Below are 288358 nucleotides of genomic sequence, written 5' to 3'. Positions count from 1 at the left end.
AGGATAAAACCTATTTATACAAGGATTTTGCTACTAGTGTGCTATAGCAATATATCTTGTTTTTATTGATTATAGTTTGCATGCTATCATTTTATACCTTGGTAAACTTTGCTTAACAGGAACATGAAAGAAATTCAAACTGTTGAAATTTTCTTTCTTACATTTTTAAGACACCCAATAATAGATGTCATCTGGATGCACTACTAACAAAAGGAATAAGAGAATAATATAAATCAAACACATATACAGTATTAAAAGACACAGGTTCTCTTGTAATGCTAGGGCAACAATGTACACGTATCCATAACCTTTGCAATCCCATTGTCTTTACATTTTGTCCAGGTGAATTAGTCAGAGAGGCTCCTGGTCAGATTAGCACAGTAAAACTCCAACCAATTCAGCAGCCACAGCAACCTGAGCAACATCAGTCATGATCAAGGCAAAGTCTACAATCGTACCAAGTATTCACACAAAGGGTTGCTTGTGTGTGTGTTGGAACAGTAAACTGGCTCTTATTAGAAAAATATGAAATCTTTTCCTAAATTCAGAAGTAAGGGACAAAGAGGGAAAATAAAAACTAGGGTACAGTCAACAGTAACATAGGAGAAGGAGATAAAGAAGGTTAAAAACAGTGATATGATAAGCTAATGAGGAGAAACTTAGGTCAATTGTTAAAATCACAAAAGGAAGAGCCAGAATAAAATCAAGAGTGTATTAAAAAAAAAACAACTTATAAATAGAAGGAGTGGAAAGAGCAAAAAATGTTCAACACAATCCAGCATTTGTTCCATGCAACTAAATTGAATTAGATCGAATCAAGTCTGAGTGTCTGTCTCTCTGAAATAACTGGGACAAGTTAGTTGTGATTTAACTCACATTGATTTTGGCTTAACTCTTCACTACATAGCTATATATGTCTGTATAGGTGCACAGTCCAATTGCACAGCTGATTTAACTGGTTTAATGGTTAATCTATTTCTATTCTAGCACATTGATTTCTATAAGAAGGTGAACCTACATTAACATTCTTTGCCACTGAAAACTAGAAAGAGTTTAAAATCTTTAATTTGACCTGAACGGTGTATGTATTAATGCAGCTGTTCATTGCTCAGATTAATTTGCAAGCTAATCAGCATAGAATTATAATCCTGCAAATCCTATATTTTTTCTATGATCCACAAAGAGTAGATTTCCTCTGTATATATAACTACAGAGTTTCCACCTGATTCGGCATAGACTACAATTTATAGTGGACTAAATAGCAAAAAATTATATTTTATTTTATTATTCTGTGAATAATACAAACAACAGGAAGAAAGTCTTCTATTCTTATGTGTAACTCTTTAGAGGAGTCACTCAATGCATAATTCATTTGTGATTAGTATTAAGGAGATAAATCCAGCTGAACAAGCTTTAGCAAAGAATAACACTTTCTCTGCAGCTTTGGTTTCATTTGAATTTCATCCTGTTCAGTAAGCTTTGTATACCCTAATGCAATTTTGCTACCAATTCCACTGAATTACTTTGGAGGTGTTCACTGCTAGGTCTGATTATTCTTGGATTTGCAGAATTGTTTCCATTTTTGTCAGCCTTATTCTCTTTCTTGCTATACAGCTCTTGTTCCAGTTTGATGAGACGTGTTGAAGATTCAACCTTGGGAATAATTCCACATGCAGACGATTCCCTTAACCTTTGGGACAATCATGACACCAGCTGAAAAACAGGCAAAAAGTCAAAATTATAGGGGATGAATAAGGGCATAAATATTCAATTCATTTAATAATTAAAATATGTATTATTATTATTATTATTACAAGAGAATAATTACTGTCTCTAGCATTAAGTACGTTATAATTCGATGGCTGGTGTGGGTCTTCCGGGCTGTGTGGCCGTGTTCTGGAAGTTTTGTTTCCTAACGTTTCGCCAGCACCATTTCGCCAGCACCTGAGTCAGGATGAAGAAGATCTAGAGAAGTTCCTGAACCACCTAAACAGCATCCACCCCAATATACAATTCACCATGGAAAAAGAAGTGGACAGCCAACTTCCATTTCTAGACACGTTGGTCATACGCAAACCAGACCTCAAATTAGGACACAAAGTCTACAGAAAACCCACCCACACAGACCGGTACCTACACAAAAACTCCAACCGCCACCCACGTCAGAAAAGAGGCATTATCAAAACCCTCATGGATCGTGCCAATCGGATCTGCGAAACCCAATTCCTAAACTCTAAACTTAACCACCTTAATTGGGTCCTACAAGCAAATGGCTACTCCAATGAAATAAAAAGAGCCATCAAACCAAGAAAGCAACATGCGACTGAAGAAGAAAAACAGCCACCCACCAACAAAGTATTTCTGCCCTACATCAAAGGGGTCACAGACCGCATGGGAAAACTGATGGAAAAACACAATTTCCAAACAATCTTCAGACCCACCAGAAAAGTACAAGAAGTGCTAAAATCAGCAAAAGACAAAAGGGATCCCCTCACCGCCACAGGAGTATACCGCATACCATGCAGTTGCGGGCAAGTATACATCAGGACCACAAAACGCAGCATCCATACCAGGATAAAAGAACACGAAAGACACTGCAGACTACAGCAACCAGAAAAATCTGCAGTAGCTGAACATGCTGTCAAGCACACTGGACACAAAATCCTATTTGAAAACACAGAGATACTGGACAACACCAACAGCCACTATACCAGGCTATACCGGAAAGCCATTGAGATTCACAAACACCAGCACAGTTTCAATAAAAAAGAGGAGAGTCTAAAAATCAACAAAACCTGGCTACCAATCCTGAAAAATACAGCCTGCAAAAGGTCAACGAACTCAGCTCAACCACCAGGATGTGTGAGCAGCTCACACAATGAACATATTAATCACCCCCAGCAGCCACTCGTTAACAACTCAATAGAAAAAAAAAACCTGCCTAATCCCCACGAAGATACACACGTATTCTGACACCAAAACAAGCAGCCACTCGTTAACCCAAACCCCACACACACCCCAACCCCCCACCACACACCCCCAATCCCCCCCCCTCAGATCTCTATAAATACCCACAAAACGGTCACATCACCCTGGGCACAGAGAGAACTGCTCCTGTCTGCTCCTGCACCCTGAAGATGCCGGTCACTGGTGCTGACGAAACGTTAGGAAACAAAACTTCCAGAACACGGCCACACAGCCTGGAAGACCCACACCAGCCATCATATGCCAGCCGTGAAAGCCTTCGACAATACGTTATAATTCATTTCAGCTGTAAAGAAGCACCTGTAATTTCCAGAAGCACTTTTAGGCAGGTTATTGGTGTCTTCCAATGAAGACCCAAACCAAAATAATATGCTTGGTTTCCTGTTGAATTGAGTCTTCCTGTTTCTCTGCCTCCAGTGCACACCTTCTGTTTCAATACAGTGCTCTTAATATCATTTTCCCCTTCTTGGTTTTTTCCCTCAGGAACCTCCACTTCCTTCCTCCAAGCCTGCCCCAAATCCTAATTGTTGCTGTGATAACGTCACAATGGTACATTTGGTATGATGGTACGATAATATAAATTTAAAATATCAAGTAGGTCATGACAGCCAAAAGGATTAAATTAGTAGGCTCAGTAAATGAAGAACAGAACAATAGCGGCAAGACAACATTGGAAAATGATGCTCAAGCAGCACTGAACAAAAAAACACTGAATAGCTCTAAAAGCTGTGAATGCGGAGATATATTTTGGGCAGTAATTTGTTCAACTGTATCAGATGTACCATTCTGGAAGCCAATATTGCTTCAAAACTGGGAAGTAGCTTGCTAGTTCTATTACAACAGCGAAGGAATAAAAGCTTCACTTGGATTATTTTTCATCCTCCTCATTCTTTAGTAAATCCTCCTCTCTTCCTCCATTCGTGGCTTCCTCCATTTACTGTATCTATTTGGGCAGAGAAATTCTCCTGCATTTATTTTCCACTCAATTTAGTCTGATGAAAGTGAGTTTGCTTTCAGAGACAGCCTCCTGGGCAGGGACATTTGTGGGGATGTCAAAAAAGTCAACATGGTTGCTGCAACCACTCAGTCAAAGCTTTGACTCTTTTTTTATGTTTGTCACACACCCAACAGGCATAAAAAAGGAGCAGGGCTTTGTGGATTGTGAAGATGGCAGAACTTGCTGAAATGGCCAAACTGACATGTCTGATTAGAGAAGCAACAATAACTACTTTTATAAAAGTCTGGAAACCCTTTATGGACTTTTTGCTGAAAATGGACAAAAATGAACTGGAGATTTCCAGATTTACTGATTAAAAAGGGTTGTTTATGGAAGAAGGGAACCATTATATATAATTTGGGAGGGCAGAACTGGTAATGATTATGTTTGAAACTGCTGTAAAGAAGATTGGAAGTAGCTTCTTTAAATATTTTTCTTTTTCTTTCTTTTTTTTCTTCTCTTTTTCTTTTTTCTAGTAATTTTATTAAAAATTACAGTTACAACTATGAAACACTAATGCACACTAAAAGAAAAGAAAAGAAAAAATAGAAGTTGCAGAAAACAAAAAGAAAATAGAAAAAAATAGAAAAGAAAAAAAAAATAGAAAAAATAGAAAAGAAAAGAAATATATAAAGAAACGACTTCCCCCCTCATCACAAGTATAAACAATTATAGTAACTTATCACCTTCTTCTAAAATACAGCAAAATGATATTTTCTTCCCATATCTCATCTCTTATCTATAAACAAATCCTCAAATCTTCGTCATTCAGTCCTGATCAACAAAAGTACATCAGGGGTTACCAGAGATAACAACATATCTATTTTAACCTTGATCAAATAAACCAACTTTATATTCCTTCCTTTTACTTTTAACAATCTTGATATTTATTCCCTTCAAATAATGTCAAAGAACTTTATTTCTTTTCATTTCTTCTTTCTCCCTTTTCACAAAATCCTTCAAAGCTTTAACAAGCCTCTTTTGTAAATCCAATATAGGAAAATTATCCAAGTCCGTCTCTTGGTTTATTATTTGTATATCCCTTTTAATTATTAAGGCATCAGCTGGTTTCTTTTGTATGTCCAGCATGGCATCTTTTTCCATGCCATTCTTGTAGCCTGTCATTTTTTAAATCCAATTTCAAATCATTCTCAATATTGTCATGGAAAACTTGTTCCTCTTCCATAATGTCTTTTAAACACAGTCTATCTATAGAGGCAGACACTCTTAAAATTAACTTCTGGGGCCATTGTTTAAAAGCATCTTTCAATATGTCCAATGTTAAAATATTTTGCTTCATTCTGTATTTATAAGTTGAGTTTGAATGTTCTTATTATTTTTTTTAAAAGAATCCAAAACAAAAGCATTTTCCCATATAATGAATTCCAGAATCTTATTTCAAATTTATCTGAATTCTTAGTCCATTTGTAACTTTCTAAAATCAAAGTTTTAATCAGCCTTTTGCTGTTTATTCCCCCCACCAAAAAAAGAAAAAGAAAAAAAGTCCTTAAACTTGTATTTAAAACTTCTTTCACTAAGGATTGAAGGAAACTCACCTGGTATTTTCAGACTTGTTGATCCAAAGGTTCTTAATAGCTGAAAAGCAGTTAACAAGCAATTTCCAAAAGTGATCAAAAAGGAAGTATGCAAACTCAGTGTCCTTTCAAAGGGGCTGACTATGCTTTAAGCAAGATGGCTATTCCCTCATCTAGAAAGGAATTATAAAGAGCCAGTCTACTCACCGGCTCTTCAGTCTGCCATTTCTTCCCTGGAACTTTTCCTTTTTTCTTCTCTTATTCTGACTTACTGTTTCTCACTTTTTCTTTTATCTTTTCATATTTTTTTCTCATTCTTTCTTTATGTTTCTGTAGTTTTTAATTCTGTAAAAGGAATCTCAGTAAAAATGTATATATATAAAAAAGGAACAGGGCTTTGATCATGCAGTCACGGCTGGGATCTTGACTTGTTTTACAACTCCTGTGGAGGTGGACTGTGGTGTTTTTGCATTTATGTAGCTGTGAGGCAAACAGGGCGATGTGAGTGTCTTGTTTTTCATTGTGAAATCCTATCTGCAGAAGACTGCAGCCTCCTTGACTTCTTAGGCCTCAGTTAAACTCCAAGGAAAAATATCAGGTGGGAAGACATCGCACTAATTATTTTCCATAGCAGTGGCGCTATCATTTTTAAATCCCATCCTTAAAAAATTGTTGGGGAATTCCTCCTTCTCCTGGACACGTTAATAGAAATTGTTCATCCAAATTCTCTGCCAAGAAGAAATCTGGTGGAGAATTTTGAAAGGCCATTTATGTGGAGCTCCAAATTTATTTGCCTTTTCCTTGCTTTTTTGGGGGGGGGGGGAGTGATTGATTGATTGATTGATCGTATTTATATAGCCTCCCATCTCACACAAGGTGACTATCTAGATCTTCTGCAGTTTCCAAAGCAAACTACAGTATTCCAAACAATCATAACTGTCAAAGATTTTGTGGAGAAAAAGTTAGAGGAGAATATCATGTGCTGGTTACTCCATGACCTGACCTGATTGCAGGCTGTAAGTATAGTTAAACTTCACTGTTCTCTATGGGAGCTCTCTTCAGCTTTATCCAGTGGTGTGCTGGAGCTGGCTCATGCTGGCTCATGAGGCCCAATTGTTAAATTTTCTGGAATTCTGCAAGCTAGTTGAGAGCAAGCTAACCACCAAGCCTAGCGCACTGATCAGCTGTTCGGCGGCTAGCAGCATCACGCAGCAGCAGCAATGGGACAAGCAGAGCCGACTGTTAAACTTGTACTCAGTCATCTGGGTCTAAAACAAAGAATTTTAATTACGAATAACACACATAGGATTGCTTTGTTAATGAAATAGGTGACCTTAGGAGTATTTTTATTTTTCATGTTGCAATTTTTTGTAATGCAGATTTATCCAATCTGTACAAAACAAATTCTGGTTTGTGTTTAAAGCTCTAATCAGCAAAATGCTCTCTCTTTTGGGCATTCAGATTACTGCCTCAGGACTGGCTGTATAGTCAATACTGATATCCTGGCTACAGAGCTATAATGCAATAACACGCAGATTCTATTTTAGATATATCATTTGGCAAAAAAAGGTGTAAATCAGAATTTACTTTGACTATGTCACTGTGGTGTTCACACAGCTTTGTATTTTGTAGCTTTTTTAATTACCCTGTAATGGTTTGCAATAGTTTTCAATCCCCCTTGTAATATTCTGTGTAACTGTCTTTGCCCCCCTGGGCAACTTTCCACAACTGTTCTCCTGCATTTGTTTTATACTGTACAACAGTCTGAAGCATTTGTCATGATCTAAGTTCTGTTCAAGCACAGTGAAGTCATCCAGATAGCATTGAAATTCTGACTGATGCTGAAGGATCAGATAAATCAACTTTTAAAAGAGAGGGGAGGGGAAGTCAATGCAAAACCATATGGGGTAATTAAATCAAAACAATTGGGAGAGCGTGATGAATGCTAGGAGGTATCCATTAAACTTCTGTGGTAAGTTTTTATGATAAACGTCTTGAATGCTAGTGATAGAGAATAATTGGCTTCTCTGTTTCAATAAAGATTCATTTTATATGAGTTAGTGGGTGGCTATTGACCACCATTGCCTTGTTTGGCTCCCTTAACTCCACATGAAGATAGATAGTTCCCATTTACTTTGGTATCACAATAATTAAGTGATTCCACCCAGAAGAATGAATAGTCTCCATCAAGTCATTCTGTATCTTTTTTTCCCCCAAGTTCCTGTGACACATCCTGGAGCTGTAATGACCTCACATTATGTGTGAATTTAACTTCTCAGTAAACTTTGTGCTACCCAGCAAGTCTTGCATCTGCAATAAAAATACCTCTGTTCAGGCTAAGGGATTCCTCCGATACAATATTCCAAATGGCTGCTTTGGATACAAGGCCACCAAAAAGTGGGTCTCTGGAGCAGTTTATGAGACACACTTTGCTAGCTATAGATAGTAAGCTATGAAAATACTCCATGAGAATCAATGTAGGGCTTATATCTTATGTAAGCTTAGTATCTTAGGCTGGGAATTCCCTTTTAGAGTAGGAACATCTTTTGATATATTATTGGAAAGTCATCCACACTTTGAACTGCAGTTTCTAATAGATGAGCTTTACTTACAGGTTGAGATTGGGTACTGTGTCACACAATAGCAAAATATCCTTTCTTTTTCCACTGTTTGCCCTGTGCTGTGTTTGCACAGCATGTTGTGCTTATCTGCTTTAGGTTTTCATATCTTTTAGCCATATCCAAGGTGTCTGCAAATAAGCAGTCAAAAAAGTCAAAATAGCAGCCATAACCATGTGGCCATCATCTCAACACACATTAAAAAGTGGGGCTTTGATCACATGGTTGTGGCTGCCATCTTGACTTTTTTGACCCCCCTTCCTGTGGACACCCTTGGCTATATCATTGCAAACATTGTTGATTTCTTCCTTCTGGTCTTCAGTTGCTTTCTCTACACCATTAAGGCATGGTCTAATTAGGGTGTCCTGAGACATTTTCTTTTCACCTTTTAACTATTGATGCACATCTTGATAACTGATTGCGCTGTCCTCTATTGACCTTTCTGCAAGCCAACCAAACTGTTCCTTAAAGAAAGTGCTGCCACTGGTATGACCTCTTTGGAGCAGCCTCCAGAAGAAAATTGCTTTTCTGCCAGGTTCTTGACAGTTAACAATAATCAAGAATGATTTCTTTCTACAGTCAGGAAAGGGGAAACTTAAAACGATATCTCCACTGAAAAAACTCCTCTGCCTCCCGAATGAGCTTCCATCTTGCCTTTCCACATAATGACATCACAATACAACCGAAAGAAATTACATGCCAGTGCTTTGCTTTTACTTGGAAAAAATTGGAAATCAAATCTCCATAAAATATTCAGAAGCACATCTGAGAGGGCTCAGTACTGTTTCCGTGATGTTAGGAGAGGTCAGTTTGTAGGCCACCTTCTCCTTTTTCATCACTCCCTGAGCCACCACCATCACCCAGCCCTAAAGACTGCCAAAATTCATTGGCAAAATTTAAATTACGGCAGCACAATTGTCAAGGCCTTGGGAGCAACAGAACAAATGTGATAGAGTGTTATATCTGTAAAAACATTGCATATTCATTTTAGACTTTGAAAACCCTCCCAACATCATCCAGTGATGCCATCAGATCATTGCTACTCCCTCTGTAATCTCCTCTCTTCCTTGGAGCTCTCTCCCTATTAAGAGCCAGAATGACCAGTAGTCAGGGACAATGGAAATTATAGCTCACAACATCTGGGAAGATCTAAGTAAAGAATGCTATACGCTAAGTGTAAGTAGCATCTCTCCAGAGCTTCACAAAAGAAACTCTTCTAGAAGGAGGTTAGGTACCAAGACTGGTCAACTTTATTCCATCAAAAGCTCGCATTAAATATGTTAAAGTCATAGGGACTGTATGGAACAAGGGTTATACTTTTTATACTGCAGTGGTTTATTTGCACAGAGGAAATGTCACTGGAAATATTGGGATTTTTGTCTGAAAACAAATACTGAAGTCTTGTTATCTAAATGGAAAGTTGAACAAAAGGGATTTAAAGGGATTTCATGAAGCACATAGGGAAGAGGAAATGATGTGACCATGATCTGTTTGTTTTTCTTTTTCACCTTTCAGGGGTATTCTTGCAGAAAGCTCTGACAGGCAAATATCTCTTGGATTAGAGCCATATGAATTGTAGCTGTTTTGACAGCCAGTTGCTTGGCGCTAATAAAAATATTTGAGCTGTGGCTGTCAGAATTATATGGAGCTCCCTTCACCCTTCACCCATCCTTCCCTCTCTCTTTTTATATCATGTATCTATCATCCTATTCCTCTAAGAACATCTTTAGGTGATTATTCCCAAACTGGATCAAACCTGGACAAGCCAAAACAGAAAGAAATGGTTTTTACATTGTTATAGGTCCTCTGTCTAAAGATGTAGAATGGGAGTCACTTGACAAAGGACCCATGAGGTTCTAACATTCACAATATGTTGATGTAACTGGTGAAGATGCAGAGAAAGTAGATGGGATTGGAGAGAAATAAGAAGGACACCGGCTACTCAGTATAATTAAGAATATGCTATTAAATCCAGTTGATTTAAGGACTGGCCTTGGTAAAATCGAAGGAAGGAAGGAAGGAAGGAAGGAAGGAAGGAAGGAAGGAAGGAAGGAAGGAAGGAAAAAAACAATAGTTCATCCCCAATCAGTCACCCTCTGGATGTTTGGGACTGTGAATCCAAGAATTTTCATCCAGCTGGGAGTTGCAGTGCCAACATTTTGGATGACACCAAGTTAGAGAAAGTTGAAATAAATCCCACAGGCCTTGTTTCCCCAAAATATGGATTAGAGAGCGATCCTTTATGTGATGTTTCTAAAAAACCATGCCTTGATCATTGCAATCAGTTATCCATGTGAGCATTTCTTAGTTTTGTTGCTATTCTTTTGCTTTTCACATAGATTAACATCAGTTAAACTTTTCACAGCTGATGTTGTGCAACTACTCCATTCTTTCTTCCGTAATGGGTTCCCTGTGGTGAGAAAAAGGAAGGAATAAATGATGTGAAAAAGAGGGACCATTATAAGTAGAAGAAATTAGGGTCTTTTTAAACTTTGCCTCTCATCCTGGTGTAATACTATTCAAAGACCTATCACCAGATTAGGCTGGGAGAAACAATTGCTGAGAGGAGGAGGTCTGGCTGGCAGTCTGTTCAATCAGAAAATAAATGACTACAGACTTGGAAGGAGACATGTTCACTGTAGCAGAAGCAAGAGAGGGATGGAAAAGGCCTTCTTTTTAGTGAGACAGCAGAATATTTAAGATTTTACAGTGCATTACCACTGCTTTGCAGCCATATATTACAATTAACAGAATAGGGTGCCAAGCTGTAGAGATGGGGCATAATATAGGTAAGCAGAGCTATCAACATATTCCTATCCCTTTTCCAGGCTGATAAGTTATAAATTGTGCCAGTGAAGCTGTCCATTTCATAAAATGGCTCCAGTACTTAAGATTGCAAACTTACTAAAATGATGGAGTCCTTGGTGCTCTCTGAGCTTAGTTGTTTGCTTGCAGACATTTCATTACCCAATTAGGTAACATTATCAGTGCTAGTGAGTGTGGAGTTTGTTCTCTGTTTATATACAGAAGCTTGTCCTGCCAGTGTTGCTGGGATTGTGGTTTTCTTTTTACTAAAATTGGTGGGGTTGGGGTTGGTGGGGTTGGGGTTTTCTAGTCGCTAATATTATTTGTAAACTTTGCAGATTAAGTAAATGGAGACGCATTGATTAGCTTATGAAAAATGGCATTTCTACTAAACAGTGATGTAGAGAAAAATCACATGCACAATAATAAAACAAGCTGCCACAATCCATATGAGTGAATTATTTATGGAAATCTACTTTCTCATTACATTAAATTTAGCAATTCAGAATTAGTATTCATATTTAATCAGCCTCATTGTAGCCGTAATATCATAATGCATGCAATATTTTCAGGCATGTGCCATGTACAACTGTCTGAATCCTGGTGTCAGGACTGAAAAGGCCAGAATCAGGAAGTAAACAGAAGGAAGACCCAGAACAAATCAAAAGTCAAGGCTGAAGAGGAGGATCAAAGCCGAAATTGTAGCGCTAAACTACAGTCCTTCCTTTCGTCTTGGAAACAATGGTCAGAATTTTGTAAATAGAGGTGGAATCTTCAAGGAATGTCTTCCATTGGGGGAACATGGGGAAATGGATATATTTGTCCAGCATTTGGAGCTCACTTCACTTTCACATTATCAGTCAGCTACTTTTTTCGATCAGCTAATATATAACTTGTGAATTACTTGAAAATTTTATTGTACGAATGCTCTTGGAACAGCATGCTCACTTTTTAGCTATCAATGTCTGTCTGCCTGCACATTTAATTAGCATCAGGAACATACACTAACTGAGCAACCTGGACAGCAAGCCTACAAAGATAGATAGGTCTGAGCTACAAAATTTGAGTTGTGGACAGTATCTTTCCAGTTGTGGTTGAAATTCTCAAGGGGTGAAATCTAAAGAAGCTGGAGACACGTTAGAAGATAGAAGTAGCCTTGAAAGACAGGTAAAAGACAGGTCAAGAAATTGCTAGTTGCCTTGAGTGCCATTTTGGAGTAAAAGGCAGAATATAAATCAAATCAATGGAGAAATAATCCCCTTGCTTTCCTTCAGCAATATAATACCATTTTGTCAGGCTTGTAACCCCACCCAGAGCATCTGCTGTATGGTTGATATCATTGGAGTTGGGTGGCTTTAATAAATTTAATAAATAAATATACTCTCTTCCTCCCATTGCAGAGGCAACCTCTTGCTGCAGTTTTAAAATACTTTTTCCTCCTTATGTCACTTGAGCACTTCTGTCCATTTTGGTTGGAGTGCTTTGTCTTCTTGCAGGTGAACCTGAGTCATTGGCTCCTTTGAAGAGGCAACTGCACTCCTTTAGCTGAGTCAATGGTTACCATGGTCTCTAATGTCTTCTAGAGCTATTTTTACCAAAAACAATATAATTGGAAATGGAGGCTTGCAATCCTTCTTCTCAAGGGACTGTAAAGACAATAACATGAAGCAGTATTCCACACCCATTAAAAAAAAAAGCCCAGGGAAAAGTAGTTAGCTTGGAGGAAAAGTAGTAAACATAGGCACATACATTTTTGCCAAGTTTTTAAGAAGTAACTTATTCGCGAGACAAGTACTAGGGCCACTGTGCTGTTATTACATTCTCAGTACATATACAGGTAGTCCTCACTTACCAGCTGTCTTGTTTAGCGACCATTTGAAGTTACAACAATGTAAAAATACAGCTTTGTGACCAATCCTCATATTTATGACCATTGCAGCGTCCTGCAGTCACATGATCACCATTTGGTCACTTTGCAACTGGTGCACATTTACAGTCACTGCAGCATCACATGGTCACGTGATTGCCATTTGCATGCTTTCCAACTGGCTTGTGACAAGCAGAGTTAATGGAAAGTGAGAAAGTAAAATCGCAAGTCGCAGTCACGTGATATCTTCCTTAATGTGGTGATGTGCTTAATGACCAAATGGGAAGTGATGTCATAACTACATCATAGTCAAATGATTTTACACTTAGCGATTGCAGCGCTTAGCAATGGAGTTGCCAGTCCTAATTGTGGTCGCTAAGTGAGGACTACTTGTAACTTTAGAAGACATTAGAGACAGAGCATTAAGAAAATAATTTTTATTTCAAAGCTGATTGTTGTACCCGCATACATGGGTATTTTAACTCTGCACTAACACATTCAATTTAATTGTGTGTGCGTGTGTGTGTTTCAGTAAGAGACAATTAATAAATCCATACCAGACATTCAGATAAAGTCAGAGGCCTTAGGAAGCTAGCCCAAGATCCACATGCACTCTTCAGAGCAGCAGGACTCTAGCGCAAATGGAATGGTCTTCTATTGGCACAAAATGCTTATGAGATTATTGCATGGGTGGTAGCTGAGCAAAACAATGCTTCTACAAGACATGAAAGCCAAACTATCCATGATTCATTAGTATTTTCAACAATAGAGAAAAAAATAACTTCTAATATACTATATCACAAAAATATAGAAGTACAAAGACTCAATAAAAAAAGTCATTAGCAAAACTATTTTCAGTCCTATTTTACTAATGCTTCTTAATAAAACTGGGCTAAATTCAAACAGATTCAAGCTAATCATGACTTGTACCCTCTTGCAGGTTTTGTTGAAGTGACACAACTTCAAATCACAAGGTTGGTCAATTTGCTAAAACCCCTAAAGCTGCCTAACACCATTAAGCAAAAATGAGTATCTATGCACTGACCCATAGCCTAATTCTTCCCCTTTAATATAATCTGCATTGCTAGCCCAACTGATTAAACAAGTTTTTTTTTAAAAAAGCGTTAGGCACATTTTCAGAAATATGAAGCAAATTTCTTCTCCGTTAACACTTGCAGAGGTCAAGTGAAATGATGATGTCACATTTCTGAATGAATGTGACCAAGAAGAATCATATCATCTGGTGTTACCCAATAATACTATATAATTTTTCAATTCCATTTCTGACAAAACAAGAGGGCATACAACCTTTCATTACTATTGCTTCTACAAATATTTGCTGTTTTTAATTACAATATGGTTGTGAACATTCTACTTTGGTATCTTCAGCTCTTTTAATGAAGAAGAAAGAGGAGGAGGAGGAGGAGGAGGAGGAGGAGGAGGAGGAGGAGGAGGAGGAGGAGGAGGAGGAGGAGACTTATAGTGCTTGTCAGATGAATGATAAGCAGAAGCAATTAGGAGTTATAAGAAAAACAGTCATTGGATGACAGTCAGGGTCCTCTTATGGTTCAGTAACAAACTAATGAAGGAAAAGAATTATGGAGAAAAAAATGCTCTTGTGACAGAGGAATGTAAACAGTGGAAAGTGTGCTGAGACTGGTGTTTTTTTAATTTGTTCAGAAGTGATCTGAAAATAGGGATGAGCCGTATTTAGGGAAGTCTAAGAATTCCATCACAGACATTCCCAGAGGATCCACAGTAGGATGAAAGCAAAATCTAGTTTTTTTTTCAAGGGGGTGAGGAAGAGAGAAACCCACAGAAGTGGATCGCCCAGTGAAAGGATCATGCCCGTCAAGGGGATTACCACTATGAAAAAGACAAAATCCATGTCAAGGATAAGAGGAAAAGAATCTAAATAAAACTGCCAGGATCAAAAGTCCTTCAAAGGCAAACCCCAATCATACTTAAAATACTGGGTGTAGTTCCAGCCATTGCACATCAGAAATGATCCTGTGGAGGTGCCCTGAAGTCCCATCTGGGAAAGGATGGGCCTTGTCTGTTTTTTGTTTTGGGGAGTCAAGGTTTCAGGTGTGTTGAAGAGATATGAAAATTGCAGAAAAAGGCAAGGAGTGAGAACAACTCTTCAGTGAGGAAAAGTTACACATTTGAAAGCATCTGAGCTTAGAATGAAGGCAAGTAGAGTGGGGGATGATAGAAGTTATAAATAGCGTCAAGAAAGTAGACAAGACATTCCTGTCTCTCTTTTTTATAATAATTTTTATTGAAGCTTGTAAATACGAAGATAAAAATCTAATACAAACTAAGAAGAATATAAAAAGGAAAAAACACAAAGTGCAGAGAAAAAGAGAAAAATAATAAAGAAAAAAGATATATAAAGAAATGACTTTCCCCTCCATCAAGACAAGTACAAGCAACTTCAGTGACTTATCACCTTCTCTAATATTTCAACAAAAGATCTCTTCTTCCCATCTCTCATCTCCTATCAATAAACACACTATAAAGCCTCATCATTTAGTCCTAACCAGCAAAAGTCCATTAAGAGTTACAGAAATAATAACACATATATTTTAACCTTAATTAAATAAATCAGTTTTATAGATAAGATGCTTCTTTCTCATTGTACTATAACACTAGATAATACTAGAACTTCAGATCATCCAATGAAGCTGGATTGCAGTAAGTACTTCTACACAGAGACTATAAGCAAGCAATTGAATTGACGGGGATTATTTTTTGGTTCACTGTGTAGGATGAGGCATAATAGATTCAAGTCATATTATATAGGTCTATTGTCTTATCCAACAAGGCTCTTTTTATATTCTTTTGTTGGGAAGTATGGACTTATTGTACATCAAGGTAACTTCTAGTATGTATACCCTGGAGAACCAGTGCAATATAGTGGTTAAGGTGTTGGACTATGGCTGGGGAAACCCAGGTCTACATCCATCCTCAGCCATGGAAGCTCACTGAATGTCTTTGAGATAGTCCCTCTCTCAGTCCAACCTACATCACAGAATTGTTGTTGGAGAAAATTGGAGGTGGGAGAACTATGAACTGTATGCAGTGCCAGCTCAAAAGTATATGAGCCCCTAGGCCATATTTATTGATGATGCCACCTTTTACTGATGCAAAGATTTCCACTTTTAGAAAAGCCTTTGCTTTCAGAAGGGCAGCACTGGCACTCCCTAAGCTTTGATGCCCTAGGCCAGAGTGTCCTGAGTCTTAGGCTAAACTTGCCCCTGTATATATACCACTTTGAGCTTCTGGAGGAAAGGTAGAATATGCATTGAATAAATAAGAAGAGTGTCGCATAATCCTGTAGTGATACAGCTGGGGCTTTAAGGAGAAGAGCTGGAAGTTTCAAAACTTCTCCTATCCAAAATGCATTGGGTCTACTCATGCTGCTCCACTTCCTGCCCTGGTGTAACTCTTTGATAGTTACTTCCGTTGCCACTTATCTTCCTGAGAATACCTCACCTGGCCCTTGCCTGACCCCAGACTGTGAGAGAGTCAGGGCTTCTACAACCTACACTGTCCTCCTCATGATAAAAAGTAATTTTTAAAAAGGGAAACAATGTTTATAATGCAACCTGCCTATATCCTTTGAAAAAAAGTTTAATAAAAACAACAACTTCCCAGCCTTATACTGTAGCATAAAGACTAGTGGTTTCAGCCCCACCATCCTCCTTTTAAGAGGTAATCTCACAAGAGGCTGACCACATCTTGGCAGACCACAGATAGTTGACTATAACTAGAGGTCTCAGAAAAAAGATGGCTTTCCATTTGTACCTACCTACGCAGAGAAGAAGGAGTATGTGAAATCAGGCCTCGAGCACACAGAGAGAAAAGAATTTAAACTTATGTAATGTCTATTTGAGAGCCCATTTGGTGTAGCGATTAAGGCACAGGCTAGAAACTGGGAGGCTGTGAGTTCGAGTCCTCCCTTAGGCACAAAGCCAGCTGGGTGATCTTGAGCCAGTCACTTTCTCTCAGCCCTAGGAAGGAGGCAATGGAAACCACTTCTGAAAAACCTTGCCAAGAAAACTGCAGTCTCTGAGAATCAGACATGACTGAACAGATTTTTTAAAAAACTGTCTGTCTAGAATTGTTCTCTTTTCCTTAGAGATCAGCTAAATCTTGAAGCCAAGTGCTGTGCTTTTTCTTCACCTAACCTCCCCCAGCTTCTTGTGTAGTTCCAGCCTTTGATCAGAGATTTTTTCCCATTCAGGTACAGAAGCCTCTTGTTCTATTTTCCCAGAGTTCTGCCTTTGTCTTTTAAAAGAAGAACCCTTTTTCCTATCAAGGAGAGGTGGGATGACAGCAGGGGAAAATCTCTCTGTGCCTTTATGCTAAAAAACAAATCGTACTCATGTGAATGTATATTCAGACTCAGACACTGGCTGGCTGGAAGGATGAGTTGGTGGAAGGCTAATCTACTGTAACATCAAATTCAAAAATGTACTTTTAGTATTTTGAACACATCAGATAGTTTTCTATATTTGTCTTGCCTTTTCAGATCAAAACCTGGAGAACCTTCTCCTTGGAAGTCACTTACAGAGCTACTCTACACAGACATTGCCCACATTTTTAATTTCTTCTGTCTTTCTGGACAGTTTTATCCCAGCTGGAATCTCATGATGGTACGTTCTCCAGCAGACAACCATGGAAATCCTATTGTTGTTCCCTCCTTTTATCATCAAGAGCTGAGGCACATAATAAGCAATTAACCAACTGAATTTATTCACAGTTAAGTTTTATATTATCTGAAAGATCAAGGAATATTCGCTTCCTCCTCCGCTAGTCTGCCATTCAAGCTGCATAAGGAAGAATTAGCATCATTATCATTTTGAAAGCAATCTGATTGTTAGCGTACAGCGCTTGCCAATAGACTTGTATGATAACACCTTGTCCCAGCAGTGGCAACACATTTGCAACAATTCTATTTTGTTACTGCTTTTGTCATAATAATTGAGGCACCTCCCTCTCACAGCTAATCAGACTCCTTTCAATGACAGCATTCTGTCTGTATTGAATTTTCAATTATTCCTTCTAAATATTATGGCACAGAACGTGACTATTAATAATTACTTTGGTTTAGGGCATCAGTAATCATAACCAGGCAATTAGTCTTAATGGTGCTAATTGAGTTTCTTCGTCGATAACACTTGGGATTGCCAGATTTTTGTATTGAACGTGCCAATAAGAGTGTATTCCCATTTTATTCTGTCTGTTGTTTTAAGCATGGTCGAGGAAGCACTGCTACTACATGGCTGTACAACAAACTTCCCACATGAAAAGAAAGTGAGTTTGGCCTATGAGCCTCCAGAGTCCTGTTTTGATTTTCTTCCCCTCCTGAAATAAGTGGGCAGTCACAAAAAGCTGGATTTTTTTGGCCGTGGTCCTCCAGTTCTGGCACTCGTGTGCAAAAAAGATCTGTTTAGCACAGGTGGACATTCTTTTGAAGCTGTTTGTTGTATGCAAGAATTTTAATCTACTTTCATGTTTTTCATAAGTGCCATATCATTTCTGAACCATGTGAGGAGCATCTAATAATTAGTTTAAATGAACAAACATAATGAAATAGCACCTGGCAGACGTAATTTTAATATTTTAGGGATCATCGATGCTTGTGGTTTTCCATGCTTCACTGAGGCATATAATAATCTTGGCACACGACACAACCTTTTCTCTTGCTCTTACATTTCCCTCTATACTTTGTTTTTCCTCCAAGCTACTTTTATCGAGAAATGTTGCCTCTTCTGTAAATGATGCATTGATGTATGATCCTAGATTGCCTTATAAACACAGCTGATATTGCACTGGCACTCTGAAAGCCATGTGTGAAGCAAATACAGAAACACCATTTCTGAGTGATACCTCGGAATTGAAAAGGGCTCCAGTCGTAGTGTCCATAGATCAGCCTTCAATACGTTACATGCCAACACTCGGGGGGTTGGGGATGGGGGGTGGGGAGAGAGAGGGTCAATTCTGTTGCTTCAAAGACTCCAAAAAAGGAGACATCCTATAAGCCTTTTGGGGCTTCTCTGAAGCATCAGAGGCCCTGAAACACTAGTCTTATACAGTGGCCGTCTATTATTGTTCATAACACATGCTCACTTACCGGACTGAATGGAGATTATTCATTTTTAATTACAATTGAAAAGGGGGTGTAGCTTTAAAAGTAAGAAGATTCAAAAGGGAAAATGAGTGGGATTAAAATAAAAGAGAGAGAGAGAGAGATTATAAATATTCAATAAGCAAAATACACAAATAAATAAAAATTAGTCATCAGCCTGATATTTCAAGAAGGACATAAAAGCCTTAGTAGATTTCTCTCTTTATCTGTCTCTAGCACTTTTTCTTTAATCTTTTTCTACTTTCCTTTTATACATTGTTCTTGTTTACCTTTTAATTATGTAAAAATTACATTTCAATAAAAATTATTTTTAAAAACCTTAGTAGATTCCTGTTATTCTTAAAGTTTAACTTATAAAGTTAAGTTATTAAGTTTATAGTAATTAATTAAAAAATAATGGTAATGACATGCCCACAGTAGCTTCTCTTCTCATAGCCCCCCGCCCCCAAAAAACAGTTACTTGCTTACTATGCAGTGGTATAGCAAATGATGCCATGATGGCTAAATCAAACATTATCCGGTAACAAGAGGAATTGTGTATATTTAACACAATACCATGTCTGAAGGGAATTGCTGACCATTGCCCCCCCAACTTCAGCACAATAGAATTGTTTTATAGCATCTTCTATCTGGTACAGATTTTATATGATCTCCAAATTTATAAGCATCTCTTAGGAAAAATCACAGAAGGAAGGCTACAGGTCCATATTCCGTGTTTGCCTGAGAATAAGACTCATTGTATTCAGTGGAAACTTATTATTGAGGAGAGACAGATCAAATTGCACTACTTCTATTTCAGCTGCTGAAACAACGTAATGTTGATTAAATTTTTATCCTGTCTTGAGTGACCCTTTTCCCTTTCTGAGGTAAATTGACCAAGCAAATGAGACATACGAATGCCAGCTCTTGCTAGATGTGGAACTGCATGAGCTGAATGACTATGGGCAGGCATAGATGTGACACATCTTAAGCAACAGTTGCTTGCTTTACAGTATGCAAATGCAACAAAACCGGGACAAGTCTCACAAAACATAGGACATGCATCTCTATCTGCTTTTCCAGACTGCTTCACAAACTAGCTGGTTGCCTATGTTAAAAGCCAAGGATGGGCTAGCCCACATTCCTAAGATGGTTCCCAGCATCTTTAGTGTCTCCATGGTATTCGAGAGTCCCCAGTGCAACCTTGGAGTTGCACCATTTGGATGTTGGGTGGATTCTGGGAGCAAAGTGGATACCCTTAAGCTTTGAAACTTTAAGCAGCCATTTTGCTACTTAATATCCAACCATCCCAAAGCCCCCCAAACCAAGGGTCAAAAAACCTTCTTAAATCTCCAAACATGAGCTGAAAAATTTGGGCCCACCAATTCAAGTGAAGTCTTGATAGTCCTATAGCCCCTGGGAGGTGAAAAAAACTGAAGCAAGGTCAATCCTCACTGCAAAGATGTTACCAACTTGTGGCCTACAGAATAAAGCGCACAGTGAAGAAAATGAGATTCTCAAAGCAGGCAACCTCTGCACACTGCTCCTGCTTCAAACTATGGGACTTATATCTGAGTACATGTAGCTCTGACTGGCCAATCTCATTTTATGTATTTGTGCTTCCAGAACACAGCCACACAGCCCGGAAGACCCACACCAGCTATTTGTGCTTCTGTTCTGTAGAAATACAGGGCTTGATCTTCTGGTGTTTACTAAAGCTGTAGAGGATCTGGTCAAAAAGATTCATCATGACAAAAACGCACTGCCTCTCCTTTGGCTCTCTCACATCAGTGAAATGGTTAATGCATGATGGCCACTGAAAGAGCAGTGCTTGGATCAGTCTGACTTCATTACTGGAACTGCCCTTTACCTACAGCCTCTGTATTGGGTGCTGTACAAAGCCCAGCTAAGCAGCTTTCAATTCAAATGACAAAGTTTATACCTTACACCCTGTCACCTGCACACTCGGATTGTGCAGTGTATGTGGGAATGACCTTTCTCATACTGTTCATTAAATATGCCATTAATTTGCAGTTATTAAATTGTAAAGCTGAACTTTGGCCAAATTTCCATGGCATTCTTGTAATAAATGGTGTCAGTGTCACTTTTTACAAATGTCATCGTATTGTTGGTTCCACTACCTGATTCCAGCTTGCTTGTTTTCCTAAAGAAAACATCTATCTCAAGGTAGAATACAATACCTTTCACTGTCTGTTACTCTAATACACACTTTAAGTGCACCTATTGAAGATAATGAACAGAAGCAAAAAGGTTGAAATGGCTTTATTCTTTTATTTCTTTTATGTGGCCCAAAGCTACTGCAATGTAAAATGAAGCTGGGCTTATAGATGGCACTTGCACTGAAAACAGGATTTGTCATGATCAACCCTTCCCACTAGAGTGCCAGTTTGGTGTAGTTGTTAAAGTGCCAGGCTAGAAACCGGGAGACTGTGAGTTCTAGTCCCACCTTAGTCATGAAAGCCAGCTGGGTGGCCTTGGGCGAGTCACTTCCTCTCAGCCCTAGGAAGGAGGCAATGGCAAACCACTTCTGAAATCTTGCCAAGAAAACTGCACGGCCTAGTTCATGCAGTTACCATGTGTCAACACTAGCTCAAAGGCGCACACACACCCCTTCCCACTATGGATCCTGTTTGTTTGTTTGTTTACCCACTCACTATATTTATATTTTTGGAGTAGTGTGCATAGAACTGCTTCCTTCCTCCATTTCCCCCCAAAATACAAGTAGTCCTTTTAAAGACCATAATTGTGACTGGCAACTCAGTCATTAAGTGAAACGGTTGCTAAGTGACACCACAACTGTGCTTATGATCTTACTTCAGCTTTACTTTGTTTTACAGACCTGCAAAGGCCATGAATGCCAGGATTGGTCACAGAGTTAATTTTTCATCACCATCGTAACTGCAAATGATTGCTGAACGAGGCAGTCACTGAATGAGGACTACCTGTAACCCAGTGAGGTGGTTTGGGCAAAGAGCAGCTGTCCTAAAGTTACTCAAGGAGCTTCCATGGTTGAGGGTGGACTCATACCTGGTTCTCCCTGGTTCTGGCCCAATACTCCCTTCAGAGAGTTTCCCAGGGATGGCTACATGCCAAGTAAGGGGGGGAAAAACAACCCAAGAAACCTGGATTGGACACTGAGAAATTATAAAGCCAAGTAGGGACCACTGGAGCAAGAAGTGTTATCAATTCAATTTTATTACATGGATTGCATTCTGAGGTTTAACTTTGGAGTGTGGATGCCTATGGCTTCTAAGAATCTAAGAATTCTAAGAATGGCTGACTGAATTCTTTCTTCTTTCGTTTTCCTTTATTTCTTACAACCCATGTCTAGTATTTAAATCTTGATATACATAATCAACACTTGGATTCCTAATGAATCAGCGATTCGACTTCTGACATTTAGAACACCTCGCCTGTCTGGTTAACTGATAAAAAAAAAAAAGGAAAGAAGATTGTCACTTGCCTCCTCCTGAGCAAACCAGTTCAGACAGGGATTTCTCTAGAGTAAAGGGGCTAGCCACAGCATTGCAAAATACATTTTCCCTAGGAGTCGTGGGTGGAGGGTTTAGGTCCCTCTTCATGGGAATCAGAGGGCCTACTCCACCATATGCTATGCATGTTCATATGCCCCATTACAATTTGTTTCTTATTAACTGGCAGCTGTTTGAGTGAATTATGGGTCCCAAATCAAGTTATCAGGGAAAAAAAAATCATTTCCTACTCTCCCATCATCATTCTCGACAAGCAAAGGAAAAGAGGCTGTAATTAAAGGTGTCAGAAGTTGCTCTTCCCACCATGGACAAATTGCAAGGAGTTATTTTGACTCCTGACCCTTCAGAGATTCTAGAGACAGGATCTTATATTGAATGGCTTGTAATTTTAAAAGTCCTTTCTCATTATTTAAAGTACTATAGCACTACAGAGTTTCAGCAATTAAAATAACACTGCAGTTCCACTCTCTTGGTAAGAGCATGACAGATCTAAAAGAGATAGTTGCTCTTTCCCCTGAGAAAAGAATAAATCATCCTGAATGGACTGATAAAGAATGCACGAAAGATTTTGATGGGCAGTTGAATGGAAATAAAATATGTGCAAGATAATAATGCTGGTAAACCTTTCTTCTGAGTTTGTGGGCAAAAAACCTCTGTAATAAGTATTAATGCTTTGGATCAGTTTGGGATGAATCAGTCTTTCAAAACATATGAGGTGTTGCAAAAAGGATCTGGATTGCCTAGAACTGTAAAATGACAAGATGTTCAATTGAAACGTCTTCTGATCTTACAATTTGGGACCAATACATTAACAGCATCTGAAACGCTTCCTGTAATAACATCACTGGAAAGTGTTTTGGAGATTGCCAAATGTATAGTTATTTTTTAGGTGCGATTAAGTAAGGTCTATATGGGAAACCTGCAAGAAACATGGGACAAAATGTTGCAATATCCTGTTTTAAAAAAGCAATGGGGTAGAGATGTAAAGAACAGTTCTTCCACGTTCTTAAGATGCAATGAATTCAACAAAAACTTTTTTTCATCTTTACTGAATACGCCAGAGAATGTTTAGCACAAACTGGGTTTCAAATTCTATATACTGGTAATTTAATATTATGGCAGGGACACTGATGTATATATTTTCAGCCTGTTCTTTTGTTGTACTATTTTGGTTTAATATTCATATGGTTGCTAACATGATTTGGGAAGAGACGTAAGCTTTAAAGCTGTTAATGTTTTGTTAATTTATATGTTAAAATTCTGGAATCTATCCAAGTATGAAGAGCTTTGGATTTACCATGTGGTCTGTAGCTAAAAGATTGTCTTACTCCAGTAGAAAGACTCTGCTACCCCTGATTTAAAATCTGGAATTGAAGACGTGGGTTTAGCCCCTGCCTATGAAATGGCTTTTTACTGACACAATGGAAAGTGCAAACAATAGTGCCTCATGTGGTTAAGGTTTAATTGGTTGTTTAAGAACAGAGTTTTGGGTTTCAAATATATATATATTTCATTATGTATATTTTGTCATTGTTTATCTTTTGGTGTGTGTCCATTTTTGTTTGTATTTTTTGTTCACTTTTTATAATTGGGCTAACATTTTTCTTCCTTTTGTTTCAATGCGAAAGCAGTAACATTTAAAAAATACATAAAAGCCAAGAGAGATTCCAGATTGATGACATATTGGATGAAAACTTTGATTCTCACTGCCTTTGGGGAACGTGAAGGTTTTCATTTGCTCTGGCCCACGTAACACAGAACAAGGCCGACTCTGCCACAGCCCTAGATCCTAGACTTAAGGATCTCAATTCAGCAGCAGCTCTTTCTTGTGTCTCCACTAGTTTCCACTCTGATCCACACCTTTCTCTGTCTCAGTGGAGAAACGGATGTCGCGGATGTCTTGCACACTGACTACCTGAAAAAACAGACTTCTCCGTGCCACTCACATTCTCAGTGGGGCCAGAAGGCTCACCGTGGACACTTCTGTCTCTGTATCTCTGGATCTGTCTTTTTGTCTTTTTTTCTGAATCACAATACTGCCCCAGAAGGGAATTTTCTTTTTTCACTCATGATGGCTGTTATAATTTTGTTTCTGTTTTGATTGTGTTTTTTAGGTATGTATTTATTTAAATTTATAGGCTGCCCAGCTCTAGTGGACTCTGGGACTCTGTATGATGTTTGGCTTTATATAATTGCTGCGGATCACTCAGAGTTGTGGTTCTAATATGGCAGCCATAGAAGTCCTTTAAATAAATAAATAAATAAATAAATAAAGGCACTCAACGCTGAACTGAAGAGAACAAAAATGCTGACTGGTAGCAGATCTTGCGTAGAAGAAGATATTGGTGTGTTAAAACCCTATTGGCTCCTACTAGCATTTCATCTTCTGCCTCTGAGCAGTTGACTGCTTGATCTCAAGGGGGGCTCTGGAAAGGAGCAGAAGAAAGGAAGTTCTCTGAGAAGCTGCCGTTAATCAGTCCAAGCTCCGGAGGTATACGCAAGATCATTCTGCTCACAACACTTGTCCCTATTTGTCAAAGTGGTCACATAATATATAACACAAAGTATTTTGTTGCCCAAGGAAAATAATAAGATTATTTTCTTAATCCCACCCCTCTCATTCCATGTACACAAGTACAACTGCGCTGGCAGAAAGCAGGTTACGTGGGATACAAGGTTCTCCTCCAACTATTTATTGCTACTTTCCAGGATTTGCCTTTTGGGGCAATTGCTTCATTCTACCTGATCATAAGGCCAGCCCTGCAATCCAAATGAGCTGTAGCTCATACAGCCATTAAGAATTAGCTGAATGGTAGTTTTGAGGTAATATAGTCCAAATGTGTTCAATGTCAAAAGTGATTATTTTATCTGTATCCATGTCCCAACTTTCCCAGACAATCCTGAACTTTTATGGCTGCTTCTCATTGCTGTTCGAATTGTCTACCTGGCTGATAATTGATTGCTTTCTTTAATAATATGATCAAAATATGCGTTCACATTTGGGGTGGTGGTAGTTCTGAGCTTACTTTTATTGACTCCACAGTCCAGTGGAGTTCCATCTCTTAATATTTGCAATTCAAGTTCCATCTCACTTTCAAGATGTCATGTATCAGCCTTCAATCAGTATAAGAACTGGAGGAGTTAAAAGACTTGGATAGCACTGTATAGTAAGTAAGATCTATACAATTCACAGAATACAAGTTGATAATTAAGAATACTTGAAAAATTCAGTTTGGGGTAATTTATGTTGAAAATACCTGATCCACAATCCTTGAAATGATGGCTGATTAGAATTCATCTGTCCCATGAATTTCATTCTTTGAAAACTCTTACACAAATTCAGCCGGATTATATTAACAAAATGTATGTTTAGATTTACATACTCAGATAAAATATTAAGAGAAACCAGGAAATACTGAGTTGTTTAGCTAAACTGGGAGAAGGGAGTAAAAATTCAATCCCACAGACTGAAGTGACTTCCCAGATCAGGAAAGTTGAGCAATCTTTAGGGAGGTAGAAAGAATTGTGGGGTGGGAAGGACTTCCTTTTTAACACAGCTATTGAGAAGGCTCCACTTTTTGTTTTGTTTTTTCAATTAAAGAAAGTCAGATCGGTGTATTTAACAGCTAGTTGATTGCTGTGAAAAGTAATTTTCAAGAATAGGCCTGGAACAGTTACTATGCTATATAGTTACAGAGGTGACAAAAAGATGCCCAGCCCTCAGTATCAAATAAACAGGACAGTAGTCCACAGAAACATATAGCATAATGCATTTGTTAGTCTTTTAAATATCACAACTGCGCAAGTCCCATGTTGTCCCTATACCTACAAAGATCAACACCTAAAAAAAATTATGCGTTAAAAGAATTTTTTTATAAAATGATGTACCATTGGTATTTAACACCAGATAAATTGTCAAAGATGTATAAAGGAATTTCAAATGTTTGTTGGAAATGTAATCAAAGTCAAGGTACATTCTATCACCTATGGTGGATTTGTGAAAAGGCTAAGAAATATTGGAATATGGTATGTATTTTGATTCAAAAGATTTTGAAATTAAACCTGCAGTTGAAACCAGAGACTTTTCTATAAGGTATGATGGATAAACAAATGGAAAGACAACATGGAAATTTATTTCTTTATATGATAACTGTGGCAAGACTTTTATATGCGCAAAAATGGAAGGAATCACAAATACCTACAGCTGAAGAATGGATATTGAAATTAATGGAATTGGTGGAAATGGTGAAAGTGACCACTTTGCTCAAAGAGAGGGCACTGGTTTCTAAATGGAAATCACTCTTAGACTTTTTGCTTGACACTCAAAAAAATGCAATTTTGATTTTCAGACTTGATGATTGATGTTATAGAAACATCTTGTACAAGTCATATGTATTACTGAAATAGATTGATTTTAGGACTTTCTTGAATATTAGATGAAGAACTCTTTTTTATTATGTAAACTTTTAGATATTAGAGTAAGAGGTGAATATATCTTACATTTATACCTGTACCAAGGAAAGTCGGAAGCTACTTTTTCTATGACTTTTTTCTTTTCTTTTCTTTCCTTTTTCTTGATTTTTCTGTATTTTAACTTTAAAAAAAACAACAACATTTATTTAAAAAATATACCTACAAAGATCAGAATAATGTAAGCCGTGGTATTCCCTGTGACATTCTATGGAAGCGAAAGTTGGACTTTGAAGAAGCAGGATAGGGAGAGTATTGATGCTTTTGAACTTTGGCATTGGAGAAGTCTCCTGAGAATGCCATGGGCTACCAAGAAAACAAACAAATGGATCTTCAAACAAATCAACCCAGAGTTCTCACTAGAGACACAAATGACCGGGCTCAAATTATCCTACTTCAGACACATTATGCGAAGACCCAGCTCTCTGGAAAAGGCTGTAATGCTGGGAAAGTGGAAGGAAAGAGAAGAGGACAACCAGCAGCAAGGTGGATGGACTCAGTTACAGTGGCAATGAGTGCACCATTGAAGACCTGTAAGACAAGGTTAGGGATAGATCATCATGGAGAAAATCTATCTAACTGGTTGCTAGAAGTCAAAAACAATTTGATGGGACATAATCAATCAATCAATTTCGCTGCAGCAATCTAATATGGTAACCCCTCTGGAAATCTGTTTGGGTGAATTTTCCTGATCAGTTTCCAAAAGTAAAATCAAGGGTTATTTTTTTTTAATAACAACAGCTGCCTAGGTAAAATTATGTTCTAATGAGTGACGCTGGCCAATAAAATTGAATTATGCTTTGGAAGATTGTAATATGAAGCTTGTGCTCCTTTGAATAGGCCATACCAGAAGCTGAATAGTACAAATTATTAATCAAATTTTCATGAGAAACCTACTTTCACTTTATGCTTGGATTATTAACAGCTCTCTGGAACAAACAGAAGAAAAGAATCAGTCTAAAATAATTAAAGCAGGCCTAAAAACTGTAGTTATACACTTTAGTTTCTTCAGTCCCATCTGTATCTAGGAGAATGTAGTTCTCCTTTGGCAATATTTGTTAGCTTTGTAACATGTTTCACATTATAGGTCAATTTTCTCACTTTTGTGTCTTATTCATAAAATTACATCAGCTGCGGGAGATTAAAAAATAAATTTTATTTAATGTAACATATGCCCTGGACATTTACAGGATGTTTCAGTGGCTATTTAAGTTCCTGCAGAGAAGTTTCTGTAGCTCCAATAGGGATGCATTAATGAGCACAGCTGGCATACTAAAAAGGCATTGCTGACATGGCTACAGCACAGTAAGAAGGCAGGACAAAAGAACCGAAGGTCTCCAAACAGTTTAGGTAGAAATGTAGAACTGATGTGAAGGCCTGGTCTCTCAATCCAAAGTACTGATACAACTTGATGACAGAAGTATAGATCAGCCTTCCCAAGCTGGTGTCTTCCAGATATATTGGACTGTAACTCCCCAAATCCCAGCCAAATAGCTAATTGTCAAGGAGATGGGGCCGTAGTCTAAGATATCTGGAGTATATCACCCAGTTTACTCCCAGTGCAGATCTGGACTAATCTTCCCCAACTGTTGTCCTCCAGTTGTGTTGGACTTCAGCTCTCATCATCCTTCACTGTTGGACATAGGATTTAAGGAAGCTGTAGATCAAAATCCATGGAGAGTAACACTTAGCCTATTTCAGAGCTACAGAGGTTACAGTGATAATAGCAGAATAATCCCTGTGTGCATCTACAAAGCAGTTCATCTTGGAGGAGTGAGAAAATGTATATCTGCCTCACTCAAATATTCCTTCTATTGTCAGCCCTTCAAGGTAGGTCAGGTCAAGAAACAGCTATAGCAGGATTCCAAGAACGCTCTTTATTGCAGTAAGGTAGGTGACAGAATCTTGAAATCCTATCCAAGTCTTTCGCTGTCCTATCTTATTCTAAACAAAATCAAGGCAGGGATGGTTTTTTTCTCACAACTGTGTAACTTTTTCTACTAGTCCCCCCCTTCATGGCTCATTCATTCTTACCCTATCCCCAAGGTCAGCTCTAAATTCCTTTACATCTACAGCTAGATCTCGATCTCTTTGAACCTGGTTACAGGAAAGCATAAACTGCTGAATCCTGCATGCTATGGAGCTCCCTATAAAGGCATAGGTCCTTGCCCACTGCTGAGCTGAAGCTCTGCCCACTCTTGAGTCAGCACAAAACTGTACCTATAGTTATTGATAATTATACAGAAAACTGTATAAAACTATACAGAAAACTAGCATCATGAAAATGTTTGTCCCCATTGCTAATCCCTGTCCTGTCTCTACTGCCTCTGTTTCAAGTCACTGCAGTCACCTGCATTGCCTCCAAGGTAATGAGCAATAAAGCCCAAGAGACTGTATGTTCAGACTGCCTTTGAATGATGCCCAGATAAGTATGGAAACACTATTTTAGCACTTGTATAGCTAAGGCAGTGTTGTCCAAACTTGGCCACTTTAAGATGAGTGGACTTCAACTCCCAGAATTCCCCAGCCAGCCATGCTGGCTGGGGAATTCTGGGAGTTGAAGTCCACTCATCTTAAAGTGGCCAAGTTTGGACAACACTGAGCTAAGGACAATTTGAAGCAGTTTCACTCATGAGTTGGTGACAAGATATAGGCAACAAGATGGGAATATGGCAGAACAAAGAAGCTGCCGGCAAATTTGAAGTGGCAAGTAAGCAACAAGCCACACAGAGATTTTTAAAACAAGTTATCATTTGTAATAAAGAATTTGGATAATTCATTCAAATCAAGCTGCATGGGAACGTCTGGCTGTTCTTCTGAAGATACTAGATTAGCTGTGTAAGTTCTTGCTTTCCTAACTTTCAACCATTTAATATGACTGTGTTTTCATCTGCTAGCCATAATGTTTCTCTCTCTGCTTTGAAAAATTTGACTTGCTGATTTCTGACCATCTAGATCAGTGTTTCTCAACTTGGCAGCTTTAAGATGGGTGGACTTCAACTCCCCATGGCTGGCTGGGGAATTCTGGGAGTTGAAGTCCACCCATCTTAAAGTTGCCAACATCAAGAAACACTGCTCTAGAACTACCAGCACAGTATGGCAGACTGGATAGTATCCAGCTAGGACTGGGGAGGGCCATGCTCCATTCCCCAGTTAATCATGACGCTCACTGGACAATTTTAGACCAATTACTAATCCTCAGTCTAAGCAACCTGACAGACTGCTGTAAGAATCAAATGGGATGGGGAGAATCATGAATACCATATGAGATCTTGGGAGCTCATTGGGAAGTTGTTTGTTTGGATCTGGGCAACCCTAGATCACATTTATTCTCAAAGCAATTTAGTTTGCATTAGTAAGTTCTATGGTGGCCTCATTGGAACAAGGAATGCCTTCACTCTGGCTGATGTCCTGGAAAGCATTTTCCCTGATGCTGTTGTTGCTGCAGAACACGATTCATTAGCAGAGGGAGAAAAACTCCACGCCTATGCCCCTGAGAGCATATAGGGCTTATCTGGAGGCAGATGCAACTTTTAGCAATTGTTGCAATGCACACTGAAGTATACGCAAGACAAAAATTGGAAAGACATATTAATTTGGAAGCATAAATAATTCAGTTGCTTGGAGGGCTTTGGCTTACTCCCACCTGCTGTTTGAGATAGTGGTGATGGTTTTTACAAAAGAGGCTTACGGTGCTTTAAAACGTTAAGTTAGCCTGCTGTGTGATGCAGTTATTCATACCATTTTGCAATATTGCTTGTTTTGGGAGGTGCCTTGTGATCTCCCAATAATCCCTCTCTCTTCAAAGTCTGATTCCTGTCACCAAGTTGTGTGCGTAATCTTCTCATAGCGCAGAAAGGATTTCATCAGTGCTCCTTCTGTTGCACTAATTCAGTTGGACTAATTAGAAAAAAGGATGTGCAGAAAAGGCTGAAGGTTCTGCTTTTTTTTTCTAGTTTGGCACCAAAAGCTTATTTGTCAAGACATTTAAAACAGGCAAAGTTCCTCTCAATGCATATTTTATATATAATTGACTATTTCTAATGAGATTCAGATGATCCTATCTGTGGAGCTTGGGATAAACCCCACAGAGAAATCTACTACAAGCAGCAGGCTTTAAGAGAGCTGCTGGGCAAGGGACGTTAAGGAGGATGGGATGAAGAACCTCAGGCTTCCCCATCGAATGAAATAAGGGAGTACAGTTTCATGAAACTTATATATCTTTGTTACCAGAGTAGCAGTTTAATCAAGAAAAATGGCTTTATTAAACTTAGAAGAAAGGCTAAATAGAGCAAGTAGCATACAGGGAAGTAAGGAATTAAGTGATTTCTTTTTTTAAAGAAAAAGACCTCGTTAGCAGACCCTTCCCCCACCCCCCCACCCCCCAATGGCAGCAATACCCTCAAGTTCCATCATAAATGGTGTCATAAGGCCTACAGCTCCTCAAAGCAAAATGGTGACTGGTAGCCAGTAAGAACCATATTCTCCGTGAATTTGTCCGCTTCTTTTAAAGCTATCCATATTGACTGCTATTATATGAACATCAGCTGCTACAAGTTGCTCCATCTGACTATGTATTCTAAAAATGGTTTAATAAAGCCATTTTTCTCATCTTACTTGATTAAACTGCTACTCTGGTAACAAAGATATATAAGTTTCATGAAACTCTACTCCCTTATTGCATGCAATGGGGAAGCCTGAGGTTCTTCATCTGCATGGAGATGCAGCAGCTCCCTGGATTATAGGCAGGAATTTTGTCAAAATTACCTGGAAATATGGGGCTTAAGAGCCTGGGATTTTGTCCATGGGAGAAGGTAAAGGGGGAAGCACTATCTTATAAAATAAATCCCACAGTATGGCTAACCAAACAGGCATTTTGCTGCTTTCCTGCTAGTTTTTAAACTATTATTACTTATGCCTTCAACAGAAGCTGAATTTGTTACATAGTTTGGGAATTATAATAGATTATAATATATAATATAATATTATATATATGGGTGGGAGGAAAAATGCTGGCAGCACCTTGCAAAGGAGACGGGAGCAGTTGCCAGTAACGCGGAAGCCGCGCACGCCCGAAAAAGGCGCGAAGCAACGGAAACCCCGCCTCCTGAGCTCGCCAGCTGGGCTCCACTCCAGGAAGGAGGCACTGGCAAACCACTTCCGAAACACTTTGCCTTGAAAACTGCGGGGACTCGTCCAGGCAGTTGCCGCAGAATCAGTAACGAGTGCGGATTAAAAAAAATAAAATAAACAAAGACATGGGGAATGGTTCAAGTTCTACATGTTTATATCTAGGAAAGCTTCTGGAAAACCCTAAAGTTTGCTCAAATTATTCAGATCCTGAATAATTCAGCAGCATTCAGTTTTTCATTTGAAGGAATAATAAGGAATGCTCAGGCTTTGCACATAACATCAGAATGTTCAAAGCATTTCGCCCATATGATCTCAGCAACCTTTACTACAACAATCCTATAAAGTAGATCTCTACTACTGTCTTGATATTGCACACTGCAGGTGGGAATGGGAGCAAAACAATAGTTAGATTAAGGCCTCCTAGTGAATTCATACAGAGGAGGGAACTGACCCAATTATTTCCAAGTTTCCATTTCTAGAATAACTGAGAAGTACAGTTAATATTTTTCATAGGGTGGTGACTTCTCCCTTGCTAGAGGTCTTCAGGTTAAGCACTACTTGAGCTCTTAGAGGAAAGGTGAAACATAAATGTAACAATGAAAAATAAAAATAGGGGGTAAATTGCTAAGTTTTGCTATCAGCTGGCAAGTCAGAGGAAGACTGCTTTAGGCAAAATTAAGAGAAATCCAGCAAGCCCAGTTGGGAAGCATGTAAAGGTTTTTGAAATGCTAGGATAACTGAAGAGTCCTGGGGTGGCTGCTTTTTTTCTGAGCCAGTACATGTCCTTGAAAGGGTACTGGCTAATTAATCAAATGTATGATTGTGTATGCAGGCACAAGCTATGTGACATACTCTGGATGATTTCCTGCAGTGATTGCTGGAGAGCACCCTAGGATTAATAGCAATCACTACCCTATGCCAGAACAGCCCAGTTATTTCGGATGAACAGAGTTCCAGTTTCCCAAAGGAAAGACACGGTTGCTTGCTGCACAGTGTAATGGCCTAACTTTGAGTGCATCTTCATTGCTTTCAGCCTCCAGTCACAGAATAGTCTCATTGATCTTTCCACTAGCTTTTCAGTAAGAAAAACTATTTAAGGTAATTGGAGTGGAAAAGGCTTTGAGAAGCCAGGGAGTGAAAATTCTTCACTTCCAGGGATGAAATGGCGAACTGAAGATGGCTGTGCTAAAAGTAGAGCTGACGACCATGGCAGAATGAAGACCAGTGAGTAGACCATCTCTTTATAATTCGTCTCCAGGCAAGAAGAGGACAAGAGACCACCCACAAGTGCTCCAGACAGTTGCTCCTCATGAGGAGATCGCAAGACAGCAGTCTCTGGCAGGTTTTGAGTACTGGGAGACAAGGGAATAGTCATCTTGCTCAAATCACAGTCAGTGCCTTCAGTCCTTAATGAAAGAAAGTTTTAACTACAAGCTTAAGAACTTTATTTATTTATTTATTTTTATTTTGAAATACACAGCAAAAGGTTGGTTAAAAGTTTGATTTTAGAAAGCTACAAACAGACTAAGGGTCCAGATAAATTTGAAATAAGACTTTGGAATTAGTGATAAAGAATCCTTCCCATGGGAAAATACTTTTGTTTGGAGTTTTTTTAAACATTGGACTCTAGAGGGAACTAAAGAGGAACACATAAACTTGACTAACAGGTACAAATGCAAAATTGGAAATTTTGGAGGACACTTGAAAAATGGAGCCAAAAGTTAATATTAACAATGTTAACAGAAATATCTGTCAGGTTCAGCCCAAAGAACTCCAAGAGACAAAGCAAATGCAGTTCTGTTGCATTTATTAGCTTCAACCTCCAGACAGAAATCTCCCCAGACTGAACCCAAGTTCCCAAGCCAACCAGCCACAACACCATGGATTCCTTAGGGAGGTGCCAGCCTCATCTTCTTGAACTTCCCATGTTCCTGTTGGGGGCTAAGAACATGCTTATCTCCCTGAGCCTGGCCTTCATAAGTCCATTCCATCACAATATCTGCCTCTATGGATAGACTGTGTCCAAAAATCTTATGGAGGAGGAACAACTTTTACTTATTGAAATTTCTAGACACAAATTTATTTTCAGTTTTGCACAGCCTCATTTGATTACAAGGTTGTGCCAGATTCTATGTATTCAGGTTACAGTAGATAACTATTGCTCTATTCACTTGGTCCTGCTGTAAGAAATGTTAAAAGTGGTATTTTTAAAATTAATGTAGGTACAGAAAATATAAGGAAACAATATACACAACTGGCAAAAACTCAGTTTAGGAACCTTTTATTTTGTGTATGATGCCCATGAGATGTAGCCCTAAGCGCGGTCCTTTCTCTCCTGTAGAGAGGGAGGACTATATAAAACAGTGTTGTCCAAACTTGGCCACTTTAAGATGAGTGGACTTCAACTTCCAGAATGCTGGCTGGGGAATTCTGGGAGTTGAAGTCCACTCATCTTAAAGTGGCCAAGTTTGGACAACACTGATATAAAAGCTTCTTTCCTGTTTGACTTATGCAACAAGCCTTCTTGAGTTTAATGTGGGCTCTAGCTTAGTTTAAATCTACACTTCCACCTTCCTCCTCCATCTTATACGTTCCTTTTTGCAGATTCCTGGCTTGTCCTCCTGATTCCAAGCTTCTGCCCCATCTTGAGAGGTTACCGTCATCCTAGCTTTGATAACAATGATCTTCACTAGGCAGAATCACATATTTTGGAAGCATTTGGATGGTGGATAATGATCCAGATATATTGCACCAGTATTAAAAAGAGAGAGAGGAAGAGTTAGATTTGTGATTTTTTTTTTTTTTTGAAGCTTCACAAGAATTCCTACAAGCAGAACAGAATGAAATGAACTCAATATACCATGGAGCTGAATTGATTTTCTCTGCTAGATTTCCCCCCCCCCTTTATTTGCATTTACAAAAACATTAATTCTCACACAGTGCTGCCTCAACATTAATTACTCTGCAACAAAGACAAATGATCTTGTAAACTGCTCAGTGCCATGCATGTATTAATGGTGACTGCATGGTAGGATCAGAAATGGGTGGAAATTCAAGTAATTAATATAATGAAGCACAGCAGCTCTGCAAGGTGAATAAAGACAAAGCTTCTCCTTGAAAACCAGGGGAGCAGGCGTTTTATTTGTAAACTTTGCTGTGTTCAATCCATGCATATCACGAAAGAGGCAAACTCTTCTCATGCTTTATAAACATTGATATTCTCCTTATGTCACTATCTTCTTTAAAGGCTGACTCCTTCAGGGTTACTTTTCCATGTATTAGAACTTGCATTCTTCTCTACAGAGAATATAGGCATACATAATTATAATTTCCAAATATTAACTGTTGCACAAAATCAGTGGGTTTGGGAAGATAACCTTCAAGATGTCTCTGAAGTTCTGATACTTCAACACTAATTAGTGATTCAAAAGTATGAAAACTTCGGGTTGCAATCATTTGTCTCGTCTAGCTAAATTCAATATTATTAAATTTGTAGAAAATAATTCAGCAGCAATGTGGGAGTAGCAACTTTTAAAGATCTAAAAAAAAACCAAGCGGAAGTATTACATTCATTGGCTGAAAACTAGTTATGTATGAGCAAGCAAAGACATAAGAACAGTGACTTCAAAATATGGGTCTCCTGAGCCATCTGTTTGCTTTTTATTTTGCAGAAGAGAGACAATGAAAAACCTAGGCAATAATTTCTGTGGAAAGAGGGAAGTAAATAGTGCAGTATAATTTTAAATAATGCATAAAGAAACCTTCATGCTGTCAAATTTGACTTGGGGAGAGGGAAAGGACAAACAGTATTCTACAACATGGATCAAAATGCAGTTTTCCTACAGATTACACATTTCTTTGAATGTTGTGATACAGTTCCTGCTCCAGACTTGCATTAGAAATCTACATCTCAAAGGAATATTCATACCTGAGTTTATATTTAAGTAGCAATGTGGATACAAACGCATGCAATGTAATACATACAAACTGATGCTAATTTTTGTACATTGAAAAAAAAGTAGGCTCAGGGCATGCAAAACTTACTCATTTAGTCATCCTGATCTGTATTATACAGAAGTTGTGAAATAGTCATTATCTCGTGTATGTGATAGCTCCTTATGTGAATCAGATGTCCTGTAGCTTATTTACAGTAGCCTCATGTCTAGCCAGTTTGGTGTAGTGGTTAAGGCATCAGGCTAGAAACCAGGAGACTGAGTTCTAGTCCCACCTTAGGCACAAATCCACTGGGTGACTTTGGGCCAGTCACTCTCTCTCAGCCCTAGGAAGAAGGCAATGGCAAATCACTTCTGAAAAACCTTGCCAAGAAAACTGCAGTCACCAGGACACAACACTGACTCGAAGGCGTGCACGTGCACGCGCACACACACACACCCCTACCCAAAAAGAATATAGTTCTGAATTTAAGATGATCCCAACTCTCTTCTTACATTGGGAACCTCCTTGCTACAGGCTGAGTAGGAGGAAGCTGAGAATCACCATGTTTCATTTCCTACAATGGCCTAGAAATGCATGACTGAGCACTCTATCAGGGCATCATAGATTATTCACATTGATAGCTTCCTGGATTCAGCAACCTAATATTGGGGATAGGGGACAGAAAAGTTGTTCAAAATACGGTAGTACCAAGGCAAGGATGTTTATATGAATCTACTCTAAGTAAGATAATATAATGAAAAAAGTAGCCTCCTTCAAGTCAAAGTCAAATTCTGGTGACTTTATGGACATATCTATATAGTTTTTATAGCAACACCATGAAACTAGTTCACTATCGCCTACTTCTAAGATACTGTTTGATTAGGACTACCCTACAGTCCTAGTATTGTCTGGTGTTTGCAAATACTATTCAGGTCCAACTTCCAAACCCAGACATGGCCAGCCAGGTACTGCTGAAGAAGTGGGATGAAAGCATATACCTATCGATCCTCTGATCATGGTCAAACATTTCAGTAGTTATTCTAACATGTATCAAGATAAGAAATAATCATTGAAAACCACATGAGATGTGGATTTCAGTATAGGTTATTGAAGTAGCATTACCTAGTGCCGCTGAAGCATTATGGAAATAATAATAGTAACATGTTGTGTGAATCCTTCAAAAGAACTGTAGGACCACAGGCAAAGCACCGCTCTTCAAATTATTAAAACTAGTGTGCATTCTTCTAAGCTCCTGTGGTTGTTTCATAAGCTGCTCCTGGCTATCTCTGCATGGAGGCCCTCCTTCTTAGGATTTGCCCAGTCCTGATCAATAATAGATTAATGGCTGGGTGGGAAAATGCTGCAAGTTGATTAGATGTGGGGAAAAAAGCATTTCTCCTGGTCAAGATTTTATGATATTTGTATTAAGGAAACAAATTGCAGCTAACTTGCTGGCCAATAAATAAAAATCACATTGATTGATACTAAATTCAAATCACATTGATGAACAGTTTCGGACAATCTAGTATTTCTCCTGAGAAAAACGGTATGAGCATGTAACAAAGCCAGTGTTCAGAATTCATAATTTATAACACAAACTGTAAAAAGACTCAATAGCTCCAGCATAAAATAATGCTGCATTTTATACTCTGATAGATGAGATTCTGAGCTAGGAAGCAGTACTCTAGATTAAGCCCCATGATCAACAATATTATTTTATAAATAAAAGGTATGTATCCTAACTCAATGGATGCTTTAAAGATTTTAAAAGTTAGCTATTGAGGTTTTGTTATTACTTATATTACTTATGACATCTTCATAGCAATACCAGCATCATGAAGTAGCATAAATCCACTTCTGGAGGAAGAATGGAGGACATTTTGTGCTCCACAAAAAGCAGAGCCAATGACCATGGCAAAGAACAAAGAGCTGGCGAGGAGACCGGGTCTTCAATAATTCCTCTCTGGACAAGGAGAGGACTTGAGACTGCCCACAAGAGACAAGGGAATAGTCATCTTGCTCAAACCACAGTCAGTGCCTTTGAAAGGATACTAACTTCACATACTTCCTTTTCTAAATAATAAACCAAGAGCGTGTCCTGGATAATTTTTCTATATTGGACTTACAAAAGAGACTTGTTAAAACTTTGAAGAATCTCGTGAGATGGAACAAAGATGAAATGAAAAGAAATCAAGATCTGCGGCATTATTTGAATGGACTATAGATTAAGATTGTTAGAAGTAAAAGGAAGGAATATAAAGTTGGTTTATTTGATCAAGGTTAAAATAGATATGTTGTTATTTCTGGTAACCCTTAGTGGAGTTTTGCTGACACCAGGACTGAAATGATGACGCTTTATGGATTTGTTTCTGGATAAGAGATGGCTATGGAAGAAGAGATCATTTGTTGTAATTTAAGAAGAGGTGAAAAGTTACTAAAATTGTTTATACTTGTTGTGATGATGGTTGGGAGTCATTTCTTTATATATTTCTTTTCTTTTTCTTTACTAGATTCTTACTTTTCTTTCTTTTCTTTTTTTCTTTCTATTCTTTATGTCTTTCCTATTTTTCCCCTTTGCACCTTTTATTCTTTCTATTTTTTTCTATCTTTCTTTTAGTTTGCATTAGTTTTTATTACTGTAATTATAATCTTTAATAAAATCACCTGAAAAAAATGAAGTAGTATAAAGTCTGCCCTGATTACTGTTATTTTGGCACAACCATAGTTGGGTGACTCTGGAAGACAACATACATTGTTAGTAGCATTACTACTGTGGAATTCATTGCTAGCTAAGAAGACCGCACTCTACTCATTGCAGAACACCTAAAGTCATACTGGTGGATGATTATAGTATTAGAGGTCATTTTATTATATAATTTTATATAGTCTCCAGATAGAGCATAAATTGGATGTGTCTAAATACGCATCAGAATGCACATCAAAGTATATATGCCATATATCTGTACTGCATTGATTTTTGAGGCCTCACTGAATTACACATGGCTGGCACTGCCAATCTTTCTACAGCTGTATTTTGTTTATCATTCACTACCTGTAATTTACTGTAAATTTATCACTATTTTGGGGGGGTGAAATCTGATGAAAGCCTTCGTCAACAGAATGGATTGCTCTTGCCATAGTCCCAACATACTCTCCAGATTTGCTTTGGAGGATTGGGTACCTATGTGAGGAAGGGAAGTGGAATTTCATCACGCAGCTAGAAGTCTATTTTGTATAATTACTGTTTAGCTTTCTAGAAGTTTACCCAAGCCTTCTCCAATCGAGATTGCTCCAGATGTATTGGTACAACAGCTTTCACATTCAGTAGCTGTGTATGTATGTGGCCCCGATATATCCAGAAAGCACTGAGACTACTCAACAATTTTGTCCAGTTTAAAGTCTATGTTCATGTTAACCTGGCATTGATTTTTGCCTTTTATCATGTATGGAATTAGAGAAAATTATCAGTGAAATATATTTAGAACAAGAACAAAATGCTACTGAATATCTATCATCTATTGTTATAAAATTAGGATTTATTTGGCTTTTCATGTATTTGTTTCTACAGATCCTTTGAGGACATTGGATTCATCTCTTACTTCTGTAATCTGGCTCCAACCAATGATGGACAATTTTGAAAATCACAAATAAAGTAGAAACACTGTTAAATTATGGACCAAATACATAGAGTCCTGCACCCATCTTCTACTGTCTGTAAAAAAAGTAGTTCCCTGTTCACCTTTCCCACACTGCACTGTCGTTACTTAAGCCAAATTATATAATTGATTCTGCAAGAGAATGGTGGGCTGGGCAAAGAAATCCATCCCCAGTAACCAACTGCTACAACAGCCTCCATCTTCTATCCAGAATGCCTCTGGATCATAGAGTATGTCAGAGCCCAGAGGCTTTCTAGGACAGTGAAAATGGCAGCAGCCAGCAGTGTCTGCAGGAGGGGGTAAAAAGTCAAGATGGCAGTTGTGATTGTATGATCAAAGCCCTGTCCCTTTTTAAAAAGGCAGGCCACTGATGGCATGGTTGCAACCACCACCTTGATTTTTTTCATCCCTCCTGTTGATGCCACAGGTAGTGGCTGCCATAGTCACTTGGCCCAGCACATTTTTGCTAAATGTTGCCACCTTATGCTACTGTTGTGCCTGGCAAACTTATACAAAAGATGGAACAAACATTAGCAAGCAGAGACAAGACCAGAGAAAGATGGTAGTATGAACAGAAAAGATATTATCTTTATTTCACCCCAGCAGACCCACCTGAGCTCTATGTTTAAGGAGTGTGAATGAAGTCCATGACCTCCTTGAAGTTGACACAAATCCTGTTATGGTGAAATCTTCAACCTCCCAACTTCAGCTCATTCTAGCCTTTTATTTATCCCTTCCTCATTTCTCTTATCCAACTCACTTGTATTATTGTACCTGTTTTTGAAAAAAAATCCCTTTCATCAGTCATGTAGGAAAACAGTTGGACAAGCCCCTACGTAGCTTTCCACCTTTTTGATTTATTGGCAATTCCTTTCCACTTCTTTTTCTGCCCCTTGGTTGCCTCTAAATTTATTTCTGAGATAAAAACAAATGATTTTTGCTTACTTAGGGGACAGCTATCCAATAGTGACAATACAAATGGTTCTGTTACGATCTCTAGGTTTATGAAAATGCTTAAGACTGTAGAAGCAACCTACGTTGTTTAACTAAGACAGGTTATACTTTGCAAATAAAATGTTGTGGCCCCAGTTTGGAGGCATCAGTGCATGCTAATGTTATGCTAAAATGCAGGTGATGTTAGTTGAAACTAGAGAGGCAAAGGAGTTCCTTCAAGGATTTGTTGTTGATGTTCTTGTTGTGTTTTCTCAGCATTCAAGAATCAGACAAAGCGCGTTCTTCACCACATGAATGGCATAGCGTTTGGCTGCTGTGCGTCCATCTGAGCTCACATTGTTCATATAAACCTGGCTTTATTTCGAAAAGTTGCACAGAACCTATACCAGAAAAAAATGATGTTTACAGAGCAAAAAGGAAAGAAAAGCATACATTAAGGAAAAGTTTATTTATTGTAGTAGTTATGTAAGGTTTTTTTTTTCTTCGTAGCATTTTTTGCACAGGTGCAGAGTTTGCTTTTTTCCAGATCAACTAAATGTTGAATCTGTTGATTGTGAAAGGAATTGACCGACTGCCTTGTTACCGGAGCCTGACGTCATGGACTGAAAGGAAGTGATTAGCCCACAGTCACCCCGCCAGCTTTCCTGCCTAAGGTGGGACTAGAACTCATCATCTCCTGCTTTCTAGCCTGGACCCTTAACCACTAGACCAATGTTGTCCAAACTTGGCCACTTTAAGATGAGTGGACTTCAACTCCCAGAATTCCCCAGCCAGCCATGCTGGCTAGGGAATTCTGGGAGTTGAAGTCCACTCATCTTAAAGTGGCCAAGTTTGAACAACACTGCACTAGACCAAACTGGTTCTCCATAGTAGTTATGTAAGTTGCATAAAAAAAAATAAGCATGCTCCATTAAGGTTTGTAATAGGCTTGTGTACACACTTAGCTGAAAATATACAGAAGCTTGTGTGTGATAAGAAACCTCTTTCATCAGAGTTCTGGACACTGCTAAAACTCCTAAGAGCTTTCAGCTGAATGCATTCACAAACCCATAGCAGAACCTATTGCAGAATGTTAGACATATCTCCGTTCACCAAATGATTCCTTTAATGGTTCAAAATAGGGGAGAGATTGCCTGATGGCCTGCTTTACATCTCTGTTCTGCTGTTATGTACATAAAAAGGTTGAAGCTGGAATAACCAAAAGCTCCTCCCTTTGGGACTGTCCATGCTAATGACCCACAATATTGTTTCTGGTGGGTCGGGAACGTTGGGTGCCTTTTGAGATTTAGATAATGTAGATTGTTGCTATTAGGTCCCCTGCCCTTTTTATCTCTTCCCTGTTCTTTATGTCTTTCTCTCCCTTGCTGGATTTTAGTCCTAGTTTTGCCAATTAACTGTTCTTGATTTTTGTTGATGTTTAATAAATAAAGATCAAGCTGTATTTTTGCTAGCTGAACTGAGTGGGATATCTGTACTTGCTCTGATCTGGATGTAGGGGTTGGCTGGGAGCGTGCTGGGGGAAAAATAAACTGAAAATGACCCATAGTAAATTTCCAGCAGAGAAGCCAAGCAAGCAGGGTTGTTGGGTGTGTATGGATTCCCTTTGCCCAATATCATTTTCCTTCTTCATGAGTTCCTTAAATTTATTTGCTCATTTGTAATATTTGATTTTCATTCATCGCAACTATAATTCAAAGTGGAATACAAACTGGGATTAAGGAAAACTATAATATCATGGCAGATGGCAAGACTTTTCTCTTTTGGCCCAGTCCCCCCACCACCACCGAATGACCCTATTCCACCCAGTTTATAATCCAGTGTTTCTCAACCTTGGCAACTTTTCCATTAATTGGAGGAGAACAGATAAGTAAAGTCTGTATTTTCTATTGAAACTGGCAACAACATGGAAAACATCACAAACCTTATTTCTTTGTTTTCCCTGCTCTTAAAAGCCAGGCATCAGTCATTTCAGTCCCTTTTTTTCCCCAGTGGCAATTTGTCATGGAATCCCCCCCCCCCAACCCTCTTTGCAATACCAACTGAAGAATCAGGAAGGAAAGGGAAAAAATGTGGATGCTTTTGGAATATTCTTCATAAAGAAGCTGCTATATTCTGAAACCTGTGGTTACCACGGAGACAATAGCAAAAGTGACTGCATTTCAGAAATAGTATTGGGCCTTTTTAGCTTTCCAGTAGCAATTTCTGTTTCTGAGATTTCTTTCCATGTTGTAAGGCATTCTTCCCCATTCCTCATTTATCAGTATTGGTACAAATTAGGATATACAGAAGCAGCATGAGAGCAAATATCTGTTTCTAACTTGCTCACCGTGGGGGGCAGCCAACACAGCTGGAGAAAGCATAGGTGACTTGAGATCAGACTGGTTTGTAAAGATGAATAGAACAGATCTGGTTGGGAGAATTTTGTAGGGTTGACCAACAGGGAATTATGGTCTAGACATCTCAGTTGCAAACCCTGAGATTAGGGAAGTCTCCTTTAGGAAAAACATAATAAAGGAAGGAAAGTGGAGGGATGGTAGTGACTGAATTTCACCAGAATCTCTGGATTCAGATCCATGAAGCTTCCTTTATGGAACATGATAAGATCTGGAAGTGATTCCTAGACCAACAGTTGTTTGTCTCCTGTCCATAAATGAGCTAAAAATGAAGCCAATTTAAGAAATCATTTTCTGGATTCAACCTATTTCTATCCTTTGATTATGGTGATGGCTTGATGTTCTGTTCAGAATGGGTTTACCAGAGACTCTCTTTGGTCAATTTCTTGTTTCTTTACTCCTCCTGAACAGGTAAAGAGAAGAAGAAGAAGAGAAGTTTTATTATTTTTCCTCTCACTTGACAGAATTTCTGTCAGTTTTACCTGATTAAAACAAACAAAAAAACCCCTACAGGTCCATCCTTGAGCTGGTCATCAATGTACTTACCAAAGGAGAAAAGGCATCCATTATTCCACTGTTCTATCAATGAACATGTTAATCAATAAAAGTCCAGCTTTTCATTGTTCCACCGGTGACCTTGTTAAAAGAGAATGGCAATGGAGGGCAGAGATCAATGAACAGAGGGAAGAGGTCATTCCCTCCGCAGGCCACAGTAGCCAATTGCAGTGGACAAGTTTGCTTGCAAGGGATTGAAGTACAGCACATAAAAAGGACAATATGGCTTGACCTGGTACAAAATGGAAATATTAGTTATTATATGGAGCCAGAAAATACAGTCAGAGTTGCATTAGCTGCTGTCTGTGGGAAGGTCAAGGATGACATCATGTGTGTCCTGTCTCCAGAAACAGTTGCTGGCTTGTGCTCACAAGGAAGCAAACTGGAAGTGTGGATCTGCCCAGAGAGTTTAGAAACAGCTTTTACGTGAGTATTTCTAAAGCAAGGAAAATAATTTAGGCAGAGTACTCAGATAGGAGACTTTTTAAAATAATATTTTATTAGAGTTTTACATAGTTAAAAGCTAATACAAAATTAGAAAAGATATACAAACAAAAAAGAAGGAAAAGAAAAAGAGAAAGAAAAAGAAAAAAGAAAAAGAAAGACATATAAAAAGGGACTCCCTGCTCCCTCCAAACAAGTATGAGCATTTACAGTAACTTAACACCTTCTCTAATATTGCAGGGGAAAAAAACTCTTCTTCCCATTTCTCATCACTAAACAACAACCAAATTATAGAAAGATTCATCGATCAGTCTCACTCAGCAAAAGCATTAAGAGTACCAGTAGTAATAACCTATATGTTTTAAGCTTAGACAAATAAATCTATTTTGCATTTTGACTCATAACTTTTTCTAATAAATAAAACATAAAAGATTTATCCCCATAGATATAAAGAATATCAATAATAGTTATTGGTTCTCATTGTATGTATGTATGTATGTATGTATGTATGTATGTATGTATAAAACTAGATCCAATGGGTTCCTTTTACATTTTAACCCATAACTTTCTCTAACAAGTAGGAGGTAAAAGATTTATCCCCATATGAAAAAAATCTTTGCATCATCTTGCAATCCTCATCAAAAAAAAAAAAAGATTCCAATAATAACAACCCAAAATCAAAATATATGCAATTTAACCCTGTTCAAATAAGTCCACTTTGAATTCCTTTTTCCACTTTTTAGGAGGCTTAATCTTCAGTCACTTCTTCAAATAAAGTCGCACATACTAATTTCTTATAATTTTCTCCCTGTCTGTTTTCAGTAGCAACTTCAGAGATTTAGTGGCTTCCCTTCTGTGGATCCAAAGTAAGATAACGCTCCATGTCATGTAATCAGGATATCCTCTTTAATTGTTAAAACATCAGCCAGCATAGTTTGTATATCTATTACACCTTTTTTCTCCATGTCACTCTTGCAGTCAAACATTTTTAACTCCATTTTCAAATTCACAACATCTTTTTCCGTATCTTCTATATCCCTTTTATAGTCTGGCAATTCTTTAAAGTCTATTTTAAAATCCCTATTCAAATCATCCTCAGCTTCTGTTTTATCCGATAGAATCTTTTCTTCTTCTGTTAGATCCAATTTTAAAAATAAGTCCTGAACACATTGTTCCCAAACAGATTTAAATTCTGTTAGTATAACAGTGTTCCTCCATTATGTTAGGAAGTATCCTTTCCTTTCATTGCTCTCTGGTTCCCTCTAGTTAACCTTCAAAGCCCAATCTTATCTTTTGTTAATTTTCAGAGCCAAAACTTTCCCACAATAGGTTTTCTTACAGTTAAATCCAAAATCATCTGCTGTATTTTTATAAAATTTAAAGCAATCCATAAAAAAACGATTCTTTCAAATCCATCTGGCCCCTTAACCATCCACAACCAACATTCTTATCTCCCTTTTGCTGTTTTCCAAAAGTTAATTTTTTTCTTTTTAATCTTTAAACTTACTTAAATCTCCTTTCTCCCAGGATAGAAGGAAATTCTCCCAGTGTACAGCAACTTGCCTTTCAGAAGGGTAAATCTAGTGTCTCTTTGGAGGCTCCAAACTGTGGCTTGGGCTCAATGTTTCCCGCAACTCCCAGAGTGCTCAATGCACTGGAGATTGCTAAATTGCAATTTCTTCACAGGGAGCCTCTGTTAGGAGTGCTTGTGGGTGATCCAGCCATCTCTTTTGTCTGGAGACGGTTCCGAAGAGCTGGACTTTTCACAGGCTCCTCTTAACTGCCACAGTCATCAGCTCTGCAAAAATGGACCCATCTTCAATCCACCATTACTCCTCTGGAAGTCAGTATTTTTGTTAGACAAGAGACTAACAAAAACATTTATAGCTGTAGACTAGACTATGAAATAATTTTTTTTAAAAAAAACTCAAAGAAGGCAGTGGTACACCATTTCCATACAGTTGCCATGAAAAGAACATGGACATGTCCATATAGTCACCAGATATTGAATCTGACCCAAAGGATCCTTCACTTATAATGGAAAGGAAATCCTTTCCTCCACCTGTGATGGTATATCTCACAAATAGTGATGGAAGCTTTGTTAAATCAAGGCATGCTGGAAGAGATTTAATAATGTATTTATTAATTTTGCAAGATTTTGATCCCATGATTATAAAAGTTAATTTCTGCCTATTGACTTCTCCACAAAAGAGTCAGTGAACTTCAGGGAAGAAAATAATACTCATATCACAAATCAGTGTAATCATAAATAAGGCACATATTTGCTCTATCTGCTCATATTTGTTCTTTCCAGAAAAAAAAAATCCTGGCATTTGAATCAGGAGAAATAGCAAAAGAGAGTTCAAAGCCATCAGTTAAGTTGTTAGTTTCTCATCTTAGCTTGGCTGGAGATATAAAAACTCTCTAAATAAAAATGGAACTTGTACGATCTTCAACCAAATGGAAGATGACTTCTGTTCCCCTCAGCCATTGTTACCTTGGCAGTAAATTAGCACAGCACTATCACTGGGAAGCAAAAGCTTTTGCTAGAATATGACTTTATACAGCAGATGTCAGCTGCCTAAAATTGATCAAATTTATGTTCTGTTAGTTTGCGATACGGAAGGTCTCTACACACTAATCACTTGAGCTGTCAGATAGCGATAGCATGATTAATTTTCCACATACGAGGACTTTTCTGCAGCCCTGCTGGTGCTGCCATGCATAAGAAATCTGAAAGTTCATTCTTTCAGCTCAGTTGGAAAGATTCATTCAAATCTCCTTCCTCCAAAGAGTTTTGCAACGGCAGCCAGCTGCCCTTGCAATTGAATGGGATTTTAAATCTATAATAAACTTTTAAGACACTGTTTTGAAAAATGGTAATTAACGTGTGTGGATGAAGAAATATGACAGGTGGTGATATGCAATTGTAGTGTAATTTTCAATATTAAGGAGCATGGTGGAAAACACAGTGTCTGATGGGACAGTCCCCTGACATAGCAATTCAGGTTTTAGTGAACATTCAATTTGGCTTGCCATTTTTTCAAACAGAAATTCTAAGAAAAGATCTATTATTTGAAAATGTAAACTCCATATAAATGCAAATGGCCTATGTTTTATAAGCATTTCTGGATGCTTTTGACTTTGATAGAATTCACATAATAAATCTGATAAACTACCAGAAATGGATGTGTGAGTCAGATGCTGCCAGATATTAGAAATCATTGCATACTACCTGAAGCTATAACTTTTAATGAAATTATTACAGGAGTACTCATATTATAGAATATTTAGCACTCTTTATAATCAATCAAAGATTGTAAATAATTTTCTACAAGGTAATTTTGAATTACATTTCAGGAAACGTGACTTTCTATAGACTTAACTCACATGTTCCACAAAAACAACAACAGGAAAACACCTGGGAGAAAAGTTTGCCCATCAATTTCAGAAAGGAACTTTAAAGCAAAAGGAAAATAGCAGAGAAAAAGAGAGAATTAAACTCCTCTTTTCAATTGTATTTTTAAATTTAAAAATCTATTATGGTTGTTACACTATTTGAAACAAAATAGTCTTACTATTTTGGCTAGAGCTATCCAGCAGACCTTTCCTCCCCATGCACGTATACATGTACCACAAGACCATTATCCACTGCTATATCCTTCCTACCTGCCCTTTTCTGGGGTTCAAAGCAGAGCTGGTCTTAAGTTACTATTGGACAGAAGATCTGTAAAGAGCCCCAATGTTGGCAAGTCAAATGGGAGAAAGCAGCAGCAAGCCATTCTGTGTTGAGATCCAAAACATTACATGATGATATCCACAAAGTTTCCAGGAGCCAAGTTCAACTTGAGTTGAGGGAGCACTCAACCAAATTCTCTTCCAGGATTTTCCATGCAGATTTCTATCCGCTGGGAGGTGAAATGCCCAAAGAATCCCCTCTGCAAACTCAGCATAGGAAGGACTTGCCTTCAGCTTGTAGCAAGAAGGCTTGCTGCAAAACTAAATAAAAATTCCCCTGGACTTTTATGTTGGCTACAAGCGAACTGATTCGTCAGGAATGTTAAGGCACATCATTTGCTCCTGCATGGATTCACACAATAATGTCTGCATAGGGTTAAATGTCATGATCAAATCCTTGCAAAGCTAATGAAACAGATAAGGATGGGGGCATTCTCCAAATTGCATTCTGCGCCACAGGAATGTCCTTGGGCAGGCAAGAGAGGGCAAAAAAGTCAAGAGGCATGCGACGCATATAACAAGGGGGCAGAGTTTTAATCATAGGGTTGAGGTATCACCAAAGTAGTCAATACTTTGACCACCTCCTAGGGAAATCTTTATTGTAACAGTCCTCAAGGGGCTTTAAATGATAATGTTTTAGGAGAAATGCCATTTTAACAAATATTTGATCAATACTGATACCAGATTTTTTCTCATTATCTTCATGATACAAACGTGACTAAAACTAACTATTATTAAAACATGCCTATTTGATATATCTCTTATACTGAAACGATTTGGGGTGGAAATAAAGCATTTAAAACTGTGGAATGCATTAAGCCAGTCTGTTACTGGTAGGTTTAAATGTCTAACCTAATTGATTACATCTGACTAATTCTATCAGACTAATATTCCAAAAATAGAATATAATAGAATATAAATGGAGAGTCTTTATAACTAATAAAACTGTAAGTAAAGTTGACTAACATGATTTTCAATAAAATAAAATCCTCAATAAAAGACCACTTAATTCTCTGGGCACTTTACCAGAACATTAAACTTTCCATAAACACTTTCTCACTGTTCTGCGTGGGCAGTATTTTTTTCTGGATAAGAACAGAGGTCAAAATAAAGCGTTTTATTTTGAATGAGGAGGTCTAGCTTAACTCCATGACATTGTAGTGAAAAAAATCCCTAAAATAAACTGCTTAATGCTAGCAATTTTCTGCATAGAATTTCCCCAGGGTGGCCTTTTTCACACAAGGCAGGAAGCAAGGCAAACAGACAAGGAGGATGTCCAATGTTTTTGGCAGCAGCAGTGAAAAGAGAAAGCAGGTGATAGCAGACGAAGAGAAATGTATTTATTGTATTTAATAAGTAAAAGATATTAATGTATACAAGAGAGCCATTTGGTGTAGGGGTTAAGGCACCAGGCTAGAAACCAGGAGACTGTGAGTTCTAGTCCTGCCTTAGACACGAAGCCAGCTGGTTGACCTGGGGCCAGTCCCTCCCTCTCAGCCCTAGGAAGGAGGCAATGGAAACCACTTCTGAAAACCTTGCCAAGAAAACTGCAGGGACTTGCACAGGCAGTCGCCAGGAGTCAACACTGACTGGAAGGCACCAAAACCAAAAGCATAAAAGCAATATTATATCAAAGGAAATGTCAAAAGCACCTGATAAAATCCAAGCCAAAGGCCTGAAAACTTAGCAGACATTTCAGTGGGAAATGAAGAAGATGCTCTAGGAGTATTGCAAAACCTCAGTGAAATTGGTGAGGTAGTTAGATGGTTTGCAAGTTAAACGTTGCCACTCTGATCTAAAGGATGATACTATACAGCAGGGTTGCTCAACCTCAGCAACTTTAAGATGGGTGGACTTCAACTCCCAGAATTCCCCAGCCAGCATGGGATTGAAGTCCACCCATCTTAAAGTTGCTGAGGTTGAGCAACCCTGCTATACAGTACCACTTCTGGCTCCATCAGTTACTGATATCTAAACTTCCATCACATTATAGCAATGAATCATGCATATGGAGTTCAGGATTCAAGACACCTGATCCACAGAAGCACCATATACTTATTTTAGCAATTGCCTGCTGCCTGCACAAGAATACATCCGTCAAAATATTACAAGACAGTCTAGAATTCTTGAATGTAAGACAGGGAGCCTTGTCAATTATTTGTGAAGATGGATTCTCCGTTGTACAATTCAACCAAGAAGGCGTTTGCACATGACTCTTTTCATAATCCCATGATAGATTCAATAAATAAATAAATAAATTAGGGGGGTGTGAATTACAATGAGAGTTTTGAAGTAGAAGCTGCTCTTCCTTTACCAAGATTCAGCAGTAATTTTCCTCCCAGACAGTGGGTCACATCCATTCTGAAAGGTAAAACCGATTCACCCACTTTCATGTCATTTTATCCTGTTTTTCTTTACTTTCTCCTGCAAAGATTCAACACTATATTTGAAATGCTTCCAAAATTAAGATAAAGTACCTGTTTCCAGTGGGAAATAGATTTAAGAAGTGTTTTTGAAATAACAGCAGAACAAAAATCTTATCATTCTGAGTCCCTCACAGTCAATTATTGGGGGAGGGGGGTGTCAGATAGTGGCAGAAAGCATATTTTATTTTTTTAAAAACTGCTGCAAAGCTAAATGGGAAAGTTCAAATCATACCTATTACATATTGAGTGACATTATGCTGGTTTAGCTTTGTAAAATGTGTTTGTTTATACAGCACTTTCTTAACAAACAACTCAGGGCGTCGTACAATGAAAATGACAATAACCCTATAAAAAATAGACCATCAAAATACAGTAAAACTTAAAACTAATTACACTAGAGGCAACTGAACAATCAAAAACAAATATGTCAGTCAGGTTCACAAGACTTCCTGAGCCAATGCCTGGAGGAAGGTACAGGTCTTCCAAGCCTTACAAAGGGCAACCAGGGTTGGGGCCATCTGGATCTTGAGAGGATTCTATTTCATAGGCCAGGCACAGCAACAGAGAAGGTACATTACCATAGTCACTCATATGGCATTGCTTAAGGAATGGAACCCAGGACTTGCCAATCTGGCCAGGTCTTATTGGATGGGCAGAGATAACTGGAGATAGACGGTGTCACAAATAATGAGGCCCTGAGCCATGGAAAGGTTTAAAAGTGAGAACGAGCACCTTTAATTGTACCCAGAATCCCGCCAGCAGCCAGTGCAGTTCACAAAGGAGCAGTGTGACATGGTCACATTGAAGTGTGCCTATAACTACTCCTGGGACCATATTCCAGACCAGCTGTAGCTTCCACGTTGTCTTCAAAGGCAGCCCTAGGTGACCCTAACCCAAATTAGAGGTGACCCAGGCATGAATCTTTGTTCATTGTCAGATACAGATGTGAAGTATAACATTAACATTACATTCATTCGCCTTATCTAGTACATAGTGGATGGAGATAGGTTTGTACAAGTGTGATTTCATGACACCATCTTTTCATTATTCCCCTTTACATTTGACTGCATTTATTTTTATTCTTTACAGTCACATGGAATGTTGGAAAGCAATCTTTCTTTCTTTCTTTCTTTCTTTCTTTCTTTCTTTCTTTCTTTCTTTCTTTCTTTCTTTCCTTCCTTTCTCCTTCCTTCCTTCCTTCCTTCCTTCCTTCCTTCCTTCCTTCCTTCCTTCCTTCCTTCCTTCCTTCCTTCCTTCCTTTCTTTTTTTGCTGTATGTCTATGACTATGCTGTATGTAGCTAATTCTCACATAGACAAAATCAAAGGACCTGATACTGTTACAGGTGCTCCCAGGTTCAGCGGTCACTCATTCACACATTCACAGCCTGTTAAGGCGTGTAGATCTTGTAAGTCTCCGTTGCTTTCTACCTGGGTTTTCCAGATAGGGGCGGCTAGAGCAGACAAGACACCCAGTCCTGGTCAACAGCCAGGAAATGATTAGGGACACGCACACATCGTTTTCAACCAAACACTGAGGCACAACAGGTTTTTTGGAAAACACGGAGACCCAGTGAATTTAAAATAACAGCAAAGCTTTACTGATTACTATGTACAATCTGCTCTTTTTCACACACACACACACACATACACTCATCCACACTTACCCATGTCCTTCTCAACTAGGCTGTCAGGTACTAGCTAGAGGGATGGAAACTGGCAAGTCTGGATCCAAAGATGACTCAGAGTGGGTGGACTTTGGTCTTTTAGACAAGATTATTGTAATGTGTAAGTATAGAAGTCTTCTTTTAGCATGATCTGATAAAGTGGACTGTTTCATGATAAGGGGCTAGTCTTTGAACATCCACAAGATTCTATTTTTGCACAGTAAAGTAATCTCTCTCTCCTTTTGTCCTCTCTGCTTACGTGCCTCTTCATCTTTAGTTATGGCAGCTTCAGCCTAATCTCACAATATTGCATCTGAACATCATCAAAACAAGAAGAAGATGGAAACTGTCACTTCACTCCAAATGAGAGTTGCTTTTATCCATTTACATAGTTACAGGGAGAAACATGTACAAAATGTGAACACTGATTGCAGTAGTACTTACTTTTGATGCATAGCAGTTGGTAACATTCTTTCATAATAACTACTAAGTTTTTTCTGCAGGTGCTTGTCTGTTTGAATTCTAAAGTCCCAGAGCACTTCAGGTCCTTCATTTTCTATTACTTTGCCTGTTTTGTGGTCCTACCAGTTCCTACTTTCAGGCAAATGGTATTTCTTGCAGATATCCCAATGCACCATTGTTGCTATTTTGTCATGCTGTTGTTTGTAGTCAGTCTGTGCAATCTTCTTGCAACAGCTAACTAGGTGGTCCACTGTTTCTTCAGCTTTGTTGTTGTTGTGTATACTTGTATGCTGCCCAACTGTGTCTGCTTGTCTCTTTCAATCCAGCTTGCTAGAAGAAGCCTAACAAGGATAATATTGGGGAAAATACCTTGATCCATGAAAATATAAATATTAAATGCATACATATATGCATTTATGAATAACTTATGCTAAGGATGGGTGCATCTGTCTGACTCAGACATTCTGGAGAGATAGATTACTTCATGGTGCAAAAATAGAATCTTGTCGATGTTCAAAGACTAACCTTATTATGAAACAGTCCACTATCAGATCATGCTAAAAGATGACTTCTATACTGACACATTACAATAATCAGCACTTACGTAGCATAAAGTTAATATGCTGTATTATATTCATTGCTCATGTTTGCATATTTTCATGCTTTAAGCAGCCTCAATGTTTGTTGGAAATGAAATTAGGTCATATTAAGGACACGTGTACCTTCTCTCTTCATGTGTCCCTTGCCTCTCATCGGACTAATGTTGGCAAGTTACTCTTGACAGTTAATTCCTTCTACCACTTCTAATGATCACTCTTCCCTAGCTGTGCCGAGCTGAAAATGAAGGTTTAATAAAATTATTTCAGACTAATAGAATTTGCAGTGGACCTCATTTCATGAAGTTGTATTTCTCATATGACAATCTGGGATTGTATAATAAATAATACCCAGCGTCAGTGATCTTACCGCACTTAACAGCTCCTCCATTGTAATTAGTATTTGAAATTATTTCTGATCAGAGCTATCTTGAAGCATGAATTACTGAGATCAAGTTTGGTTTGTTCCTCATCTTTCTCCTTTAGGGAAAGTGACAGGGGGCTGAAATGCCAGGCAGACAACACTTGAAGAACCTTCCTCTGCTGGTTTTCTTCCTTTCTGGCACCAGTTGAGATTGCCTTTAAGCAACAAAAGCCAACTTGTTTGTTATTTGCTTTAACCAGAGAAGGTCTGGGTGAAATACTGAGGAACTGGCACTTGTAAGCATTCCTGAAAGTGAGTGTATTTCAGCTCTTTTTCTATGAGAAGGTTCCATCAGGAAAAAAAAAATGGAGGGACAAAGCCACTGGAGAAGGAACAGGAGGCTCGTCAAGGCCTTGAATATTAAATGGGAATGCAGACTGTATCATGCAATTGAAATTCATCTGGCCCTGCCATTATTATCATTAAGGTAAGTTCATCTTATTACCTAAGTTTTTAATTAGCATTAATTAGTTTGGCTTCAACCAAACTAGGTGACAGCAACTAGTAGATGCTATACTGCTGTTCTAGCTATTTAAAAAAGAGAGAGAGAGGGGTTTTTTTCACTTCATTATTATTTAAATTCTTGCTGTAAGCTACTTTCAGAACTGTATACAATGGAAAGGACATGTCATAATTAAACAAGCAACAACAATGTAGGAAGAAAAAAAATAATGGCATAAAAATGAATGAAGATAGGTCATTTTTTTTTTCACATAACTCAGTTTTGCTTACTTCCTATCATTTCTTCACATTCCATTAATATGACAATATATAGAGCAGACACCTCGCCCCCAGCCAAGGTCACACTGATATTCTGGACTGTAATTCCCATGAAGCATGATCATTCAGTCTGATGGGAATCCAAAACAAATAGTGAGATTTAGGTTGGACAAATCTAATACTTTATTCGCCTTTTTTTTAAAAAAAAAATCCCTTTTTTGTAAAGTACAGTAAATAACAATAAATGATAAACTTCTGTCCATCACTGAAACTCTTAAGGGCATATTATGTCCTGGATGAAGGAGTCTTCTGTCATTTTCATCTTTTCTTCTCCACAAGATTCTATATTCTGAAATAATTATCTGTCTTATCATATTTTTGAACAGAAATTACTACACATTTATTTGTCCTTAATGCTGTTTTTGTCCCATGATGAACCCTGCCATTTCAAATGATTTTTGCCTATTCATTTCAGATCCCACCATTTGTCTCAATCCAATCCAATCCAATCTAGTGTTAGCTGCATCTAAAACCTATTGCTTTTGGTCTGAGATTTAAGTGTGTATAACTAAATTGCTACTGGTTAAGTTGTGTTTATGTAAATTTCTTCATCCTCTTCCGATGAAGTGAATTGTGATCCATGAAAAGTTTAGTTAAGATGTCACAATAGTTTCCATTGTTCTTCTTTCCTCAGTGCTGATGAATTAATACAATTAGTTCTTAGCTTAACAATAAGTTTCTATTTCATAATATTATGTGAAGCAGTCACTGTGGATTGAAGTCCCTGAAATTTCCTGCTTCTGGTCTCTGTCTCTGTGTAGCATTAACAGTGAGTGGTGGAATTATTTCAATGTTTCAGCTCAGGACAATACTTCTTCCAACACTCTTACAATTAGGATATGCTTTGTTTTCAAGCCCCAATAGTCAGCCCTCCATGCTTTCTTTTAATACAAACTAAACTTAAAGAAAGAAAAGAGAATAGAGAGAAGGAGTAAAAAGTGCAAGGAAAAAGAGAAAAAGAGAAAAGAAAAAGTAAGAATATAATAAAGAAAGAGAAAAGAAATATATAAAGAAGTAATTTCCAACGTTCATCACAACAAATATAAATAAATTTAGTGACTCTTCACCTTCACTGATGCTACAAACATTTATCTCTTCATCTCATATCCCATCTCTTATCCATAAACAAATCCATAAAACATCATCATTTCAGTCCTGGTGTCAGCAGAAAGTCCATAAAGAGTTGGCAGAAATAACAACATATCTTGTTTTAACCTTGATTTTAAAAATCATTATGTTAGATGTGCCATATTGAGAATATGGAATAGATACAAACCCAGGTTGTGCCTGAAAACATCTTTGTGGCTCTCAACACAAGAAGCATTTTATATATGAGAAATAATAGGCAAACACAAATGGCTAACTTATTATTAGATACCAGAATTTTGCCAAGGGGAATTTAAAAAAAAAATCAAGAGAAGAATTGGTGGCAGAGGGATATAGTTGTCAATGGTTCTTTTATTTACCATTATTAGAAAGATTTAAAGTAGACCAAAGAATTCATGATTTTGAACATTGTAAGGCTGAGTCTGAAATAGAATTATGTACAAAAGTTGAACATGTAATTGTTAAAATGTATAAACTTTTATTGAAATTTGAAACAGAAGAACAAGTGAAAGGATGTATGATAAAGTGGGCTGAAAATGGTTATAATATACAGATGGAACAATGGGAAAATATGTAGTTGAAAGGTTGAAATTTACACTATGCTATAATCTTAAAGAGAATTTTTATAAAATGATGTACCATTGGTATATGTCACCAGAGAAATTGTCTAGAATGTATAAAGGCACTTCAAATTTATGTTGGAAATGTGAACAACAAAAAGGGACATTTTATCATGTTTGGTGGACATGTAAAAAAGCTAGAAAATTTTGGATCCAAATATACACACTGATTCAACAGATTTCAAAGATTAATATACAGTTGAGACCAGAGGTTTTTCTTTGGGGATTGATGGACAAACAATTGGAAAAAAATATCATGGAATGCTGTTTTTGTAGATGATAACCACAGTGAGATTATTGTATGCACAAAAATGGAAAGATTCGGCACTACCCGCAATGGAGGAATGGTTGGTGAAGATGATGGAACTTGCTGAGATGGCTAAATTGACTTCTTTGATCAGGGAAAAGACAATATCTACATTTATTGCTGACTGGAAACCCCTTATGGACTTTTTGCATAAAGCAGAAAAAATGAATTTATGGTTTATGATTTTGATGATTAGACAGGATAGATATAGAAAGAAGTGAGTTATATTGTAACCATATAGTAAGAGGTAAATTTATAATTTTACTTATAACTACTGTAAAGAAGATCAGAAGCTACTTCTTTGTATTTTTTCTTTCTTTTCTATTTTTTTTATTGTTTCCTTCCCTGCACTTTTATCTTTCTTTTTGATTTCTTTCTTTTTCTTTTTCTTACTTTATATTAGTTTGTATTGGTTTTTATCTTCCTTTTAAAAAATCTTTAGTAAAATTATATTTTAAAATATCTTGTTTTAACCTTGATCAAATAAACCAACTTTATATTCCTTCCTTTTACTTCTAGCAGTCTTAATCTTTAGTTCATTCAAATATTGTCACAGGATTAGATTTCTCTTCATTTCTTCTCTGTCTCATTGCAAAGTTCTTCAAGGCTTTATCAAGCTTCTTTTGTAAAGCCAATAGGAAAAAATTATCCAGGTCACTCTCTTGGTCTGTCATTTGTATTTCCCTTTTAAATTTTAAACCTCAATCAGTTTCTTTTGTAGATCCAGGAAAACTTCCTTTTGTAGATCATTGTCTTGGCCTGTCAGTTGTAAATCCACCATCTCTATCTTATTAGTTAAAATTTGTTCTACACCTGTCATTTCTTCAATAACATCTTTTGGACATAGTTTATCCATAGAAGCAGACATCATTACTGACATTGTTAATATTGTGGCTACTATTTTCTGATTCCATTCTTCAAAAGTCTCCTTCAGTAGTTTTATTGTTATAATATTTTGCATCATTTTATAGGTGTATATATCATGAAACTGCTTATCCTTGTTAAAGAGATAAGCAATTTGTTAATCTTCTAAAAACCAAAACAGGATCTATTTCCCATGAAAAGCTGTTTGTTCTTTGTAATTAATTCCAAAATCTTATTGTAAAAGTTTCAATATTCTAACTTTATCTGGACCCTTAGTCCATTTATTACTTTCTAAGATCAAAGCTTCAGCTGTCTTCAGTTCGCCGTACCTCCCCTGGAAATCCCAGCCTTCCACGCTTTCTAAATTGTTTCATAAACAAAAGGAACTCACCCCTTACCTTTGTTGAACTGGCTTTTTTTCTTGCTTATACCCCATAGGCTTTGCTGTCGGAAATACAGAATATCCAGGAGGTTCTTATTCCTCCTATCCGGTACATCAAGCTTGGTGCTAATCACAGCTGACAAATTCAGGTTGTGTTGCCGATTCTAGCTTTGGCATAACCTCTGGGCAATAGATCCCTGAGACTGACAGAAGAACTTTGCATTTGATAAAGTTGAGTTATCTTTAGTTCCACAAAGTTGTTCTTGGGTAAAACATATTGTCACAGAAGCTTCCTAAGGGATTAGAATTGGCTTGGCATATTTCTTTGGTTTCAGAATATGAGACACAGTATAAATTTGAATCTTGACATGCAAAGAAAAGGCTTTAAGAGCCCTTTCCAATATATGGGTTGCTTACATGCTTCTATGCTCCATTAGCAAAGTCGCACAGTACAGTCTGACTACAGAACTCTGATATGCAGCGTTGGAAGACATAACCACTTACCAATGTTTAGGTAAAATATTAAACAGATGGCTTTAAAAAAAAAATCAAGAACATGGTTTTTGCTGATGTTCATAGGTAATCATGATATAAAATGATGCAAGCATTATTGAATAATAAAGAAGCCAAGTATTCTTGTGATTACTATTGACTATGGAAGTTTCCATAATAAAATATTAGCCCAGTAATAATGGCCATTAGGTAATTTTTTCCTATCAATGTATACAGTGAAAACTCTGTTGCCTACCTCAAGGGCAACTTACCAAACATCACTGGTCTCCTTTTAAAGGATTATTTTCTACTTTGCATAAATTATAAAACTGTAATTTGAGCAAAAAATTAAACATATTAAATTATTCCCAAAGCACCAGCTGGAATTGACCTGTTTCCAAAACAGATTTTCTTCCCTTCATATTTGCATAATCTGTTCATTAGATAGTTGGGCTAAAAATGGGGACATTTTGCCAGTCTACCATGGGGAGGCTGGTGCTGCAGATATGTTTTATGAATTCAATATTTTTGCCCCACAAGTCAGGTCTATGGCAAAACAAGACAAACAAAACAGTATTTCATTCAGAAGGCACTAAAATACATCCAGCTAACAATGGATTTACTTGAATGCTGTAAAGAAGTTGAATGAACAAGGAATGACAATTCCAGAGAAACATTTACTGTGGAAGCACGCACAGTGCATTTTTCACAGGGAACATAATTTTACAGAGATAATGCTTTGGGGAAAATCCAGTTTTCTGCAATAACATAAACAGTCTTTCCAACTCAATAGACATAACGATCACTATCCACTGATTAATTGATAAGTCCTGGTCCATCACTTAAAAACAATAATTCTATTCGTTTCAGAGCACCGTTCATACTTGTTAAGAACAGAGTGGCTCCTGTCTAATTATTCTTCCATGGAGTATGAATATACTGTGCTCCATTTAAAGATCTCCTCCTCTGAACTGAAGGATGGAGATGCTTTGATTCAGCAGATCATCTATGGAAGAATAGAGAAAAAGAGGCACTAAGATCACTTTGCTTTTCTCTACTGGAGACCAGCCTTGGAGAAATGATTGTAGTATTTGACAGTGCTTGCAAAGAACAGCAACAAAAGGAGGTAAGCCTAGTATGACAAAAGACAATGACACAGAGGAAGAGATTCAAAATAATGAAAAGAAATAGACAAAGATTAAAATGAAGATAGAGAAGTGATCCACTCTCCCATATTAAAATGGAGAGATTTATATGGCAATCACATACTTATTTATTGTCTGTAACAGCCTGATGTATGATAAGGGGGATATTAATTCAGTTTCCATCAACCTACCTAATTTGTACATTATGAGTGAACCCCAAAACCAACATGTAATTATCCTTTGATATTTGCATTTTTACACAACCATGTTCTAAAAGTTATTTATTTATTTATTTAGTTGATTTATATAGCCACCCATCTCACATATGTGACTCTGGGTGGCTTCCAATAAAAGAGATAAAACACATAAAATACAAAAAATAAAAACACAGAGCAGCCAGGAATCATAAAACCACCATTAGCATAACGAGGATACATATTGAAGGAAAGAGAGAAGAAGAAAAGCAGATGTAACTGGGGAAATAATGTATGTATTGTATTTGGGGGAATTCTATACAAAATATGCAGAGTTTGGAAAGTGGCACACAACAAACGTAAGGAGAAATGTGCATGAAAAGTGTGGATATTTATGCACACTTTTGGAAAATGCAAATGATACAGAGATAGGATGAGATAAATTTAAAGTTAGAAGAATCCAAAATCAAAAGAAAATGAAATGGGCAGATTATTCCGTCTTTGGCTCTTTTATACGCGTGGATTGCATTGCCAGTGGAAACCAGTTGTTCTCACGATAGTTTTCCTTTGAAAATCAGGGGATCCATTTTCAGCTGATAGTACACAAATTCTGAAGTAGGACTCTGTTATCGTTTCAAGTTTTAATAAGATTAAAAACGATCTAAGTAATTATTATAAAATTGCTTAGCCTTTTTCTTTATGAGCTGCGTTGCGAAGAGCTATATGCCTCTTTATATATTTTCATTAAATTAGAGGTAAAAACATTGGGAAGCAATACGATGGACTCTTATTCAGGCCTAAAATGCCAGATTTCAAATGCTTTTGGCAAATTTCCCCTGATTTTTATGGTAATACATAACACTATTCCATCAACATCAAACAAATACGGGCATGTGCATATTATGCAGAGCAAATCATTAAAGCAATCAAATTTTTCAGCAAGAGCTTGCCAATTTTTTGTTCCCATTATAGTAAGTGAATTATTCAAAGTGCTCCCAGTTCAGTAGGATAGTCTTTCTCATTAGCATCAGTATTGCTCCTTATGATCACATATTTAACACAGAGGAGTTTTTAAAAATACTTTCCTAAAGACTTCTTTTTCCTTAATTTTTGTATAGTAGTGTCATTCTCTTGTTCACATTCTACAGCGTTCAAAGACTCTTGAGATTTGTGCTGTTGAGAGTTCAGAATTAATCACTTCACAGGAGTACATTTCCTCATACTGAACAATTTGGGGATTGTGATATAAGGGAATGGGAGAAGCCTTGTGGAATTTGTATATTGCTATGTTCCACTAATTAATGGTAACTATTAATTGATACCAGTGGGTCTGTGAAGCAAATATCCCTACAGTACAAAAAGGTTGCAGTCTGGTGTACTTCTGTTCAGAATATCTAGTTCTATCTTCTTTTCCTATCCAGTTTTCCTATCTGGTTTTTCCAAATTAGTGTTGTTGTGTTATTGAGTGTGCTTAGTCAGCAGTAGACTGTTTTTATGGTTTCCTCCTCCTTTATTCTCTCTCTGCGTATGTCTTTTAAGGTTCCTTGACACATCTACAAACATTGCAATTCTCCAAGTTTACTAATAACTCCCTCTTATGCCTGGATGGCATTGTTTTGACTGTATAAGAACGGGCATATGGAGATCTGAAATTGCTGTTAATTGATGAGTCACAATTTATGTATGTTTTACTTACTTTCACAAAGTGTTGCAAAATACATCTGAAATGATAAAGGGACCTCATGAATGATTGTCACTTGTTTGGCATTTAAACAATATTTCAGAAATTGCATTTATAGTCAGATACATACCTTAATAAATTGCAGAATTCGCAATCTATCCTATTGTCTACAAAAGGTAGTTCTGAATGCTCCTGTAGAAACAAAGTAGGTTTTCGGTTTGCTTGAGAAGATGCAAATGAACAGTGCTAAAAATAAACCCTAACATGAAAGCTGCTTTCACAAGGAAGAATCACATCCATTGAGACACACAACTACTATGTTTCCATATCAATAGAGAAAAGTATTTTAATATGCCCCACTGACTTGGCAACTAGGAGAATTCTCATATAGTCAGAGGAAAACAACCTGATATCATGACTATCCCCATTACTAAAAGACATGGAAACCGGGCCTCCCATTCAAAAGAGGGGCTGAGCAGCCTGCTACATAGGGCAGACAAGAGTAAGTATGGAATGGCCATCAAAAGCAAAGAGTGGGGAGGGGAGAGGGGACATGCTTGCCAGACCCCACATCAATGGGAACAGAGGCATTTGTATATGTAGAGAAGCACATCTGGTAGATTGGACCAGTAGAGAGAAAAGCAGTACTTTTGATGCAGAGCCAGAAAATGCAAGTAGAAGTTTGTTTGTTTATTCATTTATTCATTCATTCAATTTATATAGCCTCCCATCTCAGACCAGTGACTCTGGGCAGCTAACAACAATAAAAACAATCAAACACTTAAAACAATACAGAAAATTAAATATAAATCTCAAGTTGCTTTCTCAGCTGGCTAGAGGATGGCATCATCTGTTCCTGCCCTCCCCAAATGGTAGGTCGCCCATCCACATCTATGGCAAGGAGGAAGTACAGATCAGCCTTAATCTCATCCCCATGATCCTCCCAATTAACAGGATAGGGAACTGTTATTTAGTCTTTCTTTGTCTGTTTTCTGAGAAAATATAGCTGCCCAGGGTTGAATATTTGCACTCTACATCCTATAAATGGACTTGCTCTTGAAACACCACAGAGATGCTGGAAAAAGTCTAATTTTTCTGCAGTCAAAGCTACTAAACATGGATTCTTGGATTCTCATGAGTTGGCCTCGCTGGTTCCAGTCTTGCCAGCTGCTTGGAGCCAGACAGCAACATCAGTAGAAAAATTATTATATATTCAGAAAACCCATCAGGTTCTGGCCAAGTGCTTTCTACTATAAATATGCATCTTAATTTTCCATTCCCTTCCTCTGTGAATAAATAAACTTTAAAAAGTACTCAAATACATTTGGCCACTACTGTATACAGATGTCATAGTAATTAGCCAAATTCTAAGCACCAGTTATAATACTGGCTGTTGCTACAACCTAACTCTCACCCAGTCTCCCAATTGCTGGGCCTCCTTGAAGACTGAGTGAGATTTTTTGTTGTTGTTGTTAGTAAACTGTAACACTAAGAGTTTCCCATATAATTATTAAAACATTTTTAGTTCTAACAGCAGCAATTGATGAACAATGCAAAGAAGAGTTATTCAAAGTTACACCTGCTTTGTTTCTTCCCATTCACCCAAGTTTTGATTATTTATTAAATGTTCTACCAGCACCGTCTAAAGACTCTTAGGGATCCAGCAACGCAAAACATCCATAGTAGAAAAGTAAAATATCCATGGTAAGCAATTAGGAAAAATAAAAACAACATCCATTTTAAAACAACTGGAGCAACAATTTAGTAGCATAATGGCATCATCATTTGAAAATTAAAGAAGGCTGCTGGAAGAGGTCCAGCTTAGCTGACTTCCAGAAGGCAATTAACACTGGGGCAAGTTAAATCTCCAAGGGAAGGCTGTTCCAATGGGCAGGGGTCATGACAGCATAGCCTCCTGGCCTCAGCTACCCTAACCTCCGTAAGTGAATGACCATCTGCAGTTTTTCCTCTATTGTACTGAATGGGTCAGTTCTGGTTGGAGATGGTGGCCCTACAAGTATCTTCACTACAAGCCATATAGGGCTTGTTGGTTAAAACCAGCACTTTAAACAGTATCTGGAAGCCCAATGGCAGCCAATTAACAGCTTACAGCACAGGTGTAATGTTCCTGGAGCTGAGATGGTCCACTGCATTTTCTGCCATCTGCAATTTCCAAAACATTCTGGCTGAAAGAACTGAGCAGCCCAATGTACTGGTGAGGGTGACACATTTCTATGTAAGGCTTCAAAGAATCCAATAGAAGATCAACAGGTCCTTTCCTTTTCCCTCTCCTAAAACATCTCTGCAATGTTCAGAGAGAGAAGACCCTTTACTCTACGTACCCTGGCGCCAATCACAACCATTACTTCTTGACACTGTAAGTTCTTTAACAATTCTCTTCTTCCACCTTTTCCTTCCATTTCACATGTTCAATATTCTGAGGCACCAGGGATCACATTCATACCCTGTAGAAACTTACTAAAAATATGTACATTGTTACAAGATGCTTTCTTTTTTTATTTAGGTTATAAACAAATACACCGCTCCATTTCACCATGGAGGCCCCAGTGAGTGCAGCCACCTTAATTACTTACAGTATTTACCCAAATGCAAACTGATGACGATTCTCCTCATTACCTTGCCCACACCCAGGAGACTATGTCTGTACTAGCACCTTTACCTTTGCATCTTTGATAGCAAAGGGGCACGTTGAGAAAGAATTAGGCTGCAGCCACTGTCCATTTTCATCTGTTAGGAAGAATCATGTGGTCTATGTGAAATCAAGGGTTCTTGGAAATAACAGATAATTACTGAGGTTGTGCCATTATTACTCAATACAGCATTAGTAAAGGTTCCAAGCTGAATATATTCAGTTATTTTTATGATATAAGGACAAAGTATACATTTTTGAGTTTAGTGCCGAAATCACCACTATATTATTGTTTATAAATGTTTGAAAAAGAAGAAGCCAAAGAGAAAAAACCGCTAAAAATAATACAGGTAAATATTTAATTTCTGACTTCCCCCTTCTTTGTACTCCAACCGATTTGCATAAGGGCAACCTGTTGGTTGCCAACCTGTTGGCATAAGGGCAACGTCCTTTTTGAATTTGCCCTAACTCAAATTATAGCATGATATTGATTTTTTATTTACAGCCAGGATTCATTGATCTCTATGGATGGATTTTGGAGTGAAGTTATAAGACTTCCATATTCCATATAAAGGCTACCTTTCCCCTACATGGATGGTTCTCAATGTTTCTTCCATTGTACAACCATGTGTGGTCTGTTTCAGCAACACATCTGGACCTTCTGTTTTATATCCTCTTTGCACCATTTGATTTTATTCAGTATGTTTGGATCATGAATTGTGATCTTGCTACTAAATCTGTATTTGTTGGGGTGGTGGGTGGTACTAATGCAAACAGAGGCAATGGAAACCCAGATAAACAAAAAAGCAAACACACAAAACGGATTGAAGAATTGCAAAAGTGAATCCAAACTGCTTATGAAACTTGAACAAATAGCAGTAAAAGACAAATGAATGGTATACTGTTCTTTTTACAGATTAATCATTATGAAGTATTGTGGCAAAGAACAGAGAATGCTTTAGTTCACATAACAACGATAATTCATTTGAAGATAATCAATAATCTACTATACCCATGTCCATAAGTTACAGCTCCATTGACTGGATGGAGACTATTTTCATCTGTCCAATGCTTCACCAAGCTATGTCAATCCAAGGGCCTTCCAAGACTGTTTTTAAACTGACATTTGCAAATGTCAGAGCATTTGTTTTCGGGTAAACCAAATGTGGAATGTATAAAACACATACACAAAACATTGAATGCAAAGTAAAATATTTACAGATCATAGAGTCAAGAAATCTGATGTTAGAGTTCCATTACTGGGAGTTTTCCTCAAGCTGTGACTTTAGCTCCACTTTATCTCCACAACTGAACAACATCTCATTCAATCCAAAATGCAAGCGCTGCAAATACAATCATATCAGGTTGGCCTATGATAAGTATACTGTCAAGATTAAGTCTTTAAGAATCAGATGGCCTTATACATTTGACAAATGAATAAATAAATCAGACCAGACCTAGAATATTGTGTCCAGTTCTGGGCATTGTTTTGTAGAAAGGACACTGACAAACGGAGTGGAGAGCAGCAAAGATAAGAGGCCTGGAAGGAAAAAACTGGAGACATTAACCTGGAGAAGAATGCAAGGAGACATGATTGCTGTATTCTCATATCTGAAGAATATCAACTAGAATACAGGGCAAAATCATTTAGAGTTGCTCCATAAGACAGGGCAGAAACAGCAGGTTGAAATTACATTTTGGTTAGACACCAGGAAAGATTTCCTAACAGTAACAGCTGTTCAACAACAGAACAGAGTGCCTCAGAAGGTGGCCAACTCTCTTCACTGGAACCAAAGATTGGATATCCATCTGCCAGGAATGCTGTACTATTGGATTCCTGCACTGGGCAGTGGGTGATATAGATGACTGCCAAGCTCTCTTCCAAGTCATATGTTCCGTGAGTTTATAAAACCAATGGCATTATGTTATATGACAGAGGATTCCCAACACATACCATACATACTTCTTTGGCCAGGGCAACACCTAGTAAAAAGCTGGGCCAAGACTGTTCTTCTCCTCCTGTATCATCCTCCTGAACTCACTGTACACCTCCTCCCCCAAACTGATTGAATGCAATTGCTTTGCCTCACTGCTGTGCCCACACTTCCAACATTTCAAAGAGGAAATGTGTGTATTATAATATCTCTCTGCATCCTCCCTTCTCTGCCTGGTCAGTTAGCTATTACTGAAGGCTCTTTTTGTTCTGGGGGTGTGTTACATTCATATGTTCTCTGCCTGTGTGTTGGTGCCTATTTGCTTTAACTGTTTTCAGAAAACATAATTTTATTATGCTGGCAACATGAATAAGTTAATTTCTAACCAAATTATAAAAGAAACTTTGCCAGCTACAAAATGTGAAATGGGGAACTGTGAGCTACCTGGTCTCTTTTTCTTTATTAGTGCTTCTTTACATGTCCATGCACAGGATTCAAGATGCATTCCCCACTTACCCCAAAAGCAACATAGATACTCATAGTATTCCAAGGTCTAATTTACAGTTTGCTTTTTCTCATTAGCTACATATTAATCTGAGATAAGAATGTTGCTATAAACACACAAACACTTATCCCAGATGAATGTGCAGTTCAGGTAGCTTCAGAAGCAGAAGATTTGTTAATCTTCTTCAACTGGAAGTGGGGAGGATGAACAATATCAGTGAAAATTTGATGGGGTATTGAGGAGCATTTATAGTAAATGTGCAAAATTTCAAATATATGGTGCAGGAGTTTGATGGGGAGGACGGACAAAATTAAACAAAAGGTTTGATTTTGGAATGATTTAAAAATGCAGTAAATCGCACCTTCAAGTATTTAGACTTGAAGATGGTCCTTAACATTTTCCAAATTATTTCCTCTCATCCTTCAGGACAGACCAATGTATTGCAGTGGACGTTTATTGTCAGATTATTATTGCTACATTCTTGGCAACGAACTGCTCCAAAGCACTGCCATTCCCTGTGACTGGAAGACAGATCTGTCTGTCACATTCCTCATCAATCGTCCTCTTTCTCCTTCCTGATATTCAGTGGAGAAATGAAACAGAAATGCCTTTCTGTTGGGTCTTGAGATGACCTAATCCCCATAATTAAAAACATGACTCTACCTCCCTCATTCTCTCCCTTTCTCTCTCTTCTTCTGGATTATTTATGGAGGAAGGCACCCAAGTTTTGCAGACAGGCTTTGTTTCTTTGCCTCTCTGCAATATCCTGAATTCTTATAAAACCTCCTAGTTTGCTTTCAGTCACTATGCGAGGATTTAATTTCATCTCATTAAACCATAGGTTTGGTCCCAGACACCCTCATAGATCATGCCATCTGCACCACATAAACACTCACAGGCATGGAGGAAATCTGAGGCCATATAAAAGCCCTGCCCTTCCATTATCTTCATAAGTCTTATTGTCTGGTTGTTCTTCATAATTCAGGGGGAAAAAATCTGAAAGAACATTCCAAAAGTACATTCAACAGCTGTGGAATCTGTGAATATCTAGAAGTCAGGTAGATGAGATAGAACATGTTGAGGTCAGGTATGTACCCATGCTTTTTTTCCCTTTTAACCTTACGTGTGAGTTTCAAAATCCTGGTTGAGCTCTGAAGTTTATGGGATGATCTTAGTTTATGTATTACCTAACCCAGTATCTAAGAAAGCCATCATATCCTTAGCCAGATATAGCATCTTTCTCACAGATTTACAGCACTGGGAAACATCACTCCTGCTATCAACCAAGAATTGCATCTGCATCTCCCGTACTTCTGCCTCCCTAGACAACTACTTGGCCCCATTTCTGATAAAAAGAAGAACCACCTAGATGTTATGTGTCACTTATGGCCTAGTAGTAGTAAGCGTTTCAGCAAATGTGGTTGGCCGTTGATTTGAAGCTGTATCCTCTTTGTGACACTACTTCCCTCTATTTTAGTTTCCTTGTACTCCTCAGGGCCTGCTTTATTTTCACATTATGGTTGTGCAAGGTGCAGTTGCTTAGCAACAGTGCAGCTATGTATTCTCTTAGCATGCCTCTCTCTTCAAAAACACTTGTATACAAATATTCGTTTATTAGTAAATAGAATGATCTGGTCTCCTCCCTAGCCTTCCCATAGAATGAGTAGGCATCTTTTAAAAGGACTAATTGGATAAGCTTTGATGATCTAATTTTGGTGTCAGCTTCCAGAATATTTATTATTGAACCTACTAACAGAAACAAAACATTCAGCTCCTAATAAATCCCCAGTGCCAAGCTATTAACAGAAAGATCACAGCCTCTGAGACAACTTCACTTAAGGACGGATACTCGCCTGCTCATGATTAGTACTACATCTGAGTATTCCATCACTGCTTCATTAATGTATCTAAACAAGAAAGAGAGAATTACTAATGTGTCTGCTTTGCTCCATGGCGACTTCGATTCCTCACTGCTTATAAAATATTTTTCAGAATCCATAATCTACAGATAATCTACAGATAACATAACATTTGTTTCATATGGTTATAGTTACAATCAATTCTTTAAAACATTAATGCTAAATTAAATGGCACGGAACATTTGCATTCTCCTGTCCTACTTTGCTTTTCATTCTACCGAATGGTAAGCACTTGGTGCTCCAGAACCATTCAAGGAGCAGAGATGTCACTGGAGGGTTGGACTACTGTTACCATTCTGGAGCACATTGCTCCCACCATCAATGCTGTTTCTGGAAAGTGCAGCAGCACTCTGTGCCATTTTAAAGAGCAGGGGAGGGTGGGTTTTGGGGGTTCCCTTCTTTCTTTTTTAACCAGAGCAATAAGATATTGCTGTGGGGTGTATAACCAATAAGGCACTGGAACAACAAAGGAACATTTTTTTTCAGTGACTCAAAGACAGTGTCTCATTAAGCCACCTCAGTGCTATCATTAATATTGGCTATCTTGAAGTTAATAATATAGTACTAGGCAGACAGACAATTGCTAAGATGACCTGATGCAAAAAAAGGACAGATTTCCTGCACGTGTAATAGCTAGGTAGAGGACACCATTTCAGCAGGTGCATTTGCCAAGCACACTTCACTCACTGAAATCCTGTTCTGCATAGTTGTTAGAAGTACAGGAACACTCTCCTCTTTGGCATATGGCCTCCTTTCTTGGTATGACTCATTTTTTCATCCATCGGAAAGAGAATTGCAACACCACTCCAGAACCTGGGAAAAGGAATGCTAGAAATATCAAATGTGCTAAATGTGAACCTTCCTGGTTTTCAAAGCAACCCTCCTGCCTCCCAAAAAAACCCAACATTTATATTGGATACAATAGCCAGAAATGAGGCTTAAAGGCCTCATAAAGCTTTGATACAGAGATGTAGCGATGGAATGCGGTCTTCTGCATTATTTAATGGGGCATCCACTGGAACACGATTCATTGTTGCCTGTACTTTGTCTCTAAATGCATTAGAAAAATCCAGAAGCATTGCAGAACATTTCTTCCACACCTGTAAAGGAGTAACCCTTCAAAAATGTGTCAAAATGATATATTACGGCTTTGAAAAAGGCATGAGAGAAGGAAATCTATCAATCCTATAATGCTTCTTTTATCTACCCTGTCATCTTCAGAAATGACCAAGTATCAAGTCAAAATAGGCTAGCAGTGTGTTTAAATAATGCTTCTGTCACAAGATAGCTTATAGTTTCCTTTGGGAAACTGCAGAGATAAAAGGGGGTTGTCTTCTCTAAATACTGGCACTGGATAATTTATTCTAGTACAAAGACTGGAGGTATCACCAGTTTGTATTCTAGTTTTTTGTACTTAGCCATCATCTACAGTTGCAATGAAAAACCATCTGAGATCTCTTCTATGCTAATGTATAGATTCCAGCTGGTGTGAATTCTAAGGTTGTGGAGAATGAAATGTTCTATTATACATTTTAACATGGGTTATTCTAAATTTAACAGCAAAGGCAAAGCTGAAGACATTTTAGTCTCTCTCTCTCTCTCTCTCTCTCTCTCTCTCTCTCTCCCCCCCCCCCCAATTAACTAAAATTCCAGAGATGGGAAATATTTACTAAAACCATTTATCTGATTCACATCATGAAGTTCCAGAGGGGTTTGTTTAATTTTCTCTGAATCTTATCCACCCTTGCATGGTCTGCAGTCTATCTCCATCCACAGTTTTCCAGTAGTTCACATCAAATGATGAAAAAACACTGTCTCCCTCTATCCTACTTCCAGAAATCACCCATTGGTCAGCCAGTCAGGCTAGCCAGGGACTAGTTAAGATGCTCTAAGCCCATCTAAGTTTCTTAGACCACAAGGAAAAGCAAGACAATGTACTGGAACAGATGGGGCCTCAATGAGTCTGGGACTAGTCTATTATCTAAAGAAGAAAAATGTCTCTTGGTGTGTGATGCATATGAATTCTTCTTTTAAAAAAAAAACTTTTAAAAAAATGCTTTAATCATGTAGTAATTATGTTTTATAGTTTATGATCAGAACAATCCCAGTAAATTAGTGTCATCTTTTATAGCTGGGGGGGGGAAGAGTGGCAATAGAGAAATCAGTGTCACCTCTCGTCAATGTTCCCACTTGTCATGTTCATATATTGCATAGCTCATAATCACAATGTATTCAGAGATGCTTAAAAATAATGGCAGGATGCGACATTGAAGGGGTTTGAATCAAACTGGAGTTACAGACAAAAGAATCATTTTTCCCCTTGTCATGCTCACTAAAATAAAGGTGGGGAGGTCCAGCAGTTTCAGGCAGATGGAGAGTACATAGATGATGCCATTTAAAAGGTGTTATAATGCAGCTAAATTAGTTTTAGTATTATTGCCAGATTGATCATAAAAATAACAAACGGATGGCTTGACGGGAGCAATGCCAACAAATAAATGCTTAGGAGGAGGCCACCAATTTATGTACTTAACATTACAAAGATATTATAGTAAAATAAAACAATTGGGGGTTGAGTAATTCAAGTGAAGAGCAGAGCAATTGCACAATGTGAGGGATCAAACTTCCAAAGGGAACAAAGCTGTTTTGGCCTACATATTGTGGGGCTCAAAACAGCTTGGCTGAAAGCGTTGAGACAATAGGTTTTATCCAATGAATGGGAGGGAAAGGAAATGTACCCACTCCAGAATTCATGTCATTTGCTTCAGCTTTGGCAGGATAGCTTTCCTTGATCTGCTCTGTTGCCTCTTCTCTCTATGAATTTTCCAAGCAACAGCCTTGAAGAGACAGGGAGTGTAAAGATTTCACCCTTGGGGAAAGAGCCTTGAGAAGATGGACATCTTCTCCAAGAGAAATCCTTGGAAAAGGAACTCCTTCTATCTTGGGACACCTTGGATTATCTTCCAAGAGCCAGGGGATTATAGAAGACTTCAAATTAAAATGGGAAGTATTTAAAAGAGAATGTTAACAGTCATGATTCTTTCCATTGACTGAGAGATGTCTCCATTTCAGATATATCTGTTTTAACTCTTGGGACAAAATGATTATTTCCTTGTCTGCTAGAAGTTTATAATGTAAGGAATCTATTATATACAAATGTTTCAGCATAATGTTATGCATGTCATACTCAAAAGTATGTATCAGTTGACTCAACTGAACTCAAATATCATCAGACTGAAGCCTTAGAGTATTATTAGTCCAACCTGCCTCACTGGTTTGTTGTGGAGGGATAAAACAAAGGAAGTTCCTCAGGTAAGCCACCTGGAGAAAAAGTGAGATTTAAATCATCATCATGATGTTATTCATGTCTACTCAGAAATAAGTTCCATTTAATGCAATAAAAGTTAGTCCTAAGTATATCAGTTGAGGTCTGTGGCCTGTAGCTTTCATTTTTTAATAGTGTAGTGAAAAGAGACTGCTAATTCACTATAATTATATTTCTATTATTTTAAGATTTTTACAAAGTAAAAATAGCTTTAACAGCTTTTTCAGGAAAGGCAGAATAGAACTATTTCAAGAAAATACTTAAAGATGCTGAGCTTTGAAATAAATTTGATCTAAGGCTGGAGTGAACAATCATCAAAGATGCTGCAGTTCTAGGTGGGGACTTCAATCTGGGGTACAATTTGCAATACCAAAAACACTCTGTTTCAATTTATCTTTTCTGATAATGCAAATTGCAGGCTTGTAACCTCACCAGGGGACAAAAACAGTCCCACTTCACATACTAAGGCTTAGCCAATCCTCCATATTTGTTTTTTAATTAAAAAATAAGAAAACCATAGCTGCTGCTGTAGTATAGAAAGATAACATACACATATTCATGTGCTTACATACTAGATAACTATTGCACAATTAACCCAGAGCTATAACATTAAAACACATTATAAATCTATGTAATATAAATTTGGGGGGTTGTTTGAAATTAATATTTTATCATGATATGATTAGTTTTCATGATCTTAACTAAACTATGAATTTTACAGAATTAAGCCTTAGATTAAAAGATAACGCTTCTTTCAAGAACTCAACACAGGTGATTTCATAGGTATGTCTTGCAACACTATGGAAGTAACTTGTTGACTTCTTCCCAGATGTTCCCAGTATAGCTTATAATCCTGGAATTTCTTGGTAGCCTCCTCTGCCAATATTAACCAGATGTGTTTCTGCTTAGCTTTTCAAGGTTAGCAAAAATCAGGTAGGTGTTGCTTAGCTAGACAAGTCTTATATAAAGTAACATATTTGAAAAGACTTGAAGATACTACATCCTAATCCATAGGGACAAGGCTGTGTTTCCCCTTTCACTACAAACAAATGCATACAAGTTACAACCAGTGCTGCTCTTGTGTTTTTCTTGCTATTTTGATAAACAAAAGAATAAAAAATATACTTGGCAAGTAAATAACTAGTGTTCTTAAGGAATTTATTCAAAAATGGTACCGTCAAATCTTTTTATTTTATTCCTAAGCTAGATCATTCTTTTCCAGTTAGACATTATCTTTGCAAGTAACTCAGAAATACATTTCTTTTGCAAATTGGTTGGATCTTATTTATTTTATTTTTGGTTGGGTCTTATTTAATTTACTTTTATTTCTTACTGAATTTACAACCTGGTTTTCTGTTTATTTCACCATTCAAGATGGTTTACAATAAAAATTAACAGATTCCATGCAATCAAAATCAAAATTAAAATTAAAATCAATTCTTAAAACAATTAACCATTAAAGGCTGGGCAAAAAGAGGCGTCCTTGTCATCTTTTTAATTGCTGGCAGAGTGGGAGCCCAATTCACCTCTCTAGAAAGCATTTGCCATAATCTGGAAGTGACATTATGTACATAAATAGTCAAGCTTCTTGCCATGAGGGCATCTCCTGCTGATCTAAGAAGCAGTTTTGTAAATCATCTGACCCTAAGCCATTTATACTGTAAGGTTTGTAGACCCAAATTTCTAGAAAATCCAATATCAAAATTCAGGCGGAGGCTCTTGAAAAGAAACAGCTCCTTATTCGGCTGAGTGAAGCAGCTGGGTGGACAACAACCCAAGACACAGGCAGCGGGGCTGCTGGGAAGTGCCACACCAACAGAAATTCAAATAGTTTTTATAGCTTACAGGAACAATGGATTGCAACACACACAGCAGTCTGAGGCAGTTTGAACCAGTTTTACTCTTAAACTTTTTCCTGTATCCCCTCAGGGTCTTTTGTGTATGTGTCCTTCTCGCTTCAAGCTAATGGTGTCTTCCTAGCGCAAAATACAGAAGCGAGATAGCGAGAGCTCAGGCTAACCCTCCCCCCTTCCTTTCAATACTTTTAAAGTTAAACATCAGCATCATAAACTCTCCCCAGTCAGCAACCAGTGGCCAGTACAGATCTTTCATTACAGGCATCGTATGATCATTGTACTTATACATATTTTAATATAAATAATTCATTAATTAATCATCAGAATATCTATTCAAGCCATACTGTATATAGGAAATATTTTAGAATGGTATTACAGAAAAGCATTTCCAGTGATTAACATGTGCCATACTAAAACCTATCTGCATTAAAAAACAAAACCAAGCCAAAATTGATGAAGTTTTCATCTAAGAAGTGAAATGGCTTTGGAAACCAGCTCATACTCTTGGACTGTCAACACACTGTAAAGTCTAATACAGGAGAGTCTGGCAGTTGAGAATGTCTCAAATAGCCAAGTAAAAAGAAAACAGCAGAGAGATGATTCAAGATTTCTGTATCCATGTATCATTAATGCAGAAATCAATTGGGTCCTAATGCTTTATTGGAGATTGGCATTTATTAGAATATATCTAACATAATAAACAAATGACAGGAAGTTAAAGAAACAATGGATAGGTGGGTAGTTTTGGGGGGCAGTGATATTAATAGAAGTGACTGTGGCCCAAGGCAAGCCTCTCAGGTGAGCCTCTCACAGCTTTGTATGTGTGTATGTGTGTTTGTGCATGCACAAGAGAGATTATTTCCCTGCCTTCACTGCAATATGCCCCTGGTTTGAGGGCCCGTAAAGCTTTTTCTTCTAGCATTTGCAAAGCAACTTTTAGCCTTAACAACTTTCAGTCTGCAAGAGGATTTTTTTAGTTTTTCTTCCTTTCAAAAAGTAAAACAAAAGTAAAACTACCAATCTTAAAACATACAGTTGTTGCTATTGTTCGATCACTTCTGACTCTTCATGATCTGATGGGCATTATTTCACTAAGACTGTATATCAGTAACTACATCTTGAAGTTCTTGTAGGCCTTTGCTTATGTGATCAGTATATATCAATCTTGACTTCTTTTTCATCAGCCGTCCATTTCTCCCAAGCATCAGGGCTCTTCCCAATTATTTTTGCCTTTATATTAGGTATTCAAAGTACAGTGGTACCTCTAGTTACAAACTTAATCCGTTCCGTGACTCTGGTTGCAACTCGAGTTGGTCTCAAGCCGAGGTAAAGTTTCCCATAAGGTTCAGTGTAAATACGGTTAATCCGTTCCGCCCTCCGAATTTGGTCGCACCACGAGGCAAATTTCCCCCATAAGGTTCAATGTAAATACGGCTAAACAGTTCTGAAACATATGCATTTTATTTTTAAACCTCAAAAACCTTCCAAACACCACAAAAACCTTCCAAACGCCACAAAACACACCACAAGCCTCACCGAACATCTCCTTGCTACCACGATCTCGCCCACAGGAAGCCGCGACTGCGTGGCAGCAGGGAAAATGGCCGCGAATCTGGTTCGTAAGTAGAGGCGGAGTTCGCAAGTAGAGGTAAATTTTTGGGGCCGGAGCTGGTCGTATCTTGAAAAATTTGTAAGGAGGGCCGTTCATAACTAGAGGTACCACTGTATTTAAGTCTGGTTTTACTTTATTATTAACATATTTTTAAAAATTAGAAAATGAATAATACAAATGCAAATACACATTGAAAACAATATAGAAAAGAGGAAATACAAATAGAGAACCTAACAGAGGAAGTAAAATATTTATTTATATTTTTATTTATTTATTAAATTTATCTCTGCCCATCTTCCCCCAATGGGGGACTCTGGGTGGCTCACACAAACCATTAAAACAATATATATATATATATGTATGTATGTATGTATGTATGTATATGTACATATAAAAATACATAAAACATTAAAAATTATACAAAACATTTTAGACCAAAATTACTTGGTTAACACAACTGAGTTCATTAAACAGGGAAAAACTATGAGTGATAAACACTACACTAAGACAATACTGTAAACTATATGGCAAGTTAAAATATAAATTCTAAAATCCAAATTTCGAATGTGGCACCATTCCATGTATAAAATTGTAATCTAAAAATGGTTTCCAAATAGAATTGAATTCTACATCAGTTTACTTTTTAAATATGCAGTTATTCTAGACATCAAGGCATACAGTAGAGTGAATCATTTCCAATAGGAAGCATGTAGAATCCTTGGAGCTGTTACTATGCCAATCCAGTACAGTTTGAAGGAATGTATGATTTAGTGAAATGTAATAAAATATAACTCAAGATGGAATGGAATTACAATTTTCAGAATTTATTCTATTCTATAATGAATCATTTTCCAATATTGTTGAGCGTTACAGCATTACTACCATGTATGAAAAAATGATCCAAGCTGTTCATCACATTTCCAGCATTTTTCAGAGAAATAATTACTCATTTTAACAATCAAGACTGGAGTGATGTACAGGGGTAAAACATCTTGTACCAATTCTCACTGAGTATAATACTTCATCTAGTATTGAATGTTTTGTTCTTCTTGCAAAATAATATATTGTCAATCTTTTTTCCCAGCACTACGATTCAAAGGCATCTCTTTTTCTTTATTCATCTTTTCTGATTATCCAACTTTCATAGCCATATGTTACAACTGAGAAAAATCATTACTTTGATCATAAACACTTTTGTTGGCAGCTTGATGACTCTGTACTTGGATTTTTTGCCTAGGTCTCTCATAGTCTTTCTCCTATGTAGCAGTTGTCTCTTTATTTCATGGCTACAGTAACCATCCCTGTGAGTTTTTAAGCTTAGGAAGGTAGAATTTCTTCAGCTTCTTCTCTCCTTATTTGTGTTGCCTGTTGCCATGGAGTCTGTGTGTGTGTGTGTGTGTGTGTGTAACATACACACACAAACACATATAATCACCTTCAAGTTATTTCATATGTCTTTCTTTCTTCCAGTCATTAAAGTGGTATCAACAACATGTCTAAGGTTGTTCATATTTCTTTTTTGGTTCTATTTACCTTTTCCAGGTTCTTGGCCATGCTGTGTTTTTCAAACCAGCCTTCAGATGACAAGTAGCACTAACAGCATCATCTTGCAAGGTTTTAAACAGTTTGGCTGGTATTTCATCAATTTCTGCAGCTTTCCTGAAAACATACAATGGCCACTGGTAGGTGATTGTGAAATGCCAGGCTACAAGAATTAACAAGTAGCATGTACAAAATGTCACCCTTTCTCAGTGGCCCACCAGTAAATTGTATCTAGTAAGTGACAGCCAAAAAAGTAGTGGAAGCTATTGTTGGGGCCTAATTCGCCCCAGGAAAAGATAAAAAAAAAAAAAAATCAGGCTATTTAGGAGTATATTAAGGGTTTTACAGGTCATAGCTTTTTAAAGTGTTAACAACTCTTGATTTTATATTATTATTTTACCTGTGCTATTTTATATTGTGACTATGTTTTAATATGTATGTTGTTGTTGCTGTTTTGGTTTATGAATTGGCATATAAACTACTACTACTACTACTACTACTACTATTACTATTACTATTACTACTACTACTACTACTACTATTATTATTATTATTATTATTATTATTATTATTATTAAAAATCCTCTCTCACTCCTATGGGAAGCATGTGTCTTCCTCAGTCATCTTGGGTCCTCTACCAGAGGCCTGGGAGTCTGAGGGTTCTGCACAGTATCTTGGCTGTTCCTAACACTGCACTCTTCTGGACAGAGAGCTCTGAGGTTGTTCCTGGAATCTGTTGGAGCCACTCTCCCAGCACAGGAGTCACACAGGAGTCACAGCCCTGAGTGCTCCTACCACCACTGGGACCACTTTAGCTTTTACTTTCCACATCCTCTCTAGTTCCTTCTTCAGGTCCTTGTACTTCTCCAGCTTCTCATACTCCTTCTTCCTGATGTTTTTGTCACTTGGCACCACTACGTCTATCACCACCACTCTGTTCTGGTCCTTGTCTACTACCTCAATGTCTGGTTGATTGGCCTGTACCTGCCTGTCTGCCTGGATCTGGAAGTCCCACAGGATATTAGCCCTGTTATTCTCCGTGACCTTCTGTGGAATCTCCCATCTGGACTTGGGAGGGTCTAGCCCATACACTGTGCAGCTGTTCCTGTACACAATGCCAGCTATTTGATTTTGCTGTTCAGTGCATGCTGTTCCTGCCTGCATCTATGTGTTGGACTGTCTCTCTTTGCACAATCTGCACCTTGGGTCCTGTCTAGTGTGGTAGACCCCTGCTTCTATGGATCTGGTGCTTAGTGCCTGTTCTTGTACTGCTATGATCAGTGCCTCTTGAACTTGTATCCATATCTGGTCCTTGTGATTATCTGGCTGACAGATGCAGCAGGAACAGTGTATCACCTTGGTACATGCCACACTTGATGGCCACTTGTGCAAGCTGTCTTTAGTTGACTTCCAGGGTTGTCTTCCACAGTCCCATTAAGTTCTTGAGAAAAGTCCTTAGTGTCCTGTTGACTTTGTATAGTGCCAGGCATTTCCAAGTCCATGTGTGTGGCACTGAGTTGTAGACTTTCTTGTAGTCAATCCAGGCTGTGCTCAGATTGGTCTGTCTAGACCTTGAATCTCAGGCAACTGCTCTATCTATGAGCAACTGGTGTTTTGAGCCTCTGGTGTTGTTCCCAATGCCCTTATGAGCTGTGCTCATGTATTGGCCCATATGGTCCTGTAACTTGGCGGCTATGATGCCTGATAGGACTTCTCATGTTGTGGAAGGGAAGGCAGGTTATTGGCCAGTAGTTGGATGGTATTGTTCCCTTGTGGGGGTCTTTTATGATCAGCACTGTCCTTCCTTGTGTTAGCCAGTCTGGGTGGGAACCTGATGCTAGCAGCTGGGTCATCTGTGCTGCTAGGCATTCATGCACTGCTGCTAGTTTCCTTAGTCAATAGGTGTAGATCATGTCTGAGCCAAGTATGTCCAGCTTTTCATGTTCTTGACCCGCTGTTGAATGTCTGCTACTGTGATGGTGACTGGTTCTTGTTCTGGGAGATTGCTGTGGTCTGCTCTCAGGTCCTGCAGCCACTTTGCACTGGTGTTATGTGTCTTCTCTTTCTCCCATATGTTCTTCCAGTACTGTTTAGTTTCTGCTGTTGGTGATCTGCTATTACTCTGTTGTTGCACTGCAGTTGGGAGTACAACTTGGAGGGTTCTTTGGGGTACAGGGCATTTATCTTCTTGGCCTCTGCTTCTCTAGTGTATCTTCTTAGCCTGGTAGCCAGTGCTGTGAGCCTTTGTTTAGCAGTCTAGGGCTTCAGATGGAGTCAGGCCCATGTATTTTTTCAGTAGCTGAGTCTTATCCTTAATCTCCACACACTTCTGTAGTTCCACCGGCTGACTAACCTCTCTCCAAGTTGCCTTGATCTTAGCCTCCAACCTCATTTTCCAGGGGAGTATATATTGCTGTTCTTCTTGATCATGTAGCCAAACATCTCCAGGATTACAGTGGCTGTAGTATATACCGGTTCATTGGTTTGAGTTTTGGTGGGAGTAGGGATTGTCGTGAGTGCTCTATTGGCATCTTCTAGCATACTATCTGATGGTACTTCTCCACTGAGCCTTGGTAATTGGTCTCAAGGGTTGACTGTAACTAGTTTATCCATGATATTATGCCTCATGTCAGCTGCTATGACATTCCAGCTTCAGGTGGCTGCGTATCCGATTGTTCTTCTGTGTCTTCTTGAGTCTGAGTTTGAATGTCTAGTTGGTCTATCTCAAGTTGTGAGAGTAGCTTCCTCTTCACTATGTTGAAGCATTGGGTAACTAGCTATTTCTCAGTTAGTGTGGATGTAGGTCATCTCTCCATTCATAGATCCTTCATACATTTCATATATCTCCTCTCATTAGGTCTACTGTTGTAGTAGCATTGCATTAATTCCAGGTTCTCTTGTCTTGTGCATGTATGGTTTGTTCCAGTAGCCCACTTATCGTCAGATTGTCCTCGTTCCTCAACATCTGGCACGGACCTTGTTAATCTGGGCAATGTCTGAGCCAGCATGACTCTCTTAGTTCGTGTCACTCTCATATTCAATGTAGACAGGTGAAGCATTAGGGGGTCTTTGCCCAAGGACCCCTACTGGAAAAGTAGGTACCAATCAGGATTCAAACCCCAGTCTCCACATCAAAGGGTGGCACTCTAACCACTACGCTATCCATTTATATTCATTATTATGACATATATATATACACACACACACACACACATACACAATATATATATATATACACACTGTGTGTATACACACACACACACACACTCTAGGAGTTATATTTATTATTATGACATATACGTGTGCGTGTGTGTATGTGTGTGTCTGTATGTGAGCTCAAGGAGGCAAACATATCTAATCTCCTTTTAATATATTTAATAGATAAGAATGGATGAATACATGAATGACTGCTGGGGAACCTGACATTCTGTGAGGTTCATAATGACTTGAAATGTAATAATTGTTAAATTTATAAAGTAGTAGAGTGATTAAGAGCAGAACTTGAACATTCTATTTGTTAAGAGTGACCTTAGTCCCTAGCCTTTTAAATGTTTTTATATGATCAAAGCAGCCTTCATGTAAATAACTCCTCCAGATACTCTTTAATTTACATAACTGCTAAAGAGTATAATCATTGTTTTGAAGTTATAGCCCAATAATTAGGAGAGCATCAAGAGAAATACTAGGCATCAAGTTGAGGATCTTATAAATATATCACTATATGCTCATCTTATTGTTGCTTGCTGATCATAGTTATCTAATACAAGTATGTGATATGTGCACCAATAACAGCTTACTATCCCTTTCAAATTTTGTGCTACTTTCTGGCTGTGGGCTGAAAGGTTTGTTTAAGAGCTAATGTGACCATGGAATGAGGAATATCAATTATCTGAAGATAAGCTACAATCATGTGACTCTAAACCATGACTGCACAACACAAACCATTATCCATATTTTAGTAGCATTGGGTAAGTGTCAAATGAGCTAAAATATAGGTCAGTTTATGGTAACTAGACACCTGATCTCTACTGGGTTGGGTAATAGCAGCCTTCCCTAAACCTGCTGCTTTCCAGAGATATTGGAATGACAATTTTCAGGATTTCCAGCCTACAGGTCTGGCTGAGAATTCTGGAAGTTATAATCCAGATGTCCTTCAGGGACACCAGCTTGGTACATGTAGATTAATACAGCATGCACACGTGAGAAATTGACCTGGCAATTTCTGAAGAAAATACTATCCTAGTTAGTTAAGCCTGGCCTTTTGTAATGTGGTGTCCATACTCAGTATGTGCCTGAATGCTATCACTAAGATAAACTGAGCCCAGAGGAATGGTTGTGTAGAGTTCACAATCTCCTACTCTGAACAAAAAATCTCACTTTAAATTAAACCCATGACATCAACAAAGCAACAACATCATTTTTCAGTTGGCTTTGATGTCCTTATCTAATTTAAGCTAGACAATATTTTTCAGACTGAGTAGGCCAAAGTGTATATGAAGCTCAAAGAAGACAAACTGAAAATCTTAGAGCTTTGTTATATAAAATATGTATACTTCATAATCCTTCCTGGTGGACCAAATATGACCACCTTTTGAAATATTGCTTTCTGTCAACAGAAGAGACTGGTTCAGAGAAATTCTGCACAACCTGTCTCCCAAAATGTTTCAGAGCCCCGAAGACTTGTTGCCACAGCAATATTTCACCATTCAGGCACCTCTCTATTGAAAGATACCTGCTAATTTTTCTTATATGAGTTCATCATCTATGGTATTTGATGTAGGTGGAAAGAAAGCTATTTTTGCATTCTTCCCCTACATCTTTCCTGCAAAATAAGGTTATGATGCAAAACTGATGCAGAAAAAATAGTTTTCTTTTCATTTTTAATAATCTTTCTCATCAATAGAAAGCCAGGAATGAGAACTGTCATCGTTCAGGTGTATAGCCTCACCTTTAGCTGGCACAATGGCATTTTCTTTGTTTGTAAATGTATCATAATTGGCATCTCAGGATCATTTTCACTGCAAATTAAAGCAAACGAAGGCACTAAGAAGTAATAAATTAAAAGCAAACTCTTTGACTTAAACACTTGACAATCCCATACATCATTTTACAATGCAACTTTCTCACCTTTGCAGGGATTTTCAGGAGGGGTGGGAAGATATCTATTCCATTTATTTTTTAGCAGAGAATGATGAAGTTTAGTAGACACTAGACCTTGCTTCCTAGTGCTGACAATAAATGGCCTTTTGAAATTCTCCACCCAATTTGTGGGCAAGGAAATTGGGTAAATGATTGCTCTGAATTTCACTATCAGATGGGGTAAAATCCCCAACAATGTTGTAAGGATAGGATTATCCATAAGTACTAGTGGTAGATTGGCAGCTACTGAAAAAGCCATTGGGATTTAATTCAAGTATGGAAACCAGTGGGGCTGCAGATGTCTTGAGAGATTATTTTACAGTGGAAGACAAGGCATTTACTCAAACATGGTCTTTGGCCACCTCATAACCAAATAAGGGCAAAACTACTGTCATCCACCCATGAGAGTTTTCTCCAAAGCAAATTCTCTTTATTAAACTGAGTAAGAACTGGTAGAGGAAAGGTACAGGAAAATGTCTCTGCCTAGCCCTATTGCTATTCCTCCATACTGTGGAGGAATTTTTGCAAATAATGGCCACTAAAGCTGTTCAAATAGACATAGAATGTAAGCTTTCCTTGCTGCTATTCATTGGTGAAATGACTTCTGGGTAATGTGTGAGACAATGAATCTGTGCTAACAGGCAATGCTCTTTAGAGCAGACCTGACAATGAACTTGGCAACTGTGGAAAGTTGAAGCATTCTGTGTGTGGGTGAGAGGATGTTCTTGACAGCATGAATCTCACCTGATCAATGTTTAATGAAGCAGGTTTTATAACAATAAGAGAGGGGATTTATTAACAAAAAATACAATATAGGAATAGGCAAAGCCCAATACCTGAGTACATCTGACCGGGAAGAGAGTGTGCCTGAGAAGAAGGAAGTTATCTCAGACTAGCAACCTCTTTGACAAAGACGAGGGAACAGTGACAGACAAAGTGAGTACGCAGAGTATGTAACTACCATCTTCTCTTTACTGTTCCCTTGTGGTCAATCGACCATGAAGTGCTGAAAAGTCACTGCTGCTGGAATTGGACCTCCAATATGCCCTGTCCATGTTTAGTGGAGTGGAATGGCCACAGTCAGTTTCTAACCACCATGTAGATGACAGTGGATAATTAACTGTCTTATTTTTTAAGCCTGATATTCTTTTCATGCTCTTTAATTCTGCATTCTGTGGAACAGAGGGCTGTCAGAGTTGGCTGAATACCAATCACAATGACCAAATCACATAATAGACCTGAAGAATGTCAGTATCCTGGCATGATTTCTCCATAATTATCAGAGAGACAATAAAAATGCATAAACATCTAAATAATTTAAATAGAGAGAAAGGTGAACAATTGTCACTTCATCTCATTGCCACTGTGCCAGTTTAACGTGAGGCTGCATGGCTGAGTGTTGACAGCTCTCGTTCCTAGTCTCCTACCGGTGAGAAAGATTATTATAAAAGTTAAGTGCATTCTTTTCTTCCCAGGTAATAATTGTATGGATTGAATTGTTTGATTTAAGCAAAAGAAGAGCCAGGCAAATTATATATCCAAAAGTTTAGCTAGCACAAAATACAAACTTTCAGGGAAAAAATCTCAGTGTTTGTCTTGTTTTTGCAATCAATAGCTGAAAATAATTTCCAGGTTAATAGGATGATGTTCTGCATGTTGGAAAGGGGTAGTATAATATCTTCCTAAGGGAACATTTATTTCTCAATTTATGGCCCATATTTTAATCAAAAGCCTATTCATTGTGAAATCTGTTAGGGCTATGCAAATCCTTTAGTACATGGGTTTTCTCAGCAAAGTTAAAGGGTTGTGCGGGCACAGGCACCTAGAGATGGCCAGAGGTGACTTCTAAAGCAGCTGGAAGCATGAAGACAGTTTCACTTGCTTTAACACAGTGCTTCTCAACCTTGGCAACTTGAAGGTGAGTGGACTTCAACTCCCAGAATCCCCAGTCAAGCATATTGACTGGGGGATTCTGGAAATTGAAGTCCACCCACCTTCAAGTTGCCAAGGTTGAGTAGCACTGCTTTAACAGTTTAAAAAAGGGGGTTCCATCTATGTCCCACCTACGTCAAAGCACTTCAGCTGAAAGGATTTGCATAGTCCTAGAACCTGCATCTAATAGATATTTAACTTGATAACAGTGCAGTCCCATTAGAAAAGTATTTACAGATCTCGGTTGTGCTTGGATTAGTTTCAAGGCATACCTGAACTAATTAACAAGCAAACCACAGCATAGGACTAAATACAATAGCCCTGCTTTGTAATACCAATTATGAAGTGTTAGTTACAGTCTGCTACTGCCAGATGTGCACAAGTTTAGATGCTGTTACTTAAGCTCCTGCCAGTTTTTTGATAATTCTCATGTTGTTCAAAGAGGATTATGAAACATAGACAAGTGCAAAGCATCTTTTCTCCAATGTACAGTTGATGTACATTTATAGATGGACTGGCTGCCCTTCAACTAATTTAGCTTATATTTTTATTTGAACATCTGTGCCTTCTGAAAGGGAATGTCTTATTTTCTGAGATGAAAAAAATTCAGGATCTTTAATCTCCTATATACAATTTCCAACAGAACTACCTTTTCACTTTCTGCTTTCTTTCTGTGTTACGGATGCTCTTCTCTCGCATTGACCTGGATATACTCAAAGGCAAATGTGAATACAGAAAAATATTAAGTGTTCTTTATGTAACCTAATGATGATTAAGCAGCTTATGCCTTTGAAGACAACTTGGAAATTACAACTGTTACAGTAGCCAGTGGCCCCGCAACTAGTGGATTGATCTTTACATTGCATAATAACACCAACTTTACAATCAATGCACAGATTGCCAGTAGGCTTCAGTGTCCAATTCAATGTTAGCCATTCACTTTCAAGGCATAGTGCTGTGCTACTTTGAGGACTTTGGATATGACAGTCCTCAAAAGAAGGCTGTTTAGGATGTCACCACCACAGCAAATGAAGGAGTCACGGCCCAGAAGGCAGGTTTCTTGGGTTATAGCCCAAACTCTATGAAACATGCTCTCTGTGGGGATGCTCTCGACTTTTTCACTCCCAGCTTTTAGAAAACTTCTAAAAACCTTCCTTATTTAATAAGCCTTTGGTGCTCTTGGGGCTTTGTGGAGAGGGAGGCTTCTTTTTATTTTATTTTTATAACTTTATATTTATGTAACTGATTGTATAAGAATACTAATCTGCTTATTAGATTTCTTGTAACTTGTTTGCTGCCCAGAGCTGTAAGATGGGATGATATAGACATCATGTTAATAAATGAATAAATGAATATTTATGCTTACATTCCTTCACCTTGAAATGCTTTTTAAAACTATCTTTTAAGACTAAATGTTATGAGTGTCGGATGAATAAGTATTTCTTTCACAATGAGAATGATAGGATTGACATTATTACAAAGTACTATGCACACTTCTCTTATAATACCTATATGAAATAGAAATACTAACAGAAATTTTTGTACTTGATATTTACCCATTTGTATCTGATACATGTCCATTTCTTTAGATAGCCCTTTATGTGGCTGTTTAGATGTTGCATCAGACAGGCTGGGTGGAATTATCTAGAATCCTAGTTCAACAACATCTGGAGGGTCACAGATTTCTCACCCCTGCTTTAAAAGAATGAGGTGGGAAGCTGCATCTTTCATTGAAGGACATGAGGAAGTCTATTGTTATGAAGAACTTGGGACTTTACACTACAGCACATTTGGAAGCCAGGATCACATGTACTGACTCTTAGTAGTCAAGCAGCATGCAATCCAATTATTCATGCAATATATTTATTCAAAACATGTTGATTGCAATCAATCATGCCAATATCACTGGGGGACAACAAAAAATAGCTTGCTGACATTCATGCAAATTACCAGTTGGCATTTTATCTTGAGCAAAACATTGTTCCTATAGATGATAGACTTTTGACATTTCTGAAGCCAAAAGCTTGTTCTTCCCATTGAAAACTTTGTGTTCCTCTGACTTAATAGAACTTCCTCTCTGTTTTTCCAATTTTCCCTTTCTTTTTCTGCATATGTGATTATACACACAAACACATCCTTTCATTGTCAACACCAGCATTTTGTCCTTCCATATCACCCGCTACAGCTTGCTTCCTGCTATCCTCTTGGCCATTTCTCCCTGATATTTAGGGAATCCCAATCTCCAGAAAAATCCTTCCATAACCTTATCAGAACATTGCTTCTCTTTCATGCACCATTAATTGGTCATACCATATCTATTCCTCACTTCATATTTAGCAAGCTTTATCTTCTGCTTTTCTCAGCCAGGTAAGGGCTGAATTGTTCCAATGTTGAACAAGAAAGTCCTAGGTTCAAATCCCTACTTGATCATTGGAGATTTGAATGTAGTCATTTGCCATCAGACAAGCTACCTTACAAAGCTACCTCAAGGTGGGATATAAATGAAATAATAAATAAATTTGCAAAAAACTAACTATAGCAAATGAAATTAATATAGTAATAGTAGTAGTAATGGTAGAAGTAGAAATAGTAGTAAGAAACTATTTGCAAATAATGTCGGGCATTATGTGACAATATAAAAAACAAAAGGCTAGAAATACCTTTTTAACTTATTTTTCTCCACCCCTACAAAACAGCCCTTTCTTCTCATAGCACCTGATTAATGCAGATAATGGCAATATCATTTGCTAGAAAAAGACTGAATAAAATGAGGAAAAAACTATGTAAGCCATGTGCATTTGTATTATAGCCATTGAACTGAGTTTACTGTACCGTATGTTGTATTCAGATTCATGGGGATATCTAGCATCATTGTACTGACAAATTAAGTCACCAGAAGTCTCAGTGCCTAAAGCAAAGGTCTCCCTAAGGGAAAATGTCTGATTAAAAATCAGAGGAATGTTCTGATGTTGGTGTTTCTAGTTCTAGTCAAGTATCTCTTTTAGATATTGATATCTAGAAAAAATGCAGAACAAAAAACATTACAATAAATTCTGTTTAAAATAAGGTCTAAAAACGTTATTTTTTTCTTTGCCAAGTGAAACTTTGGGGAAAGAGCCTTTTTGATGGCTCAATTTCTGCACCAACTATTAGCATAAGCAATGGAGGCCAACCACATCCTTCCATGCTGAGTCAAAAAGCAGAGGTTGAGACAGGATTGAGACAGCCACCAAGAAACTGTTGGGAAAGCGAGAAACTGCTTTGTTCCCAGAACTAGTGAAAAAGGGGTAAGAAAAGGGAACAGTGAAATTATGATACCTCCAAGTTGACTGTTGACACCAAAGTGCTCCTGACAGAAGAAACCAAGGAGACCCAGAAAATTGCAGTAGTCTCTTCATAATGTGCTCCTAGGTTAGCACCTTTTGGCATAGAAGACTCAAAAACAATATATGTAAACAAGACCAAAACATGCTTTTGAACTTGATATAACTGCTGAAAGAAATATTGGAGTCATCACAGGAAGCTATTGAAAATTATATTTTGAACATGAAAAAGGCATCTAAACACGGATGTTGAAAATCAAGCAAAACTGCTTATCGTGCCTTTAATCCACATATTGGAGGATCCCCATAGGGTTGCAATCTTACATACAGTTATATGGTGTGGTAGAAAACTCACTTCTGAAGAAAGCCAAATGAGAGTTTATTAAGTTAGCAAAGAAATGCAGCGATCAAAGGACTCTAGCAAGGAAAGCCAGGAAAGATCTTATATAAGTTTCATCGAATTGAATCATATTCTAAGGAGTATAGGTTATTGAATAATTATTTACCATCATCAACATAAGGAAGCACAGGGCATCTTCTTTGGAAGATAGGGCGCTGTTTGTTCAGAGAAGAGAAATCGCAATAGCTTATAAGGCATGGATGCCCTGTAAAGTACCTCTCACATTATTGTAACAGTGTGAGTCTTTTTGTTCTCTAAATGTAGGAAAAGCCTGAAAGCAGTTTATTATCTTCATCCTTGAGTAATGATATCAGGAGCCTGGAGAAGTGCTAGTTGCTTGGAAGTTTGACCTTGTTTATGTATGAGATGAGAAGAATGCTGCATTGCAAAGGGTTGCCAACTACCACAGCCTTCTAAGTTCCATGCAGTTCCGAAAAGTGTATTGGGTATACCATCTAATACTACTACAGTGGGAATAAGCCCCACTGAACTGAATGGTGGTTATTTCTGAGTGTTAACAATGAGTAAAATGAAAGTGGAAACTTAAAATAGTGAACAATGCTGGCCTTCATTAAAATCTCAACAGAATATTAGGGTGTTTCCCACTGATCCAAAATATTACAATGACAAGGCCAGTTTGGCCTTCTCAGACTCCATAGTGGGCTCCTACAACTTCTTTAGGTGGAACATATAATAGAATCTGTGGTAGCAAATAACAGTTATGGGAGTGGCTACCATTCTGTTATTTTGGCCCCAGACCATTCAGGGTTTTATGAACAGGAATTAACAGGTAGGGCTCAGAAATTAATGGAAAAGTACAGAATTCATTTAAGGACCAGGGTTATATGATTATCTTTAAAGCACAGAGTAGATACTAGACCCTAAGTCAGACTCCCATCTAAATAGTATGGGGGTACTAGTATGTAGAACCAAGTATGACTCAAGTATTGCCAGTATGATACCACAGCAACGGCGTTTCTGAATTATTTGTTACAATCACAACACAGTAATGTTCTTTAGTATTGAATTGGGTTGATCTACCTTACTTATAGCTGACAAAGTTAAGCAGAAATTTCCTAATTTCATTTTGGTTGAATGGGCTAGCTATAATATAGAGTAATGCTTCTCTTTAATGCAGGTTTAAGGCATTCTTTGATTTCTAAAATAGAAAGGCCTTTGGGGCGGAAGAAAAGGAGAGAAATGAAATCAAGATGCATAAATCTCTTCTAATTGCACAAAATTTCTGGATATAGATCTAATATGTATAGCAGTGTCCTTAATTATCCAAATTGGATTTTAAGAATAAATCACTTTGATTTGGCACCTTCCCTCTCCCTTCTTCTTCTTCTTTTTTTTTTAATACAATAGTTTCACTTAAAAGGTAAAGGCTCCCTGGAGTCCTGCTGACTAGGCTCTGGTTTTCTTGGCAACAATGTCATTATGCATGGATAAACTGTCTCTTTCAGTACGCCTGGATGAAAACAAACACATTAGTGAAGGAGTTTCTTCACAATGTCTTTTTAAAACCTTTATTAATTGAGGGAAGCCAGTCCAAACTGAGGCTTCTCATATTCATGATTTGATCGTGAGGGCTGGCTTGCATTTCTGAGACCTAAGGGAAAGCCTTACGAAGGTTATTCTGCCTTTTTCGGTACTAAAGAAGCCTTAGAACAGACCCAAGAGTTAGTGAGTAAATGTTGCTATATACAGTAGTAAAAAAACCCAAAAACCTCCAAGCTTTATGTCCACATTTTATACTGATCTAGAATGCCTAGATTTTGTGTTGGGACCTTGGGGGTAGTGTGAGCACTCTGCTGTTATAATATCCCCCTCACTGCCCAGCAGGGTTTCCGCTTGACAAGGACTGTCTGGATGTCTGATAAACTGTTTTATTCATATATGGAGGGAAAAAACCCATTCATAGCTCTAAGAATTAGAATAGCTCCTTCTTTCGAGAAGTGCTTGAAAAATATCTTCCACAGAACTTTATTTTGCTATCATTTGAAGCATAAATTGAAACAACCGTTATCTTTCCAGATTCAGTCTGAAAGATTAATATTATGAATCTTCCTTCCTCACATTATACTTGTTTCTCTAAAGTTCATGGTAAATTTTTCACAGTACTCCATTTTTTCCATCTCTCCAAGTGAGACCATAAATTTTTGACTGAGATGTTTACATTCCAACAAACTTACATTATCATTTTTAGTATGTGTCTCTTGTAGACACATAATATTTTTTTTTCTTTTTGTTGATGACAATGTCATAGACATCATCAAGCTGTTGGATCGAAGTGAGCCCAGGTCTTCATGACTCCTCTCCCTGCTAAGACAGCTATGGGGATATCCTAATTTATGGCCAACATAGCCTGAAAGTATTTCTTTCAGATGGTTACTAACATCCATTCTTGAGTAAGCTATCTGAGGGGGTAGATGCCAGATATTCTTTAATAGTTCAGTTTTCTAGATCTATTTCAAGTGGCACATTTAGTTCGGGATCAGTTCTAACATTTGATCTGAGGATACGTTTAAGTAAACACCACTTTATGCAGAGGCCTAAAATATGAATACACCTGTGGAAAAAACAATATTTTGTACATATATGTCTCTAGTTGGATCAGGATAATTGCATTAGAAACATACTCTAAAACAAGAGACAGAGAGCAATACAGTATTGTTTTCAACTAATTTGCCAATAATGGAATCAAGAATAAATCCTTAAATACCAGAAATACAATGGTTAGATTAAATTATCAATATTGTGATTATTGTGATAGATACAATATTGTATTTAGGATGGATGGATGGATGGATGGATGGATGGATGGATGGATGGATGGATAATGTGTTCTCAAGTTGGTGTCAACTCTCAGCGACTGCATAGATAGATTTTTCCCATAATGATCTGTCCCTAACCTGGTCCTTCAGCTCTTCCAATGGTACAACCATTGCCACTGTAACTAAGTCCATCCACCTCGCTGCGGGTCATTCTCTTCTTCTCTTTATTTCTACCTTTCCCAGCAGTACAGCCTTCTCCAGAGAGGGTCTAATAGGTCTTTGCATAGTGTGTGTGAAGTAGGATAATTTGAGCCTGTCATTTGTGCCTCAAGTGAGAATTCTGGATTGTGGAGTTCTTGGTGATCTCTGAGCTTGATTGTTTGCTTGCAAATGTTTCATCACCCAACTAGGTAACATCATCAGTGCTGGTGAGTGTGGGGTTTGCTCCCTGTTTATATACAGTAGCTTGCTCTGTCAGTGTTGGTGGCGTGTAGTTTTCTCCTTGGTAGTTCCCTGATTAGAGTATTGTTTTCTGCTTGATTGTTTGTCTGGGGTTAATCCCTGCTTATCTCAGTGTAGGCTGCTGGAAAGGATGTGTGTTGGTCTTTTTGTTTCCTTCTTAGCTTTTTTTACTGTCTCTTTCGAATGGTGTGTAAATGTGTGTGTCTATTGATGGCTGATTTTCTGAATCCCAAATTTTCAGGAATTCTTTATGTCTTTTGATTTAGCTTGGTTTAGGATGCTCACAGTTTCCCAGTTGAAACTATGGTTGAGTCTGTCCATGTGTTGCGAGATTAAGGAGTATTCATCATGTCTTCTGACTGCTAGTTGGTGTTCATGGATGCACTCTGCTAGTCTTCTGCCTGTCTGTCCTACATAGTGGCTGTTACAGTCCTTACACTATATGTTGTAGATGACTCTGTCTACACATCTGCAGTGTCTGAAAGCAAGCAACCAAACTCAGAGAGCACCAAAGACTCCACAGTTCAACCCTGAGCTACATATATTCGCTTCTGTTGGAATTCTGGACTGATTTGTTCAATGATCCATTAGTTTGACTGTCCACAATATTCTCAGGAGTCTTCTCCAACCCCAAAGTTCAAAGACTTCAATACACTTTCTATCCTGCACCTTCAAAATCCAGCTTTTGCTTTCATAGAATGTCACAGGAAATACCATGACTTGTGCTATTCTGATTTTTGTAGGTATAGGCACATTGCGACATCTAAATATCTTCACAGCCTTCATGGCCACTCTACTAAGTGCTAGTCTGCAGTAGATTTCTTAACTACTTGGTCCTTTACAGTTGATGGTTGATCCTAAAAGGCAGAAGCTATCTACCACTTTGATATCTTCATTATCAATTCTAAGGCTGGTTGTTCTACTGCTGTTATTAGTTTGGTCTTCTTTATATTTAATTTTAAGTGCATTTTTTTCTCTATGCTCCTTGACTTTTATTAGTAGACTTTGCAGATCCTTTGCATTTTCAGCTATTAGAGTAGTGTTATCAGGATAGCACAGGTTATTGATGTTTCTTCCTCCATTTTTAAAATCATATGAATCCTCTTCCAATTCATCCTCTCTTAATATATATTCAGCATACAGGTTGAATAAATAAGAGGAGAGTATACAGCCTTGCCTCACTCCTTTGCCAACTTGGAGCCAGTCTGTTTCACCATCTTCTGTCTGACTGTGGCTTCCTGACCTATATATAGGTTTCTCATGCAGACAATGAGTTACCTAAATACAATGGCTTTATGTTTAGGTGGCAAACATAATGGTAACAAGCTTCAAGTAATGTGACTATAATAACTGAGGGAGTGTGCTGCTCTTAATCTCCAGTGACTTTGTGGTCCATGTCTTGAAAGCTTTTATCAACAATGTTTAAGTGGCCAACATTTGTCCTAAACTATGACTAACAACTCCACTTGCCCAAGAGCAGCAATAATCTGTATTTCTACCCAAGAAAATCCAGTTACAAATGGGATTCTGGTACTTTTAGAAATGTGCACAGTAGTTTAGGCCACTATTAAACCACTCAGCCAGGATTGCTGATTGTCTACCATGGATGAGCGAGTGACTTCTTACTAGGAATGCAGCTTACTGTTTACAGTTTAAACTAGTAGCACAGCAGAATACAATATGTTCAAAATAAAAGGAATCAATAGAAAGGGAAGATAAATTTTACTTCAAGTTGAAAATAGCCACTTCTGTTCAGAAATCTAAGTCAATGAACTTAACAATGCTGTAGAGAGGTTGAGCTAAAATAAGTGATAGAATGTATAAACATTGCTGATACTTACCCTTTCCTGACCAACCAAGGAAATGTGGACAATGCTATCTAGAAATAAATTTCAGATCATTCAAAAAGGCATAAAGTTGTAATTATGGGGAACTACAATATCCACCATTACCATAAAGCATAGCCATGCTGTATGGGAATAATGGGAGCTGTAGTTCAACATATACAAAGAACATTATGCTAGAAAAGGATGATATATGAAAAGATAGGCACGTACACAGATGGAACTATTGCCCTACTTTTGGTAAATATTTAAGACACAAGATCCTTAAATGTCATCAAACTAACAGTGTTGATCTAACAACACTTGCTTTGTGCATCCCCAAGACCATGGATTTAAAGGATTGGTTTTATTAATCATATTTAAATCTGTTTTTATGTCCAGGCAGGTCTGCAGCCCAGTTTAGAACCTAAAAACTTCTTTGTGTTAATGGGAGCAACTGTAAAGAATAAGCCCTACTTTTCCTAAAACAATGCAAGGAAACAATGCACAAACAATGAGCTATATATCTCAGTTATTATTAGTATGCCTGGGCATGCATACTTACAAACATGTATCATGTTTTGTTTTAACTACAAGTACATGACGATGGAAAAATTTCCATTACAAAGCCTTATCCTAGACTGCAGAAGGTAATTCAACAATAGTAAATAGTCCAGGTAATGAAATTCAACGTTGTATCTGCAATCTTGTTTCCAGTCCCAGAGAGAGCTATAACTGCATTCATCTAACTCTCTTGTACAGGTTCACACCAGAGATAAACTTCTTCCATTTTGTGCGTTCATCTAGCTCTCTTGTACAGGTTCACACCAAACATGAACATCCTTCATCTTGTACAGCTTTATACCAAGCATGAACATATATGAGGATGACAACTGAGGATGGGCATACATGTATGTCCATGGCTTCCACCACATTTTAGCCCCACAAATACGCAGAGAACATTCTTACAACTGCTTAAGTGAATGTCCCTTCACTATAAACATATGTTAACATATGTTCAGGGTAATGTGTGAACATCCCAATGTCTAACTCTTAAGCATAGAAACATAGATTTGGACCATGCCATGAGTGCAGAATCCAAACTAAAACATCCCAGACTAAATTAGATTTTCAAATTAGCTATGTATCTAGTTAATTATCATGTCATCTAACCCACACTGAATCACCCACTGACATCAATAATAGCCAAAGTCTAAAAAGGAAATATTTTCAGAGAAAACACAGTATTCCTGAAAAGCCAGTCTTAGTTTAACTATAGCCCAAATTTGCATCATAGTTTCATCATCTTCGTCATTTCACTTAACGCCTCAAATCTTATTCACTTCCGAGTAATTTCTGAATGAAATAAGCTAACGTGGATCTCCATCAGGATAAAATCTTTTATTCTGTGAATGCATCTGAGGTAAAATCCCTCACACTTTGGGACAGGGTAAGGTTGGAGCCCAGCGACTGTATCACTCAATGGGTTGGAGACTGTTGGCTAAGGTCCAGGTTTTTGGTTTTACTTTTTCTTTGATCTTATTATTGTTGTGAACCACTTAGAGTTGTGTTTCACAAGATGGACAGCCATATGAATCTTTTAAATAAATAAATAAAATCCACACATTGCTGGTTCCATATTATATTAAAATTCAATTGAATGAATCCTTTTCAAATCATATTTGGATCTGAGAAAAGCTGAATGTGTCAGGTGTGCAAAGCAGCATACCTTCTCAAAATATGAAGGCTACTGCAATCTCCAGAAAGCTTGATGCTACTGTTTTGAGGACTGTCCCCAGTTGTCTGTGTCAGATGCATCACTGTGATATTGTTGCTGGATTGTACCTAACACCTGGATTATCCTGGTGTTAATCTCTGCTGTTGAAACTAACCATAGTTGAAACTATGGTTAAGTCTGTCCATGTGTTGGACAGACACATGGAGAGACTTAACCATAGTTTCAACTGGGAACCTGTCAGCATCTTAGACCAAGCTAAATCCAAAAATGCAAGGGAATTCCTGGAAGCTTGGTATTCAGACAAGGCAGCCATCAACAGGCACATAGAGATAAACAACATCTACACACTATTCAGAAGAGACAATAGAAAGGAAAACAAAAGACCAGAACATCTCCTCACCAGCAATCATCACCTAGACACGCAGAGATTAACACCAAGATTACCACCAGACATACAAGCAGTAAACAATACCTTAATCGAGGAACTACCAGAGGAAAAAATAGAACAAAACAAAACCCCCACCCCCACCAACACTGGCAGGGCATGCCACAATATATAAACAGAGAGTAAACCCCATTCCATTCTAGCACTGAAGATGTTACCTAGCCGGGTAACGAAACGTTTGCAAGAAAACAACCAAGCTCAGAGAACCCCAAGGACTCCACAATTCAACCCTGAGCTACACATATTGACCTGGGAAAGGCTTTGAAGTAACCATGCCAAATCTTACAGAAATTGCAGTTGCCTCCATGCTTCAGAGAGTGGTACTATGTTCATGTCACATGTGAAGCGCCCCTAAATCTTCTTAACTTACAAGGCTGTGATCCTTTAGCATATACAGTATTTGGAAGTCAGTAGGTACATTCACTCAGGTGATGATGTAAAAACAATACTACTTAGGGGTGTCTGCAAGGTGTCTGCTGGGTCTTGTCAAAAAAGTCAAGATGGCATCCATGATGGTGGATGGTCCACAATGGAGCTCCTCATCTTGACTTCTTTGACCACAACCTGTGGACTCTCCCGACTACTTATTTCTGAATATATACATATCGTGGCACTATGAAAGAGCCTAAGAGTAAAAATGAAAATATTTCCCTTGTGGATATTATTATAAGGGTTAATGAGGTGCTAATGAGGAAGCGCTTGATAGTTTTAAACCTTCTATAAGTAATTATGAGAAAATATTGTACTAAAGGGTAAACAGAAGTGTGTGGTAACTACAAAATCCTGTGGAACTGCAAGGCTGAAAGAAAAATCTGAAAGTATAATTTGTATTAGAGATCATTTGAATGCAATCAGGCAAGGGGGAAACTGCTCCAAAAAATACTGTGATGCAAATTCAAATCTCAAGGTACAAATGAGTTCCAAGAGAGGCAGTGATTATCATGAAGTTGTTACCCTGAGATGAACAGGGCTGACAAGATAAACATACATCTCATCAGATCAGGAATATTCATAAACATCTCACTCTTCTTGTGTCTTTAGATTCCACTCCTAGAACCGTTTAAGACAACGGAGTATGTAAATCATTCTAATCTGAGAATTAATTTTTATTTCATCTCAATTACTGAATATTTGTGTACAGTTACTGTACTTTAGAAACATGTTCTACATTTTTAATCTCCCCAGTTTCAAAACACAGGATAATTTGCATGGAGCACTACTGCAGGCTCATCAAAAATGAGTTATGAGCCCATCTTGCCATGGGGAGGGAATGTTTGCCTTTATTACTGTTGGGAATAAACTCTCTCCTTCTTGCTCACATTAAAAAAAGAGTTGCTTGGAGTTTGGCCTTGTCCCAGGGCCTGCAGAGAACTGCCTTCTCATCATTCTGTAGTCCATAATCTCCACTGCATCAGTGAGTTTCTGTAGCTGTTTGCTCTGCCCATAGTAAATGGCAAGTTTATTGACGGCAGGTACCAGGCTGTTGTAAGGAGACCTCTCCCCAGTGAATCCTTCTCAGGAGCCTCTCAAACACAGTACTAGTTTTTCTCCACAGCTTAAAGGATGCTGCATATAGATTCCATTGTTTCTACTCCACGACAATTTCAAAAATACATTTGTATAGGATGAGAATAGGGAATCTTCATCAAAATGAAAATATTGTTATGGATTTTTTTCCTGAACCTGACAGAACACAACCAAAGGGAATCACAGCATAGCAAAAAATGTTTATTTGGACCAAGAGTAAGAACTATCCTCTGAGACATGCAGAGTGTTCAGGAAAAAAGAACACAGGAAATGGCCTATTTCAGGGGAGTCTACAAGAGGGTCCAGGAAGACAGGGTGGCAGACCCACCCATGTGGCTGAAGCCCCACCCCTTTTTTACCTGGGTCACAGTATAAAAGGCAGCTTGTTAAAATGTTTCTTACAAAGTGAGAGATGATATGAGGAACATTATAAGTTTTATAAAGAAAATATTTTCCGCAACAGTATGTATGCTTCTTGTAAAATCATTAAACCATTAAAAACCATTCAAATCATTGTCACTAGATAATAAATGATTATCTAATATATCTCTGACCCTGTATCTGTGGGTTGATTTGTTTTCCAAGTAAAATAAAGGGTATGATAAAATGGGCTATACATTTTGGCTATAATATACAAATGGATCAATGGGAAAATATGTGGTTGAAAGGACTGAAAGTTGCATTATGTTCTAGCCTGAAAGGGAATTTTTATAAAATGATGTATAATTGGCATTTGTCACCAGAGAAATTGTCTAGAATGTATAAAGGTACTTTGCATCTTTGCTGAATGTGAACAACGTGAAGGGACATTTTACCATGTTTGGTGGACATGTTAAAAAGCCAAAAGATTTTGGACATAAATACATACACTAATTCAGAAGATTTTAAAGGTTAGAGTACAATTGAAACCAGACAGTTTTCTTTTGGGACTAATGGGCAGGCAGTTAGAACAAATCCATGGAACTTTGATTTTATATATGACAACTGTAGTGAGACTATTATATGCTCAAAAGTGGAGAGAGTCAACACCACCCACAATGGAGGAATGGCTGGTGAAGATGATGGAACTTGCAGAGATGGCTATATTAACTTCCTTGATTAGAAAAAAAAACAGTATCTATATTTATGGTTGACCGGAAACCCCTTATAGACTTTTTGCATGAAATGGAAAAAAAAATGCACTTATGATTTGTAGTTTTGATGATTAAGGAAAAAAAGTGAGCTTTTCTTTCTTTCTTTTTTTTGTAATCATACACTAAGAGTTAATTTTGTAATTGTACTTATATTTGCTGCAAAAGAAATCGGAAGCTTCTTTTTTTGTTGTTCTCTTTTTGTACTTTTTCTCACTTCTTTCTTCTTCTTTTCTTTCTTTGCTCTTTTTTACTCTTTATAACTTTATGTTAGTTTTTATGTTCTTTGTAAACTTTTAGTAAAATGTATTTTTAAGAAAAGTAAAATAAAGGTATTTTAAAAAATCATTGTCACTTATCCTTAATGGAAAATTTTCATAGTTATGTTTAAAGCAAGAATTTTCTGGGGCAGAAATGTGAAGAATGAAAACCAGCAACTGTGACTTCAGACTGTTGCTGGGAAATGTGAAGCAAGTTCTCCATAAAGCCATGGGCAAGGCCGGAAGAAGAGGCACTGGAATTAAACCCAAGACAACCTAAGATGGGCTACCAGCCTTAACTGTCAGAGGAAATCCGCTACAGTCATCTGACCCAGTTCTGATGTTATAACGAAATTTCAGCTCAAGCCATGTTGTGACATGTACTAGGAAGCTTCAGTCAAGTTTTGTCCTATCAAAGGAGCCCGACGAGGATGGCAGTTCTACTTTTCCTTGAGCTCTTTTCTGTATTAACTGTAAGGCCATTAGCAGCTTCCACTTCCCATCCTACCTTCTTGGCGACGGGCTTTCTTTTCTGTGATGCCAGATGATTTGTTTATTTTTCATTTAATGTTCAAATTTATGAATAAACAAACACAGACAGGTGCCACAGACTTGTTTTAATGGGAGAGAAACATTGGCTGGTTTCCACTTATAACTTATACTTCCGAATATCTTGCATTCATTTTGTAAGTCAAATTCCATGAATAATCAAGTTCCATCTGCCCTTAAATCTATGCAGATGGGTTGGTTGCTCGGTTTCATGTACCTGAATGAATTGTGTGTAGCTACAGCAGAAGAAGAGTATCAGAAACTTTCACTTCAAGTACAGCACTTCATACTGCTGAACGACTCTAAGCAGAGTTTACGCCAATGCTTGGGAAAAACCCCTAAGATGTCCAGGTAATGGATGAATCGTTGGGATGAAAGTTTTTTGAGATATATCTAACTATGCAACAAGCCGCATGCGTACATTTCCATCATGCTACTCCCTTTTTAGCATAAGCCACATTATACAAGGTGCAGAAAAAGTGTAAGTGGTACTAAGCCAAAGAAATTAAAATCAGGAGATTAAAAAAATGCAATTAGACATCGTTTATTCCAATAGCACTCACTATATCCACTCACATAGCATTCTGTCCATGCTGCCCATGGTCTTTACCATATACTCATCTTACATTCCAAGGGCAGTCTTCCATACACCATGCACATCAACAAATGGGCCCCCAAATTTTTACTGTTACCAATTACCACCCAAGTCTTTTATATAAAACCTTTTAATAAGATTAAGGAATAGGCCAAGTTACCTGCCTGTTCCCATGCCACATGCAGCATTCCCTACTAACTGTAAGGACATCATATCTCAATATGGACACATTTTAACCAGTATGACATAAGTGTATCCAACGCCCGGTTTTATCCCAAGCGTGCTCATGTAGTTCTATGCAAGCGGGGATCTCTAATCTTGCAAGCCAACATACCGTAACCTTCATCACCCAAACTAGGAATTGTATGGAAAGTACTGACATACTCGGGGCATGTGCTTTTATCTGCACCTGATTTTCTGATGGCTTTGGTTTTCAGAACACGGTAATCTTTCTCCCTGATTTTATTCGTTTGATTAAAATAACTTTAAACCATTAACATAGATGCACACGGGTCACATGCAGGCCCCTCCAGGGATCAGTTGTAGCCCCCAATTTCTTTCCCAATATTCTATATGTATGTGTGTGGGTGTGGGTGTGCGTATGAACCAAACAGCTACACATTGTTATAGGATAACTACAGAGTAACAATGATGTCAGTATGACTAGCTCTCTGCTCGCTTTCTCTCCTGGCTTCTTCTCAGCCTTCCTACTTTTTCCTCCCTTTCATCTCAGGCATCCACTCACTTTCTTTTATGTGGCCATTCCCTTTTGCATGGGGAGCCCCACTATGCTGTTCAAAGGCTCAAGCATCCATCAGCCTTTGAAAGCTGCATATTCCTGACTTAAAGCTACAATTCATAAAAGAATGAGCTGTCCCATGACTACAGAAGCATAGCACAAATATCTAAATTATTCTACCATTATGTCTTACTGCCAGTGTATCTCAAAACAAGGGGCGCTCAAGGGCAGCATACTGTTTGATTCATTGATATCCCTCCTTTCTCTGAGAACTCAAGAGAACTAACATGGGGATCTCCATTTTATTCCCATCACAACTCATGAAATAGAATGAGCTGAAAGTGACTGGACCAAAGACAACATCCTGAGTTTCCTTAGCTCCATATCTGTGCAACAAAGTTAAAACCAGCTTCCTACTCCATGACAGGTTTGGGAACTGGGGCAATTGTCAAACATTCAGTTAAGAATACAAAGTGTAGATCTGCCCTATAACTGATTATTTAGATCTGATACAACATAGTGAAGTTCAGATTTCATACAATTAGAGATCACTTTAAAAACAAGGTGATATTTCCTTATATTTCCCTGAACCTCCATCTGAACAACATTTCTTACTTACACGCTCAAGAACATTGCAAAACTTTAAATGCAGCCATCTCAGAAAAGATAGTAATCAAATTACAAATGTTTTCATTTTATAACAATCAAAAAGAGGGGGTTTTGTGCCTTTTTTGCCTGCCAGTAGGTTCTGCAATCACAAGGATATCTTTGGATGCATTCCACATGATGTATCTGTGCAATATTCATATAACCAAGTTGTTGATTAATAAAAGTGTGCAGAACCAGCTTGGGCGAATTTAGCTGCTGTCAGGCAAAAACCTTTTGGACATGAGATTTTATCACGAGTGGCAGACACACACACACACACAAAAGGAACAAGAGCCAAAGGAAGAAAAATTGCAGCTGAATCTCACCCATTTGAAGGTCTCACATCCTACTGAAAATGCAACTTGGAGACTTGTGCAAGAGTAAAGCTAGGAAGGAATATTAGCACTCCTGAGACAAGGCCAGAATCAATGAGTGCATTCAGTTTATGAAATTAAATGACTAAAGCAGATGATAAAAAACAGTAAGCTGCCAATGGGGAGAGGAAAGGAAGGAAGGAAGGAAGGAAGGAAGGAAGGAAGGAAGGAAGGAAGGAAGGAAGGAAGGAAGGAAGAAAGAAAGAAAGAAAGAAAGAAAGAAAGAAAGAAAGAAAGAAAGAAAGAAAGAAAGAAAGAAAGAAAGAAAGAAAGAAAAGGAGAGACGGGTAGCTTAGGAGCACTGATACCCAATCAAGTGAAACATAACTTTTTTTTTTTTCTTTGTCTTCCCTACAAACCAGGGCACGTCCCCAAATCTGAAAATCATGGTTTAATTTGCCTAAGAAGGGACATTTTTCTTTGCTTAAGAAGAGACTTTTTCTCTATCTGCTTTGGTTGATGTGAAGTGGTGATGTGATATTCGCCTGACATTTCATTTTTCTTTGTCCCTGCAGTCACGCTTTTCTATTTTGCATGGTGCAACATGGCCATATTCTTGAGCAATTAGCACAGGTTCTACTGCTCTTGCTGTGAAAATAGTCCAGATGACCAGGGGCAAGCGTTTGGGGAAAAAAAACCTTTCCCATTACTAAGTCCTCAGGGAAACTGCTGATTGAAAAATCTACCACTAAATTGCTGCAGCCTATCAAAGCCATAATAGTAGCCTGCAGAATCATTATAATCAACTTTGGGATTGTATAACAGAAACCTTTGTCCTTTTATACTGCTATGTAATTTTGTTGAAACCTTTTCTATTTTCTATATGCAGAAAAATGTGAAAATTCCAATGCTTGTCTTAGGATGTGGTAGAAATTGTATTTTGCTTATTGATAAGCATCCAATGCGAGTTCTTACAAATGTGTCACTATTCTTGCATGGTTGGGTGTAAACTTCTTTGTGGCATCTGTACAGAGCCGTTCTCTCTTCAGTTTATTACTTGAATATCATTGTCATTCAGAGCTTTTTTATTCAACTTCTTCCTTTGGCACAGGTTTTCCTCATACTGAGAACAAGGTATCTCATCCATATGTAACTGTGCTAGGAAGAGGCATCTATTAGTTGTTTGTTCTGCAAGTTTAGATTTTTAAAAAGAAGTTATAGCAAGTGCAGGATTCAGAGGACCTCTTACAATTGTCTCATGCTGCTGGCCCAATCAGCTATACATGCAAATGCATGTACAGTTGCAGTTAGATAATAGGCCACAGCCTTCATCAATCACTAGAACTGAAGAGAGAACATATCCAACATAGTGATGGGAACAGACAGTGCACCCTCCTTTCCATGGTGATGGTAGGAAAACTGTGTAGAACAGTGTTGTCCAAACTTGGCCATTTTAAGATGAGTGGACTTCAACTCCCAGAATTCCCCAGCCAGCATGGCTGGCTGGGGAATTCTGGGAGTTGAAGTCCACTCATCTTAAAGTGGCCAAGTTTGGACAACACTGGTGTAGAATGTTGGAGTAGCAACAGATGGCCTTTAGGGAAAAGGTGGCTCTGCTTCACTTTAAGAGACTTAGCTGAACTGTGGCTTCTCTGAAGAACCCTAACTAATCCTCTTGCCTCAGAATATACTTTTGGATTGCGACTTGAATGGGCATTGGTAGAACAAGACATCAGAAAACAGTTTATTGCTCTTTTCAGATCTAATGCTATTAGTCATTACTAGTCTTTTAGTTGGAGATACATTTGGTGGTTAAAAAAATAACTCATCATTGTCCTTTTGTCTTTCATCATGCCTTTCTTTCTTAGGGTACTTTAATGACCACCCCAGTTCCATGCTTACCAATGGGCAGTCCTACCAACCACCCTCCCACTGCCCTGAATAGGCTCTTCTCTTCTATCTGTTAGGACTAAGGAAAGTTAGGGAAAAGGGACTGGCAAATATGACACCTTGCCACGCTAGGCCCCCTGCTGTTGTTGGGGGGAGGGGGCTACTACTAGCAAGTTCAGCAGCAGTAGTAGCAGGCCATATGTTCCCCTCCTATCTGTCATGTCTGGGAAGGCAGAGAGAGTGGGCATTAGCAGATAATGTGAACAGGCATGTACATATAAGTAATCCAGTCCACATGGTGCATTTGGACTTTGAAAAAGCTTTTAACAATGTCCCTCATTAAGACTCTTGAGTAAGCCTAGGAGCCGTGAGTTAAGACGGATCACCTCCCCCCGATACACTATTGGCTAAGGACAGGAAACAGGAAGTAGGAACAAATATCTAGTAGTAGATATTACTACTAGAACACTCATGATTTTATTGTTGTTGTTGCCCTATTTCCTTTGTATAGTTGTAACAGAGGCCATTGGTATAACATTTTGTAAAAGTATAGAAAGCAAAGGATACATCATTTAAAAATAAAAACAGTCTCCCTCTGTCTCTCCTTGTGCCTCTGGAAATAGGGCTCTCTATAAAGAAGAATTATGTGATTTTTTAAAAAAGTACTATTTAATTTAATACTTTCATTTAATCCAGTATGTTTCTTCTGGATATAGCTTCAATTTTTAGTTCAGATTCTGTGGGTAATTCATTTTGAATACATAGTTTTAGCATCTCATTTTGCAGAAATCCATCTAGAACATTTATCTAATCTTTGTTCCCCAGCATACCCATAATTAAGGGTGATGTTAAAAAAGAAAAAAAAATCCAGTAGTGTTTTTACTAGTCAATAAAGTTTTCCATCAAGGATATACATAGAGATGGATAGAGATATACTGTTTAGCTAATAGAAAGAGAAAAGTTAGGTTAACATAATTTCTTTTCTTTAGAGACCAGTTGTAAAAACCTTTTAAAAAACAAAATATGTCCTCAAATAACAATCTCTATACAGCCACGCATGACAACACTGAGGGATGGAGCTGTCGTTGCCTTCTTCTAAGATGTTTTTTTGAATACTTTAACCTTTTATGAAGTTGGTTGATCGTTTGGAAAAGAAGCTCAAACTTTGTTTTAATTATCCTTTATAAACTAATGAATGCCGCCCAGAGTCCCCCGTTGTGGGGAGATGGGTGGGGACAATTCAAATAAATAAATAAATAAATAAATAAATAAATAATAATAATAATGCAATTAATCCTTTAGCCACTTTTATTCTTTAATTATAACTTTATCTGCAATCCAAAGTGCAAATATGTTGAAAACTCAACTCAAATCTTTATTACAGTCATAGACCAGCATAAGGGGGGTGGGGTACAATCATTAAAAAAGCATAAAGAATACATCAAGAGTAAAAATTACACACACACCCTAACCCTAACCCTAACCCTAACCCACACACACACACACACACATATATATATATATATAGAGAGAGAGAGAGAGAGAGAGAGAGAGAAGATATTTAAGATATATAAATTAAAAACTAAAAGTATATATAAAGAGAGGAGAATCTAAAAGAAGGAGTATGTGATGGAATGGAATTTTGAAGGCCAAGCTCAGGCAGATAAACATTTTCTTAGCTCGCCAGAACCGAGTGAGAGGAACAAGAGGATGAGACTGGCACCTCCCTGAGGAATTCACACTGTTGTGGCTGGAGGACTTTGGGAACTGGGGTTTTAGTCTGGGAAGATTCTTGCTAGAGGCTGTAGCTAATAAACATAGCTGGATTGAATTGGCATTGTCTCTTGGAGTTCCTTGGGCTAGGCCTGACAGGTAGGAGTTAGATGGGTGTAGGGGAGCATAAAAGGTTAGTATGTCCTGCGCACCCTGGGTATTGATGTAGTAATGGTGAGATGGGGCTAGCATGAATGTCTCTGTAGTACAGGGCTCCTGCTCTATCACTTCTCATGAGATAGCTCACCTGAAGGCTATGATGAAATTCCTGGCCTGGACAGACAGATATGCAGTAAAAAAGCACATTGTTGCTGCTGTGCTTGTAGCAGAACCCCTTTTTCACAGTGATCAGTGTTGACATCCCACTGCACTGATCAGGGGAGGCATAAGATACCACTCACTTTCTAAACAGGTGTTCAGTATTATTTCATAACATTGATTATCTACCAGTATATACCTTTTATGGTCTTGATTAGGATGGGAAATTCCAGCCAGCTGCATCTAATGGATATGTGGGACAGTGAGGCTTCCTCCACATGTTTTGTTCAAACAAAACATGTTGGGGGGTAGTGACCAAACACGCTAACTTTCCTATGGGGAACTACAGAAGAGCTGGCATCTTAATGTGTTTATTTTACTGTCCTCCTTCCATCCCACTTTTATTTTTTCATTTATTTATTTTTCAAATTTGTATGCCGCCCATCTCCCCCAATGGGTGACTCTGGGCGGCTCACAATAATAATAAAAAAACACAGGACTCTCCAGACATAGACATAATCTATAAATAGTTAAAAACATATATAAAAATGGCCTAAAAACCTCCTATAATTTGGCCCTAAAAAACCTGTAAGATGCTGGGGGGGGGGGACAACCCCACACCCCACCAGCCATCTCCATAGGTGCGGGCCCCCCTCTGGACCCCAAGCCTTCTGGCAGAGCCAGGATTTGATCTCTTTCCTGAAGGCCATGAGGGAGGGGGCACACTTTCCTTTTCTTCTTTGTATTATATCTCTAAGACTACAATTATTCTAAAATGTAGTTTAAGGTTCTGAAAAGCATGATCAGTGCTTCAGCAACACAGCAGAATGTTAGTGTAGTAAGTAACTAGACAAAAATTTATTTACCAAAAGAAAAAAGAAAAGAAAAATTAATCCTCGTGTTTAGAGGAATTGGCAGCTTAGTTTAAATTAAAATCTTTTAAGCTTTTTCTTTCCCCAGCTTGGCTTAAAAGGCCAACATAAATGACATAGAAAAACAATATAGATATTCATTTCAAGATATATTTTTTAAAAATATTTATTTGGTTAAATTAAAACAAAGCTTTGAAGGATGTACAGCCATTGCTAAAATATTCTGTTGGAAAGTCGGGTTACTATTTGTTAGGGAGTGGTAAGGCACACACTGGGGAAATATTATTATCCAAATCTTTAACACTTGGAACTGTAGCATTTTTTGAACAGAAACAGTAAATTCATCTCCAGAACTGGCTAGGACTAGTTCCTTATTTCTCTTGCAGAATTATTTAATCAGCAACCATTTCTTCTGGCTGAAGACTGAGAATTTACTTCATTACAACTATAAAGAGTCTTTTATAAAGAAGTAATGCTTAGAAATAAGAGATCTGCAGAAGTTTGGGCAATGCTAGATTATTATATAACCCCCCAAAAGCTATACCCTTAAAGTATCATTATTTGTAACAAGATATATATATTTTCAAGGCAATCTTGCAGAGAAGAAGGAAATGAAGGAGGAATTATAGCTTGATCCAAGTTTTCAGAACTACTAGGAATCAAAATAGGTCATGACACCTGTTCTTTGGAACATCATCCCTGGTTGCCTTCCATAAGGCCATGAAGACGTGGCTGGATTACAGGGCATGGGGGTCAGAATGTATGGCAGAGTCCATGAGATAGTAATGTTGAGGAGTGTTTGTGAAGAAAAACAACTTTTTCTGAGACTAGAGCTAACTACATATCTACGGTTGGTCATCTCTTCTTTAAGTTGTCAAGGCTCGAGAAAAGATATGTTGCTTGAAGCTATATTTCCAGGAATTTTGCACTTGGGAAGACTTTTACTCATGCCCCAGTAGGATTTGTTTCCACTGTCACGTGTTGCAACACAAAGCTGGATTTAATAAGTATGCTGTGGGATTCATTCTTTCTAGAGGGAATGACAGAGCTTGCTGTTATCAGCTTTAGGAAATGGCCACCCAAATCATTCTCAGCTCAGAAGACATGATTCTTCATTTACTTTCCATTCTTCTCAACCTTCAGAACTCTAAGACTGTTTTTTAAATTGAGTTTTATTGTTGTTAAATATTCATAAGTTACTAAAGCCACTGGGCTTTGGTTGTTCATACATTAGTGAAAATAGAAAATAAGAAAATAAAATTTTGTTGGCCATCCATTTCCCAGTCTGCTGTGTATTGGAAAGTGATATGTGAGAGAAATCTATCCCTCTGGTTCCCTCTCTACTGCCATACATATACCTCCCCCCCCCCATTATGTTTAGTATGCTATTCTTTCTGTGAAATAATAAAATCAATTTCCAAACTAGTGTAGTATATAAGAGGAAAACACTCTCTCTCTTTTTCCCTATACTATAATATTGCCTACGTATATCTGTAATATTGCGATTCATTTTCAGGTACTACATGAAGATATGGAGGACATACTTCATTTATGTCTAACTGCATATTAGCATCACAATTACATTAGAATTGTAATTCTATTCACTTTGCAGTTGAATTTTACTGCATTATCTTGAAGTGTATAATATCTTCATCTTCATGTATTCCAAAAAGCAAACCAGCACAGATGGAGAGAATTGCAGGGAGCACATTTAATCATCTCTATGCTTCCTCCAGTTGACATTAGATTGCAATGATGAAAGGCAGATTGAGAATTATGCATAAACAAACAACTTCATCTTGTGTTATCTTTTATTTTGACATCTAGACTAGTAAGAAGACTGTTTCTAATTGCAAAGATGCTTTGGGATATATATATATTTTCAAGGAAAACATCAGGAAGGAAAAACAGTGGATAAAAAACACTGAATGTATTCATTTATTATTATTTATTATATTTATATCCTGCCTTGTCTCCAAGCAGTACCCATGGCAACTCTCCTCCAAGTTTTATACCTATGGCAACAATCCTGTGAGATAGGTATGAGAGAAGACCTGACCCCAAATCATCAAATTGACCTTGTGGTTAAGTGAGGACTCGAATCTCTCCAGTCCTTGACCACTACATGCATTGGTTCTCCAAAAGCTTACCTCCAAACATGACTCCTTACTGAAGCAACAAAGAAGCCCTTCAAACAGTTTACTTTTACATTAAGGATATATAGACATAATCCCCATACATACTTCACTACTCTCTGGAGCACAACTGTTGATAGTAGAAGCTTGTGAATTAGTTTAACCTATTTTAAAACCTGCGAAGAGAGATCTCTTTGGAGAAGACCCTGATGCTGGGAAAGATTGAAGGCAAAAGGAGAAGAGGACGGCAGAGGATGAGATGGTTAGATAGCATCACTGAAGCAATGAGCATGAAACTGAGCAAACTCAGGGAGGCAGTGAAGGACAGGAAGGCCTGGCGCAATATGGTTCATGGGGTCACGAAGAGTCGGACACGACTTAACGACTAAACAACAACAAAATTTTAAAACCATTTGGCTGTCCACATTTAGCTGAGCAGTGTTAACTTCTATACATTATTATTCTATATGTTATTATGCTGTGTAGATCTTCATTTGATCTGTCATGAAACTACTTGCAATCAATTTCTCTACAGGAATCATGAATTCTTAATGGTAATATTATGAGAAATGTTGGAAAATGTCTGTTTTATCCATACAATTCATGGAAAGTACAATATAATCAGTTATCTCTGATATGTGACAGAGAATGAAGAAGTGCATTTAATTATTTCCTAATCAAAAGCTGGATCCATAACTTGTATGTTTAAAACAGCAACCAGTGATCTAAAAGGTAGGAGGCAAGTACTTTATCAAGATCCATAACAGCAATTCCAGAAAGAGTAGGAGGTTAAACAATGTCTTCACCACAGAAAAATACCATTAAGTTTGAGGATGCTATAGTATATGGTAGGCAAGGTTAACTGACAATTTTAATTTAATTTATTAAACTTGTATGCTGCTTGACTCTCAGTGACTCTGGGCAGCATACAAATGCATGCCAGGTCAATATTAAAGCTGAGATGGTAGTTTTAAACTATAGAGCTACAGGGTTTGAGTGGAATCAGAACACTGATAACCAGATGGACGAGATTCCAGCCACTGACTGCTGGAAGGATGCACACACCTTGGCATTTTGCAACGACTAGTTGCAAGTACTGCAAAACTATACATGATTTGTCACAGTTGTACGTAAAAACATTTGTGTATGTGAAACTCATTAAACAGCTGCTCATTAATCATCACTACATAAGAAAGCAGTGGGGAGAAAATCTGCATTCAATCCACTTCCTTGCCTCCATCTTTCAGAACTGCATTTCAGTGTATCATTCTGACCATGTTGGTTAGATATATACTGGTAAAGATAAAATCATCTTCAAGTCAAACTTGATTCCAGGTAATTTCATGGACACAACCATGCAGTTTTCTTGGCAAAAGTACAGAAGTGCTTGGTCACTGCCTTCTTTCAGGGTGTTTTACAAATTTCCAGCCTACCCTACAGTCCTAATAGTCTCCCATGTAAATACTAAGTAGCTCAGTCCTGCTTAGGTTCTGAACCCTGGCAAAGTTAGCTGATATATGCATGTAATTCCAGCATAAATTTCTGAATCTGAAGTTCTGACTGTTGTACAGAGAGCAAATCACACAACACAATTTTGGGTGCATCAGAATTAACTGATCTGTAGAATATGCTTACATGCAACATAAACTTGCATCTACATATAAATTACCTTTTCTTGATTATTGCTTTTAGATATCACTTAACCACTTGAATATCTCTAAAATAATCATTTTAAATATATTACATGCATGGATGGAGGTAAAATTAATTGCCTATAACAGTTTTGGAGAATCCATGTAGTTTACCAGAATTAATTGCTTATAATAGCTTAAAAAGCCTTGCTGGCTGGTGGAACCATAGAAAACTAATGGTAGAAATCTAATGCTTCTAGAGTATCTGATTAGACAGTTTTCAGTAAAGTACTGCACAGCTTAGCCAGTAGAACAGAATTGGTCAAACTTTGAATTGTTAACTTGCCATTTTTAAAAATTATATTTAAGGAATATAATTTGGGGGGAGGGAAGCCCTAAGTTTCACACAGTGGTAAGAAAGAAAAAGACCCCCACACTTCAGGACAGGTATCATGTACATTGTTATGAAACTTTCTTTTACAATGACATTTTTCTCATGGTGGCGAGGTACATCACTGGAAAAATACAGACTGCAATCTTCTGGAAAAATAAATTCTAGAAAAATCATAAAGGGAAATAATCCTATTGTATGTATTCAGTATATTTAATCTTTTAAGCTTATCATACTTACTGTTAAGCTCTCTGTAAGTCATATATGGATTTTTTTCAGAGAGCTGTTGAGAATGAAGTCCAACTACGTATCTTCCCATTCTCTGTTAACCAAATATTAAATACACTGATTTTAATACATAAAGGAAAACTGTACTTTGTCACTCCAGAAATGCAGACTATAATTCTGAAAGTTCTTAGTATTGAAAATCAAACAGTATAAAACGTGGTGCCTCATGTTCTCAACCAATCTAAGATTGTTAACTAAGGAATAAGATCAAAATCTATAAATAATACATGGAATCATATTGACACTGGCATCCTCAGAGAGAGAAGGGAAGACAACGATTTCACATTCATAATGATGTCATCACATACTGTAACATCATTGCACAGATGATCAAATTATGTAATTTACATCACAAATGTAATGTATCATTTGCATGATAATGTCATGAGAGGCTAACTTTATCACGGCTTCTTATATAGACACCTATGCATATTTAGCAATACTAGGGATAAACCTGTTGATTTCATTTGGTCTATTTTAAATATTGTTTATTATCTGATAAAACTTGATAGATAAGAGGTTGCCTCTTTTGAAATTGTGATGAGAAAAATGGGAAATTCTGCATACTTCAGATTTCTCCTTCCATGTAGCTCACACTGCAGCACATTGGGCAAGGTGTGTGTGTGTGTGTGTGATGAAATATGCATTGCAGCATTGGAATGCTATGTCCACCATTATGGACTTCTGTGAGACATAGTGATGAAAATATAAAAGGGCGGAGCTTTTGTATCGTGATGTCATGAACACGTATCATCAATCTGGTAACATGTAGTTAGGAATGGACACCTATGATAGCTCATAAGAGTCTGTAAACACAATCCAAAGAACAAACTCCTTATTTATTTATTTATTTATTTATTTATTTATTTATTTATTTATTACATCAGTTTACACAGGCAACTCTCACCACAGGCAACTCTGGGTGGCGTACAACAAAGCTAAAAACAGCAAAATGCATTAAAAATATATAAAACAAAATAAAACAGAGAATAAAAGGAAGTTAAAAATAAGGGAGGCACCTCACTAATTCCCTTGTCCTCTGGAGTACCCAGGCCTGCTGGCATAACCAAGTCTTAAGGGACCTCCGGAAGCTCAACAACGATGAGTCCAGTCTCACTTCAGGGGGAAGAAGATTCCACAGTACAGGTGCCACAGCAGAAAAGGCAGTATAAGCTCCATATAAGGAAACAGTACTTTTGACAATACAGTACTGTTTTACTACAGCATGGAGAAGTTAGTACTGATTAAGAGCCAAGTCACATTTCAAATGGAATAGGCAGTCAGAAGGCCAAGTGTTGGTTTGAATCATAGGAGTCAAAGAGATAGCAACTCTTCCTAGATTTGGAATGTATATATAAGAGCATACATTCTTCTATGTAAGTGTCATTCTCCAGTTCTATATGTACAATCACTATCCTTATCCACTATCCATACAAATGCCTTGGAAAAAAAACCTATTAAAACCAGCTTGCTATTTTTAAACTATCCTGCTTAGCAATAGCAACAATAAGTAAGCATGAATCCTTGGCCACTAAATATATTAAAATTACACTATTTACACATAGCCTTAGGTAAATACCCTTGATAATTGTCCAAAATGTAGCTCATTTTACTTATACATATGTATTTGAGTGAATAACAATTATTCATATTTCTTATGAAAATTGGTAGAAAATTATGAGCCAAATTAAAAGGGATAATTGTTCGATTTCAAATCATTGTTTATTTTAAAACAATGCAGTACATTTCATTACGCAAAGTGTGCCTGTTTACTTATCACATTAAGCAAAAGGTGAATAGCAGAAGCTTACAATACAAATTGCTAAACATATCACCAAGATAAATAAAGTCCTAATGAGGAACAGAGAATATCTGCAATAGCAAGATTTTTACCCATGACTACACAGAAGATCTAGCAATCCAAAATATAATCCCATGTAGATTCATGCTTCAATTAATATACATTATTATGAAATTATGTATAGCGCATAACTAATACTTATTTGAGTGTTAATTAATACATCTCCCTCTTTTGAGAATTTTGGGGGAGAACCATTGCAGAAAGGTTTATCCTATTGCTACATATGTTCTTTACAGAAAACATAGTCCTACTGCTTAATCAGCTTCATTTGATATTTGGTTATTGGCAAATTACCAACAAGCATATTTTTTTAAAGGTAATATTTAAATGTCTGGTTAGTCACCCTTACCAAATTCACTACTTTGGGGGTGAAAAGTAATCCTGGAATATGTTCACCTAGCCATAACTACTATATCAGGAAGACCATCTGGAACACACCATAAGAACATTGATTTAGGACTGGAGCACATTATCCAAAAGGATACATGGTGGAGCCTTTGTTCATCTATGCCATTTTAAACTGTAGACCCCAAATTGGTATGTCAAAGAGAAGGATTTTACTCTAGCTTTGATATGCTAGTTTCTGTACTGTAGAGACCACAATCCTTCCAACTGCAGTATGAAATAGTACAAACCCTTCAAAATTTGAAGTGGTGATCACAGAACTATCACTTATTAAGCAAAATTATGATTACCTGCATTCTCTGTGGTCCTATTTATCTCAGTCTAGATAGGCAGCACAGACTAAATTTTCCCTGCCAAAATCAATGGTGACATTCATTCAAAAACTAGATTTTTTTTGCACATGATGGAAAGCCAATTTAGAGTGATTTTTTAAAAAGATTCTTGTTTTCTTTCAGTTTTTCAAAAATTTAACAAAAGCTGGAAAAGACTGAAAGGATCTTTTGATCATATGGTATATAAACAACATATAGAATTTAAGCCCAACCCAATACAACGTGAGCAACAAGAAGGTAACACATTCCAATGGTACAGGATATGATTGTCATGGGGAACCCCAACCTGAAAATTAAGAAAAAAAAAAAGATAAGCAAGGACTCAGCACTTTCTTATTAATGTTCTAAATAAATTAGCTACAAATACTGTAGTAACTTTGGAATCTAAGATATTGTTATAATTACATGATATTTAAAATCATTGAGATATGGCAATCATTATTAACAATAACAAGGCAATACCAAGTTAGCATTGTAATTGGTTGATGCATTACAATTTTATAGGCATAATTTACAAACATATGTGCATCTATAATCCATCAGACTAAAAAGAAAAAAGGAAGGCAAAATCTGGGGAAATATCATCATTATAAAGTCCTGCTGAAAACACGATTGGAAACCAGTCTCAACCGTTTATTTAAATGAGATTTAATCTTAACTATTTTTGTTGGATTACGCCAATAACTTGAGTAAGAGTTATTTCAATGTTATCTAAATATCTAGAGTTCCACGTCCTAAGTGTATAGAGGAAGGATACAGCTGGCATACCAAAGGTGGACGAAAAAGCTTTGCTGGCCATTTTCAGACATTACCTGAAAGTCAGAGAGTAAGATCGGAGCCAGAAATGCGAAAGCATGTTTAAAAGTGCTTTCTTCAGAAAGAACATGACTCCTCTAGAATAGATACATTGCAATCTGTTCTAGGTCTTCTGTATTACTTACTATCCACATGCTAGTGGTAACTGAATATATTTCTACAATGTTGGGCATACCAATTGAGATTCTAGGATTTGTCAGCAAAGGACCAAGGACCAAATCAGAATAATCATGGAGTACTCCCACAAACCTCATGGAATATTGATCTAATGTTTCTCAGCAACTTTTGTGCCATATGGTAAATTTTGTATGACACCCCTTTGCAGTATAAACCTGTCTTTGATAATAAAAGCAGGTGTATGGCTCTAAGTTTAGAAAACTCTGTCGTTGAGAAGTTAAATATCACATCCAGAAGGAAGCTCGCTCCCTGACTGATCAGGTGGACAATGGCTGTTTAGATGTCCTTTTTTCCTTTAGGGAGGACATACAGTACTGCATTTATACTGTGGCGGCCAACCAGCAGGGCATTTTGGAATATTCCCACCTTCTGATTTTTGGTGACCTTTTGTTCAGGGGCCACCAAACTATCACCATGCCAAACCTTTAACCTCAAGCATCCTGTCCCCTCCCCTGCATGAGTCTTGGGACACAGTTTCCTCAGACCTTATTACTGACCTATCAGATGCCATGGGTCTGACTCCATATTAGGCATGGTTGATTTCCTTTTAAAACAGTTCATTTCATCTCCTGTCATGGCCTTCCTTCTGCCCCTCTTTACTCATCACATCTTCCAACCCCCAGGCATGCCCTATCACCTGATTTCAGGCAGAAAGATTCAAATCACTGCCTATTTTTAGACAGCACTCTTTTTACTCCTGGATGTTAACCTCCATTTTGGCTCTGCTCTCAACCTACTATGTAGAAATGTACACTGAAAACCTTGCCAGAATTCAAAGAAAGGTGAATGACACAGCTTACACTTATCCACCTATTTTCTTAATAAGAAAAATCAGAGGGAACCTTAGGATATTAGTTTCCTTATTAAAATCTATCTTTATGTTCTACTACTTTAAACAAAGCAATAATCCAAGTAACTTTTAAAGCCTCTTATAACAGTTGTTCCAATACAGCAAAGAGCTGGAAGCATGGGCAGGATGAGTATATATTACATTTCTACTAATTTAATTGAAATACAGCTCAAACTTTTTAAAATTAAAAATCTACTTTATTTTTAAAAAGCTAGAAAAGAAATTCAAATACTTTCTGATAGGAAAGCAGCACTTTCTAAAACGTATTTGCAGTTAGCAAATACGCCTACCAGAAAATGTCCTAGTTACATATATTATGGTTGGGAGTATCAGCAATGTGTTATTCATGTATCTAGAGGTAAGCCTGAGATCAAGGGTCTGGGATCTCCTCTGGAAATCTTAAATTAAATTAGCCTTTCATCTGATTTTACTCAAAACGTATTTCTCATCACTTTCTTGAGCTCTGTGATAAATTAATCATATTATGTAAGTGGGCTTCTGTTTGCACCATGGGCTGAAATCTCAGCATCATCCCTTTATCCATTGCCTATAAACAGACATAGGACCCAAAGCTATTCAAGTTATTTTGGACCCTGAGGTAGAATATCCCACAAGTTCTTCTCCCTTCTCTTGTAGTAAAGGTTCAGTAATATTATAAAATAACCAACCATTTTATATGCATTCATAACACCTCAAATCAGTTGTTTGAGGCAGACCCTCTTTCTCCCTAATGATAGTGTACATTTGCAGGCAATGATCAGACATTAGTAAGTGTTCCTTTCATTCCAAATGACCCTGGCCATTTTTATATCTAGCCCAGCATTTTTCCAAAAACATTGACTTCAACTCCGAGAATTCTCAATCATGTACATGCTATGTGGAGAATTTGGAAGCTGAAGTCAACAAATCTAGAAATTGCCAAGGTTGAGAAACACTGATCTAGCCCATTACTGCCAGATCCACAGCAGCTTCCCATGGACACAAACAGGAAACTCTTCGTGGTACTTACCTGAAAAAAAAAAGGGGGGGGGGATTGAAACTGAGCCCTTACATTGTGCTGTGATCCTTTCAACATACTGTATGTGTGTTCAGCCTAAAAGTGACAAACTGCTGCAACTGTATTTTGCAATTAAGCTTCATCTTGTGGGGTCCTTGGGGTTCTCTGAGCTTGGTTGTTTTCTTGCAGGCATTTCATTACCCTACTAGGTAACATCTTCCACAAGATGATACCTAGTAGGGTAATGAAACGCCTGCAAGAAAATAACCAAGCTCAGAGAACCCCAAGGACTCTACAGTTCAACCTTGAGCTACATATATTCTCTTCTAAAAGCTTCCTCTTAGATATATAACTCTTCAGAATTCAGCCAGTCTCCCAAAGGCAGTCTGAAACAGCATAGAATTCTTCAATTAATTTTAATTATCTCATAGCTCACCTAAATGTTAAGGGGAGAAAATGCAATATAATCTCAGTTTATTGCTATTGCATCTGCTGTTTATATTTTCTGTCATGTTCTCATGTTCTTTTGGCTTCGTGGATTCTTCTACTGATTTATAAGCAGCTGTCAAAAGGGGCTTTTCAACCTTAAAAACTTAAATTGTGTTCTAGCTGCATGTGCCTTATACTTTAATAATCTAAAGACTATGGTTTCAATTTTAAGATAAATTAATTTATCTGCAAAAGATCTTAAGAAGCTTTCCCTTCTTTTCTCCCAATCTAAGCAAATACATGTTTTTTTCAAACGTCTGTCTCCTTTTATCTTCTTTTTCTAATGATACTGTACATTACTTTTTGGGAATACATGGACATCCTAAATTCATCTGTTTAATATAAATAACCACATCAAGATATCTGTCAGTAAATGAATCAATCATCACTGAAATGCACACACCCTCTGCTTTACTTCATTGTATGCATTAATGATAATGGATATGCAAATTTCATCCATTTGGAAAAGGAAAATTCCTGAGAATTCTGGAATGTTCTTTTCTCCTCTAGGTCCTGTCAAATATCCTCCTGAACAATGCAATTTCAGGAGCAGTTTAAAATCAACCAGATAGACTTTACTACTTATAGATCAGTTCTGATATTAAAATACTGTGAGCACAGTCATATTTCAGTCCCCACTACCAAGTTGAATTTTTGTCCATCTGTCTTTGAGTCAGCAGAAAACAATAACATCATGAAATGTTGTTTGTCTATTGGTTAGGTTACAAGAGATGAAGGGCCCTGCATGTTTGTGAGTCTATGTCTCAAAGAGAACACCATCAGCCAATTAGTGCTCCTCTTTTCTCATCCCAGTGCAGAACTTCAGATAAACATCTATCCTAGTCATAATTGGGGCAGGTATGGAATTTAAATGTAAATTCACATTTAACTTATAGGTGGAAATGGTAACAAAAAGAAGCAAACACAGGTAGTCCCCAGGTTAAGAACACCCGGTTTACAGATGACTCATAGTTAAGAATGGAGCCTATATTTGAGTTAAATACACAGTTTGAGTTAGTTACACAATGCTACTTATACAGTATTAGACAATAATACTGCTCCAGCTTACATACAAATTTGACTTAAGGACAGACCTTGGAAATGTTAAGAAACTTGTTCTTAAACTGGGGACTACCTGTAAATCACATCGTGAGAACTGCCTCTTGAATCCCCTAAAGAACACATTCTTTTAATCATTAGATCTGTCTGTTTGTATCAATATGTATTCACTTCACAGAAGGGTATGTGTCTCAAAAATATCTCAAAACTCATATTCAATACATTATTCTAAAATTAAACCTCCCAAACTCATTTCCTAGTTGTAGTTACATGTGTTCCTAACCTCATGGCCTTTAGAAAAATGGTAAAGGCAGTCCTCTTTTAGAGGGCTTTCAGGTAGGAAGATCTTGCTTAATGGTCGCAAACAGCTGTTTATGAGCAGTATTTAATCATTTTGTTAATTATTACTTGCTTGTGCTAATTGTATTTATATATGTTTTAGTCTTATATATATTGCAAGCCATCTAGAATTTCTGGTATCATCAGCATACAAATGCAGGTAAATAAATAAATATTCTAGCTGTGTCAGCCTGCAGTCACCCATGACTCTCTAACATTCTGTCATGTATACCCTTTAAACATTAAGTAAGCTCTGAGTGCAGAAGAGACAATGTGGGTTCTTATACATTTTTTCATGGGAAATAGGGGCTACTGCTAAACAAGCAAGAAAGAGGAGACAGGCAGAGACTTTAAAAGAACTCTGGGAAGAAGGGAGAAAAGATGAAGATGCAATGGCTGGATGGCTCGAGACAAGGTTGACTGTTGAGGCTTTGTTGTTCCCAGGAGAGCCTGGGGATGAGGCCTGAAGACCCATCAAAAGGGACTGCCATGGGACAAATCTACCCTTCACAGATAGCTTCCATGGGAGACTGAAGAGAAAGAGAAAGAAGCCACCAAGAGAGAGCAAGAATGCTAGCTAGCATAATTACCCCTTACTTACAGTATCTCTAAGTAGGAAATAGAGATAAAACACAAGTATTACAATACTCCTATTTTGCCAAAACTCTAGACTGCACACAATACAAGGTAGACTTCACCAGGATGATTTGCTTTAGTATTGGAGAAATTATTTGTTTTATGCCTGAGCAGCTGCTCCTAACTCAAGGTACAGTAAAAGAATGTTGCCTAGAATCAGAACTGAAGGATGGTGCCGCTTTGTTTGCTGACACAAGTAGTCTTTCATGTGCTGTGTCTTAAATCAAAATCCCAAGCACCCACAAATCCCAGAGGCATTTCCCCTTCAAAATCAAAAAAACTGCCCTTCCCATTGTGAGACCACACAATTACCACACCTTCTTTCTAACACATGCATAAGAACATACATTCTTCCTTTCCCCAAATCATGTCCTTGTTCCTTCTCTCTGTTCTCCCCCCAGTTGCTGATCTGATGATCTCCCTTGGTTAGCTTCCTCTGCCCATCCTGTTGGCTTTGTAAATCCTCCCTACACCAGCTGCCCCTACATCTTATCCTCCCCACTTCCTTACAACACTCTCCCACTCACATCTTCCCCATCTGTTCCTAGATCTTCCTCCCATTGGCTTTGTTTCTCAGTGGCTTTTGAAGGCCTCCTTCTGCTGGCTTTCCCGCTCCCCTACCCAAGTCACCCAGCCTGCTATTAACCAGCTTCCCTGATCTGAGTTTCTTTCTTTTCTGGGGGCCTGGCTGGAAAGCAGAAAAGTCCTTGAGAAAAGAGAATGCAAGCAAGGAGGGGCTCCAAGAGGCATTCACTGCTTCAACTCTTCAACTGTTTTTACATTATAAAGATGGATAAGTAACAAGGTGAGCTTTAGTTCCGGTTTAAAAGGTGTTAATTCCCCAACACCACGCATCTTTATTAATTCTCTTGTCTTTTGCATAGAGCACAAATAGAAACATTCCCCAAATCTTCACCTAAAACACATATACAAATACCCTTTTAGATGAACATGTTCTTCCATTTTAGAAGATCCTGCATTCCCTCTAGTTCTGGGTACTGTGATATCATACATTACTAAAGTTTCTGGGAAATGCGTGTGATGTAACATAAAAATAGCTATGAATTTCAGATAGCCTATATTGCATAAAGATTACTGTGTGCTTACCTTTTAATTACCATACTAGTTATTGAGGAATTGAAATCACAGGATAAAACCTATAATCCTGTTTTGTTCTGAATGCTAAAATTACAAGAATCACTTCTTGTTTTTCTTCCCATTGAACCTCTGACCAGATTCTTCATGTAGCTGCCCTCAGACTAGTGGGAAAGGGTGAGAATAGTTCTCAAGGCAGACAAATTAAAAGCTTGGTTGACTTGGTACATTTATTTCTGTATGAAATCTGGACTCTTTTCCTCCCAAACAAAATATGAACTAAACATTTTCCTGACCTTCTAGAGAAAGTATAATAAACAGCAGGCATCTCCCATGACAGCCAGTGCCCCTTGGGGTATGATACCTTCATGAGCATCTTTTCTGCTGAAGAAAAGGCCTATCTGGGTTTTTTTGTTCCTTGCCAGAACTTGGCATTTCAAGGTGACAATGTTTGTAGTGGCACAATGGATCATAAGGCCTTTCTTCATTAGCTATTGCTGTCACCCAAGTGACCTAGCAATCCCATTTCACCCCACACCCCCATGCCTTTCTCCTGCTCCAAGGTCACGATTTACACAGCTGTAGCCTTCTGTTTCCTGTACCACAAAATACCCAAGAACAACAAATCTTTCACACAGAATGGCAGACAGAGTCAGGACACCATTCAGCTAGCATCACAAGAAGGAATGGATTCCACCAAGGGTCACTGGGCAGGGAAAGCTTGTAGTTCCGTTAAAATTGCCACAGTTCCCAATTTTTAGCATGGCAAATTGGAAAAGAAGATAATTTGACTATAGTAACAATATATTGTTACTTTCTAACCATGTATTCTTCATAGGGCTATCTACGAAAACAGCTCAGAAGCTCTCAAATGGTGCATAGCAAAAACAAGACATCCTTTAAGAAGAATGAGACTTTAGAATCTTCAAAAGAACAGTGTTTCTGAATTTTGACAATTTGGGTTGCTAAGTCTGTGATGGTATAAAACAGAACCTACTCAGTGAGATAGAATATGATGCAAGAGGAGATGCAATTCTATTTCAGTCTTTCCACTTTTAGGAAGCATTGTAAGGGTCCAAGTATATGGAAAATTAAATATGTCCTATTTAATGTGCGTACTTTTTTTTTTTTTTAAGAGAAATACAGTTACTCCTCATTTAGCAGCCACAATTGGGACCGGTGGCTCTGTCATTAAGTGAAATGAGCACTAAGTGGGGAATCACGTGACCGTGACTGTGCTTTTCTTTTCCCCACTCCCCACCATTTGGAAGGTTCACCCTGGAGCTGGGATAGCCAGATTGCAGCTGCTGCCTGTAACTGACAAGACTGATCAGTTTCACACCTTCAGCTCTTGTTTGCCTCCTAATGATTTTACTTCAGCTTCCCTTTTCCCCCACTCCCCTCCCCTTTGCAATGCTCACTCCAGCACTGGGATAATTAGCAAGAAGGGAATTAATGTTTATATTTACATTCATTGGAGAAGATACGGCTTGTGTATTCCCCATTGTATGTCTGCTTACTCTCTTTTAATTTCTTCCTTTCCAGTCTCTCTGCTCTGTGTGGTGGGGGGAGAAAGGCCAAGCATAGAGATTGCCTAGAGAACACTTTTTTTTCCTTTTTTTCCCCCCGCACAGAGCAGAGAGTTTGCTTAAACAAATGAGGGGGGGGGGGACAAGCACTCTCTAGACAATATCTCCTGTGCCTGGTCCATTTTTTTCTCCCCACCCCCCCCTACAGAGTGGAGAGACTGGAGAGGAAGGGATTACAAGAGAGTAAGCAGGCACACAATGGGGAATACACCTGACTGTTTGCATAGCGCTCTTGGGGCTGCCTGCAACTGCATTCCTTTCAATGTGTATTCTCCAATTGTGTGCCTGCTTACTCTCTTGTAATCCCTTCCTCTCCAATTTCTTCACTCTGCAAGGAAGAAAAAAAGAAAACCAATAGGTCAGGCACAGGATAACACAGACGGACTGTAATGGCAATCACATGACTAAAGGACGCTGAGAATTATTATTTACATTCAATGGAGAGTAAGCAGGCACACAATGGGGAATACAATTGAACTGAATCGACAGGAATGTGCTAGCACTGGCTGTTTGCCTGATGTGCTTGTGGCTGGGAGCCAGAAGCCCCTTAGGAGGCAAAAAAACCTTCAGGGTGAAATTGATTAGGGTCTTGTCAATGTCAGGCAGCAGTGCAAGCTCCCTGGAGGGTTCTAATCAACTAATTAAGGTCACAGAGCTGAGCTTGTTAACTTGAGTTTAGCACTTTTTAGGGACACACTGCCCTGCAGAGAAAAACAGCTCAGGAAGAGATAGCTTGTTTAAGCAATCCCTCTGCTCTGCAAGGAGAGGAAGAAAAGAAAAAAATGTGTCAGGCACAGGACTAACTGACTGTAACGGCAAACACATGACTGAAAGAGAGATGCTGCAAAGGTCATAAATGGTCACATTTATGGTCGCAAAGGTCATTGGGTGCAAAGTTACTTTTTCATCACTGTCGTAACTGTGAATGGTCATTGTCCGAGGCAGTCACTAAACAAAGACAGCCTGTATTCTGCTTTATTAAGAAGATGATTTCTTAATTCTGCAGTATTTTATAGACAAAGATTGTTCATTTGCTAATTCTTAGGACCCTGGTTTAGCAATTCAAGAATCGTGAATAAACACAGGCCTCTCTAACTTCAAATGAGGTTACAATAATTGTTTATAAGCTATTCAAAAGTTAGACAAAGGATAAAGATGTAATCCCATAAGATATATGATGCTAAAATTTGAACACAGTATAAGGCAAGTAAGCTGAAGTCTGATGAATTTCACTGTGAGCCATAACTTAAAAAGCAAGCCAAAAAATTGACTGTAAGATTGGAAACTGCAGCTGGTGAATCCAGTGACCTTGCTATGAAATTAAAATTTGCAGATCCCATCAAAAATGAATACATCCTGCAGATATCTGTGAAGTTAAAAATTAAGGCACAGAAAACTGTGATTCAAACATGTTTGCAAAACAAAAATTGGACAGTATAAAAATTAATCTGATGGAAGCACATTGTAGGTTCTCTGAATTCATTTTACAATATGTTATCTGGAAATTGCATTTCACGGGGGAAAAAAATATCACCTATCCATTAATATCAGTCATCTATACTTCCAAACACTAAAATAAATAGTGATTTCATGCTGTAAATCAGCATGTACAACAGTTTCTCAAGAGAGTTGAACTTAGCGTTAACCACATTTACCTGAATTGCATAGTGGTTTGTAAAAATGGAACTCCTGTTAGGATACACCCATTTTCACTAAATGATTTCAGATAAGAGCAGCATATGCATAGTATATCTGCCTTAATCCAAATGTCTCTCTTCTCTATCAGCCCTGGAATCTTGCCTTGACTAATACACTTGAAGATTCACTCCCTTAACAAACCAATAGACAGAATAGCTGATGGTAGCAGTTGCCTCCACATTTTCTTCCTCAGTCTAATCATTGTTTTGTTTGGTTTTTTTATCTCTCTCTTTGTTCTTATGAAATGAAATATTGCTGGAGGAAGGAAAAATGAAAAGGGATTTCATGATGTAGTTCATTCACTGTATATCAACATGACATTCATAGCTTAGATTTTTCATCACACATACACATGGTCTTATCTCTGTGGCTTCAGGGATTCTTCAAACAACTTTTGTAGATAACTCTCATATTTCTCAAGCAGCATCTAGAGTCTTGTTTAAAAAAGGTTGGTGATCCACAACCCTCGGGTTGTGTGTACCACTCCAGCACTCTCTTTGCAGCACCAACACCCAGTAGATCTGCTGGCAGACCTTCCCACCCTTTTTTAAAGTTATTATTTTAGGACTTTTGGAGAATTCAGTAGGCAAACCAGATGTCTTAAACAAGTTCTTTCACCCCTTAAAATCACCTCAAACTGCACAGTAGGTTTTACTAAAGACTCCAATTCCCACAGCATTCTTTGTATAAAGGAATAGTCTAACAGAAATAACAACACGATGTAAGTTAACTATATCTACAGATGCACAGTTCTAGGTTTATGCTATGGTTACGACTGAATTATACTTTTGCAGATGAATAAAAGAACTACATTGATATAAGCAGAAGATTTCTGTATATACTGTGTGTATGGCATACATACACCTATGCACATGTACAGATCAGCCACTGTAGATAAATCTTTATTTTATATATTTGTGCAGACTAAATTTGCTTACCTTCAAAATTTAATATTGTTATATTAAAGTCTATGGTGTGATTTTTATAGAAACATACCAGCGTATTATTTATATACAGTGTTTACCCACAAAGTTATAATTTTCATTTATGTGTGTCATATTGTTTCCCTTATTCACTTATTTCAGCATAACCTTTTTTGCGGAGTTTTTAGTGAGTACAACTCTTGATTTTAACTAATGTTTCTAGGAACAACAGTTTCTGCAATATTCCTGCCTATCAGGCAGATGGTCCAGTTGCTTTTTTCAAAAAGTACCATCATTATCTTTTGCAAATTATATTTAAACATTTTAACAGAGAACCTGTTGCCAACATTTAGTTACTGCAATCTTAATTTTGGATTATTATATGAAATGACCTGCTTAGATTGATGGCCTTTCCTCACATGCATCTAACCATGGTACAAATGTGTACTGACCACCCCTATAATCTGTCACATTCCTATGAGATTGCCTTCATCCCCACCTCAGCTACAAACAGACAGAGGTTTAAGTCACCTGTTCTGCTTCCATTTTCCAAGTAGAGTTCTCCCCTTAAAATGACAGCAAGTAGTTTAAAAGTGAGGATGATCTGCCACACTTCCCCATCCATGTTGGTGGTGGCACAGTGTACAGGGACCTGCACAGGGATGGGATGAGCCAGTCACCTACTGATCACTTCAAATTAGGCCCCCTCTCTTGTTTTCTGAGGCAGCCCTTGACACCCCACAAAACACACCTGATCTATGGGGTGCTTCACTGTGCATACAAACCCACTTATCAGCTGACTCAAGACCAGGTTTTAACAGATAAATGTACCCCTGTGTCTAGCCAACTGTCAAAACCATCCACAAATCACGACACATCTGTGACTGGTGGATGGATTTTTACAGATGGCTAGACCCAAGAGTTTAGCTGTCTGTTTTCCACTGATTAGTGATGGTGAGAAAGAGGAAAGGCAGCTTAACCCATTCTTTGCTTAATACGCCCCACACACTCTAAATCAGGACACCACATTCAGTAGCAATCCAGAACAAATGATATAAGTTAGAATGGGAATTGGTAGAAGAAACTGCAAATGCTATGTTGCCACCAGCTGTCTACTGACTCAAGGAAGCAGACTGCTTTAAGTAGTAGGAAAGGCTCTTAATAAAGACACATTACCAAAACTAGGACTTTAATTAACTTAGATACTTTTAAATCTCAGGACTACAGCTCTTCTTAAGGCTTCATATAATTCATATAATAAACTAACCATATATTCATCTTCTGAGAAGGAGTCTCATGCAAGGGCTATGATGTTTAAGGAGTATACCAAAGAAATCTAGATCTTTCTCACTGATCCTATTTGCTCCTGAAACTCTTTCCCAAAAATATACTAACTATCTCTGATCAGTGGAAGGAGCTGCATAAATTTAGCCTTAAGAAAAGCCAATTATTGAGTGGGTAGGGGTGATAATACTCTTCAAATACCTGAAATAATGTCATATAAAAGAAGTCAAGACTGGTTCTCTCTTTTCACAGAGAGAATTGAAATACTGGGTTTTAATACAGAAGACACATTGCCATTGAAGCTTAAAACCCGCTTATTCCTCAGAGTTAGAACAATTCAATAATGAATTTGGTTACTAAGTTGGTGGGCTTCCCGTCAATGTATCTGTTCAAATGAAGGCTAGCCAGCCATCTGTCTGAGATGTGCTGAACAGGGATTAGACTCAGTTGTCTCAATATCTCCTTTCAATTCTGTAATTCTGTTAGTCCATCCTACAATTCTACAATGAAAACATTGTCTTCAACAAGCAATTCAAATAATACTATCAAACATGAGAGCAAAATATTAGTGGAGAATAACAGACTGTGGAATAAACAAATGATTAGATAGAAGCAGGGCAGGTGAACAGCCCTACCTGCAATATACATTTGAATGTGAGATACTGCAATATAGGAGCATTTCTGCATACAAATCTCTCCAGAAGGAAAAGATTTCACAGGAACCAGCAAGAAATAAATGGACCTGAATACCGACACTACAATTTATTCAGCTATTGAACAATACTTGGACAACAGCCCAGGAAGACTATGCTTTAAACTTAAGCAACTCAGCCAATTTACTACTAAGAAGTTCAGCTGGGTCCATCAGCAGAGTCTATTTTCTCTTACACATGTTGCATCACCTTGTGGGCTGGGCCACAGCATGAAGCCAAGACAAAGTCAACTGCACATTTTCAACCTAGCAGAAAGAAAAAATGCAAGTGCCAGTAATAAAGAAGGAGGATGAAAGCTAATAAGCTTGGAAATGTTTTGTTGTTTGTGGTGATATTCTTACGGTTGATTCTGGCTTAAAAAATAATAAAGTATCGAGAACATAAAACAAAGTTCTTAACAACAAAAAAGTCCAGAATCCTAGCCAAACAAAACTACAGCAGCAATTCAGTTACTAAATAAGCTTTTAAAACATATGCCGAACTAAAGCAATTTCTCTTATTATTTCAGAGCTCATCCGATCCCAAAGTTGTTTGGGGGAAACATTTTGGTTCAGGTTCAAAACATAAACTGGTATTACGGAGAAGTTGTTTTAGGCCTCAGGGTTGTTTGCGTTTCCTAGTGCAAAGAGAGAAGAGGAAACTGTCATAATGGCTCCACAGAAATTATTAGCTTTATGAATCTTACTACTCCCAAATCTCTCCTGAGTGGCCTGGGTGCCAAAGTCTGTCAGCTGGAAACAATATACTGTATATTAAGATGCAGGATGGCAAGTTAAAGTAAGAAAAGCACATTTCATTTGCAGAAACATTAATCACTCTATTAGATCTTTTGAAGTGCACTTTCCTTCAAAACCAGCTTTGTTAGCAAGATGAATTAGCACTGTCACTGAATTAAGAAATAGGATCTCTTCCTTGCCAGATGGACTTTTTAAAATATGTTAGAGAACTTGACATCCAAACAGAAACAGAGCAAGACCAAAACACAACAAAACAAGCTGTGCATTCTCCATTGTGATATTAAGTATTTGAGGTGGAGCAGGCAATGCAAAGAAGCTTGAAAAGGTGGGGCCACCTGAACTGCCATTTTTGGAGCCAAGGAATGAAAGGTGTGTAAGCACCTGCAAGACTTAAGAAACCCATTTCACCCTTGCAGGCCTCTAAGATCAAAGGAAAAGGAGGGGGGAGAGTGAGGCTGGGGGGCATACTTTTGGTCCCATCCAATAAAAAGGATATCTGGGAAAAGATGGATTGATCCAGAGGCACAAAAAATACAGCTGGGAGATGCAAAAAGGATATGTGGGCCATAAGTGGCCCTAGCTGCATTTTTTAATTCTTGGATTTGTCCACCTTTTCCATGACTCCCATGGAATTTGCATGCTGATTAAGCTTTAGTGGCATACCTTTATGTACTGTACCAACTCAATGCAATCTTTCTGGATTATCAGTATTCTTTGACCCTTTCATTCTTGCTGAACCTGAGCCAGTGCTTGAAAATGATGGGTCGGCTATCTGTTCCATTTTCATAATCCTCAAACAAATACTCCCCGCTGCATTTGAACTGTCTTGAACTACTGGTTCTGCAGACATGCTGAAAATGGGATTTATTATCTAAGACAAACATAAAAGTGTTCTATTTATATTCTTCTGTAGAAGGGGGACTTGTGTCTTAGAAACAAATCCATAGCCATGAATAACTACAGCCCTGGCTGGAAGGGGATGTTGAAGAGAAGAAGGGAACAAGAGGCCATAGGTTCAAATGTTATAGTTTCATAACAATCAAAAGAACTCACAATGATTTATCTGCAGGTTTGGTAAGTTTTCAGCTCTGCAGGGACCCAAACAGAAGTACTGGGTATTAGATGTTTTGAAGCTTTGAATCAGATGGAATAAGGAACAACCGATGGAAAAAAGTGGGAAAGCTTAAGCACTCTTTTCTGTGCCTTCTCCAGTACAACTCATCTTCTTACAAAAGTACTTTATAAGGAAAATATGTTCATCAGGGTGTTGCTCTTAGACCCCAAGATTATTTGCCAGATAAAAACTGTAATAGGCCTGGAAATATTGCTCTGTTTGCAAACTATTGAATAACAAGTACTAAACTAATTTGAGAATACAAGAACCCAAATCAACTGAGTATCAGTGAGACCTGAAAAATAAATTTGAGTGGCAAATATATTTATTGTAACATATTAAATATCTTCACTTCCATATATATGAGGACTTCTAACAATACGACTTTGATTTTAATCTTGTTTAGCTTTTTTTTTTTTTTTTACTATTTCTGTCTTTATGATTACATTGAAATTCACAACTGAAATATATTCAGATTCATATCTGAAAATATATAACCACACTTTTATCTCCAGAAAATTGCTCCCATGTTATAAAAGTAGGAAACTAGCCAGGAACAGAAATGGATCTTTCTAGTTTCCTCTTTAATCTCTGTTTAAGAATCTCCCTTTCAACTTGAAACACATGTACCAAATTTAGAAAATGGTCTAGCTAAAAGAAAAGGCTCAAAATTCACAGTGAGAATATCTTTTAACAAAACATCTGTCCAAAGCATTATTCCTGGGCATCAAGAGGGCTTTTGATGCATCTACTATTACATGGCCATGTAATTAATCAAATGTATGACAGATTTGCAATCTGAACACATAGCTATATTTGGGCAAAAACAGATACTCTGTTTTGTACAACTTCTATATGGCATGCAACTTCATAAAGATATTGGCATATTTAAAATAAAGCTTTAATTTGTTTTCAGATAAATTTCTCTCACATCAAAAAGTTTTCAACTATTCTTAGCAGCTGCAGCTTGTTGTAAAATATGTATGGCTTAAAAAATAAACAAGGGCATCAGCTGTCAGGAGATACATCACACTTCCTCCTCCAACTCTGCAGGTACCCCATTCCCCCTCATCTGAAACTAAGAGAAAAGAAAGACATGCAGGCAGAGAGCTTAATAAAACATATACAGAGTGCTTCTTCTGAGACTCATCTGTGGAATGACATTATGGTTAAGCAGATCGTTAAAATCAATCAGGTGCATGAGTCATATCTCAAATTTTAATATGCAGGCAAAATAGTAAATGAATAAAAATGCATAAAACCATAAGAATCATGTACAGTAAAGTTAAAATAAAGGTAACAATCGTAACATTCCAGGCATTCAATCAGCGTGTTGGGCTCTGATCCTTATATAAAGAATGTCAGCCCATCAAGTTTGTCAAGATGAGGAAGCTCCACAGGATGACTAGAACTATACTTTATTGAGAAAGGCTATTGTAAGAGAACCTTCCAAAGTATTGTCGAAGGCTTTCATGCCCGGAATACGATGGCGGATGTGGGTCTTCCGGGCTGTGTGGCCGTGTTCTCTAAGTTTTGGTTCCTAACATTTCACCAGCATCTGTGATCAGCATCTTCAGAGGACAGGAGCTCAGACAGGAGCAGTTCTCTCCTCCTCCTCTCCTCCTCCTCTCATCCTGGGCACAGAGAGAACTGCTCCTGTCTGTGCTCCTGTCCTCTGAAGATGCCGGTCACAGATGCTGGCAAAACGTTAGGAACCAAAACTTCCAGAACATGGCCACACAGCCCGGAAGACCCACATCAGCCATTGAACTTTGCAAACATACCCGTGTTTTCCCTTCCCTGCCTCTTTTACCCCAGGGAGTCAGGAAGGAGTCAGTCTGAGTTCCTTCCTAATATTTTCCCTGTTTCTTGAGCTCAAAGCATGGTTTTGCACACGTTGTTTTTCTAAGTTTCTGAATTGTTTCTCCAAGATTATCTCCATGACTCTCCACAAGAATGAAATTCAGGTCATCCTGGCTCAGAGCCATGGAGTGTACCTTTTATAATTATTTTGGCAATTTGATCTCTAGTTCCTCTGCCTCTTTGAAACCCAGCTTGTACATCCAGTAGTTTTCGGTGCACATACTGCTGAAGCCTAGCTTGTAGGATTTTGAGCATAACCTTGCTAGCATGTGAAATGAGTGCAATTGTGCGGTAGTTTGAGCATTCTTTGGCATTGCCCTTCTTTGGAATTAGAACGTAAACTGACCTTTTCCAATCCCATGGCCACTGTTGAGTTTTCCAAATTTGTTGACATATTAAGTGCAGCACTTTAACAGCATCATCTTTTAGTATTTTAAATAGCCCAGCTGGAATACTGTGATTTCCATTAGCTTTGTCGTTAGTAATGCTTCCTAAGGCCCACTTGCTTTCACTCTCTAGGATGTCTGGCTCAAGGTCAGTGACCACACTAGCATGGACATCAGGGACATTAAGATCTTTCTTGTATAGTTCTTCTGTGTATTCTTGCCACCTCTTCTTAATCTCTTCTGCTTCTGTTAAGTCCCTGCCTTTTTTGTCTTTTATCATGCCCATCTTTGTACAAAATGTTCCCTTGATATCTCCAATTTTCTTGAAGAGATCTCTAGTCTTCCCCATTCTATTGTTTTCCTCAATTTCTTTACATTGTTCATTTAAGAAAGCCTTCTTATCTCTCCTTGCTATTCTCTGGAAATCTGCAGTTGTTTATATCTTTCCCTTTCACCCATGCTTTTCCCATTCCTTCTTTCCACAGCTATTTGTAAAGCCTCATCAGACAGCCACTTTGCTTTCTTGCATTTCTTTTTCTTTGGGATGGTTTTAGTTGCTGCCTCCTGCACAATGTTACGAAACTCCGAACTACGAACCATAGTTCTTCAGGCACTCCATCTACCAAATCTAATCCCCTAAATCTATTCATCACCTTCACTGTGTACTCACAAGGAATATGATCTAAGTCATACCTGAGTGGTCTAGTGGCTTTCCCTACGTTCTTCAATTTAAGCCTAAATTTTGCAATAAGAAGCTCATGATTTGAGCCACAGTCAGCTCCGGGTCTTGTTTTTACTAACTGTATAGAGCTTCTCCATCTTTGGCTGCAAAATCATAATCAATCTGGTTTCAGTATTGACCATCTAGTGATGTCCATGTGTAGAGTCGTCTCTTGTGTTGTTGTAAAAGAGTGTTTGCTATGACCAGCTTGTTCTCTTGACAGAACTCTATTAGCCTTTGCCCTGCTTCATTTTGTACTCCAAGGCCAAACTTGCCTGTTATTCCAATTACTCCTTGACTTCCTACTTTAGCATTCCAATCTCCTATGATGAAAAGGACATCTTTTTTTGGTGCTAGTTCTAGAAGGTGTTGTAGGTCTTCATAGAACCGGTCAACCTCAGCTTCTTCAGTATCAGTGATTGGGGCATAGACTTGGATTACTGTGATGTTGAATGGTTTGCCTTGGATTCGCACTGAGATTATTCTGTCATTTTTGAATTGCTCATAATGTATTATAGCAATTCTACAAACTCTAGATGGCTACAGAACAAAGTTCACATACTTTCTTCCCATATATTTAAGTATGAAATCTGAAAAATACCTATATAGCATGGCAGGGTGGATAACACTGCACAACATAATTAAAGGAGAACGAGACTTCATTGCAACAATTGCTTTAAAGGGGTTTTTAATAAACTCCAAATGAAACATGAATCAGCAGTGGGATGCAATCCAAATCATAAAATGTAATAGCACTATTACATATTCTGTTTCATTTAGAACTAATATTTATCTAATACAGATATGAGGATCTTCAAAAATAAGGATCTTAATTTTTCAGCCTGCTTTGGAAGTATGTATTTTTCTTTTGTATCTGGCATTAGCTTCTGAAGTTATTTGGAAAAACCAAAGAACAAATAACAAGATTAGATAGTGATGAGCAGGGATTGCCCTTACTTTTCAAAACTCTATGCAGCAGCCAAGGGAACACTTTCCAGTTTTGTTTAGTATTTTAAAACCCTGATACACTTGCTAACAGCAGTACTTGGCTCTTTGGAGAGAAATAGTTTTCCCTTCTCTAGTGTTTTGGGACAGAATGCATGACAAAGTGACAAATGCACTCACTTGAGATCCAGTCAAATAGTCCTGTGATGAGGTCACAATATGAGCAATGTGAGTAGATCTGCCTCTCCGTAATTGGGCTATGAAAACGGATGATACATGCAGAGAAACTAACTGCATGGTAGATATATTCAGTCCGAATATGGAGGCCAGCCTGACATGACAAACCATTTGACAGAGAAAGTAAGGGGTCCTTGTTCTGTATATGTTTCATTAGCAGAGGCTAGATGTTATTTATCAGAATAATATAGTAATGGATTTCTCCATCACCAGGTAGCTGGACTATTGATGTCCTTCCAACAATAGTAGCCTACTAATTGGAATATCCATGTCAATTTATTTCACATATTGGATTGTATCCACCCTTTAGCCAAAGATGCCCTGGAAAGGAATCCAAAGGATGGAAATTTCAAGCAACTGTGCCTTCTCTCCTTGCACTCCCTTCCACAGGCCTTCTCCAAAGAAATAGGGAATCCTCTAGAACAGATATGGAGATTTACAGCAGACTATAGAAAGAAACCAAATAACTAAACATTGCCCTCATCCTATAAAATATTTAAAAGTAATTGTGCTTTGCAATTATCTTTAAATATTTTATAACCCAAAGTAAGGGGTATAAAAGAAACATAAGGAAACTGGAAATGCTGCTGTTGCTGACCTAAATACAATACAGTATATAAAGAATTATTAGCATAGGATAGTGAAGATGTTCAATCTTCACAGGAATTCTTATGAAATGTAGATACAAAGAATTTGGAAATCACTGCCCCAAATTATTAGCTTCTACAGTTACGAATCAAAGAAACCTTGGAATATATAATTAACAAGAATCTTTGTCTAAGGAAAAATACATGCAAAATGCACTTGTAGAATAGTCTTTCTCTACTTATAGATCTAACAATACTGAAGATAATGAGATCAGAAACTCATCAGATGAAATAAGAAGTATTATAAATCAGTTTAAAATGGTAATGCTATAGATGTAAATAGTTTTAGATCTGAATATTACAAAGATTGTTTTTTAAAAAATAACACATCTACATAATATTGTAGTATTACCACGTTCCTGTCTCTCGCTAACAAATCCAACTTCTGATTATTCCTAAACCCAATAAACATTTTCAACATATGTCATCATATCAGCCTATAGTACTGTAAATCAGTTTAAAATGAAGTAAATATAATAGATTCGATCAGAAAGTACTAAATATAATGCACCAAAATAAAGATGCCAGAATTACCCCACGGCTGTTCTGTTATCTTCAAATGTCTTTAAAGTATTTGATAGAGTGGAAAGTTGTTGTTTTTTAATTGGAAATGGGATTTGGACACTTCATCAGCATAATTAATCAGTTATATTCAACAGCACCAACAGTAATTAGCACTAATGGATTAAATGTGGATGTCTTTCAAATAAATAGAGCCAGCAAAGATGCCCGCTCTCATTATGTATTTGATTTCATTATATATGTTTTAGCACAGAAAATTAGGAAGACATGAATACTGAAGGAGTTAATATAAAACAAAAATCAGTAATAAACATATTTGCAGATGATATGCTCATTTCCTTAACCATCCAAATACAAATATATCTTAATTGCAATTTTAATTAAGTTCCATGAAGTAATATGTTTACAAGTTAGCTTTGATATATCTTCCACTGTGTTAATTAACATCCACAAACTCTCATGGAAAGTAACAGCTTGAAAAGTAACATAGTTTCATATTGATTCACACAGATGTAGATATTTAAAAGGACTACAAAGCATTTGCCAACTAAAAAATATACTTATGACTCTGTTCTGAAAGTCTTTTATCATACTTGCTCAGTCCAACAGCTGCAGTTAAAATAATTACTTTCCTTATAATCTTATTTTCTGTTTCTTATATCTCATTATATTGCCCATTTCTTGGTTTCATACATGACAAAAATGTTTTGATTTATACACAGGTGTTTAAAAAACCTCTATGATTAAACACAATGGAGGTTTAGAAAAACTGAAACAATCCAAGCTTTTCAACTAAGACAATTAATTTAAAACATCAGCAAATCAAATAATGTTCAGTGACTACATACTGAATAAGCATTGAATTTCCTGCTGGTTAGGATAGTACCATTCTTTCCTGACAGCACAGAGTATCATACTGTCTCAAATCCATGTTTACAATTTTTTTCTGAAATTTGGAAAATATGGAAGCAACTTTTCATTCCTGATCTGTACCTTGATCCTTTCCTTTTTAAGCAAAAGGATATATTTGTTCAACACAGAAATGGGAAGATAAAGGATTTTACAGAATTACAGATTTAATTACAAATGGAAACTCACTTAGTACTGAATATCTAACAAAAGATATGGTCACAATCAGGTATTAACCTAGTTTCAGATGAATCAAGATCAACCACTGCTTCTCTATTTACATAGAATATTTTGTGAAAACGTTTTCCTTTTTTAGTTTGTACATCATAGAAAGATCAATCATTCCTTTGTCAAAATAACTGACCATCAATTAAAACATCAACAATTAATAGAATACGGTATTTAAAATATTTAAATATTTAATTTAAACAATATACATTATTTAATCACAAATGTATCTTATCAATGTTATATTACATTACATTATAATATATTATATTGTTTATTATATTACTCCTATATTATACATGACACATTATCTTGAAACTAAAAAAAATAGGATCATGATTAGTTATCATCAAGTTAGATTTTGACTAATCTCCTTCAAACTCTTTGTAACACAAAATTCCTTTAAACTATTTCAGCAAGCTATCAGGGATTGATCATTAAAATATTCCATAGGCAGTATTACACTTCACTCAAATTATAAAACGTTTATTGTAGTTGTTTAGAATGTGTTGGCAGATTGACAGTCTGTGAATACAATTTTAGCCAGATATGTATCCATTTAATTGTAATTAGACCACACTTAGTTACCTTTTAGGCATAATGTCATGCAGTACTTTGTCAAATGCTTTGCTGAAATCAAGATATATGATGTCTATAGCATTCTAACAATTTGCTAATGGTGTTACCTAATTTAAAAGAAGAACTAATGCTAGTCAGGTAAAACTGTCCTTGACAAACCTTTGCTAACTTCTGATAGTCACCACATTGTTCTGAAGGTGCTTACAGATTGCTTTATGATCTGTTCTAGAATTTTCCCAGGTATCAGTATCAGCATTCAAAATGTTATTTAATGAGAAAGCAGCAGATGTAGTGAGAAGATTTCACTAAGACACTAGAAAACAACTTTCAAGAATATACCACTAACTTGTTTTGAAGTTTACATTTGGTGCAGTATCAACCCAAGATTAAAATTCCTTCTTTTAACAGCCATCTTTTATGGCTGCAAATATGAATTTGCCAGTCACATGGGAACCACTAGGAAGAGGAAGTGATAAGCAGGCATTTAGATGAATTAATCTCATCTTTATTTGTCATAATTTGATCTTCACCTTAACCTACATTGGGCTGAGATATGAAGCTGCTCTCCCCAACCTGGCCCTTGCAAAGGACTGCTGTTTTTGAATCATGAATCCTTTCTTCCTGCCTACCACAATGCCAGATCTAGCCCAATGCCTGCAGTACCTCAAGATGTGATCCACACAAATTGTTCAACCCATAGCGAACTTGCCATTCCTGCAACCAATATGAAAGGGCTTTTTGAATACCATGTAGCCACAGGTTATGCTTCAGTTTGAGAGGTGTCTTTTGTCATTCCAGAAGATGGCAACCAATTACTTAAATAATATTCAAGGATACTTTATAGTCTAGTCCACAACACAGTATGCCACAACCTTGATTTTTCTGCATGCCTGCATCCTGAGATTTCTGGAGTTGTTCTGGACTTTCCAGGCACATAAATTTGACTATATGATATATAGAACTGGGATCTCCTCTCAAAGTCAGAAGTCTGCCTGGGTAAGAGTCTGACTATTGCCTGATTGCTGCACCAAAATAGTGCCTGATTGCTCTTGAAATGTGTATTCTCCATGCTCATCACCACCAGGATAGAAAAATGCAATGAGTCAAAGGCAATATCTGAGTCAGCCCAATGTCCCACCCAGTATTTTGCACACCAGCACTCCTAGAAATAAACACCCAACCCAAGACCATAAAAGTACTATTTCTTTTAACTCTGAAACTGAGATCAACTATTATGTCACAGTATCTCTGAAAACCAGCCTCTGACCCCAGACATCCCTGCCACCTTGACAGTTTTACTGAAATATTCCATAATAGTCAGCCATATCTGAAGGTCTTCCTTCATGCCATGATAATTCTTATGTATCTTAGCATCATGGTGCCCTGGCTAGTCTGGGACAGAAAGTTGAACTTTGGATGAATCACAGCACAGGAAGCTTAGGTGGCTGAATAGGATCTGGAGTTTGTTCAGGGTATATTTACTGACAGTAAAAGCTGTCAGCATAAGCAGGACACACTAGCTACTGAAACCAGGAAGATTGCTAGGGAATTACGTATGTTGGGTGGTCAGACATGCCCAGCTTTTCCATAAAGCTTGCAACCAAGTTAATATGCCACATGACCAACCTGTAGGAATCACCTAGATAGCAAGTAATGTCCAGGAAATCCATTCTTTCTTTTCTTGTCCTCTCTAGGAATATGCTTAATGTGTCAAAAGCAATGCATCTTCCTGAACAGCCCATATCCTTTTGAATTTAAAATCCAAGAGATTGAAATCCTCTAGATAAATAGCCAAGAATATCAACTGTGTGTTGCCCCAAGGTCCTTAGTCCTTCATTCATGTACCAATTTAATAGGATGATCTAGTCACACATATACTGAATGGTTGGGGAATAGCATTATTTACCGAACCTCCTTTTAGGTTTAACTTGACAATGGATTAACTTGAATCTGAATAGATATTATTATTTTCTAAAACTGGCGTATTAACTGTTTACTATATTAATTCCCAACTTTAGGTCATTCAAGCAGAATGTAATCTCTTGCCTTCAGTGGTGAGAAAAAGAAGAATTTTCCATTTATATTAGAGTTTGTCTTTGCATTTGTGGGGAGGTTGAATCTAAAGAACATATCCTAAACTCTGTATATCTAAAAATGTACAACATGTTATCATTGCCTCATTTCTAAAGCCCTCCCAGTGTTATCAAGATACATTACAACAACTTTTTTGCTTGCCAGTTCAGTTCTGAATGGACAGACAGATTGAGGTAGCCAAATTCTGTGAAGTGGCTTATAGTTTCAGAGAAGAAAACATTATTGCTGTTTCTTGACAGGTGTAAAAGTACTACTTTATTTTAACTTTGAAACTGAGATCAATCTGTTATGTGATTTGGGTTTGGGAGTTATTTTATGTTAATTTGAATCACCTTCTGTATGTGATTATACAGTGCAGCATGTATCTGAATTATAATTGACCAAAATAAACAGAGCCATCTGGCAGGGAGGAGAGTCATATAATGAAAGCAGGGTTGTGCCATTGCAATGCAAATGCCATCCCTTTCTTACATGCATCATGCTATCACACATGCAAATGAAAATGATGGAACTTGCACCACAAAGATTTAATGCCACTTTGGGCCTTTTGATCCTGGAAACACCTCTGAATATCACATGACTAACCAACTAGAACTTGGCTGGGGCCTATTGAGGAGTGACCACAGGAAGAATACTCCCAAATTAAGTAGGGACAGATTCATGGGTGGTTCTGCCATTCTTACAAAAGCATTTCCTTCTTCTGGCTTTTCTGCTACTGATTTTTAATTATATGCATTGTGTATTGTGTAGGATATTTGAAAAACAGTTGTAAATCCCCCATATTAGATAAGGCTTCCTACTGGATAGGGTAGAATTATAGTAGTGGGCTGAAGGGTGTGAGATGCAAACAAGCTCTGATCACTAGTGCCCAAATCCCACAGTTGGCAGCTGACTGGGTTAGGGTGATAGTTGCACCTTCTTTTTTTGCTGATTACTACCAGTGCAATAAGAGTATTTTTGTCCAATTGGCACAATCCTGGTCATCCTTGCAAGCTGACCTATGACACTTCTGGCAGTCTTTCCTGTTGCCCCAGCTGACCTTTAACTCTCTCTCCACACTCCACATCTTCAGCATCCATGGCCTGTTGAGGAGCAAGTCCCAATGATCAGCAGTATTCTATCTGGTATACAATGCTGATTGAGAAATGCTATGAATGATTAGATCTAGTTTCTGATTCCTTCTAAATACACCTGTTGGTTCTTGGAATCCTCTCATCTTGCTTCTCTTCTTGCAGATCTTTCATTACCAGACTAGATAACATCATCAGCGCATGAGGGAGTGCAGTTTGCTGGCCGTATATATGAGGTAAACTTGTCCTGCCAACTGTGATTGGTTTTTTTTCCCTTGATTGCTCTTTGAATAGGTTATTATTTCTTCCTTGATTGTTCCTGTTTATCTGGGTGTTAGTTAATAGGTGTGTGAGGATATGTTTTGGGCTACTTGCCCTTTTCTTTGACCTTAAGCTGCTTCCTTTTTTGAATGGTTTATATATGGAACTTATATCAACATGGCTGTTAATGAATGGCTGATTTGTCACAGGGCCAAGCCTCTAGGAATTTATAAACCCCGTTTTAGATATAAGATTCTCTACTGGACAGGATATTATCCACTATTACATAAATAGGGGAGTAATAAATTATTCTCAAAGCAATAACACAACATATCACATTCAATCTATATGTGTCCATCAAGAAATTAAAAATAATGCAGTAATTGCAGTATTAATTAAATACAAAATGTCACTCAAGTTACTTAAGTTTTCTCCTAAAAATAAGGAATAATCATCACAGTGTTATAATTCAATGCAAAATAACTCAGTTCTCTTCAGTGTATTCCCTCATTTAAAATGTAATGTCATTGTTCAGTTTAGGGGGAAAAGGCCATACCTATAATTCAAGAAAAAGACAGTATATAACAGTAGCTCATGTCACAGTAATCTAATCAAGAGGCATCAAGTGGTGAGTTTCTGTGAATAGAGGTTATTTCTTCTCCTACACAGGGTGGAGGCTACATCTCTTTTTTACAGTCTTCCCTTCAACGTTGGTTCTGGAGAAGATTTTAAGGACATGTGAAGGACTGGACAAAGGAAGAGAACAAGTCTGCCCCAACAGCTTCTTTGCATCCTATTAGATTCAACCCTCTGTTATTAAAGACCAGCACAAGATTATTTAAAATATTTCTTCTTTTTGGGGGATGGGGGCGGAGGTTACTCAAGGATTATTTTTTGTTTATCTAACAAGTAACTAAAGAATGAAACACTGAAAAGGTGATTTGGTACATTATATACCATAGTACAACTTATAGAAAGAGAATATCTAAATAAGGCTATATCTATATGTTACACAATATATTAAACCTGATAAATAAATGACTTGAATTTTTTTTAAAAAATCTGATGGTTGTTATAGCAACAAGAGGATTGAGGGGAAAATATCTATTGTTAACCACAAAAGGTTTTCATACACATTACTACAGCTTGTAACAGCCTTTATATAAAGTGACATCAAAATATTACTAGGTACTGGTTTTCTAGATGGGGATTTTTTTAGAAGTAGAATATGCTGTAACAGTGAATGCATTAGATCAATGTTTAAAACAACTTTATAACAACTGTTCACTGATGATTTTTGAGTCTGAATGAATGAATGAAATGCTATTATTTAAGGCATCAATCAATAAGAAAATAATCTGAAAATTGTGCTCATAACTCATGGGGAATCTTGAACATTAATCCAAATTCTGCAAAGTAAAAATCTAGCATTTATCTGTAGTTGAGTGCAAATTGCCCTTTGTAAGAGATTTTTTTCCCTCTATCCTATGTAGTTAATCAATTTTTATAACTTTGAAATCTGTGCCTTGTGGAGGAAGAACAGGTTAAAGAATGTATGATAAAGTGGGCTGAGAATTTTGGTTGTAACATACAGATGGACCAATGGGAAAATATGTGGTTAAAAGGATTGAAGTTTACATTATGTTATGATCTTAAGGAGAATTTTTATAAAATGATGTATTGTTAATACATGATGCCAGAGAAATTATCAAGAATGTATAAAGGTATTTCAAATGTATGTTGGAAATGTGAACAACATGGAGGAACATTTTATCATGCTTGATGGACATGTAAAAAAGCTAAAAAAAATTGGATTCAAATACATGCATTTTAAAAATTAATATTCAATTGAAGCCAGAACTTTTCCTTTTAGGATTGATGGGTAAACAGTTAAAAAAGAGCCATGGAAGATTATTTCAATATATGATTATTGTGGCGAGATTATTATATGCACAAAGATGGAAAGGTTCGGCATTACCCACCATGGAGGAATGGTTGGTGAAATTGACAGAACTTGCTGAGATAGACAAATTGACTTCTCTGATTAAAGAAAAGTCGTTACTGACATTCATCAATGACTGGAAACCCCTTATGGACTTTCTTTTGGAGAAAGAAAATGACTGTGATTTATGCTTTCGATGATTAGAAACAATAGGCTATAGAAAGAAGGGAATTATGATAAAATTGAAGAGAGTGGTTTGATTATATGTATAACTACTGAGAGGCATATCAGAAGCCATTTCTTTATATATGCTTTCTGGGTTTTTTATTTTCTTTTTCTTTTTGCTATCTTCTTTTCTCTCTGTTTATTTTTTTCCTTTCTCTTTTTTTCATACTTATTTTTATATACTTTTCTTTGAATATATTTCTTATAATCTTTGTAAAAATTTTTTAATAAAATTATTATTTTTAAAAAAAGAAATCTGTGCCTTGTGGTGCATGCTGTTAAGACAATAAGTTATTGCAATTATATGCATACTTACTAAGCATATAGATTATGACATTAAATATTAAACTCTGCTAAGCACTATCACTTACACCTGAATGAAAGTTAATTAACATTGTGAAGAGAATTGTCTAGGTTAGAATCAGTCAAATTTTTTATCTTCTCCTTGTAGAATATGTGCAAGAGTGATAACATTTTCTAAATACTAAATCTGGGATTTAGACTGACAAGCAAAAGTGTTCTCCACCCACCTTCAAGTTACCTGCAAGCTCTAGTAGCGTAAAATGTGCCAACCTCATTGCCAAGCCCCTATCCTGCCTCTTTTGTTTCTGTTCCAGCTTGTTGACGAATGATAGTGTCTTGATTTATTGAGTTATTGATAGCTAAAACTATTAGTGGATCCCTCTGGCTTTGTTTCCATCCTTCTCATCTCCAGTCACCACCAATCAGCAAGAAAAGATCCACAAACTACCAATACAAGGATTAGGTAGGCACTTCACTCTAGCTCATATCAATAAATTAAAATAAATAAAGTGTTCTGCTTAATACATAGGCAGTCATTTTGTTGGTGACAAATGGGATGATTAAGGAAGCCTTCCAGAAAAAAAAGACCATCCAGGAATTTCAGAACACATAGATGTCGGTACTCTTAGGATGTGATTAAGCAGGAAGATACCCAGGGGCTGGGGAGATATGGGGTTTTGCTCAAGGCTATGTGTCCAGCTGAACTCAGATGCTCCCATAGATGTCTACCATTTGAGGCCAAACCCAGTGTCTCCCCACCATACACACACACTCATATACAGACTTGATTGGAGACTGTAGCAGTGATAACGTATCTGAATTTTTTTAAATCCAGATGACCAACAGAAGGCAGTAAGTTGTTCTGCCTTCAAAAGAGCACTGAATTTGTTGTCAGAGTAACCCCTCCATACCCCATTTTTGTGTAAGCAGGCTCTCCCATTTTATTGTGCACCTTCCCCTCCCACAAGTCATCTATTGGGTGGGCTGGGGGAGACTGCTACATACAATAGTGGTAACCAATACCCAGCAGCTACTTCCATCCAGTGGGAGAAGAGAAAAATGGTGCCAAAGAAGAGTGCCCAAGACCCAAAGGCAGGAGGTATTCCCACCCCATATGAATTGACTGTCCAGACTGCCCTGCCCTCAGCCAGGTGCATGAGATGTTTCACCCTTTGAATCTGCCATCAGTTGCTGCTGGCTGAAGACAGGAAATGCTGCAGCCAGCTTTGGTCTGTCTCACTGGGGATGAGATGGGGGCTTATTTGTGTCATGGTTAGAAGCAAGTGCAGACAGGCTATTATTCAGGTTTAAAGGAATTCATTGAACTATTGGACATTAGTTAGGATTTAAGCCCCACTGATTTCAGGAAATCTATACATGCAAAGTCTAGATACAACTCAGAAGCATTTCAATAAATGCAGATCTATTACATATTTCTCAAATCAGTAATTACAGTACATGCATTTCTTTAGCAGTTGGGCTATAGGAATGGTAATTCCTAAAACCATTTATAAACATTACTTGTTATAATGTGATTGAATTGTGCTTAAAAGATGAATATAAATGTGCCTGTGTCTATCAGATTTTTTTCTCCTTCCTCAAATCATCAGAGTTTAATCTGAATGTGTAACATGAATGCTCCAACTTGTTAAGGCAATAATCAACAAAAGGCATTATTTTTGCCATTGAAATGGAGTCCCACTTAATTAACTCTGTTTGTTACACTGTTAATTATGTGGAGTTTCTGCTTCATCATCTTGATGTTTTAAAAAAGTGAATTATCTCTAAAATACAGTGAAATTCAAAACTAGATAAGTGTCAGATCTAAAACGTACCTGAAAAATTCCATGAAAGAGAAGCCATAGCCATGCTGCTCTGCAATTCCTGCACAAACAACATTTGCAGATGCTCCAATCAATGTCCCATTACCTGCAATTCAATAAATAACAAGTAAAGATCCAGCAGATATTTGGGGTCTTTATCTATTGATTTTGCCACTCAGATCAGCTTGCAGACTAAATGTAAATGGGGAAAGGAGAGTCATCATTTCACATTCACCTAAAAAGAAACTGACAGAACAATAACTTCCCTGCCTATAAACAGTTGCACCTTCACAAAGGCAGCCTGTCTTTGTCCTCCTATTGTGAATGAGACAAGAGACAGCGAGAGAGAAACCATGGCACTGTGTTAATATGACACATTCAGAGCAATTTGCTGATTATTTCTTTTGAACTCAGAAAGGTAACAGTAAGATAAAATGAAATGCATAGGAAGAGACATCATTGTTTGACTATTGACTGATGGAACAATGGAAACAGAAGGGGGTTCTTCATTTCCCCAGAAAGTTATGTAACAGTAGTATAATGAGCATCTTTAAAATATACAATGACTTTTAAAACTACAAACACACACATGCGTGTACACATACACATGGGAATCAGGAATTCCCCCTTCTGCCACAAAACAAAAAACCAGCTATATGCTGCAAATTTAATGTATTGCAATGTTTAATAGCTTCCTTGCTTTGTTGGGTTCAGGACATGAAGCATTCTCTTGGGGAAAATACATAATGTAAAATCATGGAATTTCTAAAGAAGTTTTTAAAAATATATGCATGTACCTACATTGGTGAAAGATGTATTTCCAAATTAGTGAAAAATAACAATTTTCCATCTCTAAACTTCTGATGAGCTGCATATGGATACTATTTCATTTTTTATAATTAGTTGCCATAGACTGAGCATAATGAAATCTGCATTAAGGGGCATGCCATGATTTTGAGGACAAGAAACTTGCAGGGGTCTCTGTCGTGATGCATGCAAAAAGGGTGGGGCTTCAATAGCATGGTTGTGGCCATCATCCTGACTTTTTTGACACCCTCCCTGTGGACATCCCTGGAAACATGGGAATTAGCATAAATCCCATCAAATAGCTAGAAACGGATGGTAATTTGGAATTCAAAATAAGCTACAAATAAGTAGAAAAACCCTGTCTCCTATAGATCTATTTCCTCCCATACACCTCTCAGAGGGAGGAAACCCAAAGTACCACCTCTCCAGTTGAATACACAAGATGGACAGATTCGCTTTGCAGGAGATCCCCATTGCTGATGTAATTTCCGCTAGGTCTGCAAAGGTATCATAACACATATGATGTCACTTTCCTCCTTTGTCTCATGGGCACCCACGAATGGAGACATTCCACCCTTCTGACTTCACTTCTTGATCAAGGTATGTGAACAAATGGCAACCATTCTTTACTGAAATTTGTTTGCTTACCTGGGAGAACTGAAGTGGTAAGGGCAACAAAGATATGAAGAAAGATGGATAAAAGTATAGAGTTCATACATATTTGTCCTGGCTTATAATCAATGATGACTCTCAACAAACATCACTTAAGTAAAATTTGATAGTTACATTTGGACTGCATCACTAATGAAATATGGCATTGTTATTTTTTTGTAATTAAAACATTTCACATAAGTTGTTTTAAAAAATGAAATTGAACATCAATAGAAAATACAGCATAGTGCTGACATTTATTGGGGCCAAAACAGAAACAGCAACAATGGCCATCATTTTGAATTCTTTGACATCTCCCTGTAAATGCCCTTCTGTCTGTTTTAGTCTAGCAAGTTGTCACAGTTACAACTTGTGCATAGCCACTATTTGTAGAACAGCATAAAGGTACATTAAAGAGCTAACAGTTGTAAGTTCAATATTGTTCTTATAAATTACAGATAAGCCCTGATCCTTTGTAGAATTGCTTGCTTCACTAGTAGCATTTGATGAAATATACATTTACAAACTAAAAACTCAGCCAGTTAAACACTGAGATACAATCTATCCAATAGGACAAATTTTCAGAGGGATTAAACTTCATTGCAAAATTTATCCCTTCTTGATTCAGGTTCTACTTCATCTAGCTCCAGGTAATTGTTTCAAGGGTATATTGAGTGGAAAAATAGGCCTTCCATTTCTCATCCCAGTAAGAGTCATGGGGCTTTGTTACATTATTTTCCCCCTAAATACATTTTTTAGAGGCCAATTAGAAAGGCATTCAGGACAGGAAAAATCTCTTAGACTTAGACTTAGTCCATGGCATACAGCAGCTCAGTAAATGAAGGTCTTCCCATTAGGACATGTCGTAAGTTATCATATGGTAACAAGTTACCATGCTTGGAAGTAGGTATCAGCACTGAGAATAAGGCTGCTCTCTCAAACATTTCATATTGCTAAGATGGAAGATTCAGTAGGTAGAGCCATATCCATACAAAGTTAACAACATTTACTTGTTAAACAAGATGGAGGGAAGACAGAAAATCTGTATAGGAAGGTACTGTCAGTCCTCTGAGATGGACCAAGTCACGAAACAGATATTGCATGAACTACTGGAACTCTATCATTATCGGGAATCTTGAAAGGCTGGCCGGCTTTCTTTTTCTTTCTTTCTTTCTTTCTTTCTTTCTTTCTTTCTTTCTTTCTTTCTTTCTTTCTTTCTTTCTTTCTTTCTTCCTTCCTTCCTTCCTTCCTTCCTTCCTTCCTTCCTTTCTCTCTCTTTCTCTCTCTCTCTCTCTCTCTTCTTTCATATACTAAAGAGAATCGAGGCAGGACAATCTTGAGTTTTTTCTCACCCCCTCCTATCTATCTGGGCTAAGCTAATGGTCACTGGATTCTTTCTTCAATATCATTTCTGTACTTCTCTGCAAGTATAATGAAGAATAGGCTGTGGAAGGTAAAATAAGGTAACCCATTGCATATATAGAATCTTTAAATGAAAATATGTAATTGTAATTTAGAATTAATGCTGAGAGATAATGGCTTGCCTACTGGAATTTGGTTGATTTGTAACTATTGTGACATTTGAACCAGAAACTTTACCGTTTAAAACATATTTATTTATTTATACAATTTATATAGCCACCCATCTCACAAACAAGCAGCTCTGGGCAGCATACAACAGATTTACATCACAACACAACTTCCAGAACTATGAGAGAAGTCTGATTGTTTGGAAAATTTATAGCAATTACAAACCAATCTGCAGTTATAATTTTCTTATGTAAAGAATCTGATACCATTTTTTTCTGACTGAGATACTATATCCGGACTGTAAAACTCAATATGACTACTAGATAACAGCAGGAAGTTACAGGAACTCTAACTCTGCTGCCATGTAATGGACATCTGAATTTCTACAGACCAGTTATGATGGCCTTAGTGTAGGAGAGAACTTGTTACTTTCCTGTAAGTGTGACTCCTTGAGTGATTGCCCATGAATTCACACATATGCTTTGAAGACTACTCAGTAGCCGAGTTGGAATGTTTCAGAGCCTAGGGTTTTCACTGGGATACCTGCCTTTCAATAGCAGGCCATACCTACAGGCAAGACTGCCTACTATTCCTCTTAGTTATGAAGACTGACACATCACTCCAAAAGCTAGATGGGCTAAACTCAAACCCAAGAAGGAAAAGAGGTATATTGTGTGAGTTCACAAGTAACCATTGGAAGTATAATTAAATGTGTTACAAGTGGATAAGCAGTTCTTCTTCAATGTGGTCCCTATGATTCACACAAACAGATGTGTAGCAAGTTAATACACTTGGAAGTAGATGCATCATCATATCAATATTCAGGTAAGATTGCTCTGTCAGACGCTGCATATTGCCAAGATAAAAGAGATATAAAATGTGGAGAGCTAGAATGAAGCATTAGCTCAACTGATATTATGTCCCTCTGACAACATGCAAAAGTAACCACATGATATGGTTACTTGATTGTGACTACTTTGCTCATCACTGAGGTAAGATCAGAATGCTCTTTCAGGACCCAGAGAATGAGTGCAAGGGATGGAGTCTTCCCAAAAGTTGCAGAATCAATACCACTTCTCATCAGACATCAAACATATCAAGGGATTTTTCAGGATCTGCAAATGCAGAGAGAACTACATTTTGCCACAAATGAAATTTAGATAAAATAACTCAGTATAGAATTGTCCTATCCCCATGCAATTTTCAACTTCCGAACTTTCCAGCATAAAACATTGCATGTCTAATGACGAATCAGGGGTTAGAAAGGCAGTCTTCCAGAATAGTAATGGGAAAGGGTAAATTGACATTTCAGGACCAGCATAGTACTGGACCAAAGACTGAGAAAGAGGGGACTAAGGAGGAAAACAACTTAGTAAGTCTTTCTGGTAAATAAAATCATTATTATGGTCATACACGAATCCCAAATAAGATCGTAAAGCAAATGGAACATATACTGGTAAAAATATTGGGAAAATTCTAATAAAGCTTGGATAATTTGCCATTAACCCATTTTTGGAAATATAATTTGCTAAACTTGACAAGTAAAAACAAAAAAAAAAACTGGCTAAGAGTTTTAACAAAAAGGAAAGGCTAAGAGTAATAACAAAAAGGAAATATAAAATACATCAGAAACAACCTGGTCTGTTAGTCAAAAATAGAAGGATATGAGTTGCACAAATATCTTAACAAAATGATCGACACAGTAGGACATACGTCACAGCCTCAGCTTCTCCTGAACCACAAAGGCAGAGCCAGTGTCCCATTGGGATATTATTAATTTTACCCTCCAACACAGCTGATAGTAAAATATCAAGGGAGCCAGAAGAAAGACCCTATGCTTCCTTGAAGTGGTTGGATGTGTAAGATATCAGGCTAGTTGAAAAAGGTTCAGAACAACATTGGGGTAATGGTAGCTGAGCCAGATCATGTTGACGCTCACAGTCTAAAGTTCTTTATCTAATAACGTGTTTGGCTTTTTAAAAAAATCTATAGATAATAAGGCATTAAAAGGAAATCCAAATGAGGCCAATTTGGTTTCTGGATTTCTGTGCCAAGGAGACTGAAAATTGTCGATCAGAGGGATAGGTGCTAAGCCCACTAGGACGAAATTTAATTTAAGCCAAAATTAATCACTAAAATCCAGACCTTGGCTTCAGTCTTAATTAGAACTGCTTCCAATCATAGGGATGCTACTGAGAAGACAGCCTGAAGGAATTCTGATCAAACTCTTTTCAGCTTAGTTAAACAGAAGCCCAGTGATGAGAACCATAAAACAATTGGGCTACAGGTTTAGCAACAAAAACGATGACAACTTAGAAGTTCTAAGTTCACACTGGAAAAAGTGGAAAATAGCCACGTCTCTTATCAGGGTATTACCAGTGGCAAGCTATTTTTTTTGCCCCTAGGCCCAGTTGCTGAACACTATTTCTAGGTATTTATAACATGATATCTGGCTACAATGTTGCCATCTGTTCATCTTTTATCTTTTGGAAAACCACATTTTGGTCTTGATATATCTTTCTAAAATTGCTAACAACAGGATACAAGAAAACAGGGGGGAAAAACATTAACGGTACCTCAAAATATGAAGATAGCAGCTAGGTAAGTTCTTAAAGAAGCAACTGAAAGTCTTTCAATCTCACATCCCAAAGGGAAATTTCAGTTGTTGAGAAATTATGCATGAAAAAGGAACAATCTCCAAGCAATCAGGAAAAAGCAGGGTCTATTCCATTCTGCTAAAGAACTCCTCTGCATGAATGACTTTTAGATACTCACAAAACCTAATTATATTATTATTTAATCATCTAATTGCAAGAAAAAAGAGCAGCCGAAGTATGTCCAAGAACTGGACAAACTTGAGTGCTGTCCTATGCATGGCAAAGCAGAGCCAATGAGCCCACAACAGCCAATTCAGATCAAAATTCTCAGCATCAGAGGCAGGCATAGAGAAGTACTGTACTAGAAAAGGGGCATAACTCCTCTGCATCTGAAATACTAGATTCCATGGCCTTGTGTTCCTCAGAGGAAGATAATATGTCTGACTGAGTTCTGAGAGCTGCTATTTGAGAGACCAATGAAAATGGAGGAATTACTGTCATGGGCACCTGCAAGGAGACCGTGGAGGCCAAAGGATGACTCATGCATCACCATCATGCAAATCCTTCACCTTAGAAATTTGTATTTGCCAGGCCTAGCCCAAGGAACTCCAAAAGACCATGTAAATTCAGTCCAGCTATGTTTATTAGCTACAGCCTCTAGCAAGAATCTTCCCAGACTGAAACCCCATCTCCCAAAGTCAGCCAGCCACAACATTGTGAATTCCTCAGGGAGTGCCAGTCTCATCCTCTTGTATCTCCCACACTCCTCAGGAGATGTAAGAAAATGTTTTTCTCCCTGAGCCTGGCCTTCATAATTCCATTCCATCACAGTATTAGATATCATGATACAATATACAATTATGGCATCACACATCTTCACCATTTTTGTGTCCTTGTGATTGGTTATCAATGTCACTGATCCCTGGGACTGGTTAACTTGGAAAGCATTTCCCTCTTTCTTGCAACAGGGTTCCTTGCCCCTCCCCAAAAGAGGTCTAAAAACACATTGGTGAAATTTTGAGAATGGGGGGAAAAATCTAAGTATGTATCCAGATATTGTCCCAGCATGCAAGATGTACACTCAGTGGTCTCATAATGCACCAGTCCAATATTGTAAGGATGACGTGTTGAGGTAAAGTTGATTTTGTGTCACTGTGATAGTTTAAACAGTAAACTATAGACTACCCAGCCTGAGGTGTGAATACAGAGAACAGATGATGGAATGGGGACTGCAGCACCCTCATCTGGAGGGCCGTAAAGGGTATAACAGTGGTTACTGATGCCATGTGAGCCAAGGGGCGATTGCAAGACATCCTTGAGATCAGATGCCCAGTGGAAAAACCCCTAAGCTGAATGCACTCCCCCATTCACATCCAGGTGAACATCAATGAATGAAATTATTTGCTAGGGCAAAATATGTGATTTCTAATAATTAACATCCTCATGTAATGAAAAGATGGTGTTTATTTGCATCTTGAGCTATGTACAAGAGGGGGTGATTAGACATAAAATTTGCTTAGCAATAAAAAAGTGATAGTGATTGAGAAGATATGAAATTTCAGCACTGCAGAGTCAGGCACCAATTGGAACATCTGATCCTTTATTAGCTGCTACAAAGATTTTACTTCTAAACTGAGAAAAAAATAATCTGGGTAAGCTGTTCCATGTATGCCCATATGTCTTCTTACAGCAGGAGGGGGCTGCTCCCTAACAGTGGCATCCATGAAAGAAATAGATGGAAGTTCAGAGCTGAATTATGACATTGAGTCATAATTATCATAAAAATAAGACCATTGTGCTGGTTAAGCAATCAAGACTATAGCCATATCTATGTGATTGAACGAAGTAGAGCACCAGGTTCTCAGGAAGGAGGAAGCACAGTCCAGAGCAGGAGCATGGGAAGAGGAAGAGATTGTGGATAGCCACTCCCTAGAATCTCCCAGAGTATATCCACTACGTTAGAGTAGTACAAAGCAAGATTCTGTCTATATGGTGGGAGCAGTAAAAGAACTGAACTTGGCTGAACTGTTTCCCTGTTGTTCTTGGGCTGGGCCTGACTGTCTATAACCATCTCAAACATGGACAGCATTGGCTGCAGACCGAACAGTGCTGAAAGAGGCACTGTAGATTATCATTCCAATTATGGTCCCAGATACAGTCAATATTATTATAATACATGTAAGTATGAATTCCGACAGGGACGCAGTGGCGCAGCGGCTTAATGACGCTGAAAGTTGCTGGCCAGAAATGGTCGACACTTCAGTGGTTCGAGCCCAGCTCCACGCAGCAGAGTAAGCTCCTGCTTCCTTCCCAGCTCCTGTCAACTCAGCAGCTCGAAAACTTACATGAGTAGATAAATGGGTACTCTCACCCCAGTGGGAGGAAATATGCTGGCGGCACCTTGCAAAGGAGACGGGAGCAGTTGCCAATAATGCAGAAGCCGCGCACGCCTGAAAAAGGCGCGAAGCAACCCAAACCCCGCCTCCTGTGCTCGCCAGCTGGGCTCTGCTCTAGGAAGGAGGCAATGGCAAACCACTTCTGAAACACCTTGCCTTGAAAACTGCAGGGACTCGTCCAGGCAGTCGCCACAGAATCGGTAACTGAGTGCGGATTAAAAAAAAAAAAAGTATGAATTCAATTGGATGGAGTATGGTCTCCGAAGGAGGGCAGTGCTGGTGATGATGTAGACAGGAACAGTCATTTATATTTTATCCTAAGATGACTAAGAAATAATTCTGCTCTAATGTGAGAGTGCAAGGAAGAAAAACACTGTGAAGACTCCAGGAAAATGGGTCCCAGGCAACTTGAGCAGAAAAGAGATTAGGGCTGATGCTGATGACAATCATCCAGTCAAAAATACTGAAATATTGATTGTTTGTAATAACTGCTGTGTTGCATCTGAGAAAGATAAGGCAGACAAGATTGAAACAGGAGAAGTCAGCTATAGCTTAGCAGAGACGGCCTATGGGACCATCTGCATTCATGAGGCAAATGGCCCTGATTATCCCCTTCAGAGATAGAACCAATGAGGTAACTAACACCATTGCTACTACCTTCATTGGCCAGACCAGCGAAATCAAGCATGAAGTCAACTTCAGTCCCACTCTCTGAAGAGTTACCATCTCTTTGAGGATATAAAAAATACTGATTGCATCTGCTAAATATTTTTTAAAAATCTGCTATATTTTTAAAAATGATTATTTTTAAATGTGTAATTTGATTAATTATAGATCACATTTGAGTTAACTACAAAAGTGTTTAATCTGACTGAAAAATTAGAAATCACAACCCTGAATTTAGTACATTGCTTCAGCTCTCACCGACAATATACATTTCTTCAAACTGTTATTATCACTGCTTACCTCCAAGACAGGCACCTATGGCTAATGCAAAGATCAGGGGCTTCACAGGTAAGTTAACCTCAGGATCTTGACTCAGATTGAGAAGTACAGGAATCTACAAAAGGTGCATTAAAATAACACATAGTAAGAGAAACAGTGGGATTAACATTAAAAATGATAACCAGTTACAGTGAAAACAAGAAGTTTGATTTCTAACTTCTTTTAAAAGTACTTGGTACAATTACCTTGGGACGAAATGAGTGCTCACATGAGCGCTCTTCATTATCTAAGTGCGTTCATCTATGGAAAGTTAGCATGCAGGGATTTTTTTTTTTTTAAAAATCCCACTGAACCTAACCACAAAAGCACACAAAATATGAGATCCAAAGGCTTGTGAAAGGCCATGGCATTCTTTTAAGCAGGTGTAGACGAGAAAACAAGAAAAATGCAGCCTCTGATGGCTATAGCTTTAAGACCCACAATTTCAGTTAAAGCCAGCACAGAAAATCTAGCCAAAGCGACCTAGCAACAATTATGAAACTTCCTTGTATGTCTATTCTAACCAGAATGCTAAAGGATTTTTTTAAACACAGAGTTGCAATTGTTATTGCCAGCACTGCACAACCTTTTATTCTCTTTGTAGGGCAGAAATAGGAGATGGAAGTCAAAAGGGATAAAGGGGGTTGTCTGAAATGCAAAATGCACTCTAGAACATCTTCAGATCAGGGCCTGTCACTCACCTCCTGCCATTGAAGAAACTGAAACTGATACATATAAGAGGAAATCTCTTACAAAAATACTGGGTTGCCACTGAATGAAATCAGCAATTGTTTGGATTCTGTTTTCCAAAGGGTAACTTTTGTCGCATGAAAGACACACCCAATCGATAACTTCTCTGTTTATTTGACACACTGATTTTTTCTAAGCCACAAAACTCTAGGTACTTTGACTATTCTAACTATGTGGCTGTTCCCCAGTGTGCGTTAATTGCTCTTACTCCTTTATCTCCCTCCTTTTTCTACTACAGTAGCCACTACATTGCCTAAATTCTGCCTTATGAGGTTATATTTGTGTCTCAATATACTGGCTTTATTTCAAGATCCAAAATTGTAGTGCCACCACACCACAGTTTCTACCTTGCTACCATATAACTGAAATATATCTGAAATCTCAGACTGTATCCAGAAGGCAGACTTCTATGCCGCTTATATAAACACGATTTAGCTTTAAATTGGAAATTGAGGAAGCAATTCATAAGACCCACAAGCAGAAAAAAATCACAGTCAAAATATCACTACCTGCTTAGAATGGGCCTCAAGTTTTAAATCAATCAATCAAACCTGGTTATACGTGTGACTAAATATTTCTTTCTAGTTAGCAGATATTTTTCATTCAATGTAATAAATGTAATCGATTAAGATTTAATCTCAGGAGTTATTACAATACTTATGTTACCCCAGACCTGTTTCAGGTCGCACACAATATGTCAACTGACCAAAAAAGAAGAAATGAAAAATGAACTATTGAGAAAAAAATGGGGAGGGGAGAGGAGAGGAAAGGAGAGGAGAGGAGAGGAGAGGAGAGGAAGATTGGTGTCTTGCCTTAAAAAGGCCCTGAGCACACTTGATCACTTACTCATCTATCCCCTGTCCTACATTTGCACAAGATCATTACAAAATACACTGTGCGTTTGAGAGCAGTGCCGAACTAGTGGGATCAAAGTAAAGCTGGAATGGGATGAAAGGCAAAAGAAACAATATGCAGGTCTGATGCTTCTAGCCTGGCCATTTTTCAGAGGATAGTAAATACAAGGAATTAAAGACCTGTTTTGTTCCCAGGCATTGGGTCTGGGAATGGTATGTCTCGATGGATGAGTATTTTCCCCTGCACTTATGTGTTTCTGTGCTGCTTGTTTGGATTGTGTTTTTATTCTTTGTTTTATTATGTGTTTTTTTATGGATTGTTCTGTTTTTGATTATGTATATCACCCTGAGTCTTGTTCTGAGTAGAGAGGCTATATACCTAGGTATGTATGTATGTATGTATGTATGTATGTATGTATGTATGTATGAATGGAATGGAATGGAATGGAATGGAATGGAATGGAATGGAATGGAATGGAATGGAATAGAATAGAATAGAATAGAATAGAATAGAATAGAATAGAATAGAATAGAATAGAATAGAATAGAATAGAATAGAATAGAATAGGAGTGGGTGATGGACTACAAAGTCTGTAAAATGATTAGAGCAGCCTTTGCATCTAGTCAATCTGATGAATTGAAAAGAATAATGGACAGAGCATTTCCTGGAGTAGCATCTGTGTTGCGTTCTTGAAAAAACAGGATTTGCTAGAGGGAGGTGATCACGTTAATTTTCGGTGTTTGGATCAGAACTGTATTTTGAAAGGCTTGATAGCAAGGAAAAGCAGAGCCTTTTCAGTGATGGCATTTTTACTGTATTGTAAAAAAAAAAAAAAAAAAGGAGAGGATAATAAGGAGGAACAGAATTGCCAGAATTGTTTCATAAACAGTTTGATAGCAAGAAAAGGTAGAATCTTTGGCATTCTTGTTGTTACTGGACTCTCCTTTCTCTAGAGAAGCTCATAATGCAAGTTTCTTGGGACTTGTAGGTGATATTAAGGGCATTTAGGAAACAGCTCTAACTACTATTTGGATTAATAATAGAATTTTACTATGTGGCTGTTTTACATTTATTTTAACTATATGCTTTGTTCTTGGACTGACATTTGATATAGTCCTGATCTTTGAGCTCCACCTTCTGAAATCGTGTTAGGGCAGAATGAAAATTTGCTTATCCACCAAACTTCCCCCTTACCCACATTATTTTGCCATTTGCTCACACGTATTTTGCCATGCATTCACAAAATGCATATACAGTGTTAATCAGTACAATAGTTTATTACATTGTATTAAGTGAAAAGCATGAAAGAGATTTAATATAACAGTTTCTAGGTCATAATAATAAAACAGAAAAATCTACACAGATGGTTCAACATATGCAGCATATAATAGCAGTTTATTAAAATACTTGTTGAAAATAAGGTTTTCCTGCATAACATTCTGAAGATAGAATCTCTCAATGATTCTGTTATTTTAAGAAAAGAGAGAGTCAAGGTATTCCAGAGTGTGAGGGTCACCACTGGGATGACAAGTTGTGGGCCCCCACTCCCCTCACCTCACATGTGATGAGGACCCTCAGCAAGGACCCTTCCCTTCAAGAATGCACATGCCAGTGTTATTACCATCTTCAAAAAGGGGGAAAAGAAGAACCAAAAGGGTTGTGGAGTGATATCAATATCTGAAAAAATTCCAGAGCAGGTAAAAACAGGTTCATCTCTAAGCACCTTGAAAACTATGCAGTGATGGATTTATTAGCATGGATTTATCAAAAAGAAGTCTTGTCAGACTAATCTTGTTTCATTTTTTTTAACTATTAACTTTCTTAATGGAGTATGGGAATTACTATGGTAAATTTCACATCTCAGAGCATAAACGTAAGAGTCCCCTTGGCAATAAAGTAACTGGAGATGCAGAAATTATTTTAATAAATTAATATCTGAAAGTACTGAAGAAAAATGTATAGTGACCCGGGCATCTAGTGATATGCAGATAGTGTACTTTGTATCCCTAACAGAAGAACGCCAAGACAAAGGACTTACCATTGTAGCAGTGAATGGAATATTGTCAATTAAGGATGATGCCAAGGCAGAGACCCAGAGAACTAAAATGATAGCAACTGTCAAGCGTTGATCTTCGGGGACCACCTGGCAGGCAGGCAGGAGGGAAAGGAAGGATTAAATATAGGGCCTTTTTTCATGAAAGCAAATATTTTGCAAATAAAATTGTCATTGATTTATCCTGCTATAACTCAAATTAAAATTCTGCAGGTTTTATATATGAGTCAATGTTACATAGGTAAACTTTATTACAGTCTTTGACCGGCATAATAGAAGTCATTGTTTTAAACCTTTTGTTTTAAAAACTCAAATCCAAATATATACACGAAAAATTGCATAATAATCTGATTCAGCAGAAATAAGAAAAATACACAGAAATATAAAATTACATAGAAATATTTCTGACAGTTTCTAACAGTTAAACTCCAAATATTTCTGGGGAAAACTAGCCCAAAACTCACAGGGACCTTTTCCCAGTTATGGCTTTTTACTATATAACTAACCAGCCAGCTTACTGGTTAGTTATATATTATATATTATATATACAATAATATAATTAATAACATATTATAACATATATATAATATTATAATAATCCAGAATCATCTTGATTTCCAAAAAATGCCATGAGAGTCCAAATAAGCCCCATAGATGTTCTTGGAACATTGAAATCATGGGGGGCTCTGGCTGAGGGCTTGATTATAGTTGTGGCTACCTGTCTCCCCCCTCAAAAAACAAAACTCAGTTGGAACTACTCCTCAGGGGGGCTAGTATGATTGGTAAGAAGCAGCCTTACCAGCTTGTCTTCTTAACTGCTATTTTGAAGTTGTTCATCTGCACTGTTGCAGCTATTTTGTGAATGGGCAACACTCCACTATCTTTGAATTCTCATGATGTGCTTTCAAACTGTCAAATATCTTCACAGGCCCAAAGGATAGGAAAGGGTTCTCCTACATCCAAGGGTCTAAATCTGACTGCCCTCCCTGAGGGTAATAGTAGCCTGAGAATGATAATATCCAGATCCAGTACTGGGGATTTCTTAGGAAAAACTCCCTGATTCCCAAGTTCCATCTTCAACTAATTCAACTAAGAGAAAAATCCCAGGATTTCATTGCTGGGGCTAGGGCTTGCCTTTGAATCTAGGATTGTATCTCTGATAGCAGAACATAATCATTAATTTAATACCATCAGTGTGAAACAAATATAGGTATTTTATCCTTTCTAAGTTAAAAAAAATGTATTGTAAACTATACCTTTATCAACAAAGCTATTTGTTCTCCTATGTATTCTATTAAATGAAGATGAGCCAAAGCCTAATTTTAAAAAAAAAAAGGAAAGATTTTAAATGAATTCAACAAATAAAATATGCATTCTAAATGTTTAGACAAAATTGCCCACTTGCAAGAAATTACTAATCCAGCAAGTTAAAAAATAAATAAATTTCTAACATTGATTACACATTTAACAAAAGTTAGTAAGATAGAATCTGGGTTCTTTCTGTCTCCCCAGTAACTAAAACAAGCATGTGTTTTTCCTTAAGAAAACACTTCAGTTTTCATTTAATATGGGTTCTCAAGCAGATTTTTAAAGCTCAGAATTGTTTACACCATAAAGGAATTGTCATAGTCTAGCCAAGTTAAGAAGATTAAGGTCAGTAGCAAAGAACTCTAGGTTCATTCCCTTGGACCCTATAAATCTGGAAAACAGCTTCCATGGAGTGTAGACAATCCTTCACTAGATGGACCAACAGTGACCTAGCATTAGGTAATCTGTAGATACTGAATTAAATCTGCAATCACATTATATCAGTACAGTAGTTGTAGCTAACTGACTGAAACTCTGCAGAACCTGAGAACATTCTAAGAGGGATTTCCCAGGAAGGTAGATGCTGATCTGATTATGACCCTCTTCATATATTATAAATGGTTTATGTGTAATTAAAAGGAGGGATATTGTTAGCTATGATCCTGGACATTTACATGTTGAATATGGGCAGATGATTAAAGTATAAATTTATCTCATAAGCTTCATTCAAGTGCAAAGACATTTCATAAGTCTCAGCACTGGAACTGTTGTATGGAAGTCTCTATGCATTACTTCAGACATCCCCACTCAACATTCTATTGGCAGGCGAGGCTGAAGAGACATGCTAGATGTAAAGCTGGCTACCAGCTTGGCTGGCTTCAAAAAAGGGTTGGACCAATTCATGAAAGGCATGGGAATCATTGGCTATTAGCCTTGATGGCAGTTTGACTGTCTCTGAAAGTCATCTGCTGAGAGACTAGTGGCTTTCTTGTACAATTTGTCAGCCACCGTGAGAACAGATTGCTGGACTAAACGGGGTCCGGCCAGCAGGGCACCATTTACATTCTTATGTTCTTATCATGGGATAGGGAAGTTACACAGTCAAATCAGAGTTATAAAAATGTTTGTGGCAAACAATCCTGCCTTGAAACCATATATAAATATCATTAACAAAGGAATCTGGTCACAGTGAATCATACCAAGGAGAATTGAATGTATGTTTAATAATATCTGAAAAATGAAGAATGAGAAGGCTCTTGCTGTCACTCTCTTGCCATTAGGCAAGTTTATCCTAGGATTTTGAATTAAAAGCTATTATTTACAGTAAGATCTGTAGAGTCCTTGGTGCTCTCTGAGCTTGATTGTTTGCTTGCAGACGTTTCATTACCCAACTAGGTAACTTCATCACTCTAAAGTTCAACCCTGAGCTATTGTATTAGAACAGTAAGATCTAAAACTACCCAACTGAGGCCTAAATAAATATGAGATGAGACTGCTGAAATGGCTTAATCCAGGAAGTAATAAAGTCCAGAATACCTTTGAGCATTTGTTCCTACCATCCCAAGTTTTTCCCTACCCAATCAATTCATTCACAACATGTAGCATAACTAGAAAATGTATACAGATTAGTAGTTTTGACTTTATATTTGAACATGCTGCTCTGTAAGCCAGACTTAATCAAAAGGTAGTGATGCAAAATTTTATTCCCACTTAGATTTAAATTTCAAGTTTCACACATCAGATCACTTTCATGAAGCAAATACATTGCTTTACTGCTTGGACACTAATATTTCTACCGGAAAATTGTATGCAATTCTAGTTCTGAAACTATCTGAGACAGTTCTGCTTAATCAAATCCATTTCTTGATGCATTGTGGAGAAACAGAGGAAAGCAAGCTACATTTTATGTATTGCCTCCCTGCTTTGGCCTGGTTCAGGAACAACAACATTCCCTCCAGCTTTTTGGAAAAACTAAAAGAGAACATACAAGTCCTTAGGCACTGATTTCACAGCAACAAAATATACCATAAAAATAATAGTTATTTCTTCAACTGGTCTGCAGTTTGTAACTCATATACCAACTAAACATAACTTTTCCCTTGTAAATTTCTATGTTTTTGAGAGAATTTTTCTTCTTTGCTTTACTCCAAGTTATTTCAGGCAGCGTTGTTGGTTTAGGTAATCCCATGGTCATAACTCAGCAGGTCTGCAAAGCCTTTGGTCAAATTTTCCTTAGGTAGAAATTAATGATCTGTAGCCAAAATCAGGCTCCTTGCTTACTTTGGATTAGTATTTGATATGTCTCTTGCCAACTGCAGACAATATCTTTTGCCCTCAGTCCTTCCTCTCTCTCTATTTTCTTCATGAAAATAGTATTCTGTTGATGACCCTTCCTCTACCCACAAGAAAATGCTGAATTTTTTTGATATGGCAGGCATTCAGTTTTAATTATTGGTATGTAAAAGATAGACTTTCTTCATTTTACATATGTTTATCTATTATAACTGCAAATCCACACTGCCAGATGACCTATGGGAACTTTCCCAGTTTTGCTGGCTCTCTCAGTACCTTTTGTTAGGGGACCAGCTTGGAAGTGGGGGCATGTTTTTTTAGTCTTTTTTTTAATCCTTCCTGTGGGGCCAGTTTTAGTTGTTGCGGGGGGGGGGGAATAGTTATTTGTGAGGAGGAGAGAGAATTCAAGTCTGGTGAAGCTCAGGAATGAAGTACCACCAGGGTGTTTTAGTAGCTACATGGACCTACTGGGAGAGGTCATTAGTCAGCATAGAATGAGATATTCCTAAAATGTGGATGATATTCAGTTATACATCTCCACCTTCTGGCTGAACAGGTTATACAGTGGAAGTTCTGAACCTAGTGTCTTGATGCTGTGATGGCCTGGACAGGAAAAAACAGGCTGAGACTAAATCCTAGTAAAATAGCATAGCCATGAAGGCCTATTGGATCTAGGAGTATTCTATCTTTAACTCTACATTGGGTCCTGTTTCCCTATGCAAATAATTTGTGGGTTCTCCAGGACTCACATCTTCTGGTGGAATAGCACGTGGAGGCTGTGGCCAGAAGAGTCTTTGCACAATTACATTTTCTGTGCCAACTGTGGCCATTTCTGGACTGAGAAGTGTTTTGAATGATCATTCATGCCTTTGTCACCTTATGGCTGGACTACTTAATTTGCCCTACAGGGGGATTACTTTGAAGATCATTTGAAAGTGTCCATTGGTTCAACATTCAGCTACCCCTGCAGGTATGGGCAGATCAAATTTTGCCAACATAACACTGCTACTCAGGAACTGCAGTGGCTACCAGTTGATGTCAGCCTTACCAGGTAGACCAGACAGGAATCATTACCAGATAAACTAATTCTACTTTATTGTAAAGCCACATTGACAGAATCTTATAAGTCTGAAAGTACAGTTCTCCCTCTGTCACCTTTACAGCCCGAAAACGTAGGGAGAGTCCCTCCTGAGCCTCTTGCGCCACCCACTATGCAGCGGGCTATGCTGTCTCTTATCTGACCATTTCCTAGGCAGCATCTCTTCACCCCATTTCCCAAGGTCTTTCCCACATATCATTACAGTTAGTTTCTGGGTGCAATTCAAGGTCCTCATTGCTATCTTTAAGGGCCTTCATGCCTCAAGGTCTGATACCTACCAAAATGCTTTCACATTAATTAATAACATTAATGAGGACATGCTTGATATCACCTCCGTAATGAAGTGATGATACTATCAAGATACTCTAAGTCATTAGTGGTGAAATGGCATAATATGCATTTGTACCATGGCTGTGACTAACCTATCTGGGGAAACTTGTCTATCTGAACAACATGTTTATTGTAACAAACACAGATGAAAAACTCATAAATGCACACTGCCACCTATATGTACGCTGGCAAGCATACAGCCCACAATGTGCCTGTTAAAATGTGTGGTCCAAATTCAACTATCTTTTGATCTCAGATATTAATTGTACCAGTGGATGAATGAAGAGCATTAACCAAGAATAAGAGTCAAATATGCAATAGTACAAAATGTGAAGGAAGTACCCAAAGGGCTGTGCAGCAATCCAGATTTGAAGGGGAAAAGCATCTTCTCTTTAAATCGTATGTGTCTTCTGCTATACACAGCACAAAAATCATCTAAAAATAACCTTGACTTCTACTAGTTTTAACCTGTTAAAGATTATTTCTCTGTTTCCCTGTTAAGTGAAGAGGTGAATACTCAGTGAGGTATGGCAGTAAAAACAACAGAACAGTTGGAGCTATGATAAGTTCTGCAGAGAAACAATTCAGCTAAAAGCCATTAGTGTAGCTCAGCTGGTAATATAGAAGCTGAGTGTGGCATAGTCAACATTCCAGAAGAAAATTAGGCTTGGAGATCCAATTCACCTGCAAGGTTTACTCAACTATGATTGATGGAAACATTTTGAGTTTATTTTCTCATGCTGTTATCCCACCGGGGAAAAAAAGGCATATGTGTACCTCTACCAGCATAGTTAAATTTAGCTTGATTAACTTAGTTGCATGTACATATGCAGTCCTTCCCCGTGTATAAGATTTCTGACTTGGCACTGTGTAACAATCCCTTACTGTATCCTAAAAATTATTGCTAGTTATTCTGCTGCTACTTGAATTCAGAGGTTTGCCCTTTCCTAGAATTTTTGGTCAACCTGAATATTAATGACACAGAGGATTAAAAACATAGGAGATGCATTTTGTCTTAAAATTGGAAGGAAGTAGAAATCACAACACTACAACTGAAGAAGGAAGGAAGGAAGGAAGGAAGGAAGGAAGGAAGGAAGGAAGGAAGGAAGGAAGGAAGGAAGGAAGGAAGGAAGGAAGGAAGGAAGGAAGGAAGGAAGGAAGGAAGGAAGGAGAAAACTAGCTAGCTAACTTTAGGTAAAATTGGAAAGTGAAAATTCCAGATTTATTTTACATAGTAAGAAGTTAAAGATCGTGTCAACCAGCCTGCTTAGGGTACATATACTTCCTTGTAAAAACAATAAGATGGTAGGCAGTAATTATAACAAGTAAAATAAAAAACATGACATGGGAGCATGTCTTCTACATGCAGTGGCAGGTTGGTGAGCACAAGAGTAAAACACCTATCCTCCTTGCATACTAAACCTCCTCCTTTTTCTACGGGGTTTAAGATTACTCATTCTACTTCACAGGTAATAGAAGTAGAAACAATGTTTCTCTCTGAAAATTTATAAATGTAACTTTATTTCATTTAATGCAATAAAATGCAGTAAAAATTAGGGCAACTTCCTCATGATTTAGGGGCTGTCCTGACAGAAAAACTTATCTGGTCTACCTAAGCAGTTATTCTGAAATATTTGGGTTAGGCAAACAAAAAATCTGCTAGATCAGTAGACTATTCTTTCCTGATCGCTTGTATTGATCTGCCAGGTTCATGGCTGCAGGAAAAAGGGACAATCTCTTATCCTGGAATTCAGTGGTATGTTCTGTAACACTAGTGTCTAACTAAATTGTGGGTGTTCTTATTTATAAGCAATATACATAGCCAGTGTTCTACAGCTCCCCTGAATTCTACTTTATAAAGCTTTGCAAATAATACCTAATCAAACAGGTAAATCTACTGCAACCATATTCTTCTTTCAGCAGTGGGATATGAACTGTAGCCTTTCCAGTTGGTCAGGATGATCACACTCATGGTGCACCTCCTTTAAATGCCTAACTTATTATCCAATGTAAGGTATGTATGTAAGCGTAGATAATAATGTCTTTTTGCATTAATTACATTGCAAACCAGATGATTGTTAACTGATTTTATTCTGCCTTACTTATAAGTGCAGGGCTATTTTTTCCTCTTATCCATAGTTATATTTATACTGAAGGGCTTGTAATTTCTTTTCTTTTAGAATGTATGGATTCTTGCCTATATCATCATACATACACATACATCAAGTAACTATCAAAGGTGAAAATTTATTTGGTAGTTTATTTGGTAGTTGTAGCATCATCATCACATTTGGATGGACAGACTAGCTATAAATATAAACAGCTATAAATGTCAATAAAAAGTAGTCATACTTAATATCTATTATTTTTATTGAATTAATTGATTAATCAATTAATCCAATTTCTATGGCCACTCATCTATCCTAGACTTGATGTAGGGTCTGACCAAAGTAGAATACAATAGAAAGATCATTTCTCATGATTTGGAAATTATAGGTCTGTTGATGCAGCCTAAAACTACACATGCCTTCTGTGCAGTCACATCACATTACCATCTCATATTCAATTTGCAATCAAATCTTACTTTTTCATCAGTAGTAATCCCAACATGGGTATCCCTCACTACAGTATATACCCATCCTGTGCGTTGGATTTTTGTTTCCTAAGTGAAGAAATTGGCACTTTTCTATGTTAATTACAATTCTGTATTTGCAATCCTTTTGTCCAACCAGTCAAGATAGTTTTTGATTTTTTTTTTCTGTAATGTATGGTATTGGGTATCCCACCCAATTATGTATCATCTGCAAATGTGATAAGCATGCTCTACCTTCATCATGAATGAAAATAATGAAAAAGTCATGAACCGAGGACAAATCCTTGTGACATCATCCCACATCTTTCTAATGTCTGTCTGATACCTCTCTCCAATATAATGTGTCTGCTTTTTAAAAATTTAGAAAAAGTAGCTATAGGAAATCCCAATAAGGATCAGTATTTTTCAGTTCATTCATTCATACAATAAAACATTAGTAGATATTTCAGAACAGGATGGTTTAGTCCTTATGTCAGTTGCACCATAAATAATAGCCATCTTTATTTTTACTCATTAAAGTGAGTGACTGACATTCACATGTATGAGAAAAAGGAAGCTACTACATTTGAGGGCACTGCTGAAGTCACAACAAAATTGTGGACACCTTCATGCTGCCATTGTACTGAGGAACAAAGTTGGCTTTTTCCTTACCAGACCTTTAGCTCAGAAGTCAGGAATAAGAATGAAATCACGCTAACTCCAAAAAAGCAAAATCCCAATACCTAGTGTTGCACCTGTTTTAGTTATAAGCACACTTGAATTAGAAAGAAATAATTTCAGCAGTCTAATTCTGTTAACATTGTAGATTCTTAGAGATCTGGAGTGTCTTTCAAATTAGCACAGTATCTTCATTCAGAAGTACCTTTATCCTGAATGTTGCTATCACATCAGAACAGGAGTTTAGTCCAGGGCCCTCCATTCAGCAGAAAGATAAGGTGGGGGAAGCACAGCTTACCACATACAATGTATATTACTATCTAAAGAGTTCTACCAAGTGAAGCAGTACTTATTCTTTACAATGACCAGAACTACACAGCATGCCTTGCACATAGGAAAGTGGGAGCACAATGTATTTTTCCATATAGTTACCCGACTCTATCCATTGGCAGCAGAGGAATTTTCTAGGCTGGATGGATATAACAACTAGATACAAATGTTCTTCCTTTCTCTTTCTAAGGTTCTTAAACCCCCCTAGCTCTAATGCTATATCTCTTTCGCCTCGCAGCAAGCCTCACTGAACTTACTTTTGATTAGACCGATAAAACACTGAACTGCGAAACACAGTACCCAGGGAGAAATGCAGAGGAAGATTTGCTTAATTCACTGAACTCAAAGTAAAAGGCTTGCTATCTGGGACACAGCTGAAAGACAAATCGTAGCACTGATCTTGGCTTTACCAGATCTTCCCTTGCATAAGATTACTTTCTGTAAGATGAATAAATAGCTGCTGTTCACTTCTGTGGAAGGAGTAAAGGCCTGCCCTTAAGGAACCCATTGCCCTGTACATCAGGATTTCCTCTTCAGTCCTGATACTAGACAGCAGTAACTAAGAATATCTGGAGAGCAGTTTCCAAATGTTCCTTTTACTTTACACAAATTTGGAGTGCAGGAATAGACCACTTCACTTCAGGCTGAGGGCTACACAACTTTTGAGCAGCGTTGTGGGATCTATGCTCCAAAACATAGCTGGCCAAAGGAAAAAGTAGTTGGGACCAGGGCAAAAATAAGATTAAATTTTATTGCCTTCATTAAATGCAATTAACATGGTTATTCCCCATATATTTCATACATTTCCCCCTTTATCACATTCAGTCACATTTAGTGACAACTTTTGCAGAGGCTCCACAGGCTGCGCCTGATATATACCGAGGCCACATGAAAGTTTATGTATCTTGGATATTACAGAATCTGGAACCAAATCAGAACTAGTTCTGGAAAATTAACATGGGTAGTTTCCAGTTTAGTTTGCACCCAACACACACCCAAGGCACTTAGTCCCTATATCCAGATCAGACCAAGCACAAGCTCCATTCCGTATAGCTAGCAAAATTGTAGCTGTGTTAAACATCAGCACCAGAATATTTAACAGACAAAAACGGGATTAAAAAGCAAGCAAAAGCAGGGAGAGCAAAGAGGCGTGAATAGCAGGCAAGCATTGACATCATCTGTCTATCAAGAGACGCAACACTGTCATTGGACAGTCCCAAAGGGAAGCGCCTTTGGTTATTCCAGCCTGAACCTTTTTATGTACATCAGCGTTGTCCAAACTTGGCCACTTTAAGATGAGTGGACTTCAACTCCCAGAATTCCCCAGCCAGCATGGCTGGCTGGGGAATTCTGGGAGTTGAAGTCCACTCATCTTAAAGTGGCCAAGTTTGGACAACGCTTATGTACAGACATACCTCGTTTTATTGTGCTTCGCTCTATAGTGCTTCGCAGATATTGCAGGTTTTTTTACAAATTGAAGGTTGTGGTAACCCTGCGTTGAGCAAGTCTATCAGACGACGATTAGCATTTTTTTTAGCAAAAAAGTATTTTTTAATTAAGGTATGTACATTTGTTTTTTAGACATAATGCTATTGCACATTCAGTAGACTACAATGTAGTGTAAATGTAACATATATATGCACTGGGAAACCAAAACATTCGTGGGACTCGCTTTATTGCAATATTCACTTTATTGCAGTGATCTGGAACCGAACCCACAATATCTCCAAGGTGTGCCTGTATATAACAGCAGCAGAAGAGAGGGAAAGCAGGACACAGAGTGATCCCTCCCCTATTCTGCAACATATAGGAAACAATTTGGCGGATGGAGATGATGGATCCAACCGCTAGACAGTAGATTTTACCTCTCGCTATTTTCAAAGAAATAGGTTTTTACAGTCCCTTCTTCAGAGCAAATTTATACAAAGAGCTCCTAACTCACTCACACTCTTATACACTGGGTGAAACTCAATTCAAGGAAGTAAAAATGAAAGGTTTCTTCTTTTTGGACCCCAAAATTTTAAATTTTCCTTAAAAAGAAAATCTTCCTCTTACCTCCATTAAAACAAACAATGCTGCAAAGAAAAGGAGTGTTGCCCACTCCACTCTGTTCAGAATCATTTCAAAATCATGAATGTTGGCTAGCACAAGAAGCCATACAGCTCCCAACATAGCAATCCACCCTGCATAAAAAGAGAAGGAAGTTAGCATGAATACCACCTAGTCCATTTTGACCACTTACATGCAATTCACCAGTGCATACTCACTTTTGGTATAGGTAGATTGAAAACATATTTATACTGTGGAGTAGCACCTAATCATAGTTAAGCTTGCAACTATAGGAGTATAGCTTATGTACGTATCTTTAATATCTCAAGCAATTCAACAGATGGATCTTCTCTAATTTCAGCATTTCCATACTCAGCTTATCTTTCATGCCCTATAAAGAATAATATCTAGGATCTTTAAAAACTCCGGTTATAAACTTGTTCTAAACTTGCAATGTAACCCCATATCTTGTTTCTTTCTGGTGTGAATCCAACACTGAAAACTTAAAACAAGACCAGACTAAGAGATTGGGACTTGACTATGTTAAACTGGTGAAATCATTCATAAAACAATAAATGTCTTGACCCAGAAATATTTAATCTGTACCTGAAAATTCAAGCTGAGCAGAAAAAAATATCTGAACCCTTGAAAAAAAAGCTGTGCAATAAAATAGCTGCCTTTAATACAGGACTAACTTCACAGGATGATTGTAAATTAATCATCCTGAGTGGGAAGGGCAATATATATTTCACTGTCTTATTTGTACCATATGAGTTTAGAGAAAATCTAAAATTTAATGCCAAAACGAAGTTTCTGGAACTCTTCAAAGGTGGCAGGGCATCATGTTTCTATATGGATTCCACCATGAGCTGAATAACAACTCCATGCCATGTCTCTCCACAGCTATTGGCAGTATTGTACATTTCTGGGTTCCTCAGTTACAGTTTTAAGTTAGAGAAAGAGGAATTCTACAAGCAGGATATTATGCCCTGGGAATATGTATATACTGAACTTACTCAAAGGACACATGTTATATGTTATAAAAATGGTTCCTGTGCTTTTGATTCTTGTTTGTGTTAAGGCATTATAGATTCTTTATCTGGAAGATGGGGAAATATTAATGGGATATTTCTTCAAATATTATATGAATGAGTACTGAAAGCTACATTTCTCAAGAAAAATATTCAGACAGAGGGCTATGAAAGAATAAAATTCAGATACAAATTTTAAAAAAGGATATAATAAAAGCTGCGGTCTTTCAAGATAACCTTTAAGTCTTCCTCCTTAATCTATTAATTCTTCTTTGAGTTTAATCAAGAGTGATTTTAAAAATCCAACAAAAACTGAAACAGTTATCTATAACATGAAATCAACATTTTAAATGAAAATATTAAATACATGCTCATAGTTATAATCTATTAAAATCAGTCATGATATTTGCCGCAAAGTGAAAATGCACTTGGGATACTCCAAACACAAATAAAAGATAACCTGAAGTTACTAGCAAGGACAACCTGATGCAGAAGCAATCCAGGTCAATGGGAGTGTAAAGTCCCAATACTTGGCATAAAAATTAAGAGATATGCACAGAATCCAAAGAAAAGTCCTAGAACAGTTTTTTTCCCCCCAGATGTACTGGACTTCAACTCCATCATTCTCAATCAGCAATGGTGGATGACACGCTGGCTGGAAGGTTATGGGTGTTGAAGTCCAACTCATTTAAAAAGCAGCAAGTTGTGGAAGATTGTCCTAGAAAGAGGTTCAGTCCATAGACTGTAATGACTGAAATGCTACAAGGATGAGTATTTTGAGAAAACTGCTAGTGGGGATAATCTAGAAACTTGGGGTGATCATCCCCACCTGCAGATAAATCCAACCCTTTCAGTCGGTAACATCTTCTGTACCTACTGACCCAAAGTCTGGCAGTAGTTTCTGAATTGGACAAATAACGTCACCATCTTGAAGGCATTACTTATCATTACCATGACCCTAAGATAGACCCCAACTACACTAAGAGTATCCAATTCTAAGGCACAGCCAGATAAGACAGAGTTACGTATGTGTACATGCATTTCCAAAACATGACAAAGACCAGGTAGATATTCCAGCCTTATCTTTCAAGCGAAGCATCAGTCCATCGTTAAGGAATCTATAAACAATAGGATCAAACACCTCACAAAGACCTTGCCTTAATGTACTCACTAATAAATGAGAGCTACCTATCCAATTTCTCTGTAGTCTAACTCCATTTTCTGGCATTAAACCTGATTAATAAGAAAATGTGAATTTAGCTTCCATGGCCTACAAGACTTCTCTCAAGCCCTCCTCATTTTGTACCTGCATCAAAATCATATTTATGTTCAAAAGGGGTAGGGCTTGCATTATGATGTTCCATCCATTATCTTGCTGAGTTTGAAGCCCTCCTTGTCACAGATGCCACTGTCAACACCAGAACCAATTCTCTAGGATATTAAACAAGGATACACTGCTGATAAAATACTTACTATTGAATACATTTATTTAAACAGCATTATCTGTTAGAGTCCATGTGTTGTTTCAGTAGTACTGCACTTTTAAATGTAAATTTCCTTTCTGGGATGAAGTTTGAAAATGATTTCAGTAATAGATCAAAAATAAAAAGATAGATTATGTAAGCCAACCTCTCCTGTTCAAAATATTTATGGTGGGTTTCAAATAAACTATTCAAAGTTATGGAAGTTAATATACATGGAATCTTCATCAAATATTCTGTACAAATTCTGCCTCTTTGATCCATGTTAAAAGACAACAGGGCTTTTTGCCAAAGCAAAACATTTCTGAGGTTCATTCAATACTTATACACATTATACAAAAAGTGATATACTTTGTTTAATGTTTTACTGGCTGTAACTCTATATATCTATGCTTCTACTTGAGTTGAACAGTCATCTGATCTAGCAGAAGTGGATATGTGGGGTTGGGCTATAAAATAACTGAATTATCAGTGTGAATAATTAACAGGTACAAACCTATTTAGTAAAGGTAGGTGGATCAGTTTTTACATGAGATGTAGAACAAAATACAATAATACTTAACTTTGCTCTCCTGTGATTGCCATTTTTGCTTCTGTGTGCTTACAATAATTAGGACCTTCACTGTAAAATATAATTGCTTCTGCTTGCAGGCACAGTTAAAAGAAGCATTATGGTGTCAACAGGGCTGTAAGATTCATACTGGCACACAACAGACTAGGTGATCCATGGGAACATCGGAAGGAATAAGGGCATTACATGGTTTTCCTCTGAAACCTTTGCACTCTGAAATCTACCTTCTAAAATATTATTTCTCCCCTATTAGGGGGAAAGAACTAGTATTATTTCAGAAAGGAAAAATGGAAAAAGAAGCCCCTCATTCTCCTACCAGGTTTTGGGTGGAATTCACAATCTCAACAGCTTAATTCAAGCAAGATTTTCAAGAATAACAAATTACAGATAACATATAGATTTGCTTCCACAATTAAATAACTAGCCCCTTCCAACTCCCACCCACTTCTTTGAACCTCCTGGCCAATAATCCTTCAGACTCCAAATTTTCTTCTGCATACTCCTCCATAAATAAAGAAAACTCTTATTAATGAAGAAAATGATAGAAAACACGGGTAGTAAGAATTAGCACCTGAAGCAACTAATTGCTTCATATAATATGTCATATTATAATACAGTATGACTTAATCCCAGGTAAGGGTGCATAGAATCTCTGCCACATATCTGTTTTGTTGGGGAATAACCAATTTGTCTGGAAAACTACAGTCCTGATCGAAATGTTGATGAAGATTCTCAGTCATCCAGGTGGAATTAACCAAAAGAAAAGAAGTCCAGTTGCCATGACTCAACCTCCAGATACTCCTGATCAAACCTACATGGAAATAAATGCCAGAGAGAGCCAGTACGGTGTAGTGGTTAAGGTGCTGGACCAGGAGCAGGGTGACCCAAATTCCAATCCTCCTTGGCCATGGAAACCAGCTGGGTGACTTTCTCTCAGCCCTAACCTGGGTGAAATTGAAAAGCAACCCCAAAACAAGCACTGGCATATCACTTCTGCATTATTGCTGAGAAAACTATGTAGGCCTCTCCATGAAGTCACCAGGAGTCAAGATTGACTCAAAAAAAAAAAAAAAGCCATTGAACTTAGTGGTACTTACTTCATGGTAAAGGAGTAGAAATCTATTATGAAGCAAAGGAAAATGTTGCCCACTTCTGTGGGCAAAAGAGGAACATTTGGAAATTTGGATACATCTTTACTTAACCTGGGCTTGACTTGGCTCATTGTCCGATCTTGCATTCCTTCATTAGCTACTGTTAGCAAGGCATAGTTGCCATGAATCTAAAAGGGTTCACAAGAAATGTAATTAGCCTGTTCTTGAAATTCTTTGGGTGAATGTATTCTTGGATGAATGTGGTTTCAGGATTAATAACTTCCACGTGTTTGTACTCTTAGCCTTGTGATTGCATCTTCTTTCTTTCTCCATTTAATGTTAGTCCTAGACATTAGCCATTGTGTATTATGTAGGAAACACCACTGTCTGGGTGGGGTGGGCAAGGTGGGTCAAGGACATGTGCCTCATGATTTCTTCCTGCAAATACACAATTTATATATTTGTGTTGGACATCATGACATAATCACATAATTTGTGCAATGATGTCATGGCACAGAAGTAGTCTGTCACTGTGTTGGTAATAAAGGCCAGTGTTGAGAGAGATTCAGCAACAACTCTATACCTCTTTCTTGCTAAGGCTTACTCTACTTTGCAAACCAATCTTATTCTGTCTGCAATGAGTAGAAGAAATGGCATATAGGGGCATGGTTGTGCACTTACAGCTCACAGAAAAGATTCATAGCCATAGGTTCAATATATTTTTCAAATATATGCCCCAATTTACCTTACAAATAACTCAAAGTAGGTAACAGGATAAAATATGGACCCTAGCAGTGAAGTCATTTTAATAAAGACAAGCTACTACAGCTCTCACTATTCCTCATTTTGAAATTTCAGAAGTAATTTCTAGTCGAGCACATGAGACACCCAAGAGTAATGTAAACATTTTATCATTGCTAGACAGTGCTTCTGGAAAAGGTCACACATGGCTACTTTGCTACCAGTCTGTTATGTTCATTCATTTAACCGTGGGAAATTACTGAAAAATCTAACTAACCTGCATGGCTGCCTAAGCAGCAAGCAAATTGAAAAATAAAAAGGACTTACACGTGCAAATCCTGTCATTCTGTAGTTGTTTGCTTATTAAGACACAATATCCCTTGTGCTCCACATAATGCATTCAGTGTCATTTGCTGAAGGCAGGGAGTATGCCAAAGGGGCTCTATTGTTGCCCTTTCCAATTAGAGTGCTTAATTTCTCTAGCTTTTTTTTTCGTTCTTATGCAAATAAATCAATAAATACGCCAACTGTTTTCCAAAGAAATAACAATAAAGCCGGAATCTACTAATCAGAATAATTCAACATAATGCTAACTGAACGACCTGGCAATAATATCCTTTTGTGAAGAAATTAAATGTCAGGCTGAATAAAGTAAGATATTTTAAAGTCTTCAGGGCATATACTTAAAGCATAGGCTACAAGAGTGAAATGTTGATGCCATCTAATATGATAGATTACAATACTGTAAGCATGCATGCACAGTATGATATTCATAATTGTTGAGAAGGATCACAATTCAGTGCTTGGACAGGTCAAGATTTCATTTGTCCACACAGTTACCAGGAGCTGAATCCAATTCAGTGGCACCTAACATTTCTAGGTGAATAAACTTGCCTCAGGCCTATCACACCTCCTTAAGGAAAACAACTATTTTTGCAGATTCTATCACTCCATCACTTGGATTCAACCCTATGATTCTGTCCTTAGTGCACTTCCATGTGAGAATTCAATCCAGTTTGAAAGAGGCTCCAGATTCCAGGTTCTCTCAGTATTGTGTGCATTGCAGAGGTGAACCAACTAATTTCTGGCTCATCTGCAGGACGAGAGGAAATGCAAAATTTCACTTTCAAGGGTAAAACTGTAGCCCCAGGTTTCCCATCTCCCCAAAACTCAGAAACTCAGGCAGTGTTATTAGTCAATCTGATTTTACATAATCCTTCTTATCAGCTTATAGTCAGTTTCACAATTTACGTAGAAGATAAAGTTCTACAGGCTTCATCAACAAATCCAATCTTCATTCTTCCAGTATATTACTAGACAATTTAATATCCCTGAAAAACACTTCCTCTTGATTTTCCTTGATTGTATAAAAAACAACCACCAAACCCTGGTTGCAGGGTTGCCAAGTGCTAATGTCATATCACCATGATTGCTTTCACTGGGGATTTGTATACAGGAAGAAAGATATCACCACAGGCAGACCAGTTTCTTCTCATTCCAACATCTCAAATTTTTGGAAAAACATTCAAACAGGCACATCACTATGACTTCAAAATACAGAAGAGGGGGCAACAACATATATTTTCTCCATCTGTATGGAGCAGAGCAAGGATTCTGTATTCTACCCCAGTTCAAGGGAAGGGCATGATTGGAAACCATTTCCCCACCAGTGACTTATACAGTCTTCATGGCATCCCCTAGGCATAACTGAAATAATAGAAAGCTTTCCTCATTGCTTTTAGTTTGGACCACAATGGCTGAGTAACTTTGGAAGATGCTATAGGGTACTAATGGAGAAATATGTGATGGTTTCTGCACTTTTCTATAGGTTAACTGGAAAAAACACTGAATGTCTCATGCTGTTTTCTGTTCTCAGTATTGGTAGGAATGAAGACAGCCTCACAGCCAATTTCAAAAGTCTTTGGAAGAGTTGGGGTGCCATATGGAAGTGTTCTGTGATTGAAGAGCAGATATGCCTATCTCTGCGGATCTCAAACAATGCAAGTCTTGAGTGATTCACATAAATTACTGCATGCAATTTTATTCTCCTTTTCTGAGACTCCTTCAACATAAAGTCCTACAATGCTTTTACCTAGAGTAGACTATGTTTATAACTTTTCTCCAATCCGGAAATATTTTTCTGGCAATTTGCTGCATTACAATGGGCAAACCTACTAAATTTGGTTTCTGTTTCTTGTTTTTGCAAGTATATCAAATTGTGTTTTTCCTCAGTTCTTCCTTTTTATGATGGGTCAGGTTTGATTTACTGACCTTGTTTTAAAAAAAAAAATCCTTTGCATTGAAATGTTACATATTTGGAGGGAAAATGTTTCAACAAATTTGGGGGAGGGCAACTTTGCTAAATGGAAATGATTTCACAGTTTCTCTAGCATAACACATTTTCCTTGAATATATGTATTTTGTACAACCCATAAGCATTCATGGGAGAGGTGATAAAACACACATCTGGGCCTCCTAACACAAACCAATATCAGGATTCCACTACAAATGGCGGGAGTTTATCTTATTATGCCACAACACACATTTCATCATTCTTTCCTTATTGCGGTTTACACCAGATGGCTATGGTATAGACTTTTCCTTAACATACTTTTTTTTAATTGGCAAAGGGCTTAGCAAAATTCGAAGATCTGCAATTTTCAAATGATAATTAAGTTTTGATCTATGTATTGGTTTGAAAAAGCAAAATTAGATAAGATGGCCCCCAGATGTAAACTTAATTATTTTTTTTCTCCCATCCCTGTGCTACATATAATGAAGTATCATTAAAATTCGATTTCATCTTTAAAATATGCATCAGGAAAAGACAATGAACCTTTTCATTAAATTGCTCTCTCTGCTATCACTATCAATAGAGAAAGAATATTTTGGCAGCACATGCATAAGGAAACTCCTTTCCAACATGCAAGCACTGTGTTTCAGCCTCACAGATATAATTCCTATGGTTTCTTACAAATATCCTTTGGATTTACAGTTTTGTGAGAAGTCCCTGTTCAAAGGGCCTAAATCTTCTCAAAAAATTATAGCTGACATAGTTCTCTAGGGGAAGAGAATGACTTTTAGACCAATTTAAAACTATAGTTTTGATAAGAGGAAGAAGCCAGATGGATAGCAGTGATAATCAGCTGCAGTGATGTAGGTCTTAATGTCAAAAGAATTTCAAGCTTTAGAGAATTTTAAAGTACATTTAGTTTGATACCCAGGACATAGTGCTAATCTTGTTCATTTTCACAGGTAGGAGTTATTCTTTCCTGAAGACAGAATTTAGTGGAAGCACTGTGAATCCCTTAGCATAAATTTGTTGCAAATTAATTAACTAAAAATATTTAAATCTTGCTTTTCTGGTAAAAAGTACCCAAAGCTGCTAACAAAAATAATTAAAAACAAAATCAACTTAAGACCCCACACAAATTCCACAGTATACCTGAATCCATACCTCTATATGTAAAACATTTTGCTAACCCTGGCAAACCATACTCTGTAATCGAAATGTTTAACACATCCCACTGATCAGCAGATACTGGAACAATTACATTTCATTAAAAAATAAAGGCGGTACCACTTTTGCAGCACTAAATACTATGGGTGCTACTAAACTTATATTTCAAAGCTGGGTGGCAAACAATATAAAAAGAAGCACGCTTCCATGTTTCTAGGTAGTAAAGAAGTCCTGTGGTTGGATTTCCCTCTGTGATTTCCTTCTTCTAAAAGCAGCGACAGGGTCTCTAATTGGAACTGGAATCACAGTAGAGCAAAAGCTCGTTTTCACTAACTAATTGTGGGGAGAGATGTCCACTATTCATAGAATCCATCATGAGTAGGTGACTGTGAACTGCGATCTGCATAGCTGGCATAATGACATCATTGTGCAAATGATGCAAATTACCCAATTTCTGTCAATTTGCATCATTTGTGTAATAGAATTTGCATCATTTGTTTAATTACGTAATTACACAAATGAAGTTAATTGAGGAGGAAAATTGGTGCATTCCATGCAAAGCCCATTACATCCAGGTCTACTAACTTGAGATTTCACCATGCCAGGTCCCTGAGTATTTTCCCACATGCACACTTTTAGCTATTATTAGGGGGGGAAACATAAGGTTTCTACTAAGGTCCTTTTCTTACTGGGGGTTCTACTTCTGCAGCTAACCGCAGTTTGGAAGATAACTGGGACACTGCTCTGAAATGCAGAGAAAAAGTTAGGCCCTCTTCCGCAGCCATTCATAGAAAATAAAAATTATACAAGAAAAATGTATTCCTGAATGTCCTCTGTAATACCAAGTGCATAGAGCAGTTTAAATTTTGTTTTAAAATATTATATAAATGTCTGTAGCCCAATCTATGGCACATTTCTTCAAAAGATCACTGAATGAAATCTACCTCTGTTAAGAATCTATACAAATCCAGACCAAGAACTTTGGAAAAAGAATCCTATTTTCCATCCTTTTAAAAAAAAATGTAGCAGTTGTGGTACTAATAGCAGCAGGAGACCACATTTCAATGACAATCTTCAATTATAATTTGTTTGTTTGTTTGTTCATTCATTTTTATTTTATTCAATTTGTATAGCCACCCATCCCAAACCAGTGACTCTGGGTGGCAAACAATCATAAAAACAATTAAAACACAATATAAAAAAGAAATTAAATAGCAGCCAAGAGATATTATAATCTGTCAGTGTCAACATAACCAGGAAATGAGGCCCTTCACACCCTTGGGACCCCAGGCCCAGGCACATAGCCAGGTCTTCAAGACCTTCCAAAAGGCCAGCAGGGTTGGGGCCATCCTAATCTCAGGAGGGAGGATGTGCCAGAGGGCAGGAACTACAGCAGAAAAGGCATGTCTCCTGGTCCTCACCAGCTGACATTCCTTGGCTGACGGGACCCAGAGCATGCCCATCCTGCTGGACCAGATTGGATGGGTAGAAACAACTGGGAGAAGGTAGTCCCTCAGGTAACCCAGTCCCAAGCCATGAAGGGCTTTAAAGATGACAATCAGGGCCTTGTGTTACACCCAGAAATACACTAGCAACCAACGTAGTCCCTGAAGCAGTGGTGTTACATGTATTTATATTTATAACTATATATATATATATAGTTATATATAATTATACAATTATAATTATTTATATATATAAATATATAAATATATATTATATATATTAATATTATTATATAGATAATTATATAGATAATTTATATAATTAATTGCCAAGAACCCAGCAACAGGAAAAACATACCAATAAATAATCCAAATGGAGCTTACCAAGATCTAAATGAACTCCAGGAACAAACGAATTGAGAAAGTACATGAGGATAACAAATCCTAAAACCATCAGGCATTTGATGAGAAGCAACTTGTCTGTTATTCTGTGCTGTTCAGAAGAGAAAATAGATGAATCAAGACAGAAGAGGTAATAGTCTTCAAATATCCAGTTCCAAACCAGCATGCTTCCCAAGTCAGAAGCAAATGTGATTATAGTATAGTGATGTTTTCATTAAAATGGCAGAGGAAACACCTAAGGTGTGAAAACAATATTTTAAATTTAGAAAGAAACACATTTGGATTCTAGAGATTTTGACTACATTTCCAAGTACAACCCTATTGACAATCTTAGGAATAGCAACAAGTATTTCATATCTGCTGAAGATGAAGTTTTCATCTTCATTATACAAATAAAATCAGATCTCACACTTGTCAGATATATTTTTTCTTATTATAGCAGGAAAAGAAAGGCTGGAAAGAAAGTCCCTTAATAACTTAATTTTTGACTATTTGGAGCCACGTATTCCAGGATCAAACAGCCTCTCTATAGTTGCCGTGTCAGGTAATATATTTGATATTGGCAAATATATTAATTTTGGTTCAGGTAGAACACTGTACTTTTATTCTATTTTTACTTGTTTATTATTGTATGTAGTATTTACTGTACATTTTTCCCATGTACAAAGGTACATTTAGAAACAAATGATAAATAATGTAACATAGAACTCCACTTTAAGGTCACAAATAGAACTATTCTATAATCAAAGACCATTGTCCATTTCCAACTACATAGATTCACAGTGAATTTCATATCTATCTCTCTATCTCTCTATCTCTCTATCTCTCTATCTCTCTATCTCTCTATCTCTCTATCTCTCTATCTCTCTATCTATCTGTATTCCAGATGCATAAGCCTCTTCTGGGTAACTTAAAAAGAATGAGGGAAACAGGTACTTGAACTGTAGCCTTTATCTCTAACCTTCCATTGCAGAGGAGATCTGCAAGGAATTGATAACAGCATTCAGCTAAAATGTACAATTAGGAATGCCATCCAACAAATCCCCAATCAGAAAGAGGGCTGGCCACATACTGTATCTATATCCAATCTCTAGGCTTTAATTTTCAGAAGATTTGAAGCGGCTACGGTGTTCTTAGTATGCAACCCTAATGTGTAAAGCAGCTTTGAGGACTTCTTTAATTCACAAGGGTTGGATTCTCTCTCCATTTACATAATCGAATTTGATATGTGTCTTAAAAATATTTTCAAATAAATATGAGCTAACAGAAATATAAAATGGCTCACAGACTAGGATGCATTAAACGGTGGTCTAGTACTCTGCAGTGTTTCAGAGTCAGTTCCGAAGTGGTGCTTCAGAACAGGTGGACGGATTTTATTACAGCCATGCAATTCTGGAAGCTGCTTTAATGAGTCACAGACAACCCTGCAGGAGGTAGAATTCCCACCTGGATTATGTACCACACAATTCCCAGAAATTAGCATCAGCCATTAAATCTTATCACCAGCTGCATTATTTTATCTCTTCAAACTATAAAACAATTCTTAGTTACAACCCAAGTGTGACAGTCCAAGCATGGCTCCCCTAACTAAGGCAGGATGGCAATTCTGCATCAACCAGCATTGGTACAAATTTTCTACTTGTTTATTATTGTATGTAGTATTTACTGTACATTTTTCCCATGTACAAAAGTACATTTAGAAACAAATGTACTTTTTCAAAATGGCCCAATGTGTACTCAGTGTAGCTGTCCACTAAGATACTAGCGTTACCAAAATGGAGTCGCAGATATGGATCTTTGACTATTGGTTAAGTATATCCTTTTTCTATTTAGGACTATCCACAATGACATTACCTGATAACTTTTTCACAAGATGAAAAAGAACTCTGTAGCAGAAAATACAGTATTATGGCTTCCTTCCGGAAACTCTATTAACAGTAGATTTTCATCCAGCTAACCTGGCATGAAGGCAACGTATTATAGCCATGGACAAACCTTCTAAAAGATATGTTTTTAGAAGGCCAACCAGCTACTTAGTATCATGCCAGCCAGACATTTAGATCAATTAAAGTGCCCACATTGAGAAGAACCCTATCACTACCATATTTCAATGTAGTGAAATCCTAATCCAGCAATTTTAAGGGAAGTTTAAGGGAATGCCATGTGCAGCCGAGCTTTGTCCATGTCAAGTGAGGATCACTTTCTTTTATATTGTGCTTTTTATAAAGATAGTTGTGCTTGTTTTACAACTTGCCTTTTAATCAAATTCCCAGGCAACTCAGATGTCTCACTAGTTATTGTCTAATCAGTATCATCCTGAGGCAGAGAACTTTGCAGAGAGAGGAGTGGGAAGCTGACTAGCAAGTAACAGAAAGCCAACACTGCACTCTCCAAAGATCTAGAGAACCTGCTGAAGTTTATTCTCCCCAGTCCCTTGAGCATTCAAGGACAGGGGTTGAAAATATAAACAGACACTTTGGAGCCTCAGGAGTCCAAACCAAGAACTCAAAGTAATGTTCAGAATCAGATGTCTAATCAAGGAGGTAAACTGATCTGGCAGCAACAGTTTGAGGCTTGTTCTCCTGTCTAAATAAGTCTTCCAGCCTTAGCTGTGAGCATATAAGCAATTCCTTACTTGTGTAATTTCTGGCCCCTTCCTTCCCTCTGAGGAAGGCCTTCCAGTATGAGGATCCGGCTCTCTTCTCTGCTGGGCAATGAGCTGAGTTCCAGCCAGGCAGCATAGAAGGCTATTATACAGGCCTGATCAGGGTAATCCAGCCAGTGCTTTCTATCTGTTGTCCTCTGGCACCTGCTGCGTCCCTCAACATTCTTCTCTAACCCTCACATCTGTTCCATCATCAGAGCAGCCTTTATGCTCAACGGGCACTAAGTCCACAGATACTCTCCTGTTGTGGTTTATTCAAATGGAGATTGGTATTTTCCCTTCACCACATACAACATCCCTTAAATATTACTAAATTTTGTTTTATTCCTTGTTTTATTACGAGTTGATTTCCTCCTCTTAATTCTATTGTTTTATTGTAGTCTGTTTTGTTCCTTAAAGCCCTCTTACTGGCTTTTGCTTTTATTGTTTTACTATTTTAGTTTTATTTTATTTTTTATTGAGATTTTCTCATTGTTGAGCATAATAAAGAATTACATGACAATATATAATAATGACATACTAGCTCTTCTGTAATGCAAAGTAACAGAGCACTTTATATTTTAAACAAAGATAGTCTTGTGAAGTAAAACAAAGTATTCTAAGATATCTTTGGTTATCAAAGGGTGTGTGTGTGTGTGTGTGTGTGTGTGTGTGTGTGAGCCTCAGGCTCATAAGAATTTTCCCCCCATTCTTTTTTGTGTCCTTGGCAGATTTCAAAATGGAGGATTTTATACACTGGCATGGTTCTCAATATTAAGAAAAGTAAATCTTTATAAATATAGGTGAACATTTCTCAGAATTATTTACCTTTTTTTGGAGCTCCTGGATATTTGTTTCCCAGTTCTTATCTTCTTGTGAGATTTGTCTAAAATTAAATATATAGAAATTCACACTTAGAGAAAAAGAGCTTAGATCATTACTTGTTATTGGTAATTATATTTATTATTTATGTTCCATAACCACTTACCATTAGTCATGACACAACGTGTATCTGTGTTAAACAATACATGATGCAATTATATTAACGTTCAGCCTTAAATAATCATATTCCAAAAACTGGAACTTCTCTACATTTCCCAGGACTGTTAAACGCATGTGCTAGGAGTGATGAACAGTACCCATGAGCTACAATGATATCCTTCAAAAGCTTAGAAGAAATTTTGTGTAATTTTGTGGAGTGCACCATGAAAATTTGGATCACCATCTACAAATATAGCACATCTGTGATATGTCCATTTTTATAGCTTCTAGTTAACTTATCCAAAAGCAACAAGGTTGTATCATCATATAACATCAGCTAAAATTGTATATGTGTTTTGTGTGTCTGACATGTCCAGTCAAAGTCTTCATGCAATGTTACAAGAGATTGACACTATCACACTATTGGGGTGAGTCCCCAAGCCAAAAATAAATCTGGAATCTATGAATATGGTAAAAGGTACTAAACTATGATTCTCTCCATGATTTTTTAAAATCTTGTGGAACACTTTTTGCCCCAATGCTTTCTCCTTTCTCCTTAAACACAAGGTAAGGAACACATGGAGAGCATGACTTCCATAATTCATTATGGCCCTTTTGTCAGCAGTAGCCTTAGGAAGCATCTGTATTTTCTACTCCATACAAAGTAATGTGTTCCATCTGTGTGTGTGTTTCTGCTCTCCCCTCTTATTCAGTCTATGTATGTTTATGTGTTACTGGGAAATAGAGGAAAGGCTGCAGATACTTTGTTCTGGGTCACTTGATCAGGAGGGAATGGGTCTTAGAATGGAGTAGTTGCCAAGATTATGAGCCACTACCAAACTGCCTACCCTCTAGGGATGTACGGGAAGAAAAAAATTGGAATCTTTGGGCCCATTTTCAAATGACCCTTTCTTTTGTCGGCTTCTCCAACCATATCAACTGTGGCTTGGTTTTGTTAAGTTTTAAAGAACTATTGTGGTGATGGATAGACCAAAAGAGATTGACCTCTTCACATAATTTCTTTCCAACAATCCATGAGTTTAAAAAGAATGGATACTTCACTAACAGTGAAAATCAATACAATTTCTTGAGCTATTTAATGGTGTTGCTGTTTTTGATATTTGAAAGGATTGTGGTACAAAATTAAAGGATCCAGGGAAGCAATTCTGAGCAGCCATTTAGAATGGTCCTTCACTTTAGGCTAACACATAGAAGAAAACTCAGATTTTCCATTAAATTTGCACTCTGTAGCAGTTATAGGAATCCTGGAGGATCTATTCATGTATATATTATAGATCTGTTTCCAGATTTTTTTTCTCATTTACATATAATGTGTTCAATTAAAAAAAAAAATTACTTTTGAGTGAGAGTTGGTTTTTTTTAATTACATAAGTCTCAAGTTTCTATCATGATGGTCTCATCCAATATCATGCAACTTGACTTCTCTGTCCTCTCTGTTTCTCAACCCCCTTTATACCCTAACCAAATATGCTCAGGTCAATTTCCTCTTCCTCTATATCTGATTTGGAGGTGCACAGGGCTTCAAAGGGAATCTGGGCACACACATATGCATCACTTTCAGACATATGGACACACTCGCCATAAAAATGTGCTGATAGGTCTTTTGTGAAAAGTTACTTGATATAGCTGTAGATATACTGGCCTGATAAGGACGCAGAAGATAGTGGAAAAACATCCAAATACATCTGCATGTTTCTTAGTTTTCCAGGAAATGGGCAAGCAACCCATTGTTTGAGGTGAGGGGCATTTGAAAGAAATTGAACTACCCTAATAAGATGAGAGATAAATGGGGCTCTAAAAGGGAAGTAGTCTAGTTATTGAATTTTCCATAACTTAACCCAGTGTTTCTCAACCTCAGCAACTTTAAGATGTGTGGACTTCAGCTGGCTGGCTTGGTTGCTGAGGCTGAGAAACACTGAATCTAACCCTTTCCCTTATGATAAAGTTAAAGAAGATTCAGTGAGGGCCTTGTTTTCAGTAAAGCTGGCTGTCAAGACCTGACATTACCTGTGGAAAGTTTTGAGCTTTTTCCTTAGCAAGAACTCAAGGGTACGAACTTTTTGCATTAAGAGGCACTTCACAGCTGTTTCTTCTCTGCTTGCAGGGTTAATTCTCTGGGCTGTCAGCTTCCAAACATGGATTTCATGTTTCAGTTCTAGGAAGAAATAAAATTATTTAGCTGAGACTGACAATATGGCACATTTCAATTTTCCTAGTCACAACATAAGCATATATGATGTCTCTGGCCAAAGATTTGCAATACTACAACCAAATCAGGCACTATCATTCGTGAATTTATACACAGCATTAATCTTCCTTCTGTCTGTAAATGCCTGGGGGCAGGGGGCATTGATGGGAAGTCTTTGTAATGCTTTGTGATAGTTTCATGTTTAGTGTGAATTCAGCCTAAGTGTATACAAGATCTGGTCAGGGATTTGTACAGAGAAAAAGGGAACCCTTAGTGGTATAATACTGCATCTCCAAGTGGCACTGAATAATAACTGCTAAGAAATGGATGCAAAGCAATCTGTGTCAGGATTTTCTTTCTCATGGGAAAGGATTCATCCCGTTATCTTTACAACAATAATAAATAATATTTTGGCTACAGAGATCATGTGAGAAACACCTGTTACTGTGCGTTGTGTATTGTGCTATTTACTGCCACCTACTGGCGTGTGTCTGCTAGTTACCCAGTGGGGGTGGCATGGAGCTATAATATAATGAGAGGAAAATGTTCAGCCTCTCAGTGTGTGTGTGTGTGTGTTTAGCTTTAGCTCAGTATAGTACCGTGTAATCATTTTTATGGACTATGTAGTTGTAACAAACTACCAAGTAGTGTACCTCTTCTCTGAGAGTTTGTTGCTAGAGATTTTGTTAAGCTCGTGTTGCTAATAAGTCTTGGATGCTACATTACATGAGAAGATGTGTTTTTCTTTATATTTTGTATGATATTTGCATTTTATGGAATTTTGCATTTTTATCAATAAACACCAGTTAGTATATATTTTCTGGCTGGATTTTCTTTGGGAAACAAGAAATGGACATTGCATTGTGAACAGCTGCAATGCTGATGTGTATCTTTCCTGGGTAACTTTTCCTGGAGTTTTTGCTGCGCTCTGCACAAACAGGAGTGTTTGTGATTTGCACTCTGCCTGACAGGTTATGGGCCCAGTGGTGCTGTGCCGGCCCAGGCTTGAAGGCCCGGGCGTGGAGTGTTGTCCCAGCATTATGGTCCCAGGAGTGCTAGTCCCAGGACTGTGGTACCAGGCATGTGCTAGCCCAGGCGTGAAGTTCCAGGCGTGTTTTGCCATGGATGCCTGTGCTGGAAGCCAGGACTGAAATTCCTAAGTGACGGGATTTATGGATTTATCACCCTGCTTGTGAGCATCTGGTCAACGTTTCGTTTGGTTTGGATTCTTTCTGTGTCAAGTGCCTGTTATAAAGTGTGCAACATGGCGATGACAACAGTGAGTCTTCCATTTGAAAGACTGAATTCAAAGAACTACCAGACATGGAGTATAAAGATGAAATCTTTCTTCATGAAAGAAGGGCTCTGGCAAGTTGTAAACAATCCTGCGCCAGCAGCACCTACAGATGCCGAGTGAATCTTGCTTGACCGTGCGTATGGTAATCTGCTTTTGGGACTTGAGTCTTCAGAACTAGTGCATGTTCGTAATTTGGAGACTGCTAATGGATGCTGGGAGGCTTTGCGTGAAATCTATGCAAGACAGACTTCAGCTGCCATCGTAAGTTTGTCAAAGCAGTTGTATAACCTTAAATTGGAGCAAGGTGCTAATGTGATTGAGCATCTGAACAAGATGAAAACTATGTTTGCTGAGTTGGCAGATCGTAATATTCAGCTTCCCGAGAATCAAAAAGTATGTATAATACTTTCGAGTCTGGATGATTCGTTTGATATGCTTGTAGAAGCTGTGCATGCCTTACCACCTGCAGATCTTACCGTGGACTACCTTACAAACAGGTTGCAGGAAATTCAGTGAAGGTTCAATCTGAACCTTCAGAGACTACTCTATAGATGCTAAATATTATTAGATCCAGGGGCCATCGTGTGGTCTGGAGATCAAGGAGGAGATTCACATTTCTCCATTGATCCAATATTATTGTGTTTGATTTCTAGAAATCCATTAGGGAAAAAACAATAGTTAATTAAATAATGGAAATGGTGCTTGTTCCAAAACATCCATCAGTCATTTTATGTATTCATTAGAAAGTTAACAGACATTAAAGTTTACTACAAAAATTACAAATGCAGTCATTCAAGGGTACCACTCTAAAAATGTTTGAAACTAAAAGAGGTTCAGTGTAGATAAAACTACACAACAGATTAGAGCACTTTAGATCTAAAGTGCTATGACTGGCATTTTGTTCATTTATAGACTTAAATCTTATTCTCAAATACGTTAAATATTCATAGTATGTTATTCATAGCTATGTCAATTTATGTAATTACTTTACCTAGAGAGCATTGAGAATGTGAAATCTTATTCAACATTTAAATCCTTTTCTTTCTCTTGGCACCAGATCATTCTGATGTATAAAAGATTAATGTACAGTTAAGTTGAATGTTGAACTCTTTTTGTTAAGTATTAAATATAATCCCATTGTCAATGGTTTTAAGCTTTTGGTTTGAATCATGAGTTCTTTTTTAACAAATTACTTCTACTACATCATTCTGAACCTTAAAACCTATCTAACACATAAGTGAGCATTTCCAGAAGTTGAGTATTTCTATCAGAAGCTAAGCCAGAATATAGCTTATCATGAATTGTTGTGATGAACTATGCCACCCTAGGACTTTAAGAGACCCTGGTGGGATGGTTTGCCACTTCTCCCACCAATCATTTTAGATCACCCAAAATGCAATCTGCATTTCAGTAATCTAAGATGGAGATAATAACATGAAAAGGAGCTGGACAACGGCTGACTCCTATAACAAAGGCCACCACCTACAGGATCAGCATGGTCAAAAATGTCAAAACTACAAGCGAACCTCAAATGCTATGAATTCAGCAAATGGCCCACAGTGATTAAATAAATGTAAGCAGAAATTAGATGGTGACAGTGATGACAGCAGTGAGGGGGGGGGTTTGTTACTTTGTATCTTGCCTTTTCTCCAGGAGTCCAAGGCACCTTAAATGACGGTTTCCTTTCATTTTTATTCGCATAACAGCCCAGAATTAAGAAAATGACTGAATCTGTCACCTGTTAAGTTTCCATGGCTGCACTAAGCAGGGAGACGGGCCTCATGGCCCAAATGGCCCTTTCCAAATCATTCATAAAATGAAGGTTTAAGCCATTTTGAAAACCATAGCTTAGAATGCCATGGTAATGGTTCAAAATTGTGCACTAGATTTTTTTATCATAGTAATTATTATGGGTATCATTTCTACAATATTTTGCAATGCAGAAAATGCTTTTTACTTTCATAACTTCACAGCAACCCTAGAAGATAGGTTAAGATGAGAGGCAACAAGGGTGAAAACTATCTAGTGAAGCCTCATAATTGATTAAAGATCTGAACCTGGATTTCTATGGTCATAATTAGCATTGTTCTAATTACATTCTATGTGTTCAGCTAATATACATTTTCAGTGAAGAAAAAAGACATATTGACAAAGAACTATAATTCAGTTGCCAGCATTTTCACACAATCTGCCATCTAAGTGGGGGCAATGCATCAAAGTCTTACACTTTACTATCTTTCAATTTATAAAAATGTCCATAATGGAATCAGAAATACAATATTCCTTTACTATTGAGATTTGCAGGACTGCCTTCCTATCGTACATCTGATCCTTACAGCTACTGAATTCTGACCTGAATGGGACATATGCCATAAGGTTCACTTTTCATCACCTGTTTACTTATTTATCTGCACAATACCAATTTTGTGTAATTTTCTTCTGCAGTAGATCAAATTCAAAATCACAAATTACTGCTCTTCACTCAGCTAAAAACCTGACAGTGTAATTTGTTGCCAAGAAAATTGCATTCAGTCTTGAAAACTATCAAAACAATTCCCATTTATTCCCTATAAAGACACTGCATCTCAAAGTGTTAGGTTTCTAGGTTACATCATTTCCAAAATCAAGCTGACAACATTTTTCATAAGGTTACACTTTGGCAACTATCTGGAGAAAAAAACCCTTCTGCAATTCATTACATTCTTTCAGACAAAGAATATACCTCTGAGTGAGTGCATCTATGTACTGTAGTATATATTTCTGCACAATTAAACAACTGCTGGAATCAAGAAGAAATTGACTGATGCAATCAACATCAAAGCCTGATATATTCATTAGTCTATTGAGCAGTGTGGGATAGTTTGAAAAAGAAGCATTAAAATGGATATCAGTAGGTTAATAACCATTATTGGTTAATTTCACATATATTTTATATTGAAAAATATACAGTTTGTTCAGAATCTCTATTTCCAAAGTCAATGAGCATACAAATAATATTAGGTGCATTTTATTATAAGTCAGCAAAAATCAGAAAACACAGTAATTAGCAGCTGAAAAGTACAAAACATGACAAAACAAGGCATGAAAATAGTGAGCATAAATTTAATATTTTTCATGTAAGAAAAACAGCACTTTTTTCAATGTGAAGTCCCCTTTGAGCTCATGTGCCAGGCCAAGTGGCCCTCCTGCTCCTTTCTAATTGGCATTGCTTCCCATATAAAATCTGTTATACCCATATTTACTGTATATAATATGATCTTTTCCTGCACTGAAACTGACACATCTTTGTTGAAATCTGCAAGTTCCTCTTTCAGAGATTACACCAAAAGTGCAAAAATTGGATGTCACAAGTGTAGTACTTTTCCCTGCTTTGTAAGACCATCTAAAACCTGTTTGATTACCAGGGAGAGTTATCTTTACATGTTTAAAATATATCTGGACCACAGAGTCAGCCATTTCAATCAGGCACTGGTTATCAATGAATCAGACATTTACACTGAAGCAATTCCCGTTCTGAAAGTTATTCCTCTACATGGACCTAGCAGGATTTGTTCAAGAAGGATGCTGTGATTGCACCTCAATAGGCATGGTAGTTCATGAAACACCTCTTAAATGAGGTACTTTCTTTTGGCAGGTTATCATGCTATCATCATCATCATAATCATTCCAAGAAGCAACATCATCTTGTGGTAGTTCAGTTTTCAAGCCATGTAAAATGATCCACGTACCCCCGTCACCAGCAATCTGTCACTAAATCAAGCAGAGTACTTCAATTTTCAGAACAGAAATAAATTATGTATGGGCAGATAATCTTTCATATTAAATTTGTTTTGAAGGAGCTGTGTGATGACAGCCTAAATACACCTCTATCAAGCTTTACAACCATTCACTAAGATTTTATATTAGATATGCCATTTTAGGAAAACACAAAAACTTAAATTATTATTCATCTGACAGTGAACTAGAGCAAAGGTAATTGCTTCTTGTTTAACCATGAAAATATCTGCTCACACAAATGGAGCAGGAATAGTTCTCGAATTGCTTTGGTTTTCCACAATTTGGAATGAGGGGTGGGAGAAGAAACTTTTTTAAAAAAATCATGGGAATTATTTTACCTGAACATTAAATTACTGATATGAGAGGATTATCTCCAGGAACAGTTATACACACTGGTTCTTACTCTGTTTCATTCAATGATACCTATTTCATCTGGCAGAACCTCTCTAAGATGGTTCCAAGAAGAAAAAAGTCCAAATTCTTCCTACCTAAATTCTTTTTAGCAGAGCCTTCCCAACATAGGTGCCATGTTGATGGCAACTGCCAGAATTCCCAGCCAGCATAGTGTTCATATGTGGAAGGGGCCAAAGGAAGATTGCTTTAATCACTGCTCCAGCATTACTATGGGACTTCAGAAATAGCAATTTGTTATACCATACCTGATTGATTTATAGTTTATTTTACTTGTAGACCATCAGTCACCTAAATCCCTGAATAGTCTAAAACAGTGCTTTTCAAACTTGGCAACTTTAAAATGTGTAAACTTCAACTCCCAGAAATCTCCAGCCACCATGCTGGCTGGGGAATTCTGGGAGCTGAAGTCCATACATCTTAAAGTTGCCAAGTTTGAAAAACACTGTGCTAAAACAATGCCAAGGGTCTAATGCCAATTTAAAACGTGCAACTTCCTAGATTATATAAACGTAGTAAAATATTATGTTAAAATTGAACCAAATTATCATTTTGGTGACAGGGTTAAAATGTTTAAAAACAATAAATGAATGTTACAGACCTATCAGAAACATTTTTTTTAAGTCTTCCTAAAGACCAGTATGGGTGGCAGTCCCCATCTTATATTGGGAAATGACTTCCACAAATGGAGAAAGCTCAAGCTCAAGTAGTAGACAGATAGACCATGTACCTCTAGGGGTGAGTCTCCCCAGATGTTCTTAGTGGAAAATGAAATCTTGCAAGAAGAGTGTTTTCCCTAGTGTTCTGGGCACATGCCATCCAGGCCATCAAATCCAACCACTGGCTCAGTGTAAGAGTTCAAAATGAATTAACCCAACAATACACTGTCTAGTCTCCATTGCCTCTCTGGCAACTCATTTTACTATCTCATATTTAGTTGGAATCTGCCTTCCTGTAATGTAATGCATTATTCCATATCCTGCTTTCTGGACTGAGAGAGAAGGGACCTACCTTCTTCTACATGATACCCTTCAAGGTGTTTGAAGAGCACTCTCATTCCTCACCTCTCCCACCCAATCTTTTCAGGACAAAACATACCCAGCTATTTCAATCTTTCTTCCTGGAACTTAGTTTGTAGCTCCCTGATCATCGTGGTTACTCTGAATAAGTTCCAACTTTTCTGAATCCTTCAAAAGTGTGGCACCCATAACTGGACATAGTATGTGATGTGGGATCTGATCAAAGCAGAATATAGTGGAAAGATTATGTCTTTGATTTGGAAATTATACTTCTGTTGATACAACCTAAAAATGCATTTGTCCTCATTGTAGCCAGTCATACTGCTGTCTGTTTTATTCAATTTTCAATAAACTATTATTCCAAGATCTCTTTTGCAAGTACTATTATCAAGCTAGGAATCCCCCATCCTAACTTTGCACTTGTCTTTTTAAGTGTACGTGTAGCCCTTTTTCCAACCTATCAGGATCATTTTGAATTTTATTTCTGTTTTTTATGGTATCAGCTATCCCACCTAATTTTGTATCATCTGCACATTTGATCAGCACTCCATCCCTTCTTCACCCAAAACAGTAATAAAAAATGTTGAAGAGTAAACAATCCAACCCCTTTCTGAAATCCTAATTTATGTTTCTCTCAAATTCAATGAAAGATCATTGATCAGAACTCTTTGAGTCTAATTTTAAAGACAGCAGCATATCCACCTAATTGTCATGCCAGCCAGCCCACACTAAACAAGCCTGCTAATCAGCATCCTGTGGGTATGTTGTTGAATGCTTTGCTCATGCCAAGATACATTATGTCTACTACATTACAACAATCTATTAAGGAGGTTACCCAATCAAAAAATGAGATAAAACTAGTCGGTCAACATTTGTTCTTAACAAGTCCATGATGACTTCTGATAATTACTGCATTGTTTTCCAGATGCTTTCAGATTAATCTTTTTATTATATGCTGTACAATCTTCCCAGATAACAAACTGGTTTGAATTTTTTCTTTTTTTAAAAAGATAGGGGCAACATGTATGCTCCTCCAGTCATCTGGCAGTTTCCCAGCACTTCTCAAATATAACATATAAGGATTCAGACAGACCATCAGACAGTTCTTCAGCACGGTAATATGAAGTTCATCTGGCACCGGGTAGTTGAACTTTGCTTAAAGTCAAAAGGCCTGACCATGTTTCAATCATCCTCAAGTTCCATTCCTCCCCTTTCATTTTGCCTTTTGCAATTTTCTGGTCGAATACGTAAGGAGGTGTGGGGGTATGGGTGGGGGGTTGTTTTTTGTTTTTGATCTGTGTTTTGTTTTGTTTCTGAAAAGACTGAACCAAATAGGAATTGAGTAATTCTACCTCTTCTTTATAATCTGTTAGCAATTTGTCTTCTTCACTGAGCAGCTGATACACTGATAATTTCCCTTTCCTTTTATTTTGCATAGCTCTGTTTAAACAGCCCTGTTTGTTGTTCTTCGCATTCTTTACTAAACTTAGCCCATTCTTAGCTTTTGTTTTCTGACACAAGGTCTGCAATTTCAGACTATCTATTTGTACCCTTCCTTGTGACCTGGTCCTCTTTCCATTACCCATATGTGTTTGTTTGTTTGTTTGTTTTAAGATCTTCACTGAGCTTTTTGTGTAACCACATGAACTTCTTTTCTTGTTCCCCATTTTTCTGCTATTAAAAATGTTGCCAGTTATCCTTTTCATATCTCCTTTAAAATTCCCACTCATCTTGAGCTCCTTTTCTGATTAGTTCCTCCTGCCATGGCATCTACTTTTCCAAAATCCAAGAAATGTATTCGATATTGCTTAGTTTTATACTTCTTTAGGGTCAAGAACATTAACCTTACACAATCACATTGTCCTATGTTTCTGCTACAAAGTCCTTCCTATTAATTAGCATCAAATAACACCTTGTACAGTTCCCAAAAGCAAACTTGCAGCTATTGTAAACATTTCAGAATTGGTGTAAAATGTGACATATGTTTCAGAGACCAACCTGGCTGCAGCATTTGAAGTTTCCAAGTATTACACAAGGGCAACCTTATGTGAACATTACAGAAACCAAATCTGGAGCATAACTGTAACTTTCTTATGACATGATTGTCTAGGAATGGACAAAGCTGCATATCAGCTAATGCTAAGAAAAGTGCTTCTGATTATAAACAAGGAGTAAGAGATCAGTCTATTTTCAGAGTCACTCCAAAGCTGCCTATCTTCTCATTCTAGGAGAGTGTGACTATCTAGGCAGTTGTAGGCAATCCTGGTATTACAACCCAATAATGAGTATTCCCAATCCATCTGGATTCAATTTCAATTTATTTTTCCTCATCCAACCCATTACATTGCAGCCAACTATTCAAGGCAGCCATGCCATTGTTTTATGATGTTGTCATAGAAAAAGGTATTTGAATGTGATCATCATATTGATAACACTTGCTTTCAGATCTGCTGATGATCTCTTCCAGCAGTTTCATATATGTGTTAAAAAGTGTTGGAGATTCAATGGAGTGTTTAGGGACCCCATGCATCAGCTCCAGGCTCATGGAATATAGGCTCAACTGACACCATCTAGTACCTTCCTAACTGACATGAGCAGAACAATTTCAGTGGAGATTTCCTCAAACTACCAAGTGGTCTAGAAGGATATCATGGTCAATTATATTGAAAGCCACTGAGAAATCTTGGAGAACCAACAGATTCTCTGTCTTCAAATGAAAATATCATCTACCAGACTAAACCAGGCAATCTCAGCCCTATAAACTTTGTGTGAGATGGGCAGTTATATAAATATGATAAATAAAATAAATAATAAATAATCCATCCTAAAACCAGTTTAAAATGGCTCTACATACTTATTTAATTTAGTCTGTCTTAAGCACTCTCATTTTTCTTGCACAGACATAGAATGCTAGAAACTGGCCTATAATTGAAGGACCACCAGAGGCTTTCCATAAAATTGATCTTATAGGGGCCTACTTAAATAGTTCCTCTCCCTCACAGAAGCATTAAAATTTATCAGGTGAATTCCCAAGCTTCATTGCCTATTGATATAAACCATGCCAGGCAAGGTTCAGGTGAACAGGTGGTAGATCACACTCTTCAATTAGTGTGGATGTAGGTCTTCTCTCCATCCATAGTTCCTTCATACATTTCAGATATCCCCTCTCATTAGGTGTACAGTTGTAGTAGCATTCCATCAATTCCAAATTCTCTTGTCTCGTCCATATATGGTTTCTTCTAGTAGCCCACTTATTGTCAGGTTGTCTTGGTTCCCCAACATCTAGCATGGACCTTGTTAATCCAGGTGATGTCTGAGCCGGCATGACTCTCTTAGTTCATGGCACTCTCATATCCAAGGTAGGCAGATGTAGCATTAGGGAATCTTTGCCCAAGGACCCCTACTGGTAAGGTAGATACCATCCAGGATTTGAACCCCAGTCAAAGAGTGGTGCTGTAACCACTACACTATCCAGCCACTTGTATATATATATATGGTTGCAGCCTGAATAACAAAGATCCCAACCAAATTCAAATTGTCTCATTCCTTTACTACAAACCCTAAAAGAATGTATTACATTATTTAAGTAGCAAATACACTGATCTGCAATTCTGTCTCTCCTTTTCACTTCAAAGTATCTGTCATAAAGAATGACAAGGAATAGGAAGCATATTTTTTAGCTCATTTACTGGACCTCAAAGGACTCTCTGTATTATTATACCCTTCTTTTACTGAAAAATAGCAAAGCATTAATTCTCCACAAACTAATTATTAGTAGCATCCCAATCCAGAGTAAAAATCAGAACCCTCTGTAGCTGCTAGGACAGAAACAGATTTGAGAATGACCTCTTTGCCCCTGAAGAATGTAAAGGAAACTAGTTCAGGATTTCCACCAATTCCACTTATTTTATCCAGAAAATGTTCAAATGTCCTCACTTTTCTACAATAAAAGTAGGATAATATTTGAATGCTCCAAAATAGGGCTCCCCCAGCCCACCCCAAGAATGGCTATATAGGTGTTTCTAGTGAAACCTGAAAACAACATGAGAAAAAGATGTATAGAAGAAACTAGAACAGAAACAGAAGAAACTAAACCATTATTGATTTACTAGGGTAGCTAGGAATATAGAACATAAAGAACATTATGAAACAGGCTAGCAACAACTTTGCAATTGCTAGGCAATTGCAAAGCTACAGTTGAGCAAACAAGAACTATTAGAAAACTAGCATATTTAATATTATTAAATATTTATTAATTTCAGAGTTGCCATATTTTGGGTAACAGACATTTCTCTGAGACTAATACATACCACCCTTGCAATGTAGCCCCCTTTTCTTACCAACTGTTTGTTCTGTTTTGTTGTACTTTCCAATGTTTAGGCTTCTAACATTTCTGGAGGCAGGCATTTTTGAGCCAAACATATATTCATACTTGGAAGAGACCATGGAAACCATCTATTCCAAACTTTTGCTCAGGTCTTGCAACTACAGCATTCCTGACAGATGGCCATCCAGCAAAGGGGAATTACCACCTCAGAAGTCATCCTGTTCACTGACCAGCAGCTTGTACTATTAGGAATTTTCTTCTATTGTTCATCCACAATTTGCTTCAGAGAACAAGTTTGCACCATCTTTTACACATTATCCTATCAGTTTCTTGAAAATAGCTTTCATGTCCATTCTTTGTCAGTATATGTAATAACTATATGTGAATAATAATGTCTTTTCGACACTGTTCCTTGTCCCCAGAATCTGGTGTTAGATCTTCATGCCCTCACTAAAAACTTTTCTTATGAACTTCACTTCTCATGAAGATTCTGAATTTTCCATGTTATGAGGTCCTGGAATGCATATCAAGCCTCTTGACTCCAACACTGATTGGGAAGACCCTAACCCCCAGAAGACGACCTTATTTTATCCAGTTCTAAAAACTACCCTGGAAGGATACTAGTGATAATTCCTTGTTCATTGGTAGCAAGTAAAAGTCCATCTGTGTCAGCTCTATAAAGCAGACCAGACTAAGAAATCAATGCCATGTAGGTCACGACTGTTTTTATCATAACAGCTATAGTCACAGAATCTTGCAAGTCTGAATGTGCTTCCCCCTCCCCCACCAACTTTATCTTTGTGTGAACAGGGGAGGACCTGTCTGATGTTTACTCAAACTAGTTTCTTGGAATGGGCTGAAGCCATACTTGTCTGATCGTTGTCTTGATAGCAGCTCTTCCTTCTGTCCTTCAAGGCCATTCCTTATGGTCTCTACAGAATGTCTCAAAAGAGGCAGCTAAGCCATCTGTCACTCTCAGAAGTACAGCTATTGAAGTAGACAGGACTGAGACCACCACCTGATTGAATGACTGCTGAGCTAGAGTCCAAGAAGAATAGGACTTATTGGGAGTAAAACTCTTCTTGGCGCTAAAAGTCTTGGTGCTAAAAGTAGCACTGATTCCTTGCCTCTGAGTGTTGTGTGAGACTATGGCAATCCAAGTTCTAGAAATGTTCAGTTGAAGTGTAATGGCTTAGTTACATTATGTTTGTATTCAGCTTTCAGGCTTGTGATTTAACATTGCTATTCATACCTAGTTTACAACCAAAACATTTGTGCTATTGACATTTGAATTGTCTCTAAATCTTGCTACATGAACTTTCATTATTTCCTGAATCCCACCTCTGCTTTCTTTTATGGCCGTACTCTTTGAATTGCTAGCTCCACACTGGTATATATTACACTTGCCATGGCTAACTTTCCGCCTTCAGTCAGACTGGGGGTGCCATTTACTCATAGAATTTCTAAGCTGGAATTGATTCATATAAGTTCTAGTGATGAAGTTACAGCTTTTCAGATGTTGCTGAATTCCCAGCATAGCCAAAGATGGAGGAATCGCAACAGTAGGTATTTTTCATCCTGACTTTGCTCTTATGACTTAATACATATCTCATAAAAGTTGGTCCACAAATACATATATATTTAGTGAACACTTATGACCTACAGATAATAGGATGTCATGCTTACTCCTTCACTGACAGGAGAGATTCAATGGATCATAATTTTCTAGTCACTTCCACTTGCATTCAATTCTTGTAAAAGGCTTTTATAAAAGTCAGATAATTCAACATGACTTTTCCCTCCAAGAGTACAAAGTCCATCTCCATAACCTGAATTTACTGTTACAATTCTTGAATTTTTTTTTAATTAATTGTTCTTTTTGCCTGGAATCTTTAGTCCAATTTAGTCCTCTGTTGTCCAATTTAAATCATAAAGTCTCTACTCTCTGTTATGACTTACTGGAGACAAAATAATTTTGGTTCCCATGAAAAGCTGTTTATTTTATATAGTTAGTTCCAAAATTTTATTGCAAAAATTTTCAATGTTCCAAATTTGTCTGGACCTTTAATTCATTTATAACTTTCTTACTTCAAAATCTTATTTAGTTTTTTGCCATTTATTTGAAATTCTTGAAATTCTTAAACTTATAGTTAATTTTTCTTTTGTTTGGAAATGAAGATAGACTCACCAGATGGCTTTTCAGCCTTGTCATTCTGAAGATCTCTAACAGCTTTAAGATGGTCAAATAAGCAATTTCCAAAAGTGATTAGATGTAAAGACTTTTATCACTTTTTATTGCTTTTTTACTTGTAAGCCACCTTGAGCCACTTATATAGTGAGATGGGCAGCATATAAATTTGATTAATAAAATAAATAAACTTTGCCTTGGTTAAAAAAAAAAAGAAAGAAAGAAAGTGAGGTTACAGAACTTAGTGTCCTTCAAAAGGTTCCACCATGGTTGTGAGCTTGATGACTGGTCCCTTTGTCTCCTGGCACTTAAACCTGTGGGAGACCACTGTAATGCAGTCTCCTCATAAGAAGCAGCCATCTGGAGCACATGGGTGATCTCCTGTCCTCTCCTTGTCCAGAGATGTTCCAAAGAACTCACTAGTTCTTTGGTCTTTGCCACAGTCATCATCTCCACTCTCCCGGAGACATGTTTAGCTTGCCATGCCTCCCATGGAAGTTGGGAAGAATTAGGTTGTCAACGTTATGGACCAATCTACTTCCAGAGATCCAGAGAGGGTCTCCTTTCTCCATAGTATTCAGAAAAGGAATCAGAATTTCAATAGATGTTCATTAATTGTAATAATGAGTATAGTCACTGCAATATGGATAGTGAGATTTTTGCTGTTAATATGTGCTGATTGGTTTTATAGGGTTTGTAAACTGACAGGTTTACTGAGGGAGAGAGGGAGGGAAGACCTTTCCCAGAAACTTTTGTCTGGCACAATCTTTATTGTTGTATGAGTGCTAAAAGATATAATTACCTCAGGATTTTCAAGTTCACTGCCTTATGCCAACTTCCTTTTTAATATTATTGGAAGTGTGTGTGTGTGTGTGTGTATGTATGATGCAAAGAAGATCAAGTCAAGTTTGATTTCTGGTGACCATGGACATACCCATGTCCTTTTCTTGCCACCAGTATGGAAGTAGTTACCATTGTCTTCTTCCATATATTTATATAAATACAGTGGTACCTCGGGATACGAACTTAATCCGTTCCATGACTCTGGTTGCAACTCGAGTTGGTCTCAGGTCGAGATAAAGTTTCCCATAGGGTTCAATGTAAATCCGGTTAATCCGTTCTGCCCTCCGAATTTGGTCGCAACCTGAGGCAAATTTCCCCATAGGGTTCAATGTAAATCAGGTTAATCCATTCCGCCCTCCGCCCGAATTTGGTCACAACCCGAGGCAATTTTCTCTTCAGAGCCTTACTCCCGCCAAGCCTGCTCTGCATTTTCTTTGGAGCCATGCTAACACGCACACCAAAAACCTTCGCAAAACACCGCAAAACACACCACAAGCCTCACCGAACGTCTCCTTGCTACCGAGACCTCGCCCACAGGAAGCCGCAACTGCGCGGCAGCAGGGAAAATAGCCGCGGATCCGGTTCGTAAGTCGAGGCGAGTTTGTATCCCAAGGTAAATTTTTCCTGCCGAAGCTGGTCGTAACCCGAAACGTTTGTTAGTAGAGGTGTTTGTATCCCGAGGTACCACTGTATATAGATATCTTCATCTTCCAATCTAGCCTGATGTCAGCCCAATAAGGAAGGGTAAGTGCAAGGATTACAGGATTGCTCCATTATTGTTGTAGGGTATAATAACAGAATCATGAAAGCCTGCTACAGTTTCCCTTTGGACCTCTTATACCAAACAGAATCCAGGTGGGATTACTTTGAGTTTCTTTTTCATGCTGTCAGCCTTCCCAGGTACACCAGACAGGAAACACAATCAGATGAGCTAATTCTTCTTTATTGTAAGGCTACATGAACAGAATCTTGCAAGTCTGAAAGTACAAATCTCCCACTGTCTCTTTTTACAGCCTGATAAGTTAGGGAGAATCCTTTTCTGAGTTTCTTTCTCTGCCCCTTATGCAGCATTCCTATCTGTTCTTATCTGAATGAACATCTTATCTGTTCATTCCCTAGGCAGCATCTCTTCCCCCCCCCCCCATCTCCCAAGACCATTCCCATATACCATTACACATGCCTTCTGCTTTCCCAAGATTGACTTGTCTCTTATCTTACCTTCACTGTTCCTGCATACCTTCTTCAAGATTATCTTCACCTACAGTCTGGAATTGTTTTGTGACTCCCACCTAGGTACTAACCCTCCTTGGTTTCCAAGACTTAGAGAAGGTTATCCACATGAGGCCACCTGCTGATATAGATCTAGATCTGGAATTCCAGTTAATTTAAATCAAATAAATCAATAAATGAAATGGATTGAAAAGAATAAAAAAGTGATAGATTGGGTCAGGAGAAAAATGACATGGTGGAAGTACAGCCTGTGTGCTGCAAAATTAGGAAAATAATGGAGGGGTGTTATTTAAGGTTTTAAGCTTTTTCAGTAAGCAGAATTTTTTAAGTCTGTGATTTTAAAATGTCAGGAGTCTCCTTGCATTTCAAAATGCAGTCTTATGAATTCCTTGCTCATCTAAGCAACTGAATAGCAGCAGAACACCCTCAAAAAGGATATGACAACCAAGGAAATCTAAGCAATGGAGAACAGTAAATGAGTGGGTTTTTTATGTACATTCAGTACTTGTTTGATTGGTAATCAGGGGGCAACTCTGCAGACACTGAGTTGATTGAAACAGCTGTTTCAAACAATTCTATTGAAGGTTATCAGAAAACTACAGCAATTAAAGATTGAAAAGTCCCATTAAGACATCTTGCACTCATTCTGTTACTTCTCTGAAGCCAAATTGCTTCAGGTCCCTTTTAATGAAATGTTCTTTGATCACCTCTGTCATCTCATTTCCCAGAAACCATTAATAGAACTAGTACTTTAGTATTTGCTTTTATTGAGCAAGTACTGATTAGCTTCATCATGATGTAACTGCTGCTGATTGTAGGAGGGAAAAGAACAGTTTACTAATTATGAGAACTGCTGAATCTGAAGATAGTAATGAGAGAATAACACAGATGACATGTCTAATTTGAGTTTGAATATGCTTCCTTACTGAATATATTTAACCATTTTGGTTAGTAAAATACAAGACTGATGCATGGATGATTATGCTCTTTTAAACAACAAAGCATAGGATCATACCTTTTTCCCCTAAAGACCTCAAGATATCCCAGCCTTGGGATATACAACTCTTAATAACTTTCAGATTAGCATTTAGGATTTCAGACTTATGACCCAATGCCAATTAATTGACAGCTGCTTCTAAAAATGCCTTTTATGCCTGCTAAAGATAAATCAATTTTTAAAAATTAAAAAGAAAGCATACCTATAAAGGAATCACTGCCTACTAATTTAAAATATTAAACAGAAAAGTGGAATCAAGATTGAAGCTATAAAGAATGAGAAGCGATACTAATTCCCATGCTAGAGAGTAGGGAGAACCATTATGTCAACAGCTAGATCAAGGCCATCAAGAGTACAGCCAAGTATCTGTTGATTCAGAAGGAGAGGAGGAAAGCGCCTAGAATTTAAACTTGGAGCATAGAGTATATAAGGACTCTGATTTCTTTGCACTGCAACAGACAGTTCTTCTATGTATATACAGCTTCATTTCTGTCTGCAGTAAAGAGATTAATCTCATCCCAATCATGTCCATTAGCCTTTTGCCAAGTAAGCCAATTCCTGCATAAGCAATTAAGAGTCTGGGCAGCTGAAATTTATAGTCATACATTTGTAATGTCTGACATCAACATGTGGCACATGCCAGCCCAAATGACTTGACATCTGATTCCCAGGAGATGCTGTTTTAAATCAACTATTTCTGTAATATTCATTGTCTGATACTCTTTAATACAATCTATAGCATGCTGTTCATAGCACAGTTAACCACTGAATAAACAGATGAAATAATGTCTGGAAAAGGAATTACAGTCCATTAATATAAAAATACTCAGGCTTGAAGCTGACTATAAATCCAATCCATATTCCTAACAATACACCCCTGTTAATATTTCATTTTGTCATGTAGACTTATAGTCAGATCTACATCAACATTGTTTCAAACTTCCACTCACCAACAATCTCACTTGGCTCCTTGTTGTAGAGTTTTTTGTTCCAGTAAAGTAGCCGTAGAAAAGGAAAGGAAGCCAGAAGTATGAGACAAATTCCAATAAACATGTGCCCTGTAAATGCAGCAAAGTCCAACCCCTAGGAAAAAATTCAATTGAAATACAATTAGTTACAATGGTTCTACTCAGTGAAAACGAAAAGCAAGAATAAAATGCTGATTAATGTCATCAGACTGTCTTTTTAGTAGCAGAATTAACACCATGTCTCTGTTAGAAGAAATGTATCTTATCCTTAAGATGAGCTGTCAAACTCCATTTATGTCTTCCCCCACTTAGCTTTCCATAGCAGGAACTGTGGCCACTATTTCTAATAAAAACTAGCTGCCAAACAAAAGAAAGGAAAAATATTACTCCCTCCAACCCCTAGTTGCACCAAAGCACCTATAGTAGCTTCCGAAAAGGTCTCCCTCTTAATCTGTTACCCCATCCTGGAAGAGAGGAAAGGGGAGGTTATACAGACCAGTCCCCTGAGAATGCAACCCTGAGTATGTAGATACCTAACCCTAAAGACCTAACTTTTCCCCCAGGCGTTGGGTCAAAGGAACTGTGATTCTGTCCAGAATGATTGTCAGTTTGTGAAAATGCCTTGGCAGAATTGTTGTATTAGTTTTATCAAACTTTATATTTTGGGATAGTTTATTTTTGCTCTCTTTACTTTTACTTGTGTGCCACCCTGAATTGTTTTAAGAGGGCAGCTCTAGAAATAAATTAACTCAATGAACTCAAGAGATCCCATCAAAGCTTCTGTGAAAGACATGGAAGCCAATCCTAGGAATTGAGATGGGTCAGGCAGGAAGGAGATGAAGCAATTGTGTGAAGGAAACCTGTCCTACTTTTCCAGGCAGGCTTTGTGGATAATCAATAGGGGAAGAAAGGCTGCCTTGTGAAGCAGGAAGCTTCCTTGTTTGCTAGGCAGCTCTTCCCCATCTTTTGACCCATGGCTGGCAGAGGCTACCCAGCACTTGTCAGCCTGCCAGCCCAAAATCATGAGCCGCTTCTCAGACAAGTGTCAATCATGAATAACACATCAAGTCAGCTCCAGCAGACAACCAGTCAAAAAAAGTCAGTCCATTCAAAATAAGTGCATATTGAAAATCAGCAGTGGACCTTAAGCTTTAACAAGTTCTGAAAATTCTATGGACTTAGTCAGGAAAAGTGTTTTGAAAACTAGGCAATGCTTTATTTTATAGACTACTGTCATATGAACTGTCTGGACTGGTACAACTAATAAGTTAAACCATTGTTTCTCAACCTTGGCGACTTTAAGATATGTGGACTTCAACTCCCAGAATTCCCCAGCCAGTTTGCTGACTGGGGTATTCTGGGAGTTGAAGTCCACATATCTTAAAGTCACCAAGGTTGAGAAACACTAAGTTAAACTGTTATATTCTCTGAATCCTCAGCATCATAGCATCAAAAATATGGATACCTAGTGACATACTTTATCACTTCTTATTCCAGCCAAACAGTCTTGTCACTGATGCACAAGTGGTATAGCCTGCTTTTGTTTGCATTGTCAATGATCCCAAAATAAATATTATGAAAAGCAGTACATTAATTGCTTGAATAAATAAGGCTGAAAACCTTTACCTACTTTCTTTGAATGGAAATGAGTTACTGTATAAGATAGCATTTGTCACTGTATCATTACGAATTGGCTTGGAAGAGCAGCTTTTACCTCCTGAGTTTTTAAAATATGCTTATTCATCAGAAGACCAAGCTGGAAGTCAAATTATAATTAATAATTCCAATCTAAACCATGAACAAAGAAGAGAATAAGTAAGATACCATTTCTCTAATCCAAATGAGTAAATATAGTTTTCGGGGTTTTGCAGACTGGGAAAAAGGGGCTATGAATCACAATTGGAAACAAAACCTATTGCGAGTCAGTTATGTTTGTTCACAAAGAACATGCTTATCACCAGATTTTACTGTATAAATTGTAGCAAATCTAAACAGATTCAGTCACTGCACACTATATTTTTCAATCGATTCAGTATAGGCACAGCAAGAAAGGTTTATATTGAACACAAGTACAGGTAGTCCTCACTTACCAATTGCCTTGTTAAGCAACTGTTTGAAGTTATGACAGTTTTTAAAAAACAGCTTTGTGACAAATGCTCACGTTTACAACCGTCACTGCATCCCGCAGTCACGTAATTGGTATTTGTGTGCTTCACAACCAGCTTCCAACAAGCAGAATTAATGGAGAACATGGAAGTAAAATTACAAGTGGCAGTCACATGGTGTCTCACTTAACAACTGCAATTATTTGCTTAATGACCAAAGTGGAAGTGAAGTCATAAGTCCATCACAGTGATGTGCTGTTTTGCATAATGACCATGGTGCTTAGTGATGGAGTTGCCAGTCCCAACTGTGGTCAGTAAGTGAGGACTACCTGTACTTGTTGTTGTTCAGTTGTTAAGTCGTGTCCAACTCTTCGTGACCCCATGAACCATATTGCGCCAGGCCTTCCTGTCCTTCACTGCCTCCCTGAGTTTGCTCAGTTTCATGCTCATTGCTTCAGTGATGCTATCTAACCATCTCATCCTCTGCCGTCCTCTTCTCCTTTTGCCTTCAATCTTTCCCAGCATCAGGGTCTTTTCCAAAGACTCCTCTCTTCGCATTAGGTGACCAAAGTATCTGAGCTTGAGCTTCATTATCAGTCCTTCCAATGAGCAATCAGGGTTGATTTCCTTTAAGATTGACTGGTTTGACCTCCTAGCAGTCCAGGGGACTCTCAAGAGTCTTCTCCAGCACCACAGTTCAAAGGCATCAATTCTTCGGCGCTCAGCCTTCTTTATGGTCCAGCTCTCACAGCCATACATTACTACTGGAAAAACCATAGCTTTGACTATGCGGATCTTTGTCGGCAAGGTGACATCTCTGCTTTTTAATATGCTATCTAGGTTTGCCATAGCTTTCCTCCCAAGGAGCCAGCGTCTTTTAATTTCATGGCTGCAGTCTCCGTCTGCGGTGATCTTGGAGCCCAAATAAATGAAGTCTGTTACTGCTTCCATTTCTACCCCTTCTATTTGCCAGGAATTGATGGGTCCAGATGCCATGATCTTAGTTTTTTTAATGTTGAGTTTCAAGCCAGCTTTCGCACTCTCCTCCTTCACCCACATCAAGAGGCCCTTTAGTTCTTCTTCACTTTCTGCCATTAGGGTGGTATCATCTGCATATCTGAGGTTATTGATGATTCTCCCTGCAATCTTAATTCCGGCTTGTACAGTGTTTCCTAAAAGGGCTGCATGTGCATCAAAACGTATTCAGAAGTGGTGCTTCAGAACATGTGGGAATGCATGAATAGCACCTCTTTAAAGCAGCCATATATCTGTACCTTGATATACATGACTATTTTAATGAGTCATATTAATGACATGCTGTTTTAATGAGTTCAAACTTGCACAGGTCTGAAAAAAGATGTGGTTGCTTTAAAGAGGTACTGTGCATGCATTCCCACATATTCTGCAACACCTCTTGTGAATCATTTTCAAAGCATATTAAATCCTAAAGCCTAATAGCCAAAAAACAGCATTTTATTTCATTTTCACGCTGTAGTCTGCTTTCAAATTTCCATTATTAATGTGCAGACATATGTCTGAAGTCTGTATCTTGTCAAAAGATCTTCCTGTGACCTATCAAGATACCTGTGACACATGCCAATGCTAAGATAATTATCTTATAAAACATTTTAGATTGCATTCTGAGATCATTGACTATGGAACATAAACTATTTAACACTAGTGATCCTACCCACTGTCCCCACAGTATCAGTCTGAGCTGAGATGAACTATACTACAATTATGTAAATTAGACACAGCAATGCTAACACTTTTTCAAATTATAGAAGATAGTCAGGTTTCTTAAAAAGTTACCAGTATTTGAAAATTTAAATGTTTAATGCAGAGAAAGGAAATTATAATATTCTCAGGTAATCAGAAATGTGTTATTTCATGTCTTACACAAGATAGAAAATGCAAAGGAAAAATTTTATGATGGCAATAAACCTTACCATCAGCTGGCACAAATCTGATTATTTGCATCCCATATAACACAATTCTAATTATGTCAATTTAGAAATGAGTCTCATTGATTCTCTGGGACTTAATCTCAGGCAAGTGCATGTAGGCTTGTAGTCTTGATAATAATGTAGTTACTACATATTAATGATGAGAAGCAAGTTTAACTTTAAGACTTGAGTATATTTTGGTCTAATTTTTGTTTTTTAAATTTAAATTATCCCTTACAGAATCATTCTGAGAAAAAAAACAAAGAAAGACGTGAATGTTTGGTCTTATGCAACAGTGCCAGAATGGCTGTGTTCATTTTTCAATACAGTGGGATGAATGAATCAGTAATATACAGCAGCGTCTGAATTTAGGGCTTGTTGTTGTTTAAATTAACTCAGCAGAGAGCAATACATACCAGCTTCCTGAGTTCCTGATTTGAAACAATAATCACATTTGGTGGATCCCCAATAGCTGTAGAAGCCCCTCCAATATTTGTGAAGATAACTTCAGCAATCAAGACATGCCTGGGATCAAGATTAAGCACCTCACATAACCTGCAATTCCACAGAGAAAATACCAGATCATATCCTTGCTAGAGGATTTTTTTAAACATTGGCTTATTAAGATTTCTCTTAAAAGCATAAACTTAACAACAAAGCAGAGCCTATTAATAGCACCACACTCATCATAAGAGAAGCACCTACACAATTAAGAGTAATCCGAAGACCAGATAGCAAAACAGATCATCTGCATATACTTGAGTTTAATAAATATTAACATACAGTTTGCTCTTTAATTTTTGCTCCAATAAAATTATACTATAGTTAGGAATATATGAGATTAGTCTTCTATTAGTTTTCCTTAAACAACTCAACCTTCCAATCCAAAAACAAGAGGAATGATAGTTTGAGGTTAGAGAAGAACAAATTAAAATGGCTGGCACAAGGCAGAGAACCTTCAAAAAGAAATAAGGATGTTTATACGTACAACTACAATATCACTGGAGCAAAACAAATGATTTTGCAAAAACATGCCCTGTCACTGTCTATGAAACCAATTCTAATGAGCAAATTTTGCCCATTAAGTGATGTTATAGAATTCTGTTCTGGACTCAGATTTATTTCCAATTTTTCACAATGTCTTATATGCAAAAACAGTGTTGAGTAGCCGTGTCACAGAAACATGAGCAAGAGTGGGTTCTTTTAAAACTGAAGCTGTGGCTCTTTTCTTTTTAAAAAGTGAGTTTGCCACAAAACCTTACAAGAAAATAAGATCATATTTCATGCATCACTGGTAAAAGGCTAAAGCCCTATTGTCAGGGAATCAGGAGAATTTGCTACTAAACCTCATCACCATGGTAATAAGATAAGAGCTTATAAAATCATTTTAAAATTGGACTGAGGAAGCCTGGGGAAGACAGTAACAGTAACTGGATGATTAACAAAACCATGTAAGAGAAGAGATATATAACTTATTTAAAAACTCTATTTTTAAAAAAGTGTATGTGTGATCCCCACTGTAATACAAAAACATGTTATTTATTTATTTATTCAATATGTGCTCCTCATTCTACCTGATAGGGCACTCAAGTGGAGGAAAAATATTTGAATCTAGAAATTAGTGTGTTTACTATTGTTTCCAATTAAATCAACATTTCAGAGCCTACCAGAAAAAGACATTAACCATAAAATGCTAGTTTTATCACTTCCTTAGATTGAAAGATGGAGTTCTGCCAACTCGGGGGCGGGGGGGAGAAGCTAATTCATTGTTAAACCGCTATTGTGTCAAATGGATTTGACTGTTTAATCTTCTGCTCACACACACTCAAATCAACAAGCAGATGAGAGAAAGGAGTCTCTAGAACAAGAGTAGACAAAGCCTGTGACTACAATGCCCACAATCTCTTAGCACGTCGACTATGGCTGATGCTGACTGAATTTTAAAAAAGGAAGGAAGGAGTGGGGAGAGACACTCTAGAAAAAGAGCTGAATGGAGTAGCGTGCAGGCAGCCATGTTTACAGTTGACACGCAGACAAAAAAGCTGGAGAGTCAATCCTTTTTCAATAAAGTGGGAGGAAAACACCCCAACTTTACCTCATCATTGCTTTCATTTCTAGACTATGTTTAGTTCTGGAAGTGATCTGGGTTCAGAGAAAAAAAACCCCACAAAGTAAGGAAGCACAGAGAAGTGAGGGCTGGATCTAACTTCCAACACTCTTTCAGGCTTTGTTGTAATTGTAAAATGCTGACTTCACCACCCACTGATTATTATACGTGAATTGGGAAGACCCATCTAAATTTGATCCTGAATGTTATGATGCTTACTTTTCAATGAGTTGTGAGATTAGGAGGACTTCATCAGACTGCAGGACTTATTAACAGATAACTTGCTAAGCTGGATGAGGCCAAAAGTTTCCTACCAGGACAGGAGAAGCCACAGAAGAAGCCTCTGTCTTGCACAGCCATGAATTGAATATATAGTTTCAACTTCAAAGGCAAACTAGGAAGAAGAAATACAATGGCACTTCACAACAGATGAGGCTTCTCCACTTTGGAAGTTCCAGATTATTTATTTGTGTGTGTGTGTGTGTGGTCTGATTCAAATCAGTCATACAGAGTTAAGCATCTTCACTAGTTCCCAAAGTGTGATGTTGGGCCATCGATACAGGATTGGGAAATTAAAATTGGAGAATACGCAGCAGTGGAAAAATTGACTGTATATGTAGCAGAAATCTAACCAAATTCAAGCAGGAATGGTTCCCTTGGATACAGCATATTACACAGCAAGGCAAACTAAGAATTTGTTTTCTAATGAAGAGAAACTGATAAAAAATAATCCAAATAGAAATGAGCAATAGTTGCAGATGTCTAAAGTATAGTATAAAAATATTTAAGCAGCAATTAGTGGCTGGCGGGGGGCGGGGGGGGGAAGAAGGGGGGAAAAGAGATAGAGAGGCCACTAAAATGTTTTTTCCTATAATATTTTTTTAATCCTTTTGTTTGTAATCTTCATGTTTTCATTTCAAGCTTTGCTCTAGTGCAGTGTTGTCCAAACTTAGCCACTTTAAGATGAGTGGACTTCAGCTCCCAGAATTCCCCAGCCAGCCATGCTGGCTGGGGAATTCTGGGAGTTGAAGTCCACTCATCTTAAAGTGGCCAAGTTTGGACAACACTGCTCTAGTGTAAAGTTTATTTTATGCGATTATGTGCCATCAAGTCATGTTGACCTTTAGCAACCACACAGGTAGATTTTCTCCATGATTATTTTTATGTATGTATGTGTATTCTTTTGCCTTTTCTTTGTTTTTGCTTTTTTTGTTGTTTGTTTTACCTAATTAATTAAAAAAATAATAATAAAACAAGGGGAAAGAGTGTGGTTAAAAAAGTGTGATAAAAGTATGACTACCACATATAATCTAGGAAGTAAATTCTATTCTAAAAGAGCCAAATAGATAGAGAGAAATTAACTCTGCACTTAACAATACAATTAAGCAGAATTGATAGGCATTAGTCCACTGGGGTGAACATTATTTTAACCCAAAGGAAAAGGCAGGAAAAGACAGTTATTAAAACAATGCTCAGCTTACTAGAATAAGAACCACAGATATTTATACAAAATAGAGATAGACTAAGATTGTACTTCAACACTGCTGAAGTACTTCAAAAAACTACATAAACCTATAATACAGGTCAGTATGATTGCCAATTACAATTCTGGCTGAAATTGACTTGCTGATTCTCTTCCTTCTGTGATTATTCAGAATAATTTTCATTTATTGTGGAAGAAAGATATCAATCTGAATTTAAAACTTTGTTGTCTCTCAGCACAATTTCTGGTTTCCTTGGGTCCTGAGAGAATCACAACTGCATTGAAACAATGGTTTTTATACTGCTATTCAGAAAGGTCAGAGTGTGCTATTCACTTTTATAGTGCTGAACCATCTGGAAGTGGTTTTACCCCACTAAGTATGTTTCTAATATTTTGTGCCAATCATAGATTAATGCTTCCATGAAAGGACATTTCTCAACATCCCATTTCAGGAGTTTCTGCCCTTGTCAGGAGAAATCAAGACAGTAACACCACTCCATTTTTACTCAGCATGGCACCCAGATCTAATAATCTGATTAGAACCTTGGTAGGCTGGATTAGGAGAAAAATCTCTTTTTTTATTAGCTGATAAGTCTCCAGTAATGTTCTTTATAGCTATCTCAGGGTAGGGGATCTATTTTCAGGATCAGTCATTTTCTACATACAGATTTTAAACCACGTTTACTTGTTTTAGCTTTTGCTTAAGTATTTGTCAAGTTTCATTTTTATTTCTGAAACATGTTTGATTTTTTTACAGTAAAACAAATAAATAAGTGAAATAAGACCGCAATAACAGTTACACATCTTCACCTATCTCAGAATGCTGATTTACTATTGCTAAAGAAAGGAAAAACATGGTGCGTGGGGACAATGGGATGGTGTTAAGGAGGAGGGCACGGCAGACTTCACACACTTTAAACAAAAAAACTTGGTTTCACTGCAGGTTCCACTGATATTTTTATAGTACGCTATTTTGATTCCATTCATATATGCTTCATACGCATGTGACTATTTGAACCTTTTTAACTCTTTGCCCAAAGTGGAAAGAAGTAGAATAGAATAGATAATGCACTACAATATGTACAACAACTAGAAAAATACCTTATCGTTACTGGAGTAAAGAGGAGCACTGTAGTAACATTGTCCAGGAAGGCTGAGAGAATTGCAGCAATAAGACAAAGAATTATAATCATGGCCCACACCCTACCTCGAGAAAGTCTGTAAGCCTAATAAAAAGACAAAGGGAAGAAGATAGTGAAATAGGTGAAGGTGATCAACACCATGATGCAACTTTATGCAGATTAGCTGTTCTGGTCATGATCTACATTAGGGCAGTGTTGTCCAAACTTGGCCACTTTAAGATGAGGCTGGCTGGGGAATTCTGGGAGTTGAAGTCCACTCATCTTAAAGTGGCCAAGTTTGGACAACACTGCATTAGGGGTTCTGTTGATTTATTCACTTAGCAAACTTCTCAAGAGAAGATTTGAAGTTCTAGGCACATACATTCCTATTACTATACATGCTATACCCAGCCTGCCTCTAATCTCAGGAACAACTTCTATATTGAATATGAAACTTAGAATAACAATGTCCTTGGCACATTTCTCCATTTATTTATTGCTCTTTTTCAGAAATTGGGGCCTGTGGGAAGTTGTAATGTTGCATGGGAATCAACGTCTCCCATAGTCCCTTGGTTACGCCAGATAATTCAGGACTGGTTTATTGTTTCCATCATATGACCTTTCGGGTGAAAAGTAACTATTATCAGAGTTTAGATACAAGTGCACTTCAAAATTATTCACAGTAGCCTAATTCAGATGTAATAGAAAAAAAAATCATTTGTCAGTGAGCATACAGGCTTTGGGCTAATGTACTTCCCCCTATTTTCTTTGCATTTAACGGGCAATTTGGCTTCTGCTTTCAACTAACAAGAAGTTTTCAGTGATACCCAAATCCTGAAGTAATATTAATCATAATCATAACTAAAACTAGCTACTTTCATAACCATGGTTTGAAGCAGACTTATTTCAGATACACCACAATAGAAGAGAACATATGCAGCTGGGCGTTTTACTGTGGAGTCCTTGATGTTCTCTGAGCTTCATCGTTTGCTTGCAGAGGTTTCATTACCCAACTAGGTAACATCATCAGTGTGAGTGGGGGTGATGTTTGTTCTCTGTTTATATACAATAGCTTGCTCAAGCAAACCCCACACTCAAGGTACGGCTGAGCTGTATATAAACAGTTTATATACAGTATCATATACAGGATATGATACTGCATATAAACAGGGAACAAACCCCACATTCAAGGTATGGATGAGCTAGTGAGGTGGTTCCATTATTTTTAACATCTCTTCGTCTATTACTTTTTGTTTTAGTTTGGTTTTTATACCTTTTGATGTATTTGTTGATTGTTTTAGCCCTGTTGTATGCCACCCAGAGTCGCTTACTGGTGAGATGGGCGGCTATATAAACTTTATAAATAAATAAAAATCATACGCACTCAAAAACCATGAGGAAATCCATGAGATTGTTCTTATTTTACTTGAAAATTGTAACCCGATGAGCTATTAAAGCAGGTCAGCAATGTTAGTGTAAAAAAGTCAGTTATTTTAATGGCTGCAATGATTTCTAGAAAAAGTGTAAGTGAAATCATTGTTTGTTCTCTCAGTGCTACAGCCGATGTGCTATTATAGCTGGTCATAAGCCCTTAGTATATCTAGCTTTTCTGTGCAACACAGCATCATAAAACTAATACATATCTATTTGGAAAATATTACCATAAAATCTAGGCAAACTGCCTAAGGGGCAATTAGGGGAAATTAGCACACCTAACATTACATTTGGTATTCACAAAATGTTGTCAATTACATATACTGTAGATGCATGCATTAAGACATACACACTAGCAGTTTATAACCTCACACGGGTATCACTGATGGGATATAAAGCCTATCCATATCAATAACATTATAAAATGGTGATGTGGAAATCCTCTAAGAAATTCACATTTGCTACATGCTGTTGGATATTCTCAGAGGTGGCCACTCAATGCTATCCAATTATTTTGGAGTACAATTTTTACAATCCCCTGCCTTTAGTTATGCTAACGTGGAGGTTTAAGGGAGTTTTAGTCCAAATTATCTGGAGTTCAACAGATGGTTAACCCAGAGATATATTGTGGTAGATATCCAGTATTTGGTATCACCTGATAGGTGAAACTACACTCTCAGTCTCATTGAAGTAAGTGGCATGTAAGTGCTATTAATTGCAAGAGAGATTAAGAATCTGTCCTGAATCTTTGCCAAGTCTTCTAAAATAGCATCTCTAAATTTCATCAAATTGGTTAAGATCTTTACAAGAGAAAGGTAGCATTTCTGTAAAGGCAGTCAGCATTATTCAAGAGCAGAACTGAAGCAATTAACCTGAGAAAGATACAAACACACTTTTCACTGTAATATACATACCAAAATATTTTTAAACTCCGATGCTAAATAGGATATACTTACCATTAAAAACAAACTCACCTTTACTGCACAATAATCAAAAAATCCAGTTTCAGAGAAGATAGCAACCAAAAGCATCTAGAAAGGCAGAAAGCTTTTAAAAGAGCAGTGTTGCTATGTTTGAATTTGTTTCACATATGTAAATATTACTCTTTCAGAGAATCTTTCAGATCAAATTGAGCATGCCATTTTTCTTTGGTGAACTAGTGACATCAAATGAATTCCAGAGCAGATTTGCAGTGCAAACTCTTTTTCACTGTTTAAAGAAAACACTTATATTGGGGATTTTTGATATTGGGTAGGAACATGCATCCACTTTAAATAAAGATTTTGGGGCATTTGAATGGTCTCCAAGTGAAGCACTTTTGCCCAGAGTAGGCTATTCCTACTAAAATTGACAGGGAAGACACAGGCAAGTGTGCCTGAATCTTTCTTTTGAGAGGACTTAATTTCAATTTTAAAAATTGATATAGGTTTCAACTTCTGCCATGTAAATTAAAAGGAAAATTGCCAGCCATTGGGAGGGAGAAGCTGCAACTTTGTGATTGATGCTATATCTCTACCCCTTGGAAGTACTCTACTAGTGACTTTTATTTCCATGGTACGTCAAGACTTCTGTGTGGCCAAATATGAGTGCCTTCTGCCCTTTGCCCTACCTAACTGCACTGTGCTGCTGAAAATCTTCAGGGAAACAGGACATACAAGGAGGACTCACTTAGTAATGGTGTCTATAAATGTGTACACATGCATACCTATGTATCTATGTGCATTTCAGTGTGGCTCACTCCTACTTCCTGTAGCCCCAAAGGGTGAACACGTTGCTGATCCCTGTTTTATATTCTCAGAAGGGGCTACTATGGATCCAAATCTTATCCTCCAAGTGTGTTTTAAGAGATACTGAAAAGGCATAGCCATTTGCTGATTTCTTCACTTTAGTTCAGTGTTGTCCAAACTTGGCCACTTTAAGATGAGTGGACTTCAACTCCCAGAATTCCCCAGCCAGCATGGCTGGCTGGGGAATTCTGGGAGTTGAAGTCCACTCATCTTAAAGTGGCCAAGTTTGGACAACACTGCTTTAGTTAATGGAGAGATTTTCCAAAGCAGTTTAATTTTTTCATGCATAATAGTTAACCCTGACAAGAAATATCACTAGGCCAAAGCCAAGAAATGTAGAAGCTTGTAAGCATCACAAAGCAAGATCTTGTGCTCAGCATGCAGTCTCCTCTGTATAGTGAAAGGATGAAGATTGCTCTTTTTCAACAACTAACTCAAAAGCAGCCCTCCGTGAACTGACCCAGATTCAGTAAAGTTTCAGTTGTGGATGGAATGGCCTGCAGACTAGGAGATGACTGTAGAAATTGTCTATCTGTAAAACCACTGTCCTCTTGCAATTAGAGGTACTTAGCAGCATCTTTATTGGGAGCTGGTCTCAGAATAACAAGGACTGTAGGAGCAAATTTTCTGATTGAAGCTGAGATTCAGGCCCTTTGCTCAACCGCCCTGGGACAGCTAGAATCACTAGGGTAAAATTGACAGGGAAGATACAGGCAAGTGTGCCAGGAGTGATACATTTCTTTACAATGCTGGTTTGATCAGGTGTGCAATGTTCCTTTTGCTCCCATTTTCTGGGCCTCTAGTTCTTTGCTGATTAAGGAACACTAGCTTTTGTATGTAGATCTGGGCCTCCTATCCTATGGAGCTATTTTATCCCCAAGTGCTCCTTGGCTATAGTTATTATAATGGCAAACTTTATTTAGTGCTGAGTTTTTACCCAGGCCCGAAACTTCTTGGGCCTGATTAGAGGGAGAAACTGAAGCCATTTGCTTAGAAGTTAAGTCCTTGAGAAGAAGAATCTCCTGTTCATCCAGAATCTCCTGTTCATCCACATTCAGGGAGAGGACTGGGAAGAGGCAGAATTTCTTCACCAGGTGGTAACAGTTTAACTACCTGCCTCAGGTGAGACATTTTCCCTTAGAGCAGTGTTGTCCAAACTTGGCCACTTTAAGATGAGTGGACTTCAACTCCCAGAATTCCCCAGTCAGCATGGCTGGCTGGGGAATTCTGGGAGTTGAAGTCCACTCATCTTAAAGTGGCCAAGTTTGGACAACACTGCCTTAGAGAGATAATTACACCGAGATACCCTAGAAAATGTGATCCTGAAAAGGCTTGAGGGGATCGGAGATTCCAAAACTGGGGCTGGTAGGCTTGAAGTACATGCTTGTGACTGATTCCCTGCCATGTTTGGGATGTGCTCATACTTAACATCTTAAGCTGAAGCAGTTTAAAAGGGAACTAATGCTGAAACTCTCCCTCCCCAACCACATACATGAATGTCTAGTAACCTTCATGGTTTGTATATAGCATTTTTAAACGTTCAGATCTTTTAAGGTGCCATGGAAATGTTTAATTACCATTCCAAACAATAGTGCCAGAGTTTCGTAATCAATCCATGCTACTACTTTGATCAGGCTCGGCTTCTGCAATTAAACAGTGTAATAATTATCATTGAATCACATTGATCTTTTTATCTAGTCATTGAGTCTTGGAAATTCAAACTCAGTTTATTTATTTAAAAAAACAAAACAAAACTATTCCTTAAAGGAAATGACTTCATATTTTTGCTAGGAACCCAAATAAGAAACCTCTTTGTGTTGACAGTTTGAAAGGATAAAATAGAGGGGATTTTAATTTATTTATAACAATATTGATCATAAATTAAAATGTGAAAATAAATGAACATTGTATAAACACATGCCTTATTTTTACTAACAAAATATACTACTAGCATTTGAAAGAATATAGAGAGAAACAGTAAAAATTAAAGAAATAAAGGCTAAAAATGTAACTTTTTGTGTTTCTCAAAACATCTGCAATGATGGACTATTAAATAAACATCTAGACAATGTATGTCCAGTGAAGTATCAAGTAAAGAAATACTTTTCTGTCTTCAAAAGCATTGAAATTTGTTTTTTGGCAAACACAATACTGATGATAATAACATTGCTGTATGCCTTCCCATGCCTTCTTGAAACTCAGTTTTGAATCACCACCACCACCCCAAATTGTTTATCACTTGAATTATTTTATGTATCTTGTGCCATAGTAATACTCCTTGTAGCACAAACTTGTTGGACAAGATTTTCTTTAACAGAAAACCTGAGTAAGTGAATCTCCAGCCCAATAAAATCACATGTTTAGATATTCATAGTCCTATTTACTATTCACACTTCTTTTTGAGTTGCTTTGCATGGTCACATGTCCACTTAGCATGGCACCCATGGATCCAGTCCATAACTGCACTCAAGACCTGTTCACTGTGATCAGTTTTTTCCTGAATTTAATACTCAGATATTATCATATTTATGCTTTGATGAACCAGTTTTCAGCCAATGATCCATTTTAAAAACAAGCTGAGTGGCAATGAACATGGAGTAGTGGGGGCTGGGACAGTGACTGAGCTCTGCCCTGGCCAGCCAGCTGGCAATGAATGCTGGAAGTCTGTCTTGGATAATTTGTGGATTTCCAGGGGCCTCTAGAGGTTCCCAGGTCACATTTTGAGAATCACTGTTTTCTGGAGCATTATGGAAAATGACATTTAAATGAATTAACTGTAAGGATGAGGAACAAATGCCAGCAAAAAATGACCACTGGTCATTCATAAGTGAATGTCCAAATATGGCACATTTTTCTCCTAACCAGAAACAGCAACATGTAACTCTCCCCTTATTTAAAAAAAAAAAAACTTAAACAATAATGAGAACTGATGAAATAGCAAACCCCAGGGCCAATCTGGAATGACAATGAACATGGGATGCTTCCTCCCCTTTCAAGTTATCATGCAGAAAATGCTGCTATGATAATCAAGACGAGGGAGATATGTAACCCACTTTCAAGGTCTTTTGGGCAAAGTCTTGTTTGCTGTGGAAACCAAATTCCTTATTTCCCTAAAACATACTGGTTGTCCTGAGGACAATGGGATTGTCCAGTATGCAACCCAACATTTTGTGCGTTCTTCTCCCTGCCTTTCCAAAAATTTGTTTTTCTTCAAAAACCTGTTCCATTCTCTCCATTATTCAAAACTGAATACTTCACAGATAATCATGGGAGTTTGCAGAAGGGGTTCAAGTGGAGTGAGAGATGACATTATGATGCAAAATCCAGCTCTTAGACAAGCAATTTTTTTTTTTTTGTATTATGATATCATGAAGCAAGTTTCAACATTTGGGCATCCTTGTGACTAGCTGTGGATGCCTCTGCAAATAATGGTTTTGATGGTTTGACAAATGAGAATCAGCTGCATCTCTGGAGATCTCAGCAACAGACTTTACTGTTTTGTTTGCTGAGCCTTAACAGCAGGTTTGCTGTGAAGGAAGGAGAGCTGGGTTAATGTAATGTGTGCAGAGAACATGGGAGTGAGACAGAATTAAGGCTAAGGGTAAAGAAGTTGAACCCTAAAAATCGACAAATTTCTATTTCTGTACTATCACTACTATTTGTGATCTGCATCTTCAAACTAGATGATGAGATTCCTTCTGGATGCATTTTTAATGTGATGCTACCTTTTCCCACTATACATTTAAAATTATTTTCATGGTTCCTGTCTGGGTTGACACATGTATACACATCTTCCTAGACATCGTTTTGCAGTTCTGTGCCTGTACTAAATTGTGTGTTTAAGTATAGATACTTTTTAAGGCAAAGACCCCTGCTGTTCATGGCCCAGCAAAGTTAAAGTAGAATATGTGGCCAAGAGATATTGAACAATGGGACAATAAAGATATGAGAGTTTGCTACTTACATCACCAATTGTAGCCAAGGCGGCCAAGGCAGCCAAGGATCCCAGCATTGCAGCTAATGTCCTGTGGACAATCTGCAGCAAAAGTAATTAACAGTCCTGAACAGAGCCCTTTACAAATTAAAATTCAGTTGTTGAAACCATTATTTTATCTCCCACAGTCTTCTTCCAATAGGTCTTCAGTGGGATACAAAGATCTACTCACAAATTCCACTACAGCTATATTCGCTTCTATTGGTATAAAGCAGATTGTTTAGAGACACAATTATACAGAATAACTCCTGGCTTAACTTCATATGTGAATCAGGCCAGTACGTTGCAGTACATCCCTTTTTTTCTGAGTTTACAGGAAAATACGTGCTTTAACCATTCACTGGAATAGTCAGGTTCAAATCACGTTTCAGTAGCACATTGCAACAGCTAGGTAGCCTTGCATAAATATTTCTGCCAAGAAAACAAACCTTTTCATGACGTTTTCATGTAGAGGTTGCCACCTTTTAGAAATATTTAAAAAGAAAGTAGCAAGATAATAAATGTCTCAGCAATGGCTTGCTTCAATACGTCCATGAGATTTGGCCTACAAATTGAATTGGTGTTCTACCAATTAAAGGGGGTAATTCCATTAAACAAAATGCAATAACAAAAGGTTTGATATAATTGAAAGAATTGTCTGTTATCACTGAACCACCTTCATATGATCTAGCAAAATACTACTCAGAAGAACCTATTTCATAAAATCTTATTCACTGCTAATTTTATTAGAACATGTTTGGATATCCAGAAAACAATAAAACAACCTTTGCACTTCTCTCTGTTTTTTCTGTTTTAAAAAGGCGGGGGGGAGGCGTAAAAATGTATTTATTACCACTGGAATTGAGATTTCAGAATTACTACATTACATCAGTGACTTGAAAGAGAGAGAAAGATTATGTACAGAGTCCAGGGATACATAAACTCTGTTTGCACATTTTGGTTCATGGATGCCAAATATATGAATGGCTAATGAGAATGTGCAGATAAACTATACCACATAGATGCTGATGAATGTGCCAGACACAGTTCCAGCCAACATAAATTCTTCATCAGTCTGAATAAGTAATGTACGTCCATGATTGCTGTCCCCAGGGACAAGGGTACACTTTATAAGAGAAGATTAAATGCTTGCTTACACATCTGCTTTGGTTATAGAACAGACAAGAATGTCCATGCAACTTTAGCACAATATGAGAAGGGGATATATAACCAGCTACATACCCTTTCAAACAGCTAGGGTCAAATGAGACACATGAATAGTTACTGCACACTTCGTTTTTACTTGATTACAAGCAGAGGGAAGGTAATTGCCAATACAAGTACAAGAATGTGTCTTTCTGTTCCAGGATGACTGGAATGAAAATCACACACTTGCTTCATGCATCAAACAATGTTAGAGAAAGAGCTCCCACTGTCACTAATATGAGCTTACTGTCACTAATGTGAGTTTACTTTCCAAGCATCCTAGACATGTGGAAGATGTCAGTTTATTCACACTGGGAAGGAAGGAGATAAATCCTTCTTCTAGATGCCATATTTCTATTAAGGCTTTTCCCTTCTCTCCTATAATTAGTTAAAGACATGGGAAATAAAGAGACTTACACACCACCACTGTTTTCATTTCCCAACTCTCAAAAGCCATTTGAAGGCAAGCTGTGATTGTCTTCACTTCTGGCGACCTCATATGCTGAGAATAAGGGCTGGAAATTATTACTCTGTACTGAGTCCTGCAACTGCAAAAATCCCCTCATGTCTCATTCCACATAAAAGGGAAAGAAAGAAAAGGTACAAAAAAAAAAATCAGTAGTATTGTATTTTGTAGGCTCCTTCTTGCTCATCTGGACTGCCCTGAAGCTCTAAGTAAGGAGAGGACAAAAATTCCTCCAATGGAGAAATGAGACACAATATCTCAAAAAACATTTGGCTTTGCAGCAGTTTTGACTACCCCACAGTGACCTGGAAATAAATCAACTCTGCTCTCCAACACTGCTGATTTCATTGGAATTCAGAGGTCCAAAGCTGCTTTCAAACTGATGCACAATTTAGTATGTTACAAGCCATGCTGACATCAAAATGATGTCCCTCCAGCAGATGCTCATGCTTGTGTGGAAGTGTCCATTGATTCCTATCCTACTTTAAGGATAACATTTCACTTTTATTATATGGATTATGCTAACAGGTATATAAAAAGCAGATATAAAGAAGATATAATGCAGAGGTGAAAGGAAAAAGTTCTACTAAACTCTCCCTTACCTGCACTTTCCCACCTAATATTCTTTCTCCTAGGTGGTCTTCTGCATGATCTCCAGTTAAAAGTATCTGTTAATCAGTGGTTCCCTTGGATGTATCCAATATGCAAAGTACTATAGCAAAACAAAGTACTATAGCAAAGTACTATAGTGACCCAGAATGAGAAGGGTCTAGAAAAGAGCTTCTCCAGAGACTTTAGAGTAGTGCTGCCAGTCAACATAGACAATACTTGGCTAGATGGAACAGAGAATCCTTAGAAGATGGAATAGTATAACAGTGCTTATGTATTATGTACATACAGTATGTAATAGAGTTGTGCTTCAAGAGGTCATTTGCACATGCACAGACAGGACTGCTAATGAACCCATGACATAAGAAAAGTACCTCTCTGAATAATTTGCAAAAATCTTTTATGGGTGTATACGTACAATGATCTCCCAACTCATTGGATGTTCCATAGGGTTTCTTCCCATTTATACTGAGTTGAATCTGCCAGTTTGGTGAGAACCTCTCCAAAAGATCTATAAAGTGTCTTTCTTCTTAGGGATAAAAAGACAAAGCAACATGTCTTCTCTATGATGGCTCTCAAACTTTGGAACTCTTTCACCTCTCAGGTTTCTTTAAACTCCCTCTCTCATGACATTCAAAAGATCCCTGAGACAGTTTTATTTCACTGAATCTTCAACCCTAATTAAGTATCACTGGTGTTATCTTGGGCTTTATTATTGCTGGGGTATTTTTTATCATCTTTAAAGTGTTGTAACCAGAGTCTGTTGATTGGGGGGGGGGGGGCTATAAAAACAGCTAAATAAATAAATAAAATGTTTTTTTCCTAGTTTGGGAGGGAAAATCCATGTATTACTCTGATTATTCTGCATTATTTTAAAGAATACCATAACTCCATCTAGACAATTTTAAAATTATAATATATTTTTTTTAATAACTGGATGCAAGACTTTAAACATGGCTGCAGAATTTCTCTCCTTCTGCCTACTAGTTAGGTACTGCAGCAAGAGAGGTGAAATCTGACAAATTTCATAAAGCTTGATTTTCCATACCTTTTCTCTCCCCCTGCAGCTTCTTGCCCCATATTCTGAGTGAACCTTTAGGAGACAGTATGGAGAGTAGTAAATTTCTGGAGCCAAGAAGGGGGTGGGGAATTCCCCTTGGATGAAGATCCTTCACAGGCATTGCAATAGATGCAATACCACTGGGTCAAAATGCCCTGTCCACTCTCTCATTCCAGGAAATTGACGATTATAAATAATAACCTGGAAAAAAGCTCTATGCAATCTGAAAAAGCTATAATATTGATCAGAAATGTATGCGCCATGTCATCCTGACATTTTGAAATACTGTCACCTACTTTTATATTAACCAACTTGAAAAGGCATTTGAGAAAAAGTGATACGCACCAAAGACAACAGTGGTTTACAAAATAAATTCTTCCTTGACTCTAAATGAACTGTTTACAGTGTTTAATAGTGGAATAAGGAATAAGCCTGTACAGCAGTAACATTTTTAAAAACTCAGAATTTTTTTTTCTAAGCTGCAGAATCATTAATTCTATAGACATAATTTTTTTCAGTGTTACATTCTTATCACAGAGCTTTGTTTGCCCAAATTCAAAAATACCTAAGGGATTCTATGGAATACACACACACACACACACACACACACACACACTTATATATGCCACATAACATTTTTAATTTTCTTCTTCAGTACACAGTTTAAAATGTTTGATACAATCAAATTTCATTTATAGTAGTATTATGACATTTATTAAAAAGATTTATGTGCTGGGATACAGACAATCTTTTATATGTCATTAGCATAGAGGGAAGATATGAAATCAGAGGCATATCACATTTATGGAGAACATTCATATATAAAGGTTTTCATTTCAGGGCTGTCCTTCAGGTGGAGATAGGATTAAGATCAGCAACATGATGTTAGCAGCCTCTCTAAAGACATCATATGTTAACCCTTCATCAGAATAATTTCCGAAGATGGCCAGGTATACACCTAAAATGATTCTGGGAATATCTAGTGAGCATTTTAATTTTCTCTTCTGCAGCCAGCTACCTGGTGGGGGGTCACCAGACTTGAAGATCGATCCAACATTCAAAAACAGCATTTTGGAGAATGCAAGGCTGTGTGATGAGAAAGATACATGGGGAAATCCCTGTTGTATAAGGCAAAGCTCACACCTGAGCCATTATTGTTTATCCACAAAACCTTATTCCCTATTTCAGAATTCATTGTTGGTTGGGTTGTCTACGCTCACACTTAGGGTTATTTTTCTTTAATTAATCAGGTGTAAAGATGTTATTCTAGGCCTTTTCCAAACAGCAGCCACTGACATAAAAATCTTCTGAGAGTTTTCCGAGGAAGAGGTAAGGACTATCTAAAAATGCCACAAGTTGCATACAGAATTAAATGTAAGGACAGACTTTACATGTCTAATCAAAATCTTTCTTTCTTTTCTGCCTTCCAGATGCCATCAATGTGTAACAGTTTTAGTATTTTCATTATGAGCAGCTAAATTGTTCCTTTCTGTTGATCTCCTGGATACGTTTCTGAAAATAGAGCACACTGAAACAAATTTAAATCTCTGACTTCATATTCCTTTGAGGTAAGAACCTGAGTGCATTTCACCAAACACATCAGTCATCCTTGAGAATGTTTCTTTCCAAAATTCCTAACACAAAGGCCACGGCACTGTAAGATCCCAGGTGGTAAAAAAAAAAAAAAAACTGTAGTTTTGAATTTTAAAACATTCACTGCTTTCCCAACCAGAATTGAAAACATTATTTTCACTTAAAGTTCCTTTCAGCTGATAAATTATACAATGAATCCAGCAACTTCTCTTTGCCTTCCTTTCTTATTATCCAGGTTAAATAAGTGTTAAATGGTACTGTTTGTTTCCCAGCATCGGATGTTACATTTCCAATTGTTGCAGTAAATGTTCTTCTTCGGCATTCATTGTTTATTTCCCTGAATGCCATCTAGAGTTGCTTCAGTGACTGAGGCAGCTAATACATTGATTAAATAAATAAATAAAATGACCTCTGAAATATGCTTGCCGTGACCTCAGTATGAAACTTTAAATGAAACTGGAGGCATTGCTAATCCTTACTGTTCACTCACGTATTTGTCCTTCATGCACTGAAATACCAGTTCTCAGGTAGGAATTCATTTCCATTTAGTAAGAACAGCAACATTCAGTAGTTGCCACTTTAATAGTAAAAAGAGAGGGTTGCATTTTTCCCCAATGACCATTTGCCACAAAAATGTATTGGTGATTGCCTGTTGTTGAAATTTGCTTCTACAGGTAGTCCTCGCTTAATGACCACTCATTTAGCAACTCTTCCAAGTTGTAACAGTGCTGAAAAAGTGACTTATGACCAGTGCCCGAAGTTACAACCGTTGCAGTGCCCCCGTAGTCATGTGATTGTGATCTGGGTGCTTGGCAACCAGCTTGCACTTATGATGGTTGCAGCATCCCAGGGTCACGTGATCACCATTTGCAACCTTCCCAGCCGGCTTCCAGCAAGCAAAATCAGTGGGGAACCGCATGATTCACTTAACAACTATGGTGATTCGCTTAACGAGTGCTGCAAAAAAGGTCATAAAATTGGGTCCACTCACTTGATGATTCACTGAATGACCGCATTGCTTAGCAACCTAAATTCCAGTCCCAACTGTGGTTGTTAAGTGAGGACTACATGTATTTGGTTTGATAAGGAAAGAGAGGACAAAAGACTGAGCCCTTTGAGGTAAGCCAGATCAACGAACAGGCAAGCCAAGGATTCAAGAATGTTCTTTGTGGTAGCAAAGTAGAATAACAGAGTCTTGACAGCCAGACCAAAAGCTTCACTGTCCCTTTGTGAGGACAACAAGACTGTTCTGAGTTTCTACTTTCCTGGGGCTGAGCAATCATGTTACTCTCCCATCTCCTTCGCAAGGCCAGAGCTAAATGCCTCTGTGGAAAAAGACAAATCCATCCAATGCTATGTTAAACGGCTGTTCACACGTCAAGAATGATTTGGAAAAACTCTTAAGATTTCCCACAAACAGCAACCCAGCCGCTCTTTGCTATTCATCAAGGCAGTCTTCCTTCAGCTTTTTTCTCTCAGGACCCCTTCCCACTTTTAAAAACTATGGAGGACCCCAAAAGAACATCTGTCTGTATGGGTTATATTTATCAATCTTTACTGTATTGGAAATTAAAATTGATTCATTCGCTGCCATTGCCACTTCTCACGATTGTTTGATGGGATTTTAATATTGTATCATTTTTCAACATAGGCTGGCAAATAATTTTGATTTTGCAGACCCCTGAGAGGGTGTTGGAGGACCCTCAGGGGTCCTAGAGCCACCCTTTAAGAAACACTGCTTTAAAGGAACTGATCTTTATTCAGGCTTCTGCACAAAACAGGAACAAAGTGGAACAGCCTTAAAAGTTACATTAACTTTAATGAACTAATATCTTAAAGCAGACACACCTTTTTTTTTTTCAGGCTCACATGGCAAAAGATAGGCTGTTTTCACAAACAGCCAAAGGGCTCTGCTTCAGCAAGTTCCAAAGCATTTCTTCCAAATTATTTTCAAAGTGTGCACAGCTCTTGTAATTGGAACACAAATCTTCTTGTTGCTTTCACCATTCATAATCATGACCTCAGAAAGCAACAATGTAACACAGAGGAAGTGCAAATAAAAATGTAATAAACAAAATTAGCATACTTCTGCAACAGTACTTGGATATCATAAATATAAACAATGCTATAGAATTTTATTGTAGAATTCAGTGGAGAAAATAAATAGCCTAAAACATATTAAGGTAAGGCACCACTGAAGAGGGATCTTCTAAAAGCCTATTTGAAACCTGGCAAAATCATTCCACTGTACTCAGTTCCTTCAAATTGCAAATGAAATGCTAATCTGAATTTTAACACACTATTTGACTATCTACAACTTTTGTCAGAATGATGTGAAAATTTAATTTGTTGTAAAACAAGGTGTAAACAAGGTTAGTATAAATCCGGACACAAATTTTTAGAAATAGTTGGTTTTGATTAAATCTACCCAGGCTCTTTTCCAAACGATTATAGCTATTAGAAAACTGATTTTAGATATTGGAATGTGTACTTTGAGTGTGTTCTATTTTTAGGAATTAGTTACTCTATGCCATCTGGCAGAGGTCACCAGAAAAGAATAAATTAGTTGCTAATAGCAACAACACTGCAAAACTTCACACTTTGGAGGCATATAATGGAAATCCAAAAATTTAAACAGAAATTTGACTGATGGCTTATGATACTATAGAACTCAGATTGTTCAAGTGAGACAGATTATGTTTGTTTCCAATTCCATGAGATTTTCCAGGTAAAACAATCCAAGAATGTGGCTGAAGAATTAATGAACACTGATATTGCTCTTGGGTCCAGATTGGAAACAGGCTAACAGTTTGTTAACAGTGAAGAGTGATTCTAAAAGTAAATCCATACATCTTGGTGCACAACCATATCCTCTCTGTAAATAGTCTTACAATACTGTGAAGTATACAGGACTATTCGTTCATTGGAACAGTTCGAGGTACATGAGTCTTGCTCCAACTATCAGATTGAAATGTAGGACTCTTACTCTAATTTAAAATTCCGAAGAACAGCATGATGAATGAATAGTGATTTTTTAACTACTTTATACTGCTGAAACCTTAAAATGCTAACCATATAGCAAATCTACCTATTTACTTATATACAAACATACATGCATACTTGCCTGGCTATTTATATGGAAGGAATTAATCTAACTAATTATATGGAAGAAAACGTGTCTTAAACATATATCAAGACTTGCTATGGGTATGATATTTAAGGCAAGTAAATGTCTACATGTATATAAATGCACAATGTTTAAGACGAGATTTGTTCCATAGAGTTTCTTACTAGGAACAATATTTATTTGTTTGTTTATATGATTTATATGCCATTCATCTCACATCAATGACTCAGGATAGCATACAAGGTTAAAGCAATGATTTAGCAATCTAATCCACAATGTCCAAGGTCAAAACAATCATTTTTGTTGTTGTTCAGTCGTTAAGTCGTGTCCGACTCTTTGTGACCCCATGAACCATATTGCGCCAGGCCTTCCTGTCCTTCACTGCCTCCCTGAGTTTGCTCAGTTTTATGCTCATTGCTTCAGTGATGCTATCTAACCATCTCATCCTCTGCCGTCCTCTTCTCCTTTTGCCTTCAATCTTTCCCAGCATCAGGGTCTTCTCCAAAGAGATCTCTCTTCGCATTAGGTGGCCAAAATATCTGAGCTTGAGCTTCATTATCAGTCCTTCCAATGAGCAATCAGGGTTGATTTCCTTTAAGATTGACTGGTTTGACCTCCTAGCAGTCCAGGGGACTCTCAAGAGTCTTCTCCAGCACCACAGTTCAAAGGCATCAATTCTTCGGCGCTCAGCCTTCTTTATGGTCCAGCTCTCACAGCCATACATTACTACTGGAAAAACCATAGCTTTGACTATGCGGATCTTTGTCAGCAAGGTGATGTCTCTGCTTTTTAATATGCTATCTAGGTTTGCCATAGCTTTCCTCCCAAGGAGCAAGCATCTTTTAATTTCATGGCTGCAGTCTCCGTCTGCGGTGATCTTGGAGCCCAAATAAATGAAGTCTGTTACTGCTTCCATTTCTACCCCTTCTATTTGCCAGGAATTGATGGGTCCAGATGCCATGATCTTAGTTTTTTTAATGTTGAGTTTCAAGCCAGCTTTCGCACTCTCCTCTTTCACCCTCATCAAGAGGCTCTTTAGTTCTTCTTCACTTTCTGCCATTAGGGTGGTATCATCTGCATATCTGAGGTTATTGATGTTTCTCCCTGCAATCTTAATTCTGGCTTGTGATTCTTCCAGCTTGGCATTTCTCATGATGTACTCTGCATATAGGTTAAATAAGCAGGGTGACAGTATACAGCCTTGTCGTACTCCTTTCCCTATTTTGAACCAATCAGTTGTTCCATGACCGGTTCTAACTGTTGCTTCTTGGCCCGCATACAGATTTCTCAGGAGACAGGTAAGATGGTCTGGTACCCCCATCTCTTTAAGAATTTGCCACAGTTTGTTGTGATCCACACAATCAAAGGCTTTTGCATAGTCAATGAACCAGAAGTAGATGTTTTTCTGGAACTCTCGTGCTTTCTCCATGATCCAGCAAATGTTGGCAATTTGATCTCTAGTTCCTCTGCCTCTTCAAAACCCAGCTTGTACATCCGGTAGTTCTCGGTTCACGTACTGCTGAAGCCTAGCTTGTAGGATTTTGAGCATAACCTTGCTAGCATGTGAAATGAGTGCAATTGTGCGATAGTTTGAGCATTCTTTGGCATTGCCCTTCTTTGGAATTGGAACGTAAACTGACCTTTTCCAATCCCGTGGCCATTGTTGCGTTTTCCAAACTTGCTGGCATATTGAGTGCAGCACTTTAACACCATCATCTTTTAGTATTTTAAATAACTCAGCTGGAATACTGTCATCTCCACTAGCTTTGTTGTTAGCAATGCTTCCTAAGGCCCACTTGACTTCACTCTCTAGGATGTCTGGCTCAAGGTCAGTGACCACACCAGCGTGGACATCAGGGACATTAAGATCTTTCTTGTATAGTTCTTCTGTGTATTCATGCCACCTCTTCTTAATCTCTTCTACTTCTGTTAGGTCCCTGCCTTTTTTGTCCTTTATCATGCCCGTCTTTGCGCTAAATGTTCCTTTTATATCTCCAATTTTCTTGAAGAGATCTCTAGTCTTCCCCATTCTATTGTTTTCCTCGATTTCTTTGCACTGTTCATTTAAGAAGGCCTTCTTATCTCTCCTTGCTATTCTCTGGAAATCTGCATTCAGTTGCTTATATCTTTCCCTTTCACCCTTGCTTTTCACATTCCTTCTTTCCACAGCTATTTGTAAAGCCTCATCAGACAGCCATTTTGCTTTCTTGCATTTCTTTTTCTTTGGGATGGTTTTAGTTGCTGCCTCCTGTACAATGTTACGGACCTCCGTCCATAGTTCTTCAGGCGCTCTGTCTACCAAATCTAATCCTCTAAATCTATTCATCGCTTTCACTGTGTACTCACAAGGAATACAATCTAAGTCATACCTGAATGGTCTAGAGGTTTTCCCTACATTCTTCAATTTAAGCCTAAATTTTGCAGTAAGAAGCTCATGATCTGAGCCACAGTCAGCTCCTGGTCTTGTTTTTGCTGTCTGTATAGAGCTTCTCCATCTTTAGCTGCAAAGTATATAATCAATCTGGTTTCGGTATTGACCATCTGGTGATGTCCATTTGTAGAGTTGTCTCTTGTGTTGTTGGAAAAGAGTGTTTGCTATGACCAGCTTGTTCTCTTGACAGAACTCTATTAGCCTTTGCCCTGCTTCATTTTGTACTCCGAGGCCAAACTTGCCTGTTATTCCAATTACTCTTTGACTTCCTACTTTAGCATTCCAATCCCCTATGATGAAAAGGACATCTTTTTTTGGTGCTAGTTCTAGAAGGTGTTGTAGGTCTTCATAGAACCGGTCAACTTCAGCTTCTTCGGCATCAGCGGTTGGGGCATAGACTTGGATTACTGTGATGTTGAATGGTTTGTCTTGGATTTGCACTGAGATCATTCTGTCATTTTTGAGGTTGTACCCCATTACTGCCTTTCCCACTCTCTTATTGACTATGAGTGCTACTCCGTTTCTTCTAAGGGTTTCTTGGCCACAGTAGTAGATATAATGGTCACCTGAATTAAATTCACCCATTCCCATCCATTTCAATTCGCTGATTCCCAAGATGTCGATGTTCAATCTTGTCATCTCATGTTTGACCACATCCAGCTTGCCTTGGTTCATAGATCTTACATTCCAGGTACCTATACAATATTGTTCTTTACAGCATCGGACCTTCTTTTTGCTTCCAGATACATCCACAGCTGAACGTCCTTTCGGCTTTGGCCCAGCTGCTTCACTCTTTCTGGAGCTACTTGGAATTGCCCTCCACTCTTCCCCACTAGCATATTGGACACCTTCCGACCTGAGGGGCTCATCTTCCGGCATCATATCTTTTAGCCTTCTGACATTGTCCATGGGGTTTTCTTGGCAAGGATACTGGAGTGGGTTGCCATTTCCTTCTCCAGTGGACCACATTTTGTCAGAACTCTCTGTCATGACCTGTCCGTTTTGGGTGGCCCTGCACGGTATAGCTCATGGCTTCACTGAGTTACACAAGCCCCTTCACCACAACAAGGCAGTGATCCATGAAGGGGCAAAACAATCATACTAACTAATAAAAAGCAATATTAACCAGCAGAGTTTGCCTTATCTCCCAACCTGAATGCATCACAAACTTTGCACCAAAGACTGAAACATTGATTGATTGATTGATTGACTGACTGACTGACTGATTGATTGATCATTGTTGAATACTAGCATATTTTCTAATGACTCCTGGCAGTTAACCCAAGAAAGTCAATATAAAACATGGTAGTCAATATGAAAAAATTAAATTAATGTAATTTAATTAAAATGTCCATCTTAATAAGTAATAATCAGAAAAAACTGATTTCATAAAAATAAAAATAGTGAAGCATCAGAACAACACACACCATCAAAAACTCTCCATAAGAGCTTTGATACCTAGCATCCAAAAAGTAATTAATAGTGGGACAAATCTGATTTCCAAGGAAAGGCTACAATACCATGGCCATAATGGAAAGGTAACACTGTCTGGCCTGCAACACACACCCCACCTAACCTCTCTGAAGTGGGGAATCACCAAGAATATCTCCAAAAATGAATATATTGGATGGGACAATTCCAGCTGAGAAAGTGATTCTAAAAATATTTTGGTGCCAAGCCATATGGCAGTCTAATTTTACATACTCCAGGTTTATATAATGCCTCACACTAGGTAGAATTAATCAGCAGTTTGGCTAAAGGTAGGTATTATTTTTGGATCAAGGACTCTATTTCCTTATGACAAGGTACATTGGGGAAACTAGCAGGGTCAAAATTGGGCATGCCTTCTCTTCCTTAGCCATCTTCTATTCAGTCTCTCATTCATTCATTCTCTCTTACACATAGTCTCCCATTACTCTTCATCCATCATCCTTCATTATTAATCATATTTCCACCTACATCCATTCACCCAAACGCATGTTAAAACACCCATTGTAACACCCTCCTGCAAAGCTACCCAGCTAACTCACTCTGTATGCTATCACCTCCCTTGCACACCTGCCAGTCAGCTAGCCAACCAGGTTGCTCCACCCTGTAATCTGTGTATTTGCCCTCAGGCTATCAGCCACTCTGCTTTTTCTGTCTTTTTAGAAGCATGTCTTCCACCAATCAAAAGTGTCAAATGGCCACAACATCCTCATAGTGACAGATAGAGAGTGAGTACCTGCATGGCTGTTGGCATATACCTAGTACACAAGAGGATGCATCCATGCACTGATGTTGAACAACTTGGGAATGGTATAATGTAGATCTCAGCGCAGATATCAGCAATCCTCATGGTACTCCCCATGGCAATTTGGGTGATTAATCAGCCCAGTAGGAAAGAGATTTGATGGAAGATTAGGCCATTTGGCTATTTCAGGACAGCATTAGCAGCACTTTAGACAATGGCAACAATTTACAATCAAGGCAGAAAGAGACAGTTGGATATATAAGACACAGAGGGTTGCTCATTGTTCCCATGGGGTGATTTGGAGAATAGAGTGTTTTTTAATTAGCTTCTTGTTCAAAATCACAAGGCAACATAGGGACACTTCCTTGTACAATGAAACCTTGATTTAACAGACCAGATGTGGGAAAGAGATATCTGTTATTCATGACTGTCCATGAAATCAGAAGATATGTCATCTATCTGCATTTTTTACATTATTTGTGTAAAGTTGTCATCTCACAGATTGATGACATGGTTTGCAGTATTTACTTAATGATTTCATTACACAAATGATGTAAAGTGGTGTGAATACAATGGGAATTTCATTTGCTGCATCTGACATCTGTTGTGTTGAAGTCCACTAAATCAAGATTTCATTGTAATTCTGTTTTACAAAGCTGAAATCCAGTGTAAAGGAAATGAAAGTGCCACCATGCTGTCTAGAATCTAAGAATGTCCTTGTATCCCTTGAATAACAAGTGAACTTTTATAGAATCCACTGCAATTAATTGAAGGGATGATGTATCCAGTACATATATACCACCCGTATAATAAGCCTCTTCCCTGAGGCTGCAAAAGATCGTTCAAAATGAACTGAACTTCATCACAGAATGAATTTGAGTCAGTAGGGTGAAACCAGTGCAAAGAAAGTCAAGTGCTACTTTAGGCTGCATCTATGAATGTATAGCTATGAAGTCACAAAAAGTAACATCTCCACTATGTTCAGTGCTGGTCAGAGCCACCTCAAATACTGTTTCTATTTCTAGAGGCCACAGTTTAAGAAGTATTCAGGCATAGCAGAGCAGATTCAGGAAATGACAATGAGAGTGAAGGGCCTTGAAGAAACTAAGTATGTTGAGTTTTGAGAAGAAAAGACCAGGGAAAATGGTATTAGTCTGGATACATGTGCAGAAGTAAATAACACTGAGTTTGCCCTTTGATATATTTTGGGCAAGTGTGCTTGAGCTATTGATACCATTTTGGGTCAAATCTCAGCTGGGGATTGTTGTACGTAAGAGGAGGAGGAGGAGGAGGAGGAGGAGGAGGAGGAAAGAAACTTGATCACGTTCCAATTTATCAACCTGATCAGGATAGCCAAGGAAAATTAAAACAGCTTCCTAAGAAATGATACATAGCCATTGTACCTTGATGGTTTGGGTTTCCATCTTTTTTCCAAAACCAGGTTCCTACTACATCAAATAAGGACACATTAGAAAAACCCACAGAATTTCAAAAGAATAAACATCTGTACTTAATTTGCTCATATCATTAAACTACTCTATTTTTAGTTGTTTCCCTGGAATACTGTGGATCCTAATGAGCAATAACAGATGCAAAATAGTTCTCATTAAAAATAAACAAACCAAGCGTTCCTTAAAAAGCCTCCTTTCTATTTTTAAAGCCTCACTTTCTCCGGTTCAGTATTTTTTGTACATTTAAACATTATAGTAGAGCTGACTCTTTGACCATCTCATATCTTCTGAAGCTATTGGTTCTCCACACATATTTATGCACCCGCCTGTGTGCATGCGCGCGCACACACACACAGGTGGAAGACTGTTCTTGTAACGTGTTAAATTTTGAAAATTTTCTGATTTTGTTTTCTTCTTGGTGTCTTGGGCTAGCTGATTATGACATAGTAACATCTGGCATGGGGTGCAAAAAAGGGCTACCAACCCTGGGGGTGGCTAGCGCCTTGAAGATGCTCCCATATTTAACATCTTACTGACCATCAACATCTTGGAAGATATTATTTGTGTATGTGTTTGGTTTTATTCTATTTTTACTGTATTTTATATTGTTGTATTGTATATTTATTGCTGTTTTATTGTGAACCACCCAGAGTCACTTTTTGTGAGATGGGCGGTATCTAAATTTGAAATATAAATAGATAGATAAAAAAAATAACCCAGCACACCTCCATCAAAGAAGGAAAACACAAGATACAAGATGGGGCGTGTGTCTCTCTCCTATAAAAAAGTGGCATTTCTCAATATTAATGTCATGAAGCAGGAGGAAATATAAAACTTTAAAAAATAGATGCTCTTGAAAGTTGAGGGGTTTTTTTTTCCTTGGCAGGGAGGCAGCAATGGCAACCTCCTGACTGATGGTTGAAAAGCATTCTCTCTGTGAGAGAGCAAGACAAAATCAAAGCAGTAGCTATGATTTAGAACAGCAAGCAGTGCCACCCAGTGTTTAAAGGCATTCTTAATTTTCAGCCCAAGTCGCACTTTTTATCATATTACAGAGACAGAAAAAAATCTTACATCTGTTGATAGGGGAAGACGTAGTTCTTCAAAAGCTATAGTGGAAATGCAACCATTTAAAAAAATTAACTACAGCTAGGTGAACTAAATTCTGCTGTGAAGGAGAAAAATCTAACATGGGAGAATATAGCTATATAACTGCAAACTGTCTGTAGCTCCAATAGTGCCTAAAAAGGAAAAATAAGTCAGGAACCAGGTAGTATGTTTCCAAACAAATGACCAAGGGAAAGGAGAGCGACCTAGAATCAAAGCTTGACTTAGACATTATTTCACAAACTATTCAAGAATTGTATCTCCAGGCACCTAAGGGTATATTTTGCAGCTGCCCTCCCTATTACATATAAAACAGTAAAGCAGCTGATGATAGATGCAAAAGTTTCACTTCTTCATAACTTCATAATAGCTTAGTAACAACACTATGCTTCAAACTGTCCATATCACAGACCCAATAAATGGCAGGGGTCTACATTTGTTTTTACCTTGCCAAGAGGCACCAGAGACATGATAGTGATGTCACCACACAGCCAGACTGGGATTTCTGGCCCTTTTCCATGAGAAGAGGGTAGGATTACTAGAACAACTACAATAATCCTTTCAGCCTCTTCATGAAAAATAGCATAACCATTATTGGGAGGATTTCCAGTAAAATTAGGCAGCCAAAAGCCAGCTGGGTGACCTTGGGCCAGTCACTCTCTCTCAGTCCTAGGAAGCAGGCAAAGGCAAACCGCTTCTGAAATCTTGCCGAGAAAACTGCAGGGACTTGTCCAAGCAGTTGCCAGGAGTCAACACTGGCTCAAAAACACCCCCCAAAAAATAAAAGTCTCGTTGGGCTCCAGGAGTTAAAAAGAAGGGACTGCAATAACATATAACCCATAGGTTGCCCATCGATTAGACTCTCCAGTTCTGCCTTGTTGCTTAGCAGGTCAAACCACATTCTACCACTTCTGTTCCAACTCCTGTGCAGGTACAAGAATATTATGAGGTACTAATGAGTGATTTGGGGGAAGGAGAAATAAAATGGATGATTTTTTTTCTTCCTTCTCATCACAAGCTCCCAATACCAGCCTGGCATCTTTCTGACCAAAAAGATATCTCAGGACCAAAATAGCTTCCAGTGTGATTACTAGCAATCAGAATGTTAACATTTCCTGTTTAATTACTATGTTCCTATGAAGGGTTGGTGGGATTGATCAGAGTTCCAAGTGATCTTTTAAAAAACCGAGTATAATTTATCATGGAGCTGAGATCTATGTTATAATTGGTTTTCAACCTCACAGAAATGGAAGGTTTAAAATAGAATGAAAAGTTACTGAAAATCAATGAAAAAAAATCAAATGAAAAGATATCGAGATTGATGTAGGCCTGTAGATGTACTTAACAGAAGTGTGCTGATTCTTATTCCAATTTTCAGCTTGGTATTTCTGAAGTATATTAACTGACAAAAACAATTCTGCTCCTATTTCCCTTGAATAAAATGATTATGCTTACCTCAAACACGATCAGAACATAAACACCTGCTAAAATGACTGATGCTATTGTGACTTGAGCCTCTACATTTGCATGAAGATATTGATGTGTCACAGAAAGGGGAATGATTTCTGATTCCTGAAGAAATGCTTGGATACTTATGGAAGTTTCTTTTCTGTTGAAAGAGATTTCAAAATTCTATTTGGTAGACTGAAATAGAAATGATTACAGGTTCATACTGCTAGAAGTTTTAAGCATTACTAATTGTTAAAATTAAGCTATTTATCTTGCTGCTATTACTCTGTGTTTCAAAATAGTCAATGTGATGATTTAGAATGTTTTAAAACATTGAGATCTTCTTAGGTCATTTTCACAACTAGCACTAAAATGGAACTTCTGAAAAGAGATTTAGAACAAGGATATACAGGTTGTTCTCATTTAGCGACTGCCTCAGGTACTGACCATTCACAATTACAAGGGTGATGAAAAAGTAACTTTGTGACCAATGCCCATATTTAGGACAACAAAAGCCTTCAGTGTGAAACTGATTAAGGTCTGCTCAATTTCAGGCAGCAGCACAGCAGCCAGAGGGTTCTAATTAACTAATTAAGGTGGCAGAGCTTAGCTTGTTTCTTAAGGTTAGCACTTTTTAGGGAAGTGCTGTGCTGTGGAGAAAAGCAGCTTGGGAAGAGATGGCCTGTGAGGGGGGAAAAAGGGAGGGAAAAAACAGGTCAGGCACAGGGCACTGTAGGAGAGAACTTTATCTGAATAAATGGCAGCAACCAGCAATCATTGCAGCATCTCTCTCTCTCTCTCTCTCTCTCTCTCTCTGTCATGTGGTTCGCTTAGCAATCACATCATTTAGTGACCATTTCACTGGAACCAATCATAGTCACTAAACGAGGATTACCTGTATACAAATGAACATCAGTGTAAACATTCATGAAGATGGGTTCGCTTTCTTTTATTATGCCACCTGAAGAATTAAATATAGTTGGGTAAGGAGGAAGAAAGGATGTGTCTTGGCAGCCTTCTTTTTCCCAGAAAAAGAGAAAAGAAGGGATCCATGAGACAGAATCTTGCTAGGGCCACATCACCCTGGGCACAGAGAGAACTGCTCCTGTCTGTGCTCCTGCACTCTGAAGATGCCAGTCACAGGTGCTGGCGAAACGTTAGGAAACAAAACTTCCAGAACACGGCCACACAGCCCGGAAGACCCACACCAGCCATAGAATCTTGCTAGATTCAACTCAAAGAATTGGAGGGGAGCATTATGGCAGCACATAAAGTGGTCCCACCTACCCACACACCATGGTAATGCATATTCCAATTACAGCAACTGTATAAATAATGTTTTCAATGGATTTCATTGGATTCATGAACCAACCTGTTCATTGTCTCAAAGATTCTAGTCATAATAACTTGCTCATTTTTCTTCAGATTTAATGGAAGAGTCCAATTATATAAGATCTGCAGAGAGAGAGAGAGAGAGAGAGAGAGAAGGAGATGATTAAGAATTTTAATAAGTTTGATTCCCATTCCACCTCCTCACCAAATTCCAGTTGCTAATTTGATAGAAAAGACTCCAAGTATGTTGGTATATAGAGATCTTAAAAACCAGTAATATATACAGTAAACTGGGTGAGAGTCATTCCTTGATTAAGCTGATAGCTCAGCATGATTAGTTGATCAATGGGAAGTAACAGGAATTATATCCTAATGGGTGTGAACCCATTAGGGATAAAAGATCTGTGTGTCAGGGGGTCAAATTAGAAAAGTGCACATTAAACCCATGGTTTTCTGTTTGTTTTAAAGTGTGAGGGGAAGGGGGTGTCTTTTGTAGCCAAAGGACTTTATAGAGAGAGGAGCAAATGCCTTTTTTTAACCTTGCCATGTTCAACAGTTTTAAATCATCTGCCTAGCTTCCAACTGGAAGTGAATTGTTTTGGAGAAAAATGACTTAAAGCAGCTACATTTCATCCTTCTTCTCTGCTCTTTTTGTACTGGAGGGAAGGGAAAGAATAGATCACGTCCCTCCACCTCTCCTGACTATATGGGCAAAAGATATGCATGTATTTAATAAACATTCATATAATGAATGTTGCCCGGAGACAGAAGATGGCAGTTTGAAACAAAGGAACTGGTATATTGTGGAAAACAGAGAAAGGGAGAAGCACAATTTCTAATTGAAGTTGGCTGTAATTATACTGTATTATATACCTGGAAGCTCCCCAGATTTCTTACTGAGAGATTGCCTGCCTTATAACTATGCCTGCTGATCTCCTTTCTTGCTTGTATATGTAAACAAAGCAATTAACCTTATAAAGCCAAGCATTTAGCACTATGTCTTCAACATTCATTCACCCAGACCTGCTCTAACATCTGTACTTGTTTAATGGCTGAATGAAAAAGATCCCATATACGCCAGCTCAAGTTTTAATGTGAAAAATAGAAGAGATGTAAGTCAAATTATCAAATCCTTTTAAACTGCAGGCCTCTGCTCATATACCTGGTAACCCAGTTGGACTTATTTCCTAGTAGTAATGTGCAAGATTAAATGGCACATAAATATCAACATTCTTGGTGCATTTGCCTTGTTAATGTAATTTTTCATGTTGATATCTGCTTTGGGCTCTAGAACTTTGTGCACACTTTCCTTGGAGATCTATAGGACTTCTAATCCTTTCCACATTGCCTGATAAGAGGACTATGAGCAGATCTGTAAGAGGGAGAAGCAGATTCAAATGTTTAAAGTCTTACTTGCTGTTGACGTTTCCTTTTGGGGCTGGAGTCTTCTATTTGTCCAATTTGAACTACAATATAGTCTTTTGGTTGTCGCTCAGCTACAAAGGGTCCTCCCAGTTCTATCTTTAGAAGGACGGAATCACTAAAACTGCTAAAGTTCACAGCTGATAGAAAGACAGTTAAGGACTCCACATTTTTCAAAGAGATGAAAGGCCTATGGTCTTTTAAATTATGTGATTTGTGATGCCACCATAAAAAAACTAATAATAATATCATCCCCCTTTCTCATTATACTGTGATTTGATTCTTTACCATTCCTGTAATTTTTGAATAGCTAATTAATTCAAACCAGCCAATTCTTATTTCAGAGACTTAAGAACATGTCTCTGTGAATAGCGTTCTGCCTGAAATCTTATTAACTCATCCCTGATGAATGGAAATAACTATTTATATAAAGGAAAAAGAAAGAAGAATATTTCCCAGGAGAAAATGTGATTTGCCTTTCTTCTTCCTGACTGGTACTTATAAGAGATTGGAATATCCAGATTCCCTTGAAATCATGAAATCACTGGAGGGAGAGCCTTAGCTTAGAAACAGTATCACAAAGACCTGACTGCCTTCATGTGTTGCAGGCAGAGAAAAGGGTAATATGATATATATCAAAACATATTCTACCTCTAAATCCCATTTTTCCTGCCCTGTGCACTCATGGGTTACTTTGGAGGACACATTAGGTTCATATTCATGGCCTAAAAGTGGTAATGATGACAGTCTCCCCTTGGGACAAGCACACACAGAACCAGATGTTATCATGATCGGTATTCCTTGACAATGCTGGTTTCTTCATCATTCTTCACTGTGTCTTCTTGGCACACATAATACCTGTGTTACTTCACAAAGTTCCCAGTTGGTTTGAAAACAACATATTGAATACGTCTGGGCATTGACATGGCAACTGTCCATACTATGTTCAGATTCATATGCAACCTGGCACAATACATCAGAAGGTCATCCAGCAAAAGGTGGCATCAAAAAATGATGAAGATGTATACAGTGGCCCTCAGTCACAATTCATATAGATACACAGTAGATAGATGATATACAGAGATAGAGATAGAGATAGAGATAGAGATAGAGATAGAGATAGAGATAGAGATAGAGATAGAGATAGAGATAGAGATAGAGATAGAGATAGAGATAGAGATAGAGATAGAGATAATCTCAGAAACCAGGGTTGGTTTTTGAAGATCTACTGTAGATGTCCTATGACTGCATTTAAAACAAAAATCCTCACAGTATTGTTATACTGTATATGATTTCCAAATGGACAGTCATTACATTACCTTCAACTGTCTACAGTACTTGTGTTTTTAATCTGACAAATGTTATTGCTACACAAATATATTAAGAATGTTATACATTTATTTTAATAATTGTCTGCAACTTTTAAAATATTGAAGTTTTGAATGACCGCTACAATTTCCAGGTTGACTTGTATACAGTGTGCTTCAGAGCCTGACTCTTTGAATTGTGGTTCAAAAGGTTTGCTGACCTATATTAATTAACCTAACAGCCCAAAACACTTTGACAGCCTGTAGCCAATTTTAGGAGTGTAGCCATAATTTATATCCACAAGAAGCTTCAGGTGCACATAATTACAACTGCTTCGTTTCTCACAATATGACTAAAATATACCCTGTAATTACACAAATAGCATATTCAGGGGCCATTATCCAAAAAAAAATCCTTCAAAATTATAGGAAGAAAAAATGGAATTCATTTCACAGTATATTAATATAAAACAAAGTGACCAGCGCTTTGGTTTGATACCTTAAATCACACCAAAAATGTGTCATCATTTGAAACACTGAACCAGAATGCTTATGGCTGTGTGTCAGTTCAACAAGAACTGCAATATGACCTACTACACAGAGCAACAGGCTCTTTTAGCTAGAGTCTTAGCAGTTGAACTTAATATTCAAGATGTTGCTTTTAACTGAATAAAATGGACCTAGATTATTCATTCCCTGGGGCATCCACAGGGGGCCATCTTGACTTTTTGACACATGTACTCCTGAGGACGCCTGTACTCATTCCCTGTTTATTTTTGGTATTTGATCTTCTTACTTTCCTGACCTGTTTCTCTTTGCTCAACTACCACAGTGTCATTATGGATTATTTCCTCAATAATGTCTCTTTCTCATTCTCTAACCATTTTCTTCCCACTTCAGTTATTTCAGCTGAGGAGGGGGGGAAATTCCCCAATTCACTCTCTTGTGCATTTCTTTTTATTGTTGTCTTCAACTTCTCAAAAATCCTCATAATGTTAATGTGTGTAGCTATTTCATTTATCTATTTCAGGTATTCATTTTATTTGGGGTCCATTTTTATAAAGTCAAAATTACCCAATGTCCAGAATTTCTTCATTAAACGAGACAAAAATATAGATGGCAAAGGTTTGTCCATTGAAACAAAGGGCTTTCAGTGATGGTCTCACAAAAGTCTGAGTAGAAATTCCTTTTTGTTCAAACTAGTTTGCGGCCTTGAATTAGGGTTGCTACCTCAGCTTTCATATACAGACAGATACAGTTGAACGTGGCCCCTTCCAGTCTTGGCCAAGCTGAACTTATTCAACCTGACAGGTGCAGAGAGGTGAGAAATCCACTTGGTTCTGTTTTGACAAGACATCAATATTCTCAACATTCTTTACAGAAGGTATGGGAAGTACTTCAGATTCAAAATCATTAGATGTAGGAGCAAGAAAAATTGATACATTTCTCTGTCAAAATCACTTCCATGCTGTTGCCCAGAAAACTGTATAAACATGTCCATTAAGTCACCAGAAGATGAGCTTGACTCAAAGGAGACTTTACTTTTATCATCTATCATCTATTATTTATTTATCTTGCTTATCTGTGTGTCTTTAGCCATTAGCCACATTTCAAGAGACTTTTCCACCCATTCATAGCAACTCAAGAACTAATTTCCAAGGAAGCATCTTGTGCAGGTAATCTGAATCACCAAGTTAGCAATACAAGAAATCTCCTTTACGATCATCCTACCAGTTTGTCTTTTTGTTTGTTTTGGTTACTTGTTTATTTTATAATTCATAGCAGATAATACACCTTTTTTGTACTCTAGTGTTTTATTATTTCATACGATTTTATTGCCCTTCTGTTTTACCTTCTGTTTTGGTGTTTTGCTATTTTGTTACTCTGTTTTTTGCATTTCTCTAGAGGAACCTGAATGCTTAGGGAAACAGGATGAGGCAGTCAGGATAATAAGCTATGAGTCCATTTTCTTTCATGTTGAAAGTGGGAGACAAACGCAAGAAATCCAATCACAACAACTTCAGCAAGTTCTTAAAATGTCAGCAAAAATTGTTGCAGGATGAGTTTAGGACCACAGTATGCTAATAGCCATAAAAGATACCTAAAAACAGGCAATCTGGTAGCCCCCAAGGAAATGGCACGTAAGATGAAAAACCTTTGAATGTATAAAAAAAATTACTGCATTAGAATGAAAGTACAAAGGTCTGTAGTCATCCAAGGTGGAGTTAGGAGAAAAATTTTAACCAATGGGAGGAGCATGGACACTGTTATAGATCAGCAGCATCCCATTTATTCCCAATTCCAATTTGGATGCCATGGCCCAGGATTGGCTAGTTACAGTACAAATGGTGATTTTAATTTATGACCAACTTTTACCTGGCTATCAGTACTAAAACAGATGAAATTAAAAGTATGTCTAAACTATAGATCCAGCACCAAGGCTATATAATGGCAAATGCAGAGACAGAGGGAGTTCTTATAGGAATGAAGTGTAAAAAAAAAATCTGTAAAGTAGAAAGTGGAAGGTGGAAGTAGAAACAGAGTGGATAGAGAAACATAGAGAACAACAGTACACTATCAAACCCTTGCCAAAGCCAACCAGCACCTTCTCTAAGAATACAAACACACATACCATGGAAATGCAACTCCCTTCTCCCTGAATGTGTGATGTTACAAACAGCATCAATCAGCACAGGTAAGTGGCATAATCATTAGGCTTTAAGTCAACATTTGTTCTGTCAAGTCTATATAAACAACTTGCATTTGGCTACCCAGTCAAAATATGTGAGGGAGAATTTTCTAAGACTGAAGCAACCCACAACAGGTTATCAGAATGAGGAATTTCCTGGCAACTTTCAAAATTGCATCACACCAAGTCTGTAAAGATCAGCAAATCTGATGTTTATATGTCAAAGTGCTCATGGACATATTTCTTGCTCACATTGAATTATAATTATATCTTCAAAGTTTGTATTTCAAAATTTGAAGACTGGTACTCTAATGGACTCTGGAATTGTGCTTTTGCACTTTGTATTTTTCTGTAATCTTGTAATGCCAGGATATTTTAATGCCTTTTAGCCCTTTAATGGATGAAGGAAAGGAGTAGAAGAAGGAGGATTATGCATGATTTTCTCTCCCTTCAACTTTCACACGTTTCTTGGAAGGCCGCGTACAGTTATCTATGATTCCATGCAATTGAAACAGAAGGGTTTTTCAACTATTCAGTTATTAAACTAAACATTAGCAGAGGGAGCTGGAGTGGAGTGTCCCCAAAATTGTATGTATGTAACTTCAAGTCTAGTCACAAATGTAAGAATTTATAGGTATAAAGGGTCAGTTCAGCTGAATACCATCACTAAAGGTTGTGCTTCCCTTCTCTGTATAGTCAGTGTATCTACAACACAATTCTATAAAAGGATTTCCTGACCTCATTTCCCTATAGAGAAAAATTCTGTATTTAAGTATACACATGCATAGGTTTCACTTTTATCTGAACATATGGATATCAGCTTCATGGAAGAGCACACATAATTCTACATCTCCATCCTCATACACTTAGCAAAAAGAGCTTTTGCCTAAGCTGATTCTGAGCTTATAGAGGAGGATATAGATATGTTTTTTACCATGATTCTTTGAGTAATATGACCGACAAATTGTTATCACAACAAAGGATTTATCTATATGATGCATATTCAGTAATAATAAAATGATCATCAATAAACAATTTATCTATATGATGCATATTCAGTAATAATAAAATGATCATCAATAAACAATTTATCTATATGATGCATATTCAGTAATAATAAAGTAATCATCACTTCCATAAGTGGAAGAACAAAGGGCACTTTTCTTCAATAGAATCTGTAAGATGGCAATTTTATTTGTTCCAGCTCTTTGTCCTCCATTTATCTGTATTACATATTATAATTCTGCATACAGCTGAAGTTATTAGGGACACAGCATGAAGGGAAGTGTAGTGATAAATGATGAAGTAGAGCAAGTAATTTAAAACAATACAATAAAACTAAAAGTTTGTTTCATTGAGGTAAGAAACATATGTAATCCATTTACCCAAAGTATGTGATACTGATGATGATTTTAAGTCTACCAGAACTGAGATAGTTTGCTTGGTAACCCTAAATGATAAAATATCAAAATCTATCCAATTGAAAGAGGGGGGAAATGAAGCTACATTTCTCAGAAGTATTTCTCAAATACTGGTCTTTCATATAGCTGGACTGCTGTCAGAGATAACTTTAACTGGTCAAGTATCCTGATTCATTAACAGTATTTTACAGGGGTTGCAGACTTCAGTTACCATTTTTATGTTTTTCTCAACCTCGCTAGTTCAAACTCAGCAGAAGTTCCTCAGATACTTAACACAGTTTGGCTTGATAAGAATCTTTGTACTAGAATGAAGACACTTAAAATAATCGATTCCTCCCTTTCCCATGGTTTAATGGATACCTTGCTCATGTTCCTTAGACGTGGTGTTAGATGGCAGCTGTTGTTGACGTAATTGGCATTCCTGCTGTGGGAAACACCCAATGTAACTCCTACAGTTTTTGTGATCTCCATGTTTTTTCTTTATCTTGCATCACAACACAAAGATAGAATTGCCCCAAGTTGCATTAGGAAATGTCCAATTCCTTGGATGTAGGTATCTGAAAATTCTCTACAAATAATATGCCTAGCAAAACCTTTTGGTCTAGCAAAAAAAAAAAAAAAGCCTATGCCAAACACTTTCCATAGTCAAGCTTTTTAAGCCGATAAATCACCAAAGAAAAGGAACAGCAACCTTACCATTTTGGAAGGTTACATTAAAGCTATTTAATTTGAATCTTTGCCAATGTGAGCAAATGCATCAAAAAAGATTAAGAGCAAATCTTAATAGACATGAAAAATTCCCATTAGTTCAAGTTAGGGCATGGTGAAGGGGGTTGATGGTATTAGGAAGGGTATGATTCTCTGGTTTAACATCTGTTAATAGCAGCCAATCCATTTCAACAGGACACCAACTATGCATTGGAGAAATGGCCAAGCAATGTGAAACAATAAGGGGTAAAGAAGAAGAGGAAACAAGGTGATTTGAAGCTGTGCCACATTTGTCACACTTCAAATAACGGACCATCTTCTTTCAGTACTTCCAAATGAAGGGAAGGGAAGGGAAGGGAAGGGAAGGGAAGGGAAGGGAAGGGGAAAGAGGAGAGGAATTCAGCAAATATTGATCAGCAAGATCTCTGAGATAACCTGTCATATGTAGTTCATGTACAACATTCACACCTTCCACTTTCCATGACTTTCCCAGCCAACCATCCAAAGCCAGGAAAAGCAAAGGCGGAAGTAACAATATTAGTATTTCCAAAGTCCCATCAAAATGTGTGTGCATGCCAATATGTTCTGTGAGACACAGAAATTGTGACTTTGGGAAGAAGAGATAAGATCCTTGAACTTAGGGAGACTCACTGGGTTAGGTAAAGCCGCCAGGCTCCAAGTCAAGGTTTGGCTAGAGGAAAGCCATCTTATTACAAATAAGGATGTTTAGTATGATCATGCTCTTGCTCTGTCAGAGAGCACAGTGGATCTCTGTCAATTACATACTACATAAATGCAGAAATAACATGCTGCCATTACCAATCGGTGAGAGAAAAAACAGGGGAGAAAGAGGGGCAACTTATATAATGTACCCTGTGAAACATCTTTCATCAACCCAGACCCAAAATAAAGATATGTAATGCAGCATCCTAGACAATGGATTTCATTGCAGAGACGCAGAATATGTTATCTCACATATTGCCAACTCTATTCCATCTCCTTACCCAGTCTTCAAGATACGCACCAGTTCACTTTACCCAGCATCTCTCACTGCTTTGTAATGGCAGTTCTGTTCTATGCACTCCATTGTTCTTATTGCTAGGCAGGATTTTTTTTTCCTGGAATTCACACCAAGCCAAGTCAATAAACAAGGAGACCAAATCATAGCATTTGTCACAGGCCAACAGAGTGCTATGCTAAGCATATGTCCCCATGATGTTTAACATGGGATTCTGTTTTTGTACTTCTCTGAAAGTCTTTCTCAATCTGTTGCCTTCCAGATGTAGCATCCCAAGTCAACATGCTGATAGAAATAATGGGACCTGGAGTCCCAAATACATTTAGAGGAGAACAGATTGGAAACGCATAGAGTGGTCCACAATGTTACTGTCATAAGCATATAATTTCTCTTGAGTAAGAGGCACATGTCTAATCATACTACCAGAGTCTGGCTATAGTACAGAACACTAGTTAGCTTGTGTTTGTTAATGTTAATGTGTATACTCCATGCACCGTTGTTGGGAGCACAGTTATGATTGTATATAAAGCACAAGCTACATTTTAATTTAAAACTAAACATTTGCTTTCATCCAAAGGTACAGACAGCCTCTGACAATTGTATTTCTGAAACTACCTTTCAGGGAACATCTAAAGAAGATATAAAATCAGATTTTCATTGCCACTTGGATCATGACCTTAGAAAACAGATTTGCAAATAATTTATTGGTTTTAAGGCCAGTGAGGTAGCATCAGAGTTTCTAAAGAAAGAAATCATTGCCAGTATTTAATTTAGCAAACAAAATATAAGCCATTTCATATCAAGCATTTTTTTGAATCGGCTTACTGTCAGCAACTCTGGTCTACACTATTCCACTGTTGTGTTTTCCAACAAAGTAACAGGTAAAGGATACTGTAAATGTCCACAGGTGAAATAGCCAGCATCTGCCAAGATGTTCTGTTTTCAGGATGAATGCTAAACAAAATCTGGGGATACATTCAATAATTGTATTTCAGTTAACAACTTATTAAATAAGCTCTCCCTAAAATTGCTTGCATCTGTAAAACAGCTACAAAGGCCAAATACTTTCTAATCGTGATTCCGGAAAAATATGTTCTTAATACTTAACTTCATAACCCAAAATTTCCAAACTATGGAAATGTTGTAAATGGTGCTATGTCAGCATTACATCACGCAAAAATAGGTTCCAAACCAAGGGCTTTCTCTGGATATGCTGGAGGAAGCTATGGAGCTTCAGGATCTCTAGCCCTCCTAAGCCCCAGAATATGGTTATGGAGTGGCATCCAGGGAAGGAAACATCATAATTCACTCTTTCCCAATCCAGTATCCTCCATATTTGTTTGAACAACAACTCCCAGATTTCCCAGCTAGCATGACTCTTTGGAAATCTAAGAGTTATATATATGAAAATGTTGCTCTTCTTTCCTTTCTATCTTACTGGGACTGAATTTGGGCAACCCTCTGAAATCAGTTTCCTATCCCCAACAGTAGGATTGCCCAACAGTAGGACTGCTTTGCCCAGCTATCTATAATTTATTGCATCCTCTTAGAGTCTGTATGTGAGTTTTGCTAATGTGATTTTTAAAAGGCAGAGGCAATCTATAGCTAATTTTATACTCCATGATGGAATAATGAAAAGCAGAACATCCTTTTAGTGCCATTTGTGAACATATCCATTTAATCTTTTCTCCCTTTCCCCTAAATATGATAAAAATATGCTCTAGAAATCTTATTCTGCCAAGTAACCCCCTCATCTTGTCCCCAACCCATAAGTGGGACAACCTAAGTCCTTAGGTGTACCAGTGTTAAAGTAGTGTTTTCCCTCTTACTCCAACCAAACAATTGTAGCTTTGAGATGTGTAAATTTTGTCATCTATCACCTTCATGGAAAGTCAGATAACTATGATGGCTTTAAACATAGATAATAAAGGCAGAAAAGAGATCAGCATTGGGGAGAACAAATTTCAGGCTAGTGGGTTTTCCTTTTTATTTTGTCTTGTTTTGTTTTCCAGAATCAAGGGTGAGTGGACAGTACTTCTAGCTGAGCAGAGTCAGTGTCTGCCTTGTTTCTCCATTTGTGAAAGTAAAGTTTAGGAAATCATGTAAGAATGATCAAAGCAAATGCCGAAGCCCATGAATATTGAGTCAAATGTGGCCAATCCAATATAGAAGAGAATTATTATTTCTAGCTGTATAATTTTGTGGAGGTAGTGGTGGAAGAAGTGAACCAGGAACTCCAGAATGCTACTTCTTCATTGCTGGCCAGCCACCACTACTTTTCCCACCTTTTCTACTAAAGTAGCACAGGCAGTGGCTTAAAAAATATACTCTTTGCTCTACTCTTAGTAAGATAGAATGGCATAAGGAGCTTGCAATAGAGCAGAGGCAATTTTTTGTTCCCTACTTTGCTTTATAATCCTTTATTTCTAAATTATATTCCAACAGAACATTCAGGAGGATGCTATGAAAGAAAAAAAATAATAAGCAAAGCAGATTACTACCAATGCTTCTCCTTTATTGCTACTTACTATTGCTCAGTAACACTTCTTTCATTATTTAATATTTAAGTGGGAGGAGACAAAATCTATAAGTCACCTTACGAAAGACCTCCTCAAAATTGGAGCCGGACCTAGGAATCATAAACAAAACATTCTGCAATGTTATTATTTTGTTCTAGGCCTTGCTTATGCCATTAGGTGTAACTTTTAGATAGCTATCACTCTCAAAATTCAATACTTACAGAGCATACAACTACAAAGATAAAAAGGCATGAAACCTTTAGGAGCTTTAAACAGCATCTGTAAAATAAGAGAAAAGATTCACAGAGAAAGAACACAGGGGAAAAATATTGCTTCACCCACTCATAACACAAAGTTTTGAAGTCATCACGTAGGCTTCTTGAGAATCTGAGACAAAAGATTACACAAGATATAAGAAAGTCCTACACACTGACTCAGTCAATCAAGCCCGAACTGTCTAACATGATTGGTTGCAATCTTCAAAGCCCCCAAAATAATCTTTTCTCAGCTCTCTCTGATTTCCTGGAGACAAAATTGAGTTACGATGCAAAGCATCTGGGTGTCAATAAAAACACTTCTTGCTCCTATTTTGCAATATCTTGCATGAAGTTCCCAAGGTGATAGTTATCAATGGCATGTGTTGCCCACCCCAGACATCTATCTTAGCACCTCAAGCTCCTTGATTGCTGTGACATCTGAAAATCATTTCCTTTTTTTAAAAAAAAAATATTGTATTAAAGATTTTAATTGCAATAGTAAAAACTAATACAAACTAAAAGAAAGAAGAGTAGAAAGAAAGAGTATATCTCAAAATCATTTCCTAATAAACTGGGAAGCTGCATGCTGGAAAATGGCACACTAGCCTTTAGCACCATCTTTATTTCCAAAAATAGCTCTAAACTTTATAGAAGCCAGAGACATTTTAAGAAAATTAAAATGACAGGAGACTGTAATTCAGCTACCAGAAAAATAACCTCACTGGGAAGCCTGTTACACTAGAAGATTCCAGTGGACCAGAAAGCAAAAGTGGATGTTGGTTTTGGTTTTGCTGTGTTGATTTTGTTGGTTTAAACTGATGCTCTGTTTTAGTACACTGTGGATTTTGCCTGCAGAAAGCAGGGAGAATATATGCAGTTCGCTTTCCTGAATATATGGCTGTGTGCATTGGGGGTGTTTTGCCTGGATTTTATGGGCGCATTAGTTTTTCTAGGGTAGGACATGACTCTGAGTTTGTCTGCCTCTTTGCTATTTTTTCCCTGGGATTTGGAGAGTTGACTAATGCAATATACATTTTGCCTGGATTTATGTGCAATGGTGTGAGTTTTGCTCCAGTTTCTGGTGGGGAGGAGAGAGATGGATGTGTAATGTGAATTAGTGTTTTGCCTATGTGTGTGGGTTTCTCTGAACATCTGCAGTTTTGTGTGAAACAAGTACCTTGTTTTGCTTTTGTAGTGGCAAACAAGTAATTCGTCATTTGAAGCTCAGAACACATTTAATATATCCTGAGCATATTTCTGACCAAGTTATTTATTGGTCTCTGCATTTCATCAGTTTTCCTTCTGTGACATGGATGCTGGGAGCTCAGAACTGTTAGCTGAAAAAGTGTCTTTGTGTTCTTTTAACTCAACTCCACTCCTAGCATAGGATTAGATTTTTTAGCAAATCACTTTTCTTTCAGCATCACCCTTTTCTATTGCATGATTGACCATACCAACAGTGATAACTGTTTGTGAATGGGTAAGCTCTCCCCATCTCACTATGGGGAAGAAAGCCCCGAAAACTCCAAGCATGCCATTTAAAGACACTTGATCTAGCTGCTAGATTAGCAACCCACATTTTATTTATTTAATTAATTGTATTTCAAATTTGTCACCGCCCATCTCACTGCAGAGTGACTCTGGGCAGTTTACAGTAAAAGAATAAATGTTAATTAAAATAGAATAAATAGTAATTAAAAACACATCACAAAAGGTTCCTATATGAATAATAAATAGCATCCAAGAAGCTAATGTTAACTAAGAATAGACTCAGGGAGTGTCTTCAAGGGGAGCGTCTTCAAGGCGCCACCCACCCCCAGGGTTGATTATATTCCCTCTCGCCCCATGCAAGTTTTCCTGCCCGTATTCATTAGGTAGTGACAGCAGGAGAATATAGAATGCTGTACAATATATCTATATCTTGTCCCTTAACTAGCAATGAGAAAGATTGAAACAGAATGAAATTTGGACATTCTACATGCAGCACATATACTATACCTGACATGTTTTGTTTCAGCAGTTGGCAACACCTATGTGACTTTGTCTGGCTTGGAAGCTAAGCAGGGTTGGGCTGGTTAGTCATTGGGTAAGAGACCACCAGGGAATACAGGGCTATGAACTAGATGGGAGAAGTCAAAAAAACATCCTGGAAGAAGGTCATAGGAAACCACTTCCATACTTTTTATCAAGAAAAGGATGTGTGGCTATAATTGTACAGTTTTTACACATTTAAGGCATTCATTTTACAAATGTAATTATGTGCATTACAAGTCAAGTCTCTGTATTTCCATCATCAACCGGCAAAGTGCATAGACTAAAGACAAGCTTTAACATTTTGAATTAAGATTTAAAATATGGTGTCTAGAAACAGACAGCCCATAATAGCAATAACAATCAGAAAACCTTAAATGAGTAATTTAGAAGTTCAGAAGAGCATACCCTTAAAATAATAAACTCAACTTAGCAATCAGGAGATGGGAATTTGTTTTTATTAATCAACTATAGCACTTAAGAGTATTCTTCTCACCAACTACCAACCCTTTTGGTACCTAGACTTATGAAATCAATGCTTTGATGAGTTGAATTAGCCATAAGGAAGACTGGTCTTGTACACAATTAGCATCTAAAGTCTACACTACAGTTCATTCTGTTGAAATTTTACTTGGGCATGTTTGGGACTTGCTTTGTTTGGACTTATTTTTGGCCTAGTGTGTTGATCAATGCCAAAAAATGAGGGTTTTCATTCAGACCTGCAGCACATATAGCACAGTTATTTCACTGGAACTGTGCAGATTTAGGCCACCTCAGCGTCTGGAAACTCCAGTATGTTTATTCAACAAGGCTGCACAAAAGTATTTCAGGGAACAATTCGTCAAGAGTACGTGTCTGCTGCAGCACCAGGGATACAATGCAGGACCGGCTGCCAACTGTTCTGCATAACCAGGGCAATTATATTGGGCTGTGCTTACACAGCAATGATACAGAACAAAGAAAAGCTGGGCAGCTTTTAATGTATTCCTATATTCATAATTAAAATAGAACAGGGAAGGTCAGGATGGGTGCAGAAGAAAAATAAAAGACATGATTTCATACTGATTCTAGGAATTTATACCTATCTCCTTGCTGCCAGCTGAGCTGTTGTATGCGACAGTAATTAACAAAACAGAATATTCGCTGCTGTGTTTTCTGGCTCCAACTAGTCAGTACATCAGTACCAAGGATAATACATTCTTCTTTTATTCTTTTACTGTCTCAGAGTATAAATATGGATTGGTTGCTTCAAAGAGTCTACTCTACGAAATGTGAATTTCTGAACAGGTTGCCACATCTCACTAAGGCTTCGTTCATAAAACACTGCCAAATTTACACAAATGTAGGCGTGCTCCTGTGCCTATAAACACTTTAATATATTATGAGTCAGGATGACAGCAAAGCTCACAGGATATTTAGTGATTTGCACATCCCTAATCTAGATGCATGGCTTCATTAGGCAATGAACCAAAATAACTAATGATCTGAAAAAAATACATATCGTCATTTGTTATATTTTTTACTGAAGTAAAACCTTCTATTAAACTGTATGGTATTTTGTTATATCTATGATACTTTGTGTTGGTAAATGGTTTGTTTGTGTACATGTGGGCATCTGCATGGGTGGGTGTAGTTGAGTGGGTGATTGATTTTAAGAAAACAAATGATCACTGACTGAATGATTAAAACATACAGTAAAAGTGGTGGGATAGCACAATACTTGAAAAGAAAGATAATGAAGACTTGGTCCAAATATCTTTGGGAAATAAAATTCTATATCTCCCTTTATGAATTGTGGAACTGTCCTGAAAAAAAAAAATCCAGAAGCAGATTGTAAAATAGGAGTAAAAACTGACTGATGATCATAAGACACCCTTTCTCACATGAATATATGTAACAAATCATACAATAAAACTGCATCTGTTTGACTTCTACATCCACTAAATTATCTAGAATACAAACATTTGTAGTGATGGCTCCCACTAGATTATAGAAATGAAATAGAGTGTATGCTTACTTTATTTCAATCTAGACCCCAATACTTTTCAAGGGCAAACACATTTCATATGTGTTGGGACCTAGTTTGAAATAAAGTATAAGTCTATTTCTTTCCCTTCCATCTGATCAATTTAGGGTATATCTTTCTGTGTTCCCTTCTGCTATAGATTATAGATCTTTCCCATCTTAGATTACCAATAACTGAAAGAGATTAAGAGGTTGTTAGGGAAAGAAGGCCTAGCAAATGCAGAAGGAGACTTGAGTAGTTCCAGGAAAAAGCCAGTAAGAACGATCTCTGAATAGTTTCCAACATAATAGGAAATGTGTTTTTGAGGAAATAAACCCTTAACTACATGACTGAAACCTGTACATGTTACAAGAACATCACAGGATGACTACGTAGATGACTTGATGTGGTGCAGAAATCACTAAATCTATCTTTTCCCAGCAGTCACCCTTACATAGTGCAGAAAATTATGATGTTTGTGATTTTACCAATTCCGTAGCTTAAAAAAAGGACTCCTTAAATCAAACCATGCCTTCAAATACAGATACGGGCCTAAGCAGAGTTGTAAGAAAAAACACCATTTATTTCTGAATATATACCTAGGGTTCTTTATTTGTTTGTTTACGTTATAGCACATCTTTCTGCTATAAAACTAATGCAACACAAGTCAAAGCATAATTGAAAACACTTAAGCAGAAACAAGAACAATAATCTTCCAGCAACCAAAGCTTTGAAGGCGGAGTTAAAATAAAAAGGTCATCCCTTCACAAAAAGTACCACTGAGGCTGTTTCTTCAGTATCATATTGTTATCTGGCTATGAATCTGACTAGATGTTATTCTCTATTGCACTGGGATGTTCTGCTTGAAATCGGTGGCAAGTTCTAACAAAGGAGTGTTACTTTACTTATTTGCTGAAAAGAGAAAGAAGTGTCCTAAATTCTCAGTACAATACCTCATTTTGGATAAATTGAATTTGACATGAAAATTGTCCAATATTTCGCCTTTTTCTGAGCAGGAAGCAGATCTGGATAAGCTGGTCATTTCACTTCCTGGCTGAGACCTTTGCTCAAATTCGGCAGAGCTGTTTTCCCAAGAGTTGTCATCTGTGATGAAATCTGTATTATAAACATCTGTGCACTTTAACCTATAAAACATCATGGATAGCTATCAATATAGATTACAGTCTGATCTTCTCAAATTTGTCCCATTGGGAGCTAAGACTACTGAAGAATGGCAGAAATCAAGGATGCTAATTTTTTTAGAATGTATCTGTTAGTGAATGTGACATTTTCTTAAGCTTCTGAGGAAGACAACTAATGTACTACTTATATCTTTGGAATAAGTAACAATGCTGATGTTTCCGTTACAGGAGAAACCTCAGCATTAGAGCACTTTCAGTCAAAATATTCTATGCTTCTAGGGTTTCAGGAAGAGGTTCTTTCACCACCTCATCTCTAAGCTTGAGCAATCTATTATTTTATTCATTCATTCATTCATTCATTCATTCATTCATTCATTCATTCAACTTGGATGGCCACCCAACTCACAGTGATTCTGGGCAGTGTACCAACAAATTAAAAACCATCATAAAAAGAAAATGTTATATATCAAAATAGCAGAATAAACTGGCAGCCAATATGCTATCATGTTTTCTAGAGATGGCTTCACTCAAACCTCTAGTCCACAGGCAGATCCGTTTAGAGCATATTGACTGTTATCAGTCAACCAGGACCCTGTCCCATGAAATCATCCATGGCATCCTTGGGGACATGGCCAAATAAAGTATTTCCAGGGCAGGAATCCTCCTGAACAATCTCAGGATTTCACAGCTTTGGAATTTAGGAAGGGCTGCTTTCCAAGGATATCTCTAAGTCTACCTGAAGGTTTTAAGCAGAAAGAAGGAAGAACACAAATATATCTCCAAAGATGATTATATACTTCTATTTCTGATCAGTGTCCTTGTGGATCCATGACCACAACATAACTCCCCATTGTTTGATAAGTTGCAAGCATCTACTATAGTTGTCCCATTATAGAAGAAAGAGCTCAGAGAATGTCAACATTGCTTTGTTGATATTTATTATTTATTTGTGTATTTAATTTATAACCCACCTTTCCTTCGCAAACTTCAAGTAGTCTATCTAGCATTTCCTTCTCCAATATTTATGTTCTTTAGGATAGAATAAAGTGTAGGGATGAGCCCCCTTGAAATCAGTTAGGGTTAATATGTTGTAGGGTTCAATATTAAGTAAGATATAGATTTTTTAAAAAGAACTCTTACCCATTTCCTTTAGTGGAAGCTTTCAACAGAGGTGTCCCTTCTGTAAAGCAGCTGTCTTCTGATCTTGTGTTGAAGAATTTGGGCAAAGTGTAGTGATACCTTTTTTAAAAAATTGTTAATTGTTAGGGCAATCACCTCCCCAAAGCAGTACAAGTGGTACATATGTAAGTGACAGTGGACAAACTAATTTAATATTAGATTAAGCAAATAAATTAATTTAAGGATTTATATTAGAACTGACAAGCAATATTATCTCAGTTTTTCATTTTCACTTCCTCTTGTAGTAATGGCACTGCTTTTCTTATGGATCATTTTTTTCCCAACAATCATCTGCCCATTTATCAAAATAATTTTTCCCAACTTCTGATCAAAGTAATCAAGGAAGCCACTATTCCACTTTACTTTCAATTTTCCCCAGCTATTTCCAAAATATATATTTACCTTCACTGTCCAGTAGCTGAAAAGTATTATTGATGTAAATGTTCCAATTGTTCTTCCTTTCTTCGTGCACCAACAACTCAGAATTCTATATCTCATATAAATATGACTCCAGCAGTAGCCCTGTATACAATCTTGAATAACTTTCTCTATAGCAGAGAACAGCTACTATTCTATCTGTGACAATCAGTATGGAATCAGTGTTGGTCTTGGGAAGATGTTTTCTTATAAATAAAAACATTCTCATACGTATTTGTTCAGGTTGATTGCTGGGTTCTCATAAAAAAAGACACACTGGGAAATTAAGGGTTTGTATAGAAGTTGCCATACTGAAACGTTGTAATATCAAGCAAAAGTGATTTTGGTTGGAATGTCTATTAATAATCTCTGGAAAGTTCAAGGCTACAGATGGTTTAGGAACAAGAGAGTAATGGTGTACAATCTCTTCCATAACATAATGAAAAACTATCTAAATCACCACAACTGTTTTTGTTTCTGTTTCTCAAACTTTATTTTTCTAAAATATAATCAAAAGGTAGTATTGTTTTCATATATTCTTCTGAAATTTTATATGGACCTTGATCTTGTGAGATATTTTTATATATATTTCCACTTGGCACATCTCTCACTTTGTCTACTAAATACCTTCCTTTTTAAATTCATTTATATTGTTAATGCTTCCAGCCATTTTAAATGTAATATATGTGGTCCTCATAGCTATAAACAACTACCTTTAGGTTTAGCTGCTGGGAGAGTTCTGGCATCTGTATTTCTAAAGCCTAAAATGGTGAAAGTTGCTCAAATGTACTGATAAAAGCAATACAATATGGTTTACTAAGTCTGTCTTGCCTTTCCAGCTGTAATAACGCAAGAAAACATTATTAGCTGCTACTGAAAAAAAAGTTTATTTTGTTAACCATCTTATTTATTGTTACTAGGGATGCTGAGGAAAAACGTTTCCTATAAATATGTACAGTGTGAAAAATGTACAGCATGAAAAAGAAGTTCTACTGTACTACCAATCATTTTTAGAATGGAAGCAATTATTAATCTTATGGTATTAAAACAGTACCAGATACTTTAGAAAATGAGAGTAATATGTTTTAACTTATAGCACCATCAATTAAAGATGAACCTCATTAGATTAAACAATTTTCTTCTGGCTTCGGCCCTAAGGTGGGACTAGAGCGCATGGCCTCCAGGCTGATGCCTTAACCACTACACCAAACTGGGTCTCAAACAGCTCTGTACCAAAGTCCAAATAAAGCTATTTGTTCCGTTGCCAAAAATTTTTTGTAAAAGATGGTAATTCATATTGCTGTTATTTGGTAGTTTGCCACCAAATTTCAGTAGTATGGTTTAGGGCAATCATGAACTGCAAAAATGAGATTCAAGTATGCAGTTAGATCTGGAAGAATGAATAGCTAGGTGTTTTAAAAAAAAAAGCAGGGAAGATTTATTTTCAAGTGAAATTGTATGATCCACCAAGGCAGAATCAGTTGTGGCACTTATGAATGTGCAGTTTGTAGAATCTGATATTATCAGCCTCAAAATGTTTGCCAATTAAAATGTTGCACACCAAAATACATATGCTTTGGAATGAAATGTAACAGTGTAGGTTTTGGAAAGTGTAGGTTTTTCAAAACTGTACAGAAATAAACATATTCTATATACTGTACATATATGGAAAAGCATATACCCAAAAGCATATGCTAGAGATGCTTTTGGGTGTATGATTTTCCATATATGTATATAAAATATGTTTATTTCTGTGCAGGTTTGAAGGCATATATTAGGGGAAATGGGATACAAATGGATGTATACACATATATGAGTGTGTGTGTGTATGTGTGTGTCCAAAAATTAATAGAATGGCTTAATTTTTTATCTCTGGTATAAACTGGATCTAGGCAAAGCCACACACCCTTAAGTATAGTCCATCTGAATATAACTATAATTTGTCAAGAATTTCTACTTTTATTGCTTTATATATTCAGAGCACATCTGCAACACAGATGACACTAGGCATTATGACCATGGGTTTTGCATAAAGAAATTGTAGTGTTAACCTTCTATTTCCTGTCCTCTCATACTTCATAGAATACTGGTCCTCTTTTTCTTAAACTTGCTATTGAACAACAAGATTTTGGAATCAAACTGATTGGACTGATCCAGTCACAAAAATCACACACAGCATATGGTCATTTGGAACTTCACTAAGGACTGGGTAAACTTCAGAATGTACTTTGCTTTTTACTGAAATCCTGATGTCCACAAGTCTGTGTCATGTGCAAAATAGTGGGCCAAGAGATGCAGGGGCATCACGGATAATTTGAATTAACGAAAAGGGTATCTTTAAGCACAAGTACATGTATTTTGAGTAGCAGACCTGAGGTCACAACACTAGTTCTTAGTTTCCAACACCACCCTAATTTAGAAGGGCAGGCATTTTTATTACTGCTTTCTTAAAACCCACCTGGCACACTCAGATATGCTGATTGGAGATTCTGAAATTTGAAATCAAAACACTTCTGGGAAAAGATTGAGACAAGCATTTGGCTACGCAAACCCTTTAAATACAAGCTATCCAGACTTACAGAACCTTCTCTCCTTGCTCTTGAGAGAAATAATCAGGTGAAAATGATCAGAGTGGAAAAACAGTAACATTCTCATATAATGAACTACAACTCCCATAAAATTAAAAGATCATCCGGAAGCTACCTTGTTTTGCAATTGAAAAATTACCCTAGTTTACCAATATTTTTCTTGCCTGAAACAGTTAAAGTAGAATACCCAAAAGTACCATAAATTGCCTGGTGCAGAAAAAAAAATGATGCCCATTTTGTCATTTCTTGTACTCTGGCAATATCAGGAGCTTAGTAACATAAGAACATTAATATTATCATGCTCTTTATTTACCAGTAAATTTCTATTCTCTTCCTTCTATTCCATAATACACAACAATCCAGTCTCACATGGAAGGAAAAAAAAGAAATAACATCATAAACTGCAGTCGTATGGCCTCTTCTAGGAAGCTTCCTGGAATTAGTGGAATACTGTATATATGATTTCTTCTCTGAGATCAAAGAGGGAATTCCAACCTGGGAAGGTAAAACGTCCCTCCTGCCCGAGACTGATTGGAGAGTTTGCAAGCAGGAAACAGAAACCACCCAGTAGTCTATCAAGACTGAGGAATCAAAGCCAAGAAGTCATGAATTAGGCAAATGGCACAAGATGCCACAAAATGTAAATCAGAAAACAAGTCAAACAGCAGCTGAAATGTCAAAAACCAATGAAACTGACATAATAGGAAGATGATTTATGAATTGTTTTCTTCACGCAGGCCTTGGCAAGGGAGACTGAGATCCTCACTTCATCACACTTGTCATCTTTTATCTTTATCTTTTATGTTTTATTGATTTTATTGTAATTCCTTTGTCTGACTGTTGTGAGCCACCCAGAGTTATTGAGAGTTGGATGGCATACAAGTTTAATAAATTATTATTATTATTATGGTTGGTCACATAGTCAGCCAGATGCTTAGACTGGATCTGGCATTTTTATCCACCTATCAAGTCCTTCCCAAGGACCTGGGATAGGCAGATGTTGTTTGATGGTGTTAGAGGTATTGTCGCAGGATATAAGCTGTTCCAAGTAAAGGAATTGCAATTGACTGATGGTGATTTGGTCAATGATGATCATGTTCAAGTGGTGCTCCAGATGTTTCGGGATTGCACCTAAGGCACCTATAACTATTGGTACTGTCTTTGCTTTCTTTTGCCATAATTGTTATACTTCTATTTGTAGGTCTTTATATTTTGTGATTTTCTTCAGTTCTTTCTCTTCTATTCTGCTGTCTCCAGGTATTGCAATCTCCGCTATTCAGACATTTTTGTCTTTCTTATCAACAGTTAAGTCTGGGGTGTTGTGTGGCAAGGGCTTGTCTGCTTGAATTCTAAGGTCCCAGAGCACTTTAGCTTCTTCATTTTCTATTACTTTGTCTGTTTTGTGGTCCCACCAGTTCTTGCTTGCGGGCAAATGGTATTTCTTACAGATATTCCAAGGCACCATTGTTGCTACTTTGTCAGGCCATTGCTTGTAATCAGTCTGTGAGATCTTCTTGCAGCAGCTAACTAGGTGGTCCACTGTTTCTTCAGCTTCTTTGCAGATGCAGCATTTGCTGTCTGTTGCTGTCTTCTCAATTCTGGCTTTGTATGCATTTGTTCTTAAGGCTTGGTCTTGCACAGCCAGAATTAGCCCCCTCTGTCTCTTTCTTAAACTTTCCTGCTCTTAGCCATTGCCAGGCCTTGTTGTTATCTGCTTTGCCTGATAGTTTTTTTGTGTACTGGCCATGTAATACTTTGCCTTGCCATGTCTCTTTTCTATTCTTCATTTGGTCTTTCTTGTAGGCCAGTTTGGTCTCTTCAGTATTCAGTAAGCCTTGATAGTGTACTAGCTTCAGTACATCTTCTTCACTGTCCTTCAGATAGTCTTCCAATGCCCTTTTTTCTTCTTCAACTGTTTGGTATACTTGCAACTTTCCACACCCACCTATGCTCCTTGGTAATAGAGTCTATCAACATCTCTACGTGGATGAAGGGCATGATTCATTGTCATTATTTTTCTGGTTTTCCTATCCAGGGCTTTTAATTCAGCTTGAGTCCAGTCCACTATTCCGGCTGGACTATCTAATGACTGGAATTGCCCAGATGTTAATCACCTTGATGATATTTCCACCACTGAGTTTAGACTTCAACATCTTCTTCATTCTTCTGATGTATTCACTACTAACCTTCTTCTTGACTTCAGTATGCTTGATATTGTCAGCCTGAAGGATGCCCAGCTATTTGTGAGCCACCCAGAGTTACTGAGAGTCAGGCAGCATGCAAGTTTAAATAATAATAATAATAATTATCATCATCATCATCATCATCATCATCATCATCATCATCATCATCAGTGAATCTGCTTTGACTGGAAGCATGTCCACTTGAGCATTTCTGTAGCCTTTCCTCTATGACAGGTTGATTCTGGGTAAGCTTAGAGTTTGTCAGTAATAGGTTTATGCTTTGCTCTCAGTCTTTTACACCTCTCTACCTTGCAGAGCCTCCTATACCTGTGAGGTAATGAGGGAAATCCAGAACGTTTGTCTGGGGAGAACTCATGCTGTGACAGCTAGAGACTTCCTCCAATTATACAAGTTCCTAAGCAGCTTACTTCTCTGGAGATGAGTAATAAGATTCATTTAAGATAATCTGACATAAGGTCCCTTCCCCCTGGTCTCTTTAGAAACACCTGTGGCCTTTCATTCCCAGATATCAAGAATTTCAACATTACATATGAGTAAAAGGGAGGTCTGGGATATGATCTGAAAGTAGGTCAGAGGAACAGTGAATCCAGAGAATTCCAAAAATTCTTCTATTCCTTTCAGCTCCACTAGGCAGACCAGACTAAGAAACCAATGCCATGTAGGTCAGGACTAATTTTATTGTTAACAGCTACAGTAACAGAATCTTGCAATTCTGAATGTCCTTCCCCCTCCCTCACTTTATCTTCATGTGAACTAAGAAGGGGCTTATCTGAGATGTTTTCTCAAGTTATTTTCTTGGCCAGGCTCAAACCTCTTTTCTGACCATTGCCTTGGGAGCAACTCTTCCTCCTGTCCTTCAAGGCAATTCCTTATTCCCTCTACCATTTCTGACCCAGGAGAAAATTTAGACCAATTTTTCAATGCGTGGATGGCATTTTTATAATATAACTATTATGGCAGAACATTTCTTCTCCATGGCTATTGTCCACCAGAATGTTATTAACAAGGCATTAGGAAACTGGAAGCTTTGCTATAGGAATGCTCAAAACTTCCAAGCAGGATTGTTCTTCCCATCTCTCCTAAGGATTACATGAATTCAACACATCTGGAAGGCAACAGGTAGGGAAAGTATGGTTGGGGCTTTTCTATGTGTGCATGTCATTTAGGGTGAAGGGGAGATGGAGAATGAGAAGACTGCTTCTCTTTCATAGCACTCCTCATTGTAATCATGCAATGCAACTTTAATTTAGAGCCCTTGAAAAAATGCTAGGTTAAGTTAACAATATCTAGCCCCCTCTCTCTTAATAATGGTTTGGTTACATTGTTTATTTTTCCATTTGCAGAAAACGTCTGCTGATATAGCTTGCTCATAAGAAAGCATTTAAATACAACTGAGGATACAAACTCACCTAATCATAAGCTGATTTTTTTAACCCTTAATAAATTAACTCAATATTCCTTACATGTCAGGTGCCAGCACTGAGAAATTGGGTGAATGTGAGCAAAAAATAAACTTGCTGTAAAACCCATTCCTTGTGTTTATATTTTCTTATAAAAAGCTAATTCAGTAAACTAGTTCAAGGATTTAGACAGAACTTTAATCAAATTGACAAACTTTGTTCCTAGGAGATGGATCCACAAGCATTTCATTAAATTCAAACTTGCTGGAGTGAAGGGAAAAAAGGAAATTCCCAACCTTAGCTAAGATTGACAAGCATCATCTGTGGAAGGTTTGATGGATCAAATGTTGTGCAGCTGAGCTGATATGGACCATTAATCCAGATTTATAAAGAATATTTTACTGGATGCTGAGATGCATAAAATATGCTATTACAACCCATAGAAGAAAATTATGTTGGATGCAAGGACAGCTAAACTAGTGGAAAGAAAAAATCAAGACAAAAACCATTTTCAAATTCTTCTGAGCCATCCTAAATTCTGCAAGCAGCCCTGGAATTGGGACCAAGGTATGAACTGCGAGTAGACAATTTAGAAACTTTGCTGGATATAAATGGCCCTTGGTCAGGCTATGTCTTTGCCTGTGCCTTCATACCTTGTGTCACATCATTATTTTATTTAACCACCCTTTATTAAATAAGTGAAACTAGCTGGGTTTAGACCTCATATAACATGTAATCATACTTTACTAACCACAAAGGGTGGGTTCACACAATAGGCACAACCAAAACGTTGACTGATTTTTATTTAGGGAAAGGCATAGACTCAGAAAGGAAAATGAAGCAGGCTTTGCAAAATTGACTAGTGAATGGGCCTTCTCTGGGAAATTAATGGAACTTGTAAACTGATTTGTATCTAGCTGCCTGGAGGCTGAGAGTGGTGAATCTTCTCTGTCTAAATTGGGATTTCCGGAGTATATCATCAAGATGGGAATAGACACCCATCTGATTTCTAAGCTTTATTTCTGTGCAGATTTGCATGACTGAGAGAATTAGCATATTTCTAAAAATATATGGGGCATAAGCAGAACCCTCTACTGTGATGCTCTAGATTGTGAAAAGCACTAACCTTTCTACCATCTACTTATTCTGCATTCTGTGCTTTGTGCTCATTTTAAACAGAACAGATATTGATTACACTGTATTTTTTGCAGTATATCTACTGCCTAGCAAGTCTATCATCACAGTGCTACATACACACAAAAGAGCTCCCCTGCGTATCTTGGCCTGCTTTGGGTCAGCAAAAACAGGTTATCAAGTGCTTGACAAGCATCACACACTCCTTGCAGAAGGTTTGGTGGGTCAAATGTTGCAGAGCTGAGCTGATGTGGGCCAACAGTCCAGATTTATGAGGAATGACTTACTGGATATTGGTTGGATGCTGAGATGCATAAATATGCAATTACTTTGCAGAACTTTAAAAGAGGATTTAAAAGTTGAATGTGAGACACACTGTTTCTTGAATAATTTGATGCCAACAATGATATGCTCAGAAAGGACACAAGATGTTGATCTAAATCACTGGTGACTGCTTTAATGTCATGTCTCCAGTATCAGTGACACGAATCTAATTAATATCTGAAAGCCCCTGAATAGTCAGCTAAAGAAGCCAAATAGAAAGGAAACTAAATACCAAATAGATTCAATATATTAGTCCCTAGTGTGTGGAGTTTATTTATAGAATAATAGGGAAGTTAGCCAAGCAAGGATTCGGTGTTATAAAATGTGACAACAAAAACAAAGAGGTTTTTGCTCCCAATTTTTTTTTTTTTACACCCACAATATCAGTTCCCCAATAGGACAACTGGATTTGCCACACTGACAGGTTTTCCGCCATTCTCTTTTCATGTTGGATTCCCTATAACATCTTTCAAAGAATGTAACACCATTCTTCCTCTTTTACCCTGCAGCTGATCTTCCAGATGTGTGTCTTTCTAATAGTCGTTCTATTGTTCTCTTTAAAGCAGCCATGAGGCCTAATCTGTGAAGGGACGAGAGTCATTGGTACATAAAGAAAGAAAGCTGAGCACAAGTAACCCATCTCTGTTACGAAGAATATCATCTCAAACTGAAGGAACTGAAAGCAAGGGAAACCCAACAAACTAGGTCCACCAAAACCATGAACTCCGAGGTGATTCTGCCTGAGTTCCCACCCCCAAAGTGTCATCAGTTAGTTGACAAAATAAATCAGGATATTATATATCAAATATATAGCTTTGGATCACTTCCTCATTAATTAAATGAGCAAGTATAAAGTTTTTGACTCATTTGTTTAATTGGATTCTCTTTATCTAGTTTTAGGACTCATGTGGAGAATAGGTCACATTTTAGGTCATATTTTTGCAGAAATATTGAAAAAAGGTTCAAAAACTTTTAAGCACCGCTCTATACGTGTGGAAGAATCATTGCCAGTCCATACAGTGTATTAACATTTCCTATATTTCTTGCTTTATGGATGCTGAAATACTTGGCTTTCAGACTAAATAGAATAGAGCCAATATATCTGGCTCCTTAATCCTCTCTATTATAACTTGAATAGAGTTGAAATGGCCTTCTTTCAGGATTTACCATTTTTTTGTTTTCCCCCATATATATCTAGTCAGATCTGGGGCATAGCTATTGCATTCCTCAGTGCAATGAAAACTGTGAGCAAACCCTAATAATTTTAAAAAAACAGAAAAATCCATCCTCTCCTTCATTGATTCCAGGCAAGGCATAGGAACAGTAAGTAAATCTTTTTAATTAGCCCAGCTTATTTGGTCAAACGTCAGCAAGCTTTTAACCCAGCTATTTTTAGATCAACCATGTACTATTTGTAATAAAAATAATGCAGCACTTGAAGAAAACCAACACTAATGCATTTTCAATATTGCAAGGCAATACCCTCTGCCAGTATGTAAAGCTTCCATTTTAAGAGAGATTGAAAAAAAATCCATAAGATTTGGTCCTTCTGATCAGATCTACATATTCTGAGTAACATGAAATCCAATACTAACATACAAATCCAATAAAACTAACATCAGTACAAGTAACAAGTGAAGTGAAACCCATTTTTCCAATTTTACTTCCTTACCTCCCACCCAATTTTGGCTTTATTGGTTCTATTATCAATCATAACAGTAATTAAAATCAGGTTCGTGCTATTCACTCTTAAGAAGGTTACACGATGAAACAGCTGTCAATAAAATCCTAAAAAGGATTGATGCTCACATCATGTTAGCAGCGTGATTGGATGAGATACTGTTGCTGCCTATATTCTTAGAAATATTAACTCCTCTATTTACTAGCTGAGGGTGAAGAGAAGGGAGGCAGTATTATTTTTAAAAAATTAAAATCACATATATATTAACAACAGAAGGTGCAGTGATCATCCTAGAACTTGGAAAGGATACAATAATTTACGGTGACATATTCTTTTAGGGGTATTGTACTATATAAAGCATACTGTGGAAACAACAGTAACAGTTTCCCTTATAGATGAAAATGGAGAGAGATGATTTCTGGAATATTTATATAAGTAATCTAATTGAGTGTTCAGATGTTAATGGGGCAAACAGCTATCTCTAGAGAGCTCACATGTAAAGTGGCTTGGTATCTAACCCTATTGTTTACCTCAGCATTCCACAATCATAAAACAATCATATTCAGTAGTAAGAGTAGTGATTTACACAGCACCACCAATGTGTGTGCCATTTGACACAAAGAACAACAACAAAAAAAGGAAATGAAAACAAGGGAAGGACATATGATAGGTACATTTCAATCTATTTACAGTGGGAAATACATGGGACCTAAGGAATTGTAACAAAGATTTAACCCAAAAAGGAATGGGCTGAAGAAGAATCTGAAAAAAAAAATTTAATGGCATGGTTTAAGTCATTTGGTAAAAATGACACCATCATAGACAAACAACTCTATGGCACATCAGAGACAGAAATACAGGGTCTTCTGAAGGAACAGAAAATCCTCATATGGACTGAGAGTGGCTTGATAGTCCTGGGCAAGAATATATTGGAAGTAACAATGGAAAGTTGTGCAATGCTTTTGAAAACTGCAAGTGTCATTATTATTTGCTTCCTTTTATTTGTTCTGAACTTTTTTGCAGAACTGATTCACAGTTTTGAAAGCTCTCAGCAATAATACCTTCATTAGGCTCTCTTTCTTCCTCTTCTTCAATACCCAATCACACATGCAGACTTTTTTACAGCCGCATATGACGTTATTCTTAAAGAAACAAAACTATCTGAGCTATTGTTATCCTTCCTTCCTTCCTTCCTTCCTTCCTTCCTTCCTTCCTTCCTTCCTTCCTTCCTTCCTTCCTTCCTTCCTTCCTGCCTGCCTGCCTGCCTGCCTGCCTGCCTGCCTGCCTGCTAAACTAAAGTGTAGCTGTAAAAGATCTCTTGAACTTCTTTGTTCAGCTGTGGATTTCAATTCTTTTGAAATAAACAGAAACCTGACAGCTATTCTATTGTGCAAACCTCTTTTTAAATGCACAGTAATTTTAATACTTTCCCTTTTTTTTAAGGAAAAAGCAAATAAGAAGTTTAGAAAATTAAGAGTGGCATGAAAAAAGCCAGTCTGGGAAATTATATACTCTCAAAATACTAGTGCATGGATAAGTGCATGAATGGCAGTGGCAATGATAGTATTAAGATTATCTGTCTTTTGACATCATCATCATTTGGTGTTCCAGAAATGATCAGTGTGACAACTGGATTGATCTCATTCAGTAAGGTCAGAACCACACTTAGCTCTTCATTCATCATCAGAAGTGGGTAGCAACCAGGGAAGGCAAACCCCAAAGCATGGTCCATTCCCTTTTCACTGCTCCACTTCCAAATAACATTTTTCCACCTTATGTTGCCTCAAGTGCTCCTCTCCATTTCGGTCACAGCACTTCAGTTCATCCTTTTCAGAGGAAGGACCATCTCCTCAACTGAACCAACAGGTCTCCAATAGGTTCCATGAATAAAGGATTTACCCTTACAGCAGAGGGAAGTGCTATCTGGGAGCTGAAAGAGAGATCCTTTTATCTCAGGTGAATGGAGAAATGGTACAACAGTAAAACTCTGGACTTATTTAAAAAAAAAAAAAAAGGAGAAAAAGGTACCTACTCCAGAAAAAATATTGTAAAATAATCTGGGGGCAAGTTTTCAATCAGCAACCTTCTCTGCGTTAAACAAAGTCCTTTCTATATTATCTGTAGTATTTAAACTTTAAAAAAACTTGCAATTAACATTTTTAAAGTTCACTGTATTATATTAAAACTAACTATCAATTTGATAATATAAATATATTAATATTTTATAATAAACTACAGTTTGGAATAAAGACTTAATGTACACTTATAAAAATAAAGTGAAGAAAATTAAACACTTAAAGATTGCGTTAAACTACTTAAAACGAAAACAACCCTCTCAAAGGTGAAAAAAAAAAAATCCTAAACTTAAAAAATGAGGATAACAGAGCAAAATACCTAAATATCTAACAATATCTTTTTCTAAGTATGTAGATGTATATATAAAATCCCATTTTGAAATAGATAGATATTGAAGAAGGGGGAGGGAAGTTGCCTCTTGTATCTATCTGCATTTAAATGCTTTAACCTTGTGAATATAAATTTAACTTAATGTTCTAAGCATATGTGTGGGTGTATTTTATGTATGTCCAGGAAGATCCACCTACAGCATTGAATAGAAAAGTGAGAGAACACAGCAGCAGGGGAATTATCCAAAGGAAGAATGTGGTAGCCAGACTGAAAATCTTGCAAACTGCTGCCAAGGCTTCTCAGTCCAGAGAGAATTTTCTTAAACTGGCTTACAAGCTTAGAGTCAAGATGGCATGAACACAGGACAGAAGCAGCTTACATTGTTAAATGTAGGTATGCGTTAAGTCTCCAAATATAGTGTTGTCCAAGTCAAGGTTCTCCAGATATCTTGGGATGAATGTTACTCCTGTACAGACTATTTTTAACCAAAATCATGATATCTAGGAATTGTGGGAGTTGTATCAGCTAGATAGCAATAATGAGATTGGGCAGAAGATGATCCAAATAATTTATTGTACATGGTGTTCGTGTTGGTCAAACATTCTTCTGTACTGTGTTGTGAAGACTGGAAGTCTTATCAAGAACTCAAAGTTATTCCATAACTTATTTCCCATACTTTGCTGAATAAACTGGTAATAATCTGTCTGATAACAGTGACTATAGTTCCTATTTTTCAATATTTATATTCTACAGTTCCTATCCTTCAATTATATACTACAGTTCCTATTCTTCAATATTTATATAATCATAATACTATTTCTTGTGACCAGTTAAAATTTAGAGATGATTCTGGATGTGGTCTTTGCAAATAAATTTAATAAATAATTCTATATTGTTTGTTATTTCGTCACTAAAGGAAATATTGAACAGTTGAAGGTGCTATATTAAAGCTAAGATAATAACAATTTGGTAGAAATTTCATTTGATGTCACAAATATTCACATTTCCATCTAAATTAATCTCACTGAGTAAATATGCTTCTTAGTAAGTATTTATATGTATACAAAGAAGAACAAGTCAGGTGCAAGGAACAAATAGGCTCGGCAAACAGATGAATCAGAGCAATAGAAAGTCCTCTCCAATGCCCCAAAAGCAAGCAATTTGTTTTTGTAAACTACCTAGAGATTATTATGTTCTTTTCTTTACAGATGCATGTTTGGAGCTCTTAAAATGGAATGCTGACAAAATCCAAATACACAAGCAAAGTAGACAACATGAGCAAGAGGTCAAATCAGAAAAACGTTCAGCAAATGCTATTCAAGAGAGTTGAGTATTTGCATGTAACCAGTTAAAAAGCCAATAATGCAGGGCAATGACACATGGGATTAGGGTCGAATTCCATTCAAGTGCTTCAAATGAAATATTTCATTTATTCAAAAGGAAGGTGACCTAAAATTTAAGACAAACCCTCCAAAACTAAAATCATAGATTGGAGTGGTGGGATTAAAGCCCTGTGCAAGATCTATCTTCCCTACTTGGTCAACCTAGAGTTGCCAGTTCTCACTGAAGCCAAGTCTGGAAATGTTTTATTCTGATAAACTTGAAGATACGGCACCCTTTTTTATATATGTGTTCATATGGTTATATTTGTAAATGCAAGCTAGCCAGAAGTGATGGCCAAAGCAAAATTAATATAATTACTAAGGTAATATAATCTACTGATTAAAATGAACTGCCTGAAATTCTTCTCCTTTAATTGAAATCTTTAGTTCTGTCTAGTGTCCAATTTTTTAAATGTTATTTTATTATGCTTTTTAAAAAAAATTCCAAACAAAAGCATTTTCCAACAGGAAGGATTCTTTATAATTAATTCCAAAATCTTATTTCAAATTTATCTGGACCATTAGTCCATTTATAGCTTTCTAAAATCAACCTTTTGCTATTTATTTCCAAAAAAAAATTTTTTTTTTTTAAGTTCTTAAACTTGTACTTAAAACTTTCTTTCAATAAGGATTGAAGGCAAATTCACCTGGTGCTTTCAAACTTGTCAATTCAAAGGTTTCTAATAGCTGAAAAGTAGTTAGTAAGCAATTTCCAAATGTGATTAGAAAAGGAAGTATGCAAATTTAGTGTCCTTTCAAAAGCGCCAACCATAGTTTGAGCAAGATGGCTATTCTCTCATCTCCCAGTGCTGAAAACCAGCCAGAGGCCACTGCCTTGCAGTCTTCTCACAAGAAGCAACTGTCTGTAGCTCTTGTGGGAGATCTCTGGTGCCCTCCTTTGTACGGAGAGGTTCGAAGAGCTGGTCTGCTCACCAGCTCTTCATTCTTTGCTGCAGTTGTCAGCTCCGCTTTTTGCAGAGCCATCTTCAGTCTGCCATTATCCCTCCAGAACTCCTCCCTTCCCTTTTTCCAGCAGAAAAAACAAAGAGGATGAATGTTTACACCTGACTACAGAGCGTGGAAAATGAGTAGTTGAACTGGGAAGGGAAGGGAAAGGTGAAATAAACTGGATAAAAATGAGACAGGTAGAAAAGGTAATTGGACAAGTGATTTGACTTCTGCCTTTAGATGCAGGAGAACCCATTTCCATGGCTGCTCCCATTTTGGAGAGTGAAAACTCTAAAAAAAAGTATGGAGTCCGAGGTAGGTGAGAGTTGTCATCAGGGTACAGGTTGGTTGGTTGAGCCAAATCCTTACTCTCAGGGAGGCTGAAACCATCTCTTTCTTTCCTAGGGATTCACAGAGAGATGATGCTTTCCATCCATGGATCCCATACCTATTTTTCTAGCACCCTCATTCCTAGTGTGGCAAAAGCAGCTCCTCGTTTTCATTCAGACTACTAGTAATGGGGAACAAAAAAAGCAAAGGATGCTCCAAAACAGAAGTCCCTTGATAAAGGCAGGCAAATAGATTGTGGCAGAATTTCCAGAAATGTAGTATCTGAGGAGCAACTTTATAAAATAAGAGGATACTTATAGCAGCTTAGTCTTTTTAAACACCAAAGGGGTTTCCTCTTGCATGTTCCTAACTGTTCCCTAAACAAATCTTCCCCTCTGTGAAACACTCTGCCCTGTGGAATAGAAATGGTGGAATCTGTATTGCATATTTGTTTATACTTCTCTTTTTACAGAGATGTCCATAAGGATAGAAACTATATTAGCTTCTGATGCTCTGCCCAACAAGGCAATATTAGACACAAGAGAAGGTAAGATAGGATGGAGAGAAAAAGAATGTTCTAAGAATAGGTAGAGTAATATTTTAGGATTTCGATATCTTAGTATTTTAGTGGTATACAATTTTAGTATTTTATAGTCTGATATTTTAGCATTTTATAATTTTACTATATTATTAATTTAGCAATTTTACTTGTATTTGAGCATTGTCAAGCACTGACAAGTATGTCAGTATTTTAACATTTTGGTATTGCTTTCATTTTGTTTTCTGGTTTACTTTATGTTAATTTCTGTATAATTTGCTTATTAATTTTTTTTTTCCTGTCTCATGTCTTCCAACTTATAAAATTTTGGGCAAGGACCACGATAAAGGATTTGAGATTCTCCCTTTTAGTGGCGTCTTGTATCTCTATTCTGAGAACATAAGATGGCCCCAATCCAACTTCAAAAGTATTTATTGGTACATGGGACACTCAGTATTTTCATCTCTCTAAATCAGCCTTCTCTTCTAGATGTGAATGGACTACAGTTTCCAGAATTCTCAGCCAGCACTGACCATATTTTTTAGAATTCCAGAGGTAGCCAACACAGGTTGGGGAAAGCTATTCTCAGTGATAGTCACCTTGAATGAGTAAAAGCATTTCTCCCTGTTAAAAACATAGTTCTTGCATCAGTTATGACTATCACAATCAGCAGGTCAGGAATTACAGTTTGTTCTCTTAGTTCAGATTTATGAAATTGTACTTCGTCAATTTATGTATGACTTTATTAGTACAAGACTATTTTTCCTGGACTTCGTGAGTACTATATTTAAATTAAAAAATCAATAAGGAAAATGGAAGATACAGCAGAAAACAAACATGTCCCCATAGCAACTATAACAAGAGATATACGTAGATACTGTGGAAGTTGCAGGTTGAGTATCTCTCCACAGGCTATTATCTATAGTGGCTTCCTAAGCATAAGCTTCATTCCCATTTCTCTTGTTACAGAAAGATATTAAATACATTGTTTATTGGTTACTGAATCAAAGGGATAAAACTAGCATCTGAAGGAACACACTTTGTTTACTGTTGGATTTAACTCTCTTACCTGACAAATGAATTTATTACATCATTCTACTCCCTTCAAGCTTTGGAAGCTAGTGGCAAAGGCCAAATCTTGTATAAGTAAATTCAATGAGTATATCATGCATTGAATAAAAGGTACACGTGTCAGACTATTTGGGGTTATTTAAACTGGCCTCATGGTCTAAGGCAGAGAAAGTTCTTTTATATCACCAATTATGTGACATCTCATGTGAAGATGTCAGAACTGAATGGAGACCATCTGCCTGGAAACCATATATTCATCATGCTGGTTTACGCCTGCAGTGGCCTTGTCTAAATCAGGATCCCCCCTTGGTGTACAATATCTCTTACGTCTCCTGCATCAGAGTAGCTTATCCCTTCTATTGCATGGTGTTAAGAATCCAGCTGAGATGGCTCTCTGCACCATTAGTGCCATGAGAAACCAAGGTCTGACTATAGAAGGCCCATGTCTTTCTTCTGCACCCAAACCAAATTTCCTTTTATTTCTATACTACACTTCTTCCCAACTAAGTACAGAACAGAAGAAAAATTGAGTGAAAATGGTCTATAACAAAAACAATAGCCAATGAAACAGGTCTATAAAAAAGAAAAGCATCGCATTAACTCTACAGTAGTAAAACGATTGTAAAAACTAAACGTTTTCACATGTTATCTTAACATACAAGTTAAGACTGGACTAAAGTCATCACAGACATGTCACACTATGTCATGCTTTGGGGTAATGCAACATGTGAGCCAGTATGGTATGGTGGGCAAAAGATTTTATGACTAAAAATATACAGGTTTAAATCTTTACCCATCATGGGACTTGGGGTAGTCGCTATCTCTTCGCCTAGTCTATTTCACAGCATTTTTGTTAAGATAAAATAGAGAGGGATTATGTATGCCCTAGAAATGAATTTATATTGATATTGTTAAACTCCAACTTCCAGAATCATTCATTGTTAGCAAAACCTGTAAGGTCACAAGTTCCCATGCCTGATGGATGCCATACTGAATGCCAGGAGAAAAAGCAAGACATAAATGCCATTATTCATTCATTCATTCATTCATTCATTCAATCAATCAATCAATCAATCAATCAATCAATCAATCAATATCTTTTCCATCTTATTGAATATGAAGACACAACAGTCATGAGTGGTCTTTTCTGGTGCTGCTTTCTGAAGCTTCCAGAAAAACTAAGCCTCAGGAAATCCTTCAAAAGTTGCCGTATACACCTGAGACCAATGCAATTAAGCAACAGTACAAGATCACAATAAAAACAATCCAGTATCCTACAACCAAAGCCTGCTAAAGCTAAAAGAGGCAGAAGCAAAGTGGTTTGGGATATTCTTGTTTATGTGTGTTTCTCGCTTGATGGCATCAAATTATTTTTTATGCACTCATCACTCCAACTAATGAAATAAATAATAAACAAACACTGTTATTAATATCATAACTGCAGCTTCATGCCTATTTTATCACCTGAACAATCACCCGTAATTACAGAACTGGGCCCTGTATAAACCTTCGATTTAACAATTATTAATAATTTTGGTATAATTTTATCTGTATAAAGGGTTTTTTTTGGTGTCCTATGAATGTTTTGTTTAAATAAAAAGCCAAGAAAGAGAAGAAGGTGTTTGAAAATAGAAGCACAAAAAGAGTTTGCTCACAGAGCTGCTATAAAAACATGTATTAGTTCTGAAACCTGCTGAGAGACCATCCCTTTGCAGCAATTGTCTGTTGCAGTTTCCCAACTAAGCTTTTTTCCCAGTCGCTATAATTGTAGGAAGATATTAAATAAAACATATGTGGATTGCTGAGTCAAAGAACAAATGTATCAGAAGGAAAAGAATATATTTAGTTTCCTCTTGGGTTTCTTACCTCTGTTGCATAGTAAGAGGGCTGAAATTTTTCCCCAAGGTAATACATTGGCCTGGCTCTTGCGCAACGCTTGAATAGGGCTGACATGACTTTCCCTGACCAATTACCATCTCCTTCAAGAGCTTCAGTTTGCTGACATTGCAAGAAATTGGCTCTGCTTCTCCATCTCCGAGCACATCCATGTGTTGGGAGTCCAGGGCTTGGGACAATGCCATATCTATTTTTCTGGCGATTGCACCATCATCTTTGTGGTCCAGGTACCAGATGAATCGTGTGCTCTGTCCTAAAAAAGGATGCAGACAAAATTAAACACTTCCATTTTCATCCCTTCTGGGCTAATTCAATGTGTTTTTTATTTTTAATAGAAAAAATGACCTACGTCCATATTCCATAAAAGTATCAGTACAACTGCTGGTTTGATCATTCCAAGGTTTCTTGGGATCCAAAGTATTATTTTAATAATACTCCATTGGTATGTTCAGTTAAAGTAATAAAAATGCATGATAGGTACAGTACATATTCAAAACTAATGTTTATAGGAATCATTGGAGCTTCCATTTTATACATTATATTTCTTTTACATAGACTGGTAAGCCATACGCTTAATATTATACGTTATACCTGTAAGCCACACTTTGCACAACTTTTCTGACTCAATGATCCCTTGCTAATTGACCAAAGTTTGTATGCATGTATGAATGTAAATTCTGGGAAGTTTTGTCTTGGTTTTTCTTTTGTTTTAAGTGAAAAAAAAATTGAACTTTGTAATGGGAAAATTGAAGACTCTGACTGACACTGACTGACACTGATACTGACTTCTTTCCCTTTTTCTCCAACCCACATAGTCAGGAAAGTAAAAAAGAGAAATGGCTATAGAGATGGATTGCTAGAGAAGGCCCATTTCAGGCATGGATATCTAAAAAGATAGTTACCCCATTTGTCACGAGGAGTCTGGTAGCACCTTTTCTAATACGTTTTATTAAAAGACATAATATTTTGTGAGCTCCAGCTCCTTACACCACTGCAATGGTACAGCTCACTTCATCAAATCTGTTAACTGAAAAAGGTGCTACCAGACTCCTCCTGATTTTTGGTGACCATAGACTAATAAGTCTCTCCTATAATTACCCCATTGGATAAATACATCATCACCCACTTTTAACATGAGGTTGTAAGGGAAGCTGAAAGTAATGCTGCTTGTACAACCAGGTAATCCTGTCTTACAAAGTTCCTAGCAGCCCTCTTCTCCCAGATTCAGCTCATATTTGTGGTTCTGATTCCCAAGTGAGCTCATTCACCCAGAGTACCCAGTCCTTAATCTCATGCTCCTCTCTCATTCAGTCCTCCATTTCATTACTTGGCAGCGGTCATCCATTTAGGACTCAGAAGCTGTAGATCAGAAACCAGAGCTGCAGAGAAGTCACAGGGAGTAGTCCTGCTTCTGCCTCCACTCTCTAATATAAGCCGCAGGTCCTCATTGTCCTATCCCCTTCATCCAAGGAAGAATCCAGGCAGAAGGATTACTATATCTCGAAGCAATGGAAAGAAGTGGGAAGGAAGAGGAGGGGAAGAGATCTAATCAAAACAACTAACTTTGGGCGAGAAGAAACTACAAAGGACAGAGTGAGTTTGGAAAGCATAGGCCAAGGCAATTATATGCCTGACATAAGTATGGAGTATTAAACAAAAAAGATCAGTGTCCCCATTCTCTGCAGCTAGAAGCACCTGAAAAAATCTCTACCTGTGCGACATATATTTCCTTTTCTTACATATATACATAATAACAGAAAAATATTGCTTTGGAAGATTTTGTGTTGCCTGATCTGTGTTTCGGCCTGAAATAGCATACTTCCTAGGTGTGCATGAGTTAGCAGCTGAACTGATCCCCATTGCTAAATAGTATTTGATTAACTTGTCCACTTTACAAAGCAGCATTATATACACCTTTAAGCAATGATCCACAACAAAGACCTCCAGTACAGTTCTGTTAAAGGCATGAAATGCTAAAAATATGAAATTTGTGATCTCTTTTACCTACATTACAGTGTCATCATCTGTAGCAATGTGAATTTTCACAAACAAATAAGCCTACACTGACCTCTTGTGGCAAGGATACCTCATTCTTAAGCTTTTCTTTTTTTTTTTGGTAAAAGAATTGGATAAATTGAATCTATGCAAAATGGATCCAATTACAATATGAATGGCACAAACGTCAACCAATTCCCACTATGTTTAACAGTGTTTACTTCTTAGAAAGTAATAAACCAACAGCTGTCCATGTTTAAGAACATTATTTATTTATCCAGCACCATCAGTGGCTGTAATACTCTCCTGGGAAACATCAGCAAATGTTAGGTTCCTACACTGAAAATTTCACTGTTTAAAAATCAATAGGAAATGCTGTGCATGTGCCTATATTGGCAGAAGATCGTTTGGATTAAGTAGTGGGGAGGCATCCCCCCCTCCCCGGTCAAGTCGTGAACAACTGTTGAATAAACTCATGAAAAAGAACAGACTCCCATATGCTGCTATCAGCTTTTCAGGGTGTGGGGAATTGAACTGCTAGGAATATGGGGTTGAGGAATCTCTTCTCGCTTGCTAAGTAGGGGACTTTGGACAGGAAGGAAGGAAGGAAGGAAGGAAGGAAGGAAGGAAGGAAGGAAGGAAGGAAGGAAGGAAGGGGGTGTTGTTAGTCAAATATACACAATTGTATATTCATAGGGCCATAGTCTTGCCTTAGAGAAAATCCATGCATTTTTTGTTTGCTCATTATTTTTGCTCTACCTGCATAAAGAGAAGTTATGGAAAAAACTTCCAAAACAGATTCTACAATCACCATGAAAGAGTACAAATAGTTTGAGGAAAAATATTAAAGAGGGAGAAATATTCCAAGAAAATGGTTAGGGAATTTATCATGTGCTGCATGAGTAATTCCATGTGGCACATTGTCCTGTATTAGCCATTCCTATAGAGAAGATTTGTCTGTATTATAGAAAGGTCACTGCTGCAGGTAGATTTAATCAACTGGAAGGACAGATTTTGCATTGCAGTTGTTCAGTGTACTTGTAAAATGTATAAAAAACTATATAGCAGAGCTGAAAAAAATCTCAACGTGGGACAGACTTCCACAATACAGGTTCTCCAAATGGGCTGAACTACGATGCTCAACATCCCATATATCATGTATTTGTGGATGAAAAATTATGAGCTCAGCCCATTTTTGGAATGTGACCGTCGACCCGATAGAAGTGATGTATCCATGCAATAGACCAACACTTCTGGAAAGTACCAAAAATTGGAGAAGGCCAGCCTAGAGAGAGAGAGAGAGAGAGAGAGAGAGAGACTCTAATTTCAAATCACGTCAAATAATTTTCCTTATTGGTTTCATCATTATTTGGGACTCTCATCTGATTGTTTAAAATACAATGAAGTGAAAGATGTAAAGTTTTAAAACACTTGTGGCTTACTTAAGGTTTTTTTATTATATTTATTGTTCACAGTCATAAATTCAGACTTTAATTTATAGCGGGACTAAATCCTGCCCTTAAGTACAAACAAATGAAATGGTTCTTAGCTGTAACAAACTGAATTTCTCTTTCCGCTGGGTTATTACACAGCATATCCAGACATCAGAAAGAGAGAGAAAGGCTTCCAGATGAAAAAGTATTATTATTGAATAGATTTGAGGCTTTGTCTCACTTCCTTTAGAGATTAAGCACTTTAAAATTATAAACTCCGTGCCAGCTTCACCAACCAGCCTGCCTGCCTGCCTGCCTGCCTGCCTTTTCTCTTAAAGGTTTTGAAAACAATACAAAACTGCAATGGTTCAAAAATCTGAAGCTACCCAGCAGTTTTTCATGCTGAGAAGTAAGCATGCCAAAATACATTTCAGGAAGGGGGAAAAAATGTTATTGTACTTAGAGTGACATCTCTGAATTATTGTTATTCTGCAGCGTCAATCTTCCTTAGGTTTCCCTTGACAAACGGCAGGTGTTTCAATTCTGCAGCTCTGCACTTGCATTCTAATGAAGCACCCACCCTCTTCAAATTGTGATGCACTTCTTCAACCCTGATTAGCCTAATTTTCCTTTGTAAAAAGGATGTTGGCAACTGTATTTCTCAATCCAGAAGTTTTTTCCCTTAGCCCTCTTTTTCTTGAGCCATCTGAGTTTTGAGTGACATATGGTGTTGCTGTATTGACAATGTGTTTCCATTCTGAACCTATAAGGGTATGAAACCAGGTAGAGAGTAATGGTGTGCATCTTGCCCTGTTTTGTCAACTTTGTCTTCTACTCACTCCAGCCTCCACATATTCAGTGGGAGGGCTGAATGGGAACTGTATTCATGTTTGTCTGAATAGCTCTCCATGTGATCTTGGAATCTCCTGGAGCACCTACAAAACTGTATGTGCATCCAGAGAAATGCAAATGCTCTTCCTCTTCAGGCCTCTTTGCTTAAAGCAAGGTAGTCAGGAAGAGCAAGGATGAAGTTAACTTGCATAGATGCATCTTTTACCCAGTTTGGAGCTGTTGTGTATCCAGAGCCTGAACAGGGCTGGAGTCAAAAGGTCACATGGTGGTGTGAGTAGCCCATAGATATTTCATCATTGCTGGACAGCCAGAGAGTTCCAGGACCACAGCACCACATATGTTTTATAACACTCTTCCTCTTTTGTCCTAGGTTGTGATTGCCTTTCTTTGTTTTCTTTTTTCAAAAAACTTTTTAATTCTAAGAATAGGTCAGATGGAGGAGGAAGCTAAAGACTGGTTCAAGTTCAAGACTGAGCCAGGAGCTCTTCAGGCACCTAAATACATGAAGTTGCCTCCCTTAAGGGGACCCGCTTCCTTCCAAATACCACCCAACCTCCTCTCTCTCCCTTCCATTACTATTCCCCAACTGAATAGAACTGCCAACTAAAGATTTTTTTTCTTCCTGTAGCTGGCTGTTGCACAAGATTGTTTTTCAACCATTCTATGCAGCCATTCATATCTGCTTTAGGTGTTCCTAAAACATCTGAACACTAACATTATCTAGGTTAACTTTAACTCATTTCAGTCTTCATTAAACTCACCAAGGCTGGGCAGCCAACAGCTGTTTTCTGAATTAAGCCAATGTGTTTTCCTATCGTGTTACGAATCTCCCTCCCCTTTGGCAATTTCAGGTGGTCTTTTTGGCGGGACACCACTCTTACATTGTATGAAGAACTGGGCCCCTAATTTACCCTCTTTCCCTCACATCCCCATCAATGAAGTTGTGATCTAATTTCCCTTTCCTTTTAAACCGTTAATACTATGCTGGGCATCTTCATTTCAGGGAGGGGATGATATTTGTTTAATACCAAAAAACAGGTCAGGTGCACATGAAGAAAGCTGAAGAACTGTACCTGGTGCTTCAATTTTCTAGGAGGGAGGGAGATTAGAGAAATTGAGGAGAAGCCCCAGAATTTGAGGGATAGTATACATCTGTTAAAAAGCATTGAGGATATACTGTATCTATAGCACTGTACCCTATTTCATTTATTTTCCACCCAGATTCGGTCAGAGTTATAACACAGTAAAAGTTGCCCATTTTAGACAAGCATGAAAATGACCAGATAATGACTGTCTGTTGGATCGGATTGCTTGCTTACCTAACCTTCCATTTCTTTCCGTTATTAGCAGGTAAATCAAATACCATGAAGGGAGTTATAAAGGTGACAGTTATTTCCTTTTCCCTTCATATGTCTTCTTCAAAGATGTCTCATTCCATTCCCCACTCCAGTTTTATTTTCTCCCTTTCCAGTGAACCAGCATTTCTGGGCTCACAGAACATGTTCAAACTTTAGGCTGGTTTTTGTTTGTTTATTTGTTTGTTTGTTTTTTGTTTTTAAAGGGAGTTTAGAGGGAAATTTTAATTTTCTAGAGAGATGCTTTTGATACTTCTGCAAATGTCCTTGTTCCCCTGGTATCTCCCTTTTCTGCATGCATAGATTTTGGCTACAAAACAACGGGTATTTCAGGAATGAGTCAGTTACTGACTGTATAGTATAGTAGCCTAGGCTCTCTTGCACAGAGCTCAATTCTTGGTGATTGTATGGATATGTTCACGTAGTTTCTTGGTAGTAGCAACATGAAAGTGGTTTGCCATTGCTTTCCTCCAGGTGATTCCCTGCCTGGTTTATAGCACTGGGACTTCCTCTTGGTCTCCCATCCAAATAGTGTGTTACTTTCAGGACCCTCAGCCAGGGTTAGCTAGATGCTGCCCCCTCCTGTGTCAGGCAAATGGCACAGGTTGGCTTGGCCTCCCTGAATCTTTACCACCCAACACGATCCACTGTGTGGAAAGTGGAGAAGGGACAATGAATCAATCCCTTGAGTTGGATTCAGTTTCTTTCTTCTGGAGTACTGGATAATGAAATATAAAACAACAACATTTTTATAAGTCAGAGGTTGCTCCAGACATTACAGATTCTTTCCCATATCCGGTACATCCTGGGAGATCTCCTTGGAGAAGCATCCTCTGTTAAAATCACCCACTAGGGATCTATACTAACACTTCTCAACCTTTTGGCTAAGATCAAATGTGTAGCACAGTAACACTTGGCCAGTCTCCATTTTGTCTGCCATGCTTATTTATTTATACCTCTATAAAGAATTTAGTCCCTACTCTTCAGAAAGGCAGGCTCCCTGTATGGCTTACAGATCAATAAAAAAAGCAGAAGGAAATACTTTTCCTTTGGTTAAAAATACAATCCAAGAAGAAAAAGAAAATCTCAGGTGCCAGTCTTTAATGTTACTCTGTAATAGCCAACTGGGATAGAAAGAGTTCAAAAGCAAGGCTCATCCCAGGCTCAAAAAATATCTATTGTCTTCAGCTTCCTCGCAATAGCTCTAATACAGCCAGAGGTTTCAGCTCCAAGGCAGTCTTTGGTGACGTTGGCCTTCTGGCGCTTTGCTTACATCTAGCATCTTGATACTTCTGTTTGCTGCTGTAAGGTTCAGGGACCCATATGACATCTTTTTTCCCATCCACCCCCACCCCCAAAGGCAGATCATGCCTGTTACTCTTCCTCACAGGGCAGTGGGTTCCAATGACCTGTGAGGAAAGGAGGAAGGAGGTAATAGAATTGGCATTTTAATGGCTAGCTTCTTCTTCTTGCAGGCAGTTCTGGTGGCCTCTGTGAGAGAAGGAAGGAAGGAAGGAAATGAGAAGATGGCAATTCCTTCTTCCTCTTGCTTCTCTACCTACATAGCTGCACACAACTATAGAGAGAACAGAGGCAAAAATAACACGTTCAGCATATCGTTTGGAGTGCCTACTTATCTGTTCAAAGAATACAAATGAAGTCCACATTGATTTCAGCACCATGGCTGTCATCACTGGGGATATTGGACAGAGTAGATGTCACTTTTTCCATTGCTAACTGCCTCACCCCACTCTGGAGTATCTCAATCCTGGAACAGCAGGTATTTCTCATGTCACTCATGCCTTAGTCACCTTTTGATTGGATTATTGTAAAGTGCTCTACATGGGGCTGCCCCTGAAGAGCATTTGGAAATGCAGCTGATCCTGAACACAGCAGCTCAGGTAGCGATGAATGCTTATTGATGCACCCCTATAACATTTTACTTTGAGACATGTAATGGTTGCCAGTTGCTGGTTGTTACTTTGGAAGCCCTTCATGGTTTGGGGGCTGGGTTTCTGCAGGACCATCTTCTCCCAGTAACAACTACCTGCCTGATAAGGCCTACCAAGGCAGACTCATTACATATCCCCTTAGTTAAAGGCTGACATCTTTTGAGGCCATGTAAGCACCCCTTTCCAGTCACTAACTCCCTCTTCTGGAATAGTACTCCACTTGAGATCTGATCATTCCCTTCTCTGGCTTTCAGGGATGTGCCAATGGCCTCTTCGTTGGGACAGCAGGCCTCTTTTTATTAGTATTAATGGTTTTATTTGCAAACCCCAGTTCCCTAAGGATGTTTCTACCTGTTGTTTTTAACTGATTGTAGGATTTTAACCCTAATTACATGTTGGAGAGTTGAATGCCGCTCAGAATGGTCTGTAAGCCCTGAAACTAAATAAATAAATGCTGCATTTAATCATTGCTGATTGTACAGCAACTGTTGCTGATATGGACCTTTGCATATAGATATTTTAAGGGGCAGGATGCTTTTGAATTACTAACACTGAATAGTGACAGTGGATAAAGAGAGATAGAAGATGGCAGGTTTAGTCATCTGGAAGGGGCTTCAGCAAAATAAAATCAGTCTAGAGAATTTAAATTAAAGCAAGCTGGAAAAGAAAGCCTGACATGGAGCTTTGACAGTAGACTAGATACTGCATTTTGCCTCCCACCCCCACCCCCACCCCCACCCCCACCCCCACCCCCATGTCTTTCAGCTGACTGGCTTGAGGCTCAAGTAAAATTGGCAGAGGTTTAATGAGACTTTCTAGATCATTCTGAATAACAGCTGGATGCTCAAAAAGGGTTAAGAAGGCTGACTTGTGTTCACATGTCTCCTCAGATATTTTTTCCGCTAGCGCTGTGTACTTCTAAAAAGGCAGGCCTATCACATGAAGAGTCATCCCAAAAGAGTCAATCTTGCCAACATTTCAGAGAAAAGCAAATTGTTTGTCTTCACATTCACTTCAGATTTTTCTCTTCCCACACTTAGCTTCTTTGTTTTAATTTGCCACAGAAAATGATTTGCACCAGAAAATTGTATCTGTGGCATAAAAACACACACCAGTTACCAAGCATGATATTGTAAAGCCAACTAGTTTGGATTAAAAAAAATGCAAGAGAATGGCTTTCTCAATTATGCTAATGAATTGTTTAGGCTGCTTCAAATTAGAAAGCAAAATGCACTAGGAAGCTTGAAGCAAGGCTAATCAAATGTTTAATGTATTATTTAAAACATCAATGATTTTAGATTAAAAAAATAGTAAAACCCAGTTTGGGTGGTTATCGTACTTTAAAAATGCCACTAAATATATTATATGAATAAGGCAAATGGAAGACCTAGTAACATTCATAGAGGAGCAGGGAAGCCGATGCTAACATTCACAAGCATACTAATTTGAAATATGTTCCAAGTGGATTAAAAAAGAGTTTGTAGTTTGAAAGAAATGTCTTTATTTGGTATAAAAGTGCCCCTTTACACCACCCATTGTTTAAAGAAATATGAAGAGTGTGAATGGGAAGTGTGAGCATGGCATGTTAGTGGAAGTATGCCTGCAACATGTTGACAAACTTATACTTGTCTTGTCTCATGTGGCTCATTAAAACTACCTCATTCAACTGTATGAAGCTCGTGCTTGAGGCAAAAGCTTTCAGGAGTGTTATGAAAGGGCAACAAACTGGTTCTTTCTTAAATTATTATTATTGTACTTTTACTGTCTGGGATGGAGAAAGGTGCTTGTGGAATAATATGTCCCATGTACCAAAATAACTTTTGGTGCCTTTGATTAGCACTGGTTCTCCAGATTCAGGTGTTAGGTTGTTGGTATTTTTTCACATCCTTCTAATTGGAGGTATCAGGGGATGAATAAGAATTTTCCACCATCTGTTGCTGCACTCTGACCCTATCACCTTAGAAGAATCTCTGAGATGCCTAGTTGAAACTATCTGTATTTTTGTCTTTTGGAGCAATTTGAAGCTTGGAATAGAAAGCTTTTAAAACAGTATCAAGCAATATAGTAGTCCAGGCCACAAATGTAATTAATTTTTAACAGTTTTTCTTCTGCAAAGCTAAAAGGGCAAGCATAAACACTAGACTTTCCAGGTAAAACTGTTCTCAAAATCACACTACTCATATCTGATTGACCCAACAAGTTGGCAGGAGCCTTCTTTTGCTGTCACTGAAAAATATGCATAGGTAAAAGTCAAGGGAAAGGTGAAATTATATGCTCTGAAAACATTAATTTATTTGCCATTGTTCCTATACTGCAAATCTATAATTGTAAGTGAAATTGATCATACAGTTCTACATACCTGCCAACTTAAAGTAATACCCATATATCTGTTGAAGTGGATTCTAGACCTTGATAGTGTCATGATAAATGTTAACATTAAGCCAAACTTAATTTAGCCAGGGAGGGAGGGAGGGAGGGAGGAAGTCTATGTCCATAGTATTTCCTCCAAATATTTAAAAAGATTAAAAAGTTCAACTTCAGATGTATTCATGGACACATCCCATAGTTTGCTTTTGGATACTCTAATTTCTAGTGTGCTTTTAGTCTTATCTACAGCCCAATATTCCCTAGAGATCTTCCATTTAACTCCTAACTAGCCCAATCCTACTTAATTTATGAGCCCCAGTAAGTAGACTAGGTGATATGACCCACTGAGTTTAAATATTTCCATTTAATAAAAACACCAATAAAATTGAATTGTCAGCACACAAGAGACATCCCATTGATATCTGTGGAAGCTTTTACACAAATTGAAAGCAAGTATCTGCCCTTAATTTACTAACATTGTAACTTAGTCACAAGGTTCCAGTTGAATTAATTAATTAATCAATTAAATGAAATATTTCTACTTAGAAAGCGTTTAAAGTGCCAGTTAATTAAACTAAGCACTCTCAACATTTAGAACCTAAATTACCCTCATTGCTATAATCAAAAAGTTCAAAGAGAAGGAGAAACATTTGCATTTGAATTTTTTTCTTGGCATCTGGCAAAGGCTTCTTAATAAGGGAGCAGTGATTATCACACAATAATTTGTGTTATACAGTGAATGAATTTGGATGTATCATTACTGTGATGTTTTGCTGATATATCAGTGGTGAAGATTGTGTGTGAAGATTGCCTGCTTGTAGGCTAAAATGCCTATGATTTACCACTAAGAACAATTTTGTTGTTCTTCTACAATGGTGGTCCATGAACCATGGAAATTGATAACCCATAAGACCTTGGAAGATCTTAAAAAAAACTAAGGGTCAGGTCCAGTAAGTACCTGGATAATAGGCTCAATTATCCTGGAAAAAGACAAATGGCAAACTACTACTATCTTATTGCCCCAGACTATGTGAATATTGTCCACAAAGTCCCCAAGATTCAAATCAGACTCAAATGATCCCAATTTACATTTGATTCAAGCCCTAGAGCAAAACTGTCCATCTTTTCCATTTGCTAACAGTGTTTCTGGAGGCCACATGAGGAGAAAAAGTAAGCTTCAAAATAAAAATAGTCCTGGAGGCTGACAATACAGTTTGTAACAAGCTAGCATTCTAAAATTTAAACATCAAGATGGGCAGCAATTTGGGCACACTTACAAAGGGAACTGTTTGTGAGTACCACAATAGAAGCCCCAGTTTGAGTAGATGGAAAGTAATTCAAACTTGAATTTCATCTAATTCATCTAATCCCAATCTGTTTGGGCCTTTGTTGGATGTGCATATATCACATCCAGAAAAATTGCTGTGGCTCTTAAGCATATTAACGAAATAGCATTTTAAAAGTGGGAATTAGGGATAGTTAAATCAAGAATGAAATCCTACGTAAATAAAGGAGGTGAGGCCCCTTGAATATAAACAATTGCACTTGAAGAAAATAGAAAGTTGACATGTGGAGAGTAATTAACAATATCCTATATTATCTAGTGTTCTTGGACAAAATATGACATGTTAAGGAATGGAATCCATTAGAACTACAAAAGATCTCCACTCTTCCTCAGTAACATGTTGAGTGTCATCCAACTGGAGGGAACCTGTCATACAACAGTATATTGTCAAACACTTTATATTGTATATCCATGTGGTTTTCTTGTAAATGAAGGAACGGCTTACCCCTGCACAGTATGAAATGATTCCTTTGCTGTTGTCACTGAAGTGATCATCCAGTATCTTCCTATATCACTACTGCTGAATAAAGATGCCGGTTTGATGTATCAGGGCAGCAGGGAGCACCTTTACACTGAGTGCCCCTGCTGGGATTATACACTCTTGACATACACTCCTGGCATTCTTCACTAACGTCTGCCAAGAACACACTCCCCACACCCTGCCCTGCCATGATGAGGTGGCATACCAGGATTTGAGGGGAAATGGAATAATTAGCAAATAGCAAAACAGTGTTTGTGCCCCTTAGCTGTAGTATTCAACTAATTTCAGTTTTATATCATGCCTAATTCACTTATTTGGCCTCACATTTTATATTCCAATCAGTGTTAGAGCTGTGCAACATCCCTGAGAATGGCTGCAGTTTTTCTTAACCAATGGTTGCAGTGTGAAACAGATATTTTTCATCTTCAGGATTAACACTAACTGTTTTCTGCTCTTAAAGGGATTTAACAATAACTTCTCATTGGTGGCTATGAGTTAATCCCTTAGATCTCAAAAGGCTTGCTAAAGCATTCCATTTAGAACATATTTTCCCCACCTCTTCTTTCTATACATTCCATACACACTCCATGATGTTAACATGAAGATTTTCTGACAGAAGTTCACAAGCATCTTACTAAACCAGACTTCTCCAACCCGGTGTCCTTCAAAAGAATGTAACTACTAGAATTCCCAGTGGCCATGCTTGACCATACTAGATGGGAAATCTGGAAACTACATTCTCAACATATATGCAGGAGAAGATGTACAAGTCAGGGAAAATTCTAATAAGCAATACTTTAGATCCATTCCTATTCTGTATCGCTTTTGCACGTGCCGATTCATCAACCTATTTCCACCCAGATCCTACATTAATCTGCAGATTTAATCTTTTAAAATCTACATAAAATTTGGAGTTTAAATATTTTTAAATATTTAATTTAAACATGTATCTAAATATATCTGTTCTAAAGTGGAACCACACTGCAAAATTTAGAAAAGTGTCACATCAGAAAACTGCACTTGCAGGGACATGGAACCCTTTGCCAAATGTTCCTCTTCTACAAGACTTCTTGGAATGTCCATGTGAATCATATACAATCATTCGGGCATTCCAGGAGAAGCTTCAGAAGTCAAAGTGCTCTAGCTTTTAAAGAACCCAAAAAGAAAACAAAAACAAAACCCTACTTGCATACTGAATAAAGTAAATCTAATCTCCCACCTCCTCCTGCTGCAAGTTCCCCACTTTTTTTAATGCTGTCTGAAGAGTTTTTTAATCTGTGGGCCAAACACTAACATTTAGTTCGAGCAGAATCTGTGGTAGAAGACTATAAAAACCTAAATCACACTATAATCATCTCTTGGAATTACTGACTTTGAAAATCGTCAATGAAATTGTATTCGTTGTAATTCCTGTTAGCAGCATGTAAGTATTGGCTATGACTTATCACGGGACAATGGCTGGGTTGATAACTCACGGCTGAAAATATGAATTCCCTTCACTAAAAGTTACTGAGCATGAAGAGGTGTCTGAGATGCCCGCATGTAAATATGTATGTTTTTATTGATATATAGTACCATTCCTATTTCTGCAGAACTAGGCAACCTATTCCTGAGGGACGCATGTGGCCCCTAAATTCCTTTTATGTGTGATGGGTAACAGAGAGCTTTATATAATGGAATGAACACATGGCCAGAGAAACACTAACATTAGGAGTTAACATTTATAAGAATGTATTTTTTGAGGCTTGTATTTGCATGAAAGAAAAACAAAGATAAGCTTCATTTAGAAAAATAAGGAGATAAGAAAGCTCAAATTACTTAAACCTAAATCTCAATTGAGTATTCAGCAGACTACAATGAAATCAAAAGACAAGTCAACAGAGCAAGATCTACTATGGGCAAATCAAGGAAAATACTGACAGAACAGCACTAATTATCACCATTATTAGGCCACTCCAATGTATCATCAATAAGCTGTACTCTATACTGGACAACAACACTGGGCTTTCACAGCACAGATGTAAGACCTGAATTTGCCTTCAGACAACCCCCCAATTTAAAATAGCCTCTCACTAATAAGAGACAACAAGGCAACACAAACATGGGAGCCAAATCCTACAACAAACCTAGATACCAACTCTGTCCCATAATTATGCCAACACTACCACCACAAGCCCCAACAATGTCATCTACACTCTTAGAGGCACCTTCACGTGCTCATCCTCCTTCACAGTGTTTTTCAACCTTGAGAACTTTAAGATGTGTGGAATTGAACTCTCAGAATTCCCCAGCCAGCCAGTATGAAGTCTGCACGTCTTAAAGTTGCCAAGGTTGAAAAACACTGCTCTAACATGATATATGTCATCATCTGCCAACAATGCTCCTGTAGATTTTACGCTGGAGAAACTAGCCAGACTCTGTGCAACAGAATAACTAAACATAAATTGGACTTCAAAGTTCCAAAGAGGGGTACAACATTTCAGCCTCCGGGGATACTCCATGACTGACCTCAAGTGGCTCAACAGAGAAACTTCACCACCACTCCACAAACCAAATTACAATAGATTAAAAAAAAAAAATCCAATCCATTAAAGAAAACCTGAACAGCAACAATGAGTTCTTAGCCCATTATGCATAAAATAATACTCAGCCTCTTCCTCTCAGTCTCCACTATTACGTAAACCCGTTAACCTCTCAACTTGTTTTTCTCACTGCTTCCCCCTCTTCTACTCTGTGTTTAAAATCCTATAATAGCAAATCAATTCTATGCATTTAATAAAGTGAACTGTTGCTCATAAAAGTTAATGCCCTAATATGTTGGTTAGACTAGAAAATGCTCCCAGACTCTGTATCTGCTAAGTTACTTAAGTCTATCTGTCCTGTCTATGTCCTTACTGAGATATGCTAACCAAATCATTGTCTTAAAGACAAATGTGAAATGGGAGTTGGGTTCCTCTGCCTTCTCTTGGTCATCTGTTAAGATTTCTCCATTTGGAGTAAGTAGTGAATTTACTACCTCCTTTGTTTTCTTCTTACTGTTGGCATATTCGAAGAAAACCCTCTTGCTGGATGTTGCTGTCCTGCAAGCCTTAGCTCATTTTCCACCTTTGCCTTCCTAGACTTAATCCTTTATTTTTGAGCCAAAATTTCAAAGATTTTGTGGGTAAAAAGTAGCTCTAATTTTCATTTTCAATAAACATCCCTCTTTAGTCTCAATTCTATTGGGAGCTGCCTAGTCAATCACATTGCTTCTTCAGATGTCTCCTAATTTTCTTCCTCAGTGGTATTGTTTGATACTCTGCTACCTTTAATTCCCCTTTCAAGAAGACCTCACCAACCACACCATCTTTGCCTTTGTTTCTTCCCTTGACATACTCCTTATTATTTCCCTCAATTAATGAAAATCAGCCTTTCAAAAATTGATGGTTTGATTTTTTACCTTTTGTTAAAATCAATAACTCTAACAATGCATGGTCACTAGCACCCAAAGTGCAAGGAGTAATACAGAACAATTATGAAACAAAATCAAATAAAGGTAGCATTTATGGAAACAGCAAACACAATGGGTGTTTGTTTTGGGCAGTTTTGTTTTACCCAAAACTGTCATTTCTTTGGATTGCTTTCACACACCGCACCCTCCATTTATATCCTGGTCCTTTGATTAATTTTGCTGATTATAACTTTTTGATGTCCTTCTTGTTCTTGGACATAAGGTGTTTCCTTCCACTGAAATAATGAATGTCAGCAAATGGGACACGATCTCCAGGATGGTTATCCAAAATCTCTGAGAGTTTCTGGAATTTGAACTTGATTCATTTGCTAAAGATAACCTCCAGCAAAAAAATTTTACCTCATTCTTATCCTTCTCTACCGCAAAATTGTAATAATTCCCTTTGTATCAACACACTTTTCCAAAATGTTTTGTTTTTTATGTACTGATGGCTATAAAAAATAAGCAGCCCAAGAGGCAAGATCTTGAAAGTGACCTGTGTTGTTGTCTGTCTTCCACGCAGGCCTAAATTCAAAAGCTTGTAGTAAGCAAATAGTCCCAGTGCTTACATTGGTTAAAATCAAGGCAAATAATCACACTTTGTGTAAAATTATTAAAAAATAAAAATAAATCTATTTTCTTTTTTAAAAAATACAAATGCTTTATTTTGAACTACCATATTTCATTCTTTTTAAGGAAAGTTCACAAGGGGGTTGAAATGCTTTGTGTTTATCAAAATGGGGAATGGGTTAAAAAGGTTTGGAACTTTATGGAAAAAATCCTTCTATGTGAATAATTCTCCTATGACTGGAGATTGTCATTGTTTCTTTAATAGTTCGGAAACCATATTTACTCTTTTAGATAAAAGTGCTGGAATGGGTTTATTTTCAAACCTTCTCCTAATTATTCTCTTTTGCAAATATTGGTATCAAGGACTATCCAAACTTTGCTGAATGTTTCATATTCAAAACACGTGACAGTTTCATCCAATTAAATGTAATTTCAACATTTGATCTCATTGTTATTTCATGTGCAGTCATATGGAGCAGATGACAGGATGAATATGCAGTAACAATAGCCAGTTTTCAAACTTAAGATTTTACAGAAAAAAATAGAAAATACTTTCCATACCAGCATCTGCAAAAAAGCTTCTGTTTCTCTTCTAAGCTCCATTGTCACCAACCCTGTGACAAATTTTACAGTTGTCTGAATTTTAACAACTCATTAACACTTCAGGTGAAAAGCATTTGTCACTAGGATAGGTTATATCTAGGGTAATTCAAGTAACTATTTGGAAACATTGAACAAAAATAGAGCCACTGTAATATGCTTACTGTTTCATATAACTTATTCAGCCATCTTATTTACTTAGCCATCTTATTCAGAAATAGCCCTCGATCATAAGGGCTCCAAAGCAGCTGATGTAATATTAGAAACAATAATGACAAAGGCCAGTAATACAATGGGAATGTATTCGTGCTGCTGAATACATATCTTATTTTCTTTATCAAATAAAGTAATGCAGATTGACTATATTTGTATCTGTTTTGCATTGCTTCCTTTCTGAAACTGGAATTCTATTAAGCTGCACACAAATTAAGATCTAAAATAGAATATAAAGGTAGATTGGTTCAAATACTAATGTTGGAAAAGAAGTTAATTTCTTAAATATGAATCAGCACAGCGTAATAATTGATTTTTACTATTTGGCAATGTCATTTGCAGAAGTTGCCAAAGTGTTACACAACAAATTGACCAATGAAAGAACACTGTTAATATATATAAAGAAATATAAATTGATCCTAAAACATTAAAACCAAATTTCATTTATAAATGGAAGTTATAAATGGAGTTCCAATAATCAAAGTGAAATAATAACCATGAAATAATTGATTAGGGCAAATTATATCCTTGAGTCTTGGTTTCAAATATTTTAATCATACACTTTCAAGAATTTGTCACCCATGTAGCAGATGACAAAAAATATTTCTATGGGAAAAACATTTTACCTGGTCTTGCAGATTTCCCAGTGTCTTCTTCAAGTCCACAAAATCAAATAGAGTATGTACAAGCACAATCAGGCGTTTGCAGTACTTCTGTAAAGATCTAAGCTGTTAGCATTTTCCTGAAGGGAAACTTTAGGGTTCTAAATGAATAGATCACAGAGAAAATGAGCTCAGCATCTACAGATCTACAAGTGCCCATTGCATTCTTGACACACATAAATGAAGCAAAAATTCTTAGGTCAATCCTCATGTGATACCACCAACTTGGATGCCGGTGCTCATTTGACAGCCACTAGCAATTTTCTGTGCCTTCACAAAGCCGTTTCTAATCATCCTGCGGTTCTTAACAAAGTGCAGGAAAGGAGGGAAGGGGAAGAAAGGAAAATGGATCACGCACCCACCCTTATATCATGATGTGTCCAGATTATAAATGGGGAAAGTGTATTGAAGACCACAGGGAGAGCCTTAAAGTATTTATAGATCACTATCAAATTATGGAGAAAGGTTTTTTTTTCCCAACCTTAACTATTCATAAAACAGAAAAGCCAGTGAATGAATATTAAACTTCCTGTGTTCACATCGCATTCTTCATTTTGTAAATGATCTGTGTGCACATATTAAAACATCAAGGCTAAGAAGATGCTTTTTCAAAGAAGAAAATTGTGTTTGTAATATTGGATCTTGAGTAAAATGTATAACTTTTTCAAACTAGGTCTGACACTCTGGCAAGGAACCTCCATATCTAAGTCTTAGGCCGGCAGGTTGTGGGGAGGCCCAGTTCAAGATCTCAGAGTCTTAACATTCAGTTGCTGAAACTGAGACCTGCATCTGGAGCCTGAAGTTCAATTCTGTTGCCCAGCTGTCTTTCAAGCAAATGAAAGAAAGAAAAAAAGTTAGCCTACTAAGGATTAGCCTACAAGCTTTTACATGAGTTTAATTTTGCTGGGGATTGGGTTAGGTTGTGGGGGGGTGTTTTTGATTGCATAGTGTGTTGTCCAAAACAATAATTTCTTTAGATTATGGTTCAACGTATTGTGTGAATTAAGAAAATGGATTAAATAACCAAGTTAAGAGGCAATGTAAACCCAGCTATAATGTAAGCCCCATCTGAAGCTACTGTAAGAATGAAATTCCGTGGAGGGCAGTTCACCCTTCTAGGAAGAATGTTAGACATCAAAGCTTTGATGGTCCTACTATCTTTTTTTGTTTCTTTACAATTGGCTCGTATCCTGTTAATTAGCCAGTCCTGTGGGAATTCAGGCTTGACCTACAATGTCTCTATCATAACTTACATCCTCCTTTTATAGAAAGCTAAAGTCACACTGGCTGGGAATTTAGGAGTTTATCTCTTTAATCCAATTCTATGCAGCCTGCCAAACTATCACATTTTAAAGCAGTTTATAATGTAAGTTGATTGGTTGCATTTAATGATTTCATTCAGGAGCACCAAGTGGTATGTAGTGTGTTCTCTCCTCCTGGTTTTCCCCACAACAATGTGACATAAGTTGAGCTGCAAGAAAGCCAGAGTCACTCAGTGAGCTTCTGTGGTTGAGGGTGGATTAGAAATTAGGTCTCCCTGCTCCTAGTCCGGCGTTTCAGCCACTATATCACTCTGGATCCACAAGTTGTATTCACGGCATTACTAAGCCATCAGGTTGGGGAAAGCTCTTCTGTTGGCATACAATCCTATAGAGAAGGAAGACAATACAGGAACCAGAGTTCTATGCTGACAGAAGGCATATTTCAGACATTCAGCTGTGAGTTGGAAACTGCTCTTGGCTGGATTTGCAAGGCTGGGGGTTGTTTGAAATGCTGAAGAGCAACAACCATCAGCAAGAAAGATGAGGGGGCCGCATGTTAGTTCCTGGCCTCCCACTCAGAAGGTTCTATCTTATGACAAGCATGTGAAGGTGAAGAGGGTAAATACAAAATAGTTTGTCTGCATTCTTGGCAGACTTTGAGTTCAGTGCAATGAATCAGAAGGGATAAACTGGAGGAAAGAAAGGGAAAAAACTACTCTGGGCCTCTGCCACATTTGCATTTTTCCAGTAACTTCAAGAAAGCAATACACACAATAGCTACTCCAGAGGATGTATGTCAGTAGGACAGTCATCCAAGGTACAACTCAATGAATGAAAGCTAAACTAAAATTTGCATTCTTCTTTTCTTCTGTGACATCGAATTCATGAAGATCTCATGTTCAATCCCAAGCAAATTTAGTGAATCAAATCATTGGTTAAGCCCCAGATTGTTCTTTTTCTTTTAAAGGAAGCTCAAAAGTAAGAGAACAGAAAATACCCCTTTAAAGTATTTGAGAGCAAACAACAGCAGCCGTTCAGTATAAATATTATAAGAAAGCATTAAAAACTGTGAACTTATGCAGACTATGAATGGTAGCTTCTCCAGGGTTATATTGACTATGGATGATAAGGGCTGAATTCAAACACATATGGAGAACTCTCCCTGAGCTTACATATATTCTTCAATACAGCAACGAAGCATGGATGTAAAATGCTTCAGAATGAATATAAGTGGGAGAAATTCATATTTAGGCAAACCTCCACCAAAACAACTTTTTTCTGCATGAAAGCCTACAAGTCAAGGCTGGTAGGACAAACTGCTGTATATAAACAGTTAACAAACCTCATTTCCCCATATCAGAGCACTGATGATGTTACCTACAGCGATAATGAAATATCTGCAAGAAGAAAACCAAGCTCAGAGAACACCAAGAACCTAACTGAGTTTAACAGGACTCACTTTTGAGTATAAAACTGTCCTGTATATTAGTTTCTGAGTTCTAATTTAAATCTGGGGCTTAACTAATAATTAATTTGATTCACTAAATTTGGTGTGGTCTAAGTTCAAGATCAACCCCAAGGCCATAGATAGTATTAATGCCCTTAGTTCATTAAACATACTCATACTCACCATCTCTTAAATATCAGCTTCTCTCAAACTCCTCGGGCAGGTACATTTTATGGGTATCAGCTGCATCATCCACAGACTGCATCTGATAAGGTGAGATAACCTTGATCTGGAAGGAGCCAGCATGAGGATTATCCTACCTAATATCAAAGATTCTTAGAGACAAATGAGCTACAAATGCTAGCACTTCCCACCATAATCCAAGGGGAGGTAGTGCTAGACCAGCATCAGATCAAACCTTGCCTGCCCCAACACTTGATTCCTCAGAATGTTCTTACTTCAAAGAATCCACTTAGTTGCTTTTTAAGTGACTGCATAATACATGGCAAGACACTTGCCTTTGAATTCTTCTTCACGATTAACTTCTGAAAAGCAGAGACCATTATGCTAAACCAAATTTTATCCTTGTGTTTTGTTTTAGGAAAGATCTTAGATGAACAGAAGGACATCAGAGCCTTAGAAGCTCACTTTCCCACTGGAGTTGTACACCAGTTAAAGACTGTGGTTACATGCTGGAGAATTTCATTCATGTTTGCCAGCATGTGTGACTCAAGGATAAAAGGTAGAAAGAACATCGAAATGCAAAAGTGGGC

General features: G+C 37.5%; 1 protein-coding gene across 1 annotated transcript; it reads right to left on the bottom strand.

Moving 5' to 3' along the window:
- Positions 1 to 112060: 112060 nt before the first annotated feature.
- On the bottom strand, positions 112061 to 267923 carry OCA2 (OCA2 melanosomal transmembrane protein). Its single transcript, XM_088144465.1, has 24 exons — positions 267911 to 267923; positions 267532 to 267814; positions 249204 to 249302; positions 247875 to 248066; positions 242850 to 242907; positions 241002 to 241074; positions 232958 to 233106; positions 231585 to 231667; positions 230219 to 230372; positions 213472 to 213543; positions 211085 to 211150; positions 208695 to 208751; positions 206267 to 206391; positions 201992 to 202130; positions 197507 to 197639; positions 180287 to 180434; positions 178106 to 178163; positions 174616 to 174724; positions 164418 to 164545; positions 155010 to 155069; positions 153739 to 153843; positions 150078 to 150171; positions 141143 to 141236; positions 112061 to 112145 (listed from the first exon to the last, which is right to left on the bottom strand). The coding sequence occupies exons 1-24, from the start codon at positions 267921 to 267923 to the stop codon at positions 112061 to 112063; spliced, it is 2577 nt and encodes an 858-aa protein (XP_088000591.1).
- Positions 267924 to 288358: the final 20435 nt, after the last annotated feature.

Source organism: Python bivittatus, unplaced genomic scaffold (genome assembly GCF_059951505.1).
Source record: "Python bivittatus isolate LINGU-HERP-01145 unplaced genomic scaffold, Pbiv_v1 ctg000350_np1212, whole genome shotgun sequence".
NCBI lineage: Eukaryota > Metazoa > Chordata > Lepidosauria > Squamata > Pythonidae > Python > Python bivittatus.
The sequence above is the reverse complement of the archived record's forward strand: the minus strand, read 5'-3'. Positions and strand labels throughout refer to the sequence as shown.

Excerpts from the sequence above, each read along its gene's own strand:
- OCA2 (XM_088144465.1), bottom strand. Across the intron at positions 174,725-178,105 it reads TCCAGGAGCTCCAAAAAAAG|CACAGAATAACAGACAAGTT; the intron begins GTAAATAATTCT and ends TCTTCTGAACAG. Across the intron at positions 155,070-164,417 it reads CATTGTTTGTTTTAATGGAG|GCTTTGGCTCATCTTCATTT; the intron begins GTAAGAGGAAGA and ends TTTTAAAATTAG.